The following is a 288,358-nucleotide window of genomic DNA, read 5'->3' as shown; positions in this document are numbered from 1 at the left end:
GTAAAATTTGAAGTGTAGAGTCCAGTATCTGGGTATGAGTTTATAAGAGGTTACCTAATCTGAAGATTTTTATTATTTTCAAGATATCTTCTCTCTCCTTTAGTGATATTCTTAGCGTTAAAGTGTAGAAATAAGGTCTATGATCCACATCCTCACATTGACCTACTTCCTCAATTATTTCTTACGAGCTAAACTTCTGTTATTTCTGTTTTCTTTTAACACCTCTTTCTAGTCAAATCTCACTTTATCTCCTCATCACAACTGTTTCCCCAGCTGTTACCAAACCTTTTGATCTAAGGAGTTTAATTTATGAAAAACAATTTTTCATTGTCTAATTAGTCCTTTCCAAAGCTGCTTCCAAAATGCACACAAAATATAATATAGGGCACCACAAGCTTGAAAGGAGTAATTAAAAGCACTTTACTAATTAAGTTATGCAACTAATTATATATTTTGCTAAACCACGAATCCTATACCCAAATTTAACAGAATTAGTTAGATTGGAAATTAAACAGATGTTCCTTTTGGGTTGGTCTTCAAACTTGACAGTGGTCACACTGCTGTCTTCATTGACACAGGCAATGAACATCTGTGCATTTAAAGAATAACGACTTCCTTTTCTTAGACTGCTGAGCGTGTCCAAGGGAAGACTGCTGAGCGTGTCCAAGGGAAGACACGACTACAGAGCAGTGGCCAGAAACTTCAACAACACAATCCACTATGGAACACAGCATTCTGCCTCCCCCAGCCCCCGAATATTCTCTATAATCTCTATGTTGTTTCTTTGTCTATGTTCTCTTTAGTCCTGAATGCGTCCTTTAATCAACACATTTTTAAAGCACCATATTGTGTGTTACATAGGGTTACAATGTTAGTAAAACAAAGTATGTATCCTTGAGAAGTTCTCAGTATAATGGGAGATATAAGAATAAAAATGCTAATTAAAATGCAGTTCTTTTGTTGCTAAAAAAAGTATGTCTAAAGGATCGTGACTGAAAAAAATCATTATGATACGATTCACTTTATCAAGAATTTTTAGAAAAAAAAATCTTACGACTTATCATCACAGGAACTCTTCCAGGTGGGCGCTACTTTGTGGGATCACAACTACTCACGAGTTTCCACGTGAAGAAGTGGACATTTAGACCAATTCAGATGTTTTTGCAGATTTATATGTCTAGTGAATGAAGAAAGTTAAATATAATTCCCAAACTGTTGAAATCTAAGTCCGACATGCTTTTCACTTCCATATTGGAGTTGTACACTCAGAAATATTGGTTTGACTATCCTAGACTTGCAGCGAAGGATGTAGGGAAGAGTTACTTTGGTGCATACACATGTATACGAATGCACACACACACACACACACACACACACACACACACCACATTTCTGAGAATATGACCCCTTATATAAAAATCAGAATTTAGAGTAGTAAAATATAAACCCAAGCTGTTGAGAAAATATAGGATTACAAGGAAATTGTTTATTCAACAAAAAGACTCATCGATTTAAAAAATTGTCTGCTAGGCACCAAGGTTTATCCCTTCAACATTTGTGCAACAAACTTGCACAGAGAAAGTTCTTGACCAAAAGAGGACACAAACAAATTTAGAGAAATATATTATAATAAATTCTATTAACAGGCAGACACCCTACAAGCAGATGAAGGACAAGGAAAACCATCTTATTCTGTTCAGGCGTACAGGGAGTGGGAGTTAGGCAAGCTTTCACAGAGAAGATAGTGCTTACATGAAGTTTTGAGAGTATAACAGTGAAGAAAAGTTACTTGTGAGACAAATGAGGAAATAATATTATTCTAGGTTACATCACATGCAAAACAAGGAACTTAGCTCAATTAGTAAAAATATAATTTATTGAGAATATTTGCCTTCACTTTTAAATGATCAGTTAGTCAACTTTTGAGAAGCTGAGAAGCCTCCAAATAACTTACATGCTTAATATTGAACTATCTTCATGTAATTTTTAGAAATTTCACCTTGTCACTCAAATGACAGAAAGACAATTGTTAATTGCCATGTCCCCTTCACTGCTGCCAGTGACACCTCATGCTATGGAATAGTTGGCAGATAGCATGCTCATCATAGCTGCCAAGAAGTTCCAGAGCTGGAACCGGGAGATCTGCCACTGTCATACAGATTATTTATTCTCTTCTTTTTCTTAGAAGTCACTGGTCAGGGATCACAACTACTCAACAGCCTCCCAAAGTGGAAAGTACCCTCAGCCTTCTGATTTTGCAATCTTCCTTAGCTCTCAAATAGAACATTTAGCTGGTTAATGGATTTTTCACTTTTCAACCAGTGGTTCAGATGTCATAGTCACAAAATCCATTTTTCCCTTGGTGGTTAACACATGGTACTGTACCAGCAGCAGTCGGCCATTCAAGAATGTTATTTTCCTTTCTGTGTAGGTTTACCTGGCTGGCTCCTATTCCTCTTGTTCACTGGGGAAGAAATAATTACTCATCTCCCAGCTCTTTTGATGAGTTCACAGGACATACATTGTAACCCCAGAGACCTAGACAACTCTTATTTATTTCCTTTGCAGGTCAAGGCACAGTTCTGCATGATGTGGAAGTTAAGTCGCTACTTAAATTACTTCCTGTAAATAAGACTCATTAACCTGGTGACCTGAGAACACTTTCAATTTAAGATGCTGCCCAGTGAGAAGAGTCCATAGATTAATCCTGCTGCTGCTGCAGTTTCAGCTTCCATTTGCTTTTTACTCAGAGACTCCCGTTTGGCTCCCTAGCTAAAAGATAAACTGTTTCACCTTCCTCCACATCTGCTTGCTTCTTTTGAATCTGAATCTGAGTTTTGATATTTATGTTTAAAAACAGAAAGAGGAAATGATCAAGAAATTTGGGTTTGGTGTTCTGACGAACCATGGGAAGAGGCCATAGAAATTGACTTCACAGGTGCCAAAATCCATGGTGAGGTGTCTTTCTTGGAAACCACTCAGGAAAACCCTCAGCCACATAATTCTGAAATAAATGTTTCAATTTTAAACTTAAAACAATCCATAATTCAATTTTTAAAGTGTCCTGAAAAATCTCTAAATATATAGTAATTCATTTTAATAACGCTCAAGCTCACTTTATATAACTTATGCATATTTTATTAGAAGAGACAAACTTTCAGAGTGGAGAAATCTTTCAAATTTCTTGTCGAAGACAGAAAATAAGGCATCTTTGTGTTTATAAAACTGATTGACACAGATGTCCTTTTGTATATTTTAATGGACTGTATGTAATAAAAAGGTGAAATTGACCTGGAAGCCAAAATGCTTTGTACTGATGAAAAAGAATACCACAAGTGAAAACTGGAATTACACTGACAGCAACTGTTAACTGCCACTGTCATTTCCAATCTTTTTCTGAGAATAACATGCAAAACCAGGTATGATTCTCATAGACAGGAAAATAAAATAAAAAAACTTGTTTATGCTAGGACCAATTCTACAGGATTGTAAATCTATTTCTTTCCCAGTCCTCCAAAAAACTTTTATTTGTATCAAGTTATAAAAATACCCTAGACATACCTATATGTTCTAATGAAATATTAATCTTTTACCTCTGAAAATATCCTGCGACAACACCAAACACTAGGTATAAATGAGTCACACATTTCTGAAAGCTGTGATGTAACTCCTGGCTTGGCTGGAGAGAGAAGATTTTCTGCCAAGATGATAAGGAGAGTACTTTCTGAGAGTGGTTTTGTAGTGATCGGCCTTGTTGAAGGGCACAAAAATCATGTCTAAAATGATCATGATCAGAAAGAATATTAACTAGAAGAAGTGGATGGCATATGGCATGTTTTCAGAAATGCTGCAAGCCCCAGATTACCAACATGCTTGAAATTTCCTCTATGATAGCTTCTCTTTGGAATAAATCATGATTCTTCATTTCTGGGAAGATCAAATGCTAATCCAGGAGATATTTATAAGTAGACATCAAATTCTAAATATGTGTAAGCACGAAAGTACTCATCCATATGATTCCATCTTTTATCAGTTTTACCAGCATGCCCAAGAGGCAGGATCTAAAATATATAAAATAATTGGAGAATAATTACATGTTAAACAGTGTGAAACTCAGGACTGTAAAAAGCTCAGATGTAAGAAATACTATTGTACACTAGCATAGGCATAGCAAATTGCACTTGTAAATAATATGTAGAATTTACACAATTCAAAAAGACTAAATTCAGAATTTGAGGAAGAAATAGGGGGAGTAAAAATGGTTACATGAACCCAGAATATGTGATGGGAAGTAAGCAGACTTGCTTGATAGAAATGGAGTTTTAAGAGTTAAAATGTTATGAAAAATACTGGGAAATACAAGTTGCATTGAAAGCTGGAGCTGGAGAACTCTTATATGAACATATGGGATGATTTTAAATCTTTACGCTAGTGTGTTTTGACAAAATTATCCAGAATTGACATGGAAGAAGGATAAGACAGAGGGAATGGCCCAGAGCCAAGGTAACGAGGTAGGTACTTTATAGTAATCCAGGCCATGATAATTATTTTAATTGTCTGGAAACTAGAACAACGTCTACCTCATAATAATTCTTAAATAACATTTTTTCCTTTTGAATTAATAACAAATGTACTTGTCCTTCCTGAGTCACTGGGATTTTGAAAGAACCAAATTGAAAATGCTTTCAAAACCATAAAGCACAATCCAAATATGAGTTGTTATTGTATTAAATAAAGAATAAGAGGACTGGATGTGGAAGATAACAGTAGAGCCATCTCAACATATTTTCAACTGAGAGAAGACAAAAACTCGTGTCCTTGCGAAGTAGTATAAAATGGGCTTGTTTTGATGAGATAAATGAGAAGCGAAATATTTAGATCTCACAAGAAATAAGAGCATATCTCATGAAGATGTTTTATGGAGTAAAGCGCAGGCGAGAGATCAGAATATAAACAGAGATGAGAATAATGGGAAATATTCATTGTTTAAGATATGACAGGTATCATGACAATTATATTAATATTGCGTTCATGATGTTAATTTTGTCCTGTAGTTCTGATACAACTTAAAGAGGTGCATATTGTCATTTATTGTCAACATCTCCCCTACAGTTCCAGCAGCTCTAAGAGGTGAAGTTAGGATTCATGACTAGCCAGTCTGATTCAGAACCTATGCATGTGTCACTCCACTCAAATAGGGATGATTGTAATAGTGGGATTAAGCTCACATAGATAATTTGATACATACAGAGAGTAAGCCAGATTTGTAAACATGGCCTCTGTGTTCACCTCTTACTTAGGTTCCTCCAAAATGAAGTGTCAAAAAGTCAGGGAATAAGTGCTTAGGGAAGAGGAGGGGAAAAACTAGGAGAATAAGATGTCTTGAAACCCAAAATGCACTGTGTTCATTATAGCCTGCTTGTGTATAATCTCCTTAACAATTATAGAGGTAATCTCTTCAGAAAGGTAGGCTAAGGAATTGGGAGACTAGATAGGTAGATCCTATGAGTATGTAGCTTGTATAAATCAACGGTTTTCAACTGAAGCAATTTTGTCGCCCATGCAATATCTGAGGATGCTTTTAATTTTCAAAACTTGGGTGGGGGAGTTACTAGCATCTAGTGAATAGAGACCAGGAATGCTGCAAACGTCCTACAATGCATAGAGGACAGCTCCTTAACAGACGGCATCCAGGCCCAAATGTCAACAGAGCCAGGTTGAGAAATCTTTCTATGGATGTGTCTAAAGTCCAGGTTGCAACTCACAGAGCAAAAGTTGAGTGTAACACTGAAATATCCTGGGCATTTAGGAAAGGATCATGGAATGTGAGGGTCACAAAGTGCCAAGTCTAATGTGTTGTCTGTATCAGACCCACCTTAGGCACCTCCAGAGCTTCTGTTGGCCACATTTCTCCCTGACACTGTGTTGCTTTGCTCAGTGATATGTTTGGTTCTGTGTCCCCACCCAAGTCTCATCTTGAATTGTAATTTGAATTGTAACTTCTGTATCTTGGGGAGGCACCTTGTGGGAGGTGATTAGATCATGGAAGGGGTCGTCCGATGCTGTTTTCATGATAGTGAATGAGTTCTCATGAGATATGATGGTTTTATAAAAGACTTTTCCCCTTCACTCTGCACTTCTCTCTCCTGCTGCCATGTGAAGAAGGACATGTTCACTTCCCCTTCCCCCACGATAGTAAGTTTCCTGAAGACTCCCCAGCCATGTGGAACTGTCAGTCAATTAAACGTCTTTCCTTTATAAAATTACCCAATTTCGGATATTTCTTCATAGAAGCATGAAAATGAACTAGTACACTCAGCCTCAGCTGATTCTTAAAGATAACCAACTTTGTTTAGTCTCTTCAGTCTCACTGTCTGCGGCTGACCAATGTCATTCACCACATTTCTAGCTCATCTCCGCAATTCCTCATTGTATAGAGCTCCATGCCATAAGGCAGTGTCTGTGTTCTCGAGATGATGCTGAAGGCAGCACAGGTGTGCTTGCTGGACACGCAACAGGACATTCTATAGCCTCTCGTGAAGCAGTGACTGGCCTAATGATGTGGGACCTGGATTGCTCCCCATGCTATTCTGCCTCATAACCCCTACTCTTGCTATCCTCGGGTTCTACCTTCCACTGAAGTATAAGTAATAAAGCTTAGTCTCAGTCCCTGCTTTCTACAGGTCTTAGGCTAAGAAAATAGTCTTCAAATTAACCAAGGAACTTGCAAGGTATAGAATATATTCTGCATTTCAATTTCAGAATATATTGGCAGTTATTAAATACAAGAAGACTCATTTCTTACATTTTAATGGTCAGGTGAACTAGCAAAGATGGAGAAAATGTAACACTTTGACAAGCTGTGAATCCCAGCGAACATATAGAATGTTGTGTTAGAATTCCAGAAGGTGATACTTGAAAAAATGGGAAATAGTGGTGGAGCTTCCCTGTTCAAATTACCAACCGGAAAAGACTTAGTAAGTCATTTAAAGAATATAGACTGCCCCAAACACTCAGATATAACTTTCTTAAACAGAGATTTGTAACTTCTGAAAAAGAATATTCTGCTAGGGCCACTAAATAAGCTAGAACCAGGTTATATTAAATAATATGATAATTCTACCATAGGTACTAATTTCAATAATTTCTTACTAGAAATATGGAAAGTCATTACATCAAATATTTGCGATCAGTATTCATTCTTGTATATAAATAGGAAAATATCCTAGCATTTAAAATAGGCATTATAGAATCATCTGCTGTAGAATAGATCAACTGTTGTCTTTGATATTGTTGCCATTTTACATTTCTCATTTTACTGTCTGGAATAAGGCAGTTATTGCTTAATCTGAAAACATGGTTATAGTATTCAACTATACCTGAAAGAAAATTCAGATAATCAGTTTAGCTATAATATGGGAGGATGATCCTTGACGTTATTAAAGAATGATATTTGATGGGTGCTGACGAGTTGATGGGTGCAGCACACCACATGGCACATGTATACATATGTAACAAACCTGCACGTTATGCACATTTACCCTAGAACTTAAAGTATAATAATAATAATAATAAAAAGTACCTAAGCAAAAAAAAAAAAAGAATGATATTTGTTCCAACCATGCACACTTTTCCCCACATACTGATGCAGACTACATTGTGCCTTTGCCCTGCAAGAACAAGATTGCCCATTGTTAAACATTATCTGTAAGTATTAATATATTAAATGTTGAGTATTTATTCAAGTCATCTGAAAAGTCCATGTGTTTTCCTGAGAAAGTCATTAAGATCACTATGCTACATCTAACATAAAGGGAACATAGTCATTGATGTTAGGACAAAATAGTGGGTGATGTTCTATCCAGGAGGAATATGTATATACAGAAAACATGGTTCCTTTAAATTAATTTTGGCCAATTACTCAGAGTTAAAAAGTACAAACTGCATGATAGTCCTAACAAAAATTAGCTGAGCATGATGGTGTGCTCCTGTAGCCCCAGCTACTCTGGAGGCTGAGGCAGGAGAATTGCTTGAACTTGGGAGGCCGAGGTTGCAGTGAGCCGAGATCATGCCACTGCACTCCAGCCTGGGTGACAGAGTGAGACTCTGCCTGAAAAAAAGTTAATTAATTATTTGTGAAGATTATCACGTTAGTTATTGGGTATGATATTTCTTCCAACTTCAGAGCATAAAACAGGATAAAAGTAAAATATTATTTTGTTATTTTTTCATATAAAGTATCGCTAGTCAGTGTGGCTTCTGAACCACCAGAATCACTCTCCATACTATTTCTAATTTCTTTATTTCTCTAGTATATCTAATATTGATGAGTTCAAATATTTTATGTAGTTATTTCCTATTACAAACAGAGAGAGATGATTGATTGATAGATATAGATACATTTCATGAAATTTCTTCATTTATTTTAACCTTCTATTATCAATAATGATGCCTTAAGATGTTTTAGGAAGTGAAAACATGTTTTGGTATACATATCCCTATGATTTTACATATAGACATTTGGGGGAAATGATTTTTAATGTAATTTTCAGAAAATTCTATGTGTACTTTATTGTGACTTCTGAATTAAAATCCTGGCAAAATTCGACATCTCACTTCACATTCACACATCATTATTTTTCAGAACAGACAATCTCCTTTTCATAGATTAATATAAGCAATAAACTATCAAGTGGAAAAAGTATACCTATTTAAACATGCTACATTCAAAATAATCAAAATACTCAAAGACATTCCAGGCCAAGGTGAAGAAGACCTGAACAGCAAGCAGGGATTGTCACTAAGACTCTGCTTCCCCTCTTCTGCCTCATTTCTCTATTTCCATAAGTCTGAAACATTTGGTACGCAATACCTTATTTCTCTCTCCCTGTTTGGCTATGATATAATCTCACAAACCTTCCATCGGAATATTTTTGTAACCCACTCTTACAATGTGATAGGCACAGTGAGTGACACTCTCAGCAAGGTGCTTGCAATGCCGCAGATGCCAAAGTCTGAAGCTCAGGAAAACTTTCTGAAATCAGATGGAGAAAGAAAAGTTACTGATTCTTGATATTGTTGTTTTAAATTTTGTTGAATTCTATTCGTTTGGTTCTGGTATGTAGGCAGATCAATTGGCCCTGAACCAATAAGACTTCATATAAAAGACACTGTATCTAATTTTAAAAATAACAGTGATTAAACTGGAGAACTGAAGAAAAACACAATAAAAATGTTCTAGTTTGAGATAGTCAACCAAAAGCAGAAAACCAGATCGCAAATCAGCAATTATTTTACAACATTAAAATTATGTGTTAAAATATTAGAATTACCACTTCTGTTTTTTCAGATGTTTTTCTCAGTGTAATCTCAGTATAAACATGAATTTTCTATTCATTCAAATAAACAAAATTTTGATTATTGAATGATAATCTTATAACTCTTTTAAATGACATTTAAATAAATATATTTAAAATAAAATATCAGTATATAATTAATCATAATCCTTTGCTTTAGAAACATTGCAAAAGTGATTGCATTTTGTGTTTTTGGTAAAAAATCAAAGTCAAAATTCATGTCTAAATATTTAGAAATATCTAATCACATGTTTGCCATATTCAAGAAGTGAAAAATATAGAATCAATCATAGATTGCATCATGAATCTTTGTTAAATGTTTTATTTGTTTCCATATTTCTAATAGCCGTATTAAAGGGAAACTTTTGATTTATAATAATTGTCATTATAACCATTGTCAACTCCGAGAGCTAAGTACCCTTTGTCGGCATTTCAGCTATTTCCCTTTCACCTTCAGATGAATTTTATCTTGATTTTCTGGTTTATGTAGGATGGTAGCAATATTTTAAATAGACATGACAAATATTTACTGATTGAATGAGATCAAGATATCAATGTAGATATGGCTTTTTGCTATAAAGTGGAATGCACGTCTGAGTATGCAGAAAATAAGTTTTCATACACAAATTGAACATGAGCTATTGTGACAAAATATTACCCATTTTCAAATATCTTTCTTTTTGTCCAAACACCATTCCTATTGAATCTATCAGGAAATATGTTGTATGGCTTATTTGTTGTATATTACTGTTTAAAACTTAAGTATTGCTTCATATCTGGAATTTAAAAGACAATAAAACTACAAATTAGTGCATTGCAAGGATGTTTCAGCCAAACAAAAATGCAAAAACTCAAATAACTTGTTTGATTTGCTTGTTGCCACATATCGAGTTTTATTAAATGTGAGCACTACCTGGTTGTATATGGATTTTTATATATAGCCCATCTTTTGAGCAGCCCAGCGTGAATAGAATAGCATATGTCTTCAGTATACGTGAGTGTATCTGTATAAGCAGGAATTTGTCACTGTGTTTTTATTAATGCAAATAATTTCTTTAGGTATAAAAATGTTAATTTCAGTTCAAATTGAACAAAATATTAATATCCACAAACTACTCATTGAAAAGGACAGTGGAATTTAGATTCAGTTTTCCCAAAACAATAAATGCTGAGAATGTAAATTTATTTAAGGAAACATTGAATTCAAAGGCATGAGTTTGGGACTGGAAACACAAAAACTGATAAAAATGTGAATGATGTAAAATAAAGCTCACTGAATAAAATATGAATTCTCATGTTATTTATACGCTGCAAATTCTGGTCAGGCACTTCTAGCTTAACTTTGTGTGGTTTCTATTTGAAAGCTGCTAAGTTCTCCTTAGTGTAGGAGAAGCCACCTGATGTAAATCAGATTCTCCTTATTCTTTCCTAAGCAATAATGTTGAAATGTCTCCTTCACTTGTGTACATGTAGGGAAAGTAGTGACTCTTTTCATGGGTGATTTTGTGGCAGGACAATTTTCTGTTGAGACTTCGCTTGGGCTGTGTCTTACATAGTGCTTGATGTAGAGTTCAAACATTTATGGGAGACATGGGGGCATGTGAACGCGAGCTCTTCTTGACCAGTCCAGATGTTGTGGTCTGAATGTTTATGTTTCCTCAAATTCACATATCGAAGTCCCACCTCAGCAGGTGATGATCCTAGGCGGGATCCATTGGAGAGGTGATTAGGTCACGAGAGTGGAGCCCTCATGAATGGGATCAGTGTTTCTTATAAAGGAGACCCTTGCCGGTTTCACCCTGTGAGGATACAGGGAAAGATGGTCATCCATTAACTGGGAAATGGGCCCTCACCGGCCCCTGAATCTGCTGGTACCTTGATCTTGGATGTCCTAGCTTCCAAAACTGTGAAAAATAATTCATGTTATTTATAAGTCACTTAGTTTTATAGCAGCTCGAAGGGATTAAGATACCAGCTATCCTAGGTTGGTGAGTTTACTCATGGATTTTTCCACATGCAAGGATTAAACACCAGACCCACAATGGGAACCTCATACCCACACAGAGTGCTGAAAGAGAGTATCTTCTCTCTAGGAACCATGCTCTTTTGTTCAGAGACAGGTGCTAGCACTTGTACATAAACTCCTGCTACATGGAGAAGCTCACTGCATGGGCACAGAGCCACCATGCCCAGCCCAAGACTGGTGATGGAGATGCCTCTACTTCCTTCACAGTTTCCTGCAGAAACACTGTAGATCAACACTAGAGGCTGCAGGCAAAACCCAGTTGTTGGTGTTTGATGTTTTTCACAGTGACACTGTGTCACGGAGTGGAATCCATGGAAGCAGATGTTAGGAACACTATGGCTTTAAACTGTGGCTTGTCCCTGGGGCTGTGCAAGTCCCCAGTTTTCTGGACAATTCAATACAAGAGTTAGACAAGATCAAATGATTAAGAAAGCATGAATTCCTGCTTACTCTGGCATACAGAGGATGAAACATTAATTTGAATATTAAAAATAAATATTAATTTGCTTGTTTCCCATTCTGAAGAGATGGATATTCCATCTATAATTATAATTATCTCAAAAAAGATACTTAGAATTTACATATTCCCCTGAATTCTGTTTCATTCTCAGTCACTTAAAGAGGGAAAGACAGAGCAGTGTACATATATTGAGTCCCCATTATTTCCTACCATGGTGCAGAGTTCCCACATTTTTTCAACAGGATGTTAATTTGGTTGACTATTGTGGACAATGCCTGCCATAAATATTAGCCTGGACGGTCAGACTAAGTAAATAGATTGCAGCATTTTGTTCTGTCCTTTTGACACAGACGCCATCAGAAATGAGGAGAGACGTGATTGCATGCTGTTGCTGATGACTGTGTTGCATCACCAGGGCTGGCTCAGGGATGTGTGTGGATTTTATCACCTACTGTGGCAGAGCATCCTTCTTCATCCCCATCACAAATACACAGGTGCGGCTACAGATCTTGCTTTCAAGTGGACATTCCTTATGATATAAGCTTGGGGTGGGGAAATCAGACTGTGTTGAAGAGGCTGCAAGTTTGTCATTGAAATGAGTTTTGCAAAGCAACATGTTTCTCCCAGCATATTTCGGCCAATGTGGTTTCGTGAATGTCGTGTGTATTAGTTCCTACCCAGGCAATTGCTCTTTGAACACTGTTCCATTTTGGTTACTAATGAGTTTCTCAAGGAAAATTAGTACAGCCAGCTGCTATTTATATTTTTAAAATCACAGAATGTAACTATGTGAAAGTGTTTGTTAATACTTTTTAAATCAGTTGAATTTTATAATGGAGATATCTCTCCATTAATTTAGATTTCAGATAATTTTAAAATGTTTTTATCTTGTATGCATAGATCAAGGCCTACATGTTTAGCTGAATTGGTACTGAATTTCTTCTAATAATCCACTCTGAAGAGATGGAACAGTGACTTCAAGAAGAAATTTGTAAAATCAGCTAAAGAAAAAATGTGTTGAGAGCTCAAACATTGAAAATCTTTCATTTCCTGTTCAAATTTGAGATTTGCTGTGTACTTTATGCAGATAACCTCCAAAGTTAAACTATAAACTATAAAGTTTAATGTCCGCTTTTTAAATTTTTCAATAACTTTTGTTAAAGGTAAGTGAGGTTATATATGGTGTTTCTGATGAGAGACAAGGTGGCTACTAGACTGTTGTTGTGTTGGGGAAGTAACATAGTGTTTAAAGATTCACTATTTCAAAGAAAAGTACTTTGACCTCCTTATTGATTTATGCTACTTTAAGAATAGACTTTCTTGATAACTTAAGCCACTTTAATTTCGGTGTGATTTTATACTTTACAAAGAAAGCTCTTTGAACTAAAATACACTAGTAAAATAAAAATCCATTGCTCCATATTGTTGTCCTATATTATTCATAGGTCACTCTACCTCCATATGTATTTGCACTCAAGTAAAAGAAAATCTATACAGGCTTATCCTTACATTCCCTTTAGCCTGGTTTAGGAATCAGTGCCTACTAAAGAGGCCGTAGTTCATCTGTGTGTGCTCTGCCTCTGTGTGTGTTTCCTCAAGTTGTAATTAGGCTGGATGTTGAGGAGGTTGATAGCATGATGCTGGAGAGCAAAGGTGGGGACTGGGTCCTGGTCAAAAGTCCAAATATCCACAAAGAAGAGAAGATTGGATCTAACAACAACTAAAGCTTATCAGTTAGAAGCTCTGTGGTACGTCGTCAGGTACGACACACATAGAAAGATGACTAGATGATAGGTAAATAGGCCATTTAGTCTGATATTGCTAAGTAAGGGTGGGTGATTCCTTTAAATCACTTTTAATAGAAATTGTTCTAGAGTGGTTTTACCACATGTATGTATTTATGTTTTTAATCTTTGAAAGATCAGATTCTAATTAAAACTTCATTTGGTATAAAACTGAGTTTCTCAGTATCTGTATTGTCATTTTAATTTTGTATGCTGCCGTATTTATAGCCATGGTCAGCCAACATTCACAATATGGAATTGATTACGCCAAATAAAGAATATGTATTCTTCTTGGTTTATAAATTTAGAATATTTAAAATCAATTAATATTCCAATATTAATTAGAATGTGTTTCACAGCTCAAGAATGTCACAAATAAAGCCCTCATTGCAAGAAAGACATAATGAGGCATTCTGATGACAAGATAATCAGTGCATGCTGTATCTGCTTTGTACTTTGTAGCAGAATAATATTTTAGTATCCCAGGGAAATGTATTTCTTGGTTAGGTTTTACTTATGGAAACCCAAAGGAGAGGCGTTGCTTTGTCAGGTATGAGAGAGATTAACCACATCATTGTGAACCAGAGTTCTTGGGAAGAAAGTCTATTTTAGACTCTGAAAGAAGTTATGGGATAATTTAGACATGTACCTGAAGGGTAAAATCTGTACCTTAGGAGTCCTGTGGGAGATGGTTTTCCCCAGTGCCATGGTAGACACTCTCCAGACATGGTTGCCGTCCTTTGCTTTGTCTCTGCTGGTCTCCGACCCTTGCATATGTCCTGGCCCATTTACTGCTCTGGCAAATAGAATTATTTCAAAGTTTCCTAAGCCCAAGCCTTAGGATGATTGACAGAATGCACACCCTTCCTGGAAAGCTCCTTCTTAGAATTCAGCTTCCTTGTTGGGAGGAAGTCCAAGCAGCCAAATGGAGAGGTCCCAGTGATATTCCCAGTGAGCAGCCAGCAGCCAGCACCAACTTTCAGTCATCTGACAAGGCGATCCTGGTCCTTCTTGCCATGGCAATGCTGTAGCTAACACCATCTGAGGCAGAGGACATATCTGGCCAATCTGCAGAGTTATGATACATAATACATTGTTGTCATTCAAAGCTACTAAATTTTGGTGATGTTTGTTAAACAGCCATAAATAACAAAGCATCTTGTATTATAAAGAATGCTCAGTTTAAAGAAAGGTGTTTCACAGTTTAGTTTGTTTTGTTGAAAGAAAATTATTTTGTTTATTTTGCTCATTTTTTTATATTGTTCATTTATTATAATACAAACTATTTTAGGGGATTTACAAATCATACTAGATCATATTCTAAGGAAGAAAAAAGTTATGTAGTGATATCCTAGACTTGAGAATCAAACACTTCAAGAGACAGCAGTTTTGAGGGAGAGTAATCTCCAAGAAGCCCTGGGGGAGGTTCATTTAGAGAACAGAAGCAAACCCAAGAGCAATTTTTAATTTAGAGACTTGGTAATCCCTTGATTCAGAAATACGTACATTCTGGGATATTTTTTGGTGACGAAGGAGGAATGCAGAATTGTGAGGATTATTCCAGAAGGGGTGGAAAAGAAGAAAGTGGCTCATGTGTAAGGAAATTGCATTTGACATTAGTGAAGATGTGCCAGCGTAGTGGCGTGCCTGTGTGGAGTCTGAAATTGGACCAAAAGAGAGACACGTGTCTTGAAGAGAACTCTGCAATAGACTCTGAAGAAAGATAGGAGGCAGCCAGAGAGGCTCTGCTAAATCACTTGCTATATGCACTTCACTGAGGAGAGTTCCACATGGCTTTGAAGGATAAACTGCCCTCACCCCATTCACTTTTTTTTACCCCTATAATGTTTGCTTACCTTTCTCAGTGACATCTGTAAATACATACGCTTAAAGGTGCTATTAAGGTGGCTTTTTATTTACATCAAACGTGAGAAAGATACCATAATGTGTTCCGTCTTTGTTTAGCAGTTCAAGTGCCAATAAAATTTGCAGCAATTTATTATTCCTCTCCTAAAAATGATGATTTTCTCTTATAGGTACAGAGTGATGTAGGTTTCAACAAAGTTTATACTAGATAAAAAGCTCTCAATGGCTTAGCCTTCCCCCAGTTTGCTTTACCTGTGTCTTTATAGAACATAAAAGTATTTTGTCTGGATGAGATTTATTAACAGCCCCAATAAAATGAAATTACAAGGCACTTTACATGTTAGTGTTTTTAATTGTATAGTTTATTTACCAGGGCAAATAAAATCTCTTTCAATGAAATTTCATAAACATTAAAATAGTTATATGCTGTACATAAAAATAAATTTAGAAGCGTGAAAGACATAAGATAACAACACTATATTTTTAAAAATTAATTTTCTGAATTTTGACATTTTTTCAAAGATATGTGTTATATTTTATTTAAAATGCCTCATCAATAATAGTTATTCAATGAATGTTTTGAACGGTATCATCATTTTTTTCCTTACATTTGACCCAGGATAGCCAATAACATCTTCTGCATATAAGTAAAATTATTTTAGCTGTGATCCCTACATAACCCCCTCTACCCACTAGTAGAAAAATATACTTGACAAGGAAATTACTAGCTGAACTGATTGCAGTCTTAGATGTTCATGTTCTATCTTATATTTGCTCAGGGGATGCAGGGGGTAAAGAAAGAGTGACTACAGAGTAGATAATATAAACATGATCCACAGGAAACAAGATTACAGTCACCATAAATCTTCATTTACTCGTGGACCACCAGTCCTAAAACTGTTCACTTTCTATTACTCAAAGTCCTATCATTTTTGCAGAAGTTATTTTAAATAAATGAATTTAACATTATGAAAATATTTCATTCTGATTATGTGTTCACTTGTTTAATTAGATAGTTTCTTTAATACGATATGAGCTAGAGGAAATTTTTTTTTTTTGAGCCCGTCACCCAGGCTGGAGTGCACCAGGCTGGAGTGTAGTAGCACCATCTCGGCTCACTGCAACCTCCACCTCCCAGGCTCCGACTATTCTCAGGTATCAGTCTCCCAAATAGCTGGGTTTACAGGAACCCACCACCACACCCAGCTAATTGTGTGTGTGTGTGTGTGTGTGTGTGTGTGTGTGTGTATGTGTGTGTGTGTGTATTTTTAGTAGAAATGGGGTTTCACCATGTTGGCCAGACTGGTCTTGAACTCCTGACCTAAGGTGATCCACCTGCCTCGGCCTCCCAAAATGCTGGGATTACAGGTGTGAGCCACCACGCCAAGCTAGATGAAATTTTTAAAGAGGTTTCTTGATACAAAATGTAAAGAGTAGTATTTTGTTTGAGACAAAACTATTTGCTGAATAAATAAATAAAATCCATTCATTTTAGAATCGAGTGATAAGCCTGAGTTTCTTTCTAGGCTTGGACTAATAAAGTGAAGTATGCTCCACGGTAGAGAAACACACAAAAAAACGGTTGATGGGTAATTAAAGCTTTGGCCATTAAGTAGCACATTCCTGCAATCTAGGAAATGAATATATTACTCTGAATTTTAAAAGAGAGAGAAAGGAAGCTGACAGAGTTGCTAGCCCTTAGAATGGATAACAGTTCTCTGGTAGTTTCTGACTTGAAGACCACTTCACAGATTTGAAACTGGAGAAACATTGACAAGATTACCATGAAATAATCAGTTTCTCATTATGGAATTTACTTGTCTCTTTAGGGAGGACTATGGTGCCCTCAGATTTGGCCTAGGCATAGCCTGAGATTGTAAGCAAATCTTCTGTGCTACTGCTATTTAAAAACATAGAACATCCATCTAAGGTCTTTCAAAATGACATCTTCTAAAGGTGGTGTTCCTTAGTTTTCTCACTTTGTGAAACAAAATCCATACCGCAATAGTCAGGCACCTCCCACTCATCTCAGCTATCTGTTCAAACACCCAAAGAAACTGTTTAAAATAGAACTTTATAAAAATGGCCAAAGAATATGTCCAAAATGATTGAGTCCACAGGGTTTGCTATAGAATTTGGAGATGGGAAGATGAAAACTAATCTAGCAACCGTATTTGGATAACTCTGTCCAATTACTTTTGGAAGTGGCAATGAGGAAGATGTCAAGATAAATATTGGTACCTATGGGAGAAAAGTCATGGACAGAGCTTATACTTTTCTTCTTAGAGTTCTGGAATTCTTCAAGTTCTGGGGTTTTCTATTTTCCATCTCAGTGATGACAGCTACATATATTTATTTGACAACAAATACATATGCTGTTATATATACAAAGATATGAAGGACATATTACAATTAGAAAACCACCCCTGACTTCTATTTTTCTCCAGCCGTAATAGAGGAAAGAAAAGCAAATTAATTGAACTCTTATAAACTTCTCTATAAACTGGCCTGAGCAGTATGATCTATGACTGTTTGATCTAAAATTATTTTGTCTGTGTTCCTCATCAAAATTCACTGGGCATATATTCCATTTTTGAAGCTCCTTATTCTTAACTGTGCTTAGGGCTTGTAATCATTGACAATATGGCTGTCAATGTTAACAGTTGACAGCTTAATGTGTTAGCCTTCTAGTGGGTTCACATTTAAGTAAAACATTACTGCAATCATCTTTTTTAAAAAATTGGAGTAAATCTTTACAGTTTGAATTATTGGTTTTACCTCAATAGAGACAATGGGGAGAGAGATACACTATTTCAGATAGGTTTTTCCAGCCACAACTTTCTATATTGTATTAAAAATTGATATAATATAGTGCTTACCAACCACCCAACAACATTTTCTTATACAATGCTTGAGTACTCCAGGTCCTTCAGCATAAGTGTAGAAGTAAATGTGCCATGTTCTAATTCATATTGAACTCTGATCAGCATTTCCTCTCTGCATTGCTATCCCTTATCAGAAGAGGAGATTTTGGAATAAACAATCTTTAAGATTCATTAAAACTCTCAAACTGAGAGATTTCAACAGAGGCTATAATTTCATGTTCAAAAGGATGCTTTTCTAAGATGTTTTTCCCAAATCTTGCTTCTACCTATCATCTGTTGCAGTAGTCTTTCATTCCAGCTTTGTAAGGTAAAATTTTGATGATGCCAAATGTTGACATTCAAGGTTCTAAAATTCTGATGATCCTGTAAGCTATAACGAAACTACAAAACAAGACTTGGTCAAGGACAGAACCCTCTGGAATTCCAACTGGACACTTGTTACAAGCAATAGTTTTCTTTGTTCCAGGAATATTAGAAATGTTTAAATTTTAACCACATAGCAACTCCAGTGTAGCTACGTATTACAAATAGGAAAATTGAAGTTCACAGAATTTAAGCAAATTTTTAAAGAAATCTCAGTAAGCAATAGACTAGGGATCCAAATTCAGATCTTCTCTACTACAAAGATTAAGATGTTTCTAGAACACAAATAGCTTATTATTTGTTCCATTGAGATTCATCTCAGGTGGAAATAGAGAGGCTGGGATTGGAAGACCTAGAAGGAAGACACCTCTCTAAATCACACCTTCACTAATCAATTAGTTCTGCTTCTATCATATATAAGGCATACATACATTATATATATAATCTCTTTATTGATTAAAGCTTTAATGTGCTGAAAAGGATCTATCTGTTAAATTAAAAGTCACATCAGTCAAATATCTTACTCAATATCCAGATTTTTCACAATTTCAAAGATACAAGTAATTACAAAATGTGTCTGGGACTCCCAGTGCACATCCACAGAGCCATGCTCCCCATAGAGGGCAGTAACCTAGGCTATTTTTAAGGTCATTAAGTAATAGGGGCAGTCACATCACTGACACAGACAAGACAGGTTTGGATAATGAAACAGCTCGGTTTTATATTTGGAAGATCAAATAATTTACCCACATTTTCTAGACTGTCATGCTTCATCAATCCATGCACTTCAAGATCTCACACAAATTTTCCGAATCTTATGTAAAGCATTCTATAAATTCATTCTGTATATTGTGATGAAAATATAAAACAAGACTTGGTCAAAGACAGAATGCTCTGAGATTCCAACTGGACACTTGCTACAAGAATTAGTTTTCTATGCTCCAGGAGATAGGTTAGAAATGTTTCAATTTTAACCACAGCAATTCCAGTGCAACTACATGTTATAAATTGTAAAACTGAAGTTAGTAAATAGTTTCATAGTAAATAGTTTTGAGTAAATAGTAAATAGTTTTTAGTGCATTTGCCAGTTTGGTCAAGACCATGTTTCCAAGAGAATTTAACCGGGTCACCTCCTTTTGTTCTTTCGCAGGGAAATTTCTTACCCTGTAAGGAGAAATAGGGAATTTCCATGGTGCTTCTTACCATTTTCTTCCCAGTTTCTGAAGCTCAAGTAAAAATTTGAAAACCATCAATATCTAGAGATCATGTAAAACCTTTAATCAGCCCTCATTTAGCCAATTAAGCCTGGAACTTTTAATAATATTACTTTTATTTAACCCATTTTTCATCCTTTTGTCAAACTTGTCCACCAAATATAAATGTTTTACCAAATGAAATATAATTATTTTTCAATATTTTTATGTCTAAGTGTTTCAGTATTTTCTATGAATGGCAGAGGAATATGGATTAAATTAATAACACAATATAATAGTTATTATTAACTAGTACAACTGATCAAAATATTCTCACACTATCCATTTGATACATTCTAGAAATTTTCCATAATTTGGCATCAGCCTATATTTTCAAGAATATTATTTTCTTTCTCCCCTCTAACAACTGGGATATTACTTTACTTCCAGTCTATGAGCATACCTCCTATTCTGTAAAAATATCAAAAGTGGTGGTATCTCCATTATAAATCTTCATTTTGCTTAACGCCGTGACATGTAATTAGTCTATATCTAGTCAAACCTATTCACTAAAAAGATGAACGTATTCTTGTTATTTTCTTAACCTTTTCCCCGTTTGCCCCAAGAATGTTTGCCAGCAGTGATTGCGGCTGTACCTGAGATAATTTTGCCACAAAATATCTCACTTTTATTATTATTTTCATATCTAGTATATCGATATTGAAAACAAAAGACATCGTTCTATCTCTAGCATTCTGTTTTTAGTAGTGATATGTCCTTTTACAAAATGTAGTAATTTTCAATTGCTGAAAATTTCAAATCCTAGAAAATGTAGCAATCCCACCCATGACGTTAACATCTTTCTCTAACACTTGTTGGAAGAAGATTTGTTTGAAAAATCAGACTTTTTCAAAGTAGATGATTCTGATGATTCAGATGTTGGTTTTGCTTAGAAATAACTCCAAGAACAGTTTTTCTATTTTATTTTCATGTAGAAAATCAGCCAGATTTACTTCAGCCTCAAAGATTGTGTTTATGTAAAATTAAATGAGTGCTGACAGCATGCTGCATCTTTATTTTTTCTAAATGGGAAAAGGGTTAACTACCTTAGACTACAACTTCCATATTTTTTAAAGTTTTGGTTTGATTGCTTTTTTTAATATTAAAGGAATGTTCCCACATAAAGAATAAGACATGCGCAAAGATTTTCTTATTTAATCCAAGAACCATTGATTTTTTTCCCCATTTTTTAAAATGACAACGTATAGTACAAATTCATCGGGAGGTCACATATATAGATACACTGTGTGATTGTTACTGTTGCTGTTTTTCTTACTAAATATTTTCTACTTTTTGCTCTTGTAATTTTTGCTATTTTATACATACACACATATACATGTGTAATATCATATATATGTATAAAACGTGTGTGTGTGTGTGCACATGTGTGTCTGTGTGTGGATTATTTTAGAATCCTGACTTTTTAGTATCATTTACTGGGCTACCTGGATGACTGTTTTTAATTTAATTGCTTGTGTCTTCCAGTTTGCTAAAAGTGAGTCTAAAATGGTTTTTTCTTTCTTTTCTTTTCTTTTCTTTTTTTTTTTTTGAAACGGAGTTTTGCCCTGTTGTGCAAGCTGGAGTGCAGTGGCATAATCTTGGCTCACTGCAACCTCTGCCTCCAGGGTTCAAGCAATTCTCCTGCTTCAGCCTCCTAAGTAGCTGGGATTACAGGTGCACACCACTACACCCAAATAAATTTGTACTTTAGTAGAGGTGGGGTTTCACTGTGTTTGCAAGGCGGGTCTCCAACTCATGACCTCAAATGATCCACCAGCTTTGGCCTCCCAGAGTGGTGGGATTACAAGTGTAAGACACAGCACCCAGCTTAAAGTGTATTTCTTTCTTTTCTTTCTTTCCTTCTTTCTTTCTCTTTCTTTCTTTCTTTTTCTTTCTTTCCTTCCCTCCTTCCTTCCTCCCTCCCTCCCTCCCGTCTTTCCTTCCTTCCTTCCTTCCTTCCTTCCTTCCTTCCTTCCTTCCTTCCTTCCTTCCTTCCTTCCTTCCTTCCTTCCTTCCTTCCTTCCTTCCTTCCTTCCTTCCTTCTCTCTCTCTCTCTCTCTCTCTCTCTCTCTCTCTCTTTCTTTCTTTCTTTCTCTTTTTTCGAAGGAGTCCCACACTGTCACCCAGGCTGGAGTGCAGTGTTGTGATCTTGGCTGACTGCAACCTTTGCCTCCCAGGTTCAAGCAATTCTCCTGCCTCAGCCTCCTCAGTAGCTGGGATTACAGGCACCTGCCACCACACTCGGCTAATTTTTTGTATTTTCAGATGGGTTTTCACTATGTTGGCCAGTCTGGTTTCGAATGCCTGACCTTATGATCCACCCGCCTTGGCCTCCCAAAGTGCTGAGAACAGGCATGAGCCAGCACACCCAGCCTAAAGTAGTTCTTAAGTATAGGGTTTGTTTATATGTCCAGGCTCGTACCCCCACAAAATGTTTTCAAGATACAATTCTGTTGCCTTTCATATACTTGTCTCATGTCTTAACACCTATTTTATTTTATCTGTGGTCCAATTTTTGATATAACATTAAGAAAATATAGTTTTTTATCTGTCATTTGCAATAGTCTGATAAGCAATGATTTTTGTGATGATAAACATCACTTTTTTTTTATAGTAACATTGAGAAACTAGGATGCACACTGACATCTGCCTTAAGTTTTCATTAGGTACAAAACAATACATCAGCATATTAGTATATGGACAGGTCTTTATAACTCTTCCATCATAAAACAAAGTAGTGTTGATGTTGGATTGTATCTAGTGTCCTTGATATTGTGTACTGAGCACGTTTGTGAGTGTTTTAGTGATTCATTGCTAAGATGACAAAAGGAAAAGTTAGAGATGAGACAAAGAAAACATAGTATTTAAGTTATCAAAGTTTGAGTATAAGCTTGATAAGTTGGTATAGTTGAAAAATGTAATGTGGAATGGCAGGACTAAGACAATGATTTAGGTAAAGTGTAAACTGACTTGGTTGAAAATATATCAAAACTCTTCAATTTTATTGAAACATGTTTTACACATCTAATTACAGAATTTTAAGTACTTGTATTTTGTATTATCTGGGCCATTACAAGTATAGTGAATTAAACCATAGGAGTTATATTCATATATATGAAATACAAATGTAGAAAATATTAAAATATTAATGTATATAATTTTAATAGAAAAAAGTAATGCAAAGTTTCATTTAATAAAATAATGAACAAAAATTTATTCTTGCGAGGATACTTTACTGCTATTTGATGACACATATCGGTGTTTAGTTGAAACAATTGACAAAAATGATGCGTTTTTTATTCCTTTGGGAATAAAAAATTTTACCCATGTAACTGATATGAGCTAATTCAAAGTAAGGTTATATGTCTAGTAAAGAATAGAAAACGTTATAGTTCTTTATTATAATATCCTGTGATATTAATATAAATATTTTATATTTTAGAAAGTCAACCAGTTTTTGTTTTTACAAGCAAAGTTTTAGAAGTTCAGAAATTTTTTACAATGTTCAGGAATAACAAATACACCTCAGACTTCTGTCATCTCTAAGATTAGCTCATGTATTGCTCATATGTTACGAGGCATATTAGTCATCCTACTGATGAATCAGTACTCTAGCCTTATGGTAAACTGAATCTTTTATGAGTTGCATTGATTGAACAGTATCATTAATCTGAATGATTATACATCCTTAATTCCATTGCCAACTCATTAAATGAGCCTAAACGCTAATTCTACTTAACTTCATTGTGATCAGCAATCAAAACTTTTAAAAACGTTCTTTGTGCATACAGCGAAAACCACTTGGGGATAAAGTAATGGTTAGGAGACAACAGTAACAAGCACAAAACTTGACAGTTTTATTTCAAACATCTTTAAAGCAACTAGAACTTTATATCTTGGTCACAACTTCTCTCTGTGGTTGACGGCAATAGGCGAATAGACTTCAGCAAAACTTGCTCTCAAAAGAAGGCATCAGATAATAAGAGTGAGAAAATCACAAATGGTGAAGCCAGTCTGAAGTTCAAGCTTGTGTGTGTGCTAGACTCTTGTGGTTAACCAACCAAGTTTCAGTTATAAGTTATGTGAGAGCAAGTTATCACTTACACTAGATTAATAAACCTACTTTGTCTCCGACTCTCTTTCCTCCCTAATCCATCACTCTTCCTTATGGGAAAAAGAAAAGAATACTGAAGAAATCCAAACTCATATATTTAAAACAATCTATTACATTTTTTGGATGGGGGCTTTTCTTAAGGTTTGCAGGGAAGATGAGCCAAATGCTTAAAAACAAGCCTCTGATGCTTTTCTTCTCTATTAATTAATTAATTATAAAGCTAAATTTAAGGCACCAATAATTGCTAAATAAATGATTCAGCAAGTTTTTAATTTTAATATTATCTTTCTCTAACTTGTTTCTTAAATAACTATAATTATATATTTGTTCAATTATTACTTTATGCAAGACATTGTTCTCCATGTTTTTTAAAAATTATTACTGTGGTAACAATTCCCTAAGATTTTCCCTCTTCACAAAATTTTAAGTGCACAATATGGTATTGCTAACTATAGACACAATGTTATATGGCATCTTTAGAACTTAATCATCTTTAATAACTGTAATCTTGTATCTATTGAACAGCAACTGCCAGTTTCTCCTTCTGCCTAGGCCCTGACAAACACCATTCTGCTCTGCTTCCTATGAGTTTGATTACATGGAATCAACAAATCACAAAGAAAGAGAGAAAAAGAGACAAAAATAATTACAAACAACATTGAAAACAATTAATAAAATGACAATGAGTTTTAACCTATCAATAATTACTATAAATGCAATGGATTAAACTCTCCAATAAATAGATAAGAGGGGTGAATGGAGAGACAAGATCCAGCGATATGCTGTCTACAAGAAACTCACTTTAGACTCAAAGACATACATAAGCTGAAACTGAAGGTATGAAAAAATATTATTCTGTGCAAATGATGACCAAGAGATAGTAAGAATGGCTACACTTATATTAGACAAAATAGACTTCATGTTAAGAACTGTCACAAGATACAGAGAAGGTCTACATAACCCTTTCATCTGTATAAGGAACAGCATAATAAAAAAATGAATAATCCATCGGGAAGGTAGAATTATATGTATAAATATGTAAGCCCCCAACATCAAACACCTAAATATATAAAGCAAACATTGAAAGATCTGGAAGAACAAATTGGCAGCACTACAATAATAAGAGACTTCATTACCCTACTTTCAACAATCAATAGAACATTCAAAAAAAATCAGTAAGAAAAAGGTGGACTTGAACAATGCTATACACTAAGCGGATCTAACAGACATCTGCAGAGCACTGTAACCAATAGCAGAAGAAAATGCATTCTTCTCAAGTGAACATTTTCCAGGATAGGTTACATATTAGGTCACAAAACAAGTTTCAACAAATTTAAGAAGATTGACATCATATCAAGTATTTTTTCAACCATGATGAAATAAAACTAGAAATTAATAGCAGAAGAAAACTAAAAAATCCACAAAACCGTGGAAATTTAACGATAATTTTTTTAAAAAATCAAAGGGGAAATTTTCAAAATACCTTGAGACAAATGAAAATGAAAAGACAACGTACCGAAATTGATGGGATGCCACAAAAGCAGTACTAAGAGGAAAGTTTGCATGGATAAATATATATCTTAAAAAAGAAAACATCTCTAACTCATTCTAATTCCAAACAATGGATTAGGTAATGAATTTAAAATGAAGGAAAAAACAGTTACATAAGCCATACAAGTAATAAAACAGTTAATTGAGAAAATCTTAGGAACCTAATCCACCTGGACAAGAATATGTGTAGCAGAAGCAAGTCTTTGGAGAGAGAAGAAACAGTGCTTGATGGATAAGAGAGTCTTTCAATACTGCTCAGAAAGTTGATGAGGAAAATGAAAAATCAAGTCATATTTGGAACATCAAACTATTTGAATATATACTGTATATTTTGTTGTTGCTTTTATACATGTAATAATTCACAAACATTTTCAAGCATGGTTAGAGAAAGGCATCTAAAACAAAAGTAAATTTACCCAGGGCCAATTTGGAAAGAAGAAATCATGAACATTTATGATTTACAAATCACTGACTGTAGTAGATCTTATTTAATACATTCAGAATATTAAGAATAGTTGTAAAGAATACTTCAATATATGCTGGTTAATTAGGACCTACCATAAAGTTTGGATAAAAAGAGACGAAATATTCTGAGGGGAGAAATAAACATATTTGGCATGCGATCAATATTTGTTGAATAATTATAGCACCCAAAAGATGTTATTGGTCAGATCATATTATAACAATAGAAATCTGACCCACATACTCTATAGCTCTGTCCAGAAAGCCAAACCACTGCTTTTGCAGCAATCAACCCATAATAGTCAAGACTGTCAGCTTCCCCGTTTTTTTGGTCCTTCTTGCAAGTCAGGACCAACTAGAGAAAACCAAATGTAATTTCAAACCTAACACAAAATGCCCAGCTTCCAGTTAGGTCACCTCCAGCTTCTGCATGCCAACAACCTCTGATCAGAGTATATTTGAACCATTGCTTTTTGTTTCTGTTGTTCACTCAAAGTATTTCCCTCTAACATGCCTCCTTTGAGTCTCTGTCAATCACAAGTGGCTGACTGCCTTGCTATAGCAAGCTCTGAATATATATTCTCTGCTCCTCTCATTTGGATGGTCTTTTTTTCTTCCATGTCTATAATCAGTTACTCCATTTATTAGGTTTGCTTTGCAAACAAATACAGTAGTTGGTTTGGAGCATAAAAGGGTACAAACCTGCTAACCTAATGTAATGGAATCTATAGCCCTGAGCTTCCCTGCAGTGATTGAGTAACTATCACAAGCAGTCACAGGCAGTTTAGGATAGTTCATTTTTCTTGGTTGAGTTTTAAACATTTAATTATCCCCTAAATTTTATATTATCTCACTCTTTAGTTATGAAATCTGTTTTGAAGAAAAGTTTCCTTTTTTCTCAGTTATTTAAATGGCTCTGAATTATGCTGGGCTTAGCCATACATCAGTAACAAATATAATAAACCATGCTATTCAAAACATTTAGAGAATGGGCAATTATTATATGCTACATGTTTTTGTCAATAAGATATCCCACTTCCCCTGTACCGCATACAAGTTAATTCATTCTCAGTGATTGAGAAGGCATTTCCAAATTTGTCATTTTTTTCAGAATTCATGTTCAAAATGTGACTACCAATTCCAGCAGTTGCATAAAAGTGAAAAATATATTTTTTAAAAACTATAAAAATCCCTGCAACAGAGAGGGAATGCAACATCGATTGTAAATACATGGCTAAGGGATCTAGCAATCAGATCAGATCAGAAGTAAATCTCCAAAGAAATCTTAACAGCGCTTTAAGCACCACAAAATGTTACTGAAGAGTGGTGCATCTGAACCACTTCAGGTAGGTAACATCTTGTGTGAGCTTCTCAGCATATGTATGAAGATCAACAAGCACGTGATACCAGATTAAGCAATGCTAACACTAAGATGACAATAACGTCACATTAACAGCCACTATCATAGCTATTATAGCTTCTGCGTCTGAAAGAACAAATAAATAGCAGGAGATGATAAAGGAGTTTTTCTCACATTATTATGTAAAAAAGTATACTTACACAATCTAACATAGCATAACATATTTTATATGTAAGAAAAAGAAAATTCTAATTATTTTTAACAAATGTTAGAGTTTATTTCTCTTTTTTCACTGAAGTTGTAAAATAAAATAACATTGTAGAAAACCTCATATTTAAACAATCTCAAGTGTAAAAACGGAAAAGTGGAGCATAAGCTTTCCCATCACTGAGCCATATAATATGGGCGCCTTCCTTCCCAGGCAATTGCTTGACATTAGGCAGTCATTAAATACAACCGAATTTCTGCTTCTTAATGCTAAGTGTTCTTCACTGTAGGAAATACTATCCAAACCAGAAGAGAGGCAGTGCTCTTAACCTCAATTGCAGCCGACATTAACATGGGATTACATTCAGAGACATTTATTTTATAGTACAGTATATTGCTTTAAACATAATTTCAGGCCACAATTTAAAAACACACATATGGTATAGTTCTCATTAAAATGTCATCATCTAAATAAACCAGAGTGGGAGCAGACATTCATGGGGGATATGATCATGAGGAAAGAGGAAGCAGGGAATGTGGACCAAATGTAGGAGCTTTTTGTGGTCTAACGAAGATTAAAAGTTACTCTATCTATAAATGTACTGATTCAAATCATACAATTTTATTGTAGAATGAAAATACCTTAATAGCTCCAGGTATATAAATGGAAAAAAGGTGAAGTCATGACATCTTTCTTCTCCATATCATTGATTGACAATGGAAAATTAATCGTGAGGTATTTTCTAAAAGCAGGAAAATTATACAGCTGTAGATCTACCTAATTCCATTTCTTTTACATCTTTTTAGACACATAGTAAAATGACACATTACAGCCTCCCTGAGTTCTGGCAGAAGGAATGTAAGCAGATACTGTATCTACTTACATACCGATGCTAGGTCACAAAAGTTGTCTGTAACCCTCCAGCTCCATTTCTATGCCATCGAGACCCTGGACACCATATGCTGAGATGATGGCAACACAAGGCAGTGGGGTTGGCTATCCAGAAGGAATGTGCACCTGGGGAGACAAGTAAAACCTTCTTGTTGATCCACTAAAATAATTGTAATGATTACATTACTGCCACGTAGTCTAATCTATAGTAAAAATTAGATCACGAAAACCTCTACTTTGCATATTTGCAACTTCTTTTAAATAGGTATTTCACAACCTCATGTTATTTTAACATGTAAAATTTACACTAAGTTGTAGTTAAGTAAAACCCTGAAACAGAAAAACTGCTTTTATAGATTCTTTATGCATCAAAATGTAAGTATATACCTAAGAAGACTGATGATTTAATGAAATAAAACTATCTTTTATTAAACTTTCATTATCTAGAGGTTCTTGTGACAGATATTCAAAGATAAGTTTCATAGAAAACAAAACATTCAAGAAACTGCTCATAATGTGATGAAAATAAAACCACCAAAGTAATTATGTATATTCAAATCATCTTTATTTTCAAGCTCTGTGATTACAGGATAATTCACTTTAAAAACTAGAATATGAGAAATAAAACCCGTGACTTCTGGGAAAAGTGGAAGACACTGCTGTTGAATTTGACACAAAGGAAAGCCAAGTCTTCAAGTGTATTGAGTTTATTTTCCATCACTTAAATAACATATTAGATGTAAGTCTTTTGACAGTCCATCTACAGTAACAGAAAATATACCTTCCATGGGCTGAAAACCATTGTTTCAAAATTATAATACTAGTTGTTAATATTGAATAACCAATGTGTGCCTGGAAATGTGATTAGTGCTATAGTATTTATTTATTTCCTTGTTTATTATAAAACGGTGGCTGCCAGGATCGGTTAAGGGAAAACTTTGTCTATAGTTCTCTCTAAAATATATGCATAATGAATTCAAAGTACTACTATAATACAATCTTTACCATATTTGTACAGAATTCAGATTTGTTTTAAATTTGTTCTAGGCCAGGTGAGGTGGCTCAAGCCTGTAATCCCAGCACTTTGGGAAGCCAAGGGAGGAGGATCACTTGAACTAAGGGGCTCGAGACCAGCCTAGGTAACATCTCTGCAAAAAATACAAAAAAATTGGCTGGGCATGGTGGCACGCACCTGTAGACCCAGTGACTCAGGAGGCTGAGCCAGGAGGATCACCTGATCCTAGGAGATTGAGGCTGCAGTGAGCCATGATGGTGCCACTGCGCTCCAGTCTGGATGACACTCTAGAGTAAGAACCTGTCTCAAAATAAATAAATAAATAAATAAATAAGTTCTAAAATTATAGTGGCTGAGATTTTTAAAGCCTGTAAAAGATAATCGAGGTAATGATGTTAAGTATTATCAATACATCAACTTAATATATGCGTTAAGACATGAACAAACTAACCCAACAGAGCTTAGGTTGTATACAGTTACATCTCACTTACTGGCAAACACCATGTTTGAGCTACAGTTTTATTTGTGATCCAGCACTTGTTCCTTATCGCTAGCTGCCTACTATAGAAAATACTCTTAGTTTCATGCTTTCTGTTGGCATTTGCGCTAATAAATCCTACATTTTAATTAAAAACGTTTTAACAGCCTCATAAAAACTGTGAGAAGATATCTCATACAAACGATTTCCAAAAGTGAAGAATTTTTTGACCACATGAAAGAATTATGTATGGTGATTAAAAATGCCTAAAATACAAAATATATATTTAATATATTAATATAAGTAATATTAAGATGTATTTCATTGCCTAAAGTAAGGCTTCAATGTTTATTTTGAAACAACTATGTTACCCCAAAAATATGATTATTCCATAAATAATGACATCTTTAAACAGCGGACTTGCTTTTCACAGATCATTAGACCAACTTGCTTGGAAATAACTTCTTATAAACTAAAACAATATTATCATATTCATGACTGGCAAGAAGGAAAACAGTTTGATTTGGAAATTTCATTCAACTTTATCCGTTGTGAACCCTGAACAAAACTATTGAGTGAGGAGAGAAAAGTGTACGAGTGAATAAATACATTGGTTCCAATTTTCTCTCAATCATTTACTAAAGAATATTAACTTATACTTAAAAAGGGAGAGAATTAGAGTATCTTTCGAAGGATTGAAGCTCAAGAAAAGTGAATGCTTTGGACTGAATGTGTCCCCCCCAAATTCATATGTGGAAGCCTTAACCCCGAATGTGATAGTATTTGAAGGTAGGAGGACCTTTGGGGGTGATTAGGTTAAGGTGAGATCATCAGGGTAGAGCCCCCATGATAAGATCAGAGCTTTTATAAGAAGAGGAAAAGACCAGAGTGCTCTCTCTCTCTCTACCATGTGAGGACCCAGCAAGATGTGGCCACCTGCAAATCAAGAAGCGATCCCTCGGCCGGCGCGCTGGCTCACACCTGTCATCCCAGCACTTTGGGAGGCCAAGGCGGGCAGATCACGAGGTCAGGAGATCGAGACCATCCTGGCTAACACAGTGAAGCCCCGTCTCTACTGAAAATACAAAAAATTAGCCAGGTATGGTGGTGGGCGCCTGTAGTCCCAGCTACTCGGGAGGCTGAGGCAGGAGAAGGGCATGAACCCGGGAGGCGGAGCTTGCAGTGAGCCAAGATCGCGCCACTGCACTCCGGCCTGGGCGACAGAGCGAGACTCCATCAAAAAATTTAAATAAAATAAAATTGAAAAAAAAAGGACAGCCCTCACCTGACACCAAATCTGTTGGCACCTTTATCATGGACTTCCCAACCTCCAGAACTATCAGACATAAGTGCTTGTGGTTCAAGCTCCCAGTACCTTGTTTTTTGTTATAGCAGCCTAAACTAAGACAGTGGGGAACTGTGAAGACAATCCTTTGTTCTTTCAATAAGCATACTTTAATTTCACATTCCTGGGAAAAGGTTATTCACCATAACAGGAAATGTAAATCTTTAAGAGAAATTAGGAAATTAATAATATGGCAGAAAACTGAAAGGGAAATATCACTATTTTCAAAAGAAAGAGTTTAGATACTCTTTTCTTCTTTTGAAAATAGTAATTCAGCACAGTGATTTGATGTGATTTGGTGAGAAACTTAAAGTTTAATGCCTTCTAAAGAATGTATCCTGGAACATCAGCACCTCTGAGAGCTTTGAGGGGGAAAGTACCCAGAGTTTTCTCTGGTAAATTTAGTATTAGAAATTCCATCTATTACGCAAACTGTGTAATCACTATAGACATATGCCATAAACAATATAAGAAATTCTGTTAAGAAACATTCTCTTAAATATATATGGGCCGGGCGCGGTGGCTCAAGCCTGTAATCCCAGCACTTTGGGAGGCCGAGACGGGCGGATCACGAGGTCAGGAGATCGAGACCATCCTGGCTAACACGGTGAAACCCCGTCTCTACTAAAAATACAAAAACTAGCCGGGCGAGGTGGTGGGCGCCTGTAGTCCCAGCTACTCGGGAGGCTGAGGCAGGAGAATGGCGTAAACCCGGGAGGCGGAGCTTGCAGTGAGCTGAGATCTGGCCACTGCACTCCAGTCCGGGCGACAGAGCGAGACTCCGCCTCAAAAAAAAAAAAAAAAAATATATATATATATATATATATATATATATATGATGTATTATATTATTAAATATATAAACACATTGGTTTACATGTAATAAGTGTTATACACACACACAAACACACAATCAACCCATCATATCCTAGGGTTCCACATCCACTGATTCAACCAACTACTGACAGAAAATATTTGAAGAAATAATAATGCAACAACAAAAAGTAATACAAATTTTAAAACAATACAATATAACAACTATTTAAATTCCATTAACATTGCATTAGGTATTACAAATAATCTAGAGTTTATGGAAGGATGAAATGAGGGATTTGAGTGTCTGAAGATTTTCACATCTGCTGGAAGCAATCCACCTTAGATACAGAGAAACAACTGAATATTCCTTTGTTGGTTTATTTATGCTGGTTTTTAGTGATTTCCAACTCTTTTTCATGATTGACACACCTTTTTTTAATTAATTCAACCACTTTTAAATCTAACTTTCCTCACCTGCACCCCATCAGCTATAGTTGGAGAAAAACAATCACCAATCATGCTAAATAGCTTTACTTTAAGTTCACAGCAATCAGCCTCTATTATTCCCTTGTCATTGACCATCTTAAAACCTACTTATTGTCTTTCCTCTCCCCGAGTAACCCGAAGAATGTGTCAAGGCTTCTTCTCTCCCCACAAACAGATAATAACCCTCCTGCAACTCCTCCTCACTCTCAACTGAGAAAACAGAAAGTATCCAAAGAGAATTGCCAAGCATTCCCCACACAGTTCTACTGTCTACCTGCATCTGTGCCTCTGTCTTCTGTCTCACCTCCTGATTGGATTGGCTACCTCACGTGCTTCTAACTGAGGCGGTTCCCTATTGTGCCCCAGATTCGATCCACTGCTGACTACTCAGTGATTTTGTACCTGTAATTTTCTCCTTCCTTCTCTTCTGCAGCATCAGTGGAAAATTTTCTCTTTTATACCATTTTAGTCAGCATGGAAACATAATATGGAACCTGACAGCATGAAAAATAGAAGGCTACAAATTGGATTCAGTGTATACTGCTTCGGTGATGGGTGCACCAAATCTCACAAATCACCACTAAAGAACTTACTCTTGTAACCAAATACCACCTATTCCCCCAAAACCTATGAAAATAAGAAATAAAATTTGAAAAATAATATAAATAAATAAACAAAATCTCCTTTGACCCCTAATTCTTCTCCTGTTACCACTCCATTTCCTCCAGTTTACAGAAAAATTCATGAAAGAGTTGACTATACTTGCTGCCTCCTAGCATGAGATGCCTTGTGAAACTCTCAGCAGAGATCTTGGTGGAGCCCGCCTGGATTCGTGACCTACAGAGCTGTGAGATAATGGGTGATGCTTTAAGTTGCTAAATTTGTGGCGATTTGTTATGCAGCAACAGAAAACGAATGAAAGTGGGGGAAGAACTGTAGTTTTTAAAGGTATGGCTGTGGAGGAGACATGAGAACCATCTTCACAAAGTAGAAGGACCTTATTTTGTGGCTATTTGGGTAAGAGGGTTCTAGACAGACAGTCAGTCAGTGCAAGGGAACAGGGTCAAAGCTAGGAAGCTGGATGATGAGCTTGGAGGCCAATGTAGCTGGAATAGAATGAGCAGGGGAAAGCAGGGAGAGAGGGGAGCGAAAGAGGTATCCGGGTCAGATCATGTAGAGCCTGAGAGGTCGCGCTAAAGACTTCAAATTTTCACGAGGTGAAATGGGAAGACAACACAGGATTTTGTGGTAGAGAAATGTAGCTGCCTTTGTATAACTACCGTATTGCACAGAAGCAATGATAGAAGAAGGGAGAGCAATTGCAGTAACTCAGGTTTGGAGGAGATTGCATCATGGTAGGAGCAGACGAGGTGGAGAGAAGTGTGTTGGAATGTGAAAAATTCATCATTGACATTTGAAATTCAACCAAACAGAAGTGGCTCACTGCAGTCAAGGTAATGATTGGGTGGTGCTGCTTTGATCTCACGGACATTTTGCAAGATAGTGGTGATTAATACTGTATGTCCACTTTGCTGGGCGACAGTGCCCAGGTATTTGGTTAAAGATTATTCTATATGTTTTTGTGAAGGTAGTTTTTAGGTGAAAATAACATTTAAATCAGTAGACTTTGAGTAAAGCAGATTGCCCTCCATAATGTGGGTGGGGCTCATTCAATCTGTTAAAGGCCTTAGTAGAAAAAGACTCACCTCTGTCTGTCTAAGAAGTGGGAGTTCTGTCAGTAGACAGCCTTTGGATGGAAACTGTAGCATCAGCTCTTCCCTGCGTTTGCAGCCTGCGGCCTACCCTGCAGATTTTAGAAGTCACCAGCCTCCACAACTATGTGAGGCAATCTCTTAAAATAATCCCACTTTCTACACACACACACACACACACACACACACACACACACACACACACATACACATTCTGTTCTTTTTGTTTCTGTGGGGCACCCTGACTAATGTAATGGTCTTTGGTACACTGCAAATACGGAGCATCTGAATAGGCTGGAAACAATGAAAACCTTGCCCTAAGTTCTTGCCATGTGTCGGATCTGGGCTAGGTCCCCTGGAGATGGAAGGAAGAAAAAGAGGAAGAGAAGATCCCTGTCCAACTTTGACACCATTCTGTCATTTTGGAAACACTATTTAACAACCTAGATTTCAGGATCTTTGTCTAAAAATGGGTATATGACTAACCTCATGCAGTTGTTGGGAAAATTAAATGCTTATAAAGTATCTAGTCATGTGCCAGGCTCGAACTGGGTTCTTAACAAATGACAGTATTATTATTACTGTCTCCTATTGAAAGGGCATTTTGTGGCTGTCATGACTGTTAATAGTACAGGTGATGAAGTGATAATAATAACTTCCAGTGATTTGACTCATGTAACATTTTAAAGCCTTTGCATATATTATTTTATGATGCCACTGGTAAGCTATGTAGATTATTGTGCTTCTAATATCAATGGAAACCAGGTAAATGTTTCATACTTTATACTCAATCAAGTCTAGGGAAGTATCTATCTGTAGGTGTAAATCTAGCACTCTGCATAGTGTGGAGGAAATTTTGGCTTTTGTGATGTGTAATTGTAGTTGAAATAATTATTGCATCATGAGCCAATAAAATACACATGGAAAATTGTTTTCAAAAAGCATATGTAATTGTTAGAGAAATATTTTAAAGACAAATCTGTAAACTTTTTATTGAATTTTTTAAAAAAATAAACAGAAGTTTTATGTATCTTAGCACCCAGTTGTGCATATATTGCGTCTGCCTTTAATGGAGCTTTACAAAATTTCATCAAAAACAATGTCAAATTTTCTTTAAGGATTTTCAAAGAGTTTTGCACTAAAAACTGTTTCATCATATTTTAGTTGTTTTCCCAAAGAATACACTGATTTTCTTTCATACTAACTTTAATTGAAAAGACTAAATAGGATTAATAATAATAGCAACACTTGCTGAGTACAAAATAGGTAGCTGGCAAGAAGACAAAGATTTTACTCACCTGTGCATCACTACAGGCCTATGAATAAAATATCCTGGCTCATTTTTCACATGGATACACTGAAATCTAAAACAGTCAAATATTTATCCAAAGGTTTTGCAGCTTGTACAGCACAGCTGTATTTAAATTCGTATCTCACCATAACAGCAAAGTCAGTAATTCTCAAGTTTCATTTCATGAAAGGTACTAGAAATACTGCTAAAATGCAGATTCCTAGAACTACACCAGACCCCCTGGATCAGAAGTTGTAAGAATGGGGCCTAGGAATTTATGTCTCTAACAGGTAACTCAGGTAGTAACCCTGCTACAGGTGTTTGGGGGATCGACAACTTGGTAAACACTACACTGCTTGGTGATGAATCATTAAGGTATTTTTAAAGTAAAAAAAATTTTTTTTTTTAATGTGTTCATGGTAAATCTTTATCAATGAAAGAATTCAAATTTCTGTCCCTACTATTGTATTAAATATGTGTTACTGTTTTGGGAAAGAAACTGTTGGGGACATCTTGAAGTATCTCTCCTCAGCTTGAGCCAAGATTAATGCATGCCACAGGATTTAGCTCTTTTTTTCTAAATTCACCCTCTAAGTTTTTGTGGATATACAGGGCTAGACTGACCTACTTCGGAGAGACTTAATCCAACTTGAAAGAGCACCTACGTCCTTGTGTACTTTTTTTTTTTTTAAGATGAAGATACTTCTCATGGTATACCTTCTAGTACCATTTTTATGTTCTAATATTCAAGGCTACTTACATCTAAAATGCCATGGGAGCTTCAAAATAGATTTGTGTTGCCCATGTATCCACTAGTAAATTCAGTGTATTATCATTAATGGAAAAAAAATGGCTAGGGGATAGAGTATGTGAGGATGTTTAATGTTTAGGGTGTTGTAAGAATAGCTAACTATTATATGAGTGTTTTAAGAAGCATAATTATTAATTGTCTGACTAGTATTGTTTAATATCCATTTTAAGTGACTTATTTATTCTAAATCAATATTATTCTAGCTAACATATTTAATTTGATGGGTTTTCCCCCAAGAATTACTTGATTAATCTCTGTTTGACTTTGCAAAATTGTATTTGTATGTTAAATTTTTAGCTATTGATGTCATTGGTGCAAGTAATTGTTTTATATTAAAAGAGAGATAATTTTATTTGTTTTTAATGAATAAATTATAGCACTGTCTTGTTTTAAAATAATCAATAATTTTGAGGAGTTTTTAATCCTCAAAATACATTGATAGGGATAAATGGTACTGTTTTGGAAATAAACTGGTATTCAAAGGACTTACATGACTTGCCCAAGATCACACAAGCAAAGGTCCAACCTGGAAGACATTTAGGTCTGTGGACTCCTTGTTTAGTGGTATGTTATTAGTTTTGTCTAGTAGTCTATGCTAAAGTCTGTTTCCAGAATATGTATCTATGTGTACTGATGTCTATCTATGCGGTACATTTTAGAGGTACTGTGACATTGGTCTGTTCAAATCACTTCCCCAAAGGGTTTGTCTGAGATTTATACAATCCAGTTCACTATTCTGTCCTGCCTGCCACTGAACAGAATTGCTGGATGGTAGTCTATCTCTTGGGCTCACAGCCAGGGCCTTGTTGAGTAGGGATTTTCAAGGGCAGAGTGGAGCTTAGGAAAGCAGTATCTGTGCTATTGGAAGGACTGGCTGTAGTGTTGCAGCAATTGTGTGTGGACGGCCCCCAAGCATAAAAGTCCTGGAGGGGTGGAGGTGAACACAGAAGGGAAGCTTAAGAGGCCAGGGCACCCTTAAATACCATGTAGCCCTGACCGGGACCAGTCTGCTCCTTTCTGTTGCAAATCACTCCTGCTTTAGTTCGCCCTCACAAGAATATCTGGGTGTGCCTCAATCTTCAAATTGATTGTAATTAATCGATGAATTAATGTTTAACATTTATAGCACTCTCCAAGTTTAAACTGCATAAATGTGTCAGTTAACATTACATTTCCTTTGTTGTTATACTGAAACTTAAATGTCAACCTAAGAGAAACAGGGAAAGCAAATATTAAAATAACAAAAACAAAAAATCTATAAAAGATGGTTGTTAGGTATTTAGTGAGAAGTATATATTTTTCTTCTGAGAGATGATAATGAAATATAATAATTTTCTGGTGATCACCGTCAGTGGCTCTTCCAGGACTTACAGTGAAGTCTCCTCAATCAGATGTTCCGTCCACTCTTTCTTCACTATGCTCCTTCTCATGTCTATGTCAAGCTGAGTTATGTTTTCAATAAAATCACCAAAGCATTAAAATTCTAAAGCCATCTGTCACTACCAAAGCTTATTTTTGTCAGCATCGAAGCTATACTTGAAAACATTCAAAAGTCTATCTGCATTCTCTCTGACGGATCCAGAAAAATCAAGAATTCTAAAGCCAGACTGCTTAGATGTGTGCCACACTCCTTCCATTTATAACGTGTGTGACCTTGGGCAGGTTACCTGTTCTCTTCGTGCTTCAGTTTCCTATCTGTGAAAAGAAGATCATGATAATAATGTCCACACTGGTTTATCATGAGGAGTCATGGAGGTATAGGTTAAACACTCAGGACTTCCCAAATAGTAACTCCCATAGATGTGCTCCTTATAAACATGATATGGTATCCGGCAAAAAAAAAAAAAAAAAAAGTGCATAAATTGATAAAGGAGATTATCCTCTCAGTTGGAGTAAAACTGCTCCCACGGAATACAGTTATTTGGGAGACTTTGAGTATTGCTGCAAATTCAAGCACTTACTGCAGTTTGAGCTATGGAAACAGCTTCAATGCATAATGTAGATACATCCTTTTAAATAATTTACCAACCACTTTATTGTCTTGAAAGAAATATAAAAATATGTGAAATAGTAAAAACCCATATATCCCTTCTATTTGGAAGTTTAAGAGTAGAGATTTAAGAAATGTTTAGTCTCCTTTTTTCTCTTATGGACACACGTCTCTAGCTTAGTGATCATTTTGTTATTTTAAATTTTGTTTCCTTTAGGAAACACAAGGGCAGAGTGTCTTATTGTAAACACAAAGAAGAACTATGTGTGGAGTTACTTGCTGACAACCTAGACTGAGATCTCTCTGGAGGCCAGTTAGCCATTTTCTTGATATTAGGTTAATTGATTTAAGTTTTTATCTCATTAGTGGATGTGACCACACAAAAAAATTGTAGACCTGACCTAAACAAAACAAAGCAACAACAACAACAGGAAAAACCGTCTAAAAATTCCTGTATGACCTTGCCCCTGCGTTTCATACCAAACTCACTTCTAAACTATGTCTCCTTGGTCAGTTCACTCCAGACCTATCGACTTCCTTTTCATTTTTTAAACATGGTAATTTTTTTCTAACCTCAGCATTTTTGCATTTGTTCATCCCTCTGACTGAGAAGTTTTTCCCCTGGATCTTCACACATAGTTTTCTTTTTCTTACGTTATTCAGGTCTTCACTGAGACTCAACTGAAGCAGCCCAGCTCTTATGATTTGTTTCTCTAGCTAGGAGATGAGTTCTACCCTTCACATGATATCGAGAACACCACAAGGGCAAACCCAGCTTTCTGTGACTTCACAGATGATGGTGCCAGCAGGGAAAGCAATTCCATGTCCACAACATGGCTCTAATCTAGGGAGGAAATCATGACATTTTTGGGATGACAGAGGCCTTGTGCCATCCGTTGTCAGGCTACTCTACCCGGGAATAATCCTATATTGGAGAGTGATAAGGTTTGGCTGTGTCCCCACCCAAATCTGAACTTGAATTATATCTACCAGAATTCTCACATGTTGTGGGAGGGACCCAGAGGGAGGTCATTTAATCATGGAGGTCGTCTTTCCGGAGCTATTCTCATGGTAATGAGTAAGTCTCACAAGATCTGATGGGTCTATCAGGGGTTTCCACTTTTGCTTGTTCCTCATTTTTCCTCTTGCCGCCACCATGTAAGAAGTACATTTCACCTCCTGCCATGATTCTGAGACCTCCCCAGCCATGTAGAACTGTAAGTTCAATTAAATCTCTTTTCCTTCCCAGTCTCAGGTATGTCTTTATCAGCAGTATGAAAATGAACTAATATAGTAAATTGGTACCAGTAGAGTGGGGCACTGCTGAAAAGATACCCAAAAATGTGGAAGTGAATTTGGAACTGGGTAACAGGCAGAGGCTGGAACAGTTTGGAGGGCTCAGAAGAAAGAGCAAAATGTGGGAAAGTTTGGAACTTCCTGGAGACTTGCTGAATGACTTTGCCCAAAATACTGATAGCAATATGGACAGTAAAGTTTAGGCTGAATTGGTCTCAGATAGAGATGAAGTTGTTGAGAACTGGAGCAAAGGTGACTCTTGTTATGTTTTAGCGAAGAAACTGGCTGCATTTTGTCTCTGTCCTAGAGATATGTGAAACTTTGAACTTGAGAGAGATGATTTAGGGTATCTAGCAGAAGAAATTTCTAAGCAGCAAAGCATTCAAGGGGTGACTTGGGTGCTATTAAAGACATTCAATTTTATAAGGGAAGCAGAGCATAAAAGTTTGGAAAATTTGCAGCCTGACAATGCGATATAAAATAAAAACCTATTTTCTGAGAATGAATTCAAGTCAGCTGCAGAAATTTACATAAGTAATGAGGAGCCAAATGTTAATCCCCAAATTAACTGGGAAAATGTCTCTAGGGCATGTCAGAGATCTTCATGGCAGCCCCTCCCATCACAGGCCAGGAGGCCTAGGAGAAAACGGTTTCATGGCTGGGACCAGGGTCCCTGTGCTGTGTGCAGCCTAGGGATTTGGTGCTCTCTGTCCCAGCTGCTCCAGCTATAGCTGAAGGGGGCCAACATAGAGCTTGGACCATGGCTCAATCTTGTTTCTTCCAAGTTCCTCACCACCCCCAGCCAAACCATTAGCAATAGCCTTATAAGTTAGTGTAAATTAGTGCTTCTGTTCACCTTTCACTCCAGAAATATTGGACCATGAAATGTACTCAACGTTCTTCCTGCTGGGAAAATTTTCCTCATCTCTGGCCTCCACGGTCACCCCCAAGTACTTCTACAGTGCTGCAGCTACTCCTGTTCGAGGAGTGCCAGTAGATCATAGAAAACCATGTATAAAACAGTCATAAGTGTGTGGTTTCCCAGCTATTTACCATAAAATAGACAGCTACTGACTTGGATTGAGAGTGAAGAGATAATGGAACAGTGGTTTGTGCTGAATGAGTCTGAACTACCTATTCTTGCAACTTATTTGTACCTTCAGGGCCTGCTTGAGGTCAGTTGTTTACCCCACTGCATTTGATGATAGCTTGCTACCCTAGGCACCCAAATGTATGACTAGGTGGGTCAAACAATAGCCACTCAATGATGGAAGCTCAGGTCACATGGTCACCCTGGTTAAGTGTCCAGTTTCCACAGGACCCAGTAGCAAGCCAAAAGTTGTATCCCAAAAAGAAAATTGTTATTTGCAGAAAAGAGCACATATTTGTTCCAGTATCCTCAAGGTTCATGCAGTGACTCTATTGGTGCTTGCCAGAGGCTCCATACAGCATCCCTGTTTGCATCAGACACCTGGAGTATTGCTGGTGCTGCTGGCATGGTACAGAAGCTTGTTCTGCAGCCTGAACTTGCTGCAGAGCCTTCTCTAGCTTCAGGCCTCACTCACAGCAGGTAGCTATGTGGGTTACTCTATAGATATGGGTTGGAGTAACACACTCAAATATGGCATTCTTTGCCTGCAAAAATAACATCATTTTTCTAATGAGGCACTTTGTAGAGATTCTATCAAAATAATTATTTTTAAGTCTACAGAATTTTTAAGCATGTGTTTCTAGAAAATATACAATACTGTTGAAATGACTATATTGAAAACCTCAAAAATTCCTTCCAACATTTAAATTATGTAATTCAAAAAATAATTTTGGGGTAAACGATATTATTTTCAAAATAATCTATTATTGATAGAGCATTCTATTCTATGCATATTCATGTATTCTCATAGATGATTAGTAAGCTTATGTTAAATAGCATAAGAAAGGTCATTTAAATCAAAGAGACATGATTTTTTTTCTGGTAGAAATGTTCCAGATGAACAGCATTTCATTTGGAAAATGAATTTGCATTTAAATCTGCTTTAAAATAGACAAGTAACTAGAAAAGGTAATTATATTAACTATGTATTGTATGAAACCTAGTAATTAGTATCCTAATTTTAAACATCTATAGCTTCTCCAAGATAAACCTGTATGTGTTCAAAGTTATATACTTATAAACTATTTCTTTTTTTAAAGAGAGACAGAGTCTCACTTTATTGCTTGGGCTGGAGTGCAATGGCACGATCATAGCTCACTGCAGCCTCAATCTCCCGGGCTCAAGAGATCCTCCCACCTCAAGCCCACCATGCTTGGCTAATTTTTAAATTTTTTATAGAGATGGGGTCTTTTTATATTCCTCAAGCTGGTCTTGAACTTTTGGACTCAAGCACTCTTCCCACCTTGACCTTCCAAAGTGTTAGGATTACAGGCATGAGTCACTGCTCTTGGCCTATAAACTAGCATTTTAAAGTTTTATTTTCTAAGTAGAATGTGTAGGTAAAGCAATGTTTTTATGGTATATATATTGGTTTATAATATAATTTATAATATAAATTTGTCATATATATAAAATATTTGACTACAAATTATATGATGAAATAATAACTTAGAATGAACTGATTTATATGTATTATATATTGTTATATAAATTATATGTCACATATGTTATATATTATTTTACACATATGTTATATGTGTGTAACATATCTTATATGCATATTTATATACACTATTATATACATATATTATATGTATAATATATACATATTGTATTAAACTATGCCATTAATATATTAATCATATTATATATGATATATAATACATATATTAGTAGTAGTATATATTATGTATATTATTCAGTTCATTCTAAGTGATTATTATATATAATATTATATACACACACAGAAAAAAATCCGCTCCAGACCCATTGGCTCATATACGCACATATGTATACACACACACACAAAATCACTGGAAATGATTACTTGAAAGTATACTATTTCATAGAATTTTCATGTCAAATTCATCAATACAGTGGAATCAAATAAAAGGCTCAGCTTTCATGATTCTGAAGCTTAACCTAGAGCGTCTTAAGACATACAAGAGGAATTGCAGACTCTTCAGAAACTGCAAACAGGTACCAAACTGGTTACACTTGTCTGTAAAATCGTTTCCAAGCTCTGCATTCTTTTCTTCCCAGAATGTATGTAATACACATCAGTGGAGGGAATGAGGACCTCACACGTCGTAACCGGAAAAGTGCTCATGCTGCCCCACCGCGTATAGTGCTCCCCTCCGCACCCTCTCTCCTGTTTCTTACCGCCTCTGGGCTGTCCCACTTCCGAGTGGGGGGATGTTTAACTGAGCTCCCAGCCCACAGACACCTCTCCATTGCCTTGTCACCCACAAGAATTCATGCTGCTCAACTTATCTTCTCTCTACAGTAATGTATAACCACTCTGTATGCATGGTTGGCCAAACACACAGTCGATGATACTGATAAACCACTTTTGTTGTTTGATTGATGTTTATGGACACAGAAAGGTATTTGATTTTCTAACGTTCACTCTAGGATGAGCCAGTATAAAGATCCAGGTTTATGAACAATGGAAATCTCAAGCCAGAAGCAGCCGTGTTTTGACTTTAGGAAATTAATAATGGAAAATAACCTACCAAGTGCTCATTTAAAGAGTATTAATTTTAAAACCAAATTACTCTGGGCTGTTCAGAATCTTACAATCTAAAAGCAAGCACACCACATGGAAATATGGACAATTCCAAACTCAGACAAATACTCAACAACAGGATAATTGCCATTTTTAACTCTTTGATTCATTTTAAAATTATTTAATATAATTATAGAATCTCGTGGGAAATTTATCAAAAATATGCCTTAAAAAGATATAATATCAGCTGTGCATGGTGGCTCACACCTGTAATCCCCACACTTTCAAAGGCTGAGACGAGTAGATCACTTGAGCCCAGGAGCTCGGGACCGGCCTGGCCAACATGATGGGACCCTGTCTCTACTAAAAACATAAAAATTATCTGGGTGTGGTGGCACATGCCTGTAACCCCATCTACTAGGGAAGCTGAGGGAGGAGAATCACTTGAACCTGGGAGTGGGAGGTTGCAGTGAGCCAGTATCACGCCATTGCACTCCAGCCTGGGTGACAGAGTGACACTCCGTCTCAAAAAAAAAAAAAAAAAAAAAAAAAATATATATATATATATATATATATATATGTACTATCTTTAAAAAATTATTTTGCCAACAGACAGTGCTCACTTTGCATGATTCGGTATTAACTGAAGCTTCCTGTTATTGGAGCAGTGCCCTCACATTGCAGGGCTGAAAACCTGGAGAGAGCATAGACCACATCTGCTCCCGACCACCCCTTGACACATTCAGACCCAGTTAAGGGTTAAGTGTCACTGAGTCTTCAAAACTCTTGTAGCTGGATGCAAAAAAAAAAAAAAAGCCTCACCAGAAACTGTTAATGGATCAAGTTATGCTTCCCACTGTTTCAATTAATCTCAGGATCACATCTTAGAATCCTCCTCTCATTCCTCTTTCACTAACTCTGCATACTCTCACCCTCAGCCAGCGCTTTGCTGATGGATGCTATTCACACAGTGAAACAATGCCTCAGGGTTTCTGTACCTGTTTGTTATGTTGTTGGCCACCATTGCAGCAACTGCACATCTACAGTTATTTCTGGAACTGGAAGCCCCCAGCAGGTACCCCAAGGACCTGCTGAGTTCCAGATACTTCTCCCTGCTGCCATCATGAAGGAGCAAACCTCTCTCCTCTTCAAAATTTCAGTCAGTTGCCCAGCAGTATATTAACTCTTTCTCGGCCTACTAGTATGAGGAACCCAGCATGACCGGATCGAGCCATAACTTTGAATTTTGCGGATCACTTGCTATGTACCTGGGACCAGCATGTCTTCCTAGGGAGCCAGGACACCTGTTCAACCAGAGTCTGAAGCTGAGAGGACAGGAAGCCTAAATTACCCAAATGGGCTTTTTCTGTCATCTTCTACTGGCGGCTGGGTCAAAATATATTCTATATCTAGTAAGACATTGCTCATAAAACCCCACCTTCTTCATAAAGCAGATTTACTTGTCTAAATGATGCTGGATGAGTTTCCGTGACAATTTTCCATCAGTGAGTATGCACACAGTGCAGCATAGTGCAGTGACTGGCTCGGTTACCGCAGGGAAGGAAGGCAATCCCAGGACATGACTCCTTCTCCATGAGGACACGCACTTCCTGCTGTCAGGTGGAAAGTTTCTGGCAAAAAAGACTATCATCACATGGCTAGCTGGTCTCCTCCAGGATCGGTGCGGTATCAAGGATCAGCTTGAGTCTCTGCTGCTGAATGCATGCATCCCTTTTCCATAACTTTATATCTCCAATCTTTCAACCTTGCTTCTTCAAGGCTCCTGACTTCCCAGCCAAACCATTCCTCACTGCCCAGGAGTGGATTTTTTTCCTTATCACATGTCCCTTCTCCCAAAATATGAAGCTGATGGCAATATGTATTGCTAACATCTTTGCCTGGGGGAAGGATTTCCTCACCAAGATCTGTCAGGCTCACCTCTGAATGCAAAGTTGATGCTATACAGTGCATTTTGACCTGCAATTATCTGTCTATCTATGGCTACTTACATTCCATTCTTTTTTTTTTTTTTTGAGACGGAGTCTCACTCTGTCGCCGGGGCTGGAGTGCAGTGGCCGGATCTCAGCTCACTGCAAGCTCCGCCTCCCGGGTTCACGCCATTCTCCTGCCTCAGCCTCCCGAGTAGCTGGGACTACAGGCGCCCGCCACCTCGCCCGGCTAGTTTTTTGTATTTTTTAGTAGAGACGGGGTTTCACCGTGTTAGCCAGGATGGTCTCGATCTCCTGACCTTGTGATCCGCCCGTCTCGGCCTCCCAAAGTGCTGGGATTACAGGCTTGAGCCACCGCGCCCGGCCACATTCCATTCTTAAATGGGGTTCGAGGTGTTTTCTGTCAGGCGATTGAAGAGAATCTTCTCATCACCATACTGCCAGAGGTGTGAGCTGAGTGAAAAATATCAGTGCTACAAGAGCAGGTAGCATGAAGGTTTGGACTACCTTTTTGTGTGATGTCCTTTTGTCCTTCAGCCTGCTTAAGCCTGATTTTGAATGTGCAATGTCCCTTGCATAACGGATTCCTGTAGCCTGCCTGACCATCAAGCCATACTGATGGGCGCAGCAGTAACCATCTGATGACGAGTAACTCCACTTACATTGTCGCTTGGCTCCCTGGGGTCAGGTGCTTAGTCTCTTATTCTCTCTTGGGGCCTCATAGCCTACCAGAAGCGAGGTTTGGAATGTACTCTGCTAAGGATGGCATAGTCTATCTAGCTCCAGAATCATAGTGTCTGCATTTTGGCTTTGCTGTTTGAGTTTTCCAGAGATGCCACACCACCTCCTCATTACCATAAAATACGAGGAGCACCATTACATCTGCTGGATCTAAATGCCCAAGTGGCAATGTCGTAGTCCATTTGGGCTGCTATAACAAGATGTCATAGACTGGATGGTTTATAAACAACAGATATTTAATTCTCACAGCACTGGGGGCTAGGAAGTCCTATATAAAAATTTCAGAAGATTCAGTGTCGGCCAGGCACGGTGGCTCATGCCAATAATCCCAGAACTTTGAGAGGCTGAGGTGGGTGGATCATGAGGTCAAGAGATCCAGGACCATCCTGGTCAACATGGTGAAACCCCATCTCTACTAAAGATACAAAAATTAGCTGGCCATGGTGGCAGCTACTCAGGAGGCTGAAGCAGGAGAATCGCTTGAACCCGGGAGGCAGGGGTTGCAGTGAGCTGAGATTGTGCCACTGCACTCCAGCCTGGAGATAGAGGAGGAATCCTTCTAAAAAAAAAAATGAAAAATAAAATAAAATAAAAAGATTAAGTGTCTAATGAGGCCCTACTTTCTGGATATAGACAGTGTCTTCTTACTGTATCCTTTCATGGTGGAAGGGGCAAAAGTTCTCCCTTGGGCCTCTTATATAAGGCTACTAATCCAATCCATTCAGTCTCCACCCTCATAACGTAATCAGCTCCCACAGGCCCCATCTCATAGTGCCATCATATTGGATTTTAGGATTTCAGATATGAATCACAGGGGCACAAACGTTCCATCATTAGCAGACGGATACACTCACACTGCATCCTGAACCTTCTGCAAGTTTTCTCTTTTCCTAAATTCCATTCAAACTTGGGAGCCTTCCAAGCATCCAATAAATGGGTCAAAGGAGGTGTATGTTATCTCCAACCCCAAAGAACATGCCGAGTGATGTTTTGTCTTAGTGATACATGGTATCAGATACAATAACTTGTTCTTTACTTTTGATATGACCCAGCATGCCCCAGATCACTGGACTCCTAAACACCACACTGATGTGGCAGCTGGATGCTGAATATCCGTTGGGTTTCTTTTCCACTCTTTGGTGTGAATATGGCTTGCAAAGGCATCTACAGTGCATGACATTTCAAGCTTCTGTGGCCAAATAAATGAATGGAGGCAAGACATTCAGCTATGGCCAAGTGAGGAGATTGGCAATTAGTCTGCCCAAAAATAATTATAAATTCGAACAAAATTGACAACAATGATCTCCATGCTCTGGGAATTGATTACAGATAAACAACAGAGAATTGCATGCTTTGAAAAACTGCTGAGCATCTAGAAAGAGCAGTGGGAGCTTAGGGTACTCTGGCCTGGGGGTGCTTCCACACCTGCTCCCAGCTTGGCAGTGCCAAGTTTCTGCTAGGGCAGGGCAAACAGTGAGTAGAGCTGATTCTCTGCAATAGTTATCAGGGGCTAGCTCATTTTGATACAAAGGGTGCTGGCCATTCCCAGCAGCTCTATCCATGGCAGTGACTTCTTGGAGGCAGGCAAGAGAGGAAGGACCAAATTCTAGACTCTGTTAGCCCAAGGTCACCTTCTCATTTGGAGCAAGCAAGTCTTGGCTGAAGTTGAGCACATAAACAGCCAAGACCAAAGGGGGACCAAGATATTCACATGCTCATGGCCTGGAGGTTTTGAAGTGTAATGCATGAGCAGACAAGACCTGGAAGGGCCCAGTGAAGGGTAGCTGGGCCACTGAGCACTCAGTGCTCAGATGTTAGCTTCTAATACCATTCTAAAAAGAGAAATAAGGATCCTTGTAGAAATGGCTTGTTCTAGGGCTGGGGATAAGAATATAGAATATGAGCCTGTAGCATCTTAAAGTACCAGAAGAAAAGGAGTTGCTCAAGAAAAAAATACAATAATGGGAGTATGTCAGCGGATGAAGGATCCCACAGAAAGGGTTTTAACAGGCAGAACTAGGATGATCTGATCAACACAACAAAAAATATTCTTGGATTGCAACCCCAAATGTAAGATACATATCCGTGAGTCTATGCTGTTGAATAAATTATAATTAAGTACATAAATGGGAGAGAAGAGATAAATCACTCATGGTCGGAGAATTCCAAAGAGCTTATGTAGATATTCTGCCCTCAAGGTGGTGGCACAGAAATCTCTACTGCCTAAGTGTCAGTTGCATGTTGGGACTTTCTCCCAGAGTGGGCAATGTGGAAAGGAGGAAGAAGAGCAGCCATCTACTGGATAGAGCTGTCAGGCACTACCTCAGCCAGGAGGTCAAGTTTAATATCAACAGCGATGAGGCTTGTCATTAACACATACCTGTGGTGTGATGTGAGGAGAATGTGCTTGATTCCATGGCCTTCCTTCTAGAACTGACAACCCCATGTTTAACCAAAAAGAAAACACCACTCAGACCTAACATGAAGAATATTCTATAAAATAGCCTAGCAGTACTCCTCACAATGGTCAAGGTCATCCCAAACAAGAAAAATCGGAGAAACTCACAGTATAGAGGAACCAAAGGAGAATTGAAGGTTAAAGGTGATGTCTTGCCTAAGATCCTGAAATGGGTAAAAACTAAGGAAATTTTAACAAAGTGAGTAATTTCATTATTAATAATGGATCAATATTAAGCTTATTGATTATGAGCAATGTACCCTATTGTCAGATATCAATAATACAAAAAACTGGGTATGAATTATATAGGAATTCCATTTACTATCTTTGCAGCATTTCTTTAAACCTAAAGCTACCCTAAAATAACATTTATTTTAAAAAATAAGTAAGGAAAGTAATACAGGAGGCATGCTTAAAAGGAGCCCGAGTTTTTAATGTTTCCCTTACTCACAAAAGGTTCTATCGGCAGAGGATGGAAGTCTTACTGGCTGGACTCATTTCAGCACAAATTATTTCCAATCATTAGCTAACCCCTAGAAATTCCTACATAAAAATAAAAATAAAAGTACATACAAACCAACAAAAAGAGCTTAGCAGAAACATTATGGCTACTTATTACATAAAATGTATACTTCATTGCTTTAGCCCAGGCATGCTACTAAACAAACACAGGAAAAAAACACAGCAATCTTCAGGAGAAAAATAACAGACTCCCTGCCTCCCTTCCTTCTTTCTTTCCTTCATCTGCCTTTTAATTTCTTTAATTCAATGAAAATTTTAAATTTCTGTCTTCTACCCCTTTATTTACTCTTTCTTCTAGCCTGTCTTTCCTCCAAAGTTTCTTGAAATGCAACTATATGCTCACTATAGAACTAAAGATTTTTTTAAAAAATGAGTGAGACTTTTAGACCAATCAAAACTTGGTTTCCAGTTCCAAAGATAAGAAAATATTTTTTTCTGCAAATGAGTATTCACTTACTCAAAGCAATAGACTATTAAAGTGTGACCAATATAAAATCCAGTTTTAACATTACCTCTTATTTCTCTAAACCCACTGGACAATTTGGAAGGATGTCCTCAGCTCAAGGGCTTCCTTTCGCCTCTGGCTTCCTACTAGCCTAGTAAAGACACCACAGAGGCTGAGGCAGAAAAGAGGCTGAGCAGAAACCTGGCAGCTCAACTCTAACATTTCACACAGCGAATGTGGCCTAAATTAAACTGGCACATTACAGTCAAGTGCTTGCTTTTAACTTAAGGCCTAGGGACATCAGCTAATTTAAGGCGGGAGTGATAAAGTCTATTGCAAAATGACAGATATGCCAATGACACACCAACTCTGCCCAAAAGGACCTCACCATCTCATAGTTAAAAGAAATAAACCAATGGCCACAGTACAGTAGGGTCATAGAGACATTTCTAAGGGCTATGCAACCCAGAAGGGAATCATCTCCTGATATTCAGGTGGAAGCTTGGGTTTCTATCTGAGTTCAAACATGAGTCTACAATTTATTATCACAGAGGCATAATGACTGAGTGTAGAAATCACAAAAGGCAAGTTATAGATAATCAGGAAGTAGTCATTTCTAACTGCAAAAGGGATGATTGCCAAGAATTATGTGCTTAGAGTTTTCATTCACACTTGCTAATTGTACTAAATCTTCAATCTGATTATTATTAAACAAATTTAGAAAGTTAAGGATGCAAGAAGTGCAAGAAGTTAAATAACTTACCCAGGATCATGTGGAAGGAAGAAAAGGGATTGGAACCCATGTCTCACTCACCTGATGTTGCAGCCATTGTCACTGAACCACTCTTCTTGGCAACCACTAAAGGTAGTTAGTAGAACTCAAATAGCACACTCTACATTCATGTACAAGATACCTACCTAGCTGTATGAAGCAGGGTCCAATTAGGACACTGGAACCATACCAGTTGTCTTACAATTTAGGAAGAACGTCATATACACATACACGTTATTCAGCTTTTGACATCTGCAAAGGTTAAAAATATGACATTAGAAAGTCACTGGGTGCAATGTACAAAGCAACAAATCTTTAAAAGTTTGGAAGAATAAAAGGTAAATGTTTGGCTTGTTTTTAGAATTTACAAGTTTGAAAGATATGCCTTTTAAGCAGGAACATAGATGTTTACTGAAATATCTACTTTTTATATTATGCAGAAGTGCAAAGAAGGGATTCTATGTATTGGTAAAAGGAGAAACGTGGTTTGAAGAGGCTGGCTCTTGCATCCTAAAGCAAACTATATCAAGATGCATTTGAAGCTAAGGGACAATAGCATAAAAATGGATATGGTTTGGCTGTGTCCCCACCCAAATCTCATCTTGAATTGTAGCTCCCATAATTCCCATGTGTCATGGGTGGGACCTGGTGGGAAGTAATGTATCATGCAGGTCAGTTTTTCCCATGCTGTTCTCATGATAATGAATATGTCTCATGAGATCTGATGGTTTTATAAAGGGAAGTTCCTCTGCAGGGACACTCTTGCCTACCACCATGTAAGATGTACCTTTGCTCGTCCTTCACTTTCTGCCGTGATTGTGAGGCCTCTCCAGCCTGGGAACTGTGAGTACATTAAACCTCTTTTTCTTTATAAATTACCCAGTCTTGGGTATTTCTTCATAGCAATATGAAAATGAACTAATACAGTCAATTGGTACCAGGAGTGGGGCACTGCTGTAAAGATGCCCCAAAATGTGAAAGCAACATTGGAACTGGGTAACAGGCAGAGGCTGGAACAGTTTGGAGGGCTCAGAAGAAGACAGGAAAATGTGGGAAAGTTTGGAACTTCCTAGAGACTTGCTGGATGTCTTTGACCAAAATGCTGATAGTGATATAGACAATAAAGTCCAGGTTGAGGTGGTCGCAAATGGAGACAAGGAACTTGTTGGGAACTGGAGCAAAGATGACTTTTGTTATGCTTTAGCAAAGAGGCATTTTGCCCCTTCCCTAAAGATTTGTGGAAATTTGAACTTGAGAGAGACGATTTAGGTTATCTGGTAGAAAAAATTTCTAAGCAGCAAAGCATTCAAGAGTTTATTTGGGTGCTGCTAAAAGTGTTCAGTTTTATGTATTCACAAAGATATGGTTTGGAATTGGAACTTGTGTTTAAAAGGGAAACAGAGCATAAAAGTTCAGAAAATATGCAGCCTGTTGATGTGATAGAAAAGGAAAACCCATTTCCTGAGGAGAAATTCAAGTCAGCTGCAGCAATTTGCATTAAGTAATGAGGAGCCAAATGTTAATCCCCAAGCCAATAGGAAAAATGTCTCCAGGGCATGTCAGAGACCTTCACAGCAGCCCCTCTCATCACAGGCCTGGAGGCCTAGAAGTAAAAAATGGTTTTGTGGGCTGAGCCCAGGGCCCTGCTGCTGTGTGCAGCCTAGGGACTTGGTGCCCTGCATCCCAGCCTCTCCAGCATTCGATAAAAGGGGCCAAGGTACAGCTCAGACCATGGCTTCAGAGGGTGCAAGCCCCAAGCCTTGGCAGCTGTGGTGTTTAGCCTGCAGGTGCATTGAAGTCGAGAATTGAGGTTTGGGAACCTCTGCCTAGATTTCAGAGGATGTATGGAAATGCCTGGAGGTCCAGGAAGAAGTTTGCTGCAAGGACGAAGCTCTTATCAAGAACCTCTGCTAGTGTAGTGTGGAAAGGAAATGTAGGGTGGGAGCTCCCACAGAGTCCCCACTGAAGCACTGCCTAGTGGAACTGTGAGAAGAGGGCCACGCTCCTCTAAACTACAGAAGGGTAGATCCACTGACAGCTTGCCCCATGTGCCTGGAACAACTACAGACACTCAACACCACTCCATGAAAGCTCTCAAGAGTGGGGGTGTACCCTGTAAAGTCACAGAGGTAGAGCTGCCCAAGGCCATGGAAGCCCACCTCTTGCATTAGCATGACCTGGATGTGAGACATGGACTCAAAGGAGATCATTTTGGAGCTTTAAGATTTGACCCTTCTGCTGGATTTCAGAATTGCCTGGGGTCTGTAGCCCCTTCATTTTGGCAAGTTTTTCCCATTTGGAATGGGTGTTTTTATCCAATGCCTGTACCCCCATTGTATCTAGAAATTAACTAACTTGCTTTTGATTTTATAGGCTCATAGGTGGAAAGGACTTGCCTTGTCTCAGATGAGACTTTGGACTATGAACTTTTGAGTTGATGCTAAAATGAATTAATACTTTAGGGGACTGTTGGGAAGACATGATTGGTTTTGAAATGTGAGCACATAGATTTGGGAGAGGGCAGGGGTGAAATGATATGGTTTGGCTGTGTTCCCATCCAAATCTCATCTTGAATTATAGCTCTGATAATCTGCATATCATGGGTGGGACACTGTGAGAAGTAATTGAATAATGAAGCAAATTTTTCCCATGCTGTTCTCATGATAGTGAATAAGTCTCATGAGATCTGATGGTTTTATAAAGGCAGTTCCCTTGCACATGCACCCTTGCCTGCTGTCATGTAAGACATGACTTTGCTCCTCCTTCCCCTTCTGTCATGATTGTAAGACTTCTCCAGCCATGTGGAATTGTGAGTCTATTAAACCTCTTTTCTTTATAAATTACCTAGTCTCAGGTATTTCTTTATAGCAATATGAAAATGGACTAATGCAAGAATCAACACACTCACTGTGGCTATATTTCTGGAATCTCAGATGCTCTCTTGGCAACATTCAGAAATTTTTCTCATAGATGTGACTACAAGGATCACCACCATTCCTGAATTTATCAGGAGCTGCAATAAAGTATTTTGTTCTCAGGATGTCAAAATTTGCTCAAAATAATTCAGAATGTAATTGATATCATTTATACCTCACAGTAAATTTTACTTATAAAATTATCATTTTTATTTGCATTTCAAAATTAGTGTGGGGTGTGGGTATTTTTATCCACAAACTCATGACTAAATATAGTTCCTCTGCTTCAATCTTATATAAAATATTTACTTAAGTATAGTTATACCACAAAAGCTTATTCAAATACCAGGCTCCTCTAGGAGATTTTCACACTTGTCTTAAATCTAGACAGGAGGGTTAATAATAGTGTAATTATTCTAACATTAAGCCTCATACACCTTTTCATATACCATGCTATTTATAATGCATTTTGGCAGACTAGCCTTTCAAATGCATAGGAATCTTTTAGTAAAATTAATTCTCATTATTGTCATCAAGAGTACATAGACATCAGTAAGACACAGTTATTGGGCATCACCTAAATGCGCAGTGCTCTTCTGGAGACACAAAGAATTATAAAGAAGCTAGTAGCTCGCTATGAGCTCATATTCATGGAGACACACATGAAGACCTCACCGTATTTGATTAGAAGCAGATACATGCTATAATCTTTAACTGCTATACACACTGGAAGTAGAGAAAAAAAATTCCCAATAATACTCATTGAAACTTTCCAAATGAAGTGGAATTTGAACTCAACCTTAAAGAATTATTGCTGTCTGCTCTCTTTCACAATTCACACACAGACCACAATAGCAGTACTTAACTTACAGTGTGTTGGCTATGTCCTTTTCTCTTTCTGCTGTGAATCTCTGAGTTATTCAGCGAAAGGTGTTTTGCCTTATTTATCCCTGAACATCTAGTTTAACACACGTCTGTTATTCCAATATTATATTGTAAGACACTAGATAACATTAGGTTCAAAAAGCCGTTAGCCCCCATTCTTGCAACCAGGTAGCTCAGAGTCTCACCAGAAAGAGAGGCGTGTGCTACATTCAATGGTCAAAACAATGCAAAGGCAGTGTGCTACATGCTATGGCAAAAATATCTATCCAAGGTAGAAGGATCAATTTATCAAGTAAATTTATTGTATTCAACTGAGTGAGTTTGGCACATGTGTTCATCCATCAAAACACCATGGCAGTCAAGGTGCAGAATAGTTCCATCATCCCCAAAAGATTCCTCATGTTCCTTAGCTCTCTACCCCACACTCTGCCTTCATCTATAGGCAGCCACAGTTTTGCCCTCTGTTATTATGCACTAGTCTGCATTTCATACAAATGGAATTATAGAGCATGATGTATATACATACATGTACCTTGTATATATACTATTTTGTGGTTTCTTTTACTCTTCATAATAATTTCCAGTTTCATCCATGTTGTTTTATGCATCAGTAGTTGGTTCCTTTTTATTGCTGAGTACTCAATTGTATGGTTTATATGTCTTTTCAAGTGTTGATGGACATTTATTTTTAACTATTATGAATAAAGTAGCTACGAACATGTGAGTACACATCTTCATATAGACTTACATTTTTTTTTTCACTTCTTTTGCATAGATACAACAGTTCCTTTTTTTTACAGCACTATTGTTTCAGGCCATTCAGTTATAGCAACTGAACTGATATCCAAACAATATCATTACATATTATTGATATAAAAGCTACATCTGATCACTATGAATGAATGTATTAGAATTGCATTTCCCCTTGAATATTTTAAATATTTCTGTTGGTCATTCTTGATTATTTTTAAATAGTTAATATTATTTTTGGACAAGCACAGAAGTATGCATAAGAGTAACTACTCTACATAACAGAGCAGCTCAAAAAATAAATTTAAAACATAGTTTCAGTTTTTCAAACGTGTCTCATAATATTATATAGAAAGTGCATTGAATCTGCCAATGGCTTTGTGTAGTACTAACATTTTAACAATATTTACTTTTGTATGTTGATTCTGTATCCTTAATAAAGTTGAAAAGAAAAGGAATACTTTATAAATTGATACTCAATATTAAATGCTGTTTCGAATAAAAAGTGTCCAAGTGGGCAGTTAGGGCACACAGCAGTAGAGTGGCACAGTTGTTCAAGCTGTAAGATTAGAATTGAGTTTATTTCAAATGACATTTTCTCTGGGTAAACTTTCGTATCTATTGGCAAACCAGTTGCCTCCTTTTCTGCATGCTATTAAAACTTCTATCCTGACAGTTACCTTGATAGACTGTGTAATTGTCTCTTTACTTGTTTTTGTGTCTGTTAAATAAAAACAACAAAAGGTAAGTGATCTGAAAAATATTTGTAAAGAAGAAAAGAGAGATTAGGAATAAGTAGAGGAAAGACCACAGTAACTGAATATTCCAATCACTCGCTTACCTTTCCCCAGCCTTCCTTGAAGTTGGGTTTCAGCCATGCAACCCATTTGGGTAACGGTTTGTACATGGTGATGCTATCATTTTGTGATTGAAGGGTTAAAAATCCAGTGTTCTTCTAGCAGTGCCTGTAGAGGACTCAGGATGACATGATGAGATGGTAAAACCCCAAAATTAAAATAATCTAAATCCCTCTGAAAGTTACCAAACCCATGTAGAATTTTGTGTGAGTCAGAAATACATCGCTGTTGTGTTTAATCAATAAAATTTTGTGGTTTGAATGTCACAGCACATAGCAATAATTATTCTGCTTGACATGCTATGTTCTTGACCAACTTAATGCTTATTGCCATTGTTTGACTCTCAAAATTATTTAAAGTCTTGGATAGGGCTAAAATAATAGTTTGCTAGTACTAAAATTGAATATGCTAGTGCAGTTAATATTCATTTTTAAACTACCACCTCAACTTCAACGTCATGTAGACAATAATTATCATCAAACATATCCTGAATTCAAAGGTCAAGGCAAAAAATAAACTCATCTGAGTAGACATTTATAAGAAGATCATGCAGCCAATATTACATGAATAATTTGACATCTTGAACTTCTAATAATCCATAATGATATGTCACATAGTTAAGTGACAAATCACTACTTCCAAAATTCATTTATGCAGCAATTCTTATTGATTTATTCTATGAGGGCTCAAAATATTCTTGCCGATATAAATTTAGCCATTATCTCTAATCTATCATAGATATTACTATATTTTTTCACAAAAGCACTTGAATAGAACTACCACATTTGAATAGAATATTTTTAATAGTTCTCACAAACGTATACAAAGAAGAAATTTTTTTTTTTTTTTTTTTTTTTTTTTTTTTTTTTTGAGATGGAGCCTCGCTCTGTCACCCAGGCTGGAGTGCAGTGGCCGGATCTCAGCTCACTGCAAGCTCCGCCTCCCGGGTTTACGCCATTCTCCTGCCTCAGCCTCCCGAGTAGCTGGGACTACAGGCGCCCGCCACCGCTCCCGGCTAGTTTTTTGTATTTTTAGTAGAGACGGGGTTTCACCGTGTTAGCCAGGATGGTCTCGATCCCCTGACCTAGTGATCCGCCGGTCTCGGCCTCCCAAAGTGCTGGGATTACAGGCTTGAGCCACCGCGCCCGGCCAAGAAATTATTTTTTAAAGCTGAAGAGTATTATCAATGCAGCTGAATTACGTTTAAGTGAAAGACTTGCTTTTGAGACCTTAGTGATCAGTGATGTGTGAAGGAAAATTCCCTTGCCATATTTTGCTAATTACCTTAAAAAAAACTTGTTTCCTGGGTTCTACATCAAAAATTTTTTAAAATAATAAATAACATAATAATACACTATTATTTCTCTATCATTATTATAATTGATGTGTCTGTAATAGCTGAACATGAGTACCCCATGTGAACTGAACTTAAATCACAAGTGAAATAAGACCACAGAATCAAAGGGATTGTGCAGAAGAAAGTTGACAGAGCAGGCCTGAGGCTGCTCTCACTTAAAAAGTGCTGCTAACAAGTTCGACCCTTGGATGATGTCTGGGAACTCGGATTTCAGGACAGTTCCCACAATTCCTTGATAAGGGTGACTCACTGTCCCTAAACTGTTTATGCAAGCAATATGGCTTCTCCTCGAGCTGCTTTTCTTCTGAGAGTCTGGAATTATGGCATGTAGTACATATTGCTACTACATGCTACTGATGGCTAAGCAACCAGTCCTCTAAAACCTGGGGACTGAATTCTAATGAGCATCACCTATAGACATTTCGCACGTGCTGTCCTTTAGCATGTCCCTGAGGGATGAAGTGCGTCTTGCATGACTCCACTGCAAGAGGATTCTTGGATACCTGCAGCTGGTTTCCTCTGACTTCATTCCACTGGATACCTGCAGCTGGTTTCCTCTGACTTCATTCCACTGGATACCTGCAGCTGGTTTCCTCTGACCTCATTCCACTGGATACCTGCAGCTGGTTTCCTCTGACCTCATTCCACTGGATACCTGCAGCTGGTTTCCTCTGACCTCATTCCACTGGATACCTGCAGCTGGTTTCCTCTGACCTCATTCCACTGGATACCTGCAGCTGGTTTCCTCTGACCTCATTCCACTGGATACCTGTAGCTGGTTTCCTCTGACCTCATTCCACTGGATACCTGCAGCTGGTTTCCTCTGACCTCATTCCACTGGATACCTGCAGCTGGTTTCCTCTGACCTCATTCCACTGGATACCTGCAGCTGGTTTCCTCTGACCTCATTCCACTGGATACCTGCAGCTGGTTTCCTCTGACCTCATTCCACTGGATACCTGCAGCTGGTTTCCTCTGACTTCATTCCACTGGATACCTGCAGCTGGTTTCCTCTGACCTCATTCCATGCACTTTTGCCCTTTGCTGACTTTGCGTTGTGTTCTTTCACTGTAATCACTTATAACCAAGAGTTGAGCTTGTGAGTTCCGAGACCTCCTAATGAATCATCCAGTGTGGGGGTAGTCTTGGAGACCCCTTGACACATGGAATTTTAAGTTATCTACTTAAAACTTCAGGATTTCTGCAACAAAAGCTATTTTTTGGAGTTTGTTGTTATAATGTTAACCGATTTACTAAAATTATTCACGTTTTTGGGTACCTTACTCTATGTACTTATTTTACATATGTGGTACAGCCATGGCTGTTATGTACACGCTCAACTGGAAACTGGTGGAAGCTTTGAGGACAGGAAATAAAATTTATCCAGAAAAATAAAAACATAATTAAAGTGATTTCTCCAAAAATGAGTTATGTACAAAACAATCAATAGGAGGCATGGTTAGGGCCCAGCTTCGAAATCTGTCCTTAAGAAAACAATAATGTCCATAAATGTCTTCTTTTATTTATCAATTTGTTGTTTTACAAGTCTATGAGCAAGTGATCTGCTAGAAAAAATATTTTTTAAATAATATGAGCACATGGACTGATTCGTGATTTGTTTTCAAGATATCTTTTAGTATGCATGCAATTTCCAGGCTTTTATTTTGCTCACTCCATCTCTTAACTTACATTGTAGGTTGATGTTCAACTTCACAACTGCACTCAAAAGAAGTACTACTCTGACTTCAAATAAGGACTTATTTAACTATAATCTACAAATTTGAACTTTGACTATAGGGTGATTAAGAAATGAAATACCGTATTGTGAAATAATTCACAAAGGCTTTAAGTGAGTTATAATTTGCCTCTATTAACAAATTGTCAGGCAAAAGATACCAGGTACTGAATAATATAATTTCTCTAAACCTACCCCATACTATCACGTGCCTTGTGGCTGTTTAGTTGTTTTAAATTGTATGTCACATACATTTTATTTGCATTTCAGCTGATAAGTTTCTTAAATGGAAAACCCTGACATACTTTTACTTACTCAGAATCAAATTTGTAAAACTCAAACAATATTTTGGAGTAGGATTTTAGTCGTAACTCTTTTACCACACATTCCAAGGGACATGTGAGTTTTTGACCATAGGACAGAGGACAAGGGGGTACAAATGTGGATCAGTCCACTTTGAGAACAAGATTGCATCTAGAGAAGTATGCCAATCTCTTAGAAGAGTAATGTGGGTGGACAAGGGGTGGGATTGGTGGGGGGAAACATTATGGTTTTAACTTTTGGACTCATTCGTTAATTTATAAGTAATTTCCTACTATGTAAAAAATTATTTTAAAGCCAATAATTTAAGTTTCCTCTTTTCATATTCACTGAGTCAAATAATTGGCACCATTTAAGCAATCATTCACATGTACCAAGCAATTGTACGTATAAAAGAGACCTGCCTTTTACTAAGAAAAAATAATTTATTATTAAAGCAATCACCGTAAGAAATGTGCTTAGTGAATTCATATCTTCCAAATTCTTACTTATATTTATGTGTGCACAGTTTCAATAAAGAATATCACTGCTCTAATTTATTTGATTTCCTAAAAACAAGTTATTTTTATTTTCTCATATTTCATTACATAATAGCTAATTTGCATTGTATAATGGTCTCTAAAATGTTGCTAGACTAACATGCATTATATGATCTGGGATATACTGTTCTGGACATGATTATCAATTCCTATTTTTCTAATGCTAATTGAAAACAATATTTAAAGTACTTGGCATTCTTCTTCATGCATCAGTACTCAGTAGTTGAGCACCGATAAATTCCTGAAGCACATTGATCAAAATTCTACTCAACACTTCTAAAATGTATTTGTCAGTCAAATGAGGATTTAATACTATTTTATCCTGGATTATTATTCTTCCATTTTATTAGCTATGCATTCTAACACAAATGTGAGTTTACTGAAAAGGAATAACAATAGTGGTTAATTGACCTATTTTGATTGTTTTTTACAAACCAAATATTTTTAAATTTTATCTTTAATTCTGGAAGATCAACAGTCCCACTAAGAACAGCTAGAGGAGCTATAAAAGTAATTTCAGAAATCTATTTATAGGCATCAGCACACCAACAAAGTGACCATGACAATGGGGCCCATCGTTATGGAGTGAAGGAAGTCCGCAGAGGGGCGTCCTGACCTTGGCAACATGTTGGTTTTGAAGCATTTGCCCATCTTAAGCAGCAGCTGGAACTGTGAGTAGAGCTTTCTGCAGTGTCAAAGAGATGCATCCATGGTAGGTCTTCAGACTGTCATCTTCATTTGCTGAGGAGTCATCTACATCATTAATGCAACATTTCTCTGGTTGTTGTTAAGATTCCTTCTTGTCTTACATTTTAACAGTTGTACTAAGAGGTGCTTTTGTAGTTTTCTCTGTATTTACTTTGTTAGAGGTTATAGAGGTGGAAGTAGAAATGGAATTGAATTTAGGATTCTGCAAGAAAATCTGCTTCAGTAAACAAATCAGACTTTTAGTTCAGATAAAATAATCACCACAATAGGAATAGAAACAAATCAGGATAAGCCCATTCTCATAAAAACTGAGGCCAGGTTCAAGTAGCTCAATCTTTACTTGGAGCAAAATTACCTGCCCTTATCCTAACTGACTGCTGTAAGTATAAGTCCTCTCTGGCGGTAGACAACATCACCCAGATTCTTCAATTGTCTTTATAAGTTTTCAGACACGGCATGTCATTTAATCAGAAAGGGGTATGCATTAAAAATATAGGCATTGATCAAATTCAAAAGATGAAAATAAGAGGAGAAATAAAATCACAGGACATCACAAAACTGCCGTTAACCAACAGGAACTTTAAAGTAACTGTGAGTAATATAGAATATTATGAAATAATAAAACATAGTACAAAATAATCAAGGGGAATTCTACAAGTGAAAAATAAAAGCAGAAACATGTCAGTATATCACTTTAACATGAGTTTAGACACACTTGAAGAGAGGACTGGTACACTAAAACTAGAAGAAAATTGACACATCAACGTACGGAGATAAAAGCAGGAAACGTACAGAAACAAATGGAAGAGATGAATATATGAAAAGGTCTAACATAACTGTGATTACAGTCTGAGAAAAAGAAGGGAAAGCAAAAATGAGATAGAAGCAATATTTGAAGATGTAATAGATGACATACACCTCAAAAGCATGAAAACTCTCAATGAAAATATTTGCAAAGCTCTGTAACCTTTAAGAGTAAATACAGAAAAAAAAAACCCCACAAAAGTACGTTATAGAATGATTGTTAAAACGTGAAACAAAGAAGGAATCTTAAAAACATCCAGAGAAAAGTTGTCTTAAATGATGTAGATGACTCCTCAACAAATGAAGATGACAGTCTTAAGACCTACGACGGATCCATCTCTGCTCAGCGTCTGTGATACTGTGGCCCCAGATGCCTGCTGAACTCTGCTAGAATCTGGAGTCACAAGCAAGTGACTTATGAAGGACAGAAGGCAATTGATACTTTTATTTTTTTCTTAATAACTGAGACTTCTGATATAAATCTTATGTGGATCTTCAGAAGACTTTTTCAGAATCAAGCTCTATTTGTCTACATGGTGAGTAGTTTGGTAATTTTGTCTTGTGCTAGGTTTCCTGCCCTTTTCCCTCTCCTAAACCTTTACTCTGATCCCTAATATTACTTTCTTGACTCAAGTTCCACTTTCAGGGGGACCCATGTTCAGGCAGGAGGCAATGAGCTAACTAGGTTTAGAAGGCCCTGTTGTCGATATATTATTCATTCTACAACTTATCTTTTTGCTTTGTTGTAGCTATTATAGAATCAATATTCGGGTTGCTCTTTCCGGCAATTAAAACAGTTATAGTTTATTTTACCTGTTTATGTTAAATGTTATTGTTTATCTTAAAATATTTAAGGTTGCCCTGGTATCTAGTACATGCAGCATTATAAATATTTTGTGGTTACTTAAAAAAGTGTTGTATTTTCCATCTATTAAAATAGATCAATTAAGTAAAATTATTTTGGATGGTGTAAATTTCTGTATCCCTTTTAATATTTTTCTCTGCTTAATTAATCAAATCCTGAGGATATGACAAAATTTCAAGCTGTTACTATAGATTGATCAATAATCCACATACAATTCTTATAATTCTGTGTTTATTTTTAATATACTAAAGCTATATTTTAGGTGACTATCTCTTCCTGATAGATTTTAGTCTTTTCATTACTCAAGGAAATTTTTGATAATCCATCATAACATTTGCCCTACTTTTTATTGTTTCGGCCTTATCTCCCTGTTTATTAATTATCTTCATGTGCGGTTTACAGTGTATTCATTTTAAGTAGCATATTTGGCTTTTGTTTAATCCAATATTACAGTTTTTGGTTTCAGTTTTAGTGTCTAAGACAAGTTCCAGTCCTAAAGGTTTTATTTTCAAAATAGCCACTGAATTCCCTTTTTTTTTGAGGGGGTGGGAACTGAATATCTACTCAAGTTATAATTCTGTCATTTGTTAAGAAAAGAGTACTGAGAGATTATAAACATGTGTCTTCTATGGGGCAATAATCTCTCTGTAAGATAACCATAGTCATCTTTATTCTGCTACATGCAACTATATAAAACTGATTCTACTTATCTCTGCATGTCATTATTGAGAACCTATTGTGTGAACCAATATGCTTTCCCACTAATTCTATCTTTCAAATTTCGACTGTTGGTAGAGATAGAATGGTTCGTTTGGGTTTCCAGAAATGATTTAAATTTTTACTTTAATTCTCAGAGTCTTGAGAAGTTACAAATAATATTTTTTTACTTGCATAAAAACTTCCAGTAATCAGCTTTAAGTCTATGTACATATATGCCACCCATGCCAATATCTAATACATTTAGTTTTTTTGAACATTGATGTATACGTACTACACTTATTTTCCTTATCCTTGTCTTTAATTTTATCCACGTCAATGTATCCTTTAGAATTCTCTCTTCTACAAATTTCAGTACTTACCTTGTTTAAACTTTCTTTTAATACAAAGGTTCTGTCTTTACACTCAATTGTTTTTTTTAAATATACTGTAAGTTCTGGGATACATGTGCAGAATGTGCAGGTTTGTTACATAGGTATACACGTGCCATGGTGGTTTGCTGCACCCATCAACCTGTCATCTACATTAGGTATTTCTCCTAATGTTATCCCTCCTCATGCCCCCTACCCCCCGACAGGCCCCAGTGTGTGATGTTCCCCTCGCTGCATCCATGTGTTCTCATTGTTCAACTCCCACTTATGAGTTAGACCATGCAGTGTTTGGTTTTCTGTTCTTGTGTTAGTTTGCTCAGAATGGTGGTTTCCAACTTCATCTATGTCCCTGCAAAGGAATTGTTCTTTAAATACAAATATTTAGTGATACCTTTAAAATGTTTTGAGTATGTTCATACCTTAGGAAATAAAAAGGGTAATAAATAAAATAAAAATAGCTATGAAAGTTCATGTAAACATAGAAGAGTCTATAGAATCTATACAAAAAAGCGATTGGAAAAATGAAAAATACAACAGAGACTTGAGGCACAAACTAGTTCATGTTGAGTTTGCTCTTGTGATAATACTCCTGAAATTAAATCCTTCAAAATGTGTGACTCATTAACATTAGAATGAAATGTTGTATTAATGAGCTGAATTAGCACTTAAAGAAATATAAACTAAAATTATTAGAAAAAAGATAATGTTTCAGGTTCAGTGATTGCTAAACTAAGCAATTTATGATCAATAAACGTAACATAACTTCTTATTCTATTCCATATACCCTACCCAATGTAGGAAATTACATGTGACTTTGTATTTTAATTACGTTGTGATGTTTTCTACAGGATGTAGAGTCTTTCCTATTTATTGTTTCCAATTAATAAAATGACTGTTAAAGATACTTTTAATACAATTTAAAGTGATTATTTCTATATTATATCTTCACACTTTAAATAATATAAACTTTTTAAGGAATTTAAAAAAATATTTGATTGGGTAGGTGTTTCCTTATACTTTGTCAAAGATAATTTATTGTTTTTTTTTTTCCATTTATATATATATATATATTTTTTTTTTAATTATACTTTAAGTTCTAGGGTACATGTGCATAACGTGCAGGTTTGTTACATATGTATACTTATGCCATGTTGGTGTGCTGCACCCATCAACTCGTCAGCACCCATCAATTCATCATTTATATCTTGTATAACTCCCCAATGCAAGCCCTCCCTCCTCCCCCCTCCCCCCTCCCCATGATAGGCCCCTGTGCGTGATGTTCCCCTTCCCGAGTCCAAGTGATCTCATTGTTCAGTTCCCACCTATGAGTGAGAACATGCGGTGTTTGGTTTTCTGTTCTTGTGATAGTTTGCTAAGAATGCTGGTTTCCAGCTGCATCCATGTCCCTACAAAGGACGCAAACTCATCCTTTTTTATGGCTGCATAGTATTCCATGGTGTATATGTGCCACATTTTCTTAATCCAGTCTGTCACAGATGGACATTTGGGTTGATTCCAAGTCTTTGCTATTGTGAATAGTGCCGCAATAAACATACGTGTACATGTGTCTTTGTAGTAGAATAATTTATAATCCTTTGGGTATATACCCAGTAGTGGGATGGCTGGGTCATATGGTACATCTAGTTCTAGATCCTTGAGGAATTGCCATACTGTTTTCCATAATGGTTGAACTAGTTTACAATCCCACCAACAGTGTAAAAGTGTTCCTATTTCTCCACATCCTCTCCAACACCTGTTGTTTCCTGACTTCTTAATGATTGCCATTCTAACTGGTGTGAGATGGTATCTCATTGTGGTTTTGATTTGCATTTCTCTGATGGCGAGTGATGATGAGCATTTTTTCATGTGTCTGTTGGCTGTATGAATGTCTTCTTTTGACAAATGTCTGTTCATATCCTTTCCCCACTTTTTGATGGGGTTGTTTGTTTTTTTCTCGTATATTTGTTTGAGTTCTTTGTAGATTCTGGATATTAGCCCTTTGTCAGATGAGTAGGTTGCAAAAATTTTCTCCCATTCTGTAGGTTGCCTGTTCACTCTGATGGTAGTTTCTTTTGCTGTGCAAAAGCTCTTTAGTTTAATTAGATCCCATTTGTCAATTTTTGCTTTTGCTGCCGTTGCTTTTGGTGTTTTAGACATGAAGTCCTTACCCATGCCTATGTCCTGAATGGTACTACCTAGATTTTCTTCTAGGGTTTTTATGGTATTAGGTCTAACATTTAAGTCTCTAATCCATCTTGAATTAATCTTCGTATAAGGGGTAAGGAAAGGATCCAGTTTCAGCTTTCTACTTATGGCTATCCAATTTTCCCAGCACCATTTATTAAATAGGGAATCCTTTCCCCATTTCTTTTTTCTCTCAGGTTTGTCAAAGATCAGATGGCTGTAGATGTGTGGTATTATTTCTGAGGACTCTGTTCTGTTCCATTGATCTATATCTCTGTTTTGGTACCAGTACCATGCTGTTTTGGTTACTGTAGCCTTGTAGTATAGTTTGAAGTCAGGTAGCGTGACGCCTCCAGCTTTGTCCTTTTGACTTAGGATTGTCTTGGCAATGCGGGCTCTTTTTTGGTTCCATATGAACTTTAAAGCAGTTTTTTCCAATTCTGTGAAGAAACTCATTGGTAGCTTGATGGGGATGGCATTGAATCTATAAATAACCTTGGGGAGTATGGCCATTTTCACGATATTGATTCTTCCTATCCATGAGCATGGTATGTTCTTCCATTTGTTTGTGTCCTCTTTGATTTCACTGAGCAGTGGTTTGTAGTTCTCCTTGAAGAGGTCCTTTACATCCCTTGTAAGCTGGATTCCTAGGTATTTTATTCTCTTTGAAGCAATTGTGAATGGAAGTTCATTCCTGATTTGGCTCTCTGCTTGTCTGTTACTGGTGTATAAGAATGCTTGTGATTTTTGCACATTAATTTTGTATCCTGAGACTTTGCTGAAGTTGCTTATCAGCTTAAGGAGATTTTGGGCTGAGACAATGGGGTTTTCTAAATATACAATCATGTCATCTGCAAACAGGGACAATTTGACTTCTTCTTTTCCTAACTGGATACCCTTGATTTCTTTCTCTTGCCTGATTGCCCTAGCCAGAACTTCCAACACTATGTTGAATAGGAGTGGTGAGAGAGGGCATCCCTGTCTTGTGCCAGTTTTCAAAGGGAATTTTTCCAGTTTTTGCCCATTCAGTATGATATTAGCTGTGGGTTTGTCATAAATAGCTCTTATTATTTTGAGGTACGTTCCATCAATACCGAATTTATTGAGCGTTTTTAGCATGAAGGGCTGTTGAATTTTGTCAAAAGCCTTTTCTGCATCTATTGAGACAATCATGTGGTTCTTGTCTTTGGTTCTGTTTATATGCTGGATTACGTTTATTGATTTGCGAATGTTGAACCAGCCTTGCATCCCAGGGATGAAGCCCACTTGATCATGGTGGATAAGCTTTTTGATGTGCTGCTGAATCCGGTTTGCCAGTATTTTATTGAGAATTTTTGCATCAATGTTCATCAGGGATATTGGTCTAAAATTCTCTTTTTTTGATGTGTCTCTGCCAGGCTTTGGTATCAGGATGATGTTGGCCTCATAAAATGAGTTAGGGAGGATTCCCTCTTTTTCTATTGATTGGAATAGTTTCAGAAGGAATGGTACCAGCTCCTCCTTGTACCTCTGGTAGAATTCAGCTGTGAATCCATCTGGTCCTGGACTTTTTTTGGTGGGTAGGCTGTTAATTGTTGCCTCAATTTCAGAGCCTACTATTGGTCTATTCAGGGATTCAACTTCTTCCTGGTTTAGCCTTGGGAGAGTGTAAGTGTCCAGGAATTTATCCATTTCTTCTAGATTTTCTAGTTGATTTGCATAGAGGCGTTTATAGTATTCTCTGATGGTAGTTTGTATTTCTGTGGGGTCAGTGGTGATATCCCCTTTATCATTTTTTATTGCATCTATTTGATTCCTCTCTCTTTTCTTCTTTATTAGCCTTGCTAGCGGTCTGTCAATTTTGTTGATCTTTTCAAAAAACCAACTCCTGGATTCATTGATTTTTTGGAGGGTTTTTTGTGTCTCTATCTCCTTCAGTTCGGCTCTGACCTTAGTTATTTCTTGCCTTCTGCTAGCTTTTGAATGTGTTTGCTCTTGCCTCTCTAGTTCTTTTAATTGTGATGTTAGAGTGTCCATTTTAGATCTTTCCTGCTTTCTCTTGTGGGCATTTAGTGCTATAAATTTCCCTCTACACACTGCTTTAAATGTGTCCCAGAGATTCTGGTATGTTGTATCTTTGTTCTCATTGGTTTCAAAGAACATCTTTATTTCCGCTTTCATTTCGTTATGTACCCAGTAGTCATTCAGGAGCAGGTTGTTCAGTTTCCATGTAGTTGAGCGGTTTTGATTGAGTTTCTTAGTCCTGAGTTCTAGTTTGATTGCACTGTGGTCTGAGAGACAGTTTGTTATAATTTCTGTTCTTTTACATTTGCTGAGGAGTGCTTTACTTCCAATTATGTGGTCAATTTTGGAATAAGTGCGATGTGGTGCTGAGAAGAATGTATATTCTGTTGATTTGGGGTGGAGAGTTCTATAGATGTCTATTAGGTCCGCTTGGCTGCAGAGATGAGTTCAATTCCTGGATATCCTTGTTAACTTTCTGTCTCGTTGATCTGTCTAATGTTGACAGCGGAGTGTTGAAGTCTCCCATTATTATTGTATGGGAGTCTAAGTCTCTTTGTAAGTCTCTAAGGACTTGCTTTATGAATCTGGGTGCTCCTGTATTGGGTGCATATATATTTAGGAGAGTTAGCTCTTCCTGTTGAATTGATCCCTTTACCATTATGTAATGGCCTTCTTTGTCTCTTTTGATCTTTGATGGTTTAAAGTCTGTTTTATCAGAGACAAGGATTGCAACCCCTGCTTTTTTTTGTTCTCCATTTGCTTGGTAGATCTTCCTCCATCCCTTTATTTTGAGCCTATGTATGTCTCTGCATGTGAGATGGGTCTCCTGAATACAGCAGACTGATGGGTCTTGACTCTTTATCCAGTTTGCCAGTCTGTGTCTTTTAATTGGAGCATTTAGTCCATTAACATTTAAGGTTAATATTGTTATGTGTGAACTTGATCCTGCCATTATGATATTAACTGGTTATTTTGCTCGTTAGTCGATGCAGTTTCTTCCTAGCCTCGATGGTCTTTACATTTTGGCATGTTTTTGTGATGGCTGGTACCGGTTGTTCGTTTCCATGTTTAGGGCTTCCTTCAGGGTCTCTTGTAAGGCAGGCCTGGTGGTGACAAAATCTCTAAGCATTTGCTTATCTGTAAAGGATTTTATTTCTCCTTCACTTATGAAACTTAGTTTGGCTGGATATGAAATTCTAGGTTTAAAATTCTTTTCTTTAAGAACGTTGAATATTGGCCCCCACTCTCTTCTGGCTTGTAGAGTTTCTGCCGAGAGATCTGCTGTTATTCTGATGGGCTTCCCTTTGTGGGTTACCCGACCTTTCTCTCTGGCTGCCCTTAAGATTTTTTCCTTCATTTCAACTTTGGTGAATCTGGCAATGATGTGTCTTGGAGTTGCTCTTCTGGAGGAGTATCTTTGTGGCGTTCTCTGTATTTCCTGAATTTGAATGTTGTCCTGCCCTACTAGGTTGGGGAAGTTCTCCTGGATGATATCCTGAAGAGTGTTTTCCAACTTGGTTCCATTTTCCCCCTCACTTTCAGGCACCCCAATCAGACGTAGATTTGGTCTTTTTACGTAATCCCATACTTCTTGCAGGCTTTGCTCATTTCTTTTTCTTCTTTTTTCTTTTGGTTTCTCTTCTCGCTTCATTTCATTCATTTGATCTTCAATCGCTGATACTCTTTCTTCCAGTTGATCGAGTCGGTTACTGAAGCTTGTGCATTTGTCATGTATTTCTCGTGTCATGGTTTTCATCTCTGTCATTTCGTTTATGATCTTCTCTGCATTAATTAGTCTAGCTCTCAATTCTTCCACTCTTTTTTCAAGATTTTTAGTTTCTTTGCGCTGGGTACGTAATTCCTCCTTTAGCCCTGATAAGTTTGATGGACTGAAGCCTTCTTCTCTCCTCTCGTCCAAGTCATTCTCTGACCAGCTTTGATCCGTTGCTGGCGATGGGCTGCGCTCCTTCGCAGGGGGAGATGCGCTCTTATTTTTTGAATTTCCAGCTTTTCTGCCCTGCTTCTTCCCCATCTTTGTGGTTTTATCTGTCTCTGGTCTTTGATGGTGGTGACGTACTGATGGGGTTTTGGTATAGGTGTCCTTCCTGTTTGATAGTTTTCCTTCTGACAGTCAGAAGGACTGTCTGTTGGTCTGTTGGAGATTGCGTGAGGTCCACTCCAGACCCTGTTTGCCTGGGTAACAGCAGCAGAGGTTGCCGAAGATAGAATATTGCTGAACAGCGAGTGTACCTGTCTGATTCTTCCTTTGGAAGTTTCCTCTCAGGGGTGTACTCCACCCTGTGAGGTGTGGGGTGTCAGACTGCCCCTAGTGGGGGATTTCTCCCAGCTAGGCTACTCAGGGGTCAGAGACACACCTGAGCAGGCAGTCTGTCCGTTCTCAGATCTCAACCTCCGCGTTGGGAGATCCACGGCTCTCCCCAAAGCTGTCAGACAGAGTCGTTCGCGTCTGCACCGGCTCCCGCTACTTCCCCTGTTGGTCTTCAGCTGTGCGCTGTCCCCAGAGGTGGAGACTACAGAGACAGGCAGGCTTCCTTGAGCTGCTGTGAGCTCCACCCAGTTCGAGCTTCCCAGCGGCTTTGTTTACCTACTTAAGCCTCAGCAATGGCGGGCGCCCCTCCCCCAGCCTCGCTGCTGCCTTGCGGATAGATCGCAGCAGACTGCTGTGTTAGCAGTGAGGGAGGCTTCGTGGGCGTGGGACCCTCCCGGCCAGGATTGGGATATATTCTCCTGGTGTGCCTGTATGCTTACAGCGCAGTATTGGGGTGGGAGTTACCCGATTTTCCAGGTGTTGTGTGTCTCAGTTCCCCTGGCTAGGAAAACGGATCCCCTTCCCCCTTGCGCTTCCAGGTGAGGCGATGCCTCGCCCTGCTTCAGCTCTCGCTGGTCAGGCTGCAGCAGCTGACCAGCACCGATTGTCCGGCACTCCCTAGTGAGACGACCCCAGTACCTCAGTTGAAAATGCAGAAATCACCGGTCTTCTGTGTCGCTTGCGCTGGGAGTTGGAGACTGGAGCTGTTCCTATTCGGCCATCTTGCTCCGCCCCCCGATCCGATAATTTATTGTTATTCTGAAAAGATTTCAATCTACAAATCATGGATATTAGGCATATGATAAATTTATACTTATTTGTTTATTTTTTGACACAGAGTTTTGCTCTTGTAGCCCAGGCTGGAGTGCAATGGTGCAATCTTGGCTCACTGCAACCTCCGTCTCCTGGGTTCAAGTGATTCTCCTGCCCCAGCCTGCCAAGTAGCTGGGATTACAGGCGTGTGCCACCATGCCCAGCTAATTTTGGTATTTTCAGTAGAGATGGAGTTTCACCATGTTGGTCAGGCTGGTCTCGAACTCCCAACTTCAGGTGATCCACTTGTCTCGGCCTCCCAAAGTGCCGGGATTACAGGTGTGAGCCATCATGCCCAGCCTGCTTATAATGAATTTCTAACATTTACCAAAGACAATAGTGAGAGAGCAGGGGACACTTCTTCCCTGGTGCCTCTCCTTCCTCCCCTCACAGCCATCTTCTGTCCTGGGTTCCCAGCAGGGAATGCAGGGTGTGAAGGTCCCTCCCGTCTGCGCAGGCCTGGACTTCCTTATGTCCAACCTGCTCTTGCTGGGCCCTCTGACTCTTGATAGGTTGTTCTGTGTCTTATTCATCACACATAAACAATGGTTTTTAGAAGGCTATAGGTTTTTAATGTTCTTTGAAGTTATAATTTCAAGTATTAAATGTATTAACCATCAAAAACCCTGAGTAGTGTAGAAAATAAAGATTAAAATGCTGTGAATGTTAGAGTATTACCAGATTTCTTATTTCCTGTGCTTATGCTCATAAACAAATTTTAATAGATATTCAGTAACTTCAGTTTGTAGTTATATCACTTTACTGTCCATGATTCCTGACTTCTCATCATATAAATAAAAATGCTGTTTTCCATATCAGTTTTTTGGCTAGGTATTGAATGATACAACCATGAGAGTGAAAATGGGCAAGTTCTTGGCTTGTCCCAATAGGTGAAAAGTTGTACTGCATAGGTCTGTTCTGACTACTGATTAGTAGAAAACCAAACAAATAGTTAATTTCTACAATGCCAGAAGAAGAGTAGAATTTTTTTTCTTTGCTTAATTTTTGTATTATAGGTTCTCACAGAATAAATGGTAACACCCTGCATAATTTTAGGGACTTTTAACGAAAAATATTTTACCTTCCTTCTTTTTTTCCTGAATATTTCTAGAAAACTATTGCCTCAATCCTTTGTCTAGGGATTTCAAATTCTCAATTAAAAGTGGTGTGTGTGTAAGTGTGTGTGTGAGAGAGAGATTGCACACACAGAGAATAAAATAACATTCTTCATATACACTAAATTTAATTTGAGATTAGGTAACATACAGAGCCAATGCTCCTGTGAACTTCTGAATGGGTACCCACAGTACACGTGGGGACACTAGGCCAAATTGTCATGAAAGAAAACAGAAAATTCATTTTATGTGTTTTTCTTCAATTATAAAATTAGTGAGAATTCTCCATTGCTTTGATACATTTGATTATGCAAAACAAAAATCTATTTCTTTTTCCCATAGATTTGAGAAGACCTCAACAGTAGTTTTCAGACTTAGCAAGTTCTGAAATCACTTAAGTGAGTATCATTAGCTCATAGAAGTTTAATTTTAGTGATTTGTGGAGTCCATTTTACATTTCTTACACTTATATATTGACGGGTTTATTTATGTTGAATATAATTTAGGGGTAACTCCAAGCAAATTGGCAAACTGAACTATGTCACGTTTTAATACAAAATGTATATCCATATGGAAGTTTACTATTCGAAATAATTCATGACCAATTATAACAGAAAACCAGCCACATCATCCTACTTTTGAGAAGTTAGCAGGATTATTCTTTGAAGTTAAAATATTTTAAGCTGAAATTGAGGAGGTGTGGAATTCCTTAAGTTTACACAATAATATTCAACAAGGACTCTTGATTAAATATGCTGTAAGTCTTAAATATGTGGCAAGACTTTTTATTTGTCCAACTAAAATTTATATCCAAATATATTGAAATTCTTGCTGAAGTATTCTGAGTAAGTGATCACTTTTTCTAATCAAAACATCAGTAGTGTTTTAGAATTCATAAGTCAGAAATTAAAAAAAAAAATAATGAGAAAGAGGATCCAGCTTAACCTATTGGAGAAGTTATATGAATAGTTTCTGTGAGATGTAGATTTCGACTGACTATAAAGGAGCTTTTATCAGGGCGAATTTTGTCTGCTACAACATGGAACCCAACTTAAAATCATTGCTCAGCTCTCTCTGCACTAACCCTATAGCAAATTCTTCTTGGATCTGCCCTGATGGTGATATCACTACAGAATGATGGCTGACATTGGAAATGTCCTTCTGATTTTTCTTTAAGTCATCTCTTACTCAGTTGGAATGTGAGAGTTCTTTCAGTCCAGGTCACCTGCCACTGGCCACAATTCTTAGGTTGCCTTCTAGATAGAAGTAGAAAATAGAGCGGAAGGCTAACCCATGACTCATGAGAAATGAGGTCAGCTCCCAGGGAAATGCAAAGGAGAGGGTGTCTTTGTTTCTTCCTGAAGTATTATCACCTTGTAGAAACCTATGTGTCCAAACCCACTGAATCCATCATTCTTTTTAAGAATGCCACATAATACATTAAGAGTTACATGATGATTCCTTAACTAGACGTGACACCAAAAGAGAACACACTGCTTTCTTAATACTAATTTAATGTCAACTGTTCTTAGTGGATATATCATTTAAATACATGTAAAATCATTTATAGGGAGGGTCTCCTTCCTGTAGGTAGAAGGGCTGCAAATGTTCCCAAGACACACTTCCTATGCAAGAAAGTATTTATTAATCATGGCATTACAAAGCTGTGATCAGTGCTGTGGAATGAAGAATAAAGGTTTCAGAGTATATAAGTAAGAAAATGCTTCCCAAATAAAAATAAAGAAATAATAGTGAAGAGTAGTAATTACCCAAGTAAAGGGGACAGGACAGGGCCAGAGGCAGGTGAGGTTTTGGTAAAAGTTTCATAATAGCATTAATCGTAGTAGCTAAAACTTGTGTCACACCTATGATATATATTAGACATTTTTTAAGTACTTTTCATGATTCATAAGACAGGCACTATTGCTTTTTCTATATTGTAGATAAAGAAGCTTAAACAAAGAGATATCAATTAACTTGTCCAAAATTACAGAGCTAGTAATTGGTGAAGCCAGGTAATCTATCTCCTGAGTCTTGTTATGGCCATTGTTCCAAGGAGTAAACCTCTCTGGAGTGCTAGACTTTTATTTTCCAACCAAAACAATCCTTTCCTTAAGGTACCTGTATATCCTTCCCATCTTATTAAAAGACGCATTTCCAGTGAAATTTTCCTCTTTATGCTTAAGTATTTACTAAGCATTTTATCTCTATACCAATAATAATAATAATAATATTTTGGTTATCCTTATACAATGATAATGATGACACTGTAATACCATTGGGCAGAAAGAATTCACAGCAATTTAAGGTCACAAGAACATTTTAAATCATATATATATGCATAAACATACATATATGTACATCTATTTGCAGAGAAACATTATAGATGGTCAGTGAAATATTTTCAAAAATAAAAGCCTATTATATTATGATGTGATACCGTGGGAAAGACAAAATGCAATTAAGAATTCAAAAAGGAAAATGCAACAATGTAAACTTTCTGACTGCTGAAGAAAAGTTTTTTTCTGTAAATTTTATAAGGACTCTGGTATTGAAGATAAAATGGTATTGAATGACATTGGCATTTATTATCTATGGCACATATGTCAATAAGATAAAATAATTGTGGTTCATAATGTCAATATGCAACATTGCAAAATTCGCCCTTTACAACTATTATAACTTGTGATGAGAAACATAAGACGCAAATTTAAATGTGAGGAGAAATATTTAGGTTACCAAAGAAATTAGCAAAATTATTTGAAAATCAAAATTTGAGACAGTTGGGAAAATAAGCACTTTTCCACATCTTAGGAACCATGGCCATGGCCAGGGCTGATGCTCTAGCACTTCATGAAAAGCCTGATTTCTCTCCAAAACTTAGTGTTTTCTTCCCACCTCCTTCCTGTCATACTGAAGGGAACAAGATACCCTCAGATTTGGGGATGTCCAAGAAAAGGTTGCAACTAACCACCCAGAGGGTATTAGGAAAAATCCGTTGCTCATGAGTTACTGATAAAGTCCTTAAGCTACAGAGTGTGAGGAATTGACGCTTTTTTTTTTTTCTTGAGACAGAGTCTCACTTTGTCGCCCAGGCTGGAGTGCAGTAGCGCAATCTCCCTTCACTGCAACCTCTGCTTCCCAGGTTCACGCGATTCTCTGGCCTCAGCCTCCTGAGTAGCTGGGATTACAGGCATCTACCACCACACCCAGTTATTTTTGTATTTTTAGTGGAGACGGGTTTCACCCTGTTGGTCAGGCTGGTCTCCAGCTCCTGACCTCATGATCCACCCGCCTCGGTCTCCCAAAGTGCTGGGATTAGAGGCAGGAGCCATCCCACCCAGTGGACTCTTAATGGTTAAATTACAAATGTCTTTGGTGCCTACATCTTTGCAGGGTACACCTTGTTGAATCCTTCCAGTTTCTCAGCAACAATTCATATCTGCTGATGGGACATTTCAGCAAATGGTGTTTTAGAGAAAAAGACCCAAGACACTTGTTCTCCATTTCATTTCCACTTAACTCCAACAGTTGTAAGTCACTTAGAAAAAGTATTTGGCAGCATATCTGCTAAGATCATTAAGAGCTTTGTAATGGGCATAGACATATGCCCTGGCAGGCTGCCAGATCAGTGTTCTGAATTCACCAGATCGGAACAGGTTATGGAGAAGAGCTACCCAAGAGTGCCTGGATAATGCTGATGATGTGAAGCTGCTCCGGAGAGTTCAGCACACTCTACAAGCTGCTGTTGCCCCTAGTATTTGCTGTGACAGAACTGCTTAACTCCTTTGATGCTGTAACTCTAGAAGTAATTGCTGCTTTCCAGCAGTGGAACACTTAGCCGCTTCAACTCCACCTCATGGCGGAACTCTCAAAGAATGAAAATGGTTCCCAGAGCCACTGTCTTTTTTTACTATTAACTCACAATAGCAGAGTGACCCTAGGTTAATAAGAACTTAAACATTGAAAAATAAAAGTGATAATTTCAAAGTCTAACTTTCAGAATTTCTAAAAGCAAACTAAATTATCTGGGTCAGTGTGGGACGCATTGATGTTCTGAAAATGAGGTTCCTGGACCAGGGGCACCTAAGAATTTGCTTAGAGCAGCAAATTCTTGGGCCCCAGCCCTAAGCTACGGGATCAGAATCCCTGGGGTGGGACTCAGCAGTCTGTGTGTTCAGCACGACCTCCAAGTCACTCTGATGCGTACTTACATTTGGGAGTCACTGATAGAGAGATTCGTCCATGCTCTTTGGAGTGATCGGGCCCTGGATTTTAATCTTAGCTCTGATACTTTCTGTCTGTGATGGTAAATATTGAGCGTCAACTTGATTGGATTGAAGGATGCGAAGTATCCTTCCTGGATATATCTGTGAGGGTGTTGTTGCCAAAGGAGTTTAACATTTGAGTCAGTGGAATGGACTGGAAGAGGCAAACCCACCCTCAATCTGGGTGGGCACAATCTAATCAGCTGCCAGCACAGTCAGAATAAAAGCAGACAGAAGAACGTGGAAAGACTAGACTGGTTTAATCTTCTGACCTATATCTTTCTCCCGTGTTGAATGCTTTCTGCCCTCGAACATCGAACTCCAAGTTCCTCAGCTTTGGGACAAACTGGCTTCCTTGCCTCTCAGCTTGCAGATGGCCTATTGTGGGACCTCACCTCATGATCATGCGAGTCAATACTCCTTAATAAACTCCCCCGTATCTATGCATCTATCTTATTAGTTCTGTCCCTGTAGAGAACCCTGACTAATACACTATGTGTAGAGCATCTGCTTACTCACTGATCTGTGTTTTCATTTTGCCATCTGTACACTGGAGACAGTACTCACCTAGAAAACATTTTTGTCAAGAGGATGGTAGCAAAACACCTGTGAAAATGCTCCCATTGCTGCTAGATCGCAAAACTAGAAGAGCCATAGATTAGCATGAGGCGAGTGGTACCTATTCGAAATCCTAGAGCAGCAGACACTCCATGAAAACAGTTAGATGTGTGGGTGCACGCCGGGTTTGAGAAAGCAAGTTACCCATGGCAGCTGCTTTTCACAGATTGCCACCAACCCACCCATTCTGCAAGGGTGATGTTTCCAAAGACTGACTGTAGACTTTCCCCACCTGTCAGGCACATTCCCTGAAAACAGTCTGGAATGATATATAAGGGACCCCAAGATGAAAAGTGTGCCCATCAACATGGGGGAGATAGAATGGACAGTTTCTTTTCTTGTTCTCTCCATCAGATCAGCAACATAATTGTGTTTGTATTTTAGTGTCAATTGGTTTTTGAATTGACTTGAACAGGGCTCCCTCTCCCCAGACGCCCTAATATAGGACATGTTTGGGGACAGGTACTGAATGTGTTGTATTTCATATCCACTAATCCTCCAATCTGCTTATTGGAAAGAGCACAAACTCAGTTAAATTAGTAACAATTGGGGATTTGTGAGTTAGGATGGGAGCCCAACAGCTATTTGTTTTGTTTATTTTAAGAGAAACCATCCCATTTTCAGAAAGAGCAGATGATTTACTCAGAGACAAGACATTCAGAAGTTGGGATATCTCTCTGATCATGAAGAAAGCTCTTCCCAAATCAGCCTGATATCCTTTAGGAGTTTGAACAAAGCGTGTTGCATCAGAAAACCTTTGCCCACAACTCTATTTCATATTTAACCTGCCTTTCCTTTATACCCCTTTTTCTTCTGTATGTTTCTTCATGGTATTCCCAATATCTGATCTTTTAAATGTTTATTACTAGATGCCTATCCTTTACAAGGCAAGAACCCTGTGTGTTTGTTTACTGCTGTGTTGCTAGCACTTACAAGAGTGTGTGAATATGGTAGCTGCTCAATACATATTTATTGAATGAATAAATGAATTAGTCTCCTTGCTGTTTTTGCTGGTGTCTTGCTGTTAACCAATTCATATTTTTCATTGTATAATTTCATTCAAACTGGGATCATGTTACTTACATTTTCTCTATTTTAAACACCAATGATTCCAAAAATTCTACATTATCAGAAACCTATTATTCTCATATGAGGAGAAGTTAAGGATCCCTTCTTAATAATAATTAAGCACTGTAGCTCATTTTCTTTTTATTCCAAGCATTGCAAAACAACCACCTAAGGCATATTCTTTTGTTTCTGCATCACCCTCTTCTCTTAATATTCAACATTTGAAAATAGAAAATAAGAGTGCATGATACCAAAATACAGGTGAAGGAAGTTATTGTACTTTCTACAGTAAATCTCTATTTGGAATGCACAGATCTTATAAAAAGGAACAACTAGGAGAAACTGCAGAGAGTAGAGTAAGACATCAATTTGCTTTACAACCTCTCCGAGAGGACAGTCAAAGAACATAAACAACAAAAAAAAGGAGAAATATAAGAGCAGTAAGGTCATGCCTAAGAACTGGCGGCTCCAGAAGGAAGAGGATGTGAGAGCTGGCCCTATGGCGACACTGGGGTAAGTATAAATCGTTGCCTTATTCAGAAACACACTCACAGGATGTTTCTTGGAAAAGTAGCCAAAAACCTATTACACAGTGAAGTTATTCAAGAAAAAAGAAAAAAAAAATCAAGGTTTATATTTATGGCTCTTCAGGCTGAGAAACATTTAAACTATTTTAAAGGAGAAAAAATGAAAAGAAATAAAGGCATGAGATTTCTGATTTTTGTCAAGAAAGTGATAGAAGGAGATTAACTTTCATTCTTTCATTTCTTCTTCACACGGGTAATGTAGAAATTGTCACTGCAGTAATCTTCTTCCAGGTTTCTTTTATTTATTTTTTCCCAAGAATGTCAATATTTTATCCTCAAAACTATTAGAATGGAGCAGGGGAGGAGGAGAGATGTCTCTGAGACCATTGTTCACAGGTTTGTGTCTTACCAACGCTCCTGTCACAGACTTTGGGGGCCAGTTTGGCGAGCAAGGTGAGGTCAGGGACATGAGCCTCTTGGGCCTGAAACCATCCATTTTATGAGCAAGATTATGCATTAATTATCTAAAAGTCAATTAGAGGCCCTTCCAAATCATTTTGCTTGGACAAAATCTTGTGTTTGATTACCATGTAGATTCACCTAAACCATCCCTTCAATTCGAAAACACAGCCTGGGTTTCCACAGGATAACCTCAGGCCATTACACACTGTAAACCATTGCCCACTGCAGCTTCATCATGCACACTTTCTTTCATGGGTTGTATCTCCTTTACAGAAACTTTTATACAACCTTCTCTTTGATAGATCCTTCAATTAAATTTAGACAGTGCTTTAATTGGCAGATGCCTCCAATGTAGCAAGCTTGATTAACAATATTTATTGCCAGTTTCATGCGACTTGAGGATCCTTATTTGTCTGAAAAAGAATAATTTGGATGTGATATTACATTTTTCATTCTTAAGCAAGTAGCAATCACACTCCATTGATAGAGTTGAATAAAGTCAATTTATACAACAGTAGTTCACATAGTTTCCAAAAACTTATGAAGGTTCTATAACCATATTACCATGTATGAGCCATTCATCTATGGAGCATACAGGATAAATCAATACAAATCAACAAGTAAACACTCTGTCATTCATAATTTAACAAAATATCTTTTAAATTAAAACTAGCATTAGATGTAATACAGGTAGATAATTCACAGTGAATTCACACTGTGAATTAATACTCAAGAAATAATAATCAGATCTCTGTTAATAAAATAAAAATTCAAAAAATGTGATATTTTATAAATATTTTCTAAAAGTGAGAAGATAAGTGAGAACACAAAACATCTTCTATAGAAACCTTTTACTATGTCCAGAGATCTCATGCAAACTTCTGTTGCTCTCTATTGATCTCCCTCAACATCATCTACTCCCAATAAAGTTTGAATTAATAATTACAAAAATTATCTAGGGCAGCAGACCTAAACTAGGGTTCTATACTATTTGTACAAATAATGTTGGATTCTTATGTTTGTTCTACAGGGTCATATTTATTTGAATATTTTATTGCAATATTAACACTGTAAAATCATTATTTAATCTATGGTGAAAAGATGGATTATTCAACAAATGTTGTGTTAATCTGGCAGCCATTTAGATGAAAATGAATCAGAAGTTCACAAACCTTTAGCAAAATAAATTCCAGAGACATCAACCATACAAATCAACCAAAATAAATAATGAGATAATAATGGAAAATACCAATTTTGAAAATCAATGGAGTATAGAAGATCTCTGTAAGCATGAAACAGAAATCAAGGATCATTTTTAAAAGACCAATAAATGTCATTACCTAAAATATCACCGTTTTCTTCATGGCCAAAAAAATCATCACAAATATATAAAACATGAAAAAAAATGGAGAAAATCACTTATGACAAATACGACACTGGAAGCTTTTATATTCCTAAAGATAAATAATAACAATAATAAAAGTTATATAAACCAATAGAAAAATAACTAAAGGAAATGCCAGAGTTCTCAGAAATCAGAAATGATTTCAATCAACATAAAATGTTACTAATGTCATTCATAAAAAGAAAGTAAGGTGTAAACGACAATAAGATACAATTTTACAGAGCAGTTAGTGAACATCAAACTGTTTGAAGACAGTTGTTAAAAGTGTGAGACCGTGTGAGGAAATAGGCATTTTTGTGTACTATATTGGTTAGTAAGATGTATTTAGCAAAAGGACCACAAAATGGAGTGTATTAAAAGCAACTGATGTTTACTTTTTTACTGTGTCACCTCCACCCATGTCAGGGTCATGATGCAGCTCTTCTCCATGAAGTCACTCAGGAATCGAGGTTTATAAGCCCATGTCATTGCTCCTCCACCCACTAGGGAGAGGCCCTTCTCTGCACAGCAGAAGAAGAGTCACTGCTGCATTTGCATTCTCCTGGAATGGAGGAAAGAAAAGCAAGTCCAGGGCTAAGAGTTTCCTCCTATCCCTGCTCAGGACTTTCACCACTCTGTATCAGAAAAATGGGCAAACACAGGCATTAGAGAACCCATAATGATCACAGAATAGCTGGACTGAAAATATTTGTGTATCCACCAAGGGAAGTAAAACACTCGTTTTTCCTTAGAGTATGTCTGAACTCCCTGACCCTAAGCCAAAGAGAAGACAAGTGTGATGAGTTTTCTCTCCATCTCAGACTGGGGTCGAGCTGGAGCCCAGGAGGCAGAGGCTCAGTTTTTCTGCCTGGACAGTAACCTGGAAGTCTCCTGACTACCAGCTCCTCCATTACAAGCCACGGGGCAGATACCATCTACTATAAATCTCAAGGAACAGACAAGGAAATCCTACCATCAGAGAGTACAAATCTCACAAAATGCCCATAGTGGCATAGAGTAGACAAAGGTGTCATGTGACATCTACATAAACAAACAAACAAACAAACAAAAATTTCAAGAATGTATGTGAGGATTCAAGTACAGGTTCCATGAGAGATATTCTGGAAATAATTTTTCTAAAAATAATATAGTATACTATATACTATCTTGTGTAAGTGTGTATACACCTTGTGTGACTGTGGGTATATACCTCTTTAGGGAAAATTGATTGCGCATAATTGTGTAATTAGTATCTTAATGGGTTTTAAAAAGCATAGATTTTAAACCATCATCTGATAAAACTAGAAATAACTAAAAATTTCCTAAAAACCTTGATTATTGGAAATTAGAAACCTGTTTGTTGATAAGTGCTAAAGAAAAGAACATAATTGAAATAACAACCTAGCTAGAAAACAGTACAAAATTATAAAAAGTAAAACAATTGAGAGAGCCATAAGAAATTGGAAAAGAAAAAGAAAACAAAAACCCATTAGACATCCAGAATTATGTATATAATATACACAAATGATTTGTCATCTGTGTATGTCATATAGCATGTATGTCTTTTTATATAATATTTTTGAAATGAAAAATTAATCTAAAAGCTAATTGTTTAAAGACTATTCAAATAGATACAACCCTTGGGGAAGTTAAGAATCAAGAAAAGAAAAAAGATCAACCTGATTTGGAATGAGAAAGATTAGCCAGCTACAGTTATAGAAAATATTAAAAGAATAATGAAGGACATTATGTAACATATTATTACAACATCACACCCACAAATGTAATATTGATTTAACAATAACTTCAAGTATATTATTTAACACAAATAATCGTTAATCAAATCAGATTAACAGGAAACACAATTTTACATGTGTCTTGATTTACTAGCAGTTTCAAAGGCAGGTAAAGAAGAGAGAGAGCAAAGGAGGGAGAGATCTGAGACCATCAGCTGAGCTCTCCTCTGGCCTAGATGTACAAGGGAAGTCTCTAAGCAAGTTATGCATTTCATATCACTCGCATAGAAGTAAGCTATTTAGTCATGAAAGCATTTTATACTCAGTTTCATAAGTTCTGTGAGCTTATGCGAGATATTTTCTAAAGAACCACACCCCATCCACCCTCAGAATGCAGATTTCTTCATTGTAAATAATCCCAGACAATAAGGTGTATCCTTCTTAAAGTGTTTCATGATAAGAACTCTCTTGCTAGCAACAACTATTAGCTTGTTGTCAGAAGGTCCAATAATTAAATGTTTCCAAGGAGACAGTTCACGTGCCTTCTTTATTCCTGGGTACTCCCACTGGTACTGGGAGAATTGCTGCTTAATTCTTTCCATCTCAAAGAACCAGATTTAATTGTCTCCAATTGTGTCAAAAATACCACCTACAATATTTTTTCTTATGACTCACACAAGCTATTTGATTTCATGTCTCTTTATTTTAATCAAATGTAGAGAAATACCTTATATATTTGTTTGTCTTTTATGAAAATATTGTTTTTGAAGTCCAACTCAGTTGTCCTGCAGAATCTCCCACATTCTGGATGCTGGATTTCTCTTCTTTGCTTTCTTCTTCATTTTTAGAAAACAGGTAAAATATTGTTGGCATGAACAACACATAAGTGATATTGTACAATATGATTTTTTTTACTTTTGTATTCCTAACCACTTAATTTATTATTAGCTATTGTTAGTAGGATGCAGATGCTAGTGTCTCACTGATTAAATTGTAAATGACATGAATTAATCCTGTTATAGTAGATTATTCATTAATATAATATAGTAGATTATTCATTAATACAAAAAAATCAAAGGAACATGGATTTTATATACACCTAAATCCCTCACCAAAATCATGATTATTTAGTTATGCAGCTTTTCTTGGACAAAGAATCCTTATTCTTGTGACTCTAAACAAATCCTGGATTGATAAAGCGATGGGAAAAGTACCTACTTAAGGTGAGTAATGAGTATGACAAGTGTCATTCAAAGTTTGATTGACATCTCTGAACTGTTTTAAAGAAGATAAACAAATGACGTTCTGCTTACTTCTTATCTGTATAGTTTTTTTGCTCTAAAATCTATATAAAGATTTGTATAACCTTTGACAGAACACTGTACTGATTTCGTGGGCAGGTATGTGCCTAGGAGTGTCATGAATTGCTATTTTACCATCTTATGATTTTATTAAACTCTCAGATCATATTCTTGGGGATAATCATAGATTAATCATTCTTCTAGATTTAAAAAGCATTTCTTTTCATTTTTATTGACATTTCATGTGCGTGTCTAAATTGAATGTGAGTCCCACTGCTTTCTGTCCCTTTCTTTCAGTGAAGTATTCAGTGGAGGCTGCTGTGATGTCTTCTTATGACTCTAATTCTTATTCAACCCATTGTCTTTTTCCATAATACCAGTTGGCATTAAGTTTTCATGAATTTTTACATTAATAATAAATTTTCCAGTGAAAATCTTCCACATTTCACACCTACAGTTTGGGTCTTTCACTCTCAATATTATTCAACCCTTCTAATTTCACTGGGTTATGACCAACAAGGTCTTATGATACTTTATGCTTTCTCAATACGAGACCAAAATTGTGATGTGTTTTGTTATAAAAATGTTCAATCATAATATTCTGAGAATAAAGATAAGTAAAGAATGGTGTAGGATGTACTATACTGACATTGCCCATTATTATGCATATAAATGCCCCATGATGATAATTCCAGCAATTTTGCTTTTTAACCAAGAGTGAATTTGTATAATTGAGGAGGTATTGAGTATTTTCTTGTTGTTGTTGAATTGCAACTTTTGGTAGAAATATAATTTTTTTAAGTTGCAGAAAATGAAATGCTAAAAAAATTGTATTTTGATAGCTTTAGAGGGAAAAATTCTTGTTAGTTAAGGTCACTGCATTAAAATATATCTTCTTAACACTTTTAAAGACATGTGAAGGTGAGAGACTGTGAAAACATTTCTAAAAATGTGACATCTTCATTATTTCCAGATTAATACCCACTGAATAAGACTTGTAATGTAAGCAGCTTTAGGAATGGAAAAATCTACTGATAGGAAATGGTTCTGAGGCAATGGAGAGGGGCAGCGTAAAAATGTAAAGAGAACCCACATTTTGAGAATAAGCCACAGAATAAAGAATAACTTACTACTAGAGATGACGACTGGAGTATTTTGAGACAGGAAACCAAAAGAAAAATATTCACTTGAATCTCACAGCCCAGGGCATTATTACAGCTCCTTGTACAGTATAAATTGCTGATAGTCAATTTTCTCAAGATTATGTTTAGGGACATATACCCTTTGGGGACATGGTGAGTAAAATTATATTATTAGATTATTTTATCCTTAGCATAACTATCTTCATTCATTCTAGTCCATTTTTATTTTTCTAAAATTTATTGATCAACACAGACTTTAGCATTCAAGATTTAGGCACTAACATGAAACTTTATTTTAAAAAAGATTAGAAGTCTTTTTTAGTCATGGTTTAGTTTGATTAATATTTGGTTTAGTCTCAAAATCTCTTCTGCTTGTAATTGTCACAGGATAAAGCTTGCCATACTAGTTTAAAACTAATTTTTACATATTTTTAAATATTATCTAAATTGAGTTTAATTCAATTTCTGCTTTTTGGAATCAAATTTTCTATCCAAAAAGCATTTTAAAACCAAATCCCAATTCAGAATTTAAATTTTGTGATCTGTGACAATTATGTTAATTTGTCATATGAATAGTCTCTTAAATGACACGAGGTTATAATTTGTGATACAATGTGGTTAAGTGACACATTTCAGCATAGTATAAATGATTATACCACAAAACTGGTAACAGTTTAGAATATTTGAACAGGTTCAATGAGTTTTACTGATAGCTTTCTTTGGGAGGCTAATGGGTAAAATAGACAAGTGAAGTCAATTTCTGATTTTACAGTTGAAGTACGTCAAGAATTTTTCCCATTTTATTATTGTGTGACTAAAGAAAAGTACCATATGATCCCTCCTCTTCAGAGTTAAAGTCAGGAGGAAAATTATCTTCCCTAAATAACTTATTATGATTCTCCTTCTCATAACTAAAAGTATCTCTCTTTTTTGCCCTGGTTGCCAGGAAACTTAAATCTGTGATATATTTACATATATATAATTTTACCAAACTAGCCTGTATATTATATAACATTTTATAACATGTGTCTATTTACATAGCTATGATAGGAATTGTTTGTGTTTATATTTAATTGATGTGTTTTTATTTGCTATTTCTTGTCACATTTGTGCATAAATTAGTTAAAATACATTTATTTCCTAGGACAAACTAATCTTCATTAACAATAAACCCTATAATCTGAAGTTTCTGTCTTCCTGTTCTTAAAAAAAAATAAAGAAAGAAATTACTTGTCAGTATTTGCCTATTCAGTCACAGGCAAACAGACTAACTCTGTAGATGAGAAAACATAATGTGTGTACAGTATATTGAAATATATTTTGATCATGATTTTTAACAGCACTAGAGAAACTTTTCTGTAAAAAGTAAGAGCATGAGAGTATTGGCCAAAACCAAGGAGCAAAAATGGGAAAACTATGGTCCCACTCTCAGTGTTATATCCTCCGAGATCTTCCCAATTCTGCAGTTTAAGTACTATTGATAGCCTCGTTTTTACCAATACATGTTTATGCAAATACATCCTCTGAAATCTAGATGGAGGCTCAAAAACTCTTGCCTTCCGCGTACCTGCAGGCCCAACACCATGTGGAAGCCACCAAGACTTGGGGCTTGCACCCTTTGAAGCTACAACCTGAGCTGTACCTTGGCCCTTTTTAGTCGCGGCTGGAGCTAGAATGGCTGGGATTCAGGGTGCATATTTAGATCTCCACTGGCTGCTAGATCTTCCTACTAAAACTTTGACATTTCTATGTTCAGACCCAGTGTCTTATCTCAGAGCCTTTAGCACTAACTCCTTGGCAGAGTAAAATAGTAGATTCATGCTTATGTTTCCTGTCCAGTTTATTATTTCATATGCATCTCATTTAACATTCTTTAAGGCTAAAATTATTTTATTTTCCCAGTGAGAAATCAAATAGCAGTTTATGAAAACCAGAAATGTAATAATAACTCAGAATTAATTACCTATTAGCCACTTATCCTTTAGATCTGAGTCTTCTCTGCAGCAGATCCCTGAGCCTGTATATTTCTGTGCTTTAATCTTGAAATATCATCACTATATGCCTGAGTAATACCAGATAGTGGATATTTCAAGAAAAATATGCATTCCCTAAGATCGCTGTTTGATGTGCAAGAGCATCAGCCAGACGGGCTCTGTCCTCGGATGTTTATTTTAATACGTTATCATTTACTTCTAGGATGCAAAATGCCAGTTAAACCAATACTTCGATAGTAGAAACCTAGTAGGCTGTCATGTAGAATTGTAGCAAAAGTATTTGTAATGCTTTTTGAAAATGAAAATGAAAGGCCAAATAAGAAATAGAAAATGTAATAGGACAGAAGTGTCTAATCGTATACAGTGTATGTATTTAAGGAAGAAATGTGTGCAGGGTTTAAGAAAGTAGACTCTGAAGTAAAACAGACCTGGGATCCAGTCAATGAAAAACCGCTATTACCTGTGTGACCTTGGTCAACTATTTATTTTCTAAGACTCAGTTTTCTCTTTTTAAATGGCAATGTGAGCAAGATAGGATGCAGAAAGTGTTTAGCATGATACATAACACCAGGTAAACACTCAATAAATATGAGTTATTATTATAATTATCATCATCGTTATCATTGTGTGGAAGAGGCCGAAATTAAAAGTAGTTCATTTGATAAAAGGAAATAAAACTGGGATTAATACTTAATCACAGCCACAATACAAACTATGTGACTCAGCAGCTAAAAAGGAAACCAAACTTAATACTACATTATTGGAAACAAATATCGCTACCTCAAGTTAGTAAACAACCTGGATAGGTCATGGTCCAGTGTTTCTCGCACTTAAAAATATATATGACTCACCAGAACTCTTAGCAGTTCAGATGATTTGATAGGTCTGGGTGAAGTCTGAGATTGTGCAGTTCAAAATTTGGGTGATGATACTGCTGTTGGATGTCTTCATTAGCAAGGGCCTAGAAAACATCTTGAGTGTAAGTTTCATGTTAGGCAACACAGTTGAAGGATATTTACAAATTAGCTATTATTTTATTTTATTTTATTATTTTTGACATCATTTTAAAGAAAATGATCAAGAGTAGAAAATTGTTCAAATGACAGGATACATAGTAGAAGGAACAGGACATCACAGCACAGAAGTTAATTTAGCCCCACTAAGTGACATTAAAAGCATTAAAAATAATGTATTAAAAGTTCATTTATTATTATTATTATTTAAGAAGAGTAGTGTATTTCTCCTTGTCTCCCACATATTAGAGAAATAAGCAACTTACAGGTACCTAAAGATATGATTTTTTTTTTTTTTTTACTTTAAATCCCTGGATACAAGTACAGAATGTTAGGTTTGTCACATAGATATACATATGCCATGGTGGTTTGCTGCACCTGTCAACCCATCATCTAGGTTTTTAGCCCCACATGCATTAGCTAATTGTCCTAATGCTCTCCCTCCCCTTGCCTCTGCCCCCCAACCAACTGGCCTGAGCGTGTATTCCCTGTATCCATGTGTTCTCATTTCTCAACTCCCACTTATGAGTGAGAACATGTGGTGTTTGGTTTTCTGTTACCATGTTAGTTTGCTGAGGAGGATGGCTTTCATCTTCATCCATGCCCTGCAAAGGACATGCTCTCATTCATTTTTACAGCTGCATAGTATTCCATGGTGTATATGTACCACATTTTATTTATCCAGTCTATCACTGATGGGCATTTGGGTTGGTTCCATGTCTTTGCTATTGTAAATAGTGCTGCAGTAAACATACATGTGCATGTGTCTTTATAGTGGAATGATTTATATTCTTTGGGTATATACTCAATAATAGGATTGCTGGGTCATATGGTATTTCTAGTTCTAGATCCTTGAGGAACCACCACACTGTCATCCACAACGGTTGAACTAACTTACATTCCCACCAACAGTGTAAAAGCATTCCTATTTCTCCACACCCACCAGTATCTATTGTTTCTTGACTTTTTAATAATTGCCATTCTGACTGGTGTGAGATGGTATCTCATTGTGGTTTTGATTCACATTTTTCTAGTAATCAGTGATGTTGAGCTTTATTTCACATGTTTTTTGGCCACATAAATGTCTTATTTAGAAAAGTATCTGTTCATATCCTTGCCCCTTTTTTTGATGAGGCTGGTTTTTTTTTGGTTTGTTTTTGTTTTTTTAATGAAGTCTTGCTCTGTGACCAAGGCGGGAGTGCAGTGGCACGATCTCAGCACACTGCAACCTTCATCTCTCTGGTTCAAGCAATTGTCCTGCCTCAGCCTCCCTAGTATCTGGGACTACAGGTGTGTGCCGCCACGCCCAGCTAATTTTTGTATTTTTAGTAGAGATGGGGTTTCACCGTGTTGGCCAGTCTGCTCTCAAACTCCTGACCTTGTGATTTGTCACCTTGGCCTCCCAAAGTGCTGGGATTACAGGTGTGAGCCACCGTACCTGACTTTGTTTTATTCTTGTGAATTTGTTTAAGTTTCTTGCAGATTGTGGATATTAGACCTTTGTCAGATGGGTAGATTGCAAAAATTTTCTCCCATTCTGTAGTTTGCTGGTTCACTCTGATGATAGTTTCTTTTGCTGTGCAGAAGCTCTTTAGTTTAATTACATTCCATTTGTCAATGTTGGTTTCCGTTGCAATTGCTTTTGGCATTTTCATCATGAAGACTTTGTGTCTGTCTATGTCCTGAATGGTATTGCCTAGGTTTTCTTCTAGGGCTCTTATGGTTTTGGGTTTTACATTTAAGTCTCTAATCCATCTTGAGTTCATTTCAGTGTAAGGATGGGGTCCGGTTTCAGTTTTCTTCATATGGCTAGCCAGTTTTCCCAGCACCATTTATTAAACAGGGAATCCTTTCCCCATTACTTGTTTTTGTTAGGTTTGTCAAAGATTAGATGATTGTGGATGTATGGTGTTATTTCTGATGTCTCTGTTCCATTCCATTGGTCTATATGTCTATTTTGGTATCAGTACCATGTTATTTTGGTTACTGTCACATTTTAGTATAGTTTTAACTCAGATAACATGATGCCTTCAGCTTTGTTCTTTTTGCTTACGATTGTCTTGGTTATATGGGCTCTTTTTTTGGATCTATATAAAATTTAAAGTAGCTTTTTTTTTTTCTAATTCTGTGAAGAATGTCAATGGTAGTTTGATAGGAATGGCATTGAATCTATAAATTACTTTTACAAAATTTTCTCACAATGTTGATTCTTTCTACCCATAAGGTTGGAAAGTTTTTCCATTTGTGTCCTCTCTTATTTCCTTGAGCAATGATTTGTAGTTCTCCTTGAAGAAGTCCTTCACATCCTTTGTTGAGTCTATTAAGTATTTTTTTTCTCTTTTTAACAATTGTGAATGGGAGTTTATTCATGATTTGGCTCTCTTTTTCTCTATTGTTGGTGTGTAGGAATGCTGGATAAATTCCTGGATACATACACCCTGCCAAGACTAACCCAGGAAGAAGTCAAATGCCAGAATAGACCAATAACAAGTTCTGAAATTAGGGCAGTAGTTAATAACCTACCAACCAACCAACAAACAAACAAAAAACCAGGACCAGACACATTCACAGCCGAATTCTACCAGAGATACAAAGAGGAGCTGGTGTCATTACTTCTGAAACTATTCCAAACAATTGAAAAGGAGGGACTCCTCCCTAATTCATTTTATGAGGCAAGCATCATCCTGATACCAAAAGTCTACCTCTATATATATTTATAATATATACTGGAGACTTAGACACTCCACTTTAATATCACTGGACAGATCTTCCATGCAGAAAATCAACAAAGAAACGTTGGACGCAATGTGCACTATAGAAAATATAGACCTAATAGATATTTACAGAATGTAACATCCAATGGCTGCAGGATACACATTCTGCTCCTTAGTATGTGGATCATTTTCAAGGATAACCAAATGTTAGGTCACAAAACAAGTCTTAAAATTCTTTGTAGATATTGAAATTATGTAAAGTATGTTTTCTGATCACAATCGAATAAAGATATCTATAATGAGGAATTTTGGAAACTACAAAAACAATGGAAAGTAAACAACATGTTCCTAAATGACCGGTGGGCCAATGAAGAAATTAAGAAGGAAATTTTGAAATTTCTTCAAACAAAAAAAATGGAAACCTCATATAATAAATCCTATGGGGTAGAGTGAAAGAAGTACTACGTAAAGTTTATAGCAATAAAGTCCTGCATCATAAAAGTAGAAAACCTTCAAATGAACATCTTGATGTATCTTAAATAACTACAAAAGCAAGAGCAAATCAAATTCAAAAACAGTAGAGAAAAAAATAATAATTATTAGAGCAGAAATAAAATTAAAAGAAAGCAACAAAAAAGATCAGCAAAATGAGAAATTGCTTTCTTAAAAAGGTAAACAAAACTGACAAATACTTAGCCAAACTAAGAAAAAGTAGAAGAAAAAATAAATCAGAGTTGATAAAGAAAGCATTACAACTGATGCCACAAAATTTCAAAGGATCATTAGAGGCTACTTTGAGCAACTACATGCCAATAAATTGAAGAACCTAGTAAAAAACAGATAAATTCCCAGACACACAAAACCCATGAAGTTTGAACCAGGCAGAAATCCAAAACCTAAACATCTTGACCCCTCCAGTACAGTAGGTGTTTGACCTTAAGGGGCCAGAAAACAAATTAATGAGTCTGGCCCTAGGGCCCCAGGGTTACAGCATGCAGACCAGGAGTGCTGAGCTGAGCCTTGGCCCCCAGAGAGCATCCAGAAGTAAAATCAATTAACTGAACCCAACTTATACTACAGTTAAACTCTCAATGGCATCAAAGAATACAAAAGTAAAAAAGCCTCATTTAAAGGATGGTAACTTCAAGGATTAAAGGAATATCAACCCACAAAGATGAGAAAGAACCAGTGCAAGAATTCTGGCAACTCTAAAAGGCAGTTTCTTTTTAACTATAAATGATCACACTATCTCCCCAGCAATGGTTCTAAACCAGATTGAAATGGCCGAAACAACAGACATAGAATTCAGAATCTATGGCAAGGAATTTCAAGGAGATACCAGAGAAGTTGAAACCCAATCCAAGGAAGCCAGTAAAATGATCTTATGTGGAAATACAGCATAGCCATTTTAAGAAGAAACAGGAGATCGAAACCATCCTGAACAACATGGTGAAACCCCATCTCTACTCAAAATAAAAAAATTAGCTGAGCATGGTGACATGTGCATGTAGTCCCAGCTACTCAGGAGGTTGAGACAGGAGAATAGCTTGAACTGGGGAAGCAGAGGTGGCAGTGAGCCAAGATCATGCCACTGCACTTCAGCCTGGTGACAGAGAGAGAGACTCCATCAGAAAAAAAAAAAGAAAAAGAAAAAGAAAAGAAAGGAAGAAAAGAGAAGAAAAGAAAGAAAGGAAAAGAAAAGAAGAGGAAAGGAAAGGAAAAGAAAGGAAAGGAAAGGAAAGAGAAGAGAAGAGAAGAGAAAAGAAAAGAAAACAAAACAAGACAAGACAAGACAAGACAAGACTAAGCAGAACTGCAGAATTCCTGGAAATGAAAAGTTCACTCCAGGAATTTTATAATGAAATTGGAAACATTAATAACAGAAAAAATAAGCTGAGGAAAGAAGCTCAGAGCTCAAAGACTGCTCCTCAGAATCAACACAGGTAAGCCAAAATTTAGAAAAAAAAATATTTCAAGAAATGAACAAAGTCTCCAATCGTAACATTGCTGAATTTTTCCAAACATTTAAAGAAGAGCTAATATCAATCCTACTTGAACTATTCCAAAAATAATAATAGAGGGGAAGGGAATATTTCCAGTCCTATTCTGTAAGGCCAGTATTACCCAGATACCAAAACCCGACAAAGACACATGAAAAAGAGACAACTACAGGCTAATATTTCTGATGACCATTGATGAAAAAATCTTCAACAAAATGGTAGCAAACTGAAATCAACAACACACATTAGAAAGGTCATTCATCATGGCAAAGTGGGATTTATCCCAGGGATGCAAAAATGGTTCAATATATACAAATCAATCAATGTGATACATCATATAAACAGAAAGAAAGACAAAAACCATATGGTCCTATGACTTGATGCTGAGGAAGCATTTGATAAAATTCGACATCCCTTCATGATACGAACCCTCAAAAAATGAGATATAAGAATCACAATTCTACACAATAAAAGCCGTATATAACAGACCCACAGCTAATATTAATGAATGGAGAAAAACTGATAGCCTTTCCAGTAAAATCTGGAACAAGACAAGTATGCCTACTTTCACCACTGTTATCCAACATAGTACTGAAAGTCCTACCTAGAGCAATCAGGCAAGAAAACGAAACAAGGTCATCTAAATAGGAAGGAAATAAGTCAAATTATCCTCATTTTCAGATGATAGGATCTTATGTGTAGAACAACCTAAAGACTCCATCCAGAAAACTATTATTACTGATAAATTTAGTAAAGTCATAGGATACAAAATTAACATATAAAAATTAGTAGTATTTCAATATTGCAACCGTGAACAATATGAAAAAGAAATCAAGAAAGTAATCCCATTTACAATAGTTAAAAATAAAATAAAATGCCTAGGAATAAACTTAACCAATGAAATGAAAGATCCTGACAATGAAAACTATAAAATATTGATGCAAGAAATTGAGGAAAACAGAAAGAAATGGAAAGATACTGCATGTTCATGGATTGGAAGGAGCAATATAGTTAAAATGCCCATACTATCTAAAGAAATCTATAGATTTAATACAATCAGTATCAAAATACCGATGGCATTCTTCACAGTAATAGAAGAAAAAATTTCTAAAATGTACATGAAACCACAAAAGACCCAGAAGAGAAAAAGCTATCCTGAACAAAAATAACAAAACTGGAGTAAGCACATTACCTAACTTCAAATTATATGACAGAGCTATAGTAAACAAAAGCACAGGGTACTTGTGTAAAAACAGATACATAGACCAATGGGAAAAATAGAAAACCCAGAAGTAAATCTATACATTATTGTTGACTCATTTTCTACACAAGTGCCAAGAACATACAAGGGAGAAATTACAGTGTCTTCAATAAATGGTACTGGGAAAACTGGACATCCTATCCATATGCAAAAGAATGAAATAAGACCCCTATTTCACACAATATACAAAAGTCAAATCAAAATGGATTAAAGACTTAAATCTATGACCTCAAACTACTAAAAGAAAACATTGGAGAAACTCTCCAGAACATTGGACTGAGCACAGACATCTTGAATAATATTCTACAAGCACAGGCAACCAAAGCAAAAATGGACAAATGGGATTACATCAAGTTAAAAATTTTCTGCACAGCCAGGGAAACAATCCACAAAATGAAAATACGACCTATAGAATGGGAGAAAATATTTGCAGACTATCTATCTGACAAGGGATTGATAACCAGAATACATAAGGAGCCCAAACCACTCAAAAGGAAAAAAAAAAAAATTGATAATATGATCAGAAAATGGGCAAAAGATTTGAATAGACAGTTTTCAAAAGAAGACATACAAATGGCAAACCAGTATATGAAAAGCTCCTCGACATTGTTGATCATCACAGAAATGCAAATCAAAACTACAATGAGATATCATCTCACCCCAGTTAAAATGGCTTTTGTCAAAAATACAGGCAATAACAAATGCTGGCAAGGATATGGAGAACAGGGAACCCTTATACACTGTTGGCAGGAATGTAAATTAATACAATCACTATGGAAAACAGTTTGGAGTTTCCTCAACACTAAAAACAGAGCCAACATGTGATCCAGGATCCCACTGCTAGGTATACACCCAAAAGAAAGGAAATCCGTATACTGGAAGAGGTATCTTCACTCTCATGTTTATTGCAGCACTATTCACAGTACCAAGATCTGGAAGTAACCTATGTGTCCATCAGCAGATGAATGGATAACGAAAACATGGTACATATACACAATAGAGGTCTATTCAGCAATAAAAAAGAATGAAATAAGTCATTTGAAACAATATAGATGGAACTGGAGGTCATCATGCTCACTGAAATAGGCCAGGTGCAGAAAGAAAAACTTCACATGTCTTCACTTACTGATGGGAGCTAGAAATTAAAATGATTGAATTCATTGAGATAGAGAGGAGAGTGATGGTTACCAGAAGCTGGGAAAGATAATCGTTGGGAAGGTGAAGTGGGATAGTTAAAGGGTACAAAAATATAGTTAGAACGAATAAGATTTACTGTGTGCTAGTACAGCCGGGTGACTACAGTCAGCAATAATTTATTGTATATTTTAATATAACTAGTATAGTATAATTGGATTATTTGTATCACAAAGAAATAAATGCTTGAGGAGATGGATACCCCATATTAGGGATACCCCCTAATAATCACCTTGATGTGATTTTTATGCATCCTATTCCTGTATCAAAATATCTCATGCACCCCATATTTGTTCGCCCAGTATGTACCCATAACAACTTTAAGTCATTGAAGAAATTAGACGAGTTATGTTAAAATGTAAATATAAATAAGCTGTCAAATTAAGTAGTTTTGCTATAGTTACCTAAAAATAATTGTAAGGTAGCTCTCAAAGGCCTGAGATTAAGAACTGAGGATAAGTAGCATTGACTGGGAGCGAAGTCTAGGTGGTGTAATCCACACGCTAGACTGTATGCTAGCTAGTGTCACTGACTGCTATCGGGTGGTAGTACCCAAAGTGGTGAGAATTAGAAAATTAAGAACTGTAAATGTTCTTTTTGAAATTGAATCTTTCAATTCTGGACTGTATGGAGGCCATAGTAAAAGATATCATTTAAGAAAGTTTAGCTATACACCAAAATGTGGCCATAATAACTTCCTCCTTATCCAAGTAGGTTGATATTCTGAATTGTTTTGTTTTGCTCTCTGTTTTGATACACAGTTGTGGACAGATTCATATTCTTTTTTTGGCCTTCATCCCTCATTATTCTCAAGTCAGGTCAACCACTGCAGTTTATCTCATCTTTATTTAGTGTCATGAGGTCTGAAATGATAGTTGTGTCAAAAGAAGACATGTGACTGCACAGGAGGAACTGTGGCTGAAGAACTTAACCGTGAACCTGGATTTATTACAGAGTATATTCTAGGATTCCATGAAAATAGGAATGCACTCTAAAAATATGTCAGTGCTCCTTGAATCCGTATGATGGCGGGATTAACGCAGATGGCTCATGCTGCAGACTACAAATAGCTTGTTTAAAAGAAACACACACACGTGAACTAATAGAGCCCTCCAGGGTCAGGAAAAGGTGAAAACAGGAAGTTCCCTGAATTCCTCCTTCCAGAGCATCTTTTGAAGTACAAAGACAATGTAGGTAAGTCTTCCTTTCAAATAATGCCCATTTTAGACAAATCTGGAGAGATCAGGAAAATGAGGTGTAGAACAGCAGAAATAATGTTAACTCTTTCAACTTTTCCTTTTTTGAAAAGAACACAAAACATAGCAGCAATTGTTTGATTGAAAAGTACTGTGTGTTCTTGAAAGAAAATAAGTATAAGACCTTTAAGATCAGCATAACTTACCCTTAAATAAGCTGTTGTATGCAGAGTGAAGAAGTCACTAAATATATATTTTCAAAGATATATATATATTTCAAAGTATCTATTTATACAACTGCCCTTTCTATTTATTACAGTTTGAAACTGTCACATTCTAAAATGGTATTTATTCTATTCTAAGAAATTAACATGTACATATTGACTTGAAGCTTGAAAAACAAACACAATGGCTACAAATGCCGAAATGCTTGGTCACTGGTCCTGAGAAGGCTCTGAGAATGGTTTTGTACTTAGAAATAGATGTTATGCTTCCGTCTCAGCATTTCAAAGTTACACTTTCTATCATATAAAGTTGATAAACTTTGAACTGCTATTTCAATGAGCAATTGATCCTTCCCATGTAAGGCAAACATAAGAAATCTCTCAGTTTTAAATGTAGATGCAACTCTGCAGTAAGAATGGTGAAGACAAAATTTCTCCTTGTGTATAATAATTTAAAGCTGAATTTGTGGAACTAGTCTTCACATCACGTTTTTAAAAGTAAAGTTAGAGTTTTCATTATAGTTTTAGCAAAAAGTCTAAAGGTTTTGCTTCAAATACAAAAATTTTGAAAATTGTAACACAAATATGTGGATTTTCAGTTGACTCTCTTTGAATGTGATAGATGTGACTATTATTTTCTACAATAGGAAGTGTTATGTAGTAAAATCACTTGATTTTTATAACAGTTATTCTTGTGAAGGTTAACAACTGAATTATGCCCTTTCATTTCACAGATTTTTTCAATGTCACTTCTAAGATTTTGTATCTGAATATAATTGAAAAGAAAAAATTATTCAAAGGGAAATGTCAAACACATAATAGGGGAGATAAAAATAAAGCCAATTGAAGAAAGAAAATTTTTATATTATTACAAATTTTCTGCAGAACCCTATTCTTTAATCTAAGGTCTTTTATTTAAATTGCTATATAATGTGGTCTTGCTTGTAGCCAATTATATGAAGACACATTTTAAACTTCCCTATGAGAACCTATTTACCCAAATTCATCATGATGTAAATGCAATGTATCCAATATTTAACCCTGGAAGAAAAAAATAAAATGCCTTAATAGGAGCAATAAATCAGTGAAATGTAAATAAAGTGTAGACTGACATAGTAGTAGTGTGCCAATGTTGACTTCTTAGTCATGATGTAGTTTCATGGCATTGTAGGATGTTGTCATTTGAGGAGACTGAATGAGGACTACATCGGAACTCTGTACTATCTCTACAACTTTTAAGCAAGTCTAAAATTATTCCAATATACAATGTTTATTATTAAAAATCCCAATACTTCAATAATATATTTCTATACCACTGTTGTGGAAATTGCAGGTATTCATGCTGATACACTTTCCTTGATTTTTATAATTTGTAGTATATATAACACTAATTCCAATTAAAATCAATTTGTCATGTTTTATCCAAAAAATTGTTAAAAATAAGGGTTTATATTCTTGTCCTGCTAAATTGTGCCATTTTGGTGATAGAAATGTAGATGAGCTCGCTAGTTACAAGGAGCCATTTTTATACTTTCATTTGTTTAGCAGATAGTATTTTCTATTTAATGTATTTTAGAATATTTTGAATCCACAATACAGCAATCCATTACAAGGTAATAAAGGGGAAAACGTTCTACTGAAAACAGGCTATTCCATATCTCAGATTCTAGAATGAGGATAATGACTTTCGATACTTCACAGCTACATAAAGTATCACAAAGATCGTTTGACTCACATAATGAAAATAATTTATGGTAGTTTTTGGTTTTAGATCAAATATTGCTACCACAGAATGGTATATGTACCACTTTCACCCACCAAACAAATAAAAAATTAGCAATATTTGTCATAGATAATATGCTCTATTTACCAGATGTTAAATAATTAAATTCATCATATGGATTCTGAACTGATTATAGCCATCACGCTTTAAACCCACTGACTGGCAGGAACTAGATAAAGAGTTAAATGTTCAGTGAATCTGTGGCCAGAACTCTTAAGGGACACGTTAACTTTTACTGACTGTATTTCCAAATTTAAAGGACAGCTGCCTGATACTTACTTAAGGTCAGGACCGGAAGACATCAGATATGAGCTGAAAGTTTGAGGTACTGGGACATTATTACGAGTATTTAAACTGCCATGCCAAAGAATGGTGATAGCATAGTGAGGTCACCAACAAAAGCAGAAAGAACTTTGGGATGGGAGGGCAAAGACGAAGCTGACCACAGCTTGAGATCGGTCAAGACCAGTTCGAAGCAGAGGAGATAAGAAAAACACATCCCTGCTCCCACTGCATAATAAAAACTGGGCCTAGTAAATTATTATAATACAGGTCAAATATTCCTTATCTGAAGTGCTTGGACCCAGAAGTGTTTTTGATTTCAATGTTTTTCTTTTTATTTGATTTTGGAATATTATCATCTAAATAATGAGATACCTTGGAGGTAGAATACAAATCCAAACATGAAATTCGTTTACATTTCAGATGTACTTCATATACATAGTATGAAGGTAATTTTGCATAATATATTAGCAATTTAGTATGTGAAATAAAGTTTGTGTACACTGAGCCACCAAAAAGGAACGTATCACTATCTCAGCCACCTGTGTAGACATCTGTGGTTGTTTGGCCTCACTGTTATTCCTGACTCTGAATTTAGATACTACCAATAAGCAATCATCTTCTCATACTTATTTACACATAAGTAGTTAACAGTAAAAAATATGTCGTACCTGCCAGGTGTGGGGGCTCATGCCTGTAATCCCAGCACTTTGGGAGGCCACGGTGGGCAGATCACCTGAGGTGAGGAGTTTGAGACCAGCGTGGCCAATGTGGTGAAACCCTGTCTCTATTAAAAATACAAATTTAGTTGAGCGTGGTTGTGGGCCCCTGCAATCCCAGCTACTCAGGAGGCTGAGGAAGGAGACTCGCTTGAACCCGGGAGGTGTAGGTTGCAGTGAGCTGAGATCACACCATTGCACTCCAGCCTAGGTGACAAAGCAAGACCCTATCTCAAAAACGAAATACATAAATAAATAAAAAGAAAAAAGTCACAACATTAAACAGCGAGAATAATGAGTTCAGGGTAACTTGGCAGCATAGTAGCATCACCGGAACACCTGGATCAGGTGCTAGACAAGAGCAACAACAAACAGTGCAGGCTTCCAGTCTCCACCTACAATGCTGTTATAATTACAAGGCTGCTGTGCATGGTGTTTTTAATTTATGAATTAATTATTGATTGATTTAGGGTAGAAGAAACCTGGGAAGTAGTTGAGGGACCGAGAAGTGGGTCCTCTAGGGATGAGGAGGCGTTCTGCTAGATGGATTTCTGAAATGTTTCTTCCAGTCATCTGCCTCATTGGCAGTGTATTTTGTCTTAGAAGTCTCTCTTCAGTTTTATAATCAGACATGATTCCTTGTTCTGTTCCAAATACATTCTTCTGTAGTCCTTCAATACACCTATCGCATATCACGGTGTTGTCTACAGGCACTTTTTCTGCAGCATTAATGCCATCGTCATCATCACCATTATCATACTCTCCTTGATTCAGAACTGTTTGTTAAAGAATTAACAACTGGAGCCTCATGATTGATGTTAACAACTTCTTCAATAGCTGCTTCTTTCAGCTTAAAGATGAACTCTGAAGGTATGTTTTTTGCATATGTAAGAAGATAAAGCATTTTTTTTTTCCTCACTTGACATCCAGAATTCTTCAGAGTCACCACCTTGTTCACCATCTGCACGGAACACAGTTGCAGGCCAGAGGTTGTGCCAGGCATCCACAACTGTGTCTTCAGTCACTGTGTTCCAAGCATTGACAACAGCATATATAGCATCCTTCATGCTAAACTCCTTTGGGAACCTTCCACACTCACACCTCTGCTTACTGCTGCTAGCATGCTGTTCAAGAAAGTGTTTTAATATTTATGGATCTAAGGATACTCTGGTCACATGGCTGAATAATGAAGCCACATTTGGGGAACAGCACCTGGCATAAACATTATTTTTGATGAGCTATTCCGCTGAAGGATGAGCAGAACAGTTGTCAAGGAATAACAAAATCTGGAAATCTGGCAGTCTTCCAGTCCTGCTTCCCTGCAGTAAGCATGAGCCACTGGTATAAAGTGTTTGTAAAACCAATCCTAAAATATTTCTCTGGTGATCCATGCCTTTTTGTTAGCATAACACAGTAACGGACTGGTAAGAAATTCACTTCTTACAGTCAGCAAGGAGGCAAACTTTTGCCTGTCACAGCAAATTTATACACTTATGTGTGCCTGCTGCATTAGCACATTCCCACAGAGTTATTCTGTTATTGACATCCTTAATGCCTGTAGCGTTGTCTCATCCGCAGTAGCCAGTGTTTGGGGCACTAACACCAAAACAAGGATGTTTGATCTACATTATAGACTTGTTCTGGTGTCAGATTTTTTATCAGCGATGACGTTGGCAAAGCTGTTAATGATTTTCTCCACTGCTTTGTGAAGAACAGATGCTTTATCACCACAAATCATTAAACATTTAATGCTATGTCCTTTCTTAAATTTCAGCAACCATCCTGTTGAATATTCAGTTTCCTTTCATTTTCAGTCATCGTGATAGATCTTTGCTTGTTTCATGATCAGCAAAGCACTAAGTGGTCTGTGTTCACTTCAATGCTAATGGATCAAGTTTTTTCAATAAATTATCAAGGTCTTCATTTTAACTTTTATGTAGCTTTTTTCTGTTTTTCTTTCACTTCTGTTCATCAATTTGAACATAGAACTTCAACAGTTTGCCCTTCTGTTTCTTCAGGTCCTGTACGGTGGCTGTTCTAACACCATACTCTTCCGTAACTTGTTTCACACACCCTGTTGTCCAGTTTCTCCAACAGTTTGACTCTCCGTGGTATAGATCAACATAAATGCTTCTCCCTCGTTATATCACTGCTCCCCACAGGGATATCTTCAGGCCTCTTTGATATTTTCCACAATATCATTACACTACAGGGCAGAAAATAGGCAAAAATCCACAGTGAGTATTGTGGCAGGTCTTGGCTTCATGGGGCATCAAGGGGAACCTGCCATAAACCATCCTGCCTGCATATGTGCCATTTTATTACCGTTTTGTGGGTGCATTTGCCTGGGGGAACTTGGTCTTGTAAGGAAAAAATACATCATAGCAGAAAGGAACTGTGATGAAATCAATCAACACAGTATGTGTTGATTGATTGGACGAGAGGCATGAGGGACATAAACTGAGGGTTACAGCCAAGTGTTTATTTGACCAACTGAAAAGGGAATTTCCATTTGCTCTGATGGCAAAGACAGGTGGAAGGGGAGAGCAGGTTTGGGGCTGTCAAATAGGCAATTTGGAAATCAGAGGAGAGGTGTGGGCTATAAGTTACATGAGAGAGTAATAGTATGTAAAGCCATGAGTGTTAATTTGGGTACTCTAGAAACAGAGAAGAGTTAAAGATGATGCACTAATACTTTTTATTTGGAAGGTGAGACCCCAGAGTGGCAAAAGGAAGAAAAAACGTGAGGAGTGAGACAGGGAAGGGTGGGGAGCATTGCAATGAGAAAGCACACAGACAGTGTGTGCCCCATCTTGGGGCTCCTGACGGAGAAGAGAGCTTGAGGAAGTATAGCCTCTTCTTTGTAAAGCTCACATGGTGGAGAAAGAACAGGCAAAGAAAACTTCACAAGAACAGCCAGCCAGAGAAAAGCCAGGAGGAAGTGTTGTCCCATAAGAATGAAGGATACTGTGGCTAGGTCAAGTGCAATGGAGATAAAGAGAATGGGAGGAAAATAAGAAACAATGACAAAGAGCAGAAAGGAACAAAGAGCTTTTCAAAGAAACATGATCACTCTAAGGTAACCCACTGTTTTCCTTCTTAAACAACAATTTTATTTATCAGAAGCATAAATCTTGCTAATTCACAGTTTATTCAAAGCAGTTTTTAAAAATTGTAAGTTGTTTTCTAAATATGTGAATGCTAATTTATCACAAACATGCAAGGAACATTCAAACAGTTAAAGTGCAGTCTATATAACAGTTATAATCAAGTTTACCTGGGAATCTAAGAAGAAATTGGTTATTCACAATTGGAATCACCTAATTTCCTAAACTCATAGAAATATTCAATTGTTAAAAGCATACACTGACACAGGAAAATTTATGAAAGACTTTACATGGTAACCATAAAACAATAGTACACAATTAAACTTGGCTTTGAAATATCAATATATAAGTTATCCAGATGTAAAAATAAGAATATAAGAAATTAAATCTTCATCTTCTAATAATCTCGGTTAAAATACACCTGCATTTCTTTTGTGTTTTTGAGCATATTCTGCATTTTAGAATTTAAAATTGATCAGAAATGGACAGTTCTTTTAGACCTGAACCTTCAAATATCTTTTAGACATGGACCTTCAAAAATCACAGAAAGTTGTGAATTAGTGTGGAGGTGGGAAAGATTCCTAATTAATACATTCATGTCAGCTTGTGTATCTTTTTTCTTTTTGAAATCAACTGAAAGTAGATGCTAAATATAAATACTAATTGATATGCCTCTCTATTCTGGGTTGAGGGTCCACTCTGCTCCAGGATGATCTCATCTCAAACCTTTAATTACCTCTGCAAAGACCCTTACTTTAAATGAGGTCACATTGTGTGGTTCCCGGTGGATTGGAATCTTGCAGGGAACACTATTCGACCCGCTACAGCTCCCACCGATATACATTTCTTAGTTTGTGGTAAATGTTGGTAGCTTCTTTTGCTCCCTTAATGATTGCCTACACTTCTTTCCTAATCCTCCTTGACTAGTGTTATTTATACTTGGGGCTTATTAGGTGGATGGATTTAAAACAATAATATGCCTTTGTGACTTTCTTATGACCAGGAGAATCCTTAGCAAGTGTATAGTTAGTGAATAGCAATCCATTAGTATGTATAATGTTTTAATTAACACAGCATTTTATTATGAATTTCAGAAGCAATTATTTATTGTACTACTTCTCAATTTTATTAACATAATATTTGATTTGTAGTAAAAGAATAGATAAAACAGTGTGCTGTTTATTTTGAGTAATGTATGCAGAATGTGCTGAGTAAATTGAATTGTGATTAGTATGTCCAAGAGCACATTGTACACTTAAACATGAAAGTCTGAAATGGAAAAAGTGTGCACTTGAGTCTAGAATGAAAATCACTTAAAATCAAAATGACCTCATTTTAACATTAACAGGAAAATGATGCTAAATTTCATTCCGACCATTGATTACAAGTTTGCTTCTCTGGAATTAGGAACATTCCATCTTACTAAAAGTGTCTTCCACATTGGAAAAAATTTACAGAATTTGCAGTTTCATCAGTTCACATCAGAAGCAAATGAATGTTTTCTATGTTAAGAAAAATGTCAATTCCTCTTTTTCAGATCAATGTCATAAAAGCTATTAAATACTAGTATACTTATATCAGCACAATTCACAATAGCAAAGCTATGGAATCAACCTTATTGTTCATAAATGGATGATTGGATAAAGAAAATGTATGACATACACACACTGGAATAGCATTCAGCTATAAAGAAGAATGAAATCATGTCTTTTGTAAAAGCAACATGGATGGAAATGGAGGCAATTATCTTAATTGAAACAACTCAGAAACAGAAAGTCAAAAGTCACATGATCTCACTTATAAGTGGGAGCTAAATAATGTGTACACTTGGACTAGAATGTGGAATGATCAACACTGGCGAATCAGAAGGTGGGAGGGTGGGGGAAGGTAAGGGATGATAAGTGGTGTAATAGATGCAATGTATTATTAGGGTGATGGTAATAGTTATGCTAAAAGCCCTGACTTCAGCACTACACAATATATCACTGTAACAAAACTGTAATTGTATCCATTAAGTTTATACAAATAAGAAAAATACTTGATGCTTCATGTTATTTACTTGGGGGAAATATAGTCTATGATACGTAAATATTCTGAAAGTTTCCATTGATACCCCTTTAAGTGTTCAATTCATTCAAAACAATGTAAGCTCAAGTAATTTAATTGGAAGATTGCCCTGTAGGCTACTGAAAGTCCTCCTCTTAAGGGAAGTAGCTATAAGATATGCCTGATACATTTTTAAATATTTAAAATGCATTAATTTCACTAATTCTTAGTTTCAGTCAAAATTTGCATTATAATCTTAATAATTAATGTCAATGTCCCATGTACCATATGGTATATTACTGTAAACCTAAGGAGATTACTGAATGTAATTATCAATATTTATATAGTGGCATTTTGACAAAAGCTCAGAGAGTTGTAAAGAGGCTATCATGTTTAAGGATAAATAACATAAAATAGATTTGATGCATATTCTGATAAGACTTATCATTGTTTTTATAAGCCTATACTGTTTCCTTAGATACAGCATGAAGCTCGCAATCACCTCTTTAGCTATAATACGCCAAAAGATAACTATAATACTTCTGACAAAGTAAAACTTTTAATGAATAAACTCTCATATAAGTACAATTTTTTTTTTTTTTTAGATGGAGTCGTGTTACCCAGACTAAAGTGCAGTGACATGATCTCAGCTCACTGCAACCTCAGCCTCCTGGATTCAAGCCATTCTCCTGCATCAGCCTTCCAGGTAGCTGGGACTACAGACGTATGCCACTACACCTGGCTAATATTTGTGTATTTTTAGCAGAGTTGGGGTTTCACGATGCTGGTCAGGCTGCTCTCCCTAATAATGCTTTATGTTTTGGCACTAAATATCGATAATATATCTTCATGTTCACAGGAGTTCTTATTAAAGCAAACTAAAGGAAAGAAAAAGAAATAAAATAATTTTAGCTTAATTTATCTTATTACAATTATGCAATTTCATTTTTATTTATAAGGCCACCCATTTATTTATTCAAATCAATGTTTGAATATTAGCGTACAATTTGTAGTCTCTTACGTCAGCTGAGACCTATTGTGTCTTTAAAACAGTAAACATTTGACAGAAGTTCTTTGAATGGTGGTCCTTTCTTTTCCTCCTCTCCCACAGCTCAAATCTCTGGGTAGAGTTGAAATGTCCTCCACTCTAGCTTCATCATTTAATTCTACGTTTGTCATGATTAAGTCACTTCACTTTTCCAGTCTTAACTTTCCTCATTGAAAATGCAGGGGAGACAGAGAAAAATGCTTGACCTCTCCCTAGCAAAGACATGAAAATGAAAAAAAAAAAAAAAAAAAAAAAAAGGATGTGGTGAGAAATACTGAAAATGCATTTACAAATAATATCTTATGCTTTTCAAAATAATGATCATAGCATATATCAGGTTATTTTAATTAATTCTTCCTTTCGAGAGGCATGTATAAAATAGCAAACAAAGGTAAAGAAACATTTTGGTCTAAAAACCAATTGCTGAGAATTTTTATGTTGAACTTTTTCATTCCCATTTTGCAGGTGCAGGTTCCGAATAAGATGAATACATTTGCAGCAATTAAAGGCTTTGTTGAATAACTGAATCAGCCAACTCTTCACAAACCATCTTCTACCTATGCCTGCCAGAAATCTGCTCACTGCTTTAGAGGCTAACGACTAATATACAGCAGTCATCTGTTGCACCGCAAAGCCCTATAAACAGATTCAACGTGATTGTTATTTAATGAAAAGGAAATATGGTCTCTATATGCTGCTTTCATTCTCTTGGGGTAAAAAGATTTTGTTTTCAATTTAAAACCAAATGCTATCATCAATATCCCTTGGAAATTCCACTTAATTAAAATGCTCTAGTCATAAAACCTGCCAAATAAAAAAACTTGGTTAAGTTTTTCAATTAACAGCATTTAATTAGAATTCTATAATATGGAGGAGATCTGCTCGTGTAACTTATCCTCATCAGAGAGGTTGTAGTTTGGTCAAAATAAAGAGAACACTTAAAACATAATGGATATCAGTAGGATAAAATGTTCTTCTTCCAAACTAATTCCTCATCTGGTTGACACGAAAAGAGAAAAAATCTCACACTCATTTGATCTGTATGTCCTGGATGCATTCTCATGACTCCAGTCTGCTGCAGTCAAATGCCCGCATGCCTGCAGCCACACGGTTATGGCTCAGAACACAGGGCAGCTTGGTTTCTGCATCCTTTTCAAACCCATTACTAGCTCATTCCTGTGGCACCTACCTGAAAAAGGAAAAGTTAAAAGAAAGCAAAAATAAAATATTTTCCATGTAAGTCACATAGTGTATGAATTGTATTTCCTTCAGTTCAAAGAGGCAAAAAAAGACTCTACCAGCAATTAAATAACAATGTAACAGCACACTGTCTCAGTGTCTAAAAAGAAATAAAAAGCTTATGCTATTTGGAAAAGTATGTGATCAAGGTCTGTCATTGATCTTCTCTTGAATGTCAGGGTAATCATTTTCACGTACGTTGGCAATTCTGATGCCGGAACATTGTCCCCAGGTGAAAGCACACTGCTTTCTGTGCTCATAACACCTATGAGAAAACATGGAAATGGAACGGCCAAGACATTTCACATTTTTCACCATAAACTAGAATTTATATATTCGAAAACTTTTTATGTTCATAAAAATTTTGATTTTTCTTTAGAGTGAGAACATTGCTATTTGTTGTTCAAACTAAAGATAATGGGAAGAATAGGATTATATAATGTAGATGTGAAGGCTTCAAGGTTGTGTTTGATCTCACCATGGACAATCAGGTTAATTGGGGAATTTGACAGGAAAAGGAAGCAACCCCATGTCTGGACCTAGGTCAAAGGGAGGACAAGAAGTACAAACTCCTACAGCATCAAAGTGTTCACTCCTGTGACTTAATACAAGTTGCTACTTTGACTTTTGAAAATGACAACCATTCTTAGCTCATTGGTCATCCAATAACAAGCCAGGGTCCCTTGGCTGTAGTCAGTTTACCCCAATTTAGATCCTTAAAGTTGGTGCTAACTTCTGTCATCCCTACTGCCCCAATGCAGGATAGTTTTGATTCACTATCTTGACTTAACTTAAATATTTATCTATTTGCCTACTTTTAATTTCTTTATATTATTTCTTCAATCGAATTCAGTACATTTTAGATTTTTCTGTTAAAGTAATACTAACTGCTATGTTATAAAATCAGAGCAGAAGTTTATGAATTACTGCAGTCCAACTGGTGACCGTTATAAGTTGGCTTTTTTGGAAGCAGAAGCTGAGATCCAGTGGGATGTGGGAGATATTTATTACGGATCAATAACTATCAGTGCCAGAGAGAAGATGGTAAACCAGATTGCTCAGAGACAAAAGGCAAAGTGCAATGCGAGTTCAACAAGCCTTGGGGCCAAGCTGGAGCATAGCCAGTCAGAGTTGTCCTGTGCAGGCTTGAAATGGCCAAGCTTTTATAACCTGGCTTTGATTATTTATTGGATGTGGGCTACACCAGGAGAGGCAGCTCCTTGCTGCGGAGGCAAAATCCTGAATGAGGTATTAGCTGGATATTGTCTGCTGACAGTATCCTCTTTTCTGATGGAACAGGAACTAATATATTTGACCGATCAATGGTAGAATGGCATGTAACTGTGCCGTTTTTATTTGCTCTAGCCATTGAGGTTAATATTTAGCAGGGTCCACAGCAGTGCACTGTCACCCTCCAGGATCTACCATTTGTCTACAGGGAGCAGATGGTCAATTAAACAGAAATATGTTGGGGTCCTAAATCATTTAAATCAGGGTGGTAGAGTTATTTTTCTGTAAAGATATATAAAAGAGTACATATTTTAGGTTCTGGGAACCACATATGGTCTCCATGATATATTCTTTGTTTGTTGGTTTTTACAATTCTTTAAAAGTGTAAAAGTCATTCTTGGCTTATCAGCCACACAATAACAGACCCAGACTCATGGCCACAGTTAGTTTTCCCAGGATTTAGATCCTGAACGTCAGTGCTGACTTCGGCATCCCTATGTCCACAATGCAATATTATTTTATTTGCTCTCTTGGCTGAGAGTGGAGGGAGTTGGGACTTTTTCAGACTTCTGCTTGGACCATCCTCAGTAAAAGTCATTTGTTATCTGGCTCCTACGCGCCTCCATTCTAACTGGGACCATGACTAAGCTTGGGGTCTTCAGATGGCAATGTTGACATGGGCCCTGGATCCAGCACGCCTCACAATACTTGTCATCAGTTTTTTTCCAGTATTAGGGGTTGAATTTTGGTCCTCCACGCAATTAATATGTCAAAGTCCTAACCCCAGCACCACAGATTTTGACCTTATTTAGAAACAGGGTCATTGCAGATGTAAAAAGTTTAGGTGAGCTCATACTGGTGTAGGGTGGACTGTGAAGCCAATATGACTGTGTATTTATAAAAAGCGGAAACTTGGACACAGTTACACATACCAAGATCACACAATGTGAAGATGAAGGCAGAGATGAGGATGATGCTTCTGTTATACAAACCAAGGAGTACTAAAGATTGCAATGGCCACCATAAGCAGAAAAGAGCCCTACAACAGATTCTCCTTTGCCGTCCTCAGGAGAAACTGACCCAGACACCTTGATTTCGGGACTTCTGGCCACCAGAACTGTGAGACAGTACATTTCTGTGGCTTATTTGTTTTTCTCACCCATGGATTGGGGTTACTTACATTTCTGTCGTTTAAATCATCTAGTTGGTGGTTCTTTGTTTGCAAATTAACATGCTGAGTACACATGCACCCAAGGAAATGGCTACGGCCCTTGGGCAAGCCTGGGGACTCCTTACCAAGCACACTGACTGTGAGGGTGTGGCTCCTTCCCTCTGGGAACATGGCCTCCCCTGCGGTCAGCGGGTTCCAGGTCAGAAAACTGCCTCAGATCCAGAAATCAAGCAAAGGGTGTTAACACTTTTGGGCGACTGCCTTCAGAATTTTGATCATATCTCCTTGATTTCTCCTGACTGTACGAGATCAGCGGCACCCCGCTGGCTGGCTTTCTACCCATGCTGTTTTCAGGGTTGCTGTACTCTATTTTCTACAGAACTTTCAGTGGATCAGATTTTTTGGCTGCTGCCCTCCCAACCCATTATGGTCATTGTGACGTTCTAATCACCTGGCCTCTATTGTTTTAGAGTCCCCTTGTTCCCACTACTATCAGTTTGCCTAATTCTGTAAAGACATTTCTTACCATCTGCCTTGGTGTGAAGAAGAGAGCCACAACCAAACATTCAGAGATGCTGGTGCTCTTGCCAGAAGTTCATTCCATGTAAATATAGTTATCCTGCAGGCTTTCTGGTGGATCATAACCATCTGCAGCTCTTCCATTCTCACACAGTGTCCGCCCCAGCATTTTAGCTTTTCCATCCCTTCTTCCAATATCCGCTAGGCAATTCTGACCCTTCAACTTTACTTAGTGTCACAGATGCAAGGTACAAAGAGGAGTGGAACTTCATCAGAACTGAAGAGAGGAGAATTAATTAAGTCTACACATATGACTGTATGCTGTCATTCCCAATCTTCATGCACAGAATTTTGCATGCCTCGTGTCTATCTCCTTCCCATTGCCCAGACATGAAATTTAAGATTTCGTCCCTGGAGAAATTAAACTCTCTTCTACAAAAGCAATCCACAGTCTGAAATTTGGTTATTTCTCAGAATATTTACATTTATCTTGCTTCCAATAATTCTAGAACAAATTTGACAACAGACACGCCTTATAAATGTACCCAGATGTCCTACTCTCTTTTTCTCACCTTAATAGTAGAAATATAAAACAAACTATGGGCAAACAAATATATGAGGAAGTTTTCAACTTGAAGTACACATGGAGATACTTTAGCTAGATGAAGAAAAACTAAAATGTAACAAAGAGCATTCTCATCACATTTCATGTAATCTGGAATATTGAGAGCATTTTGAACACTTTTAGAAATTTAAAAACATGCAATTACACAGAATAAAGTCTAATAATATTTTAACCTTAACTCTAAAGTACCTTAACTCTAAATTCTTTAAAAATGTTGTGAGAAAATATTTTTAATTTAAAATTTTATACCTCACCAGATGATCAATGAAATGAATATCCACTAAAGGATTTTCCAGACATGGAGGAACTCAGAAAATTTCTCCCCTTGCAAGCTTTTCCCAGGAAATTACATGATATTTGTTCCAGATAAAGAGCAAATTAAACCAAAAAGTATTAAATCACATGTATCAATTAGGTCACTTTTAACTCTAAATTACTCTGAACCAAATACAAACTAGCACATGCAGTTCATTATAATCATCAATATCATCATCAAAATGGCATGGAAATTCTTTATGCATTTGTGTAGTTTTGTTTTTGTTTTTTGAGATGGACTTTTGCTCTGTTGTCCAGGCTGGAGTACAGAGGCGTGATCGCAACTCCCCGCAACCCCCGCCTCCCAGGTTCAAGTGACTCTCCTGCCTCAGCCTCCCAAGTAGCTGGCATTACAGGTGTCTGCCACCATGCCCGGCTAATTTTTGTATTTTTAGTAGAGATGGGGTTTCACTATGTTGGTCAGGCTGGTCTCAAACTCCTGACCTCAAATGATATGCCTGCCTCGGCCTCCCAAAGTGCTGAGATTATAGGTGTGAGCCAGTGTGCCTGGCCTATTTGTACAGTGTTGTTGTTTAGGGGAAAGTTTGGTTTGAATCTGAAGCAATTCCATCTACAATTGATTCTTTCCATCTTTTGGCTCACTCTCTTCTCATTCACTTCTTGACTCGATTCTGTCTCTTTTAATCTTTCGACTGCAGGTGAACACAACAGACACAATGCAACATCTTCTCAGCCCCATGTTCATGAAAGGCAAGAGCTTCTTTCCCAAATCAAAACCAAATCAAAACAGTAGTCTAAAGTCTGACTTTTTCTTTTCCTGTCCAAACCTAGTAACTTAGACAAAGGAAAAAAGAAGAAGGTGAATTAGCTAGAATAAATAATTTTAACTATCCAGATTCCCCTTCTTGTTATGAGGTTTGGCACAGTTCCATAGAAATTACATTATGTTAAAGTGAGATAAAAGAGTTTCTTGGGGGAAAAAAAACCCAGCATGGATAGAGCTAGGGAGGAGAAAGAAGCTGGGAGAGCAGCTAATGCCAAAAGTGCAGGACACACAAGAAACAGGGAACAGGGGGTCCTTTTAAAAAACAAATGGGTGGGCCGGGTGCAGGTGGCTCAAGCCTGTAATCCCAGCACTTTGGGAGGCCGAGACGGGCGGATCACGAGGTCAGGAGATCGAGACCATCCTGGCTAACACGGTGAAACCCCGTCTCTACTAAAAAATACAAAAAAAAAAAAAAAAACAAAAAAAAAAACTAGCCGGGCGAGGTGGCGGGCGCCTGTAGTCCCAGCTACTCGGAGGCTGAGGCAGGAGAATGGCATAAACCCGGGAGGCGGAGGTTGCAGTGAGCTGAGAACTGGCCACTGCACTCCAGCCCGGGCAACAGAGCGAGACTCTGTCTCAAAAAATAAATAAATAAATAAATAAATAAATAAATAAATAAATAAATAAAACAAATGGGTGAATGAAAAGCTCAGGGCGTACAGCCCAAAGGGCAGCTCGATCAGCCCGGAGCTGGGAAATAAAACATTCAGGTGAGAGATTGTCAGAAGTAAAAGGTGTCCTTTAGAACACCTGCTACATCAAGCTACTTAAAAAACAATTTTATTAAAAGAGAATATTACAATGAGAAACACAATGTCAGTGTATTAGTCTGTTCTCATGCTGATAATAAAGGCATAGCCAAGACTGGGTAATTTATAAAGGAAAGAGGTTTAATGGACTTATAGTTCCACATGGCTGGGGAGGTCTTACAATCATGGCAGAAGGCGAAGGGGAAGAAAGACATGTCTTATATGGCAGCAGGCAAGATAATGTGTGCAGGGAAACTCCCCTTTATAAAATCATCAGATATCATGAGACTTACTATCACCAGAACAGCTGGGGAAAGTCCCTCTCCCATGATTCAATTACCTCCCACCAGGTGCCAACCAGGACCTGTGGGAATTATGGGAGCTACAATTCGAAATGAGATTTGGGTGGGAACACAGCCAAACCATACCAGTCAGAAACTCTAGTGAAAGGCAAAACTTTTAGGTGAAATAAATGTAATCAAGAGGTAGTATTTGACTTTTCAGTGAACACTATTTACACGATCATATTGTTTTAAATACTAAATACTCATTGCTTGTTTAACTGAACATACTCTGTATCTCACTGAAGGATGAAGCAGGGGAGGCGGTGTGTGGTGAGCAGTAGCTAAATTCTTGTCCCTCATAACAAGAAGCAGATAGGTAGTGTCAAAACTTGATAAATCAATATATAGTAATCTGTTTAACTTTAAAGGTATGTAACTACCAAAAGAAAACCTAAAGGATGACAATTTCATTGACTCAAAGGGAAAGAAGCATAGGGAAAAAGTAGACAGGAATATTTTAAAAGTCTTTCAAGATTAATTTATTTTTTACTTTATTTTATTTTTGAGATGTGATCTTGTTCTGTCCACTAGACTACAGTGTAGTGCTATGGTCATGGTTCACTGTGGTCTTGACCTCCTGGGCTCAGGTGATCCTCCCACCTCAGTCTCCCAAGTAGTTGGGAATACAGTCACATGCCGCAACACCAAGCTATGCTTTTTCTTTCTTTTTTTTTTTTTTTTTTTTTTTTTGTAGAGACTGTGGTTTCACCATGTTCTCCAGGCTTGTCTTGAACTCCTGGGCTCAAGTGATCCTCCTGCCTGGGCCTCCCATAATGCTGGGATTACAGGTGTAAGCCACCACAGCACCTGGCCTATTTTTATCTATGATCATGTATTGTATAGATAAAATTAAAGATATTTTTAAAGATAAGTTCAAGGAGCCTCTCTGAATGGAGTCCCAGATCAACTGCAGAATCACAGTCTTTCAATTTAAGAATTATCAAGTGTTATATAAAGTTATATGAAGTTTTCAATAACTGGAATAGATATTTGTTTTTACTTTGTTTTCTAGCCAAAAATAATAATAATAATTTGGAAACAGAATGCCATTTTCTTTCTTACATTTTATTGATTCCAAATTCTCACAATGGACTGGTCTCATCAGTGGTCCAAAGTTTGTTCGGTCCAAATTTTCATATAATTAGATTTTGATATAACAGATTAATAATTGAACATAGAACATGGAATGGATAAATGGAATTTTGAGCCGTACATTGATGCAACCCATGCATGACTTCTGAAGTCTGTGAAATGAAATAAATACTTAGTTCTATCATTTGTCTTCTCACCAGATATGAGAAATTGTCCTCAGGCAATAGTGACAGGGAAAGAAAATAAAATAGATCAAAATTAGCTTACTGCTTTTCTTCATTTTGACAGTTGAATATATCTGAAATAAACAAATCCAGCAACTTTAAATGTGAAAATAGGAAGGTATTATGTCATAAACATAAGCATATTTCTTGAGAGTGAATATGAAAGAGAGAGGAAGGAGTTTTGCAGCTTGCTCCCATCCTGCCTGTGTTTCTCCTGAACACCCGTATGTGAAGGCCTCAGCCTGTTTGAGTCCTGACTGGCGGGTTCCACCTCCTTCACCTCCTTCTCCTCCACCTGCTGTGCTTTTTCAGACACCTGGTCCCTCTTCCAGCAAGTCTTTGCAACATGCAACCTTCAGCAGTGACTCTATTTATAACAATATTTTTACCATTGAAAATTCTTGAAGTGGATGTTTTCTAAAAAGGGAAGGGAATAAGGCTGATGTGACTTCTGGTATTACTAGCTGCAATGAATGTATCTAATGTTTTATTTCTCTAATGCATAACTCACTTTTTTATGGGTTTCATGGGTTAGTTCCTTAAGGCACCTGTAAGTCTGAGGTGCTGTTTTCATTACCAAAGGTTGAATTTTAATACAGATGAACCTAAACACAACCTTTTAAACTGTACATTCAGATTCAATATTTTAGTGTGCATTGGAGAACAATTATGTATTTCATGGAAAAAATAACATTTGACTTAAGCAACAGTAGCATATATTATTCACTTACTAAAGATTCTAGAGGTAATTTCAACAGCCCAACAGTTTCATCAACAATTAGGATCTTTCAACCCTTCCATACTGCCACTCTCAGCATATTTCAGTCCTTAAGTTTTTCCTCTCATGTTCAAAGTGGCCATGAAGCCATCTTTTTATATATCCCCAGGAAATATGTCTTTATAAATATGGATATGAGAATACTTATATTTGCTGTGGGTTTGCCTCTAGGCAGATATTATAATAACAAAAATATAACAGACTATCATTTTATCCCTCAAAATTGAGTGTTCTTATTTTTAAAAAGGCAATTATTCATCAATCACCAAGACTTAGAGATACTTTATCTCTTGAAATAAGCATATAATGGAATTTCCTTCTGACTTATATAAAGGATATTTTTGTTCATTCAATTTTCCAAAGTTGGTTCTTATTCCCAAAATATTTCTAAATGGAAATTCTATTAATTGATTATTTGAAGAGATAAATATCACTTCTGAGTCTTGTATTTTATCATAATCTCAGTACTCTTCATTCATGTAACCATTAATTCCTGCGCACATCAATACAGTCATTTATTTATTTAATTAAACAAGTGATAAGATTGTGGAAAGGCAACGTGATCTAATATTTAAATATATTAATTCTGCAGCAAGATCACTTTTGTTTGAATCTGCTTCTTGGTATATCAGTCAAACCTCACTGTGCCCAAGTGTTTTCATCTGGAAAATTGGAATAAAATACACATGTCTCACAGGATTATCACTTTTATATGTTAAGATACGTGAGTTGCTTAGAAGAGTTCATGGTTTCTAATAATTACTAAATGATTTTAATACAAACCAATAAATATATGCTATTCAAAAGAAAGGTACTGACCGGGCGCGGTGGCTCAAGCCTGTAATCCCAGCACTTTGGGAGGCCGAGACGGGCGGATCACGAGGTCAGGAGATCGAGACCATCCTGGCTAACACGGTGAAACCCCGTCTCTACTAAAAAATACAAAAAACGAGCCGGGCGAGGTGGTGGCGGCACCTGTGGTCCCAGCTACTCGGGAGGCTGAGGCAGGAGAATGGCGTAAACCCGGGAGGCGGAGCTTGCAGTGAGCTGAGATCCGGCCACTGCACTCCAGCCTGGGCGACAGAGTGAGACTCCGTCTCAAGAAAAAAAAAAAAAAAAAAAAAAGAAAGGTACTGTTTTCATAAATGCTGTGTGTAGTTATTCCTGTATCATTCAAAAGCACAGGAAATAAAAGAAAAATAGAAAAGTGTGACTGCACAAACTGAAAAGCTTCTGTGCAACAAAGGAAACAATCGACAGAGTAGAAAGGCAACCTGTGGATTGGGAGAAAATATTTGCAAACCAAAAACATCTGATAAGGGGCTAATATCTAAAATATATAATTTAGATATTAAATTTGTACAATGCAACAGCAGAAAAAACCTACAAATAACCCAATTAAAAATGTACAAAAAATTTTAATAGACATTTCTTAAAAGAATACATACAAATGGCCAACAGGTATATGAAAAGATGCTCAATATCATTAATCACCAGAGAAATTCAAATCAAAAATATAATAAAATATTACTTCACACCTGTTAGGCTGGCCATTATATAAAATAAAATAAAATAAAATAAATAAACCCAGAAAATAACAATTGTTGGTGAGGATGTGAAGAAACTGGAACCCCTGGTACACTGTTGGTGGGGATGTAAAATGGTATATAAGCCAACCAGTGTGGAGTTGACCCAGGAAATTAAAAATAGAACTACAGTAGGATTTGGCAATCCCAATGCTAGATATTTGTTCAAAATAATCGAATACAGGATCTCAAAGAGATATTTGCACTCCCATGTTCATTCCAACATTATTCACAATAGCCAAAAGGTCCAAAAGGTGGAAAGAATCTAAATGTCCATGGACATATAAAAGGCTAAAAAAGGATGCAGTATATATACAATGGAATATCATTAGGCCTTATAAAATAAGGAAATCTTGTCATATGCAACAACATGGGTGAAACTTAAGGACATTATGCTAATGGAAATAAGCCTGTCATAGAAGACAAATTCTGCATGATTCCACTTATTTGAGTTATCTTAAGTAATCGAACTCATGGAAGTAGAAAATAGAATGGTGGCTACCAGAGGCTGTGGAAGGAGGGGAAAATGGGAGTTGACGGTCAGTGGGTATAGAGTTTCAGTTATAAGAGATACAAAATCTTCTAGAGATTGGCTGTACAACATTGTGTTTACGGCAAAAATACTGTACCAGACACTTTAAAGTTTGTTAAAAAGTAGATTTGGTGCTTCATATTCCTTTCCACAGTAAAAAAAAAATCAGTTCAAACATTTCAAACCCAGAAAAACTGGTGAAAAAAGATACCACATAGCCCAACAACCAATGGGTTATCTGTATTTTCCATTTTCAATTCCATCTCCTGGTAGGACAGAAACTAGAGGGTAGGGTCTATTCTACAACATCTGCACAACTTGACTGTGACTAGATTTTATTAGACAAAAATGCTTTAAATAGTGTTAAATCAGTTAGGATTTCTTTCCTGGATAAGTAAGGATAAATCTGTGCAAATTAACTTTTTAAAAATTGGATCTATTAAAAACTGAAATGGAACCTATTTTAAAACTAAAAACCCAGGAGTAGACTTTAGGCACAATTTAATTCAGATGGTGAAATTATTTGGAATGATTTTCTTGCGTTCTGCTTTCCACTGAACTGGTTTTATTCTGTGACTCCTTGCCATCCCAGGCTTGTTCCTTCCTCAGTGACAGCTTGCAACCTCAAACGCTGTCTGCTTCTTTTCAAGCCAACCTATATTATTAATATCTCATATGATACAGATTTATAATCTAGTGATATAATATCTTTTCATAACGAAATAGTGCAATAGGTCCAATAATGCTCAACAGACCATTTAGACATATAGTAAAGCCCTAAGATAAACATCCATTTGGCTGCTATTTTATGCAGATACCTGGATCAATGGCCTCGATCTGAGTATTTGATAGAAATAGTGTAAACAGTGTCATAATATCTCATTTGCCTGATTTGGTGGCATATTATGATCCGTTACTTTAACCACCAAATTTAATGCATTAGTTGCATGACCCCAAATCCATGTAACCATGGAATCAGGAGTGAAATCAGGTTTCTACAATGCTTATGGACTAACAATGTTTTCCTCAGAAAAACATCAGGGCGCTGTTACCAGGAAAGAGATGAAAGGATACTCAGTGGCAAAATCCACAGATGACAACTGTAGTGGTAACTTACTTCCCTCTTTGTCCTCTTAACCCTAATAAGTGAAATCTAATTCAGATAGAGCCCATTGATCTAAGTATCTGCACAAAATAGGAGCCAAATGGAGGTTCACCTTAGGGCTTTATGAATACAGTTAAATGCTGCATTGAGTATTATTGAACCCAAAGGACTACTTGCAATGAAAATTGTATATTAACCTACTATCTATTTCATATGGTAGAAAACTACAGTAACAGACTACAAAAAAATTCCAGTTTTCAACTATACCCCTTCTTTTATTTCCTGTACAACACTAATACCAACTGAAGTTATCTTGCTCATTTATGTGATTATGTTTTGTTACATCTCTTTCTAGAATGATCATTCTGTCTCTTCAACCACAGCAAACACTGCATCTAAAACTGTACCTTGTGCATGAAAGATATTCAGTAAATATTTGTTGAAGAAATAAATCCTAGTATCACTCCCTGATATGATCAGACTCTGTGTCCCCACCCAAATCTCACCTTGAATTGTAACAGGGTGTCCCAGTCCGAAGGAAGTCAGGCAGGAGGAATTTTCTCTTTCTCAGAGGAGAAACAGTCTTTTGTTCTATTTAGGTCTTTGACTGATTGGATAAAACCACCTCGCATTAGGGAGGGTAATCTGTTGAGTCAAATATCTACTGATTCAAATATTAATCTCATCCGGAAACACTCTCAAAGACACAAAGTATTAGGTCATCTTGCTTTGCTATAAAGAAATACCCGAGACTGGATAATTTATGAAGAAAAGAGGTGTAATTGGCTCACGATTCTGCAGGCTGGACAGTAAGCACGGTGCTAGTGTCTGCTTGGTTTCAGGTACAGCCTCGTCGGGAGGTTTCAACCATGGTGGAAGATTAAGTGGGAGCAGACACTTCACATGGCAAAAGGAGGAGACAGAGAACGAGTATGTGTAGGGGAGGTGCCACACACTGAAACAGCCAGAGCTCAGGAGAACTCATGTACTATTGTGAAGTCAGCACCACAGAGCCAGGAAGGCTCTGCTCCCATAACCCAAACATCTGTCACCAGGCCCCATCTCCAGCATTGGGGATTACAACTCAGCATGAGATTTGGGTGGGGATAAATATCCAAACTATATCACATTCCCAGAATAGTGTTTGCCAAATATCTAGGAAGCCCATGGCCTAGTCAAGTTGATACATAAAATTAGCCATCACATCCAGTATGTCAGACTGTGGAATACAGACTGCGGCAAATGACTCTAACTATATTATAACTATCTTATAATTATAATATAACTTCCTGCAGGGGATGGAGGGAAAAGGAGCAGAGCTGCTCACCACCGCGGGGGTGGGGAAGGATTACAGATAAAGAGCAGAAGGCTAATATGAACCCTGTGACACTGGATTAGAGTTGGAGACATCAGTATGGACTCTTGTTTAGCTCGATTCACATGCAGACGATTAGATACAGAGGTCGTAGAGCTTTGTATATAGGGGATACCATATACACATGGATTTTTGAGTCTTGTCCAGTGACAAGACCTAGAAGAACGGCATCCCAATAGCAAAGAGCACATTTACTTTCAGATTTGGGGTTCTAATATCCTTCTCCAAAGAAATGAACCAGCTCTCTTTAAACAAACGACTGATTATAGGACTAGGTCAGGGAGCATCCAAGATGGAGCTTGAAGCATCTTCTTCCAGAAAGCATAGAAATATTCGAAACCAGGAGAGGAAAGTAAGTGCATGTCAAAAAGACAAAGAATTCAACTTGAGAGAGGTCCCCGTAGTGAAAGGTGAACTGACATAAGAAACACAGTGAATAACACAATATTAAGTTATAACTTGAAGTGTAAATTAAATATATGCAAAATACAGATATAAATAAATAATTGAATAAACAGTTAAATGTAGATAAAAAGACAAATCTCCCTTAGAGAAAAATTCCAAATAGTGTAAGTAGCCATTCTGCTTCCAGAAGGAGCTAAATATTCCCACCTCCACTCTTTGAAGGTGGGCAGAACTTACAGGTTCACAAAAAACAGAGTATGGAAAGAGGGAAAATAACTTTATAGTGAAGAAAACTTTTCACACTAAGCAGTTTAATAAAATTAAATGTTACCATAACAAATTAACATTAACATAAGACTTGTTGTATATCCTGCATCCCATAATATGATGTGGTAAAAATGGCACCTCACCTCTGGAATTTCCCCAGAGCCATAACTTCAGTGAGATCATGACAGAAAACATCAGACAAACCTAAATTCAGGGGCATTCTATGAAATAGCTGACGAGTGCCCACCAAAACGGTCAAGGTCCTGAAGAACAGTCTGAGAAACCTAGCACAGAGAATAAAGAGATGTGATAAGTGAATGCAACCTGGTATCACGAACTGGATTGCAGAAGAGAAAAATTACATTCTTGGAAGAACTATTTAGATCAAATGAAGTATAGAGATTGCTTAATATTAATGTACCAATACTCCCTTCTTAATTTGGAAATGTATCATGGTAATGTATAATGTTAAATTAAGAAAAATTGGGTAAGGACAATGCAGGAACTCTATATTATCTTGGCAATGTTTTTTTAAAAACTGAATCCATTCCTAAAGGTAAAGTGCATTTTTTGAAGAGTGTGCTTCTTTTTGTGGAAGATTGTGTTTTTTTAAATTTTTTTCTTCACATGAAGAAAATTTTAAACAAACTAAAAGTCAACTATTTCTTTAATATTATATACATCTCCCCATAAAAGTAGCTGAACCTAATACATTATTTTGGAAAGGAAGAGACAGATTGAAAGAGGGTCATTTTAAACAAACTTTTCTATTTTTCTCACTATATTAGCCTATTCAGCTTTGTAACGTGTTTTTCCACCATATATGGTCATTTATATTTTACTGTGCAATCTAGATTTCCAATTTCCAGTCCTAAGGATGTTTTTTTCTTTTTTGTTTTTAATCTCTAGCTTTTGTTTTTACCCATTTTATCTCATATTTGCATATTTTATTATGTATCTTCTTGTTTGTCAGAATGACCAGAGATTTGACTGATTTTCTGTCTACTCTAAATTTTAAAAGTCAGTTTTGTTGATCACTTTTACTATACTTTTGTCAAATTACTTTAGTTCTGCTTTATCTGTAGTAATACTTCACGCTTTTTTCCCACTTTTGGTGATTTGAATATATTTTTACTAAAGCATTACATATATATAGACAAGAGAATGAAAATAAATATCCAGATCAATAAATTATCACAAAGCAAACCAGTATTTACTTAACCCCTGAAATAGAAAAACAATGCCAGCACCCCAAGAGCCTCCATTATATATCTTTGGTTGCCTTCATTCTGCTATTTGGAAACCATTCTCTGGCCTTGTGACTCTATGAGAAATTTTTATTCTTTCTGAGTTTTATACAACTGGAACCCTAAAGGGAGCATGCTTTGGTGTCTGGCTTCTTTGGCTCAACATTGCTGATGAGATTTGTCCACTGTTTTTACTCACAATTGACGTTCCATTTCATTGCTGTGTATTATAACAGTTGAAGAATATACCTAAAACTGTTTACTCATTCCAATATTTTCTTTTTTAATTTTTAAGGTGTACTTTTTGTATGGACACCTAGCCCTCTTAATTTTATTTTTATTTTAAAAATTTTTTTTCATATGTATTGGGGAGAGATCAGCTTTGTTTTTATTTTCAGTCTGTATAATTAGCACCATTTTTTGAAAGGCTCTTAATTTTCTCTGTTTTTGTTGTCATGTTTGTTACAAATCAAGTATACATTGTGTTCATGGATCTATTCCTAGATCTTATTACTTGTTTCATTGGTACATTTCTCTCTTCATGAACTAAAAACACACTGGATCAATTATACAGATTTATAATAATCTTGATACTTAAAATATATACTCTTCCACTTTCTTGTTCTTCAGGAGAACCTGGAACATTCCTGGTTTTTCTTTAAATTTTAAAATCAGTTTGCCATTGTCCCCCAATAGTTGAGATTTTCATAAGGCTTACATTGGATCTATATATAAAGTTATCGGCTCCAATTAATGTCTTCACAAATTGTCTTCTAGTCCATGAAAATGTTAAATATTTTCACTTAAAATATCTTCTTCATGTTCTCTCAATAATATTCTATCATTTTCTGTGTAAAAGTCTTGCATATTTTTTGTCAGGTTAATTTCCTAGATGTTTTACATTTGTGATGCTATTAAAATTGTATCTTTATTCTGTGTGTGTGCATGTGTGTGTATGTGCAAGCATTATGTTACTTGCAGACATACATACACATATATAATTCTAATGTTGATTTTTATGGTCAGTGCCCTTGTTTTACTGATTTTTTTTTTTTTTTTGAGACTGAGTCTCACTGTGTTGCCCAGGCTGGAGTGCAATGGGCTCACTGCAACCTCCGCCTCCCAGGTTCAAGGGATTCTCCTGTTTCAGCCTCCCAATTAGCTGGGACTACAGGCACCCGCCACCAGGCCTGGCTAAATTTTTTTTGTGTTTTTAGTAGAGATGGGGTTTCACTATATTGCCCAGGCTGGTCTTGAACTCCTGACCTCTTGATCCACCCGACTCGGCCTCCCAAAGTGCTGGGATTACAGCTGTCACCACACACAGCCTACTGACTCTTCTTAATTATCATACTTTATTGGTTAATTCTTTTGGAATTTCCATATACATAATCTTATTGTCATCAAATATTGTTAGTTTTATTTACCTTTGTCTAAATATTACATTTTATTCTGCTTGCCTTTAGTTAGACTTTCAGCACAATGTTGAACTAGTAGAAAGAAATATTTCAATAGTTTTTCATTAGGAATGCTAACTACTACAGGTTTATTATTAATACATTTATTGCATTAAGGAAGACCCACTTCACTCCCAATTTGCTCCCAGTTTGCTTTTACTGGGGATAGCCTTTGAAATTTACTTAGTAATTTTTATGCTTCTATTAAAACAATAATAAATGTTTCCCCCTTTTTTTGTTAATGCGAGAAATTGCATTGATTTATTTAAAGGTTAAACCAACCCTGCATTGCTGTTTCTGATACAAGTTTCTGTTGCTTTATTTTTACTGATTTGGGTATTCAAAGTATAAATTAAGGCAAACCAGGTACTTGTTTCATTCAAGTAATAGAAAGTATCTTTTGTTGGTCTACTTGATTTAACAGATTTTAAATGAGGTCTGTAGGTGTTCTCTTATGGTGGTAATATTAGCAAAATGTTTCTGTATTTATACAAATACTTTTTTGCATTCATTTTCTTCTTCAAATTTCAGTTAAACTAGAGAAATAATGTCTGCATATATATGGCCACTACATTTTCCATGCATACTATTTAGAAGTTATTTTTATCCTCCTCTCCTTTGACAAAACTAATTTCAATAGTCTGTGTTTAAATAAACAGATTAATTCTATATAAAGATAATAGATTCTCATTTGGAATAGAGATTATAAATTGACTGTACTTTATGTTTCTCCTAATTTCTCTTATTTTGGCAATAATAAAATAATGGCCTTTAAATGCTATCTATCTCCATATTTATAATTCTTTGTGTACTACTTATTTGACTTGATGTCAATAAAAATAACATTTTAAATACGTATTTCAAAATAATGTTTTCATGTTTTAAGTGATTAATTCTGTTGATACATAAATTTAATATAGCCTCATTCTATTCTAGTGGACGCATAAATACACTGACAAAAGAAACTTCTAAGCCAAGAGGCAGATTTTGAATATTGTTCAGAGTAATGGTGGGAGCCAAAACACAGAGCCAATAGAATGCAGATAAAGTAACTTTTATTTGGAGTGTTACAGTTTTGAAACGTTTAGTTAAACGTAAAGGAAAATCCAGCTAATCATGACTTAATAGCTTAATTTTCTCTTTTTTTAATAACAGGAAGTTCAGGGATCCAACAGGTTCCAGGTCCCCCACTCCTGGGCTCTGGGTCGTCAAGCATGTTCTTCTCTTGGCTTTTCCCTTCTTTCTCCATGAGGGTTGAATCTTCAGACTCAGGATTGCAAGAAAACCATAACATTATTGTTGGAACACAGTTGAAATAGTGTAAGATTCACATAATAAGTTATGAAAGAGAAAGTAAAATCTCTTTCTAGTTTCTCTGTTTAAGATCAAGGTAGACTTTTCCTAGAAAAATTACAATCATGTCCAGAGCAAACATTGGCAGCAGCTAAAGCATTATCATCATCAATTTTAATATTGTTTGTGCTGAAATTCTAAGCAAAGAAATAAATACCTTAAAAAAATTGGGGTTGAATTAGCACCTACAAAGTGAGCAATTAATGACTACATAGTAACTATCAATGCCTATTTCCACCTCTCTTTAGATATTGATATGGTTTGGGTGTGTCACCACCCATATCTCATCTTGAATTCCCACTTATTGTGGGAGGGACCCTGTGGAAGGTAACTGAATCATGGGGGCAGGTCTTTCCCATGCTGTTCTTGTGATGGTGAACAAGTCTCATGAGAGCTGATGGTTTTATAAGGGGGAGTTTCCCTGTACAATCTCTCTTCTCTTTGCCTGCTGCCATCCATGCAAGACATGACTAGCTCCTCCTTGCCTTCCACTATGATTGTGAGACTTCCCCAGCCATGTGGAACTGTAAGTCCATTAAACCTGTTTCTTTTGTAAATTGCCCAGTCTTGGGTATGTCTGTATCAGCAGCGTGAAAACAGAGTAATACAGATATACAACATCCACTCATACCTTTCATCCTATACATAGATTAAAATACATGTTTACAATAAATGCACTCATCCCACACAAAATACCCATGTTTTCACCCTTTTACTGCTCCAGTTTCAAGTTCAGGATCTCATGGCTGTGTATAGTTTGCTCCATCAAATTCCAAATTATTGGTTATATTTTGCTTTCCTTAAGGGAAACGAGACAAATTATCCATTCTCAACATACCCAGGATGCAATGGCAGAGAAAGAATAGGGTAACTAAGTAGAAACTAACATTCATTAAGTGGGAAATATGCAACACACATGGTAATTACTGGACGCTCGCCTACATCAGCTCCTGTCCTAAACAAAGAGAGAAAAACTCCTGGCCACAGAGGAAATGGATCCGATTTTTCAGCCACTCATCTTGATTCTTCTCCTCTGACCAGGGACTAATTTAGGCAGGAGCATGTGACTCAGTGGTTGCCAAGGAAAGGTGAGGAGGAACTCACCTCTGTACTGAGAAGCTTATGTCAATACTTTTCCTCAGTGATTCAAAAGAGACTATGGGGAGAAATAGAAACGTCTGACACTTTTTGGGGGTTGAAATGCTCTGCCTACAACTGCTAAAGACATACATGAACAGATTTCTTTTTATATAAATTACATTTCACTTTCTATCATCACAATTAATATGCTACTTGTAGAACACTTTGAAAGTACGCATAGGCAAAAACAAGATTCATAACATAAATTAATCTGAGGATATATCTTCCCAAAAGTCAGGAGTTTTCAGATTAAAAGATGTTGAGGAATTGCATTCTGAAAAAAATTGAGAAAGGCTTTAAAGTCACCACAGGGAAAAGAAATAGTTACTAAGCTTTAGGAATCAGCATGAAATATTAGTAATAATTGAGACCTGGACTACAATGAAACAAACCAAATTTCCACACAATTATAGTGTAGAATTATATAGTTAGTCCAAATATTACTTGAAAGTTGAGTACATATGTTATTTTTAAAAAGTTACTAAATATACCCATCCCTTGCATGTTTAATCAGAAATCTGTTAGACACTTAATTCTTCAATTTAGAATAAAACCAACATATGAATTTATCTATAATTTAATGAAAACAAAGGTTTTTTTTTTAAAGGGCATAGACCAGCACCTCTTGGGACAATTTATCAAGAATTGTATTCACTCACTTAGGATAGATTATTAAGCTATTCTGATCACTTAAAACATCTTCCTGTTTCACTTTGTTATCTTTAACTCATTGTACCCGTATGTTTAAAGTGGGGTAGGTATATCTACCAGTTATGGAATTTATAAATTTTTGAAAGTTACAGAAACATGTAATAAAATACCGTGATCCTTGAAAACTGGCATCCCCATAGACTCCCTTCTAAGAAAATTATTCCCCTGTGCTCTCTACCTTAAGTCTCTCTTGGGATGTGTCATGATCCATTTGTTTTATGTCAAGATGAGTCTAAATGAGAAAAATAATTTGATGAGTTTGACTTCTATTGATTTCATGTTTTATTCTATTGATAAATTTAGTAAGCTTTGTTGTGTGTCAATGTGTATGTCTTAGCTTTCTTTATCAAATGGAGTTTTCTACAACAAAGAACAGCCAAATCGGATTTCATGCTATCTATTTTTCTCTGATGTACTCTTAAGACTTATTTAAAAAGATGACCTGAGAGAGTTGCTAACAAATTCTTACCTCACAGAGTAATCAGGCAACTGGAAATTCTCTCTCCACCTAAGCATGGATAACAATAAATAAACTAACTGACTTCAGAAGCACAGTCAGACTTATGCTGAGTTATACTGAGGATCATAATTGTAAGAAGAATTGATAAATTTCGTAAGTTCAGATATCCCTAGAACGTATAGCATAGAAAGGCTAATTAAATAACTACTACAAAGGACAAGAGTTGAATGAGTTTTGGTGTTTCTATTAAGGGGATCCCCTTAGGGAAGCACAGTTTTGTATATAAGTTGCATTACATAAATGGGAGTTTCACCATAATAAAACCAAAATGATGCAGAAGACATTTTCAAGATGTTTCACATTAGTTTATCCAAATAAAACAAAATTCAGTATAAATCAAAGATGTTTTTATTGTTTAAGCAAAGTACAGGCTCATTATAGTTTAACAATGATTTTAAAAACTATATTGCATCTTTTATTTGTTTTCTCCAAATTCTGCTTGTAGTGACTTTAATTTTGCATTTGGTATTCCAGAAGAGCAGATTTTCTGTTCATGCACTTCTATCCATGTATATGTAGTTACGAATCCTGAGTCGTATGCCTAAAATAAAAGAATATGAGTCAAAGGTATATATTAAGAATACATAATAAAAAATTCTTATTGCAGAGGGTAACAAGAACAATGCATTTTACCTTTAAAGTAACGTAAGCTGGGCATGGTGGTGCACACCTGTAGTCTCAGCTATTAGGAAGGCAGAAGCGGTGAGCTATGATCACATCACTACACTCCAGCCTAGGTGAAAGAGTAAGAACATGTTTCTTTTCTTTTTTTTTAAAGTAATACATAAGTTTCCTAAGTAAAGGTAAAACCTTTATTTCATAAACATGGATGGGATGGTACTTAGTAAATGCTAGACAAATAAGGTATTAAATTCCAACATATGATTATTTACTAGCTCTTTGTCTCTCCACATCTATCATCTATCAATTATCTATCTTTACATCTATATTTTCATTTATTTGATCCTTTTTCCTGTTTTACAGACCTAAATTATCAGAAAAAAATACTTTTTTTAAAAAAGTAATCTCTACTATTAGTATTCCTATTTAAGTTGGCCTTGGTTGCGCAAAACATATTCTGTGACTGTATAAGAAGTGTATTTTTGTACAGCACACTGACTCTACATGAGTTAACCCAACTGCATAAGTTCATTTTCACACTGCTATAAAGAATACCAGAGACTGGTTAATTTATAAAGAAAAGAGGTTTAATTGACTCACAGTTCCGCATGGCTTGGGAAGCCTCAGGAAATGTATAATCATGGCGGAATGTGAAGGGGAAGCAAGGCACGCCTAACATACCAGCAGGAAGGAGACCTCAGGATAAACTTCCATGCTTAAACCATCAGAACTTGTGAGAACTCCATCACTATCACGAGAACAGCATCGGGGAAATGGATTCCATGAGCCAATCACCTCCCACCAGGATCCTCCCTCGACATGTGCATGGGGTTTACAATTTGAGTTGAGATTTGAGTGGGGACACAGAGCCAAACCATATCACCAACATTCTTTCATTTCCTTACAAATTTACTCTCTGTTTATTCAATACAGAATTATATTGAAAAGACATAAAAAAAAATCCTTGATATATGAGCTTTGTTCTTCCCTGGATGACTGTCACTTGAAAAATAATTCAGGAGAAATAATAACAAATAGATATAATAGATACAACAAATAGATATAATAACAAAAGATAAATATCTACTCACTAAGGTGAGTGTTATGACCACAGATTTCCATAAATGATGTGTTGGGCATTAGTCTGACCATCACCCAGAATTCTTGAGAGTCTTCTCTAACATGTACTATAAACTTCTATAGCTGTAATATGTTACAAATATTTTCCCATTTTTAAAGTGGAGACAATTTTCAGATTGTATATAAGCTTTCAAGTGGAATTGCCATGCTAGCTATCTAAATTTTATGAGGAATGTCTCATTGAACTTTGAACATTGTTTTGTGGGGCAAAAGGAGAAAACCGTGTGTGAATATAATAAACTATGTGTTCAGTGTGAGAAAGTATGACTAGTTATATTTTCTTATTTCTGAACTCAACTTGATAGTAACAGAATTACTATTAATAGCAAAACCTAGATATAAAGGCAGTTACCAGACTGGGATACAGGGGTGGTGGGGACAAAATATAGGTACCAGTAAGATATTTTTGATGTTGGAGAACTTGCCTGACTCAGGATTGAATTTGGCAAGGACAAAGTACATAAGCACTAACAATAAACTACTATTAAACTACTGGAAGGTTTCCTTGAAACTTCAAGAAAATAATGGCTCTCAGTGAATCTCCTAGAGATGCTGGTTTTGAAGGCATATAGCACCCACAAGATCCATTCTCAGGTTCTGCTAATAATCTTCATTTCTTCCCTAGACAGAAACAGAATTTCCCCAGTAAGGACATGCTGAGACTTGAACCTCGTAATTGGTTTAGAATCAATTAAGGGAGGTGAGGTCAGATCTTCAAGACAGCAAGTATATATTATCCCGTATGGCTTTTGCCTTAGGGCGGGGAATTACCGGGTTTGAGAGGAGGGGAGGCTGCTATTCTCCAGCAGGTGTAGATGAGACACTTGTGCTGATCCAAAGGGCTTAGGGGAACCTGAATGTTCAACATTCTCAAGCACAGCCACCCTGGAGTCTCCACCCCAGGTCTTAACGTCCTACTTCTTCCCTATCAGAGTCCGACTTTAATATAGAAACACCAGAGATAAGACATAAACCAGGGCACACTGTTCTATTTTCTATCCCAGTTTTCCACAGGCAAAAGCCTTAGCAATTGTGATGGGATGACATGCCAGGGGTCAGGGCACTGCTGTTCCGATAACCCCCGTTCATAGAATGCCTGCTGTTTACAGGCAGGAAGATGTCCACATCCAGCATCCAGTCTGGGAATCTCCATCCTGGGAACACTTTGGGTACCAATTGCCTTTCCCAAGAAAAACAAAACAGAAAAACAATGACAAAAACCCCGGGATAAGAATGTAAGTATAGTTATTTCAGAGGTTCTTCCAGAATATACTAGTAGAGTATTGGGAACTAAGACCAGGACAGGAAGACAGCCATGCAACTCTTTGTTGTCAAGCACATCACAACTGCGCAAAACTAGTCCGTCACCCTGCTGGAAACTCTGGAGGCCTGCACTTCATAATTGCACTATGTGATGGGTGAGGGAGACAAAACCCCAGCAGTCATTGTTTGAAGGTTGCTGGCATTTCTCCCTGCTGTGAGGCTGAGCAAAGCGGGCTCCAGCAGCCAGAAGAAGCCCTTAGAAAATGTCTGCAGTTGCAGGTCATTGGAGATCGGGTCAATGGGCCTTGACATAGGCCCAGGAGGGTAATAATGCTGGACACAACACCAGAGTTCAGTGCATCTCATTTTGATTCCAAGGCTATACGAGCTTCTTGAAACTAGTGTTACAGTTTTTTCTCTTTTTACAAAATTTTCTGGAACACCTTGCAGGCAAAGTGGATTATCACCTCCTTAGAGGTACAACGTGTCATAAACTTTAGATGTAATATCTTTTTAGATGCAATTTTTTTTTTTTTACCCAGAGACTAATCCATTTGTGTATTCATCCATTCAGTCAGCCTGCAATCACTCATTTAGGTATTTATTTTGGTGGAGTGAGAGGTAGTGAGCAGAATCAGCAATTCCATTTATTTATGGTTATGGACATATCAATAAACTCTTTTTTTTTCTTCAGAAATGTTTGCACTCTATAGTTTTTCTAAAAATAACTTTATCCATTTCATTCTGGTTTTCACATTGGTTTACATGCAGGTGCTCATATTCTCTACTCTGTTTTTATCTCTATTTTCTCTGCATTTCATTCTTTATGTTGTTGGTAGGACTTCTATTTTTTTATTGCTCCTGATCATCTGGATAGAAGTTTATCTGGCTAATATTTTTTTCCAAATAACTAGAATTTACTTTTAAAAAATATTGTTAGTCTGCTTAATCGATTTCTACTAATTTATGCATTTTTCCTTTTTCTTGAGTTTACTATGTTGTTCTATACCAAGTATTAGGCTGTTCTATTAAAAACTGAAAGTTTTCTTCTAAACATTACTTTATAACACGCCACAGATTTAGACATCTGTTGATCATAGATTTAGATATTTGTTATTACATGTCATTAAACTATACATAGTAAACTTTCATAATTTCTTATTTGATCTAAGAACCATATATTAAATAACTGTATTATTGTTGTAAGCATTGTTTAATTTTCAGACGTGACATTAAGCTGTACTTTGGATATCAGGTTTTAATATTATTATATCTCATAGGATATAATCTGTATGTTAACTTTTTGAGCTTATATTTTTTGCCAATAATATATTTATTTTAAATAAATGTTTTATAAGAGTTTAAAATGTATTTTTGTTGACTTTAAATTCATACTTGTCTAAAATAAGCTTTTATTCGTAAGTTCTTAATATCTGCTCATTTTAAAATGTTTTAATCAGTTTCTGAGAAGATTGTGTTAAAAATTTCCAATTACAATTATTATTTAACATAATGTTTGTTATTTTTCACTCTAAAAATAATTTGAGGCTAAACTTTATCTGTGTATGTGTTTGGGACAATTATATCAAGTTGACTATTTTTTTCCCCTAATAGTATACAACAAAATTTTTTTCTTATAATTGTCTTGCTTTGATGCTATTTGTCTAGTATATAATTGTCATCTCAGCATACTTATTTGACTTGAAAATCTTTTCCCAGTCACATATTTTCAATAAATCTATAAATTGTGTTAAATATATCCTTTACACACGTTCATGAATTTTATTTTAGTTGATATCTAATCAGAAATATTTTCTCTTCTCACTGAAACCTTTAACCCATATAGTTTTATGATTATTTCTATCATTTTTTCATGTTTTCTGCCACTATACTTTTATTTTTTTAAATTTTATTTTGCTTTTGTGCTTCATTTATTATTATTATTATTATTATTATTACTGGCATATTCCGTTGGACAGGTTTTCTTTAGCCAACATCAACATGTAATATTCTGTTTTATTCTTATAGCAGTTACCTAACTTACTTACATACAGCTATACTAACACTCTTTTCCAGTATCTAGTGATAGTGAATATCTACCTTTTTTATCCAAGCAAGAAAAGAAATTTACAACACATCTCCCTATTTTCTTCCCATCTTACCCCTCATAATATATATCAGTTATTTAGACAATGAATTTTCATAAGACTTTACTCATCTTTACTTCGATATTGCAATATCCTCCTGAAGTCATCATTCTTCTTGCTATAATACATCATCTAAGTATTTTTAAAAATTGAGTATGTTAAAATATCTTTATTTTAAACTTTAAGCAACAGTTTACAGGCATATAAATAAATACTAGGTTAAAAAGTTTTTCTTTAACGCTTTGACAGTACAGTTCCATTCACTCTGTGCCCAATGTCATTTTTCCAAGACTGCTGTCAATCTAATTCTTGCTCTTTCCTGAAATAATCTGTTGTTTTGCTATTACCATCTTCTTTCTCTCCATAATCTTTAAGAATTTTTCTGTCTTCAATTTTATTAAATATTATTATCGTGATTCTAGTTGTGTATTTTTTGTTCAAAATAGTCTATTTAGTCCTCTATACCTGTTTTTGTTTTGAAGTCTTATGATATTGTATAATTATATTATGAAATATCATTAAGTTGAAATATTCCTTTTCCTTTCTTGTTCTTGCTTTCCCCTTCTCACTCTGAGATGGCATTATTACAGAACTATCTCACAGAACGTCCCCACTTACAGCCCTTAGCCTTCTCCAGTTTCCTCCACCAACCACACGAATCTTCTGTATCCTACAGAGATTTTCCCGTTTTTTCGTATTGGTTATTGAGCTCGGCTTTGATGCATATGAACCTTTCTTGACTTAGGTTTCTATCAGCATTGCTGTATTAAACTATAAAAGACATATGCGTGGTGATGCAGATACAGACATAAATATAAATATAGGAGTAGACATAGATATCGAAGTAGGTATAGGTACCTGCATAGCTCTAGGTACACTTATAGATATGGGTATTGCCATCTCTAGGCTTGCATGGAACAGCTTCCATATGCTGCTGTTCACAATAACGGGCAGTACTGACAGTGTTAACAAAACATTGAAATATTTATTTATATATGCTGCCACTGTGCTCAGTGCTTTTGATGTCTTCCCATTTAAACTCTTAAATAGTCCTATGTGTTATTAGGACTGTCTTACAGAGGAGAGCGCATAGGCTAAGAAAGTTTAAGTAATTATTATACACCTTGTAATTGATAGACCTGGTATTCAAACAAAATGTTCTTGACTTCAATGCTCTTAACTTCTACACATCATGGTTTAACACTGTAAAAGTCATATTAAGGAACTGTCGCTTTTCTAGGAGGTCAAGTTATTATCATTCAGCTAGGATATTATATTCCCTTTCTACCCACCTGCTCTCCTTATACTGCATGTGTGTCTATAAATGTGTGTGATTCCAGTAAGTCTTTGCAATAACTCGATAATCTCTGCTGTCTCTCATTTTTACCTTCTGCATGCCATGGGATTTCTGATCCCTGTGCAGTTCCCTACAATGAACTTGCTTTATTTTTCCCTGATAATTGCCTTTTTTATATATTTTTTTCTTTTTGTTTTGGGATGAACCCTCATACGGCTTATTACATTTGGCAGTGACCTCGAGGCACTCACGCTCTGGCTAGGAGTGAGTGACTGGTAACCTGCAGAAAGAATGAGCGCTTTCCCTTGAACTCAGGCGAAACAATCTAAGTAGTTTCCCCCCCCCCCCCACACCCCCAATAAGGTAGAAAGTCCTGGATTCTGTCAGTTATGCAGTTATCAAAAAAAAAGTGGCATTACAGAAATCACTGCACTTCTTTTGGCCTCATTTTCTTCATTTAAAGAATGATAAGATACAGTAAGATCCAGGATTGCAACTGAAATACATACAGAGGCAGGGCAAGTAAGACCTAACAAATCACAACTATATCCTGTGTCCTATTTAGTAAAAACTGGTGTCTTAAGAGTGTTGATAGAGATGCAAAACTTCATATTCGTGCAAATGAAATGGAAAGTAGTGTGGATATTTCCTTTTTTTGTTTTTTTTTCTGAGACGGAGTCTCACTCTGTTGCCCACGCTGCATGGTCTCGGCTCACTGCAACCTCTACCTCCCAGGTTTAAGCGATTTGCCTGCCACAGCCTTCCAAGTAGGTGGGACTACAGGCATGCACCACCACACCTAGCTAATTTTTGTATTTTTAGTAGAGACAGGGTTTTACCATGTTAGCCAGGCTGGTCTTAAACTCCTGACCTCAGGTGATTTACCCACCTCGGCCTCCCAAAGTGCTGGGATTACAGACATGAGCCACTGTGCCTAGCCGGATATTTCCTACATAGTGTCAAGGAGTAGGTGAGGTTGTTGGAAGTTGTGGTGAATTAGCGATTGCCTGTGGTTCACACCTGTAATCCCAGCACTTTGGGAAGCCGAGGCAGGTGTATCACCTGAGAGCAGGAGTTCAAGACCAGCCTGACCAATATGGTGAAACCCCATTTTTACTAAAAATACAAAAAGTAGTCAGGTGTGGTGGTGCGTGCCAGCTACTTGGGAGGCTGAGGCAGGAGAATCACTGGAACCTGGGAGGTGGAGGTTGCAGTGAGCCGAGATCATGCTGCTGCACTCCAGCCTGGGTGACAGAGCAAGACTCTGTCTCGAAAAAAGAAAAAAGAAAAGAAATATATATATATATATATATATATAAAATACCAAAAATTGACTGCACATATCAATTATAAAACTATTTTAGAGAATATTTTAAATAATAATTTACTAAAAAGTAAAAATATATTTTGCCTTAATTTTTGAAAATTATTGTAACTATAACTATTTAGCAAAAATTCTGCTGCTATATATATTACTACTTTCTGAAAATACATTATTTGTAAATTTATCTAATCTAAAACTGAGAACAAAGTTATTTTATGTTTCATTTTTTGTCTTGCAAATGTAAATGGAAACATGGTAGGACATTTCCTTATACCATATTAATTATAACAGAGAATGGACACTCAAAGGAAGAATAGGTAAATCAGGTAGTTAGTATTTAAAAAAAGGAAGATTTTCATTTAACATTTCCCTTTATACACAAAAGCTTGGTACTCTCCTCAAAATGTATTTAAGCCAGATAAATCCTGGATGTTAAGTCCCACCTTAACATCCAGGGTTACTTTCACCAAGCAAATCATGGCTTTTGTTAGTTTCCAAATCCGCATAATAATAAATCATAATAAGATTAAAGTATGTGCTAAACAGTCAAAGCTATTAAGTTTATGTGATGCTATTAACTTACGTAATTATGAAAAAAGGCTGGGCGCTGTGGTTCACATCTGTAATCTCAGCACTTTGGGAGGCCAAGGGGGGCTGATCACCTGATGGTAGGAGTTTGAGACCAGCATGGCCAACATGGCAAAACCCTGTTTCTACTAAAAACATTAAAAAAATTAGGCAGGCGTGGAGGCACACACCTGTAATCCCAGCTACTCTGGAGGCTGAGGTAGGCTTGAACCCAGGGGGCAGAGGTTGCAGTGAGCTGAGATCGTGCCACCTCATTCCAGCCTGAGCAACAGGGCGAGACTTCAAAACACACACACACAGTATGTCTAACTCATAAGAAACTTTCACATATCTGATTTAGCACACTGAAATAACATTTTGTTTGTACTTATTAATGGTTATTTTGACATGGAATATGCAGATTTACCCTTTAGTTTAGCTTTATATTTTCCAAATATGCCGTCCTCTAGGAATGGAAACTTGTTTTTTCCCTGAAATAGCAGTGAGTGGACTTGGTAGTACAATACTTATAGAAAGAAGGTGGCTTCTGTACGGAGCCTTTACACTTTCAATCTTGGGGTATATCTTCATAAATGTTCCTGAAGTTTATATTGATTTATAGAGGATGATCTTATAATTAGTCAAGTGATTATAAAAATAATTGATTTTATATACACTGCAAAGTAAACATCACTGCGAAGTAAATATCATACACTGCAAAGTAAATATCAATCAAAATGAAAATAATTTTTTTCTGAAATTTTGATACGGATTGATGGATCATGTATCTGAAAGTGCTATTAAATAACTGGTTAAGGAAGTGCTATGAAAGTTCTTTCCCACAAGAGGCTAATATTCTTGTGCTGTCTAAGAATACAATACATTTGTACTTCTAACAAAACCATATTTTATTTGTCCCTAGTGGTGATCATAAAATGTCCTGCTTGGTTTAAATGTAAGATTTCAGAGATTTTGACATGCCTTCTATTTCATGAAGACTTTCTTTTTTCTTTTCTTTTTTTTTGAGACGGAGTCTTGCTCTGTCGCCCAGGCTGGAGTGCAGTGGCGCGATCTTGGCTCACTGTAAGCTCCGCCTCCTGGGTTCACGGCATTCTCCTGCCTCAGCCTCCCGAGTAGCTGGGACTACAGGCGCCCGCCACCTCGCCCGGCTAATTTTTCGTATTTTTTTTAGTAGAGACGAGGTTTCGCCATGTTAGCCAGGATGGTCTTGATCTCCTGACTTTGTGATCCACCCACCTCGGCCTCCCAAAGTGCTGGGATTACAGGTGTGAGCCACCGCGCCCGGCCGGAGACTTTCTACTGTGTTAGGATACACCTATAGATTGCTGAAGAGAGCTTCTTCAATATTGCTTAAAATCAGCTTCATGTTAGAGTATTTCAGATAATTTTCAAAAAACATTCCTATAATTACCAGCAAATTACTTGTTTTTGAGAAACTATATTATGACATATATTTTTAAATACAAAAATCTTTACACTTCATAATCATGTAAATAAATTGTTATGTAAAAATCAAAAAATATTACTGTAATATGGATGTGTCAGTAGCACTACTATATTTGAGTTCTTTTTTGTAGCATCACCTCTTTCACTGATAGACAACTTTTAAGATATACTAGTACTGGAGCTTAATTAACAAAGGAGCCCTGGTAGACCTATAGTTTTATTTTTTTCTATAGAGAAGTACATATATGTAGACAAATACTATGTGCATTTGAATTGGAATGGCATGTATCCTACACCAATTCTTTTTAGGATTTTGGAAGTCCTTCTAATCTTTCATTGTTAGGAAGGTGCAAGCTAAAAAATAAAACCAGCTTACCAATGACACCTTCTTTGGGTTCAAGTGGCTTTAATTCTGCACCATCTTCTATAGTAGTCACTATTTCAATGCTAACCTTGGGGAACTGCGACAAAGCACCATCTTCCAGGATGGCGCACTCAACTCACAAAAGCTATCAGTTTATATGCTCTCCCTTTCAAAATAACGACATCTTGTAATTTGACCATATGTGTGCACAACCTTTTCTTGGAGAAACTGAACTTTTCCCATATGTTGGTTTTTCTCAGAAAGAAAAATCTTATGGGTCCCTATTAGGGAGGTAGCATTACTCAGCAAGTGTGGATTCTGGAACTTAAAAATGAGAAGGCAGCTTGCCAAGTAAACAAGATGTCATGGATGGCGAAGAGTGTGTATGTGTGTGTATGAAGAGAAATGAATGGAATCATCAATAACAATGTTGCACCTGCAGCCTGGGAGCAGTAGGATGGTGCAGCAAGGTCCCCACCATCTGTTTTGGCCCAGTCTCTTGGTTGATTATCAGAGCACCTGAGCCAGCCAGGCCTCTTGCCTGTCCTAGGTCCAGAATGTGCGCACTCACTCCCTCAGCACTGAGGTTTCAGCAAAATTTAATGCCTCAGCCCCACGCATTGCCCAAGAAAGCACTGGACATTAAAAAGATCAGCGAGAAGCCAGAGGATCCCTTTTGGCCAGGAGATTGAGAACAGCCTGGGTAACATGGCTAGACCCCCTCTCTAAAAAATATATAAAATAAAAGAATTAGCCAGGCATGATGGCCTGTGCATGTAGTCCCAGTTACTTCAGAGGCTGACGTAGGAAGCTCAGTTGAGCCCAGGAAGTTGAGGCTGCAGCAAGCTGTGATCCAGCCACTGCCCTCCAGCCTTTAATTCTAAGTAAAAAAAAAGAAAGAAATAAAATAGAGGCCACTTCAAATACAGGCATGGACAAAAGGTTAGGACACTTTCACCTTCCCTATGATTTCCTTACTAATTTCCTGTCTCTTGATAAAAGGACTACCTGTCTAGCAAGGTAGCCACTTCCTTGGCAGGTTACAAAATCTGTGTCCTGGGAAACTGATCTGGGCAGAGGACAGAAGAGGGTAGGTGAATGAGAGCATTTATCGTAAAACCAAGTTTTTTTTTTTTTTTTTTTGTCTGCCTTCCAACTGTGATTGAGAAATGCAGTAACTCTCTATAAATAATTTTAAATGTTGCCACTTTGTAGAACTGCGTCATTTTCACGAATAACGCATATTTTGGATGTAAAGAAAGCGCCATCCAACCATAAGGAAGATTCCAATATTCAACTGTCAACTCTTGTGACTGGTCCTTTGGCAAGACCCCCACCCTCTCCTCTATAGAGGTGCATTTTCCAGGCATTCTGTCATCTGCATATCCCTCTGTGACGCGGCCTCACTGATCTTTGAACGCTTTTGCTTCCTTAGGCTGGAGAACTTCTTCCTCAAGTCCAGGACCAACGTTGCCCACCACCTCACCCTGCGCTGGCACGAGCACCTCACGTGGGTCACAGGACTCCCGCGGGACCGTCTGCGTGTTTCCCCTAGATCCTTTTACAAGTAGGTGCGTGAGCGGATACTCACCAATCTCCCTTTATCCGCTCACCTCTCGCCCTTTGCTCAAGCTTGCAGCTCCTCTCACAGGCCTCCAACTCTGCTGGACTTGGCGTATTCAGAGCGCGCAGCCTCTATGTCCTCTTCCCTCTCTCCCCCATTTCTTCTGTCCCCACACCTTCTTTCTTTTCTCGTCTCCCCACTCTTCTGTCCCCTCCTTTTCTCTCCTGTCTCTCTTTTCTCTCCCTGCTCTTCTCCCTTTCCTCTCTCTCCTTTCTTTCTCTCTCCCTTCTGTCTGTCCTCTCTTCCCCTTTTTCTATCTCTTATCCGGTCCATGTCTTCCCCCTTCTCTCACCTCTCTCTCTTTACGTCTCCATCTCGCTCCACTCCCGGGTTGACCCATGACCCACCTTTCATTAAACGGATGCACAACACACGCGCGCGCGTCTATGCGCGCGCACACACACACACACACACACCAACCCCTCTGCTCGGTCACTTTACCCCACCCTGGAAATCGAGGAACCAGCAGCTTGGTGTGGTGGTAGGAGGCCTGGGGGCGCGTATGAGTCTCTGAATCCTTTCCAGACTTGGGGGTCACCTCATCGTCCCTCATCCCAACTTACTGGCAGGAGACCTCCACCGGCTCACAGCCGCTGCGCTAGGCGTGGGCAGGACCGACCGCGACGAGCACCGCACGCCCAGCGCGCACGTGGGCGCCCCAGCAGCAGGTGCCGGGAAGCCGAGGCCGGGCCAGAGCAGGGAGGCAGCGCCCCAGCCTCGAGCGCTGGCCGGACTCTTCTCGTGGCCCTTTCTCCTTTCCGCGGCCTTTCGGGGCCACCCTAGTCTTCACAGCTCAGCGTCTGCTGCTGACTCCCCGCCCCCCGGCGACCCCGCCATTGCCATTAGCTCTTCCTACCACGGCTTCTTCGCCGCCACAGTCCCCAGCCCGAGCCCCAGCCGCGGCGCGGGTGTGCGTGACCGGACGGGATGGCCTTCGTAGTCGCGGGGTCTGGCGAGCTCGGCTGTGGTCTGCGTGGGCCGCGTCCGCAGAGGCCGAGGAGGGAGGGCGGGACGGAGCCGGGAAAGGGAGGACGTGCCGTTGCGGCGCCCAGGGAGGGACTCCCCGCACGCCCGCACGCTCCAGCCCTTCCCGGCGCTGCCTCGCGGTTGCAGTTATTTCGTATTCATTGCTTCGCATTGTACAAGCCCGGGCTCTTCCGGTGCTGTTTCCTCGCAACTCTTGTCTCTCAGACTTTAACGCGCCGCGCGCGCCTGCAGAGGAAAGTGGAGCGAGGGAACGGGGGTCCGAGTGTGCCTTGGGGTGGTTTTAAACACCTCGAGGTGGGGGGGGGGGGTTAATTGCAAGAAGCCTGCGTCTTTGCAGGAGCAATTTGGTGGGGGGCACTCGGCATCAGGCTGGGTGCTCAGCCGCGAAACTTTTACCGCCGCCTTTCCCTGGGGCGCGCCCCTGCCGTGTCTCCCAAGCTGAGCGCGGAGTCCGCGGCGAAACCTGCGTCCCGGGGAGAGGAGACCGGGCGCCCAGTTCCTTTACGCGGATGGAAAACAAGGGGTGGGAGGCACAGAGCCCGCAAGGTCTAACCTTTAAAAAGTGAAACACCAAACCCCACAAGGGATTTTCACACGAAGGCCCCTCCAGCTTCTACGCCTTCCGTCCGGCACGAGGATCCGGCTCGGGATTTGCGGATGCATCCTCTCTCTGCGCCCTGGCGGGCCGAGCCGCGGATCCCAGCCGGGTCCTCACCCCCTCCTCGCCCCTCCCCCAGATCCGCGCGCTTCGGTTGTCCTTGCTGCCGCCGCCGCCGCCGCGGCCCCATTCCGCCGCGCACCAGCCCCGGGGCGCCGGCTGGGCGCAGCGTCGCTATCCCACCCAGGCTCCGGGCTTCCAGGAGGGTCGCGGAGCCCCAAGCCATGACTAAGGCGCCCATTTGGTAACTCTGCCCTCTTCCGGCTCCTTCCTCCTCCCTCCCTTCCCCGCCCCCCCTCCCCGCCACCCCGCTCCCCTGCACCGCCCTCCAGCCCGCCTCCCAGACGCCCACCCGCCTGCTCCTCTTTCCGCAAGATCGCAGAGGTGGCGCGCAGCCCGGCGAGCCGATGACGGACCCCTTCCTCCTGCCTTCAATGCCTCAGCGGAAGATCCCCAAGGGCTGGAGCGAGGAGCGCTGCCGCTGGACATCCTCCCGGGGAGGCTGCTCCGACCTGCTGCGCGGCGCGTCTGAGACTGGGGACTGAGCCATCCCTGCCGCCGCCGCAGCCCGCTCCGTCGCTGCCGTCGGTCTGGACTGGCCCCCACCTCGCTGCGCCCGCTCCCCGGCCCCGGCTCGGGGGCGTCCCGGGGCTCGCCCCGCGCTCGCCGCCTGCCTCGCGCCGTGTCTTCCCGACCCTGCGGCGGCGACGATGCCCGGGAGGAGGGTCCTGACGGCGGCGGCGCGGATGGTGGCGGCCGGCGCCCGGGTGTGATGCGAGCGTCACGGTGGGGATGCTGCTGGCTGCGCGGCGCTGAGGGCCAGCGAGAGCGAGAGCCCGCCCGGGGCGGAGGACGGACTCATCCGGATCTGGCTGCAGCGTGGGCTCGGAGCTCCCCCTTCCTTTTGGTCTCCCTCTCGGCCCCCCTTTATTTCGTTCTTGCTTTGCGTCTTTAACACCTCTCGACCCTGTCCTCCCCCCGCCACTGGAAGTCTTCCCGTCTCTAAATGGAATTAGTGGAGCCCGGAGCCTCTGGTGTAACGCACAGACATGATCCATGGGCGCAGCGTGCTTCACAGTGAGTACCCTGCCCGCCGCGCCCGTGCGCTCCCGGAGCCAGCCCTCCCGCCCCTTTCCAGCGGCCGAACGCGCAGGAAAAGCCTCTGCGCCGCGCTCCGGCGGACCCTGCAGTCCCGCGCGGGTTGGGGCCGACGTAAACTTTCTGTATTGCAGCATCGTGGAACCGGGCGTGGGGGCGGCGCGCGGTCAGCCGTCGCCCGATCCCACAACCTGCCGGGAGAACTGGCTTTCCGTGCGCAGGAATCCCCCGGGGGTGGAGAATAGCGTACAGTTCAGGGATGCACACGTGCGGCAGAGATTGGCCCCAGCGAGGGCGCAGGTGGAAAGCGGGAGAGAGCAGATGATACCTAGTGGGGTGAGAGGAGTCTTCCTCTTCCAGGGGCTCTCGGAGCTCGGAGGCTCCCTGTTCGCAGTCCAGGAGGTAGCAGAAGGCACACCTGAAGCCGGCGCTGGAGGGAAGGGCGAGGGTCAGCCTCCACCCCTTTCGGCCCGGAGACCGCTGTTGTCGCTTTATGGGTGTGTGGTAACGCGGGCAGTGTAGAGGTGGGAAGGAATGAGAGGAAAATAGTATCACGAGTCATCGAGTAAAAGGCAGTAAAAGAAAATGTGTGGTGGAAATTTATCATTACTAAGCAAAGATGAGAGTGTTGGTCGCAAGCCACGCAGTTAAGAGAGGGTTTTGCTGATGAGTTAAACACAGTACATGGTCTATAATGTGATTTCACCGAAACAGGAAGAGCGGAGTAAACAAATACACATCCTGATGCCGAAGGATGTTTACCTGTGTGTTCTGGGTGTGAGCAGACGCACGACAAATTAAATTGTTTTTTTTTTCCCTGTGGAAACACACAGTAACAATAGCAGCCAGTGCCTTAATTTAAAATGCAAATGAACTGACTAGAGCATAAAGTAACACAGTTTATAATATTTTAAATATTAATATCAAGACGTTGATACCTTTCTTATAATAATGTTTAAGTATAAATGTATAAGCCTGTGAGGAAGTTTAATTCAGGAAATATTTGTGAATTGTGCTCTCCCCCCAATTCATTTTAAGTGAAAATATGAAAACATGTACCTTTTATGTCATTGGACAACAAAATGAATAAGAAAAATAAAATAGAAAAATCAAATTATGAAGACTAGCTTACTTACTATTTTGCTAGTGTTTCATCTTGTAAAAATGTTGATTAGATCAAGAATGTGGAAGTAAAACAAATTTAGATTATAATGGCATTGCAGATTTACTGTTAAGTTACAGATCAGAGTCTCTTTGACACTGGAAACCTGACTCAATATAATGCTTTTGGAAATCACCTTTCTCAAATTAATAATCAATTTCTATAGATTGATTTGGTATTAAATCAAGTTAAAGTTAGAAGAGATTAATTTCACAGCTTAGAAAGTGCTGAGGGATGGGGTTACTTGGAGGTTCAGAACATTTTTGTAGGGCAACATTCTAGTAATGCTGCTTAATGCCCACAATCCACATTAATCTGTTTCTTGCTTGTTCCCCTCCCCCACAGCCTGTAGGATTTGTCTAAGTATTTATTTTCTAAAATACAGCCACACTGCAGTGTGTCAGGAACAGTCATGGAGCTGTTCTCATCGTTTGCCTCTCCTTTTCCTCCTTTTTACCTTCTGGCCCCTCTCTTCATTCAGAGATGCTAGCAGAGCCATTCCCTAAGGGCAGTTTAGATACAGTGTGACTCCTGAAGTCCCACTGTACTGTGTGTGACATGAATAAATTGTCATGTTGCCTTTAGAGTGAACGATGTATTTGCCTTAGGAGTTTGGGTCTCATCCATTCTTAACTTGCATTACTTCCTTAAGGGAGTCCCAAGGTTTCCTGATTTGTACATTTCAAATTGGTTTTTGTAAGTTCTGAATCAACTTCTAACAGTTAACAATGATACAGTTCATCAGCTTTGATATTTTATCTTGAAATTATGTTATGTTTTTATGGGATTTGATCATTTCAGTGTATTTTAACTCTAATTTTTCTTTTCTGTTTCAGTTGTAGCAAGTTTAATCATCCTCCATTTGTCTGGGGCAACCAAGAAAGGAACAGGTGTGTTTACTTAGAAAAATCTAGTGGAAGACCTCAAATTATTTTGTATTTTCTTATTTTCCTTCTACTCTTAATATTCCAGAATATCTGAACCTGTTATAATGTGTATAATTGATTGGTTTGGCTAAGACAACATGTAAAAATTAATTTACTAATGGATATTATAAGAATGTCCTCTCTATTTTTAGTGTAATAGAAAAATTGGATGATGGCTCTTTTTAAAACACTTTTTTTTTTTAAAAAAACAGAAAAGCAAACCACCTCAGAAACACAGAAGTCAGTGCAGTGTGGAACTTGGACAAAACATGCAGAGGGAGGTATCTTTACCTCTCCCAACTATCCCAGCAAGTATCCCCCTGACCGGGAATGCATCTACATCATAGAAGGTAAGGGGAGACAGTGCCAGAGTTAAGAGAGCACTAAGCCAAAACCTGGCCATCTCTGTGCTTTGGATGAAGAAATGCGTATAGGCATTACAAAATTGATTTGGAGATCATGCACAAAAATATCTCTGAGTGAATCAAATAACTGTAAAATCTGGAATCAGGCTAATTATTGAAATTCTTAGTAATGGGTTATGAACAAGCAAATTCGGTGCAATAAAAACAAATGAACAACTTAAGAGTTTGTTTTGCAGTTGGCTTAATTGATTTAGAGTTCTAATGCAATAGAATAGATGCATAGTTGGCACAATATTAACTAATGTGTAAGTCTGAGAATCTAGTATTTTTTTTAGCTCAGCAATTAGTAGAATAACCTGCATGTTACATTTTCTTTAATATTATAAAGTACAAAAATCATATTAATGTCAAAGATCAATCTATAATTACATTTTCTAAACACCAATCTGAAAGATAGTTACCTTATTTATGTTGACAAGTGACATCTCATTTTAAAGTCAAGGTCAGGATTGTAAATTACGACACTTTCTTTCATGACTTTTTTCCAACATGAAAGATAAATGGTGTTGGAAAGAGACTTCTCTTTGAACATTTCCCATTTACACTAACCTTGTAAACACCTTTTTTTTTTTTTGAGACTGAGCGAGAGTCTCCTGATTTCCAGCGATTCTCCTGCCTCAGCCTCCTGAGTAGCTGGGATTACAGGCATACACCACCATGCCTGGCTAATTTTCGTATTTTTGGTAGAAACGGTGTTTTACCATGTTGGACAGGCTGATCTCGAACTCTTGACCTCAAGTGACCTACCCACCTTGGCCTCCCGAAGTGCTGGGATTACAGGCATGAACTATGGCTCCCTGCCAACACCTGTCTCTTAAGTACAACTTTTAAAATGTAGAAGCATTTCAGCTGGTGATGGAAGTTTTTAGTATTATAACTGTTAGTACCTAATAGCCTAAAACTTGGGAGCACCCCCCCTCCACACACACACACACACACACACACACACACACACACAGGGAAAACTGTCTTAATGTAAAGATATATGCTCTTTCTATTACTTTTAAATGGGGGCACATTTATTTGATAGAGTTTTCAAAGAAGCAGACTTTCTGTTTACCTAATTTTAAGAATCTCTATTTAGAAATGATTATTTTTGTTGGTAATTATTGGGCCAAAGACCTTCCCCCACCCTTAGTACTTGAAGTTGAACTTTCAGGAAATAGAAACCACACTGTAAGAAGGTAAAACAATAAGCTATGCTATTAAAAGGATAACACTGAAAACCTAAGGTCTGGCGATGCAAATTCCTTTTACGACTGATAGAAAAGGTACTTGCTACTTGTCTGTAGGACTTAACAATATTCTCTGGGGACTATGTCCCTTTCTGTAAACAATCTGTAGGGGCCCCAGGATTAGCACAAAGTAGTTGCAACGGGGAAGCCAAAGAGAAGAATACGGGGAAGAAGAGATGCTTACCTTCGTTTCTGAAGAACGTCCAGGGAAGGCATCATTCTCTACATAGAGTAGCGTGTGCGGAAATTCAGAGCTATGATATGGTTGGGGACCTGCCTGGTGTATCCTAGGGCTTCTGCAGAATCTGAGGAAAATACAGCGGGAGGCTGAAGAGGGAGACAGTCTTAGACAAAGGGGTACCTGGTATTCCTTCTGTACCCGCTGGATAAAATCTTGGACATTGTGTTGGAGACAGTGAGGTGCCATTGAAGTAATTTAAGTTGAGGAATAACGTGAGATTTTAATGAAGTAACTGAAGGAAAAGAACATAAACTAAGAAACAATTGGAAAGTCCAAGTAAATCATAGTAAATACTTCTACTAAAGAAGTGGCATCAGTGATGGAGTACATGAAAGAACTGAAAGGTATTTAAGAAACTGGATCAGCCAGATGCGGTGGCTCACGCCTGTAATCCCAGCACTTTGGGAGGCCAAGGCGGGCGGATCACAAGGTCAGGAGATTGAGGCCATCCTGGCTAACACGGTGAAACCCCGTCTCTACTAAAAATACAAAAAATGAGCTGGGCGAGGTGGCGGCGCCTGTAGTCCCAGCTACTCGGGAGGCTGAGTCAGGAGAATGGCGTGAACCTGGGAGGCAGAGCTTGCAGTGAGCTGAGATCATGCCACTGCACTCCAGCCTGGGCGACAGAGGGAGACTCCATCTCAAAAAAAAAAAAAAAAAAGGAAAAAAAAAACTGGATCGTGAGTGGCTGGATCAAGGGATTACAGAATACAGTATCCTGGGACTGTTTAATGTTTGTTGCTCGATGACTTGTTAGATAGACGGAATTGCCATCCCAGAAAAGAAATGTAGACGGAAAAAATTGATTTAAAGGAAAAATAGTATGTTTAGTTTGTGCTTATGGAGATGTTCCACAAGCAAATTGGGTACATGTAGCTCTAGCTCGGTGGAGAGATAGATGTGTGCTGAAAATGTATTTGTATATGTCAGAAATATAGATATTGTTGTTGAGGTTGTTAATATGAATAAAATTATCCAAGAGAGTATTTGGAGCACTATTTTTCAACTGCTTTTAAAAATGCAGCTTCCTGGGCCTTTCCCTAGGAATTCTGATTTAATTGACCTTAGATAGAGCCCCAGGCATCATTATATTTTAGTAACATTCCATTGGAATGCCCGTGGCAACCTGGTGTCTTCATCTAAAATGAGAGAAAAGAAGATGTAGAATAAATTTTCCGGAAAATACCATGTAAGAGATGGACAGAGTATGGGAAAAAAGTAATGGAATGAGTAGAAGCCAGAGAGTTAGGCAGGAGAATCAGGTGCCCAATGCCACAGCAGCCAGAGCGGACAGGGTCTTGAGAAGCAGGGAGTAGCCAAAGTGCCAGTTGTCACTGCAAAGAAACATAGGTGAAAAACAGAAATGCATGTGCTACATGAAGCAGTTAAGAGTTTGTTAGTAACAGCGATGGGCACTCCCATTGGCATAGTGGAGATGGGTGTTTTTTTCTCTTTTAAAGGGGCCAATTGCACATATTTAATTCTAAAATGAATATCCTGTAGAGAAAGGTAAACTTAAAATAGAAGAGAAAGAGGGATACATAATTAGTCAGATTTCTAGAGGTATGACCGATTGTGGTGATGAATACAGGTGAGGTCTCAGTCACGAACGAGAGGATCCCTTTATGAATGTCAGGTGGCCAAAAATTCCCTCAAAATGGAGGAAATATTCTGTAGACATGTGCACTATTCAGGTGAAAGTACTCATAGTTCTCAGTGCGTCTGAAGATTCTCAAAGTGGTTGAGACCTCTCATGAACTAACCTCAGTGTTAGATCAAATATAACTTACAGAAATGTTAAAAGGAAAGGCAGCTGTGAAAAAAATTCTTGAAGGTGAAGCAAATAGAAGTTGAGAGAGTTAGACTTAGATAGCTTCAGATCGTTTTTGCGTGCCATAATCAACTCATTTTTAAATCTACCACAATAAGTACGTAGCAAACTTAGTTTTAAAAAGTTACTTCACTGCCTTCTAAAATTCAGCTATGTAGGTTTCATTTCCGGGTGTGTGTCATTAACTTCAACATTCTGGACCAAAAGAAAATAAATTGTCCACATATAATGCTGCCTACCAAAAGCCATAATGGCAGAATGTTTCCTGAGTAACATTGAGAAGTTGACTCAGCCACAGAACTTATGAAATAACAAGAATGAAGGTATGGATAAGTGAATTCATGTTAGATGGCCATTATTTCTTAGTAGGGGAAATTGGTGAGCGCGTGTTGACAGATGACAGATAGAGTTCTAAGTAAATTAGCTAAGGACTATCTTCATTGCTCTATCTTTCCCTAGCCATACATTATTTAAATTAACCTACAATCTGCAGTAGTTTGTTTCATCATAAAACTTGTTATACTGATTTCTTGTGAAATAAACTGGTAGATACATACTATAGGACGATAATGGATGCAAGTGCTATACTTAGTACTGATACGTAGATGGGTCTAACTCTTTCAGTATTTGCCTTTTTGTTTTAAGGCTAACACTTGAAGCATAAAACACGGTTAGTCATTTCTTTGGGTACTTTGAAATTTCAAAAAAAAACACGTCAATGAAACTCCCTCAAATCTGTCATTATCGTGGTTACTCATTTGTGGACCTTTTTGATACATTTTAGTGATGGATAAAATATTTTTCTTGCATGAGTTATACGTGTCTCTTTTCAATGTGGGAGTCTGAAACTTTTTTAGAAATTAAAGATTATTCATAAAATAATTCATTTTAAAAGTGAATTGTCCTTAAATTGTTGATCTTTCATTTTATACCTGGGGAGCATCAGAGTTACATTTTATTCTGTAGCTCTGCAATTTCCAAGTTCTATCATGTGTCTCAATATTAGATAAATTTTTGAAAACCGTACATACCAGAGTTTACTTTTTAGGTCATCGTGGATGATGTTCAGTGTATATTTAAGAAGCAGTGGGGTGTGGACAGCCACCATTTGGCATGGTTGCTGACCGTAGAGGGAGCAGGCCCTGCTGTGCTAAGTCTTAACTTTCAAGTATCTAGAAGGGCTTAGTGCCTGAAAAGGGCCAAGCAGCAGGGAACCACTCAGAAGGCTTCAGGCAACAGCTGTTTACTAACCAGGATACATATATGCTGATATTTCAGCAAACTTTATGGCCATTCTGGAGTATCCTGGCTGAATGTAAGTCTGAGATGCCAGAATTTTGGACTGTTTTGGACGTATCAGGGGAAGAATGAAAGAACATTAGCAAAAACATTCATGTGGTGCTGTGTAGAGTTGCCAACCCTATGAAGCTTTCCCTGACTCTTTAGAGAGCTGTGAAAACATTTATGAATCTACGCTTATTTATAATTCACTCAAAGATGCTTTTTTTGGGAAATTTTTGATGACAAGTACTATGCTAAGCGCTGAGAAGAAGGTGAGTGAGATATGGTTCTTGTCTTTCAAGATCAGATTTAGAGAGGAGGCTTCTTTAAAGTAAGTCTTTCCTGTGTAAAGAGAAGATAATGGTGGGTATGTAGATATTCAAGAATGAAAGAAAATCCATGAAAGTGTGAAGGAGCATACTTTCTTGGAAGACAAGACATGTTTGAAGTGGTCTGAGCTCAGGCTCTCTGTGAGGGGATAGGGTCCTGGAAGCAGGATATTCTTAACAGATTATGCGTGTCGAATGCATTGATCATGGTCCAGCTGCTGAGGTTGAGGGATGTGATCAGGTTTGTGTTGTAGAAAAATTACTCTTAATGTCTTTGTACATGCACTTGGATCTGATCTGGACACATGACTGGGATTATTTGAATGATTATCTTTAATATAACTCTATGCCAAACAATTTCTCAAGTGATTTGTGACCTTAAACCTGAGTATTCCCAGAAATATGAGAAAAGAGACAGAAAAGTGTCCCTTGACCTTCTAACTCCAAGTTAACAGCCTTTCATAAAAATAGTGTGCTTTGTTAGTCCTGTACAAAACAGCAAAATGGTCATCTTGTATCGGAATATTTTATGCAACATCATCGGTTTTAAGGTTCACTCCTTAGACAATTTTTTGAAAATTGTATCCCGTAGAATAGTATCCTATGCTTTCTTTATATTTCCATGCATATCATCCGTAAGGTTTGAGAGAGGATGTATAGATAACATCTGAAATAGAATCAGAAAATAGCAACCTGAGGATGTAAGAAATGGCCTCCCAGACACAATCTTTCTTCTTTACAGCTGCTCCAAGACAGTGCATTGAACTTTACTTTGATGAAAAGTACTCTATTGAACCATCTTGGGAGTGCAAATTTGATCATATTGAAGTTCGTGATGGACCTTTTGGCTTTTCTCCAATAATTGGACGTTTCTGTGGACAACAAAATCCACCTGTAATAAAATCCAGTGGAAGATTTCTATGGATTAAATTTTTTGCTGATGGAGAGCTGGAATCTATGGGATTTTCAGCTCGATACAATTTCACACCTGGTAAGTAAGTACTTTAAAAAAAAAACTGTTTCTTTTTCTTCCTCATTTTTCTGTCTTCATAGTACAAAATCTTTTGTAAGACAACATTATACTTTCTCAGAGAATGTTCCAGTTCTATTTAAAACCAAACCTACAGTGCTTTTTCTTTTCACTACATAAATTCTGAAAGGAAAAGATGTTTTCCTTAAAACAGCCTATACTAGAGGTAAAGAGTAGTGACTCAAGGCTCTAAATGGGCATCAGCAACCCCAGCAAATGGATGGGCTTTGTTATGATGAAATGTGTAATTGGAGAGACAGTCTGTGATAAGAAAACTCATTATACATAGGAGCTCAATAAGCTTGAAAAGGCAATTGTGGTATTAGAAAATATAGCCACCAAAATGATCTTTGGGGAACCTGAATCAGAAGTTCATTTGTTCTGAAAATTACCATGTTTCAATCAAGTCGATCATACTTTACCAAGTAGTCTACTCTCTTTTCAGAAAAGCAAATTCTTAAGAGTTTTGATGAAAGGAAAACTGAGACCTGTAGCAGCCAAATACTCATTTACAAGGTCTTGCAGAAATTGTGTGCAATTATCAAATTATGCAATCTACCTCAGTTTTCTTTTTAACTTGCTGGAATTAGAAAGGGGCTGTGATGTTGACGGCTCACTTAAGAGTTATCATTCATTACAATAAAAATTGGTTATCACGTTTTTTCACTGCAAGAGCACTACATGCATTAATTTAAATGGAAAAATGATTCAAACTACATAAAGCCCATTTTTTATTTAGTGTTTTTTCATTTTGTATGTGTTGTTTTATTTAAGTTAGGCAATAGGATAATTTGAAATATATGTAAAGTTTGTTGAAGTTTGCATTCCATGGTAAAGAAGTAACATCTAAATAGGGCTTTGATAATCAGTTAAAAACTAAAATTTTAAAAATTATTAATATAAGTTTAATGATGACTTTCATTATGACGTTATGGTGTATGTTAAATCAAGTATTAACTGTGGCGTATATATCAGCTTTAAGCATTAGGAATGTTTTTAATAGTATCACTAAAGGATTGTGGTTTTAATTATGCTTTGCTGATAATGGATTATTCACAGAAATCATGGGTATTTCATGTGTAAAATCGAACTAATCTGAAGTATTCCCAAAAGGTACAAATGTTAGCTTAATTTGTTTGTCAGATTATTAGTGCTAGAGTTGTAAATGGAAAGGTAGGTATTTTTTTCTTAACTGATAATTTTGAATATAACCTGTACCTAGAGACAGTGACATATGGCATGGTATAGGTTTCATAAGTTGTATTTTCATTTTGGATTTGGTGATCATGAAAATAATGTCTTGGATTTAAAATTGTGGTTTCACGAAGAATGTTGTGTCAACTGTCATGCTTTATCAACATAAGCAATGTTATCCATGTTTCTGGCTCTATTTGAGATGACATAAATGGTGGCACTCAATCTATTCTTCTAGATTTTAAAGCCTTTTTGTTCCCTGTGTTTTGTTCTTTGCTTTTTGTTTCTTTAGAGCCACCATACTGCATTTATAGAATGAGATTTCATTGCTCTGAACAACTGAATCAGAATGGAACTCTTGGAGATTTTTCCATGAAGTAGGACAGGTTTAAGGATGGGCTGAGGCTTCTGTTTTTACTCACATCAACTAGAGCAAAACTTCTGGGGAAACCTACGTTTGGAATATGAAGGAAAGCTGGGACCATAAAAAGGAGACTTGGAAAGCTTACATGACAGCAAAAATTGACATTGTGTGACCCAAGGCCATTGCCTGAGTGACGTAACTAACCCTCTTCTAGAAAGAGGCAGTATTAAGGAAGCCAATTACTTATTGAAATAGGAAGTGGGAAGGGATTAGTAATAATTTAGATAGCATTTAGCGAACCTGAAGCCAGGCAGGCTGTAGTTGTCAATTTGGCTGAATTTTTATTTAGTGGTGTCATTCAACTGGTGACCTGGGGAAATTGAAGGCGGAAGAATTTCTTAAGTCGGCTTAATGATTTATGTTATAAAGCATTGCGAGAATTGCCAGGGCTCCGCAGTGGACTCACATTGGAGATGAAATTCCGCCTACCAAGTCATCTTAGATAGAGAGATGATGGTCTCCAGGACAGCTGTAAGGAGCACTGACTTTGAAACCAGATCTGACTTCCAGTTCTGGCTTTTCTTTTCTTTACATCATATCAGCTTTGAACATAGTCCTTTATATTCTCGCTCTCAATATTTTTAATTATAAAATAAAAATAATACCAAGCAACTCATAGAATTGTTTGAAAGACAATTACCAAATGCATATTTGTGAATTTTTTGAGTGCTATAAGATCTCAACTGTTGAAAGCTGTTGTTTTTATTAGTTTGATCATGTGCTCTTTAAAAACAAAGCACGCTTGGTATAGGTTATTGGGAAAACAGGTGTCTCAGACTTAAAAACAATTCCCTGAAGTTTTTAGGTGGGTGCACAAAATTCCTACCTATACTATGTCACTTCTTTTAGTTGATGCAATTTAGTGACTTTAGATGAGCCCAGACTTCCAAGTGGGGGTTGTAGTTATTTCTAATGTCAGTCATAGAAAATGTCAAGGCAGTAATAGCAGCAGAAAGTCCTGCTGGTCTCTATTATTGCAGTGAGTTTATCACAACCTGGAATCTAGATATAATCTCACAGTCTCAGAAACTTTATATAAACACATTGAGAGTGTACCCATCTCTTAGAAATGAATGACGTTTGCCAAGCTAACAGGAATGAATATACATATATACATAATATTTATACATACTTATACATACTAAATACACATATACAATTCATTAAGAATTCTGAGAATTACACAACCCACTTCTTCCTGCAAGCAAACACACCTGGGTGGGCAGGTTATAATCAAAACTTTGCAGAGTAGTATGGAATCCAGATGTTGAAGTGTAGATGTATAGCGCATATTTAATAAATATTGAACCAAATGTTTGATAATTCATCTTCCTAACACAGGTTGTTTCTTCCAGTGGTAGTTTAGCCTCCACATTGGCATGGGTTCCAGTGTCCAGTCTCCTGGTTCCATCTTGCCTGACTGGCAAACTAATTTGTGTAGGCTTTTATCTCCAATATTTTTTTCCATTTCCTTTTATCTGAGTCTATGACTTTCTTTTCTACTGAACTTAAAATAATAGCCTTTCAGTCCGAAGCTCTTGCTGTTCATAGTAGCTGTGCTTTTGAATTCCCATTTGTACATGGGAACAGCCCAACTGGAGGTCCTGTATGGATGTGGAGGATAGGGAGGCAGAGCAAGAGAGAATACCATAGAAATGGGCTTCAAGGAGGCCCTTCTCTTTCTCCTGGCACATTTTGATGAATCCTCACTTTTTGGTTTGCTGACTGTTATTTTTAGAGACTGTGCCATTACCCAGGTCCACAGTGCAGCGATGAATCACCTAGGATTCTAGTCTAGCATGCATAAGAAGGATTGTGAGATTGAGCAACACTCAAGGAGAAATCAGCTGGTCAAATCCTGGGGTCTGCAAAGGACAAGAGTGAGGCTTGTAGAAAGGCCGGGGGCGCAGAGCCTTGCGAGCACCTGGGGGACGATGCCCTGAAGAGCTCTTCTTTTTGTGTACTGAGCCTCTCCTCTGCAGTATGCTATCCCAGTTCAGAAAGAGAAGTAAGTGCAGAATCACCCAGAATGTTAAAAGTTACACCACGGAATATTTGATAACTCAAACAATTTAATAAAAAATAGAAGACATATCAAAAGTGTTTATTGTAATAGAATTATATTGTTTTCTCACTTACAAAGTCTTTAAACAAGTTTTAAATCAAGTTTGATATATAAAATCAAATGACTAGAAAATATGCTGTGTTACAAGCAATTTGAAACAATAACAGTTACCTCAGATAAGGATTAGCAGGAAGAGGGGAATGAGGAGGATTTTAGGGGCCAAGATGGAGTAAAAATTGACTCAACGTTATTGATAATGCTTTCATTTTTAAAAGAATAAGGTATTTTGGTATTACCTGTATAAATAAATTATTTAACATCAGAAAAGAAAAAAATAGAAAAGACTTGGTAATTTTTAATGAATTTTTAGAAGAGGGAATACCATTTTCCATATTTCATATACTTTTTCACTCAAACTAAGAATGCCTTTTGAGCAGAATATAACATGTCCCTGGAGCCAACTGCCTTCTTGCCTAAATTTTCTTTGCACTTGAAAATATAAGGAAGAAAATGTAACCGTATCTACTGTACTCCTCCTTCCACTGGCATGACCCAGGCACTGCCATTCAGATGCTCTGCTCCTGGAGAAGGTAGCCCTTCCAGTCTCTTTAATGACAGGTATCTTTTGTTGGTCTTATAGTTTACTTCCTAGTGGGGAGATTTTCTGTCCTTTATAGACATAGAATGAGATGCTTATGGACTTTTCTTTTTTCCATGATAGTTTTCCTGTACTAGCTTTAAGGAACAGAGTTACACACATCCCACTGGAGAAACTGAAATTAAGGAATAGACCTCACAGTACCAAATAGATGAGGGCTGAGTTGGGCATTGACATTGAAGTGAGTGTAGGTATTAAATATATTGAAATTATTACGATACTTTGTACTTAAGTAGCACCTTTCATCTGGGGAGCTCAAAGTGTTCTAGGGACTTTCTGTGCAACTCCTAGCCACCTGTCAAACTGCATGCTTGATGGACTTCAAAGGCAAAGGGAGAAATACACTGCACTGCAGTAGTGTTTTAAAAGGATTTCTATGCATATTAAATGAAATATATTATTAAAATATTGTCGTGGATTTAATGTTATTTGAAATATTCGGTGCATTGTTTTTTCTCTTTGCATCAGAAATGTGAATATATGTGTGTTAACCATTTGGAAAGTTTCTACATTTTCTTAGCTAGATAATCAGAGTTCTGATAAGTGCTCTGGTAACAAAGAAAAAAAATCTGTGTATTATTTATTCAACAACTAAAATTTCATTTGAATTTTGCACAAAAATACGAAAAAATAGAAAGTTTTAGAGGCTAAGATTAAAAGAAGGCCTGTTTTTTTTTGAGACATCTCGCTCTGTTGCTCAGGCTAGCGTGCAGTGGTGTGATCTTGGCTCACTGCAACCTCTGCCTCCAGGTTTAAGTGATTCTTGTGCCTCAGTCTCCCGAGTAGCTGGGATTCCAGGCATGCGCCTCCACATCTGGCTGATTTTTGTATTTTTGGTGGAGATGGGATTTCACCATGTTGGCCGGACTAGTCTTGAACTCCTGACCTCAAGTGATCCGCCCACCTCAGCCTCCCAAATGCTAGGATTACAGGCATGAGCCACCAAACCCGGCTAAAAGAAGGACTTTGACTTTTTTTTTTTCCACATAAAAATAAAAGATTGAAAACATTTAGGTCAGTATGTGTTGTCTTTTTAACTATGACTTGGGGCAAAAGTACTTGTGGATTTGCCATTACCTTTACCTTTAATGGCAAAACTGCAGTTACTTTTGCACCAACCTAAATGTTATATTTACACTGCTGACTCAAAATATTCTCATTTCTGCCCTAGCAGAGGCTTTTAAATGGAAAAGGTAAGGAGCACAATCACATTTATTCTTGAGGCATATTTTTCAAGAAATGAATTTAAAAAGTTGAGAATCACAGCACTGAGAAAATTACCAATATGTGGCAAGGTACAGTGGCTGATGCTTGTAATCCAAGCACTTTGGGAGGCTGAGGCCTGTGGATCACCTTAGGTCAGGAGTTCGAGACCAACCTGACCAACATGGTGAAACCTCGTCTCTACTAAAAATACAAAAAAATTAGCTGGGTGTGGTGGCAGGCGCCTGTAATCCCAGCTACTCTGGAGACTGAGGCGGGAGAATCACTTGTATCCGGGAGGTAGAGGTTGCAGTGAGCTGAGATCATGCCACTGCACTCTGGGCAATAGAGCAAGACCCTGTCTCAAAAACAAAAAAGGAAAAAAAAAGAAAAGAAAAAGAAAATTATCAGTGGATTGATATTTTTGAATAATCAAGATATTCATGCGAAGGTGATTTCCTCCATCTCTCACTTATCCAGACAGCCCATGACTTGGCTGATCTTATCTGTATAATAGTGGGCTCAGGAGGACGGATGAGGAATGAAGAGAGAGACAGAAATCTTGTTTGGTCTAGGTGGGTGTTCAGGAGAAAAGCTGAGAGTGGGAGAGAAAATTTCCAGGATTAGCTCCCATCTGTGCAGAGAATATTGAAAGCAGTGGCAAAGGAAAAGGAAGATTTTTAAGAAGTTTCCCATAGAGAAAGAGTGTCTTCCGGCCTGCGCAGTGGCTCACACCTGTAATCCCGGCACTTTGGGAGGTTGAAGCGGGCAGATCATTAGGTCAGGAGATGGAGACCATCCTGGCTAACACAGTAAAACCCTGTCTCTACCAAACAAAAAATTAGGCGGTCATGGTGGCATGTGCCTGTAGGCCCAACTACTCAGGAGGCTGAGGCAGGAGAATCGCTTGAACCCGGGAGGTGGATGTTGCAGTGAGCCAAGATCGCGCCACTGCACTCCAGCCTGGGCAACAGAGCGAGACTCCATCTCAAAAAGAAACAAACAAAGTGTCTTCCTCATCTTGTTTCCCGGAGAGGTGGAGAAGAGTACATAGGTGTGTTTACATTTGTTTGTTGGCTAATCATGGGACTATGTTTTAAATAGGGTACATCTGAGATTGGAACACATGGGGTCCCTGATAGATTTCCATTATTGATACATGTTTTCCTTAGATTAAAAAAGACCTTGTAGTTTATTTCCTTCAACCTTTCTACTTAGAAATCAAGAAACCAGAGGGCTAGAGAAAATGTGTAGCCTGGATTCATGTACTCTGTAAATATTAACTTACTGCTTGTGTATCAGTTATATAAGCATGGTGCTGATACACCTTCTACAAAGTGTTGAGATTATTAATTAAATCACATATTGCAAGTAATTTTAGTACAGTTATATCAAGAAATTTAATTAAGGGATAATACTACGTCACCCGCGTTTCACCATTCATTCGTGTACGGATTTAAAATTCACCTTTTCCATGTTGTTTGAAATGTTTTTCCGCTCGCAATGTCCAAAGAAACAGTGGTTTTTCATCTCTCCTTCTACCTCTATTGCAAAATTCTGCCTTCTCAACCCATCTGAGCCTGAAGTGAGTGATTCATTTCCTTTCCTTCTCAAATACCGATTATTACTGACATAGTCTTCTGTGTGTACCATGCTCTCATTAGTTGAAACTGGTGGCTCACATGTTAAATACTTAAGGGGAAAACTGTAGTTTATTTCTCCTAGATCTTCCCCCATGAATTTTCCTGCTCCCTAACACCCAGGTCTCTTTGGCTTTTTCCCTTGATGCCAGTTCCTTTCACTCACCTCCCATCCCATCCCTCTGTTCAGGGCTGCTGATCCCAGCAGTACACAGGAAAGACACTTAGTTGAGGCAGAGAAATGAGCTCGTCCCATGAACATTCAAATTCCCCAGAGCAGGGCTCCATCCAGAAGTGGGACTGTTGACCAATCTACAGAAAGTTGTTTTATGCACTGGTAGAGGCCTTGCCTGGGTCAGTGGTAAGATTACCTCTATGTCGAATCCCATCATCAAATGACCAGCACCTACACCCTTCACTAAATTTCCCTAAAGATAAATCGTATCATTTGACAAGAGAAAAACTCAAGAAACCTGACAAAAACAAAACAAAGAAATAATTCATGTACTCAGTCTCCAGTTTGAACTCTCACGCGACTCAATGTCTTTAGTTACTGGGCTTCTTGGTAAAATCTTCTGAAATCTCTAACGTTTAACTCATTATTATGTATTCAAGAAACATGCTTTTCATTATTATGTATTCAAGAAACATGCTTTTCAAATTATTAATGCCCTGTATGTTTTTCCTAAGAAAACATTGAGAAGTCTATTCTCCTTAACACTTTGATAACATTTTGCAGACAATTTGAGGCATGTATTTATTTAATTATTTGAAAACTAAACCAAGGAATTAAAAACAACCCATAGTGTTCTTTTGTTGACCAAAATATTTTTCCTATTATACTTTATAGTTTGTATGCCATTACAACTACTTAAGTATAACTCATGTTAACATTCTTAATGTGAATGCACAGAAGACCTTGATTTCTACTAGGTGATATTAGCCACTTACACTTACTTAACAACTGTTTGCTGATCCACTGTGCTAACACTGTAGAAATATAGTATCTACAAGACCCTAGCTTTCATACAACGAGTTCATAGTCTGTTAAAAACTAGAAGTTATATACAGGAGACAGATAATGTACCCTCCCCCCAAGATGTCTATGTTCTGATTTCCGGAATCTTTGAATACGTCAAGTTCTATGGCAAAGAGATGTGAAGGTGGAAAATTGTATTAATAATGCTAATAAGGTGACTTTAATAGAGGGAGATTATCTTGGATTATCTGGGAGGACCCAGGTCACTGGGTTCCACACTGAGAAAGAGACAAGGCTTTCTCAATGTGGAACGAGGAGGCCGTAGGGTCAGGATCCGGTGATGTGCTATAAGAAAGACCCCAGCTGCTACTGTGGGCTTTCAAGATGGATAAAGTGGCAGCAAGCCAAAGAATGTCAACAGCTTCTAGAACGGAAAAGGTTAGGCATGACTTTTCCCCTAGAGCCCCCATGAAAAGGAACACAACCCTGCAAACGCCTTGATGTTTAGGCCAGTGAGACCCATTCAGATGTCTGACATCAGAACCTGAGATAAATTCCTGTTGTTTATTAAGGTTCTAAGTTGTGGTAATTGTTAAAGCAACAAATAAGAAACAAATACTGATTTTATTTCCTAAAAGTGAAGTGCTGCTGTAAAATAAATAAATAAAAACCTTACAATTTGGAAATAGTTTTGGAATTGGGCAGTTGACAAAAGCTGGAAGAATTTTGAGAAGCATGTTAGAAAAACGTCTATATTGCCTTAAAGTTACTGTTAGTAGAAATATGAATGTTACTGACTGGCACAAGGACACAGAAGGAAGTGAGAAGCATGGTAGAGAAAACATGCATGTCTTAAAGAATACCTAAATCTTCATAAACAGACTATTTGTGGAAGTATGAAGTTTATAGGTGCTGATGACGATAGCTCAACAGAAAATGAGATACGTGTTTGGAAACCGATGGAAAGGGTATATCTGTTATGATGAATCAGAAAGCTTAGTAGAATTATATCCTCGAGTTATATGGATAACTAAAGAAGCAGAACATTTATGCAATTAACTTGGATATTTAACTTTAAGGAATTTATTGTCAATTAAAATTTAAGCCCTCCTTGAATGAGATTGGAAAAGCATGCCCTAGAGAAAAAACTGAGCTGGACAACTTTTTGCTGATCCCCTCGAAAGATCAAAAGGTCAGAGAATTCAGTCTCACAAAAGGCTTTTTGAAATGATTAGGAGTGTGACTCATGAAGCTCTTCAGTCAGTCATCTCAGCAGAAGCCAAAAATAGGATGAGATTATCTAGAAAAAAAATTCTATGAGGAAAATCTTTGGCTAATGGAGTGAATCTGAGGACATACACAGGAGACACACATGGTTCTTGAGAATGTTACATCAGCATAAACGTTGCCATCTTGAACTGAAGGAGACAGATAAAGATTGAAATGGAAAAAGGATGTCAGAACTTTCAAATGCCTACAAGCAAGAAACATGCCGACGTAACTACTCAGCTGCAGGTGCGCTACTGTGTCAGTAGGTTGACTCAGAAGGCAGAACCTCAAGTCCACAAGGTGGAGAGTTAAGCCCAGAGGGTAGAGCTCAAATGCAGAGTACAATCTCAGCCCTTGAATCCAACTGGAACTTGGCAACTGTATTTCAAAACTGCCTGGAACTGGTGAATTTCTTTCTTTCTTTTTTAAATTCTTCTACTTTTTCTTATTTTGAGCAGGAATGTCTGTAGATGTTACTGTTTGCCTGCCCCACCATTGTGTTTTTGGATCAAGTAACATATTTCTTGAATTTTGTGGTTCAATGATGGAGAGAAATTGTGTCTCAGAGTGGATCACGCCCAGAGCCTCACTCATACCTGATCTTGATGATGTAGATGATGTGATGTGGGTCTTTTGAGCTGATGAAATTTGGACTTTGAGTTGATGCTGTTGAGACTTTTGGGCAACATGGGTGAATTTATTTCATCTGTGGGGTTGATATGAAACTTGGTGGCCAGATTTAGGATTGGTAGGAAGAAAAATGGCCCATAATGGTGTCTGTATTTTAAGTCTGGAGCCTGTGAATATGTTATGCTACACGGCAAAAGGAAATTAATGTTGCCGTCAAGTTGACTTGATGATAGGGACATTATCCTGGCTTTTCTGGGAGGGCGTGGTGTCATATAGGCAGCCTTCAATGTGGAACAGGGAATCAGAAGTGTCAGTGCCAGAACACAGAGTGTGAGAAAGACTCAAATGATCTCCGTTGGTTTTGAATATGGAAGGGCCCATTAGCCATGGAATGTGGCAAGTCTCTTGCTGCTGAAAAAGGCAATAGAAACATTCTCCCCTAGGGCCTGTAGTAAGGAACACAGGGAACACAGCTCTGCTAAAACTGTAATTTTACCTCAGTGAGATAGATTTCAACCTTCTTATCTCCAGCACTATATGATAATAAATTTGTATGGTTTAAAGCCACTACATTTCCGGAGTTCATTACAGAAGCAAAATAAAAATAATTACAGCATGCAAGTAAAATTCTTAAACATATAGTAAAATTTGAGGAGTGATGTAGAATGTAAATAAACAACGTAAGGTTTTACTGGTGGGATGGATGAAGAACATAATAATTTGGGTCTACCATTCTGAACTTTGAAATTACCTTGGTTCCAAATACACCAATTCCTGGATATACCGTTCTCCCCTCTGGACTTTCCTACACTTAAATTAAAAATCTGTATCTAGATAACTATATGTGTATATCTTTTTATATCATTTGATTTTATATGAATGCCATTTTTAGGCATACATATGGCTAAAACCCCAACAGAATAACTTGCAGTCCTTCTCAAAGATGTGCATGGGACAGTGGCATTTTTGTTTGTGGCAATAATAGCTATTTGTAGAAACTGGCACTCTTTAAGGCTCTGCCTCTTCATGGCATATTTGCCTGATGCCTTTGCTTCAAAAGAGCTATGCTGTCTGTTCTCACTTGCTCAGCTGGCTAGCGTCCCACCATTCCACAGCTCTGCTGACTAGCTGGAAATTCTGCTTCAGTGTGTCTTCATGGCATTTTCCCTTTCCAGCTACTTTCAGACACCTCACTTCCACTCTACTACCCCAAGAATCACAGAGTGATTACAATAAAGTATGACTGTTCACAATCAGCAGGGCATATGCCCACGAAAGAACTGTAGTTGACTTTTTTAAAGCAGGAGGATATGTTAGTCATAAATATGTCACTTCTCTTCTATTTTCTATTCATCATACCCAAAATCAGAAGACCGTTCCATTCCCTGGGAAGTTTTCTTCAGAAATTTGCACTTCAAAGCCCCAAGAGTTTTCTGTAAGTAATTCAGAGAGAAATGCACTTTTACAGGGGTGATACAAAAATCAGTGCTACCTTAAAACATTCTCCGACCTCGGTTCTGCTTTCCCATGCAGTCTGAAAGGAATGCGTACTCCTTGGCAGATTTGGCGGGCAAACAAAGTAGAATTTGTGGAATGCTCAGTGGCTATCCTGATGAAATAGGAAGGCATAGATGAGGGTTGCCACGGCAATGATAAGTAAGATCTAAAACAGAGAGGATTTCCATGGGCATAAAATGAACTGGCCTTTCAGAGATCTGCTGTTGTAAATAATAGGTTAACTGGTGGAAAAATTATTTCTAGCTTTTTTGCATGTGCACGTGACTTTCTCCTAATAATTATCATCAAGCAATATTTGCATCTCAATTTTAAGTAAAAAAGATTATTAAAAAATAATACAAATATGCTTATTTTCTGTTTAGAAGTGTTTTACCTTTGACATTATTTCAATTTTGTCCATTTTATTCTTTCTTTCACTTACGTAAGCAGGGGCTATGCATTTTTTTTTTTTTTTTTTTCTTGAGATGGAGTCTCATTCTGTTGCCCAGGCTGGAGTGCAGTGGTGTGATCTCGGCTCACTGCAACCTCCTCCTCCCTGGTTCAAGCGATTCTCCTGCCTCAGGCTCCCCAGTAGCTGGGACTACCGGAGCACGCCACCACACCCAGCTAATTTTTGTATTTTTTTTTTTAGTAGAGATGGGGTTTCGCCATATTGGCCAGGCTGGTCTTGAACTCCTGACCTCGTGATCCACCCACCTTAGCCTCCCAAAGTGCTGGGATTACAGGTGTGAGCCACGGCGCCCAGCCGCATCTCTTTTATTGACAACTTCTAGGCTGTGGCTGTCCTATCGTCTCCTGCTTGCTCCTTCTCTTGGCTCTTAATCAACGTTGTGTCTTTTGACCCAATCAGCTCCAATCTTTCTATTTTTGGTTTGCTCTTACATTCTCTGGAGAAAAATCCAGATACAATTTCGATCTGAACTATTTATGAGCCTTCAGCATAGGGGACAATGTAGTGATTATATGAATAGACAGGGCATTTAGTTTCCTGTTAAACATGCTGGCACTGACATTCATGTTCATTGTGCTAGACTTTTCAGTCTCTAGCTAGAATTGGAAATAGCTTTCTATTCTAACAACAATGTATATATTCTCTTCTAGACTGCAAAGTAATACGCCATACGGGCCAACTCTTAATTTAAGATAAAATGGTTATAAAAATGTGATTTGCTCTGTTATTTGCAGTATCCCGCATTTAGTGTATGGTTTGGATGAAATATTCTTTTATACCATGTTCTAGAACAATTTCTCAATGGTTTGAAGTTATTTTCACTGTGACTTATACTTCCCCAGAAGGGAAACATATTACTAATCATTTGGGGCCATACTTAACTACACACATTTCACTAAAAAGAATTTATTTTGAGTTTTGCCATTAAAATATGTTACATCATGCTCAGTTGTTTTGAGACATATTGGCCAGATGCCAAATCATTGTTGTGGTCTATTTGTGTAGGTCTTCAGTTTTTCATATTTGTATAAACTTATATTTTTAGTTTCATATAATATTAAATGTCACTATCATATACCATTTATTTTTCTATATTGTATATGTTATATATACAACAGTTTCATGAAATGTAGTTAAACAATGACTGCACTGCTAGGTTGTCTGAGGTGGAATTCTGGCTCAGCCACTTTCTGGCTATGACTTTGAGAAGCAGCAATTGACTTAATCTCTCAGAGCTCCAGATTTCTCATGGGATCAACACCTGACAGAGAGCATTATGGATTTTGCTACCTAACGATACAGTCAGGCTACTGATATTACTTCACAGGTGGTCACATGAGATCACATTGAAGCCTCGCTTCATTGTTTCATAGATTCATTCAACAACAAGTTGTTGACCCGTAATTGGTCATTAAATTATTACCATACACGGAATGTTGAGATGTTAGAATGGTTGAGATGCAGCATCTGCTCTTGAGTTTACAGTGTGTTTATACACAGTTTGGTGAGCGCCATGGCATGTGCATAATGTGGGGTGCACCTGGAGGAGAAGCAGGCAACACTGGATGTCACGGAAGACCTGTGCTTCAGTGGTGCTTCCCACAGAGCCCACACTGTGTCCTCAGGATGGATGAGGTGTGTGGCGTGCTCATGTAGCTGCAGCTCCATCACACCCTTGTGAAATGTGCTGCAACCAAACATTCTTTCTCTGTGTGGACACCAAGCTTCCTGAAAACAAAAAACAAACAAATAAAACTCAACAACTTCGGTTTCCATCTTTAAATTTCCAGTGCCTCATCAGTGTTTAGCCACAACTGATGCTTAATGAAATTTACCTGAATGACTACCTAAATGAGTCAATGAATGAATAAATGAATGAAATGAAATAAAACATGTAGAATGAGAGAGACGCCCGATACGAAAAAATCTGTTGATGCATATCTGGTAGTCAAGACCATTTGAAAAGTAGGTGTGTAACTTTGAAAAGAGAGGAGGTTAAGATAAGACTGAAGTCTGATTCAGATTATGAACACTCTGGAAATCATGCCAGTGATTCAAACATAATTTTAGAAAGTGTGGGAAGTATATTAATGTTTTAAATTGAATAGTGATGTTTGAGACCTCTATTGTAAGAGTGCGATTTATCAGCATGTGGATGTTGAATTGAGTAGAGAGAGAATAAAGGAACAGAGAAAATAAGATGATTATAATACAATTAAAAATGATGCAAGTAAGAAATTGCTAGAAGTAGTGTTAACAGTAGTGTCTGTGACAATGTCGTGAAAAAAGAAACTTGCTATCAATAAAATTTAGTGAGATTAAGTCTGTGTGTTGAGGAAGAGAAGTAGAAATGACTGTGGCTGCTGTTCTTAGTAATTTGGTGATTGGTTAATGTCATATATTTTGCTGGAAAAATAAAAGAATAGAAAATGTTCTGTTCACTTTTAAAGATGTTTCAAGAGATGGAACAATGAGATACCTTTGTGAGCATGTCAGATATTTAGAACTGAAACAGAGAACAGAGGCCAGGGAAGGTGGAGAGGGAAGCTTATTGGAGAACTAAGTACAAAACTCCAACTAATAAGATATCCACATATTAAAATAGAACATTATATGAGTTCAAGCTAATACTCTTATCTAAGCAAATTAGAACACAATGTCATGTATTTTGGAATTTTACATTTTATTCAGTCCTAGCGTCTTATCTTACAAACAATATTAGCAAGTTACCAATTGGCATCAGGTTTTTTGGGGGGATGGGTAGACTGACCCTAAAAATACATTTTATATTTTAACGTAAGGGAAGAGTTTTTCTTTTGTCCCATGCTTGCAACTTTCTCCTACAGAGGGACTTTTTTTTTTTTTTTTTTTTTGTCTGAATTATGGCAGTAACTACTTTCCCGAGGCTGGGTACCAAAAAAGGAGATTTCTTGGTCTGTGTTGGAAAGGCACAAGGGTACACATGAGCTACACTGCATTTGAAATGACCAAATCTTACAGTAATATTTGGTTTAGTAGTTCATTTTTTTCCTTTATAACTTTGTCATGCTTCCTTTTAGGAATGGCCTCATTTATTTCTACCTACTTTTGAAAATATCATAGCATCTGTATTATCAGGATGATTTCAGATGTCCTGCAAGATTTGTGGAAATATATTTGGTTCAGGTGTTAAAAAGGAGGGTGGTAGAGAAAAGAGTCACTTTTTTTCTATTCATTATTTCCTTGTGATTTAGACAATATTTGCTTTACTCCTTTATCTGTTCTTTGATTCTGTTAGGATTTACAGTAATTGCAGTTGCAAGCCATAGCACTGTAAAGTTAGCAATATTAATGACCATTGACTACAATTTAAATGATTGGCATAAGAACGGGTAAAATATTTTGGAAAGTATTTTGGATACATATATCCTACATATTTACAAAAATAACTTCTTTCTTATCAAAAATGTTTGGTTTTCTTTATTAGATTAAAACACTCCCTCCCAAATTTCCCCATAAAATTGTCCAGCAGAATAATATGTGATAAATTAGGCACTCAAAATTAATTCAAATGAAATAATGGTATAATTAGGCAGTGATTCCTGCTTTCTAAAAATGCCATTATAAGAAATTCATCTTAATAAAAATAATGAATTATTGAGATCTTATTATATGCCAAGTATTGTTCAAAGCACTTGGCATGCATTGTTTTGTTTTATTTTACAGCATACCTATGAGGTATGCTATACCTATGAGGTATTACTGCCATCCTTATTTGGGATTAAAAGACTTAAAATGTTTAAATGGGCCGGGCGCGGTGGCTCAAGCCTGTAATCCCAGCACTTTGGGAGGCCGAGACGGGCGGATCACAAGGTCAGGAGATCGAGACCATCTTGGCTAACACGGTGAAACCCTGTCTCTACTAAAAATACAAAAAAAACTAGCCGGGCGAGGTGGCGGGCGCCTGTAGTCCCAGCTACTCCGGAGGCTGAGGCAGGAGAATGGCGTGAACCCGGGAGGCGGAGCTTGCAGTGAGCTGAGATCCGGCCACTGCACTCCAGCCCGGGAGACAGAGCAAGACTCCGTCTCAAAAAAAAAAAAAAAATGTTTAAATGATGGACCCAGATTCATCTCTCTAGCACAGCTGAGATTTGAACACGGAAGTGCATATTTGTACGCATTGAGCTATCCCATTGTCAACAAGTAAATGCCTGTTGGCTTCAGGCTTAACTTCTCAAAGACACCAATTTGTTCAATCTTTGTGATTTTATTGGGGGGGATTTCAGTTCTCAGTGATTCTAAAATTTATCTTTGCTTTATGCTCTTGACGTCTTTGATACAACATTAATAATTGTCCCTATGTCATGATTTAAGTCAAAATTTCCCCCTGGATTTAAAAAACCTTAATTATGTTATTATTGAATTCATCATTGGTGGCATCATCATCATTATCATCATCATCACCATCACCGTATTAGCCATCAAAAATAATAATATTAGCAATAACAGTGCTTATAAATTATATTCCACGAGTTTATTCACAACTCGTAACAATAATATACTTTGTTGTCATATATATGTATACATATAATATATAATATTTATGATAGGAAAATAATTCCCTCAATCCATATGTTGTCAACTAGTGGAAAAAAATGAATAACAGTTTCAAATATTGAGGTAATAAATGACTTCAGCCTTCTTTGTTTTGAACATTTCCCTGCACAGGCACTACTCTGCATTTTTGTGTACCTTAAAACAATTCGTTTTGAAATAATATTAAACTGACAGAAAAGTTGCAAATATAGTGCAGATATCTTCCCTCCCTCTCAGGAAACTTCTGTATACATTTTCTTGTTTGTTTTACTAAGTGGAAAAATAGCATCATTCAGCTTTACCTTTTCATTAAATTTCAGAAAGAGCTAAATGTCTTTTTTCTTAGTCACATTTCCTTGACTATGAATTTCGAAGTGGCACAAGCTCTTGGTGTAGTTGTTGCTGGCAGGTGGCAGAGCATGTGACACAGTAAAACAAACACAGCAGATAAAGGAAAGCAGATTTGGAAAGTAAGATGGACCGCTGATTGGGCCATTTTGGGCAGGCTCCATCAGTGAGAATAAAGTGACTTTTTTTTTTTTTTTTTGAGACAGAGTCTCAAAAATATAGTGAGCTGAGATTGTGCAGTGGCACAATCTCAGCTCACTATAACCTCCGCCTTCAGGGCTCAAGCAATTCTCTTGCCTCAGCCTCCTGAGTAGCTGGGACTACAGGCGCCCACCACCATGCCCGGCTGATTATTGCATTTTTAGTAGAGAATGGGGGTTTCACCATATTGGCCAGGCTGGTCTCAAACTCCTGACCTCAGGTGATCCACCTGCCTCAGCTGGGGTTGCAGTGCTGGGGTTGCAGGCATGAGCCGCCGCACCCGGCCAAAATGGCCTTTCTTAGCTTGATTCTCGTCTACCAGTTGCTCGTTATACTGCTTGATCCAGTTTCTCAAGGATTAAATAAGATCCTGTAAGTGTAACCTGTTCGAAAGGATCCCGTGCAGCTTCTTCTCTCACCGTGGACCTGTTGATAGACTGGTCTCAAAAGCCATTTCATCCTGCCATCTCAGAAAACACAACTATAATAGCAAAGTCATTGATCCACAATGCAAATTTTGCTGAAGCTTCTCAAGAACCTGGGTTAGGTAATTACTTCAAATACCAAAAAACACATTTTCTATATATATATTTTAAACACAGTCTGGCCATCAGCCTGGCTTCAGCTTCCTCCTCTCCATTCGCCTGAAGACCAAAACAATAACTGGAAGAAGAGCTATCACCAAAACAGAAACCTGGCAGTTAAATAAACACCTGTTGTTCTTCAGGCTTATACTGCTAACAGGGGCAAAGAAAGAACTCCCTCTTTTGAAAATTACGTAGTAGAGTGCTCAAGACTACATGGGTTAGTGGCACTCTGCAAATGGTAGTTGACAGCCTTACATTTAACTATTGGATCGTTGCCATTCACCTGTTCTGCTTAGTGTGTACTAAGATTTTCTTTACTGTACTACTGTGATCATTTCTAATGTCAGTCACTCTACCTGAATCCCTAAAACAAATACTGACTGGTCTCACTAGGGAATTTACCCTGCTTCACCTTTAAACTTCAGCCACAATCTTTTATCTGAATGGTTGGTTAAGTCTAAGAATACAATTTCCAAGAAGTTCTTTTTTTTTTTTTTTTTAATCTCTGAATTTCCTGTTGGAGCAAATTCAAATTTCCTGTTGGGTTATATAATGCATATTTTGTGGAAAATTTCTCTAGGCCACTAACAGGCTTTCTAAGATCTTTATAAATCATCCTCAGTAATTGCTCTCCTGTTGCTCATATCCTTGGAAGGATGGTCCTTGAAATGTGAGATACTTGACTGGCAGTCAGCGATTTGTTTGTTGCAGTGTTTGTTTGCCTTTAATTAGTGCTCTGATAATGTGGATGATGGCTTCTGATGTAGGTCACCCAACTGCCCGCATGTAGCAAATGGAGAGGAGGAATTGTGGTGAGCCTGTGGGAAGCTTCCATTTCTGCACTTTCTCACTTGTCTGCCAGGCTTTCCTTATCCTCAGTTCTCACCTCAGAATCTTATCTGGTGTCTCAATCATGCAGATATTATTCTGAGCTAGTGTCCTCACTGGAGAATGTCCCTGTCAACCATTCCTTACTGATGAGGAATTTTACATAATGAGGACTTTTATTCACTCCAGCTAGGGCAATCTGCATTTTAAATGAGGATTTGCAAAGAGTGAAAACCGTACTGGTTTTGAAGGAATTAAATGTGAAGGATATACTTCTAGATTATAAGGCAAGCTACAGAGAGGCAGAAACAATAGACCGACATCATCGCAGTGTTCTTTAGCTCCTATAGTGCATGCATTCATTAACTGGATCTTCATTGAGTACCTACTGTATATTAGGCACTGGAAGCAATGGATACAAAGTCTGCCCCTGTTCTCCAGGGGTAGCAGACAAACAAAAGATATAATTATGGTAAATACAGAGGGCTGTGGTTAAAATTAAGACAAAAAAACTTACAACACGTCTTAAACATGCTTGAAAATTTGGATCATAGGAAAAGTTTGCCTCTTCCCATGTGTCTGTTCTTTTCATGTAGATACTACTCTACACTCTATACCTTAGAGAGGGTGTCCGCACCTTTCATGTGACAAGAGTTACAAGAAATAGGCATTTTAGAGGCAAACGAGGAGTTTTACTGAAATAAGAGAAAGTTATCTCACCTTCAAAACTCATGTACTGACAGGCCCTGGATCAAGAACTTGTCCATGTGACCTTAGGAGTCCTTCAGCCACTTAGACCTCTGTTTATCAAAGAGGTGCATAGAACTTTCTGTCATCCAAGAGGGTTGCAGCTTCAATATTTTAAGATATAGAATCGTTCACTGTTCCATTGAAATTGCTTTTAGGAACATTTATTCCTTGATTTTTCAAAACAAAATTGTATCATTTTTCCGGTGTTCCTGTTTTGTAGATGAATCATTAAAATTTTGGAATAGTTAAGTGGCTTCTGCACATTGATACAACTAATATCCAAACCCACTCTTTATAACTTTAAATTGTGCATTGTTTCTTTTTACTCATACAGGGATTCAGATTCTTCATTTCATACTCAGTAGAATTTCTCCTTGATACCCAGTTCTCAACAACAGCCCTGGGATAAAAAAAGAATTGATCATTTATTTTAGTGACTTTCTTTTGACATTAAGCGACAGTTTAGATTTACTAAAGGTCATGTGCTTGTGAATGCTTACTGGTACAGTAGGAAAATAATACAACAGGCAAAATCGTGTTAGATCATTTATGCTTTATCTCTTTTAGCTTCTAAAACAATCCTGAAAGATGAATAATTATTATGGGTATAGCAGAATTTAATCTTCCCTCTTGCTTCAAAATTTTAATGAAAACTTTACAGTTGAGAGAAATAGGAAAATAAAAAAAACAACGAAAAAAAAAACAAACAACTTCCTAAAATTCTAAAGACTACTTTTGGATAAAATTTAAGTGCATGAGTTTGTGCTTCAAATTTTTCTTTTAACTTTCCAGCAGCCTTTATTAAATGGAAAAACTGAAATTTATGAAGTCTTACAGTCAAAGCATTTTTATCCTGGCTAGGGGTTCTCTAGGAGAACCAGTAGCACCAAGATGCACTGGAACAATGCAGCAAGAGAGTTCATGCCTTAGAGTTTAGAAGCATACAAAGAAAGGAAATGATGCCCTCTTCTCACTAGAAAAATTTCATAAGCTGGAGTCTGGGCGGAGGAGCCTGGGATGGCAGTAGAAGTGTGCAGGAAGCACTAAGTCAAGCCTGTACTACCACCTCTTGGTTTAACAGTAATGCGTAAGTTACCTACAAGCCAAGTGGTCACTGCTGAAACCATCTTGAAAGAACCTGCCCATCCAGGTGGCGTATCAGGAAGATGAAACCTAGAGGTGTCACAAGACTCATCTTAAGATTGTCAGTCAAAGAGAATTGGTCAGGAAGGAGTCCAAAGTGCTCACAAAACTATGTCCTCTGAGTGAGAACCATTATGTAAATACCTGCCACTCACAATGTATTCATCTGAAGCCTCGAGTTAGCCACAAATATCACCAGCTAAAGGTACAAACCTTTTCTCCTTGGTCTTTAACTTCTTTCTTAGCCAGGGAGTTGCAGAAGATGAGAGGGGTGAGGGAAGCGGGAAGGAGGAGGACAGGCTTGTCTCCTTATCTTTCCATAGGTCTCTCCTGGAGATATCTGTCATAGGGGATGGTGATGGGGGAGGGACAATGTTTGGTGTGGCTTTTGGTTCTTAAGCAGCTTTACTATCAGAAAGTGAGTCCTAAAAGGTTTTTGTTGTTGTTGTTGGTGGTGGTGGTTTGTTTTTTAAGAATTGAAAACCTATAGGATCCCCCCAAGCTCTCATTCAAGGACAAGGAAAAGGAAATTCTACATTACCCAAAGCCTATAGTTGTAAATAAAGTAATATTATTATTCTTTGAATACCATAGAGATAAGTTCAGTAAATCATTTACATATAACTACACTCCTATACTATAAGAACATAGGAGCTTGGGAAAGCTAAGAAAGTTTGACCTCAAACCAGCCACTTTAAAAATTGCAACCTAAAAATTTCGATCTTGTGCAATCTGACTGTAAACCCTTGCTGTTAACTTCTGTGCAGTTCTTCCAATGAAAATCAAAATGATTAATTAGGTTTAGTCACAGTTATTGTCACAGTAAGGAAGAATAATACTTTGACTCAGTTTTTATTTTACTGACCAGTGCAATGAATACTTATATCCAGACCACTTGGCATTCACTTATTTATCTTACTGCATTTTCTATGGAAGTTCAATTCAGAATTCAGAGCTATGTACCAGGAATTCCCTAGATGTACCCTGCACATGTTTGTGATGTCCAGACTTAAACTCATTGGCCCCGGGTCCTCAAATGAACACCACATTCTGAAAAATACCCCAAGCACAAGGTTTTTTTCCTGTTTATTGAACAATAGCACAGTATTCTCTTGTGAACGACAGAATATTATTATTCTGTTGAACAATAATACATCTTGATTTATTGAACATTACCACAATATTTACACAGAAATTCAAGTCCACATCATATGAAACATATTTGACTTTTCCTTCTATCTTCAGTCAATCATGGACTCCTGGGGGATCTGCTTTCTAAAACTTCTCATGTGCTTTTCCTTTTCTCCATTCCTATAGGCATTACATTTGTTTTCGTACTCAGTATCTCACCTGGTCAAAATTAATAGCTATCTCCTTTCTTTCAAACATCTTTTGTATTGATGCAGCAGACTTAGATCAGAGATACAGGAAACAAAAATCTGATTGTATTCATCCCTGGATTAAAATATCTCAGTAGCTTAGTATACCATTTCTTACCATGACAATCAAGGGCTTTAACACTCTGATCCCTGTCTGTACAACCAGCCTTCCTTCAGTATCCTCCCTCTGAAACAAGTCCTCCACTCGTGCAAAACAATTTGCAATATAAATATTCTGTGCTTTGGTTTATGTTTACCCTGCCTGGGATGTCTTTCTTAACTCATTTATTTATACATTTATTAATCAGATAAATATTGTGTGCTTGTTCTACGTAAGGTTCTACTGTACTGGGTACTGGGAACACGATGAATATCTAGACCAAGAATATCTAGACCAATGTCGACCTCAGTCTTAAGGACCTTAGTTAGAGATATTAAGTCACATATTTAAGTCATTAATTAAGGTTACAGTAAGTGGGCTAAAGGAGAAGAAGAAAATGTGTAAAGAGAGCATGACAGGTGTACCTGAACTAATTGATGAGATAAGGGTAAGACTTACCTGAAAAAGAGACTTCAAGTTGAGGTTGATAGGTTGATGGAAGTCAACTGTGCAGAAGAATGGTGGATCATGGGCTGGCAGAGGAAGGGCGAGCACCTTGGACAGTGGAAACAGCCCTGTGCAAAAAGCTCAGAGGTGAGAAGCAGCAGGGCACGTCTGGGCTGTAAAACAAGGTGGTGTGTCTAGAGCATGCCCTGTGCTCAAATACAAGTACTGGAAGATGGCCTACTTGAGAAATTCCTTCTTTTAGGAATTTTCCCTGAATACTGCTCCTTGAGTCACTCCGTTCCTTTTACCCCCTTCCCTCTTCCTCTGTCAAGGCCAAGAAGCTGCCCTGTCTCAGTGTTCTCGCCGTAACAGGTATGCACGTTTCTGGTTGCCCTCTCACATCGAGTTGTAATGATCTCTTTACCTATTTATTTGTTTTCCTCTCACGACCTTGTGGGATTTCTAAGGAAGTAACCATAAGTCATATGTGTTTTCCAAACATTAGTTATAATGTTGACATGTGGAAGAATACATATCAAGTGTTATTTTCTTCTCACCCATTTGTTTCTCAAGTCACTGCAGTTTTTACGTACATATCCCATTTCTTCCTCAAATTTAAGAATATCCCTATTTTTGCAAGATTCTGCATTTATATTTGGAGTAATTGTTCTGCTAACTTCAGGTCCACCAAACAGCAAGCTGTAGAAACGCCCATCATTCTTCCTTCTTATTTCACCTCTACATCCTTCAGAAAAGCTTTCTAATTGTTCCTTGAATCTGTGTCTTAGCTTTCTACCTCAGCACTAATTCAGGCTTTCCTAATTTCATACCTAGGTTACTAGAATAGAATAAACAGGAGTTTTAACTTGGATTCCTACTTTGGATTTGCCCCTCCTGTATTACCCAAACAGCTATTAAAGTGGACTTCCTGCAGTTTACGCCTGATCATATATGGGTCTGATTAAACTTCTTTAATTACCTCTTTGCCTCCAGAATAAAAGGCAAACTCCTTAGCAGGATCTACAGAGTGTTTCGTGATCTGTCCTTCTCCATCATCCCATCTCTGGATGCTGTGGTGCCCAGAACGTTAATCTAACACCATCTTGAAGCGCACATGCTGACCTCCGGGTGCACCATGAGTTGTGCCCTTGAAAATACTGTTTGCTCAGTCTTTCTGGAGAAAGTTTGCCACATATTCGGACTTAGTAAATTCGAACTCCTACCTTGAAACTCAGATAAAGGTTTAATCTTCCCCAGGATTCCTTTCCTCACTATTCTTCTATGTGAGGGACTTCTTGTGTTATTATCTTTTTATATATTATATTATTTTATATACTATTATATTAAATTATATTATTTATATAATATATTATTTTATATATTATATTAAAGTTTATAATTATATGATATTTAATATAATTGATTCTCGTATTACCTTTTTATTATAATAGTCTCCCCCCTCCACAAAATACTGTGAATTATTCAGCTGAGAAGTTTTGCTTTAGTTTCTTATCGCCACTGACTGTGAATTAACACATATTTAACACATTTTGCTCAAACAATCGAACAGCAAAAGTTGAAGATAGTGTATTATTATTCTCCCATTCCGCGAGAAAGCAGAAGATGACCGAAGAACTAAAAATACATTAATGAATCAACTAATTTTAAACATAAATTTCCTGTAGCTCCAACATGACTAGGATCTGAGTAACAGTGTTGTGAAATAGATTACTACATGATTTTCATTGCTTTTATATTATATATATAGTAACTAATATTCAGAATAGTTGATTAACTTTTTTAAGTGTCACATAATTTAAAAATGAAATTGGTGTTTGGCCCCAGATATATTTTTCTGTGTTCTTTTAAAATTTCAGCGAGATTTTCTTATACTCCTTTCATTACATTTATTATCTGGTTTCCAAACCTTTTCCTATTTAATACCTCTTTTCCTTTTTTCTAAAAAGTAACTGGTTAAACAATAGTTTTGTCATTTATGAAATTTTGTCTGTTAATCTTATTTTTATTGTAGGGATAGTTAATATTATTCTTTTAAGGATAGTTAAAACTTATTTTTCAATTAATACATATTTTACAGCGCACTAATATATTATGTATGCATGTTGTATTTTATTAAAATATTAAAATGCTTTATAAACCAGAAGATTGTCAGAAGCTGTAAATACCAGAGGATTGATTTTTAACAGTCTGCCAAGACAATAATACAAGTAATACAACTTTCTTTAAATAATAAAACAAGTATCTGTAGTGAAAATATATCTGCTTCTTGAAGACTGGGTGTTAAAATGTTGTATTCACTTTGGACTTGCTAATTTTACCATACGAATGTTAAAGAGGTAGAAGTCATAAGTGTGAAAATACATATTTTTAAAAAAGAAATTGAGTTGATTAATGAGCTATCTAATAACGTTTTGTGTGGGGATGCTGCAACAGCTGTTTAGTGTGGGGACATTTTGAGTCTTCAGTTGCGCACAGTTGTTTTTAAATGAAGACTATTTTAGTAGGCCCCCAAAGAAGGCATCAATTTTTCGGTTTTTGGAAGTCAGCAGATACACGCACGGCAAAAATTCCATGCCGTCCGTGAGTCATATCCTCTTCTGGTTCTCACCCCACTCCTGAGAACCTGAGATGATGGGAGAGTATGAGCAACGTGGCAGGCCTGTGGTTGGGGTCAGGGATGTCGTGAGAGTCAGGAAAGCATTGAGCATCAGGGAGTTAGTGAGAAACAGTAATGGAGTCAGAATTCATGTATTAAACCAATTTTCCTTCAGAAGTATTAAGATGAAAGCATGGTTCAAAATAGGGCAAATTAGAATGAAGAAGACAGAGCTTGTAATGTAGTGGCAAATGCAACCTTAAGGTAGAATAAAGCATTTGGGGTCATGATGGAGAAAGTAGGATGATATCAGAGAATACAGCAAAAGAACTTAATGGTCTGGAGGTCAGAGAAAGTCTTGAAATGTGAACATTCAAGTACAGATCTAAAGTAGGAGGATTTAACCAGGTGAAGTGCTTAAATGTCAGAAATATCTGTGACTCAAACAGCTTGGCAGTGAAAAACGGTAAATTCATATTTTGGGAAAGCTATTTTATATGGATGTATCAATATCAGATGCGTCAAAGTTTCCTCCAGTTCTACTGATGATTACAGAGAATTTAAATAACATATATACGTAGTTAAGTTGAGTTCACAAAAGTAATAGGTTAGAGCTGTGTGGAGACTACAGTTCATCTCCTGAATTTATGACCCATTTTTCAATTGAGTGTTGAGAATATGAAGAGCATTAGAGGACACACTTACATAGTCTTCTAAAAATGCCGTGAATTTTGGAAACAGAAGCCTGAATTCTAGACTATATAAATTATGAGACAGTTTTTATAAGGCGTATCTGTCTGTTCAGAAAACATGATTATGATTAATTTGTGTATAAATCTGTATGTTTATTACACTGCTCTACTATACATGTGAAAATATGCATATAAACCTCAACACTATAAAGTTTGGTACTAAGAAGTGAATTGTAATCAACCATACTTCAGCCTATCCATTAATAGCAGCCTGTATAAATGAGAGCAGCAGGCAGAATAAATTAGGTTAGTCTAGTCACACATCAATCCCTTGGATGACACTAAGAAGCCAGAAAATGTTGCGTAACAGGACTTAGATACATCAACTATCAGATGTTACCTAGAAGCTCAAGAGACAGAGTCGTAAGATCTGCTTATTGCAATGTATGGGTTAACAAAATCTAAAGAGGACTACATGGCTACTTTTTAATTCTTTTGCAGTATTATTCAGAAGTGGTTCCTCCTGAGAGATAAATGTAGGTAAATAAAATCTGAAGTGTTTATATCACCTAGGGGGGAAAAAAACTTGATCTGCATGAGTGTAATGCACATTTCTCTAATTTCAGACCTGCGATTTAATAACTGTTACAAATAATATGTTTTTCCTAAAATATTTTGAGTCATATTAAATTTTTTAGAGTGCTGTAGTGGAATTTTTAAATAAATTTTAGGGTGATTTTTTATTATACTTTTTAAGAATTACGAAGTATTTTGTGTGGCCTCAAATTTTAAGAATTAGGAAATTGGAAAATTAGCAGGAATTTTGAATATATCATCCAATTCATCTATCAATTATTCATTTGCTAATGTGCTAAGCAGTAGAGGTAACAAATAATTGAAAATCAGACTCTATTTATATCCTACTTGGGATAGGGAGTACCATGTGATTTTGTCATAATAAAGATAAGTACATCACTTTAAGGAAGTAAGGGCCTTTAACTCAAACTATGCTACAATATAGAATCACACTTTCAAGAGACAACACCAATGCTTATATTGAAGCACTTAGAAGTTATCTAGGAAGAAGGCATGAAAGGGAACTTCTAAACTATATGACTATGATGACTAAAGGCAAATATTGGTATTGCTTTTTCACCAGAAAAATTGCAAGGGATTTAGTTTGCATGAAATAAAAGCTTTGCACAGAAACATAATGAGGAATATGTTTGGAAAAGTTATACAAGGTGTATGTGAGTGTTTTGTATGCTAATCTAATTGAGTTTAGTCTGGAAACAATGAAACTGCCAAAATATTTTACATATGAAAATTATCACATTTGAGACATAGAATCACCGTTGGATCACAAGATAGAAAGTATATTGGGAGAGGGTGGAATTGTTGATGAGTTGGGAAGCTGTAAAAGATGTCTAGGTGAGTTAAAGTACTAGTGGTAGCATTGAATATGCACAGGGAGATACAGCTTCAGAATTATAGAGATGTTAAAATTTGTAACATGCTGTCTGATTGTCTGAAGGAAGAGACAGTGAGTTATATTACTACATCTTTCATTTGAGGTACCTTTGAGATATGGAAGTGGAGTTAACCCAGTGTCTTTTATCTGACACACCAGACTGTAATTCTATGAAGAAATAGATCATTTTCATTCATTGCTGTGGCTTCAGTTGTTGAATAGGATTTTACATTGTAAGAGGATGTGGTCTGTGGAATCAGATGTGTTAGTCACTAGCGTGGAGGTGGTGGTAGAAATCATGGATGTGGATGGTATTGCTCAGCTAAGAAATATCGAGAAGGATGAAGACAGAACATTTGAGTAGGTTTGCTGGCAAGGGAATAGATGGGCTGTTGTTTGAGGAGCCGGAAATAAATACTGAAATGGCTGGCCAGCAGGGCATAGTGAAATATAAGGTAGTGGGGTCGGGGGGTCTTGAAAACCAAGAGGAAGAGACATATTTAAATCAAAGTCGTTTGTGATGTGTAGAATAGAACACCTCATCAAGAAGATTTTGCAGTCAGAAGGCATAATTGATAACCCTATCAAGTACAGTTTTTCCTGTAGTGGTAAATAAAAACTCAGTGTTCAGAGAAGAAACTAGGGGATAAAAACCGAACAACTGGAACCCATAAGTGTAGCATAATCTTTCGGAAACCTTTTCTGTGAAAGGAATCTTGTGATGGAAGGATTAAGAAAGAAGAGATGGTAAATTTGATGGAAAATGCAGTCAAAGTGGAGGTGGTTAAAATTCATCTTTGGTTGCTTTATGCAAGACTCAGTTCTACTAGGAATCAGCCTTAAGACAGATTTTCATATGCTTTGTCTGGACCTGGAGAAATCCATCCCCTCCCCACCACATCCTACCTCCACACCAAAGGCTGCTCCTAAAAAATTCTGGCAGTCTTCTGTAATACATCTGTTCATTGAGGAATTGTAAGCCAACTCTCAGACCTTATGATCATTGTTATTTTTGTCATTTGTACATGTTTTGTGGAATGCTTGTTTAGATGCCCTGGTCCCTTTCACCGCCTAGCAAAGGTGATCTCACAAATTTTTTCTGAAAACACATGTGGCGCTAGTGATGTCTCTGAAATTCTGGCCTCCCTGCCAACCCGTTTCTGGGGTTTGGACGCTGTCCAGGGTTCTGAGTGTGTGGCTGCAGCCTCAAGTGCTTTTGCCAATTTTGTTAGCACCATGCCCACTCCCGCAAGTCGGCACCAAGATAGCACTGCTGTTCCTGTCTCTTGGGAGGGCTGCTTCCTTCCCTGTGCCGCCACTTCCTCTATGCTGTGGATGGCTTATATGCATGATCCTATATGATGATAAAGCCATAGGTTTTTTTAGTACTTCCTTCATATTTCAGCCACATAGGTAGATGTGGGCCTGAATTGAGGCAATCACAAACACACACCATGATCCACTCCAGATCCCTTTCTCTTGAACCTTTATTTGTATAATCAAGAGTCTGTATCTCTCTTCATGAGTGAAGTTTATTATTTTCCCCCATGGAAACACTGCGAATATATTCAGAAGTGTGCCAACCTACTTGAGTCAGTCCTAGGGTAATGCAGCTTTGTCTGAAGCCAGAACAATACATTATTCATACTTATATGTGGTGTGTTGCCTTTAGAGATGCACTGATAATGATAGAACAGGAAAGAAAGAGCAGCTCTGTCTCACACACCCAGCTTAGAGCACCAGTGTGAACACTGTACTCCCTCCATTTAAGAGGTGCCCCCAAAATATTATTTTGTTACTTAGAGTTTTTATTCTGTTCTTATTATTCCATATTCTTTCAGTTTATTTTTTTGGCAAAAGAGCAAGTAATTAGCTTGTATTCTAAAAATTAAACATATATTTGGGGTAAACCAAGCATAGAACTATTTTAACAGCTACTGTAGAAACTAATGTGATATACATTTAAATATACATTTGAATTTCATAGTGTTCAGAAAATGCCAGGGGTGTCCAGGTAAAGGTGTTAAGACAGTAAAACTGCTATCATAGCAGTGATGACAATGATACATAATATCATAATAAGATTGAATAACTGATTGGAGTATATTAGATATTTTTGTCTCTTTATTCATCCTCAAAACAGTTGAGAATTAACTTCTTAAGTTTCTTTAAGAAAATGAAGATTGAGATTTTGGTTGGTCTATAGATCAGCTTGAGGAAAGTTTGCATTTTTAATGTTTTGAAACTTAAATTTCATGAACAAGGTAGACGGTATGATTATTCGCTTATTTGGATCTTACCTAGTGCCTTGCACTACCATTTAATTCTAAGTCTTTTAAAATGTCTTCTTCAATCCATTCTTTCTTTGTAATGATTGTTTTTCAATTTCTAAGTGAAATTATTTTTGTTTATAATTTATAATGTAAGTTATGTTTTAATAAGAGAATTGTGGAGTATTCCTTTTTCCCATTTCATTTAGTCACTCAAATGAATGGTCTTTCTTGTGTTTGAGACTGTTCAGGGATAATTTTCTTTCTTAAGATTTTCTTTTAAAACAGTTCTCCTGGAGATTAAATTCTCCAGTGTTTGCTTATTCTCTAAATATCTTCATTTCCCCTTCAACTGTAAGAAATAATTTTGCCGACTGACAATTCTAGGTTGACAAGTGTTTTCTCCCAGATCTTAGTAGACATTATTTGACTGTTGGCTTTCATTTTCACTGTTGAAATATGTGCAGTCATCCTGTCATTTCCTTTAATTGACATGGCTTTTCTTTCTGTGACTTTAAGATTTTGTCTTCATCTTCTGTGTTTAGCAATTCTATTGCCATGTGTCTAGGTATGGATTTCCTTTTGTTTATTTCTTTTGTGGAATATATTATACCTTCTAGAACAGTGACTTCAAATTTTTAATCACTTGTCAAAAATGTAACTACTATTTCTTTAAATATTGCCAATTTTCAATTATAGTTGGAAACATTTTATTGAAAATTTCACTTTGAATTTCTTTGTTTCTGTAGTTTCTTATTGTATCACATTTTTGCAAGTGTTTATTTTTAAAACAGTGCACATATATCTACAGAAAAGATTCTGTGTTTGATGATTGCAAACTCCAAGACTTATTGCATGTTGTTTCTGCTAGCTCTCATGTATGATGATGTTGCTTTCTTTTTGTGAGTTCCTGATTTGCATTTTTTTTTTTTTTTTTTTTTTTTTTTTGAGGCACAGTCTTGCTCTGTTGCCCAGACTGGAGTGCAGTGGTGCAATCTTAGCTCACTGAAACCTCTGCCTCCGGGTAAAAGTGATTATCCTCTGTCAGCCTCCCGAGTAGCTAATATTACAGGCATGCACCACCACACCTGGCTAATTTTTGTATTTTTAGTAGAGACTGGGTTTCACTCTGTTAGCCTGGCTGGTCTCGATCTCCTGAGCTCAGGTGATCCGCTGACTTTGGCCTTCCAAAGTGTTGGGATTACAGGCGTGAGCTACCATGCCTGGCTGCATTTTTAATTTGTTGCTGTTATGTGGACTAATTTTGGAAAATTTTCCCCAAATATGGCTTGTTGTGTTTCTGCAAGTAGCAAAAGATAATATCTCACCAAAACCACTTCAACATACCTCAGAAGTTTTGATGCAGAAAAGAGCCCCAAGCCCAGCTTCCCTTTGGAGCTCTTTTCCAAAGTTCAGAATTCTCACAAAAGTATTGCTATAGGAGTCACATGTCAGAGCAGGTGTCCCTTTCAACATGCCCAAACAACAAGGACAATTTCCTAAAATCTTTTTCCTTTTTTTCCTTTTGATTTCTCTCTCTCTTTCTTTCCCTCCCTCCCTCCCTCCCTCCCTCCCTCTCTCTCTCTCTCTCTCTCTTTCTTTCTTTCTTTCTTTTTCTTTCTTTCTTTCTTTCTTTCTTTCTCCTTTCTCTCTCATTCCCTCCCTCCCTCCCTCCCTCCCTCCCTCCTCCCTTCCTTCCTTCCTTCCTTCCTTCCTTCCTTCCTTCCTTCCTTCCTTCCTTCCTTCCCTCCCTCCCTCCCTCCCTCCCTCCCTCCCTCCCTCCCTCCCTCCTTCCTTCCTTCCTTCCTTCCTTCCTTCCTTCCTTCCTTCCTTCCTTTTTCTTTCTCTCTCTCTCTCTTTCTTTCTTTCGTTTTTTTTAGGTTCTCACTTCGGTTGCCCAGGCTGGAGTGCAGTGGCATGATTCCAGCTCACTGCAGTCTCAACCTCTGAGTCTCAGCTGATTCTCCCCACTCAGCCTCCCAAGTAGCTGGGACTATAGGCGGACATCACCATGCCCAGCTAATTTTTTGTATTTTTAGTAGAGCGGAGATTTCCCTGGACAGTTTCTTGCAATCTTGTTTCTAAAATTTTCTCCTGCTTTGGGCCTGGCCCCTTGCTATGGGTTCCAGATACTGTATTGAAGGTCCCTCCATCCCAGGCTACCACCCTATGGAGGGGCTGCACGTATGGCCATGTGGTTGTTTGGGGCTAGAGGGTCATTCTGCAGCTGCTGAGTTCATGGAAGCCTGGACTGTAAAGAGACTACGGAAGGGGCAGCGTGTGTCTTTTGCTTCTCAGATTCATAGTCACTCACGTTGCAAAAAGTCCTCGTTGTTTTTAAGTAATTGTTTTACTGTGAATATATTAAACATGCAGAATAAATACAGGGAATAAACATACAATTTGGCAAACCCACTACTGAGCCTTTAAAAATATTAGAAGATTGGTATTAAACCAGGTAACTTACAAATTTGAAAAAAAAAAAAAAAAAGAAAGAAAAAGAAAACATTGAATATGGCTGAGCAGTTCTTTGGGGAGCCTTGGGCAGACCCAGGTTGCCCCGATTTCTCACTGTAGTTTTCTAGAATAACTGTAGAAGGCGGTGGGAGTGCAGCATCCTGAGATGAGGGAGACTAGCCAGAACAGCCGGGGCACTGTTCCAGCTCCCCCTAGAAATGGGTTGATCTTCAGTGCTTTAGCTCAGTGTGTTGTGCTTCACCCACGATGTAAAAGCCCAGGCTCAGTGGCTTCCCAGGGTTCATCAGCTGTGGCACGATAGGGCCCATTGCAAATAAGATTCTGTTCCTCTCGGGCAGTTTCTCGAGCCGTGGGGGACACTCACCCCAGGCTTCTGCTGTCCCCTCATGCCTGTGTGTTCCTCATCAACTCTTTTCGTGTAACTTGTTGTTTCTGAAAGTGTCACCGGCACACAGTGAACCTGCCTGACGGAAACAGAAATACAGTCCATAGTTCCCAAACCATCAGAGAATTAAAAGGAAATACAGAAATCTTTATCAATCCGATAGAAAGCAAGAAAGGGAAAAAAGGAACTGTGAAAAAGAAAAGAGTGGTGTAAGAAAACCACAGAAGATGAGGGTTAAAATAACTAGCAAATATAAACAGACTAAATCTACCCATTTAAAAAACAGGAGAAAAGAATTACATTGAGGAAAAAATCCCCGCAAGATAGTGCTAATAAGAAACATTTGAAATGAAAACATACAGACACACATGTAGGAAGGTTGAAACTATTAAATATCAAAAGATAAGTGTTAAGTAAAAGAAAGCTACTAGAAAGTTAATACCAGACCAATTATAATTTAGGATAAAAATCACTAATAATAATGAAGGGAGTACCTGAGTAATGGTGATAAGAAAATGCTCAAATAAAATAACAAGCTGTAAGATACCAAAAATGGACCCTTAAAATATATTAATTAAAGCATATTTAAAACAGGAAACTAGCAAACCACAATAATTGGGGAACACTTTTCATTTCTCTAAGTTTACTCATTGTTTTACACTAATACAAGTAAGTTACATGAAAGACTTCAAAAGGATAATAAATATATTTGATCTAATAAATGTGTTTACAACTCTGCACTCAATAAACGAAGTACATATGATTTTTAAGAATGCACAAATTATACACGAAATTTCACCATATATGTCACAAAGAAAATTTCAACACTTACTAAAAAAAATCTAGTGTTTTGAAACACGCGTTATTTATTAAACAGAATAAATGAAAAGATTTTTTAACATTCTAAGTGATTGAAAACTCAAAATCTCACTTTAAAAGATCACATGGTTACAAGGAGAAAGCAAGATGAACATGATAAAATAGAGTTTTGTGCTAATTCAAGTATTGACAAAGATTTGTGTAACACATCTTTTGGCCTGCACTCAAAGTAGCTGTTAGAACCTAAATACAATCCTCAATAAATAAGGAAAGTATTGAAGATTTAGGCATTATCTCCAAAAGTGAGAAAAATCATAATAGAGTCAATGTTTTTAGAAGTAGAGTTACAAAGAATATAAAGATAAAAGCAGAAATTAATGAAATAAAACAAAGAAACTAAAAAATAATAATAAAGGGAAAATATGGTATTTTGAAAAGAATTAATAAAAAAAGATCCAAAAATAAAGAAGGTAAAAATAAATAATATTAATGAAATCACAGTATTTGAGTACAGTTAGATTAGAAAAGGTAAAGGGTTACCAACATTTTTTGCCACTATATTTGAAGAGTTTAAAAAGGCCAATGTTTAGGAACACAGAATTCTCAAAATCACTTCAGAAGAAGTAGAAAATCTGCATCGGCTATCATTTGACGAAGTAGAAATCAGTAATATTTCAGGTGATGCGGAGAGCCCCAGGTTAGGGCTCTGAGATGTGCCATTCCAGTCTTTGAGTTTTTGCTGATTGTTTTTCTTTACGAAGCCACTTCCTTGTCTTACTCAGGACTAACTCTTACTCGTCGTACATTATAACATCATATCCTAAATTGCAAAAGTTTATCTCCTCTGTTTAGCTTTGTCTATTGTGGTTGACTTATGAGTCCATGGTTGTAGATTTCTTTTTTTTTTTTTTTTTGAGACGGAGTCTCGCTCTTTGGCCCGGGCTGGAGTGCAGGGGCCGGATCTCAGCTCACTGCAAGCTCCTTCTCCTGGGTTCACGCCATTCTCCTGCCTCAGCCTCCCGAGTAGCTGGGACTACAGGCGCCGCCACCACGGCCCGGCTAGTTTTTTGTACTTTTTAGTAGAGACGGGGTTTCACCGTGTTAGCCAGGGTGGTTTCGATCTCCTGACCTCGTGATCCGCCCGTCTCGGCCTCCCAAAGTGCTGGGATTACAGGCTTGAGCCACCGCGCCCGGCTGGGTCTATTGTGGTTGACTTATGAGTCCATGGTTGTAGATTTCTTATGTTACTTTACCTTCTACAAGAATAGTTTATAAATACTTTTCTTGTTCTGTAACTCTAAAATCAAGAGAAACTTTTATATTTAATCCCAAATATCTTTATTTTTTAAATTTTTGTTATTTTTTGTTTGAGACCGAGTCTCACTCTGTCGCCCAGTCGGGAGTGCGGTGCAGTGATCTTGGCTCACTCCAGCCTCCACCTCCCAGGTTCAAGCAATTCTGGTGCCTTTGCCTCCTGAGTAGCTGGGACTACAGGCATGCACCACCACGAATGACTAATTTTTTTTTTTTTTTGGTATTTTAAGTAGGGACAGGGTTTCGCCATGTTGGCCGGGCTGTTCTTGAACTCCTGACCTTAGGTGATCTGTCTGCCTCCACCTCCCAAAGTGTTGGGATTACAGGTGTTAGCCACCATGCCCGGCCCCCAAATCTCTTTTATGGCAATTCAACTTGCTCTTCTAGTCTCAAGAAATGAAATAAATGTTTGAGAACTACTCTCATGTGATGATAGTCGCAACAGTTAATGAGTATTTCCCAGAACACTTTCTGTTGTTCAAAAGGGACTTTTAATTCTACCGTACTATGTATACAGAGCCAGATAATTAGACATTCAATGTGGGATCATAATTCTAAGATAGAAACTCACAAATGTATTACAAGAAGAGATACACAATAACAGAATGCCATGGAAAGGAGACTAGAAATGAAGTTACTTGCAGCCAAATCCCAGGAAAAGATTTGAGTGTAGCAGTTCTTTAGTAATTATTCAATAAGTACCCACTAAATTTAGGTATTCTGAGAGCTGTATTTACTGACATCAAAACAAACCAACAAAAACCCTGCTTATTCTCAAAGTGTGTAACTAGTCTATTAGAAGTTGTGGATGAGTAAATGTTATTACTTTAGAACAAAATGCTACAACATAGACATGCAGTTGTCAAGCTTAGAACAAAATGCTACAACATAGACATGCAGTTGTCAAGCTCTTGTTCCCAACACTGTTTTCCACATAGCAGCCAGAGTAATGTTTGAAAAATGCAAGTCAGACCAAGTCACTTCTTTACAAGCCCCTCCAGTGGCTTTTAATTTTGTCCTGTTTGTCTAGGACATTGTGCATCGGGCTGGCAAGCTTCTCCTCTGTTTAGGGGCAGAGAGTAGGTACTTGCGCTCCTGTGGCCACATGTCTCTGTGGCAACTACTGGGCTCCATCTTTGTGGCAGGGAGGCAGAAGTGAGTGCCCATGGATGTGTTCCAGTGAAACTCGATGGACACAAACGTGAATTTTATATTCTTTTCTCATGTCACCAAATATCCTTCTCTGACTATTTTTAAAAATCTATTGAAAAATGTAAAGAATATTTTTAGCTCATTAGATGATGCAGAATCAGGGAGTGGGTGGAATTCTCTGACCCTGGCTCTGTACCACCTGCCCTGCTCCACACCTCCATCCTTTTAACTCCCGTCTTCTCACACTGCCTCGGCCACTCAGAGCTCCCTGATGTCCCTTTGTTGAGTGAGCCTTGAGGTCTTGAAACATTCTCTTCCCTCTACCTGGCAAGCTCTTCCCCTTGTTCTCAGGCTGGTTCTCCCTCTACCCTTAGGTCCCTCACGTGATCTCAGAGGCCTTCTCTGCCTTCCCCTGCTCTGTTCATATAAGAGATACCTCTTTCACACCTCACCTACCTACTACCTACCTACCACCCAGTGACTCCTTAATCCCAGTTAATTTTCCCAAAGCACTCGTTGCTTGTCACGGCATGACATTTTTATACTGTCTCTCACTACTAGACTATTAATGCCATGAGGTTAGGAATTTTTTTGTTTTAAATATTGCATCCTCAGTATCTAGCATAATGTCTGGAATACAGAAAATAGTCAACAAATATTTATTAAGTAATGAAAGGATGGGAAGGACATGAAAGGAGTCAGAAGACTGTGAGATACGTGGGAGGCTTTTTGGGTATGTGTACCTTGTAAAAGTAATGTAAGCTCTTAAGAAGTCAAGACATACAGAGATGCTTGAAGGAAAATGTTAAATCTCCCAAACTCTTTGTACTCCCACTCATTTGAGACATTGTAACAATTTGGTAGGTAAATATGCACACTCTTCTTTGTGCTGAACAGATAAAAGTACAATATAAATATACACACACACGTATATGCTTCTCCCCGTACTCTCTTTTTTTGTTTTAGAGAATTTATTGCTATTGCTTCTGCTGTTCTTGTGGGGGAAATATGATTATACGGACAAACTTAACAATTTATAAACAAGATTACAGAACAGTGTCTACCACAAGTGAAGGCTTCAGCTTTTATTCCTATGACAATCCACTTGTTCTGAAAACAGCAGCACGATTGACATATGTTTTACAATTACAACATGCACAAAAACCCAGAATACAAAAATGTTATTTTCTTTTATATCTGAAATAAATTTCTTGACTCTGAGCTCACGGTTTTGCTTGGCAGTAGGAAAGTTAAACTTACGTAGCGAATTCTCTCCTTTTTCAAAATCAGATTTAAGCTTTGGTGAGTTGGATTCTTTGAAACTGCCCCTGCAAATGGCTCCCGCTCCCTGCTTCGCCTCCCCACGTCCTGCTGGGGGACGGGACGGTGGCTGTATTCCTGACCTGTCCTCCTTGCTGTCTGTTCTTGTCTGACCTGTGGCATGGTGCCGCCCAGTGCCAGCTCTCCCAGGCAGCACATTGGACACTCTGCAGCATCCTGGCTTGGGAGCCTGTGTAGAGTCCGTCTTCTCACCCAGGCCACCTGCCCACCTTGTTGGCAGCTGTTCCTCTGAGTCCATCCTTTCCCAGCCCCTCCAGCCTCTGAGACTTGAGCCCTAGTTAAGCACTCAGACAATTTCTGCCATTCTTTCTGTATGTGTGGGTCACACACAAATTCCCCTACAGCTGTGAGGAAAAGTCAGGGCTGATACAAGACCTTCATTCCTCATTGTTCGCAGAAGCCTCCATGGCTATCTCGAGTCCCAGGCAACTGTGGCAACAGAGCTGTCTAGGAAAAAATGCCCCTCAAGCATCACACCCCAGAGAGGGAATAAAATGTCAGCTTCTCTGCTCCTCAGTGACCCAACTCCCACCTCCATGGGGCAGTTTTTGAAAATTAACAAAAAGCCAAGTATGTAACCCAGTTGAGTGGTGAGGAAGACATCCCATGAATGCCCCAAGCTTTACCTGTTCTGATTCTTCTATGTTACATATTAGAAAGAGATTTTAATAGGTCAGATTATGGCCGTTGGGATGAGATTACCTGTATTCATACTCTTAACTTTGCCACCTGCTTGCTGTGTGACCTTTACCAATTTTATCAGTCACCCCAATTTCTCACATTCTTCCACTCTAAAAACTGAGATGATGGCCACCCTATGCATTGAGTGTTGTTTCGAGGTTAATGAGATAATCAGTCAGTGTTACATTTCTGACAGAGAGCATGGCGTACTTGCTAAGTAGTACGTGATTCTTTTGGAGAGGAGTCTTTCTTAATTTATTTATTTATTTTTTGAGACTGAGTTTCACCCTTGTTACCCGGGCTGGACTGCAATGGCGCAAGCAATCTCGGCTCACCGTAACCTCCATCTCCTGGGTTCAAGAGGTTCTCGTGCCTCAGCCTCTTGGGTAGTTGGATTACAGGCATGTGCCACCACGCCCGGCTAATTTTTTGTTGTTGCTGTTTTTTAGTAGAGAAGAGGTTTCTCCATGTTGGTCAGGCTGGTCTCGGACTCCCGACCTCAGGTGATCCGCCCACCTCGGCCTCCCAATGCGCTGGGATTACAGGCCTGAGCCACTGCACCTGGCCCCATTTTTTTTTTTTTTTTTATTAATATGAGGAAGATAATGCTTAGAAGAAAAAAACTGCTTCAGGAGACAGAAAACAGGGCTAAGGAGAGGACAGGATGTAATTTGTCAGCCAGGGGAGGCTGTTCCAGGATTAGGAAGCTGAAAGAGCTGTTTCTCAGGCAAGAAATGGGCAGAAGAGGTACGCAGGAGTAGATCATGAAGGCCTTTGTGCCTTCTGTATATTCAGGATTCTAATTAGGAGATTTTCTATCTGTCTATTTGTCTGTGTATTTATTCACCTATCATTCTCTCTCTCTCTCTCTCTCTCTCTCTCTCTCTCTCTCTCTCTCTCCCCCCATCATCAGTCTGTCTGTCTATCTGTCTCTGTCTATATATCTATCTGTCTGTCTGTCAATTTATTATGAGGAATTGGTTCACATAATTACAGAAATTGAGAAGACCCGAGTTGCAGTTGACAAGCTGGAGGCCCAGAAGTGCAGCTCCACTCCGAAAATACCCTACTCAAGACCCAAGAAGAGCCAGTTTTTCAGTTTGAGTCCGAAGGCATGACCAGACCCATATCCTTGCTCAGGCCAGGAGGGAGGAGGAGTTCTCTCTTAGTCATTTTGTTCTATCCAGGTCTTCAGTTGAATGGATGCTGCTCATTCCCATTAGAGAGGGCCACTTGCTTCACTGAGCCCACTAACTCTAATGTTAATCTCATTCAGACACATCCAGAGTAATGTTTGGGTACAGGTCCAGCCACTCCCCGGCCAAGTGGCCCCGTCAAGGTGATGCCTTTTACCATCCTGTAAGTTTTCAGCTGGAGTAAAGTAGTCTGATGGCTGTTGAACGAACAGCTCCAGTAGCAGGAGATTGAATGAGGTGGAGTGGAGAAGGGACGAGTTAGTTGTGTAGTATAGTTATTTCAGAATAACAAAGGAGAATGCGCACTTGTATATTCCATCATTGACTTTGCTTTCCAAGCTGAATGGTTTCCAACAGGTGAATCTCTTTGTTCAATTGCTCTAAATCAGCGTACATTGTAATCATTTGAAACTTTAGAAACGTGTGCTTATAAATTTTATCTGCTTACATTTATTGGTGGTCTTACCTAAAAGTAAAAATTATTTATCCTTCTCTCGTTGTCTATATATAAATTAAGTGAACATTAAGAGACTATCCATGTGTCCAAAGACTATTTAAAAAATTTTTAGAGTACCTTAGGGAATTTGAAATTTCTAGCTGTATAGCTTTCATACAAAATATATTCTTCATTTCTTTCTGGTACAAAAGCAAAATAGAATTCCATCTTTCTGGTGCCAGATGAGTGCCATTTACATGTTTGATTTTTCATTGCATGCATCTCTCACCAACAAAATAAATTTTGAAACACATTGCAAATTATTTAATAAAATGAGCCAACAGAAATCAGGTCTTAATATAATGTACTAATGTAATGTCCTGAAATTAGCATTTCTTTTCCATTCCAGATATAAATTAACATTATTTTATGCATTTAAAAAGTATATATTTTTTCACTTTTGGTAAGTTTTACTTAGAACTTTCTCTACATTTAGTGTTTCTTTTTGTGTTTAATATTATTTTTTGGTATTTTTCTCTCACTATGTGGAAATTTTAGAACAGTTTCCAATAAGAAATTTCAGGAGAAGAATTTTAAACATGCAAATTCAAAGATGAAATTACAATTATATTAAAAGTTTTTATGCTGTTCAATATTTCAAATCAAAGTTTTTAAAATCCAGATTTCTTTACATACTTTAGTGTTGGCATTATTATACTTAATTAAATGCTTGATGACGAGGGCAAAGCTTAGGAATGTTATGAAGCTATCTCATTTTGAAATCCAGTATCAATATCAATTTTTTTTGAAATCATAGAATTACCTAATTATAAAACACTAATCAGTTCTCAGAATTTCAGCAATTACAGAGCTCTTTAGAAGCCCTTCCTTTTTTGTAGCACAAGGAGAGGCAAATATATGTAAAGGTTTGTTATCAATATATATATACTATTCCAATGAAATGTGGTAGTTTCCTGAATAATTAAGTAGGTGGCAGCACTCCCTTATCCAGAACATGATGCCACAAAACAGTCAGAGGTTGTGGGCTTCCCCCTAAACTAAGGTGGAAAGAAGTTTGAGAGAGGGAGAGGGAAAGAGAAAAACAGTAAGACAGTAAGACAGACAGAAGGTGGGAAGGGAGGAGGGATAAAAGGGAAGAAGACATGGACTTAGATTCACCATGACTTTGTAAGTTAATGTTAGATTAAAAATATAAATGATAGGACAGCTGTATAGAGCTTCTTATGCTAAAACATTTTCATCTGAAATTTGTGGAAAATATAATTCCTTATAAACGTGTGTTTTAGGTGTGGAATACACACATATACCTAACTATATTTCCATTTTGATATAATTAGGTAATTTTTAATTTTTTGTGTTGTTAAAATTGGAATATTATACATATAATTGCAGTGACTATTGTGAGAGTTTTAAAAGAACATATTGCTTGCTTCTGTAATTTAGTAGATAAATGAAAAATATTTATATAAAGTTATAATAAGCATGGTATTTTATGATATATGTTTTTCCCCAAGAAAGATTACATTTCACATACTTTTATTATGAAGCCAATCATAACATCTCAATAAGCAGTGGATTTTCTGGGATGAAAATGTCTCATGCCTGACTTTAAAATCTGAAAAAATAAAGTTGCATACAATCTTATTTTCTAAAGAATAGTCGTGAAAATGGTAAAGTGAATATTTTGTTCTAAAAATGAAATCTCATATGTTAATTTTGAGGAAGAAGCATATGCCAGGCTTCTACACCTTTTCCACTGTGCTAGTGTGACACAAGGTTAGAATACTCCGTAGTGAAATGTCCTCAGCTGCTCGTTGTGCCTCAGTAGCGTTTCTTAAATGTAGGAAAGCCTGTTGCCGTAAGCAGAATCCGTTGTATGTGATACTGTCAATATTTTTCTTAATATCTTGAAATTGCAAGAGTAAAGCACATAAGAGAATTTGGAATATTTCCACTTGCAAATGTTATTACTTTAGGATTCTTCTGACAGTGAATAGACAGCGCGGTCAGATTCATTTTATTTAGTAGACTTGCAATTTAAAATTATCGCTATATGTGTAAGTATCCATGTAGTTCTGTTTTTACTCATTGTATGCATTTTTGATTAATAGTAACTAACTACCGAAAGTCAAGCAGTGCAAAGGTAACAAAAGCTAATCTTATTTAACACCAAAAGGTAAAAAAAGATGGATGATTTCATGTGCAAGATTTTTGTCAGCCCAAGTTGCAATCATCTCAAGGCCCACCTGGATGAGGATCCACTTTCCAGCTCATCCACATGGCTATAGCAGGCTTCAGTGCTCAGTGGCCATTGAGCAGAAGCAATATTTCCATTCTACATGGGCGTCTTCATTGGGTAGTTTACAGTGTATGAACTGACGTCTTTTAGAGCATGAGCATGTTGGGGTGGGAAGGAAAAAGGTCTGACAGACAGACAGAGACGCACAGAGAAAGAACAAGATAGAAGTCACAATTTTTCCAACCAAAGCTTGAAAGTGACATCTAAACACTCTTTTTTAGTTTCACTGGAAGTGAAGCACTATTTGTTAGAAATGAGTCACGAGGCCTAGCTCAAGCTAAGAGGTGATTAGGCATTAGGTATTAATACTTGGAAGTGGGGAAACTAAGCGCTACCTTCCAGACTCCTTGCTATAGGGCGGTTTCTGTCTCCATATGTAGGTTTTTGAATATCAGCAATTTTTTGGTATTTGTACCGAATCTTTACTTTGTTGGTTTTAAAAAACATCTCTAACATTTAGTGGCTTACACAGTGACAATGCATTATCACATCTCTGTTGGCTGACTAGTTGGTTCTTCTCCATTTCATGACAGCCTGAGCACTGGAATGGCTGTGGGACTGATGCTCTGACTCCCGTGGTGGGCTGGTGTTCTTGGCCATTGCTGGAAAGTAAGCTGAGGCTGTGGCCTGGGAGACTTGATTCTTTTCCATATGGCTTCTGCATGTGGTTGATGAAATTTTCTTCACAGTATGTTTGCTGGGCTACGAGAGGCAGCATATCAACAGTGAGTGTTTCAGAAAGTAGCAGCCAGTACTGCCATGTCTAGTGTCAGAGGCTCAGCATGTTGCTCCATTCTATTGGTGAAAGCAGTTACAGGGTAAACTCAGGTTCCAAGAGAAAGGAAATAAATTCTGCCTCTTGATGGGAAACTGTCATCCCTATAAAGGGAGAGGAGGAATTGCTGGAGAGCATCTTTGAATATAGACCTATTGGAGGGTGCCCCCTGGCTGTAATAATCCATATGCCTCCCACAAGCTGCATGTACTCACCCCCTTCCAAGACTCTCACAGGTGTCTTCTCATCACGACATCAGCTTAGTCTTGTAGCCATCATCCCTACTGGGTCCAAGTGTAAATGGACTCCTTGGCAGCAGCCAGTTGGTGCAGCTGGCTCTTCACTTGTGGTTTTCTGAATGCAGACTTGAGAACTAAAAAGGCAAGTTATGCACCCCCACCCAGCCTGCAATGGGAAGATGATGGTGATGGGAAGTCACTCCTATCAGGAAGAGTTAAAATAGGCACATAGTGGGGTGAGGACCCACGGTGGTGATTCTAAAATCCACCAGGCATGGTTGCCTTTCCCTCTGACGCTGGCAGCAGGAAATTCTCCTTGCTGCTGCTTGGAGAGGTTCTCCGTTGCCATTGGTGCTTTGCCCTGAATACTTGGCTCTGCTGTCTGATTCAGCCTTCCTCCCTCTCCCTGCTCCCAAATGGCCCCTGTTGCAGGTCAGGAGCTTTCCCAGCCTTCTTCCTGATGTAGGAAGTGGAACACGAGGGGCTTCTTTTCATTTTGAATGATCTCTGTCCCTTTCAATAAAACCTGGAGTAACAGCCTTTGAAATTTTGTGGTTTTACCAAACAACACAAAGTAGTCCACTTCATCAGGCGTTTTCCAGCATGCTTTGGGATATCTTTAAGATTCTTCAAGCCTAGTTGAGAAGTTGCATGGGTGCTTCTTTTTTACACCTTTTTGCAGTTGTAACAAAGTATTTTACAGCTGTACCTTTGAATTGTTTGATTTGATCTTGCCCTTAAAGCCACACTCAGCTCACTCTCAGCACTCTGAAATTCATCTTGGTCCCCAATTCCAGGCCGGAGAGATAGAGAATTAGAGAGAAACAGAGAGAGGTGAGGGGGGCGGCGGGAGGGAAGCACAGGAGAGAGGGGGAGAGAGGGAGAGAGAAGGGGACAGAGGGAGAGGGAGGGAAGGACGGAGAGGGAGGGAAGGGGAGAGAGAGAGTGAGAGAGAGAGAGAGAGAGAGATTTGGAAAGTTTCTCTTAACTCTGATTAAAAATTCTTCTCAGGTTGATCTCTGTATGTACCTTACCTCTATCTGTACCTATCTGCACCTAAGAGAAGACATTTGACACTTTGAACATTCTGTTTAGTAATCTCATTAGTAAACTGTATAAGTTTATTGTGGATATTTCCTGTATTCTACCCAGGCAATAGTGTTGCCAGACTTTCTGCCACTAAATAACACAGCTGCCTGTGTTATATCCAGTAGGATTTTCTTACCTGTTCTTCCAGCCACAACTGATAGTTTTCTCAGGAGTCTTTGAAACCCTACTCAGTCCCAAAGCTATGCCAAAATTCGTTCTATATATGGCTGCAATAATGTCCACTACTATCAGCAGTGGCCAGGAGTTCTCATTGTTCCACATAACACATGAAACTCGATGTCGTCAATCTTACGTTCTTTTCTGTTTTGTTGGTTGCTTAATGGGATCGCACATTGTTAGTTTAATTGCATTTTGTTAATTGTTAATAAGATTAAATGACTTTTATTAAATTTTTTAATGGCTCAAATTTCCTCTTGTGTGAAACACCTGGCCAGGACTTTTGCCTATCTTATGTTGTGTTGTCTGTCTTTTGTATACTGATTTGTGGTAGGTCTGTAGATGTTCTAGATGTTGGTGATTTGAAGGCTGTAAGTGTTGATAAGCTCTTGCAGTGCATGACTTACTTTTTTACTCTCATTATGGTGTCATGTGGAGATTGAAAATTCTTAATTTTAATTTATTATTTTTATTTTTCATATTGTGACTTAATTCATCTTCCCTTGTTGAAATCATAAAGTGATTCTTTGTTGTTGTCTTCTACATACTGCATTTGTTTACTTTTCAGATTTTGGTTTTTAGTTTGCGGTGTGAAGCAGAGATTGAGTTCCATTCTTTAAACATATGAATACTTGGTTATAGCAACATGAGTAATTAAAAATAGGTCACCGAGATAGATGCTGGCCGATATAGTTGGGTGTTTTTGCCTTTTCGCATGAGGATTTAAAACTATAAATATCCCTGTAAGTTCTGCTTTAGCAACATCAAACAAGTTGTTTTTGTAGTATTTTTATAATAATTGTTTTACTAAATAGTAATACTTTTAAAGTTTTTTTTCTTTGATAAACTCTGTCCCTATGGTGGTAGATTTTTATTTCCCTTTGAATTCTGGAAATATTTCATTGATGCAATGATAACATTGTACCTATGTTATTAGGTATATATACGTTTAAAATGATTATATGTCTCAGAGAGTTGAATCTTGGAGTTTAAAAATAACTCAATTTATATGTAGTAATGCTTTTTTCCCTGAAGTTTTTCTTTATTCCTATAATTGCCATATCAGATCTCTTTGGATTTGAATTTGCATCATTCTTTTCCCAACACTTTAAACAATTATGTTTCCCTAAATTACAGATGTTTCTTAGGAGCAACACATTATTAGATTTGTGTCCTAATCCAGTTTTCTGGTCTTTGTTATTTGATATTGTGTTTAGTTCATATATCTGGGTTTAGATCAGTCCTACATTTTATGCTTTCTATTTGTTCCTCCTTTGTTTTATTTATTTTTTCTTTTTTAGTTTTTACTTCTTTTTATGATTTCCTCATGCAATTTGTCTGCCTTTAGTTATTTCTCTAATTAAGTTACTTTTATTTTCCCTGTCCTATTAGTGGTTACTCAAGAACTACAACATCTACATTCTCTTCTCAAAATCTGCGGTCATTATTCCCTCGGAAAACACAGAATCTTAAGATGTTATCTTTCATTACTAACTCATGATTTATCTGTTATTTTTGCCTTACTCTTATTTTTGGATTCAGTGAGTGCCCATCTGTTTACCCACACATTTCTTATTCTTTATTCCTTTTTGCATCTAAAATTGGGGACCTAATATCACTTACCTTCTGCTTGAACTGGAGACCTCACACATTCCCTTAGTGAAAATAGATTTTGGCAGATAATTCTAGTTTTCACTTCAGCTTCATTCTTGGATGTTGAAGTCTGGATGAGCATTTTTTTTTTTCAGATTGCAGAATACATCATTCTAGTCTCCTGGATGCCACCGAAATCATGTATCAACCTAATTACTGCTCCTTTCATGAGTGTGTTATGCTTTTTCTCTGGATAGTGTAAAGATTTTTTTCTTTTTCACAGTTTTGAAAACTCTCAATAATCATCTCTTTAAATATTTCATGCCCTTCATTTTCTCCTCCCTTTCTAGAACCCTGACAAGATTAGCGTCTCACTGTGTCTTCTCTTTTAACTTCTCTTATATTTTGTCACTCTTCATCTCTGTGCAATGCACTAGAGATTTCTTCTGGTATCTTTGAGTGCATCCTTTGTAGTCTGTTATTAAATCTGTCTATTGAGTTTTTTATTTCAATTATTGCGATTTTCATTTCTATATTTATTTAGTTATTTTTCAAAAACACTGCGGTTTTTTGATAGTTTCCTGTTCCCCTGCAGATATTTTCAGTCTGGTTTGTAATGTCTTAAAACATGATAAACATTGTTCCTTTATGGTCTGTGCATGGTAGTTCTATTATTTGGAATCTTTCAAGATTCACTTCTTCTCTTTGTTTTCACTGTTCTTCCCTCAGGTCTTATGCTCCTGTGATTAACTTTTTGCTGTAAGCAACTCATTTCTTTTGGAAAAATATTTGTGGGAATTGTTTGGGGCCTAGAATGAAGTTATATTCCTGCAGAAAGTAGTTGTATTTATTGCAGCCCACGCATATCCTTGTAATATGCATATCCTTGTCAGTTAAATGTATGGTTTAAGATATTTGAATAATCCAGGTCTTAGGTATTTGAACTGCAGTTCTCCTGTAATGACAAGTGCTGATTGAAACTTCTCATGCACATTGTCATGCCTCAGGCTGCTCAACAGCAAGGCATAGTCCCTCTTACTATTTTCCACGGCCCCTTCAGGGAAGAAAGAGCTGGACAATCTCTCATTCATCTCACGTAAGTGGTGGTGGATCTCCCTGTTTCCGCTTCATGGAGAGTGGTTCTCTCATCAGATTCCCAGCTTTGGTTAGACATCTGAGGTCCTAAAAACAATTATTACACAAGTGCTATATGATCAGTATCTTTTATTTTATTACTTTAAAGTAAATCCTCAAAAATTGAATTGGTAGTTATACACATTTTACATGTCATCGGGAATATGTTATGGTGATGAGAGGTAGTTTGTTCTGACAGGGCTGTTGACTCCAAGAGAAAATTTAGGAGATGGATCTCGAATTAATGTTAGGAAATGTATCTAGAATTTCAAGCTTTATGAGTTATTTATAGGAGAAACTGAATATTTGGGAGGAAGTTGGCAGCATCAGAGGTACATTCTAGAGAGACTGGATTGAAAAATGTTAAGACTGAAATTAGGAGGACTAGGTGAAACAAATGATTTGCTCTAAGCATTACTCAAACAATATACTGGGAATTGAGAATTAAAAAGTAATAAAGGTGAAGACCGCCTAAGAAAGGAATTGACATGACGTTGGTCATTTTGAGGTAGATGCACGAAACTGTTAAGAGTGAGGAAGAAGCCAAAAAGTTACTAGAATCTAAAGCCTGGATCACTTAAAAGTAATTGATGACGTTGGCCGAAATCATAGGGAAAAAGTGGAAGAAAGATGACAATGTACATTTTGGACTTGTTGGTCCTGAAGTGGTAAATAAATGTTCAGGCACAAATGTCAAGACAAACCAGCAATGAAGCTGCTGCCTGTTTTGGAGGTTTGTTGTCACAGCTGTGAACAACTGTGCAATCAGACAGACTGCGTTCAAGTACTGACTCTCCACTGACTAAAGAATGCCTTTGAGTCGCTTTATGATCTTCCATAAACTTCTGTTTCTCCTGCCTTCAATGAGAATGATTGTACTTATTTCATATAGTGTGGTGATTTTATCACTTAAACACCCTACAGTGAATCTAGAGAAGTTTTACCCACAGTTGTTCCTCAATGAAGATGTTAGCATCACACTTACAGTTGTGGTTTTAAGGCTGTGGTCACTGTGGAAACACCAGATCTCTTAATGATGTTTGTGCACTCAGAGCTGCTTGCGTAATTCCCACACACTGTTGAACTAGGAGTCCTCTCCCTGGCACTGAAAGTTTGGGTGTAAACGAGAGAGAGAGCCAAGAGAAAGGTCTCCAAGAATCAAAAGAAGGTTTCAGAACCCCAAATCCGTGGATTCATTAATGAGTTACCTTTTTTATTTCTTTCTTTCAGACAGGGTCTCACTCTGTCACCCAGGCTGGATTAAGGTGGTATGATCACAGCTTTCTGCAGCCTCAAACAGTTGGCCTCAAACCATCCTCCTCCCTCAGCTTCCCAAGTAGCTGGGTCTACAGGCGCATGCCGCCACGCCTGGCTCATTTTACTTTATTTTGTAGAGATGTGGGTCTCAATGTGTTGCTTAGGCTGGTCTCAAACTGCTGACTCAAGAGAGCCTCCTTTTCTGGTCTCCCAGAGAGGTGGGATGACAAGCGTGAGCCACCCCATCTGGCCCTACTTTTTGAAATAGTCTGTAAGAATTTGTAATCATTTAATTTGTAGCAGTGTCACTAATTGAAATTATTGAGATCAATGAAAGGTAATTTGTATTCCAAAACATCCAGAAGAAAGCTCAGTAAAGAAAGAGAACAGATTATTCGAGCTAGCAGCACAGCTGATGGGAGTTTCTTTTGGAATATGGAAGCTGGAGTTCCTAAGTTGAGGGGAGGCTGTCTGTGGAAAATGGAACCGTAAAGACAATAAAGAGAATCGTTGGTAGAATGAGGAGATGAATCATGGGTTTCGCATTGCAGAGCAGGTGGTGCTGTTAGGGTGAGTGGGCACAGAGTGAGACACTCAGATCTGGACGTCAGAAAAGTGAGTGCCAAAGACTGTAGGATGGACGGGAAAAGGCACGTAGATGGCGAAGACCGTGAAGCTTGAGGGTGAGGAAGGCCGTGACAAAGAACACCATGGCGGATATGGAAAGGGAGGGAGGTAGTAGAGATTTTACAAAGAATAATTGCAAGCTCTTAGTATCTTTCTGATGAAGGGAACGTGTGAGGAAGTAGTCAAATTTATTTTGTTTTTGCAGTTTCCAGCTTAGGTTAATGATAGATCAAAATGAAAAGTCTAAAAGCAATAAAGCAGAAGCCATCCCATAAATCTTCCTCTCTAACTAAATAAGATAAACCCATTCTTTCCTTCTAACATAACAGAACCTAAAAAATATGATATTGATTTATGTTGCTGTAGACCATTACTCTGGGAAAGCCTCAGATTATTTTTCTCACCTCTTAATGAAATCACCTTCCATGCTCTTGTTCTTGAATGACAGAAAAATGAGCGAGGAACTACAGATTTAGCAGGTGTCTCATAAACAGCTGTGTCTTAAGCTGAATTCTAGGAGTAGGTGAACCATTTCACAGTGCTTTTATAATGCAGTGCCATTTTCAAAATTACAGATTTTCTAATGCCAGTGGAAAGAAGTGGTATAACACTGTTAAGAATTCTAAGACTTTCATTTTAGCGCTATTTACAGTTTTATTTGATATGGGCTGTAAAAGGTCTCCATTCTTACAGTGCTTGAGAGATGATAGGTTTGCATGCCAAATGGATCCTGGCAGTTAGGTCCAGGAATAATCATTCTTCCCATTTCCCAAGACAGAGACCTCAGTTTCTAGAAATAATTTTTCTTTCAGAGGCACAATGTGATTCCAGACTAGCCACCTGACATGATTACTTCCATTTTCAAGTGTAGCGCCCATTAAAACTACTGGTTTCAGGTGCCTATTCAAACCTAAATTACTGCAATAATTGGGAACACAAGTACAAAGGAGACAAATACAAGAAATAGAGATGGGAAGATTGTGAGTTTTTGGTAATCATGTACTTACTCTGTATTTAAAATGGACCAAGATTACTTGATATTGTAGAATGCAAATAAATACTTTAAGCTCTCAGATAGTTGTACACTTCCTGGAGATGACCTCTTAAACTGCAAATGGTGACATTAGACACAATGTTTTGTTAAAAAAATGTTTCATACATATTTAGATTAGCTTGGTTTTACCATTATTTATACTGAAGGTATTATTTTCAAGCTAAATGGACATAAAAGGGATTTGTGCACATAGCATATATTAAGGGAAAGTGGCTCTCTTGGCATGTAGCAAGTATCTGTCATCACTTTGATATTTGCAATATGCAGAAAAAAACCGTTAGGAAAATTTCTGAGGGTATTTTCCTACTGATCTCAGGCATTTAAAGACATGCAGTTAACTTCTCTTTTGTCTCAACATTAAATGGTATCTGATAAAAACAAGTGCAGTGTACAGAATGGCCAGTGAGACAACAACAGTATATGATTTGTAAATAAATTTGATAGAGCAGTAATCATATTTGAGATATTCTTTGAATTAAGATAATTTTTATTCATGCATCACAAAGAAGTTCAAAATATAAATTGTACATGCATGGGATAATTTATATTTGCATAACATTTTATACTTTAGCAAATCCACATCCCCTCCATTAACTACTTGATACGTGCACCTACTGCTGCTTTGTACCAGGTCTGGTGGATATTTTTACCCCAGTCTTTTAGAAGCGAGGCAATTGATGCCTTAGAAGATAGAATTCTGTCAATAAGTGTTAGTTACATTCAGGTTCAGCATATTAATTTTTTCTTACCAATTGCTCTTTAAGAAACTAAGTATTTGACGTACTTTTTGATTATTTTCATTTGGGTTTTGAGTCTATTTTGTTTAACATAATATTACAAAAACTTTTTATCATTTATTTGTTGCTTGTCTGGCATGCATTTTTTTTTTTTTTTTTTGCCTTTTTAATTTCAACCTTTGTACGTCAGTATATACCTTATGTGTGGCTTTTATGAAAAGTGGGTGGCTGAGATTTCTGGATGTGACGAGCAGAGTGATGGCTAGAACTCTGAGAGATTCTGACCTTGGTAAAGGGATGAGAATCATGACTTAAAAGGACACATTTGCTTTTACAGTATATGGTAACTTTACCTCTTTTCCAGACTGGCAGAAATTTATGCAGTTCAAACAGCTTCTCCAGGATTGACCAAGAGCTGCCTCATGCATGCATCCATGCCAGGCTCCTCACAAGGCACCACTTGGCCTTTTACATTTGCTCTCTTGGTCCCATGATGGCTCCTCCACTTTCCATGTATCCCACTGCTGCCTGGCATAAAAAATCCAGTGTCCTTGCCAAGGGCACCAACAGAGAACACTGCTAAAGTTTCCAATAAGAGGCTGCTCCAACTCTATTTAGAATGGTCTAATGTTCATCAAATTCACTGGAAGCACAAAAGGTCTTGTCTTGAAGCTCCATTAGCTTGACTCGTCAGCTTTATTGTGTCCTTAACATATTTATGTGGCTGTAACACACAAGACTTTGTCATGATGCTTAAACGTAGCATAACTTTTCTTGTAAAATATCTTGCTTCTTGATTTTCATTGACACAATTTATTTAGTTTACAGTGGCATAACTGGGATGGAAGAGGACAATGTGAGATTAATGCCATCTCCTCACCACACACATACTCAAACACACACACACACACACACACACACAGACACACACACACACACATCTGCAGTGCCACCACTGCTTCCAACCTGTGTGTATCAGACACAGCATTTCCCTTCTCTGCAAACTATGTCACGCTTGTAAGCCTGGGTCCCAAAGACTGCAGTTCGTTATTCCTAGACACTCAAGTAGCTCTTAGGAGAAGTTATATCTTCTCACCTTTCTGGGCATAAAAGTTCAGCCCTAGTCCAGTGTCATCTGCCTTGGCATCAGCTCCAGAACCTTCTGTAGCCTGCAGTTCCTCTCTCTTCCTGATTAATCGCCAGTGCTTTCTGTCCTTATCAATAAGCCGCAATTGATATTGGGAAAACAGTGAATGTGCCATAATTGAGAAAAGAGGATGATGATGGAGGTGTTTTATTTGCTAATAGCACTGGCACCACATTTCTGCCAACAAGAAATGCCCTATTAAACCAGTCTAGTGAAAAAGATGACACAGGAGATGGGGTCATGTATTGTTTGTATCACTTAGGATGAGCAAATAAGGACATTCTGAGAGAATTAAGGGGCAGGGATATTGCTAATAACCAATCAAGAGCTTCCCTGGTTGCCCTTGGACAGAAACAACAGCAACAACAACAACAATAAGAACAGCAAAACGTATTCTGTGACAGCTAATTCAAATGTGCAAACTCCAGTATTCGGACGATATAGGTGTGTGTGTGTGTGTGTTTTGTTTTTGTCTTCATTGTTCTGTTTCTGTCATGTTTGATCTTCTGGAGATTTCTTCACTCTATCCCGCACATCTTTCTATGATTATGTTTAGGAAATGCTAATTTTCTCTGCAGAACAGTGGTGTTGCCTTGTGACTATCTATCAAAAGTAAACATTGTAAAAGTCTACTTAATGTGAACACAAACAAAATCCAGCTTCTGTGTACTCATGTTATAAGAGTTATGTTTTCTCAATTTGCTTAAAAATGTGAATATAAGCACTATGAGGAAACTTCCTATTACAGCTAAATAAATAAAATAAGAGAACAAAAAAGCTGTACAAGCTATGCACATATTAATAATATTTTAAAGGGCTCAAACCTTTTCTTCCTGTAAATCTTGTAAGTTTTGATTTCTTAAATTTATATGAGTAAAATTTATGTTAAACTAGAAAAAAGTCAGGATATATATACTCTGTGCCCACATGAAAGCCATTATAATTGTAGACAAACTCAAAATGAGAAGCTATAATTGCCAACCCCATACTTAGAGAAAACAGTATACCTTTAAAAGAAGTTTAAAACATGGTAATATGAATTTTATACTAGAGCAATGCTGCTTCTAGACACGAGTGAATTAAATAAGAGTATTAAAATAATATGATTATGCAAGCTATTTTATACTGTGCTGTTAAGTTCTTTTTTTTTTTGCAATTGATTTTTAAAATGGCCCTTAAAGTTTGTTCAAATGATTTGAAAAACTATAAGCACTCTGGTTTTCATCCTTGAGTAAAAGACAAGGGGTCCAACACCTGTTGCAGACATATGGAAGGATGGAAATAAGAATGTCGCCATTGAAGGGTGTGGTTAGTTTCAAATCAAACATTGTTTCAATAAAGATGTGTACACAAACATGATGGAACTTTCAAAAGTGAGTAGGAGATGTGGATGTGCAGATTGATTATGGATCTCAGGTCTAAGGAATGGAAGTCAGTCATCTGGGAATTGAATGAGAACAGGAAAGAAGGAGTGGACAGTGGGAAACAAGGTGAAGGAGGAGTTTGCAGTGTGTTATTAGCTAAGAAGGGACTTGAGCAGATTTATTGTCTGAAAGGATGTAGATAATAGAAGGTAAGTTAAAAACTGGAGGAAGATAATTGATGTGCTAACTACTATGAGTAGGAGTGATTTAAAAATCCAGAAGATAGGTGGAAAATTAGATTTAGAAAAATTTTTCAGAATTGGAGGAAGATAATTGATATGCCAACTACTATGAGTAGGAGTGATTAGAAAATCCATACGTTAGGTGGAGAATTAGATTTAGAGAGAGAAATTGTTCTGAGACAGATGGTAGATAGGTTGTAATGACAGTGAATCTAGATGAGTTTATATGTTGAGAGTGGGAAGTTTAATAACTTCCTAGCTCGTGGAGTCTTTGTTGATGGAAATGAGAAAAGTAAACATTGTCCCTGATTGTTTTCTCCTTCACTTCCCATGCCCAATCCATCAGTAAAGCTAAAATAAAGTGATTCGTCATTGATTGTTAACTGTAGGGTTTGTAAATTTGACCAACTCGCTTGAACCCAAATATAATCATATGCTTAGAAGAACTAATCACAGAATAACTGGGCTTCAGGGTGAAAAGGACATCGTAAGTAATGCCATCTACCACCCCACCCCCAAGAAACGTACAAGAATACTTGTTTCCTGTGGCAGCATTTAGCACTTCTCATCATTAGCTTTCAACACACCACTCTAATTTATTCCTCTGTAGGACAAATGAAAAAGATTTATTTACATGGATCTTAATCTTTGAAATTTACTTTTGAAACCTTTTAAACATATTTGTGTTTTTAACCGGAGCTCCAACATCATACTCAAACATATTTTTCCCTTGCCAAAAAATTGTATTTTACCTGTTTTATATGTAAAATTGCTTTGGGTTACGTCACTCCCAATTCAAGAGAGAAGGAAGAACAGCCACATGGAGAGTCCAGACAGGCCCAGTAGACCAGATGACATTCTTAGCATTTACAAGTCTGTAATGAATTTAAATAGAAAATGACAGTATGGGAATCTGGAGGTCGACTGCCTAATTCTGATTTCAAGCCCTACCACTTACGACTGTATTCTTAGGCTAGTTACTTAATGTCTCTGTGCTGTCTGTTTTCCTCAGCTATAAAACAAGCATAGCACTGTTATCAACCTCATATAATGTTAAGGAAGAAAGGATTTACTATATTTAAAGTAATTAGAATAATATCTGGTACATATTAATCACTGCAGTAGTATTCGCTATTTTCATGGATCTAACTAAATGAAAATAAATTAAGAAGTAAAATGAGACAACAAAAAAAACTTTTAGTTATGTAGATATATCTCAAAATTGTATTCTTTTCATTTGTGTAGAATATTTGAGAACTCTGGGTCTCATAAAAATTTGATTGACTTGTATTTTAGTTTGTATCATAGGAAAATTCTTGAAGATTATAGTGGAGTGCAAATTGATTCTAAAGTCTGCATTCTTTTTTGTAGCATAAATACTAATTTCTATCAAAATACTGGATTTATTTTTCTATGGCCAATTAATAAATGATTTGCAGTTAAATATTGGCGCTGCATATTAGCTCATTAGATTTTTGAGGATAATTATGAACAACACTGTAACACGACTTTAGTTTTTCCACATTTTATTTGTCATTTATTTGATAAAAGTGTAACACAGTCAAGACAATTTAAAAATTCTGATGAGTTATTCAAAGCCAATGCAAATAATAGAGATTGTTAAGTAACTTAGAAAACTAGTATAGATTTTATTTGATGCCACTTTCAGCATGTACTTGTCAGTAAGAGGGAGAACAATAAGGATGAATGACATAATTCAAGATATCTGAGATTGTGGAAATTTGAGGAAAAGTATTGTTCTCCAAGACTATCCTGTTAGGTAGTTGAGCTGTGCATTGAAAATATCACAGTATCAAAGCTGATTTTTATAATCAGAAGGTTTGTAAACATAGTTGTGTCACTTGGTCAGGAAATGACTCGTATTCATGACCTGTTCTGGGGATACCACTGTATTCTGTGATATACTTGGCATACGTGAGTTGTAAAAACCTAAACAAACAGCATTCTTATTTCAGTTAAGGAAAATAAGACTCAGAAAATATGAAATGATTGGTTCAAAGTTCTAGAGTCAGCACCGAAGCTGTTTAGGTCTTAAATCAAAACAACTTGCATTTTTCTAAAGTTGTCAATTCTCTATTTCTTTCATTTATGAAATGAAGAGGCCTCTGATATGATTCAGTTATAATCTAATCAGTTAACAGTCGTTTCCAGAAAGTTCGTCTGCAATGTGGCTAGCAGTATGAAATGTCATTGGATTATGAAATAAATACATTGTGCAAGCCTGAGCTATTAAATTGTAATTTAGAGTTCTACTGGAAAAAGGTACCCATGATACAAACATGGGATTGGTTGGGCCAGACGTTCTGCAGCTTTTTAGTCTCAAAACTCCTTTCCTCTCCTAAGAATTATCGAAGACCTCAAAGTGCTTGGCTTATTGGCTGTATCATTCAATATTTATTATGTTAGCAATTTAAACTGAGAATATTTTAAATAGCTATTTATTAAGGAATGTACAAATTATTCCAATAAACCAATAAAGTGTTAAGATACATAGCATATCATATTAAAATATAAATTAATATGAAGATATTAATGCATACTATAATATTAATTGGAGGAATGGCATTAATTTACGTTTTTTGCAAATCTAGTGTCAGGTTGACTATGCTGGATTATCACCCCTGTTTATGCATTCAATCTGTTATGATGTGTTGTTATGGTAGAAGTAGATGAAGAGAACCCAGTCTAACAGAGAGATGTAGTTGGAACAGCAAACAGTATCTTTTTTCTTTTTTTTCTTTCTTTTTTTTTTTTTTGAGATGGTGTTTTGCTCTGGTTGGCCAGGCTGGAGTGCAATGGCGTGATCTCAGCTGACTGCAACCTCCATCTCCTAGGTTCAAGCAGTTTTCCTGTCTCAGCCTCCCGAGTAGCTGGGATTACAGGCATGCGCCCCCATGCCCGACTAATTTTGTATTTTTAGTAGAGATGAGGTTTCTCCAGTTCGTCAGGTTGGTCTTGAACGCCCAACCTCAGGTGATCTGCCTGCCTCGGCCTCCTAGAATGCTGAAATTAAGGACATGAGCCACTGCTCCCAGCCAGGAAAGAGTGTCTTAATAGGCTTTTCAGATACTGGTGATTATTATTCTATACTACACCAAAGCTCAAGTGATAGCTTCTTAAAGATTAGTTGCAACAGGGAATATGCAACTGTATTAATGAATTTCTTTGTATTCTGTTACATTAACATCTATTAGTGTATTTTCTCTCTTAAAAGTGCTCTGTTCCGCATGGATGCTTGTTTAACTTTGTGCATTATTTATTTGGCAGTTATTGGATTACTATTATGCAGAACTGCTAAATGTTGACACAAATCAAAAATCACATTTTTTCACATCAACAACAATCTCATTTAAAAAATTCTCTCAGTGCTGGGAAGCTGTCAAGTGCACTGTGGCAAATTCATCTCCTTCCCTTGAAGTTTGAATTTTATCATTGGCAACAAATATTGTCAGTTGTTTTTCTTAAAATCAACAGACTCGTTTTGTTCATTTTCAACAAAATGCCTGCCAAACATCCAAATCTAAATAACTGTAATATGTTTTTCAAGCAAAAATGATGCTCCACGAAAAAAATGGGTAGCTCACACAATTTGAATAACTATAAAGTGCTTTTTCTTGAGAAAAACAGGAAACAATTCAGGCTGCAGCAAAAATACCTTATCCATACTTAACGATTCCTCTTACAGAACATTAAAACATTTACTCACCTTCAGAATTTAAAACCATTGTTTTTCATGCTTCATCATGATGATTTTAAGTAAAATTCCTTTTTGTTTTCCTACTGTGCAGTTGCATGACAGTGAATTAGGCAGTGAATACTAGCTGCTAAGATTTGGTGCCACAGTCCTGATTCATTGCTAAGACACCAGCAGTTTTATCCACCACTGTTTTTGTGCCATCAATGCACATGTCAGCCCAGATGTCCCAGCATAAACCGCAGGATTTGAAAGTTATCCAAAAATTTGAATATTTCAGCACTACCTCCATTTGTTGTCAAGCATTCACATAAAAGATGATCCTTGATCGTTGGCCCATGCTGACATTGGACAAGTTCAAGCAAAATAAGGAAGCCCAGCCAAGTCTGTATATCTGTTCATTTTCTAGACAAAAGTGAAGTTCTCCAGACAGGGCATTAACTCTGTCTTCTTGTCTAAGCTGAAACTTTAATCAGCACGTTACCGTGTGATGGGAAAGTGGCAGTGTCTTGGTTTCTTTTACTGACTTTTCATCCAGTAGTCATTCAGCAATGGCAGATGTAAATGGCTTTATTAGCCTCCTGTGAGCTTCTCGACCAAGGCCTCACAATAACTGCAAGATATTTCAGTGAGTTCACTATGTTGAGTTTGAAAAGTGATATTTAGCTTTTAAAGAACGAATGATGTCTATATTTAAAATACACTTTTTAAATAATTCTTGTCTCAATGCTTCCATCACACATTCAGAATAAAACCACTCAAAAATGCCTGTTTTTCTAAGTCCTAATAAAGTAAATTATTAACATCTATAAAGTGGATGAAAAGATAGATGTTCTCATATTTTCATTTTTATTTACAGGTTTGTTTGATTTTATTTGGAATAGAGTCTTCCCTTCCATAAGAAACCTGTTTGAAATGTCAGTTTCACCTTTTTTCATAATTTAGAAATAGATGGTGTGACCGTGGTGGAGACAGTGAGTCTTTTAATCTCTCCTTTCTAAGACAAATTTCCATCCTTCACCATAAGAAAAATATGGCATAACTATATTTTATTTAAGAGGAAATGTAAGTAAGCCCTATATTGTTATATCTCTAGATAAAATTTGTTTATAAAAGTTTCAAATTAGATAGATAAGTAAATAGATTTACAAAATAAAGCAGCAGACGTACTTAATTCTTGCTGTGGTTCCATGTAACTTTAATAAACATTTTGAAGTTTAAAAATAACGTTGTATTGGACAAAAATCGGGTTACTGGCATTGTATTAAGAACTGAAAATAACCAGTAAGTGTCCAGTAAAATCACTGAGAACAAACTAAGCTAATCTCTGAAAATGTGTGTTATTTACACCCTAATCTTAGAATATTTGAAAATACAAGCACATACTTTATTAGTCACAGTAGTGTTAAAAGCCATGTCATGTAATATCTGGAAAACTCTTCCATATATTTTTGAGAAAATGAGACTGCAAAAAGACAAATAGAATTTTAGCATTATTATGAAAATAGTGACCTTTGGATCTCAATAATGGAATGCTCCTGAGCTCATAGAATAATAGTTACAATAACATTTTAAAAACTTTAGTAATTTCACATAATTGAAGTATATTATTTACTGAGAAAAAGTCAAATGAGAGTCCAGGAAAACGCTGTCTGTGCCCCACATACTCACTTATAAAGTGAAGCTGATGGAGTTTCACGTCTCCAGTGCATGGAAGAAAGACAGACCCTGTAGGAATTTTTTCAAGACAATTGTAAGCACCCAGCCTGCGGGTAAAGTTAACTTTTGTCTGCATTTATTGGCCGAGCTCACTTCCATGGCCATTTACAATTGCAAGAAAGGCTGGAAAACAGAGTCTAGATGTGAGCCTAGAAACAAAAAGGGAGAGGTTTGTTAAACATGAGGCTGCTCTGTAATAGAGTGTCTGATGTGATATAGTTACTGTGAGAACCTGCGGATTGGAAAAGTGTTAAGTATAAAGTCTTGCAATTACATCAACATATAATACAGTCAAGTTGGGGTAAAGTAACTGTATTATTTATAGGAAGAGATGTATTAAATTCAGTACTCAGTATGATCACCTGTTATGCCCAAGTGCTGTTCTAGGTCCTGGATAGAGAGGGTCAAGAGACACAAAGTCCCTTATGGCACATTTTTAGCACCAGGGACCAGTTTTATGGAAGACAGTTTTTCTATTTGCTGGGGTGGGGGATGGTTTCCAGATGATTCAAGTGCATTACATTTATTGTGCACTTTTTCCATTATTATTACATAGTAATATATAATGAAATAATTATATGACTCACCATAATGTAGAATCACTGGGAGCCCTGAGCCTGTTTTCTGTAACTAGACAGTTCCATCTGGGGGTTATGGGAGATAGTGGTATCAGAAGTGTGTTGCTTATGTCCAGTCTACTCCGTGATCTCGTTTTCAGTTGCCGTCACTGCAGAAAACCCTGCTTCACAAAGATAGGATGTGGGAAATGGGAGGAGGCTTTTCAGTGCGTTCTGTGACAATCTCAGGATCTTCTGCCTTGACTTTAATCCAGAACGTATGGAGATTTGAAGTTGTCTCAAACACACTTTTAAGGCCACCATCATTTGCAGTATCAGGCATTTGATTCTCTTCTAGCATGGCTAAAGTCCATTCACCGGCTTATTTGCAAATGAGGCACGGATCTATTCCTTCCCAGTTCCGGGGACTTTTTTGGTTGGGAAGTAATGCTCAAGCTCTTCTGAAAGCTGAGATGGGTGCTCATGCACCAGCTGTGAGAAAGAAGGCCCTGGCTCCGTCTCTTTCAAAATCTCTGCTAATGTTTGAAAGATGTCAGAAATTCCATTGTTCACTCGTCATCCCCATAATTCCAGTTTGGCTTTGAATGCAGTCACTTTATTTGCTGACTTGAACACAGTTGCTGTTCTCCACGAAGTGACAGATTGAGTTCGTTGAGCAGGTTGAATATGTCACACAAGTAAGCAAGTTTTGCAACTCAATCTGTGTTACTGAAATGTGTTGCCAGGGATGACTATTTGTCTACAAGAAATCTCTGGAGTGGCTGTCTTAACTAAAAAACTCTGGCCAGTGATCCACATTGGGAAAGCCATCTCACTTCTGTGTATAAGAGAAGACGTGTGCTCAGCGTCCATCTCCTCAGAGCTGCACAAACAGATGTGAGTTAAGGGCATGTACTTTAATGTGGTTGATAGTTTTGATCACTTTCTGCAAAATGTTTAGTACACATGACATTTTTTGTCTAGCCAGCACAGCATTTCTGTGTGGATGACACAGTGCATAGACTCACATTCCCTACCTTTGACTGAGGTAGGGAAACCAGAAAACTGTCCCATCATGACAGCCACTCCATTCGTGTGTATCCGGACACAAAATGACTAATTCAGTTTTCCTGATATATAATCATTCAAAGACTTGAATAGTTCTCCAGCTGTGGTGTTTGGCAATAAAAGTGCACATAACATATCCTCATGCACATCCTCCTGAAAACACACCATACAGAAGCAGATACTGTTGCCTCGTTGTCAGTACTGGTAGACTTTTCATCCCAGATTGCATACCATGGTGACTCATTAATCCTAACAATTGTGCATCAGTATCTTCTGCCATTTCATCAGTTCATCTAGTTATGGTGCTAGCTGAAAGGAGCCATCTTTTGAACTGCAGCCTCCCCTAAGAGTTAGTGACAGATGTCCTCAGCAGCAGGCAGGATCAACTCTTCACCAATAATAAAGGGATTCTTAGCTTTAGCAATGAAGTGAGCCACTAAGAATGATGCTCTCAGTGCAGACACATTTGTTGAAGTGATAGTTTTCCACAATTGCTTCTGTTCATTATGTTTACATTTTTTTTCTTTTAAAAAACGAATGAAGGGTGCTTGGTCACCATGTGGCAAAGCAGTTATGAATGTTTAATGGCTTCCTTGAATAACCGGTCGCCACACATTGTACAGAGTGGTCTTGGAGAATGTGAATCATCTGTTGCAGTGAACCTGTAATTTAAGTAGAACTCTTGGTATTCTCTTTAAGTGCAGCTTTCTTTTTGTTGGCAATTTTAGGGTCTTCTGCTGTCTAATCATTGGGTGTTTAACCCTTTTCAAAGAAGCTCTCTGATGACATTTGTTTTTTAACTCATTTTGGCTAGGCTTAGCTTGTGGGCTTACCAAAACTGTGACAGAGACAAGTGTGCAGTGTGGGAAAGAGGCATGGATGGAAGTATTAAATAAAATAATGTGTGTCATGTGTGTGCCACATGCAGACTAAAATAAGTGGCAGATTTTGACTTAAAGCCTGCCCCCAGATGCAGCTGTACAACTGAAGTGCATCAACTCACTTGCTACTATAAAGCCTGCCACCAGATGCTGCTTGTTACTTGCCACTCAGTGATAGGCTTTTGATATGTGTCTGGAAGTGATTGAATTATTATGGTCTCTGTGCAGTCAAACTTCTTTGCTAATGAATTTGCTAATGTTAATTTGTTAATTTGCTAATGTTAATTTGTATTTCCGGCTGCTCCCAGTGCTAGCGTCACCACCCCAGATCATCAGGCATTAGATTCTCATAAGGAGCATGCACCCTAGATCCCTCGCACGCACAGTTCACAATAGGGTTGAAACTCCTATGAGAATCTAATGCTGCCGCTGACCTGACAGGAGGAGGAGCTCAGGTGGTGACATGAGCGATGGGAAGCTGCTGTAAATACAGTTGGTGCTTCCTTTGCTGTCCTGCCTCTGCTCTTCTCCTGCTGTGCGTACCGCAGCTGGTTGGGGAACCCTTCCTTACAGAGATTCTTGATTATGGAGCAGTGGAAGTAGACGGTTAGTAAAAAATTAAACAGACAAATAGTTAAATAATTGTATATTGCAATAATGTGAGGGAAGCAAAATTAGGAACAGTGCTGTTTTAGAGAGGATTGTCAAGGAAGGCGTTTCTGAGAACATAATATTTGAACCCAAAACCAAAGAATGAGAAACATTCAATTCTCCAAAGCCAGGAGAAAGGTATTGCAGAGAGACAAAAGAACAAGTTCCTGGTACAGAGGATAGGAACAGCCTGGGGTGTTTGAGAAATAGGTGAATGTGATCAGAAAGAAGAGAGTGGAACCAGCAGCATGGAGCCAGGGACCAAGGGCAAGAACTTACACAGGACGTTAAGATGCATTATAAAGATTGATGGTCTCACTCTAAGAAAAGTGGAAAATCAGGAGAGTTCCATGTGTAATAGTTTATTTGATTTACATGTGTAATAGTTTATTTAGGTTGCTAAGTAGAGAACAGACTTGAGGGATAGATCCAGAGTAGAAGACTAGTTACCAAGTCCAACTTTATCATGCATCTGCCTAATAATTCATGTCCTCACCCACAAACAACCTTGGCCAATCGGTCTTTATAATCTTAAGTTGAATTTAGGCTGTTTTAAAAAAAAGAATATTGTTTATTGGTTTGTTTTTGCAGGTCATATGGTCCATCTATTATTGTGATACTAATATAAATGGAATTGCAAAAACATTTTTTTCCTAAAGTTTTGTTTTTTAAACTATCAGTGCTATCACTGTTCATACAAAGACAAAAATAAATTTTCAGTTCCCAGAACTGGCATTTCTCTCAACATTGCCTGGAATGAGTTATAAAAATGACAAATGTTAGCCTTCAAACCAGAAAATAGAGTATCAACTACATTCCACAAAAATTGTAGAAACAGGCACGTAAAGCTGAAATATTCTAATCAAGAAGGAGATAATGAGTATTAATTATGAATATAATTAAGCATTATTCTTAATAAGAAGGACACAATGAATAACAAAAAGTCTAGATAACAGGTCATCAAGGTTGATGGAAAAATAAGGAAGATACGGGGGACCTCGTCAATACCAATGAAACTGCTTGATGGAAACAACCAATTTTAGCAGTGTTATGCAAAACATAGCTTTTATTGCACAGTAGGTGTTAAATACGTATTTATTGAAATAATAGCTATATATCTATTGATTTAGATGAAGAAACAAATTTCTACTAGGAAGTGTCTTGGTCCAAATGATCTGTGATGTCCCTATTTTTTAAATGGAAATGGCTTACAGTTTCTTTTTTTTCTTTTTTTCTAAAAAGATTTTTAAAATCTATTTTCAAAACAGCTTTGCAAAGGAATCTGTAACTTGTTTCAAAATTTATTAACGCTTTCTAATAGTGTCTGTAATAAAAAAAGTCTAAATAGCTCATGTGATCAGATTGTAGTATGGCCAATCCAGGCCTCTCAGTTTTCAACAGATCAGTTCACATAACTGTTTGACAAAGCAAGAAACAACAACAAAAACAAAACCTTTAATAACGATAACTAAACTAACAATCAGCCTGTAGTTACAGGCTTTGCATGTCCAGGTACACAGACATACAAAGAAATGCACTTAAATACACACATACATATTAGCACACATAGTCTTAATATCCAGAACTAACCTCTTCTAGAAAGAGTGCTGCTTTTTATATTGCAGTCCTGAATTGTTGTTGAGCAATGTCTCATAAAATATTTCTAACTCTAAAAGATTTAAACTTAGAGCCGATGCCATGGTAGTAACAACAAATATATTTCCCAATCATCTTTTAAATTATATGCCACGTTCCTCTAACATATAGTCATCGATGCCTTCACTCACTCATAAGTCAAAGAAACCTCAACTCAAAGTGGCAAGGGCTACAAGGACATGTATTATTTCAAAAAGCAAAAAGCCTAATTTCAGGTATTCAGGAAGAATAATAAGTTCAAGAGATCACCATGGTAGCTGTAATTAATAACAATATATCCTGTAATATACTTGAAAATTGCTGGAATGTAGATTTTAAGTGTTCTCACTATGCAAGAAAATGATAGATATGAGGTAAGACATGTGAATTATCTTTATTTAGCCATTCGACAATGTACACACATACCAGAACGTCACATATCAAAACATCACATTGTACACCATACATGTAAACAATTTTTATTTGTCAAATGGAAAAAAACAATATAAATCTTGGAGAAATGCAACTCCAGAATAAGTTACTCCATGAATATATACAATGACTATGTACTTGTAATAATTTACTCCATGAATATATACAATGACTATGTACTTGTAATAATTAAAAATTTAAAATTTTTAAAAAATAGGAATATATGTGTATCAAATAAGGTAATACAGTGTCTCAGTGACATCATTAATGATTCATGGTTCTACACATCTTCATTGTGCTCATCATCACAATTAGCCTTTTCTTATATTAACACCTTCAACATTGAAATTTGGCTAATGCATGATTCCACCACATCCGATACAAGCATGACTGCAATAGGAGCCAGAAAAATGATATACACCTTGTCTCTATTACGAGGAAGACTTTCTCAGAAGCTCTCTCAAAGGCTCATCTTTATATTTCATTGACTGTATACCTACCTCAAAATCAATTCCAGGAATGAGTATGAGACCACCAATTTGCCTTTTCACTGTTAGAAAACATCTTAGACTCGTGAAACAGCAGGCTTTTCCTGAAATACGTAAATAAGCAGAGGACAGGTGGCTGAGCCTGGGCTTGATTGCGAGGAAGATGAGGAGAGTGGGTGTTGAGCTGACAAACTAGAATACTGAGGAATGCTTTGAAAGTTAGCATAGTATGAAATGTTGCAGAGAAAGATTTGATGAAAACAGGATTGTTCAGTCAGCCAAAGGAGAGCAGTTCTAGATTTTACATCTTAATTTGTGCTTCAGATATTCTAGTTAAAAACTGTGTTACTACACTTTACAGAATATTTTGAATCAGCAAAGAGGATAGTATCTAGAACACAGGGAAATTGCCCCAAACCTTGAATTACCGATGGATACCTTTTACAAGAACATCTATTCTCCTGTTATGAAGGTTAGATCATATAATTAATTTAATCATTCCACCTATGGAGTTATAGGTAATGAGTAAGATTTTTGTTTGATACTTAGAGGCAGGAGTGGCATTAGAAAAAAAAATTTTAATTGTGTATTTTGTATTGAGAAAAAAACCTTGTAGTAATACTAAATTAACATTTCAGTCCCAATATCATTATGCACTTTTTATTTAATCATTTACTCTCCCCTAATGTGTTTTTAAAGGCAGATTTCTGGATAATTTAATGATATATAACTTAAAATCAATGTAAGTAATAAATGTAGAATGGGACTAATTGTCTTTTTCTCAATTTTTAAGATCCTGACTTTAAGGACCTTGGAGCTTTGAAACCATTACCAGGTTGGTAAAACAGATATTTCATACTGTTCAGAAGACTTTGCTTTCTGCTATGAAATACACTTTTGGTTTATTATTCAAGATCCATTTTTGTGTGTTTGTTTGGCATTTTGTTATTTAGCGTGTGAGTTTGAGATGGGCGGTTCCGAAGGAATTGTGGAGTCTGTGCAAATTATGAAGGAAGGCAAAGCTACTGCTAGCGAGGCTGTTGATTGCAAGTGGTACATCCGAGCGCCTCCACGGTCCAAGGTCAGTCTTAAGATGAAACCCACACTTGACAGCTGACGTGAGGAGTGTCTATAACGTGCATTGCTTTGAAACAACTGGACATGTCTAATACATTTCAGAGTGCAGTCATCATAGGTTATGATTTCATTTTGATTTTTGAGATGTAACTTGTCTTCTCTTGACCAATCTAAATTTGATGTCATAAATAGCAATCTAGAGAGTGAGTTGAATAAATTATTTGATAACCTAGACAAGAGACTTTAAGGTAAGTCAGCCTGTCTGAAACGTGGATTGAAATAGTATGCAAGAGCCATGGCTCTAAGTATAATCACTCTTATGCTCTTATTGTCAATATCTGCAGTTGGTTGATTTTGTAAACTAAAATTATATCTGTAGAGGTTTTTCTGGAGCCTACAAAATCGTGAATATCTGGCATGTAAAATACAAGTGTGGCAAGGGCTGGCAGCAATGGTAACAGGGCCTGGGAGATCCTGTGCCCATTTGAAGGAGACAGGCATGACTTAGCTGCCCGTGAAGCTCCGTGTGATGCTGTTATGAGAAAATGTGGGTCCAGCATTATCAAGCCCTCCATTATTTCTCATAACTTGCCAAAAATCTAGATTTTATGTTAATCACCCTGATTTTTGAGGGTTGGCAATACATTGTAAAAATTAAAAGTGTTACATATATTAAGCTAAGTCTATTGTGGGTTAGATTTTGACTCAGATCCCCATTTTGGAAACATTTCCATGGAGCAACTATGTTGATTCTGTTTATGGAAACATTTTCCAAAATACAGAGGATGAGTCATTTTGTGCCAGCAGGTGTCATAGAACTAAGGTGTTATTTGTTCATTCTCCTGCTTTTGTTTTTATTCCTCAGTTACAAAGTTGTAAGAAAAAATATTGACTTACTAGATTTGTAGTCATTTATTTATTGAGGCTGAAACTGTGTGTTATTTAATTAATTGATTTTGTGATTCTATAAATTCGCAAGCCCTCTGCTGGAGACATGAAAAAGCATACCAGGCCCTGTTCTCAGGTGTTTCTGTTTAGTTCTTAGACAAATATGTAACAGAATAATCTAAGCAGTAAGGTTAGATCATTGGGGTATTTGTAAGGTATAACAGAGAGAGAAAAGACCCCTTATACCAGGTAGGGTAAGTCAATGGTAGACTCACACAGCTGTCAGTATCCTGGTGAATCTTCATGAGGAGTATTGTGTCCAGTAGAGTGAGAAGGCTCTCCAGGCAGAGGGAATAACATCTATAAAGTCATGGAATCATAGAAGAGAGTATGCTTTTTCAGGATTTAATGTAATTGCATGTGACCAAATGAAAGCGTGGCTAGGGAGGTGGTATTGATTTTTCAAGCTAAAGTGTTCTCCAGGCCTCTCTAAAGAACTCAGCCTTCATCCTTAGTGCTTCAGTGACATGGAAAAACAAAGCAGAAAAGTAATATGACCGGGTTTGCATGTTAGGAAAATTGGTTTTTCCTGCAACAAAGAGACAGAGGAGTCAACACTGCAAGCAGAAGACCAAGTGGGAAGCTGTGGCGGTAATCCCAGTGTTGGAAATTAGGCCATGGTGGTCCAACATGAGGGAAATATTAGAGAGAGATAAGATAGAATTTGGGGACTGGGGACTGGATATTTAGTCTGAGGGGAAAAGAAGAGCCACTTTTTTTGTTTGTTTGCTTTTGTTTTTGTTTTGTTTTTGAGATAGAGTCTCATTCTGTCTCCCAGGCTGGAGTGCAGTGGTGCGATCTCGGCTCACTGCCACCTCTACCTCCCACCTCAAGCGATTCTCTTGCTTCAGGAATTACAGGCGTGCACCACCACACCTGGCTAATTGTTTTTTTTTTTTTTTTTTTGTATGTTTATTAGAGACGGGGTTTCGCCATGTTGAGCAGGCTGGTCTCGAACTCTTGATCTCAGGTGATCTGCCCGCCTTGGCCTCCCAAAGTGCTAGGATTGTAGGAGTGAGTCGTCACACCCAGCGAAGAACCTCTTTTGAGGGCACTGGTATTTCTTCACTTGATTTTTTTCTTGCATATGTCTCTAGGGTTTGCATATAAAATGGAAATGTGGCACCTTTCCCCCAACTTTCAGTCTTTCTGCTTTGATTTTCCGTATGTCACTGAAGCAGTCAGGATGAAGGCTGAGTTCTTTAGAGAGGCCTGGAGAACACTTTAGCTTAAAGAATCGACACCACCTCCCTATCCACACTTTCATTTGGTCACGTGCAATTGCATTAAATCCTGAAAAAGCATACTCTCTTCTCTTTTATGATTCCATGACTTTATAGATGTTATTCCCTCTGCCTGGAGAGCCTTCTCACCTTGTCTACCGGACACAATATTTCTCATGAAGATTCACCAAGATACAGCTGTGCGAGTCTACCATTGATTTACCCTATCTGGTGTAAGGAGATTCAGAGATCATGCTCCAGCTTCCAGCTTTGATGCTTGCATTTCTCTTTGCCTCTGAACAAATCTTAGAGAAAGTTAATTGCATTATGAAGAAAGGCAGTTATTTTTCTTCTATTTTTTAAGTCAAAAGCTTTTGCTCACATAAAACCATAAAAACCCACTACCTATATTACCGGAGAGCTAGGTTGCAGCTTATTATGCTTTTTTCATAAGACGTGGATTCACATGCAAGGGCTATTTGTTTTTCTTAAACTCTACGAATGGAACATTTTTAAAGACTTTTTAAAAAACAGGATTATATGTGCCCCCAGCTTACTGTCATAACCAGGACCTTTGTCACTACAGTCTTAAGGAGAAGGTTTTCATGACAGTGTAAATGCACACCCTTTTTTTCGAGCTGGTAAATAGACTGTCTTTTGTACAATTCCAGAGCAACAATAACCGATGTACCTGTCTGTTACAGAATTGGCATTCTGTGACCCAAAGGGGAAGCTGCCTGCAGAGCTGGACAAAGATGGCTCTATTGTAACAGGCTTTCTCTGTTAAATTAAAGGTTAGAGGATGGGAAGTGGCTTTGAATACTGTGGAGAAAAGCAAGGACTGGAGATTACTGCCTATGTGGACTTTCTATTTTTGTAGAGTTCCTAGCAGCTTATGAGAATAGACTATCAAAGCGCAAGTTAAACTTGAAATGGCTCGTGGCGAATATTTGGATGACACCTGGTGACCGAACCATATTACACAAGGAAAGTGCTGAATAGCTTACCTGACTCTATTAAAATGTATACACATTATTTACTGCTTTTCCAGCTTTTGACAAACAGAAAATACAATATCTGATGTCTCCTTTACTAAAGAATATTAATCTAGATGGTCCCATTTAATTAGAATGTGATTAATCTAGATTTCTTAGAATTTGGAAAACCAGAGGCAGAAAGAACCTTGTTACTGACTACGTCATTTAAAAGATGAATAAACTGAGTCAGATAATGAAATTCAATATGAGTTAACAAAGGAGTGTAGACATATGCCTCTCTGAGTAAATACTATGGCGTCCAACTCAGAATCTGGTCTGGAAAATAGCCACCAGAATGAAATGATGGGAGACCAAATCATGGTAACTGTTAATTTCATGAAGCCTGGACCATATTTATCTCCAGATACCCAGTGCCAAGCACAATGTCTGTTATTCAGTTAAAACTCATGGAATAAATAAACAGATTATTTCTTTTTAAAAAAAAGGGTATGGTAGCAATCTTCAAACATTTGAAGGACTGTCACATGAAACAGGAATAAGACTTAACCTGCAGGATTAAGACTTTTAAGTACCGCGATTTATTTGAAAGTTTGAAACTAAAGAAATAGCTTTTAATGTAACACAGAGAAGCCTTTTATTTTAATAACAGAGATTGAATGAGATTTCACCGGAGGAATTCAAGCAGAGACTGGCAGAGATTTTGAATAATAGTTAAAAGTCAAGTAATATTTTGGCACAGATAACATGAAAGTCATCTGAAAACCAAATTTAATGAATCTGTGATAAGTGACTTGCCCAAATATTTGGCTAGTTAGCAACAGAGCTGGAGCAAGGTTCACATCTCCCAATTCCTGGCCTAGTTTGCTCTCACAAAACCACATTCTTTGAGGAAATGATCAAGGTTTTTAAAAATTAATTTTAAAATATTTTAAAAATTTATTTTTAATTGACAAATAATGCTTGTTTATATTTATGGGGTATGGTGTGATGTTTCTATCATGGAATGATTAAATCAAGCTAATTAACCAATCTGTCTTCATATTCTTATCATTTGCTAGGACAGGATAAGGGACAGAGTCAAAATATGTATAAAATACATAAATGAAGGTAATTTAATGTTTTTGGATAATAAAACTCTAGCTTATACCATTTACTCATTATTTCATATTTAAAGTTGACTCAATTTGTTGTTAACTAATTCAAAAATATTTTCAGTCAAATTAAAATAAAAAATATAAACACTTGACAAATACAGTAAATATCTTACACTAAAGTTGTGATAAAGGTGTTAAAGTTACTTATCTAACGAACATAAATTTCCAGCTCCAGTTCCTGGGATTGTGAATATGATAAATTTGCCTTTGTGATTAAGGTTACCAGTCAGGTGACTTTGGGTTAATCAAAAGGTTGATTATCCAGGTGAGCGTAATCTAACCACACGAGCCCTTTAAAAGTGGAGCAGATTCTTTGGATGTGAATGAAAGGGGAAGTAAGAGAATCAGAGGACTGAGAAATGTGTTCTAGGAGTGAGGGTGACCCCAGTAAGCAGTCCTCAAAAAAATAGAAACTTTGGTCCCAGAACTGTGAGAAACTGGATTTTCACCCTCAACTGCCCTCGCCAAAGAACCCAGTACTTCTTACCTATAGAACTATTAATACTAGATAGTAAATGGGTGTTATTTAAAGCTGCTAAAATTGTGGTGATTTGTTATGGAGCAATAGCATATTAATATAATAAACCAAGTGTAGTAACTGTAATTGATAAAAAGATAAGCATTAAGAGTTCTGAAGACCGAGCCTGCTTTTATCTCCAAAATGTGAGAATAAAATTTGGCAAACAAAGTAAAAATTTTAAATAGGTAGGTAAATACCACAAAAATTGTACAGTTCAGTTTTTTTAAATAAAATGTCATTTTTATACTCTCATCTTTTCGACAGCTACTCAGGTGGACTTTAAGTATTTTGGTACTTGTTCATATATGCCAGAAAATTATTTTTATTGTTATATCAGGAATTGTGCTGTGCACGTATGTGTGTATGTGCTTGTGTGTTAATATTTTATAAAGCATTAAGATGTTTTGGTTCCTTCTCCAAAAATAAAGGGAGCACTGATACCCTCTAAATGGAATATTCTGCATAAGTTTATAAACCTGACATGTCTGGGCAATAATAAAATAGAAAATGCAGAAATCCTGGGCTGCATACTTTGTAGAATATGATTTTATTTATAAAAGTGTCTAGTAGTATTGAAACCATGTACGGCGTTTCTCAGACTCTGACAGATTTAATTTTTACTTATTATGGAGAAAACTGTTCTGGAAAGTCATAAATAATTGCCTCAAATAATGTCTATTTTTTGTATATCATTTTGATATGAGGGGAGGGACCTGTTTGAGCAGTTGCTACTAAATTCTGTTTGTGAATATATTACTTAGGTAATTGTTAGCTAGATTTATTTGCTTTGCATATAAAAAGGGGTTCTGCTTTCCATGTGACTTGAAAAATAGATATTACTAGAAATTATGTATATGTTGTGAAGTTTTCCGTGTCCTGGTCAATAAATTATCTTGTCAGCTCCAACTCTTTATGATTGATTTAAAAGAATGCATCAAAATGATTCACTGAGAAGAGAGATAATCTGTTTTACTAGTGTTTTATATGACTCTGTTTATCATTTTCTCTTTTTTTTTCAGTAAGTGACTAAAGTGCTTTCTGTAGTTTGCTACATTAAATAATTCTTTCTGTTAGTATTATTGTGGTACAAGATTTAAGCTAATGAGATAGTCATTCAAATCACAATATATAGAGAGATTTTATATGGCATATACTAGTGTTAGCATGGGAAAGCGTGATCACTTCTTCTGGCTAATGGAATTTGGCTTTTGTACTGACAGCTCTTAAAGTATATTCTCTTTTTCTATATGATAAAAAATTGTTGCTGTCACTAGATCTTAGTTAAGCACTATTGAATGCTTCGGAAGTGATTACCTGGGATCTAGTGACTGCAATGATTCACGTACTCTCTAATTAGTGTTCTATTTAATAAGAAGGTCCTTTAAATATAGAAGATACTTAGGTAGCAGTGATTGCACTTCATGTACAAATGCAAGACCATCACCTCATACGGAAAATATAGAACTGTCAAATGAAAAAAATATAAGGCCCATATGCAAACTGACTTTCTAACTATAGCAATATTCTTATATAAAATATTTCTATTTTTAAAGAATTTAAAACAGCGATTTATTTTTGAGGGACACATTTATTTTCTATAAATTTTATTTATAACTTGATAGTCAACATCTTTTCTAGCTCATTAGGAAATGTGAATAGTTTTGATTTGCTTTCTTATTTATTTTATTACTCATTTTATTTTAGTTTGTTTTCTTTAAAAATATAACTTTCTTTCTGGGCTGTAAGTCTGTGAGCATTTAAAAACATTACATAAGGCTGCATAGTGTGATGAGTGTCCAACTGTTAGGCAGATCTGACTTCAGTACCAGTCCGTTACTTGTGACATTACTGTGTCACTCTGAGAAAGTTACTTAATTTTTATAAACTTCAGTTCTCTTCATCTTAAATGATTATGACAAGTATCTATTGTTGAGAGATTTGAAATGATGCATTAGCAGTGTCTTAAACTATCGTCAATATAACACACAAACTTTCTTTTCCTAACAATGAAATAGTATTTTAAGGTATGTTTCTACATGACATGCATGCAGTGTTAGAAATTTTAAATAATTGTCGAAACGCGTTGAGCCACTGAAACATTTCAACTTGAAAACATCAGGTGGTCTAATAGCTTTTTTGTGTTAGCCAAGCAATTATTTAAAGATTTTTCCTCCTGTGGGCTTAGTACTTGGTTTTTATAACTTTGTAAGGCTATTGGGAGAGACGTGTCATTTTGTATTACACTTCAAAGGAGTGGAAAGCACTCTTTACTTACCCTAATCTGTGTTCTCCCATACTTCCAATTATAATTGCATCTTTTTTGAGAGCTGATAAACTTGTTGAATTTATTGCGTAGTATTTTAGAGTATAAGTACATACTTGAATTTTTGTTCCATCTAACAATTTTGTATAATTCCTAGATTTTACTTTTTATTTTTACAGTGTTTTCATTTTCTTTCCTTTTAGTCAGAATAGGGCAATGTGACCTGATGAAAAGAACCTTAAAACCAGAGTTGGAAATTTTAATCCTCTTTAAGGTTTCCACATTAATTCACTGATGGTCCTGAAGCGAGTTATTTTTTTTTTCTTCTTTGCTTCAGCTTTCTAATAAAGGTCATCTGAAAAAAAAAATCTTTTTTTAAGTCATGTTAACATTTAAAAAACAAACGAGTTAGTATAAACTTGGAAGTCTCACAGTTTTAGATGCATATATACCTTCTTAAACTGGATATTTCTGAAATTCTCTGAATAATTTTAGAAGTGAAATATGTGTTGGAAGGAGAAATCACAGATGGACTGCATGAGTAACATCTGAGTTTTAGATAAAATAAAACAAAGCAATAACCTGGGCATACCGAAAATGAAGGCCTCATTGGGGCAGGTGTCTCTTATAAGGCTGTGGCAATGGCCCGTAGTTTAAATCGGCATCAAAGTATTTGGAAATTTTAGAATAACTTCCAACTTCAGTGCGACAAATTGCTCATGTATGAAAATCGTCCTGCCTTGCAAAGCATACTACAACTCAGGTGCTTTCCACTGTTGTTCCATTTGATTCATTTATCCACATTTCTCTGATTTTGTTCTTTCTCATCAAATTGTGTCTGGAGTTCCTCATTTAGAACTTCACGTTCTATTTTCAGCATCTTACAAGTCTGCAACATTTTGTCTTATCCTTTTATGTCGTAATTTAGATCTATATTATTCCTTGTTTTGAGAATGATTGCATGTAATTTTGACTGTATATAATAAAATAAGACTATACTATGTAATTATCATATCACTATATGTCTGTCATATAGGCACATAATAAATATGAATGCTGAACAAAGGAATTCAATAAAGAAAATGAAACTTCCAGTTAATCATTCAGAAACATTTCTGGAGTGTTTACTATGTGTAAAATATGTATTAATGCTTAGAATACAAAAATATATACCACTGCTTCAGCTTTTCGGGAACACAAGTTTATTAGAAGGCACCTGTAACCTAGAACTATGGCTTTAAATATGCTCAAAATCACATAGAGGCTATGGAGGTTATGTCTGCTGTTACTGGGGAGTGGGAGCAGTGGAAACCTTTCCTTGGATGTGCAACTGTTGAACTAACTCTTGACAAATCAGGAAGAGTTTCCTAGACAGAAGATGGAGAATGACAACTTCATGTGAAGCTAATGTCATGTTCATAAAGGGTGTCTTTTTTGAAAATGGTTACAATGTTGGAGATAAGAAGGATGTAAATTTGCTAGTTGATGTTTTCAGACTTTTAAAAAATTATACACGAGTTACAAATTTTAGCTAAAAGACTATGATTATTAGATTTGTTTGTTAGAAATATAACTTTGGCTAGAGTAAACTAGTTTTGTTAGAGTAAACTTTGGGGTTGTAAGGAGAATCTGCACCTTGCAACCATCCAGGCGCCTGGTCAGGAGAGTGTTGAAATATTATAGAAGTGTGAATGGAAGTGGAAAACAAGTAGTTTCAAGGTGAAATTGACAGGAACTGGTGCCCCGTTGAGTAAGAACTTTGAGGACAAGAGATACATTTTCACTAATTTAAATAGTGAAATTATAAAATTTAGGCTAGACATACTGGATCTGGAAGAAATTGTCTTACGAGTTTCAGATTTTACAAAATAAGAAAAAAATACGTACAGAGTGATGAAAGAGATGGATGTTTGATTGAATGCCATGTCTTTAGTTTATATACATGCTAAATTAAGAGAAATGCATTTAAGAGGAAATAGCATGTAGGCATTCATATTAAAATAAAATGTAAAACATTTAGGAGCTATCTGTATGAAAGATGTGTCTTTATTAGGAAACCATTCTAGGTATCCCTCTCACAGCGCATGGGTCTTTTGGCTTTATATAATTTCCATTCTTTGACATTGTATCTTATTGTCATGGTTTAATTGACACACATTTTCAGCACTGGCCCTTATTCTTTTGTTCACCGTGATATCCACAATGCCTTGAATAGTGTCTGCAACAATCGTAGGCCAAACTGTGGATGCCACTGAATCGATGGATGCATGAACAAATTATTTCTTTATAGACGTGTATTTGGTTGAATGAATTCCTTGTGATTTTGAATGCACATTAGTAAAGAGTCAAATAATGCCTGTTGATTGAAAAGCAGTACACCTAAGGCAGCGTAGCATTGTGAAAAGAATTATGGACCAGGAAGTGAGGATGCTCACGTCTAATTTTCAGTTTATACCATCTGAGTCTGAGCTTCTTCATCTGAATATGACAATAAAATGGGCCACTTTATAGAGTTGTTGGAAGTATTACAAAATAACATATAAAGCAAGTTGCACAGTACATTTTACTCATAATTTTTATTTATATAGCTTAGCTAAACGGCTTCTCTGTATATGCCATGAATGGTCAGAGACTAGCTTGGCCTTTTTTATAAAAAATTATACTTTGCCTCAAAAATGAAGCAGTGTATTTATGTTTAATAATTTAATTAAACAAACCAGAGACTGTCTTTCAGTATCATTTTTGTTTTTCTTTGGTATTAATGAAAACCGCATATTTTTTGTACATTTTTGAAAGTAAAAGGAAGCCATGGAACTGAAACACGAATGTATCAGGAATACTTCAAATACATTTTGCTAATCAAAGTAAAACAGTGCGTAAGTATGCAAAACTAATAACTGATTTCCAGTAAGTTATGAGAAGACATATAGCGAATTTGGGTAAATACACTCAGCTCTAGAAAAGGGTGCATTTAAGTAAAGAAGGGGATAACAGCATTTGAAAAAAATATGAAACACAATTTGTTCTTATTGTACATCTTCCTTCTATTCACAAGGGAAAATAGTAAGATCGATTGCAATCAAGATTGTCTTGTGAGACTGAAAAAGAGAAAAGAAATTCTGGTACTTACTGATGTACATTCATATTTTGATATGTAGAAATTATTTTATTTTTGTTTTATAGATCTACTTGCGCTTCTTGGACTATGAGATGCAGAATTCAAATGAATGCAAGAGGAATTTTGTGGCTGTGTATGACGGAAGCAGTTCCGTGGAGGATTTGAAAGCTAAGTTCTGTAGCACTGTGGCTAACGATGTGATGCTACGCACGGGTCTTGGGGTGATCCGCATGTGGGCAGATGAGGGCAGCCGAAACAGTCGATTTCAGATGCTCTTCACATCCTTTCAAGAACGTAAGATTCTCTGCACTTGACTGTTTTTCCTTCATATATGCCGTATGATGCCAGTTTCATAAGCTGTTAATGGTGTTTTCTTCACACAGTTTGAGCACAGCAGGCTATTCTCTGATACGTCGTTTAAACCACTAAGGTCCCCCTGTTTTCATTTTGATCCATGACAGGAAAGAGTTACATATTACATTTTGCTTTCTTATTTCAACATAGGCATCATAGCCTTTCCTAAGACAGTTCACACTATTCAACTGGGAAATGATGAATTTCATTTGTCTTTGGTTTAGCTCGTAGGAAGCCTATGGAACTGATGCAGTAGCCTCTGATGAAGTTTGGGTTTAAATTTTTAAAAACCTGCATAAAAATATTTGGTAGGTTCTTTTTAGTAAGCTTCTCTTGCAGGCCCATTTATTTCAAATAGATTTGTGACCTCAGAGTTCCAATTAAAGTAGGTAAGGAGAGAGAATTGCTTGGGTAGATAATAAACGGGAAAAGTTTCAGAACATATTTAAAACAGCACAATGGGTGACATCCAGAGTCAAGGGCAAATGAAATAAACTTTAGAAAGTTATGTTCTAATAAATAATGAGTTATACTAATAGATATATTCTGAATATTTGTCAGAAATCCTGAATATTTCATGTGTTACAAATGTATGGAAGTGAAAAAGAATTCCGAGAAATTTAGCTTTAAGAAATAAGTACCTGGTGACATGAACAGACACTTTGAAAAGAAGAACAGACACTTTGAAAAGAATATTCATGTGGCCAACAAGCATATAAAAATGTTCAGTATCACTAATTATTAGAGAAACCCAAGTCAAAACAACAGTGAGATACCATCTCACACCAGTTAGAATAGCTGTTATTTTATTTATTTATTTATTTATTTATTTATTTATTTATTTATTTTTGTTTTTTGAGATGGAGTTTTGCTCTTGTTGCCCAGGCTGGAGTGCAATGGTGCGATCTTGGCTCACAGCAACCTTCGCCTCCCGAAGCTATTCTCCTGCCTCAGCCTCCGGAGTAGCTGGGATTACAGGCATGCACCACCACGCACGGCTGATTTTGTATTATTGGTAGAGACGGGGTTTCTTCATGTTGGTCAAGCTGGTCTCAAACTCCTGACCTCAGGTGATCCACCCGCCTCGACCTCCCGAAGTGCTGGGATTAGAGGCATGAGCCACTGTTCCTGGCCTCAGAATAGCTGTTATAAAAGTCAAACAGTAACAGATGCTGGTGACGTTGTGGAAAAAAAGGGAACACTCATGCACCGCTGGTGGGAATGTAAACTAGTTCAGCCACTGTGGAAGGCAGTTTGGCAGTTTCTCAGAGAACTTAAAACAGATCCACCATTTGACCCAACAATCCCAATACTGAGTATAAATCGTTCTGTCATAAAGACGCATGCATGTGTGTGTTCATCACGGAACTGTCCCCAGACTATTCCCATAACAAAGGCATGGAATCAAATGAGATGCCTATCCATGTTAGACTGCATAAAGAAAATGTGGTAAGCTTCTCTTGCAGTCCCATTTATTTTTAATAGGTTTGTGACTTCAGAGTTCCAATTAAAGTAGATAAAGAGAGAGAATTGATTGGGTAGATAGTAAATGGGAAAAGTTTCAGAAAATATTTAAAACAGCACGACGGGTGATATCCAGAGTCAAGGGCAAATCACAGAAACTTTGTATTGTGGAATACTATGCAGCCATAAAAAAGAATGATACCATGTACTTTGCAACAACATGGATGGAGCTGGAGGCCATTGTCCTTAGAAGTCTAATATAGTAACAGAAAATCAAATAGCACATGTTCTCACCTATAAGTGAGAGCTAAACATTGAGTCCATACGAACAGAAAGAAGGGAACAACAGACTCCAGAACCTACTTGAGGGTGGAGGTTGGGAAAAGGGTGAGGATCATAGTACCCTTATTGGGTACTATGCTTATTGCATGGGTGATGGAATAATTTGTACACCAAACTCCCGTGACACATATTTTACCTGTATGATAAACCTGCACATGTGCACCTGAATCTGAAACAAAAGTTGAAAAAAAAAAAGTAAATGAAAAGAAATAAGCACCTTGTATTTCACAACTATGTATTTTTGTATTATTAGAAAAGACAATACAATATTTTTGAAATTTCAGTGATTTCTCTTATTGTCAGCAGCGGAGCAGCCAATACTGTTTTAAATTCATAAATGTTAAGTGTGTTAGACAGTTATTTTGTATAATGAATAAATAGTTTGGGCTTTAAATTCCCTTTTAATTACCCAGTTGGGGAATTTTACGACACCAGAAATACTGAATGTCACTCAGTCTTTCAAGTCTTGACACCATCATGTAGTGTGTCAAACATCTCTCCCAGCTTTATGTCGGATTAAAACAGTATGCTGTGATGTATTTGGTTCAGTAGTTGATTAAAATGTTAGAGGTAGTACATTTTTATCTCAGCAAAATATTTGAGGAAAATATTTTCATTTTATTGACAAGCATATGTAACTCAGGCTACAAGACAACACCTTTGGTGACTCACTGCTGATTGATCTACCAAATTCAATGAATTATTCCTTCAGTGAGGGAATTTCAGGGTTCTATATTTATTCAGTATTCTTATCAGTCTTCAGGAATAACATACTGAGAACTCGTATTTAATTTAAATGATAAAAATATGAAAGGGCAAGTTAATATATTAAATGATATAGTCAAGATTTTAATAAATAACAAAAATCTGTAATTTTTATCAAAAGTATGCCATAAAATATAATAGAGATATATGATGAAAGCAGTGTATTTCAGAAATCAATAACATAGAGAAATCCTGATGCCCAGGACGGTCCTGTGGTCTTATTTCATTCAAACTTAATGTGAGTCAATACTTTGATTATGGCTGATAAAAATAATCCTATAAACGATATTAGCCTATATTAACATTAGTGGAGAAACAATGAAAAAAAAAAGATTTTAGTCTTTTGGGAAGCTGCACCAATCAAAATACAAAAGGCACAGTCTGTTCTTTCCTGGCTATTATTAGTGAGGAGAGTAATCACCTAGAAGAGGTTGACAAGGATGTAATGCCAAATAGGAAGAAACGTTTACTTTAGGATTTGTTGCTGTTCAAAATGTGATAACTACCTCAGACCTATATCTCATGGGTCTCGAAAATAAGATTTATGTTTGAAAGTGATAGAGAAACTTTTGAGTACAATTTAGGGGGAAAAATGTTTATCGTGTGAGTCGTGATATTCAAAATTTGAAAGGATGCCTATGAAGGACATGAAATATGGTTAGATGGGTGATTGGATCTGAAAATGGATTATTATCTGGCGTGAATGGTATAGGGGAGTCATCTATGGAGGAACAGCTTGAAAGACTGGCTAACATCAAAGATCCCTTTCAACTCTGAAAATAGATTAAGTTCTATGAGTCTTTAAAAATCTGCATAGATCAGAAATGGTGAACTGTATATATGGTGCATATATTATTATACATATGTCTATTTGAGATTATAAAAAATAGAGTTTCAGTGCATGTGATTAAATTAGGTCTGGAAGTCATTGAAGTGGGCTGACTTTTCAATGACTTTTCAAAAGATACAGGGTGTTCTTCCTACAAAGGCACCCATCCCAATATGTTCTTTCACAGTGGACAAATAATCACTGTCTTCAAATGATGAGTTTTACAACAGCATTCTCTGTGATCATCTCATAAATGTACAGTAAGTTTCCACTGAAACAGGTTTATCCTTTATGTCATGTTACCATCTGTGTTGGTCTGAATGGTTCTGTGGCACCCCTTCAAAAATTCGTATGTTCAAAATCCAGTTGCCAAGGTGAGGGTATAAGGAAGTGAGGCAATTTGAGAGGTGATTAGCTCATAAGTACAGCTCTTGTCATAGGCGTTAGTCCTCTAATAATAAAGAGGGCCCAGAGAGGCCTTGCCCTTTCCACCGTGTGAGAATATAGCTAGAAAGTTTCATCCATGAACCAGGAAATGGACCCTAAACACACCAAATCTGCCAGCACCTTGATCTTGGATTTCCAAGATCATCCAGAACCTTCTAACATCCAGAACCATGAGAAACAAAATCCTGTTTGTTATAAGCCACCTAATTTATTGTAGTTTGCTGTAGTAACCCAAACAGACTAAGACATTGCCTGTGTATATTTGTCATGATGTTCTACTTTTTACTGCATTGACTAAAATTGTGCAGAATTCTATCATTATTTATACCTAAGGTCAAAGTTATCCTGTGATGAAGTACATGGGTATAGACTGTCTTTATTCATTGAAGTGAAAGTATTCCACATAAGAGATGAAAACTTCAAAACAATAGAAAGTGGACTTCAATCAGAGCTACTACTTGGCAATGGGTGGGCAGGAATCTTTTTAAGGGTACTTAAGAGGAAGCAAAGAGACTTTGTTTAGGGAGTTCAAGTTCCTCGATGGTATTGCTTTATTCAATATTAGTGGCTGAGAGAGAATTTTGACTTAACCTTTCTATTGTGGCTGATGACTTTGGTTCTTATAGATGGTGATAGTTATATAAACTATTCATATATTTTTATATATGGCTAATATATACAATTACATTAATGTATATTAGTGTATATATAATCTAATATATAATCATACATTTAGCATGTAACTATATATGCCTAATATATAATTATACATATACATCCAATATATGCCTTATATATGTATATATAGTTATATGTATTATCTAACATTTACTCCATTCACACCCATGCAGTAAAAGTTGGAGGTAGAAAATCAGTGATCTGCCTTCGTCTTATTCAGGTAATAAGAAAGTACCTGGATATTTTTCCTGGTGCCTATACATTTATAAAATAGTATCCCCAGTTCAGTGGTGAAGTGCTTAGAGCGTGCTGGTGCCTGAATGTTATGTCCCTTCAAAACTAAGAGGCTGGAATTTTTAATGTTGTTTACAAGCCATCTAGTCTATGGTATTTTGTTCTAGCAGCCCAAGTGGACATATACAGAAAATTTACACTGATATGTGGGGATGTTGCTATAACAAGTACCTCAAAATATGTGGCAATGGCTTTGGAACTGAGGAATGAGTAGAGGCTGGAGGAGTTTTGAGGTCCTTGCTAGAAAATATTTACGTTGCCATGAACAGATTATTAAGGCTGATTCTGGTCTGGGCTCAGTAGGATAGGAGGAGAATCTTGTTAGAGAATTCCTAAGTTATTCTGAACAGAATGTTTATAGAAATATAAATAGTAAGGGTCGTTTTGATGAGCTTTCAAATGGAAATGAGGAATATGTTTCTAGACAGTGGAGGAAAGGTCATCCTTGTTACAAATTGGCAAAGAATTTGGCAGAATTGTGTTTGTGCTCTCATGTTTTGTGGAAGGTATTGCTTGTGAGGGATGAAATTGGGTATTTTGCTGAGAAAATGTCTAGGCAGAGTGTTAAAAGAACGGTTGGCTCCTGACTGCCTGTCATAAAATCCAAGAAGAAAGAAAAGATTTAGAGATGGAATTACTAATCAAAATGGAAGCAGAAATTAAAGATTTGGAAATTCTCGGTCTATTCATATTGTAAAGAATGAGAAAACATGCTTACAAGAAAACACCAAAGGTGTGGCCAAGCAGGCGTCTTATAAGATGAATGTGGATTGGCCAACTCGGTGGAAATCAGGACCTATTGCTGAAGTCAGTGGAAGGATAACACTGAAGGCATGTCAGAGATCACTGTGCTTACCTTTCAGCTCAGCTCCAGAGGGCCGGTGTCTAGGGGGACAGAATGAGTTGAAGGAGAAAAACCACTGTCCACCCCTACCTCGTATCTCGAATTATCTCAAACTTTTATCCCGGCACTTTCTGGCAGCAGTCTTCCTCACTGCACCAAGTGGAGCGTGCACATTTTGATCAGCAAAGTTGTGGGGGCGTGGCTGCCTTCACCTACATTTCAAACGATACTTGGAATCCGGGCAAAGAATCTTTGCAATGGGACGCACTGCAGAGAGCCCCCACTAACAGTGGCAAACCGAATCACGGGATGGGGCCACCCCCGGTCAAGACCTTTAGAGACAAGGACATGTGACTTCAACCTATGAAGGCTGTGGCTGTTCCCAGAAAAGCAGTTGGGTAAACCTCGACCCCAGTGTGTTTAAAGGATAGAACACCAAGATAAAATTCTTTTCTTTTTTTGTTTTTAAGATGGGGTTTCGCTCTTGTTGCCCAGGCTGGAGTGCAATGGTGCGATCTCAGCTCACTGCAACCTCCCCTTACCGGGTTCAAGTGATTCTCCTGCCTCAGCCTCCCAAGGAGCTGAGATTTCAGGCATGCACCACTACACCAGGCTAATTGTTTGTATTTAGTAGAGACTGGGTTTCACCATGTTGGTCAGGCTGGTTGCGAACTCCAGACTTCAGGTGATCCACGTGCCTCCGCCTCCCAAAATGCTGGGATTACAGGTGGGAGCCACTGTGCCTGCCCAAGAAAATGATTCTTGAGCCTCAAGGTTTTGGGCTTGCTGGGGACCTGCTACTTCTTTCTTATGTCTCCCTTTTGGACTGGGCATGACTGTCCCATGCATGTCTCATCATTTATTTTGGAAGGTTCATAACATTTTAATTCCATAGATTTACGGTTTAAGAGTGATTTGCCTCACTCATATCTGCTTTAGATGAGATTTTGGACTTAAGAGTTTTAAATTGACACTGAAACAAGACTTTTAGGGCTATTGGGATAAAAGGAATGTATTTTGCATGTGAGAAAGTCAAGGATTTGGGGGAAGAAGTTAGGGTTAGGGTTAGTCTGAAGGTGATGTCACCTCCAAATATGTATGGTGAGATCTGCACCTACCCAAGGTGATGATATTAGGAGGTTTGACCTTTGTGAAGTGATTACATACATTACGGAGCAGAGCCCTCATAAGTGAGATTAGTGCCTCTGTAAAAGAGGCTTGAGAGAAAACCTTCACCTCCTCACCTCTTCTGCCATGTGAGAGTCCAAGATCGTTTGTCCATGAGGAAGCAAACCCTCAGCAGACTCCAGAGCTGATGGTGCCTTAATCATGAACTTCCCAGTCTCCAAAACAGTGAGAAGTAAGTTTCTGTTGGTCACAAGCTGCTCCCTTTATGGCATCTTTAGAGCATGCTATGGTTTGGTTTCTTTGTCTCCACCAAAACTCCTGTTGAAATTTGATCCCCAGTGGTGATATTGAGAGGGGTAGCCTTGTGGGATGTATTTAGGTGATGGGGACAAATACCTAACAGCTTGATGTTGTTCTGGTAACCAGTGAGTTCTCACTCTCAAAAGACTGAATCTATCTTCTCAGGAATGGGTTCGTTTCTACGAGTATGGGTTACGATAGAGCCAGGACGTCCCTCAGGGTTTTCAGCTCTTGTTTGCACATGGCCACGTCCCCCTGGAAACTCTCCACTGTGCTGCAATACAGCATGAAATCCCTCGCCCAAAGCCGAGGCCATGTCCTTGAACTTCTCAGCCTGTAGAACTCTGAGTTAAATACGTCTTTTTTTTTTTTTAAATAAACTACCCCAGTATACTTTCATAGCAACAGACATTGAAACAAGACAGAGCATATTTGATAATATCCTAATATCTGTGAGAATTTGTGTGAGGACCATAGAAAATTTTTAGGGGTTAGAAGAGAATTTAGAGATCATCTATTTCAATTTTTCACATTTTCTGAATTCAAATAGAAAAAAAGGGTTCATTGAAGTTCATTGACTTTCCCCACACACACTTAACCCCATGCTTAATGATTTGTTAACAGAACTGAGGCAAGAATTAAAGACCTGACTCCTAATCCCATGATTTCTCTTGTGAATATCTTTGCTACTTTGGAGACACTTCTGAGACAGAACTTGAATGTTCTAAAGAGGATGATGATAATAATGATTATTAAAACACATAACAGTTATTCTCATATGTCAGCATTGTTTTAAGTGATTACAGACTGAATTTTGATTCTTCTGTCCTATCCGCTGCATTTTATGCCTACATACTCTGCTTTCACACCGTAAGCATATAGCATGCCACGCTCACATGGCTCTCAAGTATTAGACAAAAGTCTACTATAACGAGGGGTTTCTATTCTGAAACATGCTCATTTGGGTACCATATGAATACATTTTTAGCCATCATAGTTTTACGTTTGTATCTGAATAAATTATAGGAAAAGGAAATAATCAGTGTATCAAGGAAGTATGAAGTTCTTACTAAAAAATTCATCAGACTTTTAATCATGCAACTGCACATTAGAAGCATTTTATAAAGCCTGTGTTAAATGCCAATATTTCTAACAAAATTAATCTAACACCAGTAATGGGGAGAGCATAAGGGCACTTGCAACTAGGCTTGAGAAGCACCGCCTCTGCAGCTTGCTCCCACAGGCATAATACTGCTGCATCAACTGACTTTGCTAACTCTTCACCTCTGCCTCTTTCAGTTTTGTCAAAGATTGCTGCCCTGATTTATGGCATCACACAGCTGTTGGCTGCCCAGCTAAACTTTTCTTTTTTTTTTTTTGCTTCAGAAAAATCATATACAGACTTTATCCTATAAAGCAATTTTGAAACCCAGGGACAAGACAAAAAAAATCAATATTATCACCAAAAGAGAACTCTCTTCTTGACTAGATGGTAGCCTTAGTAATAAAGCCAAATGGCATTTTTCACTTGAATCACACAAAATGTGTAGTCTACAATTTACCTGGTGAAGAAGAGCGCATGCATGAGTAATCCAGAAAAGAAGACAAAACATTTAAGTATTATCTTTAGCATATATTCTTTAAGAAAGAGTATTTGTTTAACATTTAAATGTATTTTGAGGTTAACAGTAAAAACAATCAGTAATTAAGTTAGTCTCATAGATGAAGAAGCCACAAATATCAAGAAACATATTTGCAGATTAAGAATTCATCCAATTTGAGATATGCCATACCTTGGATAATTCTTACATTGATTATTGAAGGTGTGCTGTATTTTACTTTGTGATTTCTTATATTGTTACATTATATATATTCTTATATTTCTTATATTTATATTTTTATATTTATATATAATATATATTATAATTTTATATATAATTGTTATATATTATATATTTATATTAATATAGTATATACTTATGTAAATATAATATATATTTATATATACATATATACAATATATAATATGTAATATATATTATATATTATATAAAAATATATATAATATATAACTTCTCTTATATTATATTATTTAAGATTTCTTATATTATTACAGCTTTACACCTTGGCATCTTTTTTGAAAATTCATTGACCCTAAAGAATACTGATTTTAAAGTAATTATTATATTTAGAATAATTTTAATTTTGAATACACTTTAGATAGTTCATAACCAATTGAAGACTGTATATTTGAATAACTGTCCAATATGGAAAAATAGAGACCTTAGTGGAATATATCCATTTAAATAAATCACATGCTAAGTTTTCTGAGCCAATCTTATTCTGTGTTTAGAATATGAATTTGCAGTAACTGGAATGGATGAATGAGTTATAACTAGTTTTGACTTCTGAAGTTCTGTATTTAGCTGTTCTGCTCTTCTTTACAACTTTTGCCATAAAATATGCATCACTTAACATTTGATTGATGAATAGCATATTTCTGTTAAAAACAGACATACAAAGTAGAAGAGATGGAAAAACAAATTGTCTACATTATGGTTGCATGGAAATTGTTTACAATAATTTGCTGAAATGAGATAATGCATTTAGTTTTATGTTAACTTGTGACAAAAGACGATAATATCAAGTCTAAGCTATAGATTTATTCATAAAAAAGAAATATACATACAGGAACATTTAAGTTCCAAGAACTGAGTTGAAGTATTCTGTGGAAGGCAGATTCTGAGATGAATCAAGACATTCTCACCTTGTATTAGTTTGTTCTTATGCTGCAATGAAGAAATACCCAAGACTGGGTAATTTATAAAGAAAAGAGGTTAAATTGACTCATAGCTCCACATGGCTGGGGAGGCCTCAGAAAACTTACAATCATGGCAAAGGCACCACTTCACAGGGCAGCAGGAGAGAGAATGCATGCCAGTAGAGTAAATTTGAGACGCCCATAAAACCATCAGATCTCCTGAGAACTCACTCACTATCACGAGAACAGTATAGGGAAAACTGACCCCATGATTCATTTACCTCCGCCTGTTCCTGCCTTTGACACCTAGGGATTATTACAATTCAGGGTGAAATTTGGGTAGGGACAGGGAGTCATACAATATTACAACTCTTGTGTAGAATGCTTATAATCCCCTCCTCTTGAGACAGTCAGAATGTGTGAATAGCCTGGGATATTACATTCTTTCTCTGTGAAAAGTTATTTTGCAGATGTATATAAAGGCTATTAAAGCTTGATTGAGTTTGATTTAATCAAAAGAAAGGAAATTATCTTAGGTGGACCTGACCTAATCAGGTGAGCTGTCCAGAATTGAAGAACTTGAGAGAAAAATGCCCAAGCTTCCTTGGACAGGTGGTTAGTAGAAATCTGGATTTGGAGAACTACAGATGATGATGACTCAGATGCAAGTGAGGATGAATATGTTATTAAGAACTAGGAGAGGGGGGAGTCCCTGTTTTGTAGTAGCAGAAAGCCTAGCACAATTATGTTCTGCAGGTATGCGGCAAGCAGAATTTGTAAGTTACAAATATAGGCTAAATATAGGCTACGTAGCTAAGTAGATTACTGAGCTAAATGTTAAAGGTGTAAGCTAGTTTTCTCAGCAGAAATACTGTCAGCTTGGACAGAGAGAGACAGAGAGTACCCAGTGAAACAGTTGGAATGCCAAAATTCTAATAGCATGATCAATCTGATAAAACATATATATATGTGTGTGTATGTGTGTACGTATGACATATGTGTGTGTATATATACATATATGTGTATGTGTGTATTTATATACATATATGTGTAGAGTGTGTGTGTGTGTGTATGCCACTTTCCATGAGAAAGAAAGGCTGTCTCAGAGAACAGAACCAAAGGCAACAGAGCAGTCAAGAAAAATTTGACTTTACCGTGATGGGCTTCAGAATTATTATGGATTCAATACTCCTATTTATTCTCCATTCTTCCTTATTTGAGCTAGAATCGTATGCCTCTCCCACCACTGTGTTGGGAATGTTGGAGCCAGACGGGTTGTTTTTAGTTTCATGAACCCATACACGGAGAGAAACTGTACCCCCAGGATCTGCACCAGGTTTAGATGATTTAAACAAGGAGACTCTGGACTTTGAACCAATGAGATTTAGATGAGATTTGAACTTTATGTCATGGGGTCATAGGAGTATATTCTTGGGATCCTTGTAATCACAGTCCCTAATCAGTTCACTTTGAGATAATTAAAAAGGAAACTATCCTAGTGGGTCTCACCTAACTAAGTAAATATCTAATGGTTAGGGATGAAAGAAGTCAGAGATTTTTAACTGTAGTGAATACTCCACCTGGCCGTAAAGAAGCAGCCTGCCATATTACACAGAGAACTACGTGGCAGGGAATTTTGAGCAATCTTTACAATCTGAGAATGTCCTTAGGTTGTCAGTCAGCAAGAAAGTGAGGACCTCAGTTCTACTATTCCAGCATACTGAAACATCTCAACAACCTGAACAAACTTGGAAGAGGCCTCCATATTTTTCATGAGAACCCAATCCAGACAGACTTCTTGATTTTAGCCTTCAGAGACACTAAGGAAAGAACCCAATTGAGCCCTGCCTGGACTTCTGACATACAGAACTATGAGATCATAAAAAGGTGTTGTTTTAAGCTAGTGGGCAAATTTGTGATAATTTGTGACTCAGCAATAGAAAATAATATATAGTATTCCTATTGCAATGATGTGGGTTTTTTTAATGTAATAGATGATCCAAATATCAATTTTAACATATTACTTAAGAACATTTGTAATAGATTGTTGTTTATTAATATAGTGCTAGTCCTAGTTTTGGTAGTTCAGGAGATGTGGCAAGATATACTGTAATTGTAGGAAACAATCACTCCAGCATCAGATTGACACTAAAAGTTGAGATTCCACCAGCCTAATCATTAATAACTTTTCATTTTGATACATATTTATATTCCTCCTTTCATTCTTTTATTCCTTCACTAAACTTTCCAGGCATGGATGGTTCAAAGATGAATATGATGGTTGCTTCCCTGAAGGCACCACACTTCCACACTAACTCAGATTCAACTCAAGGGTGTGACTCACTTCAGATGTTCATTTATATCTGGTATTCTGTGCCACACTCCCACCACATACTCCCTCATTTATTTTAGTAAATTACCCACGGAAGGTTGTACTCTAAGAAGCCTAATTCTCTTTGTGTGTAGTTTTTCTCTGCAGCCTTTGTTTATGTTAGCTGGATATTTGCTCTACGGACACAGTGATTGATTTTATTTCACTGTTGAGTTTTATTATCTTTTCCTGTCTAGAAAAAGATATAGCCTGCCATCTGCCTCTTGTTCACACAATTTGCATTCTGCCTTGGATAATGCAAATTCTCAATTTTGTAATAACTAAGTAAAATTGTCATATAATCTCAGTAACTAAATTTAATGGATCCTAAGGGAAAAATATATAGATTATAACTCAGTAACACTCTGAGATTATACACCAAAGTATCTTCATATTAACCAACTTACTTTAATCCTTTTTAACTTCTTTCAGATTTAAATGGGATGACTTTAAATAACTTTGCTAGTTATGGAAAAATGAATTAACACATTTTCCAATTTAGAATTATTTTAAAGAAAGCGAAGAGGGAGTCAAAAATGTAAATCCTCTCACTTAATATTTCACAACAGTGTTTCATTTTTCCTCTAGAATAAGCAAGGCCAAACACCATTTACAAGTTTGGCGTAAATACTAAGATCAAAAGACATTTTATTCACTATATATTTCCCCACGAAAAGAAAATGTTATGTACTGGAGAAAGCAGTGTTACCAGTCATACCTTGGGCCAAAGTGTAAATTGAAGTCTTACTATAAATCTTTTTTTTTTTTTTTTTTTTTTTTTTTTGAGACGGAGTCTTGCTCTGTCTCCCAGGCTGGAGTGCAGTGGCCGGATCTCAGCTCACTGCAAGCTCCGCCTCCCGGGTTTACGCCATTTTCCTGCCTCAGCCTCCCGAGCAGCTGGGACCACAGGCGCCCGCCACCTCGCCCGGCTAGTTTTTTGTATTTTTTAGTAGAGACGGGGTTTCACCGTGTTAGCCAGGATGGTCTCAATCTCCTGACCTCGTGATCCACCCGTCTCGGCCTCCCAAAGTGCTGGGATTACAGGCTTGAGCCACCGCGCCCGGCCAAGTCTTACTATAAATCTTAATGCCACCACCTTGTGAATTGATGTGTCTTAAAAAGATTAAGACCACTTTACTAATATAGAAAATATTTATGTATGTATGTTGTATAGTAGCATAAATACCAGATCGTACAGATTTAAATATAAACAACACACAACATATGCTGAGAAAATTGCTGAATGTGTGTCATATATTGGTAGGTCTTCCTAAAATATACATAAAGCACACTATGGATAAGAAAAAAATCACCATATTCAAATATACATAAATTTCAAATATTTATTAATATAGAAACATCATAATCAAAATAAATATCAAAAAGTTGACCTGGAGAGTAATTGGTAAGATAAACAACAGGCAATAGGTACATATTTGTGTCTTATAAAAAATAATGATTATATTCAAAAATAAGAAAAATATAAGCATTCTAATAGAAAATGGGGCCAAAATGTGTATAATTAATTCATAAGAGAAGCATAAATGTCCTGTAAGCGTAAGAAGCAAATATGTAAACATATTAGTAAACAAATATATAAATTTAAAATTTAATGAGACATCATTTTCATCTATCAAAATGTTAAAAACATGAAATCATGTTGGAGATGGAATCTTGAAATAAAAGCATATGCAGTGCTTATAGGAAACAAAATGTTTCCTGAAGGACAATTTAGCACTATATGTCAGAATTCCAGAATAGGGAACAAAGATAGAATATCACCTTTGAATCAGAAATATTAACCTCTAGGAATACATACTGCTGATGAGTGCATATTTATAAGCATGGAAAAATGCTTAAGTAGATTGGTTACATGGTTCTGGGAATGTACTCTTTATTAAAATGATGTGGTAGATTGATACTGACGTACTATGTTAAGAAGCAAGATGTTAGAAGCATGTAGCAAACACGTGTACATTACATTTATACTCTTGTAACTACATTGGATAAATATTTAATACATGTCATTTATTATATATGTAATACATATATGTAAAAGACAATGGGATTAAGATATTAATGGTTGTATTTGGGTGGTGATATTTTTTGCCTGTATTTTCTAATTTTTCTAAAATATGTATGTATTGTTTTGGTAAACACTTTTTTACAAAGCTATTACTTAGTTTTCAGACTAAATAATAACTCTGCTCTGTAATAGAATTTCTCCACCATTTATCTTCTGAGAGACATTCAGCTGATGACTGACTTACTGCATGACAGATCCTGATGGTAAGCCTGCATTTTTGCAGGATCTTAGAACACCAGATATAGTATTGGCCTTTTTCTCCCCTCGATGTGAGTGCATACACCCTTGGATTCACTTTAGTAACTTAAAGACAGATGATAATTAGAAAAATGCACCCTTAGATTCATCCCAGGACTAATTATGATACGAGTTGTCAGGGTATCCTGGCTGGAAACCGCCACTCTCCGTCAGCGGTCTCATCTTTACTTTTCTCATCACTGCCCTCTCCTGTCCCTGGTTGCTGTACTGTACAGCGACAGCCACTTTGGCAGAAGGCTGGTTAGTCAAAGTCAAATGCCTGAGAAATCTGCTGCGTGGTCTAGATGGGCATATTAGTTTCTCATTGCTGCTGTAACCAATTAGCATACGTTTAGAAGCATCAGATAACACAACTTTGTTATCTTACACTTCTGGAGTGTAACGTTTTACTGGGCTGAGACCAGGGTGTCAGCAAGGCTGCTGCCCCATAAGAGGCTCCATTGTAAAGTACATTTCCTTCCTTTTCCCATTTCTAGAGCAGGATTTCTTGGCTCCTAGCACTTCTCCTTTGTCAGAGCCACTGGTGTAGCATCTTTGTGTGCCTTTATGATTTGCTGTTACATCATCTCTGTTCCTTCAGCCTCTACCTGTCTTTGGTTGTTACTGCATTGGGCTCAACTGGATAATCCAGAATAATTCCTCATTTTGAAATCCTTAATCATACCTGCGAAATCCCTTTTTCCATATAAAGTCACAGGATGTGGGACTAAGATGTGGACAACTTGGAGAGCCATTATTTATTTGACCACAATAGAATTTGTATTTCTGTGGTTTTCTTGCTTGTTTATATTAAGCTGATGGGGTCTTTAACTGAAATTCTGAAAGCAATAATTAAGTTGACTTTAAGACCAAAGGTATACAATGTTAACTGATAAAGGTCTATCTTAACACAAGTCTGCCTTCACACTTTGCTATTGCATAAGTATTCTTTTATATAAAGAATTTATTTTTAAATTAAATATGTTATTACTATAGAAAAACTTAAAAAGTTAATGTGTCCTAAAGATATAAATATAACTTTGGGCAAGTGTAGATGGGTTTGAAATTTTAAAATAAATGATAAACATTTTTAGAAACAGAATCACAAATTAGCCATTTCCGAAAATTGTTTTGCTTTTGGAAAAGATCTGAAATGGAATTACAGTGTGTAAGAGCACATCTTCAGTGTCAGTCAGTTCTGCCACTTTCTTACGTGTGATGCCTGGACTTTAATCCTCAGTTTCCTTTCTGTAAAACAGAGAAAATATCACAGGGCAGCTGAAAGTTTTCAGTATATGTCTGGAAAATAGCACATGGTCAGCAGAAGGTAACTAGTATTGTATCTGTTAGTGAAATAACAACATACTGAAACTTGGGTAGTTAACACTTTCAAATACAGTGAGGCTATTGAGCAAAGGAAAATGAAATAAAATTGTGTAATCTGCCAGAAGCCAACTCTCCTTTCCTCCCTCATTTCTTTCCTTTCCTTCCTTCCTTCCTTCTTCCCTCCCTCCCTCCCTCCCTCCTTCCCTTCCTTTCTTACCTCCTCTTACCTCCCTTCCTTCCTGTTTTTTTAAAAGCTTTTGATTGAGTTTGATTGTACCATAAAGAAAACACTGTCAAAAGTATTCTAATATTTGAAATGAATTATTGATGGACTTTTATTACCGATATGGTTACTTAAATCATTGAAAAAGTATTATGTGTGTAGACACGTAGTTTGATGAAATACTTAAAATTTAAAGTTAATTTTCTTAAGTAATTTGACTAAAACAAGTATCTTAAATAATTTTGCTTCTTTGCCTATTCATTGAGTTACTGAGAAAATACTGCAGAACTTTCACTGAACCAGTTAGAAGAATTTTTTTAAATAAAGTGTGTGGATCTACGAGGAATCACTTGGACAAGAATAAAGGCAGGAAATTTCCTGTAATTTTTAGTAGAATCCTTGGAAATAATATATATTAATCTCTCTGATTCTAGCTTTACAACTATTGTGGTTTATGTCTGCCCCTGAAAATACACAGCATATGTTTGTTATATGGAAATAGAAAATTATTACTTTTAATTGATAGCCTCTGAACTAGCAGATTTTTAAGCTTGAGGTCACAGTGATGTATTTAGGTGTGGTTCTCATTTTCATTAATTGCAGGCCCCTTTTTTGGGACTTGGCATGTTCAATGAGAGCAAGTATTGTACCTTTATAAAAGAATAGTGTGTCTAAACTAGCCAGCTGCTACTGACATGTATGTATCATGAAAACCAACTCTAGCCCACATGTCCAGGGCCTAATAGTAATCAGCATGCAGACGCCAAAGAAATTTAATGCCTTCCTTATTGTAATTGTAATGCCTAACTACACACATTGAAGAGATCACTGTGAGGCTGAATCAAGGCAGACATAATGGAAGTATAAAAATATGTAATAATGCCTAGGGATGATAAAATAATGGATAAATTATGATGTGGTTCACCCCACATAAAAGGAAAGAGTTTTTATATATGGAATGTAAGTTTCCAATGAAGATGTGTTTCTTAATATAATATCTTTCAGAACAGTAAGAATATGTAATTTTAGCACAAAGATTGGGGAGGAATCTCATAAATCTTGTGAGATCGAATTGAAGTTTATGAACAGAATTTCTTGTACAAAAACAGATTAATAGATGTACATCTTACTTCATAATACTGGATATTTTCAAAGTATAACTTAGTCATATTGGAACAGAGAGTTTTGAAAACAGATACTGATTTTTCAAAATAACTATGAAGATGATAAAGGACATGAAAAAAAGACACACAAGTCTGTTTCTGGCCTCAAGTCTGGTCACCATTTTTCAAGTAAAATGTCATTTCCTCTAACTGCATAGCCTATGGGCCATTTTAAGTGTCAGTGTGGTGACAAGGGAACTTTTCCCATTTGTTTTGGAAAAAAAAAATTGTCTTGTGGGAAGTTCTGATGGCCAAATATATTTTATATATTTTTAATATTTTTGTTTGTGTAATTAGAGTACCACAATTAAAAATGATAATTAGTAGCAAGCTACACACACACACACACACACACACACACATATATATATATATTTTTTTTTTCTGAGACTGAGTCTCACTCTGTCACCCAGGCTGAAGGGCAGTGGCACAATCTCTGCTCACTGCAACCTCCGCCTCCTGGGTTCAAGCAATTCTCCCACCTAAGCCTCCTGAGTAGCTGGGATTAGAGACATGCACCACCACGCCCGGCTAATTTTTGTGTTTTTAATAGAGATGGGATCTCACTGTGTTGGCCAAGCTGGTATTGAACTCCTGACCTCAAATGACCCACCCACCTCGGCCTCCCGAAGTGCTGGTATTGCAGGTGTTAGCCACTGCGCCCAGCCAAGCTATATATTTTTAATGACATTTTTGAAGTTTTTCAAAATTTGCATCTTCAGTTGATTACTCATAATTGATATATCTAGTTTTATTTTCTTTCAAGTTTATTTTTTAAAGTTTTGCTGTTATTTAAAAATTAAAATCAGACATTGTCATACGTTAATGAGAAGATGGCATTTAATATTCATTGTGTTGCTTAGTTTTTATTCTCTCCGGGCGCTGTGGCTTACTTCTGTAATCTTGGCACTTTGGGAGGCCGAGGTGGGTGGATCATGAGGCCAGAAGTTCAAGACCAGCCTAAGCAAGATGATGAAACCCCAGCTCTACTGAAAATACAAAAATTAGCCGGGCACAGTGACGGCCACCTGTAATCCCAGCTACTCGGGAGACTGAGACAGGAGAATTGCTTGAACCCAGGCAGCAGAGGTTGCAGTGAGCTGAGATCGTGCCACTTCACTCCAGCCTGGGCGACAGAGGAGACTTCATCTCCAATTAAAAGAAAAAAAAAGAATTTTTATTTTGATATATAGTCTGTCACCAAGTATTTGTGAAGCATCTACAAAGTGGTACATCTGGTTGCCAGACTTTTAAGAGGACGCAAGAAGGCACAGGTGAGTTAACTCAAAGGGATTAGCCCACACCCTAGTATCTACTGTGAGAAAACGAACATGGGTGATGTGGTGGGAAGGATGAGGACATGGTGACCTGCTGGTTATGGTGGGTGACATCTGAGTTGAGGAAGAATTCTATAAATGTTTAGGGTGAGCAGAGGCTGTGAGAATATAAATCACTTGCTGTGTGCTAGGGTACAAGGAGCCTGGAAATTAGCATTATTGGAAAGTGTTTTGGAGTGTCTTCAACAAAGTGAAATGTGGCCTGATTTACACTTTGGAGTGGCCAAGGTCCCCATGGCTTCTGTGTCCCTGAACCCCATGTAAGATTGCTGTCAGTGAATGGGGGCCTGGCTCCTTCACAGCAGTGGAGACCTGAATAAGAGCTTTGCAATGAGACAGAGTCACCCAAGAGATGGCCGCTGGCTCAATGGTATCCGGGGAAGAAAGGACCCAAGGATGGTCTTGAGCCTTTAGCCTGAACACCTGAGGGGATGGTCGTGCCCTTTGTCAATGCCAGGAAGGTGTGGGAGGTGAGAATTAAAGGGGAAAATGTGGATAAGAGGAGTAAGGTGATAATCATTTTGCTTAAGCCCATCAGCCATATGCTGTTTGGGATGGTAATTACAGTTCCAAATGGAGATGTTAAGTAGGAATTTCAAAGTTCAGAGTAAGTCTGGATCTCACATAGTAGTCAGAGGTAGGGGTATAAGCCCCCTCGTTAGTGTGGGTTCTGTGTATGATGAAAATCGCCCAGAGAGACGACAGAGGAAATAAGGGACCTGTGACAGCCTCAGGGGGCTCAGCTACAGGGGTCTGTAAGACACTAGCATAGTGGCCTGAGAAGGCAGGGGGAAAATCACCTTAGTTACCTGAACTGATAAACATTAGTAACGAATAAAAGTAAGTATGCTAGATTTTGCTCTTCAATGTGAATTCATGACATAACTATAGAATGTTGATATGTGTCATATTTACATATTCACATTAGTGTTAAGCTTTGCCTCATCCCTCACCAAACAGTAATAGATTCTAGACCATCCCGAGGGTCAGAAGTTTTAATTTTAAAAAGTAAGTTTTAGCAAATCTTCAAGGCTGACAAAAGTTGAACCTAAGAAATAAAGCAAGAAGATGTAAATATACTCTGATACGGTTTGGCTCTGTGTCCCATCCAAATCTCACCTTGAATTTTAATAAGCCCCACATGTCAAGGGCTGGACCAGGTGGAGATAATTGAATCATGGAGCCAGTTTCCCTCCTTGCTGTTCACCTGATAGTGAGTTCTCATGAGAGCTGGTGGTTTGATAAGGGGCTTCCCCCTTCGCTGATTGTCGCTTCTCTCTCCTGCCGCCATGTAAGAAGTGCCTGTTTTGCCTTCCAACATGAAGGCATTGTAAGTTTCCTGAGGCCTCCCTAGTCATGTGGAACTGTGAGTCAGTTAAACCCTTTTCTTTATAAATTACCTAGTCTTGGGTATTTCTTCACAGCAGCCTGAAAACGGACTAATACATACTCCAAGCTGTTTCCTCCCCCAGCTGCTTTTCCACACGTCTGAGCATTTCCATTCAAACTAAAGATCAGGGAATGATGAAGAATTAATAAAGAGCAGAAGTAGAAGACCCAGAGGTGTGACCGTGGCTGTGTGGTGTGTGAGTGTGCGTGAATGGGTGTGTGTTTGGTATGTGTGTGTCTGTGAGTGGTGTCTGTGTTTGAGTGTGTGTGGTATACGAGTTTGTGTGACTGTGTGTGAGAGAGCCTGTGGCTGTGCCCACGCAAGCCAGCATAGAGCTGGGTGAGCTTTAGACAAAGCTCAAAATTAAAGAAGTTAAAATAATTTGAGGAAATCAGGCAGCAAGAATGTCTGAAGAGAACAAGATGAGTGGACTGGGGAGGGGAGGTGAAGAGAACCAGACCCTAAGTCCAAGAAACATGGGGTCCAGTGGTGTAAGGAGTCTTTAGGAGAATATGATCAAGGATCATTTTGTTTTCCCATTTTTCATGATGTAATATGATGACTTATTTGACGTTGAACAAATTACCAATGGTAGTTTTATTAACCATAAAACATGGATAGTTGAAATATCACTGTTTCAAAGAAATCTGCCTGTTTTTATTTCCATTTGTTTTAATATTTCTTGAATAGTATTTAGTGGATTTCTGGATTTCAAAAAGAAAAAAAACGAAATAAACAATTCTAATAGAATAAGCTTAGAGGCTTCTACATTCAAGTAGCTATTATAAATTAAAAACCTTTAAGTTACAGAATTTAAGCAGTGTTTATCCACATGAGATGAACATTAAAATCAGAGGTACATCTATGACTAGACCTTTCACATTAAAAATACGTGTTCTATGCTTCTTTATTAAATACATTATGTAAAACTTCGTTTATTTTGAGTGTTGTGGCTTTATTTTATCTTCTCCTACATGACTCAAATATGTAAGAGATTTGTTGTCCCCTGCTAAATAATTTGTTTATTTAAAGAATTAGTAATGTATAGGTTTAGGTGTCATTACAGGTGCTTTCATGGTTTATTTTAGTCATCCCCGTGAGGGAGTAAAACGCTCTTTAACTAAAGTCTGATGTAAGTTCGCCACCTTGTGGTAACAATGGGAATAGATGAGGGTTTAAAAAGAAGAGTAATGAAGCAATATAGCAAAGATGTTTAAACTATTTTCCTGATGTAAAAATCTGAAAGAGAAAATAGACTTTTTTTGATTAACATTTTGTATTTTTCATGCAAACGTACGAGTTATCCCTTAATCATAAAACTGTTTTTTGTGTATGTTTTTAATGTAGATATACGTATACTTATACATAAAAATATATTTGGAAAATTTCTCCAAAAAATGTAAATATAATTTCAGTAAATCCTAGAAATCATCATTGCCAACATTTTGGCTTTTGCATTTCTGAAAAAAATTTCTATAAGTGCTTTGGTATGTGAGTTTTCATAAATTAAAAAGTGTCTTCTCAGTTTAGCCAGGCGTGGTGGCACATGCCTGTAATCCTAGCTACTCTGGAGCCTGAGGCAGGAGGCAGGAGTATCACTTGAACCCAGGAGGCGGAGGTCGCGGTGAGTGGAGATTGCGCCATTGCACTCCAGCCTGGGCAACGAGAGGGAAAATCCGCCTCAAAAAAAAAAAAAAAAAGGGTATTTACCCAACTTTACATGTTAATAATCTCCCACCCTACTCCATGTTCTCTTAATAATTAAGAATTCCATATAATCACTATAATGATTCCTGGACACCGATGAAACACTTTGCAAAGTTTTAGTTTTTAACATTTTAAGTGGTAAACAAGTAAGATTGAAAATATTTGGATTAAACAAAGTTAAACAGGCATATTTTGCCTCATGACTTCTTTGAATCTTTCAGTGGGTGCAGGGCCCTGAGAATCACCAAAAGTAACATAATTTTTCAGTCTTAAAGGTTCTCTCATCAGCAAAACATTGTACTAAATTTTATGTTTCCAAAGAATTTATTACAAAGTATTTGAATACATGTTAACTGAAGATCATTTATATTGGAATTTCTAATTTAGAGTTAAGGTACCCATAGGTAACCTCAAAATCAGGATGTATCTACTAAATTACTATGAAATTTTTGTTACTAAAATTATAAGATGATAGTGTCACTTTTGTCCAAGCCTCAATTCTATAGGATCATTAACATGTCTGCGAAAACATTTATTTTAGATTGGAGCCAAAAGCTGAGAACTATTCTGTTCTACATACGTCCTGGCTTGGTTTTCCAAGATGGGATCTGAATGTCTTTCTTCACAACTGGATGTTAGAAAATACCTGTTATCTTGATGGTCTCATTAAACTGTTAAAAGAAGATTATCACAACTAGGTATCTTACACAGCTGAACCTTCCTCCTATTAAGTAGTACAAACACATTCTAATATGCATTTGCTATTTTATTTAATATGCACAATTTCTGTTTTCTGCTTTCCTTTTAGAATTGAAACATAATGGTATTTCACACTAGACATGGTTGTAGCAGAGGCATATGTTCTCCAAAGTACAAAGATAACTAGGAGGTCTTAGTTTCAGAGAAGTCCTGGACGCAACTTTCAAATATGCATTTTCATGTAGTGTTAACAAGAGATCTGTGAATAATTTCCTTCACTTTACAAATTAGAAAATTTAAGATCAGTTAACTCACGTTTATATCATACATGTTAACATTTTAAGTTTTTTGTGTTGTTTCATTTGCTTTTGTTTTGGTAACTGTGGTAGTAGTTCAAGAACAGGTGACATTCTTTTATCATACGCCACATGACAGTATCTGTTACGGTTTTTAAAGATCTATCACATTTAATTCTTACAACTTCATGTAATAGTTATAATTATCCCCATTATATAGATGTAAACAAAAACCGAAAAAGTTAGTGAATTTGCTCAAGATCACATAACTCACTTTGGAAAATCAGACATGTTGACTCCACAGCCTCTGTGCAATACTCTCCTAAAACGGTTTACAGTTCCGTCTTGTAATGTTTGCGTCCATGCCTCTGACACTATACTGCATTCTGTGCATCATTAAATCGCTCGGGTAAGTATTGTCTTTATCCCCACTTTACAGATGTGGTAACTGAGCAACTTACAGGTTAATCAGCTAGAAGGCAAAGAGTGTGAAAGAGGCAACCCTGGGAGTCAGAGACCAGGTGGCCAGGCTGCAAGGGACTCTTCTCTAAACCTGCTTTTGCTTAGGGAGGAAGCAATCTGTCCTTAAGGATTATCACTCCTGACAGCCCAAATCACAGCTGGGCCCTCTCTCCTGTTGGCAGGACTCTTCGATCCCGGGCTGATGTGTCTGGAGAAGTTCTCTCTAAGTTTTGTTTAATCTACAGTCTGTTGCACAGCCAAAAATGAATGTTCTGCACAAATGCATAGGTATTGGTGTATGTGGGAGGAGGAAACAGTGAAGAAAGATTCATTTTGAAGTGTTGTAGTGTCTACTTTCTATGTGAATGCTTTAAATCAAGAGCAATGATATGTTTATACATATGACATTATTTTGGCGGACTAGAATATTTTACTTCATTAACAGAAATCAGTTTCCATCTTTGGATTGTTATATCTGAATGATAAAATGATGATGTCAATAAACCCAATAAAGTGAAATCAAGTTAGTTGGAAGGTCTCGTGTCTAAATACACTTTCAAATAGTTCAGTGACAAATAGCAATAGCAAATTGTTCCATCTATGTTCATAGTGTTTTAACATCCATATGAAGCTCTTTGCTATTCTGATAGAAACAAGTATATAGTTGTGTGTCCACTCTTGTGACCCTGGAAACTGTGTGAGGTACTTGGCATTTGGAGTGTTACTTCTTTGGCTGCCACTTTATTATAAATAAATTTTGAGTTTCCTTTAAATCACTAGGAAATAAAGCAGCTGGTTTATAAGAGACAATAGCTTAAATGATGAATATTGAATCTCGTAAGTAGAATAAGTCTTCTGTAAATTGACCGAGGAATATGTGCTTTGTCAGAAATAGTAAAAGAAGCAAAGATATGATGCTGAGTTAAGTTTCTGAGTATATGCTGCCTGTAATCACTACATGCTGCATTGGAAGACCATGGCCTTGACTGGAAGACCATGGCCTTGATCAGAAGACCGTGGCCTTGATGGGAAGACCGTGGCCTTGATCGGAAAACCGTGGCCACGATTGGAAGACCATGGCCTTGACTGGAAGACCGTGGCCTTGACTGGAAGACCGTGGCCTTGATTAGAAGACCATGGCCTTGACTGGAAGACTGTGGCCATGATCGGAAGACCGTGGCCTTGATCGGAAGACCGTGGCCTTGATTGGAAGACCGTGGCCTTGAAGATTAGTTCTTAACCAATAAACACATTTGTTAGAGTCTTCTGCTCTCTGGAATATACTAAGGTATGCAGCCCAGTCAGAGTTAACCTTTTGCTAAGTAATATTAATAAGTTAAAACATCTATTGAGTATTTACTACAAGCCTAGTAAACTTAAGCCATTATGAGAGATTAAACATAAACATTAATTTAAAAAAAAAGCATGGTCACAAGCCTCAAATATATACAAAAAAGATGATGAAATATACTCTTAAAACTTAAACATGTGAAATAGGACTTAAGGAACAGCTAAATTTTCTGATAGATTGGAATAATATTGTAAGACTGTAGATGATAGGGTTCTGATGTGATTTGGATGGCAGAGTGGAGAAGGGGTATCTGGGGCAGGTAGACGAAGGGAGTGCTGTGTGGACACGGTGCCGGATGTGTCAGGAGTGTGCTGGGAGGAAGGGGCTACACGTGTTGGTGGGCCGAGTGCACCCAAGTCTTTGAAAGAGCAATGAGAATGTAAGCTTGATTTGGTCTATTGGTGTTATTGTAGTTCTTAACCAGGAGAGAAATGAGAGTCTTTAATGCATCATTGCACTTATTCATTGCTGAGAGAAATATTCAGACAATATCAAGGAAATTCGGAACCCAATATAATATTGTATTTTGGGTGTCTATAAAACAGAATTTATTTTTGTCCAATTTTATACATTGCTACTTTTTTGTTTGTTTTTTTGTTTTGTTTTGTTTTGAGATAGGGTCTTGCTTTGTCACCCAGACCAAGACTGGAGTGCAGTGGCACAATCTTGGCTCACTGCAATCTCCACCTCCCAGGTTGAAGTGATTCTCCTGCCTCAGCCTCCCGAGTAGCTGGCATTACAAGCATGTGCCACCGTGCCCAGCTAATTTTTATATTTTTAGTGGAGATGGGGTTTCACCATGTTGGCCAGGTTGGTCTCGAACTCCTGGCCTCAGGTGATTCTCCTGCCTCAGCGTCAATAAGTGCTGGGGTTACAGGTGTGAGCCACCATGTCCAGCCTCTATATGGCTTCTTAACCGTATCAGGATTTGCTTACTTGTTTTTATTTTTCATTGCACAGCAATTCTGTAACTATTAGCAAAAGTAAGGAAGAAAATACATGGAGAAATACCTAGGATAACAGAAAAGAAAAGAGAAGAAAAAAATACACCACAAACAAAAGGGAGGCTAACTCCCAATTAAACTGGCATATTTGCATAATTATTTAATGCGTAAAAGCATGTTAAAATGTGATTTATTGACATTCCTGGATTACCTATTGCATTCTCGGTAAAACCACTAATATTTAATAACTTATCCTGAAACATTGATAGTTTCACAACTACTAAGCAGCAGAAACAAACACAATCCCATTTGGATTATTTGGGATTCAAATTTCAGTGCCCTTACCAACATACTAATGCACTTCACTCGATTACCAGAATGCAGTGTTATTTTTATTTGTATGTTTAAATTTTTAATCTAACCCATCCTATTTAATAATAGTTATAATAATTTTTCCAACTAATAGGTCAGTAAATATGTAATTTTTAAAGGTATTTCTTACTTGATGGGTATTCTTTCAAAATGTATACTACAATTTGTTAGATAATAAGTATTCTACTCATTTTTACAAAAGCATTTTGCAGCCATTCTAATATAAAATTTTCCAAAATCTCCTTTATACACTGTGTACAAATTTTGACAACATTCGCTATCTAATTAACAGAACTTATCAATTCTGCAGAAGCCATTATAGTCGGCTACAGAAATTCAAATTTGGTTGCTTACTAAAGAGTGGGTCTTTACAATAATACACTGGATTGTTAAATTTTACATTATGAAAGGTTTATACAGAACAGTACTTAACAAATCATTAGCAAAATAAAGTGTTAAGCCTGATACTTTTTTTTCAAAATGACTGTTACATATTTTCTACTCTAATTTTCGTTTTCCAAAATTACTGTTACATGCTTTTTGCTCTTTAACCAGGAACATAAAGTCTAAATGAACAGAGAGGGAACTGTTTTGGGTTGGGGGAGGAGGTAGGGCATGAAGAACCAGGAAGAATCACATTGCTTGAATTAGCTATTTCTTTGCCTTGCTTTTGGTTTTCAGAATTTGAGTGTTTTTTTTTTTTTTAAAGGATTTCTGGGAGTATTAAAATACAGTAAGTTGCCTTATGTATATTAAATTGCAAAATATTGTTTAACAGTTGTGATTAGTGTAGCAAGCGTAGTAAAGAAGCTAACTCTAAAGCTTACGTAATATGCAGTTTTGAAAGTGAAAAACTCATTGTAACAGGACTTCAGTGTCTAAATAGTACTGATCATTAATGTATCTTCATTTATTAATCATTGGAAATTAATGTGTTTTGTGTGCAATAGATTTTGCTAAAATGACTGTCCTTAAAAGGATTGTAGAGCCTTTATTGAAAAAAGAAACACTAAAATTGCATTTTGTCTGATAACGTGGAGTGAATACAAAGGTAAAATCAAAAGTTAGCTTTTAAAAGCACTTTCTGTAAGCAGACATCCACAATGCAGTATTACTGTAAAGACTGAGCACACTTAAAATATTCTGTCACTCTAATAATGAAATAAATGTATTTTTCCTCATGTTGAAATCATATCTAACATTTTACATTGCTGTATTAAACTCATGTTTTCTCATCATTATTTAGCCGTATTTTGTACCTGCTTGAAGTTCATATTTTACCTCCCAGTCCCTTCAATGTGCATTGTAATCTGGAGATAATGATCATTGTATATCGAATCACTAGACTGTATAAAATACATGCATAGTAAGCTAATTGTATCACCATGTATATTAAATGTAATAAGCGTAATATATTTTTTGTGTTGTTCAGGATTAATTTTTTCATGATTCTGAATTTCCATGGCATTTTGTTTTTTTCATATTCTTAAGTAATGTTACAGGGTTTGCTTTAGTATATTTTATTCATTAGTACTTGGTAAGTATATATTTTTCAAAATTATTTAAAAATTTCTATTAGGTGTTTTCGCACAGTAAAACTAAATTTATACATTTCTTAATTTGGTATAAAGTATAATTTATGCACATGGTAGATGCTTCAGGTTTACTAAATAAATATGCCTACTTAGAAAAATGTGGATAATGTACTTCATTTTAATGCCAGAACATACCCTATGGCATTTTTATAAGCTGAGCCTCTCTAGAGGAATACCAGCGCTGTTAGTAACACAGGAAATAATGAACATTACGGCACCATTTCTGAAAATCTCATGACAGATCATTTATCTCAGTTTGTGGTAATTTATTATAACCTTTTATCTTTAGATTTGTAATATGAGTGATTTTCCACTGAGTATCAGTTATAACTTTCTTCCTTTGTCTTGTTCGTCTTGTTTTTAGCTCCTTGCGAAGGCAATACATTCTTCTGCCATAGTAACATGTGTATTAATAACACTTTGGTCTGCAATGGACTCCAGAACTGTGTGTATCCTTGGGATGAAAATCACTGCAAAGGTAATGATTAGTCCCTGAAATCTGAAAAACTTTCCTTCCTGTGGAGTGGGGTAGAAGGTTTATATATATATCAGTCGGACAGTCTTTAAAGTAGAGTATATAGTGCCTTTTATTAGCACTGCATGTCTTATAATCGCTTTGTAAGCATTTTTCTCAGCCTTTACTCATACTGTGTCCAGATGTTTCGTGATTCATTAGCGCACAGTGGACTATCCTTAGCACTTGGATTCTAATTAAAGACATCACCTTATTAGACCCTGCAGAGCTCTGAAAACGGGAGCTTTCAGGGGAGCACACTACTTTCCTATCATGTGTGATACTGTCTGCTTGTGGCCACACCTGTCATTCATTCTCGTTTGTCTTGATTGGACTTTGTGTACATACTCAAGAGATAAAATATATTGAACTAGCATTTGCACTTTCAATTATTTCCAGCTACTTCACTTCCGTTTTGCTACGAAAATGCTTTTCTTCCTTTCCCATGAACATAGCTCCCAATGCCCTTGCCTCCTTCCCTTGTCTATACACAAAGGCTTGGTTATGTAAACAGGGATCCTTGGCTGGATGACGGATGTTGCATGTTTTAGTTAAGATGAAACGATGAAGCTGCCATATAAAGTATTTTACTGAGATCCAGTATTAAACCATTGACAAAAGAAGATAGGCAAATAACTCTTTCATGCTTGAAGTCCAGTAGTATCTACGAAATGCCTTCTGTTCATAGAAGTAAAGAAGGAATACCACAGTATTCATTGCTTCATACAGTCAGTAGGAAAGGCAATTACACTATCAACACTTTTGCTGTTGATTACTTTCCTGTCTACTTTTGAATGGATTAGAAATTTATCTATTTATTTATTTTTTTGACGGAATCTCGCTCTGTCACCCAGGCTGGAGTGCAGTGGCGTCATCTGGGCTCACTGCAAGCTCCACCTCCCGGGTTCACGCCATTCTCCTACCTCAGCCTCCCCAGTAGCTGGGACCCGCCACCATGCCCGGCTAATTTTTTGCATTTTTGGTAGAGACGTGGTTTCACCGTGTTAGCCAGGATGGTCTCAATCTCCTGACCTCGTGATCCACCCGCCTCAGCCTTCCAAAGTGTTGGGATTACAGGTGTGAGCCCCCGCGCCCGGCCAGAAATTTACTTTCTAAGTGATCTTACTGCAGACCTGTTAATAATTCGTAGTCACCATTGGCTTTGTTTGGCCTATGTAAATGTGGTCCCATCTATGTAAGAAATATTTCACATGAGATGGCAATCAACACATGTGAATGGATGTGCATTATGAAAGTCCATTTTTTTTTCAGAAAGAAAAATGATTCGTTTAACCTTTAATTCATTCTCTTGTGATAGGAGAAAAACTTTTTATAATTGCAGTCATTTCTAATTTATGGAGGTTACGCCGATGGCAAGAATGTAGTGTAACCTAAAGTTTGTCCCATGTGCCCTTGAAAAGAATACCTATTTGCTGTTGTTGAGTGAAATGTTGTATAGATGCCTGTTATGTCTGGTAGGCTTACAGCATTGTTCAAGTCTTCTCTTTGCCTTTGATTTTCTGCTGTGTTTTGTCCATTATTGAAAGTGGGTGTGAAATTCTTCGGCTGTCACGATTGAATTATCTACTTCTCTCTTGACTTCTGTAAAATTTTTCTTTCGTGTAATTTTAAGCTTGGTTGCTAACCTCATGTATGTGTGTAAATTGTTGTGTCTTCCTCATGACCCTTTTATCACTACAAAACAATCTTCTAGAGTTTAGTACAGTTTTTTGTCTTGAGTTATATTTTGTCTGACATTAGTATAGCCACTACATCTTTCTTATGGTTTGGTTTCCATTCTTCTTTTCCACGTTTTTACTTTCAGTCTGTCTGCATGTTTGAATATAAAGTGTTTCTTTTGTAGACAGTCTGTATTTGTATCTTATTTTTTATCCAGTCTGAGAATCTTTGCCTTTTCATTGGGTTGTTTAATCCATTCACATTTAGTACTGTCATTGATATAGCTGGACTTCATATATTCCATTATACTTTTTGTTTCTAAATGTCTCATTTATTTTTTTCTTTTCCTTCTTTTATTGCTTTCTTCTGCATTAAGTTAGTATATTCTAGTGCAACATTTTAATTATTTTAGAGTTTTTAATGCATTTTTGTACTTTCTTAGTTCCTTTAGGACTTAAAACATACGACTTAGCTTCCCAGCATGTATTTTAGATGATGCTAAATTATAGTGAGACATAGAAGCGTTTTTCCTATATTCTCTCTTCCGTTTTCCAATTATATTTGTACATATTACATTTTTAAACGTTCTAATTATATTTGTATATATTACATTTTAAACATTACAAGCCCAACAATACATGGCACTAATTATTACTTTATATAACTGTATGTCTTTTAAAGTGGTTGGGAGAAGAAAGGACAGCAAGTATATTAATGTAACTTTTTATATAATCCTTCTGATTTACTATTTCTGGTTCTCTTCATTTGTTTTTCTAGATTTGCGTTAGCCTGGTGTCATTTCCTTACCCAATAACATTTTAGCTCCCACCTGTTTTACACTGTATTGTCACCAGTATATTGCATTTATGTAATATCTGTTACATAATCTCTGTTGCTTTCAAGATGTTTTATTTTTTTTTTAATGTTTTCATTGTCATGCATCTTTGCGTGGATCTCTGCATTTATCCTACGTGGAGTTTGTTGAACTTAGATGTGGGTTTTCTAATTAAGTTTGGGAAGTTTTAACTCCTCTAGGTTTTTTGTTGTTGTTCGTTTTCCTGTTACTTTCCATCTCTCCTTTGTTTCTTATACTCCCATTACATTATGTTAGTGTGCTTGTTGATTTGCCACACTTTTTTTTTCTCCTGAGGCTGTTATTTTTCTGCCTTCTTGTTTTGAAACTCATGTTCATATTGCACTATTCTCATGCCTCTGTCTTTATAAAGTTAGCTGATGCTTTCTTTTTCCAGCCGAAATGTACTGTTGAGGCTCCAGGAAATTATCACGTTAGTAATTGCACTGTTCAATTCCAGACCTTCCCTTTTTGTATGATTTATATTTCTTTATTAGTATTCTCTCTGTGATGAGCATTGTCCTCATTTTCTTTAGCTTCTTCAATCTTAGTTTGCTTTAGTTCCTTAGACATATTGATTATAGCTGCTTTGAAATCTTTGTCAACTCTGATATCTGGCTCCCCAAAGGGTCGTTTCGTTGCCTGCTTTTTCTTTTTTCCTATATATACACTTGACTTTACTGTTTCTTTACATGCCTTACAACATTGTGTTGAAAATCACGTGTTAGTGGCATCTCTGAATACTACCTCCTTCCTCCCAGGACTTGTAGTTTTCTTGTTTGTTTCTAAATGTAGACTTGGCCAGACCATTTTAGTGAAGGCTCTGATGCTGCACCACAGAGACCACTGCCTTGGGCTTCGCACCAGCAGCCTTGGGCAGCACGGTTTTAGCAGGGCTCTCTGTGCCTCTCTCATTTCCTGTTCTCTCTATTTAGCTATCACCTCTGTTTGTATTGCAGCCAGTTGTTAGTCTCCACCGATTGTCCTCGATTGTCGACTGATGGTTCTACTGCTTTCGACAGTGCCCAAGATCATAAACTGTTCTACAGTCTGGTCAATTAAATTAAATTAATTGCAAAGGTAGTCCCTGAGTCTAGCTTTTGTGAGTTGTTATAACCCAGGAGGACTCTCGTTAGCTGTTACTCTCTTAGCTTGTTCTGTTAAACTTCTAGATGTCCCAAGGTTCGTCTTACTGCTCTTAAGACAGTAACGCTCTCTTAATTGCATACTTGATTGCATACTGCCTCTTAAGTGCATAAAGCGCCAGATATTCCCAGGTGGTCTCCCATCCAAGTATCAACCAGGCCCTCTTAAAACACTAAGAGGCAGTTAGTGTCTTTAGAGCAATAAGACAAACCTTAGAATGTCTAGAAGCCTGTGCATATCACAACATCTCCATAGTTCTTGAAATGGTCGTTAGGCTTGAGTTTCTCCACACACCATTTCAAATAAACTAACTATATTTAGGGGAAGCTATAATCCTTTCTGCACTTGTAGCCTTGCTCTCTTTCTGGGCACAACTTCTCCACCAGTGCTCTGGATGGGGGCAGGAACAGTGGTGCAGGTCTGTTTATGCACAGAGTACTTGGGTGAGGTTGCTAACATGTGGTGTTGTCAACTTGCCACTCCAGGCAGCTCTCCTGTGTCAGCAAACTTGGATAAGCATGATCCAGGCCTGACATTCTCCGCTGGAGACACCTTGTGTTGAGCTCCTGACCTCCAAGTTGAGGCTGAGAGGAGGAACCTCAGGAGCCCCAGACATCTCAGCCACTCAGGCCAGAAAAGAAGCATGTCCAACATAGACCTGGTTGAGAAATACTGGTAGCTTTCCCCTCCTAAAGAGATGCCGTAACTCACTTAACTGGGAGCTGCAGGGAGAGGGTGCCCTGCGTTCTTGTCCACACCTCCCTGAGGAGGGCTCCCGTCATGGTGAATCAAGAGTGAAGGAAGCAAGTCATGGCTCAAATGCCACAGACTCTCACGGTTCCTAAGGACATTTAGTAGACTGGTTTATATAAATCCATCTCCACTTGATGTACACCATTAGGACAATTTCTGGAGTTTCATTAAACCAGGCTTTGATTGGTTGAGTTTTTAAAATAATTTTCTAACAGTTGTGATTATTTCGTTTGGGAAAGAGTCCATGCCATCATTCCATAAGTGTGTGTCTTCAGATTGAATTGAATTATTCTTTGGTATCAGAATATTATTGCTACTTTATAGATAGGGGTGGGTGTGTGTGTCTGTGTGTCTGTGTGTGTGTGTTTTAAGCTGAGATGCTGGACAATGGGGAGGGAGGTTATTTTTAAGACTGGTCAGTGTATTTTTTGTGAAAACTGAGACCTTGTATTTATTTTTAAATATTTTCCTAAGCTACGCTAGATAGATAGATAGATAGATAGATAGATAGATAGATAGATAGATAGATAATTAGAGGATGGAGAGAGAGAGAGAGTGTGTGTGTATGTGTGTTTGTGTTAGTGTCTGTATATGTGTATTTTAAGCTGAGATGCTGGGCAATGGGGAGAGAGGGCTATTTTTAAGGCTGCCCAGTGGTTTTCTTGTGAAAAACGAGACCTTGTATTTATTTTTAAATATTTTCTTAAGCTACTACAAGCCTGTAAAAGTTCTGTGCTCAGCCTGCTTTATTGAAGTTTTTAATGCGCATTTTAACTAGAGTATTAATTTTTGCTGTGTTGCTTCTTGTTTTGTCCATTTGCTGTTTTCACTCTCTCCAACCCATAGAGAAGAGGAAAACCAGCCTGCTGGACCAGCTGACCAACACCAGTGGGACTGTCATTGGCGTGACTTCCTGCATCGTGATCATCCTCATTATCATCTCTGTCATCGTACAGATCAAACAGCCTCGTAAAAAGTATGTCCAAAGGAAATCAGACTTTGACCAGACGGTTTTCCAGGAGGTATTTGAACCTCCTCATTATGAGTTATGCACTCTCAGAGGGACAGGAGCTACAGCTGACTTTGCAGATGTGGCAGATGACTTTGAAAATTACCATAAACTGCGGAGGTCATCTTCCAAATGCATTCATGACCACCACTGTGGATCGCAGCTGTCCAGCACTAAAGGCAGCCGCAGTAACCTCAGCACAAGAGATGCTTCCATCTTGACAGAGATGCCCACGCAGCCAGGAAAACCCCTCATCCCACCCATGAACAGAAGAAATATCCTTGTCATGAAACACAACTACTCGCAAGATGCTGCAGATGCCTGTGACATAGACGAAATCGAAGAGGTGCCGACCACCAGTCACAGGCTGTCCAGACACGATAAAGCCGTCCAGCGGTCAGTATCAATAGATTTTTTGATGACAACTATAACCTGAGGACTGAAACACTTCCAGAGTATTGTCTTCTATTTTGTCTTCATATTTCAGTTTCCCTTTAATGATTTAAACCCTAGTTTTCCAATAGTTTCCCTCTTCTTTTTCCTTTTCACTGCTATCCGTATTCTTCCTAAACCTCATACATGTGCAGGATATGTATATGTGTGTGAACACACATGCACACAGAGACCAAAGATACTTTATTTATTTCTAAACATATACACATATTTATTTTATAAAATTATGGCTTTTAATATATAATAGATTTATAATGCAAACTTGCTTCCATGTGACCATTGCTCCCATCAATATTTATCTATTTTGAGATATGAAATGATATTTGAAAACGATTGCCTTACCAAGATGGCTCACCCATCTTGATGAACAATTTTAATCCCGAAATAACATATTTTTCAATATAATATATTTATTTTTGGTAGGAACACAAAAATACTTGTCTTTCACATATTACATAATGTTTATATTAGGAATTGCATAGGATAGTGCAGTGTATTCATCATTTACACTTAAATGTTGTTAGAAACAGTAGAAACATTTGATTTATTTTCCTTTAACTATAAATACACTATTATCTGTGTTGTATTATTAGCCTTAAAATGAGTAAAATTTTTGAGAAAAATATTTAAATTTAGGAAACATTATTTTAAATTCTGAAATCTTGTCAACTTATACTTCATTTTGCATGTTTACTAGCATTCCATTTATTTTATAAATTGTGACATACTTTCTCCATTCATGATACATTCTCAAAACCTAAAATACTTTAGTTGGTTTGATATGTTTTGCATGCTGACGTAAGTCTATTTCCACAGTTTTCTGAATTTTAAAAATGCTTTTGAGTAAATATTTGTATACGTGTATTTTTCGTGCAAATAGTACTTTGTTGAATGAAATAGCCGTAACATTCCAGGTTCTGCCTCATTGGGTCTCTAAGCAAACATGAATCTGAATACAACACAACTAGGGTCTAAAAAGAAAATTCAAGGTAAGCAGATGCCCTTGGTTCCTTTTCCTACTTTGTCGTATTCTGTTTTGTGGCTACTGTCTTGTAGTTTTCTAGGGAATGTGCTATTTCTCCATTATTTCTTGAGCTATGTGTTTCATGACATTTCATGATTAGAAATATGATGGGTTCAGTGTTCATCGGAGAGATGATTCTCAGGATACATACCTTTGAAAGAAATCTTGGTATTGTTACCATCAAGAATTGTACTAAAATGTAATTTAGAAGGACATCAAATTAATCATCTAAATTTTACATGTTTTAAGGTACAGATAATAAAATTAACGAACATTCTCCAAAGAAATACTAGAAAAAACCCAAGGTTTTCAAACTAAGAAAATAGAATATTCAGTCTCAGTGTAGCTGAAGTTAATATTTAAAACTGGTAACTACTTTATGTAATTTGGCAACATTCTACTCAAAATTCATACACTAAATAGTTTTGGTACTTACACAATTTATAAACTCTTATTTTTGCATGAATATGTGGCTCATCTCATCAAAATTAGATGCAGCATGTTGTGTCAAATTTTATACTCTAAAATTTGAATGCAAAAGGTTTCATTAATCCCAGTTGTCCTTGTGTACATCGATTTTGTCATCGGGTATCACAATGGCTTTAGTTTTTGCTCTTGATTGTCTATATCTATATTAGCCTAATTTGTCTCCAATTGAATTTGCTTGACAGCTAATCTCTTCTAAACTCCTCAAGCCTATCAACTATTCTTGAACTAGGTGAATGCATTTCCATGCTCTATATTACATTAATAAATTGGTGTATTTGTATGCATTTTTCATTGGGAGAAAATGTTTTAACTGTTCTTTATTTTCAGAGAAGAACTATTTATACAAACATGGGGACTGAAAAGAAAATTCTGTAGTGAATTGTGAAAAGTGGACATATTTCTAAATTCATTCCACTGCCTTTATCCAAACTTAAGAATTACAGACATTTGTTATTCCTTCGGCAAGACATCCCCGCTGCACAATGACATGTTCATTTCGTAATTTGGTTGCTGGCCACCAAGTGCTCCTTAGTTTTTAAATACATTTTGAGATTAACTGGAAACTTGAAGAAGAAATTAGTTCCCAATTAAGACTATCCCAACTTTATTTTTATTGTCAGTTTCACTTTTGTTTCTATGTTGTTTTATGTCTTTGTTATATAATTGTACATTGTGTGATATGTGAAAAAAAAACACGAATTTGGATGAACTTGGTGTTACATGTACATTGTTTTCATTATATAGACTGCTTGAGAATAGTGCGTTCCTGAATGGTTTTGAACATGCTACAGTGAAAAGTGACAGTGTGGACCATGGAATCACCAGCTAGAGGTTATGGACTATACACACCTATTATTCTGTTCTGATTAAATAACAGGAAAAAGTAACAAGTAAAATTACTAGATTGCAATAAAAAATTTCATTTTTTGGTCTTTCCTATATACCCCTGATTTCCTTTTTGTTTTATATCAAAGAAAGTACTGAGTTTCAGAAATCCTTTTTGAAGTCAGGTATTTTAGCATTCATACTCTACAGTAGAAATGTTTTTGATTAAGCACTCAGCAATATGACCAAATTGCCAGTTTGAGAAAATACCCTGCATGTCAGTACTGGATATTTGAGTTGGGAAAATATCCTTTTTGTTAGACACATTGTAAAAAGCATGCATTGTCAAATACTGTTGTTACTCTTCCATTTCTTTATGTCATATGCTTGCTACTTATGACTTTTTATATAAATATATATAAAATGTATAATAATTTCCTAATTTGAGTTAAGAGAAATGTTTTCTTCCATTAGAGTGATTAAAAAACTGACTTACATAAATACACATTTTATATCAACTTTTTCCACCTTTTAGCGTACAGGATGTCCTTCAGTATTAAGGTTTACTTCCCAAAATATTTGGCTTCTAAAAGTTTAGGGGAGTATTTTCTTCTTTTAGAATAGGGAACTCTTGTTTAAACTGCTTTACAATCACAAGCCCTTTTATGAACTAAACTACACCATTATGAATTATTCTTATTCTCAGGCACACGTAATACACCTGAAAGCTTAGTGATTATGATGTGTTTAACATAAAGTAAAAATCCCAAAATATATTTTAATTAAGTTATATACACACTCTGTAAAGTTTGATTTGGTGAGTGGTTATTTTTTTAAATATTCAATGTATAATCTGACAAAATAAATTTTTAAAATAAGAATTACTATCAGTATATATGCTTCCCAGCATTTTCAAAACTACTGAATTCTCCAGGATGAAAGAACACTGTCCTTCCACTGGCAGAGCAGTCTGACCTACTAAAATATGGACTTTGCAATTCAAGCAGGCTTTGCAAACTAAATAGATGAATTACTGTTATGCTTCCCTACTAGGAATTCAATGTCATATATGTTAAAAACTAAATAAATAGAAAATAAAATAAAATTTTATAATAGAAAAGTCAGAGAGTTCTCATAGCCATTATAAACACTCTATCTTGAAAAGATGTCAAGCTACAGAATCACTTCAATGAATTTGATAAACTAGGGAATACAGAAAAGGTGTTGAACATGACAGATAAAGATTATTTTTCATTTTTGTGCTACATAGTTTTATACACATTGCTTATGATAAAATGTACCCTTTTTATTTGGCTTGACTGGTTTATTTTTTACCATGGTTCCTTTTTTGCCCTTTAATTCAAAATTAATACACCAAAGATTTTTTTAAAGGATTAATCATATCTTATATTGCTTTCTCTATTTAAAAATCTTCAGAGGACTCCTTTCCCTTTGAATGATAATATCAAAAGTATGATATAACTGTCAAGATTTTTTTCTTTGTAACAGCATCAAAAATAGTGAAATAGGTGAACACTTTACTATTAATTTGTTCTGTAACTGACCGGAATGTCCATCCCCTCCAATTTCTCCTAAATATGCAGAATGTTGATTCCCTGCTTAAAAGGTGTTTTCACCAGAAATCCACTCATGGAGACTTAAAAAAAAAAAAACACGAAATGAAGTATAATAATAAGAATGGATAGCTCACATATATTTAACACGCAGCAGCTTCATGGGAAAACAAATATATTTTAAATGAAGAACAGGCCTCCTCAGTGATAACTCTAAAATTTCTCAACAATGTACAGACACAGACTAATCATAAAAGAAGACAATGACGATGCCTGGGCAGTGTCTGGAGGTCTCCCTTTCTCCTGGCATTCACTCTAGATGCTGAAACTTGGGAGTGCAGGGCTCCAGCAGAGCTGGGAGATATTCTCTGGAAGGCTCTGGTGGTGCTTATTGATCAGTCAGTATTGAGATTTGTCAATATATTAAAAACTATTCAGTAGCTATATCAGATCTTATCACCTGAATGCAACCTTTGGCCCACATTCTAAAGGTGGTGACACACATAGATAAGGAATGAGATGTTTCAAGACTTTTAAGTCATGTTATTTGAATAAATGATTATATTTTTTGATAAAGTGAATTCAAACATTACCAACCCAAGTGCTTTATTGATTTAAGAAGATGATTTCAAATAATGTATTAAGTTAGCCTCTGTGTTAATTTGATAAAGCTATTGTTTTTCATTTTATTTTTTCAAGTTTTAATTCACTTTTCAAAACCATGGCCGCATATAATCACATGCAATGCTGATGAAGCCCCATATTAATTTTCGTACTTCTGTCCAAATGTATTGCAGTTCCCTAATTTCAAGGTTCTAATTGGGAAATCTGATTTCTTTTGTATCTGTTTTTATATACATACCAATTTTAAGCATTAGCTTGCAAAATAGACATATGTTGTGTTTGATTTGCCATAACGAACTCGAATTTGATTTTGTAACTAAAATGTGGCTATCCACGTAATTGGAGATCAGTGTCTTTGGGCATTTAATGGAGAACAAATCACATTGTGGTGATGCTGGTTTTTCTGTTTCACATTTACTTTTGCTCTAGAAGTATTTTCATGAGTCTGATGACTCCATCAGTTACGATCCTCGGTGTTTAGTAACTTAGACCGTTTGCATAACTTTAATATTCACTTAAGCTTCTGTATCATTGTTTTTCTGTATTTTTCCCTTAGGAATTTAATTCGGGTCTCAAATTTTATAGCTTTAAAAAAAATTCCTTGAATGGGTTTTCCTCAACCTCAGAATATCATGATAAATTACAATGGCCGGGTGTGGTGGCTGACTCCTGTAATCCCAGGACTTTGGAAGGCCGAGGCAGGCGGATCACCAGGTCAGGAGATCCAGAGAGCGAGACCATCCTGGCTAACACGGTGAAACCCCGTCTCTGCTAAAAAATACGAAAAATTAGCCGAGCGTGGTGGGGGGCACCTGTAGTCCCAGCTACTCGGGAGGCTGAGGCAGGAGAATGGCGGGAACCCGGGAGGCGGAGCTTGCAGTGAGCTGAGATCCGGCCACTGCACTCCAGCCTGGGCGACAGAGGGAGATTCCATCTCAAAAAAAAAAAAAAAAAAAAAAACCAAATAAATAAATAAATAAATAAATAAATAAATTACAAGATATGACCCTGGTTCCTATTACCTTGATTAAAGTGATGGCAGTTAATTTACTGATGTTTTGTCAGTGAAATAAATAATAACAGCTCATGAAATTTGTGTGTCTCTGTGATGAAAATGAGTCATGTCACATTCTCTCTGAAGGGAAGTTAAACAAACAACATTTTAAAAATTCTCTGAATTCTATATAAATATGCTTTGAAAAGTGAGTTAGGGTTTTGTCTAATTGCATTGAGGCGAGTTAGCTTCGGTGTCATTTTCCTCTGTGCGCTTTTTCCTCCATGGATTCATTTCTATCGCAGTCTAGCACAAATGACCCAGCCAAGAAATTGTAAAATAGATGCACCAACAAAAGAAACAGGTCTTGAGTTAATTAGCAATCTCTATGCATTTAATTAATATTTCCCAAGCCCATCTTAAGGGTGTAATAAAGTAGAAAAATAAAAATATATCATTAAAATAGCCAGAAATGTTTTTATAAATAATCCTGTTAAATAAATCTGAGGCCCTTTGTTAATTTACAATTATCGTGATTCATTTTATTAATAACTTGTTTGAATTGTGCTGCAAATTTATCTAACTGAATTATATCATCAAAATAAACAGGGTAATAAAAAAACAATTATAGGTGAGTGATGTCAGACACTCATAAAAACTCATCATTTTCTTATAGCCTCTGGTTCTGTACTTTGTTGTGTATTATTCAAGAGGTAAATGCTCTCTTAACATGCCTCTGGTTCCTCAGCGATAGGAAAAAGAAACTCAACCTGCTTTGGACTTGTGTATTGACTTGGATTGGTTTTCAGAATGTCCTTATTCCTGAAACAGTGTGATCATGTAGTAAAACTACTCCTTTATATCTGTAACTACTGTGCAGCCCACATGTTCTTTTTTGTCCCCACCCTCTGCCATCTTTCCGACCTCTGAGGCATGCTATTTTATAGTGGTTTGCTCTTCGAAAAATTGTTTTTGTGCCCTCTCTTAATCGTCACAGATACTGACAGAAAACTTAAAAATGACCAGAAAACATAATGTATAATTTATTTAAAATAAAACATTCTTTTTATATCACATTATCAAATTTGTACTCTTTATTCAGTTTCCCATTAAGTGTGATATGAATAGAGCCAGGCTGTTTTGAGCTTGCACAGTCTGTCTACCAAGCTTCTTCCTAAGTACTTCGAGGGTAAAATGAAGAAGGCAGTCTAGGAAGGAACACAGTTACAGAGCCTTGTAGAAGGCAGACTGCTTACAGGAGCTGTATAAGGAAAATTAAGCCCAACATTATGTGCTGTGTTGGCCATCTTGGAAAGCTGATTGCATAACCCTGGTTACCTCTTCCGTCATCTTCCGTGGAAGATAAAAATAAATTCAAATGTTAATACAGTAGACATGATATTTTATCATGAAGAAGCTTGTAGCAAAAACCTGAGAATATAGGTATCTTCTTAAGAAAAGCAAGAGAGGCTTTGTGAATAGCTGACCTTCTAAGCAGGTCTTGAGGGATGGAGACAATGGTCAAATAGTAGTGCAGGGAGGAATTTCCACCTAGAGTAATTTCAGCAGATGTAGCGTCAGAAGATCATTTAATTGAGCTGGTTGGAGCATAGACAGGAGGAGTAATAAGTAAGTATATTTGACGGAGTAGGTTTGAGTTTGCATCATGATTTCTGAGTGCATGGAATACTATCCAAAGGAATTTACATTTTGTTCAAGGGAGAATATTTTAAGATCTCAGCAGAGTGGGACTTAAGATTTCTACTTTCAGTAGAAGCCTCTGACAAGGGGTATGTTTGCTAAATTGAATGGGATTGAAATACCGTAGAGTCAAAACAGTGTAGAAACAAGACATGAGAAAGAGTAACTGGCAGATTGCTAGATATCCAGAAATATTTTTGTCTGGCCTTTTTACTTCTACTGTATTGTTTCAAGGTTGTGATTGACTAGCGAACATACTGAGTGTCACATGACAAACACCATTTTGAGTGTTTTACATGTAATTTTTTTCCTTGGTCATCTTAGCAATTCTGTGACTAATTAATAATAATAATATTTGTTATTTATTGTACAGATGAGGAAACTGAAGAGAGTTTTAGTAACTTTTTAAGATTACACAATAAATGATGAATCAAGCTTTGAAGTCAACTTCACCAACCACAAGATCAACCAACACTCTTCACCAATGTGTAATATAACCACGTTAATATTCAACATAGTACGTACTGCTGAAGGAAGTTGATACTTATTCATATTAACCCCATAGTTTTGTGTTTCCTCATCTGTAAACGTATGTATTATAACACCTTCTCTCCACCTTACAGCGTGTGAGGATCAAATGACCATTCATTGGAAGATATTTTTTATATCCTTTAATGCATTATAAAAATAAATCATTTTTCCTAAATCATGTGTAAACTTCATTTTATGATCGACATGGAACAAAAGTATCATCTATAAAGAGCAGCAATGTAGAGTAACCTCCTTCTGAACTTGTGCACAGTAAAATATATGACTTTCCCAACCCAATGACTCTGTCTGGATGATGTTTCCTCCAGTGCTATTTTGTTGCATCATCGTATCAAAGTGCTATTATTGTTCATTATCTGTCATTCAACATTGAATGCCAGAGGTCCTAAGTAACCCCCAAAGCACTCATCATGAAGTATACATAGAAATAGCAACACTGGAAAGCAAATCTTGTATTTCAGTCACAGATAATTGTTTGGCATAAATTCATGTAATAGCATCCTGGTGGATAAGCAAGGAAGCAGACAGTTGTATAGGTAAACACAGTTTCGTAAGCAACGTTACAATATAAAAAAGTGGTATACTGCAGTGAAAATCAAATTTAGTTTTATTTCATACTATTTATGTGCTCTTTAAAAATCTATTTGAATATTCTGAGTTTCACCTTCTTCTTTCTTTTCTTTCTTTCTTTTTTTTCTCTTTCATTTTTGAGACAGCATCTCACTGTGGCGCCCAGGCTGGAGTACAGTGGTGCAAACTCGGCTCACTGCAACCTCTGCCTCCTAGGCTCAAGCGATTCTCATGCCTCAGCCTCCCGAGCAGCTGGGATTACAAGTCTGCACCACCACCCCTGGCTAATTTTTGTATTTTTAGTAGAGATGGCATTTTGCCATGTTGCCCAACTCCCAGCCTCAAGTGATTCGCCCACCTCAGCCTCCCAAAATGTCGGGATTACAGGCATGAGCCAGGGTGTCTGGCCCTCACCTTCTTCATTTGTAAAATTGTGAAGGCTACACCTAGTGAAGAAGGTTTCTGTTAACATTAGAACTGGGCCAGACATTGTGGCTCACACGTGTAATCCCAGCATGTTGGGAGGCCGAGGCTGGTGGATCATCTGGGGTGAGGAGTTCAAGACCAGCCTGGCCAACATGGTGAAACCCCATCGCTACCAAAAATACACAAAAAATTAGCTGGGCATGGTGGCAGGTGCCTGTAATCCCAGCTACTTGGGAGGCTGAGGCAGAAGAATCGCTTGAACCCAGGAGGCTGAGGTTGCAGTGAGCTGAGATTGCACCATTACACTCCAGCCGGGGCCACAGAGTGAGACTCTGCCTCAGACAAAAAAAAAAAAAAAAAAAAAAAAAACGAAAAGTACTGATGTGCACACACAGGCAATATGAGATCAGTGGGACCACAGTGGAGGCCATGGCACCTACACTCGTGTTCTAGCAGTTTGCTGTCCGGAGCAGGAAAAATGCTTCATGTGTTAACAGTTTTCTGTACCTGCAGCTCAGGCATTCCCAACAAAAAATGATTGCCCTGTCTCGGTGATTCCAATAGCACTAGATCGTTCAGGAACAGACTTCACCTTTCAAAGATACAAAATCAGTGAATATCAGTTTCTGAAGGATTATTAAGACATGACTAAATGCGAAAAAACATGTAGGGGCTAGTAAGGTGGGAAGCAACCAGAATGAGACAGTACCTAGTAGCTTTTAGTGTGCCACCGTACACTGTAAGAGAGAAGATAATCGTACTGGAAGAGGCGCCAACACAGACTATCAGTAATGGGTAATTGAGAATTGCTCATTTCCAGAATATGTGCTCAGAGACAGGCATCAGAACAGACCAAGCTATGTATTCTTCAAAATAACAAGGTGCATTTACGTAATTGGTAATCAATATGTGTTGCTAAATGAGCGCAAATGAGTGGAAAAATTACATTCGTTAAATTTCTTTATTCCTCACAGAAGCTCATCCCTCACACCAAGGCCTATCCATGTATAAACTATTATCATGATAGAGAAGACCAATTCTTCTTTATCATGAGAACACATGAACATACAGAGGGGAACCACACAGCACTGGGGCCTCTCCGATGGAGGAGGGTGGGGGGTGGGAGAAGGTCAGGAAAAATGACGAATGCGTGCCAGGCTTAATACCTGGGTGATGAACTAATCTATAGAAAAAACACCCAAGACAACAAACCTGCACATTTACCCTGAACTTAAAAGTTTTTTAAAAACGAAATAGTGGCCAGAGTTGTAATTCTCGTTGCCTTTTCTCTTCTGTCTACACTCATTCAATATTTTTATAAATGTGTATTTTCGTTTTCGTGAATTGCCATAAGAGGGGGAAAGATGGTATTTCGTGGAGATACTTTAGCCAAAGCCTACGTATAAAGTTATAAAAAAGCTTTGAAATTGCCAAAAGTTTTGTAATTTTAGTTGGTATTCACATTTGCAATAATTCTTTTCCACCTTCTTCTGTAAGTTAATGGATTAGAAATCTTCAAAGACACATATTTTCAGTCTTTCTTATGAATCTGTATTTTGAAAATGGAATCTGCAAAGCACAATATTAAATCACTATTAATTTAGAAACACATAGAAGGGACCCGTGTAAAAAATTAAGCGGGTTACTCTTGTCATTTTATATTAAAGTACAAGCCACAAAATATGTAATTCCTAAAATATGAGTATCTCAATTATTTCCTGGGTTTTTTTTGATATTTTCTAGACATATGACAATAACATCTTTAGCTCTCAAAGTGAATGTGGTTTTATTGTTCATCAAGTTGGAAAAAATCATTTTTCTAAATATATGTAATCATAAATATAATTCAAAATCAATTTTATAATATTAATTGAATAACAAAGGATGTACAAGATTTATGTTTATTTAAGCACAGAAAAGATGCATTACCACTAACAGTTTCCTTTCTCATCAGCATTATTACTCTAAGCAATTAATTATACAATTACATTTCCCTAAAATATCTACAATTTGGGAAGTTCCATCAGCTAGAATGCTATTCACAAATTACATATTAACATGATAATATAATTATTATTTGTATTTATACTGTGGTCATATTCTTTCTTAGTCAATAGGTTGTTCAAATCATAGAGACATGCTCATTTTAATGTAAAAGTTTCTGAGAACCCACCTAAACAGCTTTTTTAGCCATATGCACAATGATAGGTGGTAGGCAAACTCCGAAATAGCAGGGAATTTTAACAGAAAATTGGAAATTGCAGTTTTCAAACATCTTTTGCATTCTCACTCAAAATGAAAATGATAATCGATTTATATACATTCTATTCTCATCACCTGATAATCTGGCTGTAATCAATTTCAAATATACTTTATTCATAATTTATTTATTTGCTATTTCTTTTTATTAAAAGTAAGAGAATAATATTTTAAGAAACTCTACCCCAAAATATTATGAATTTATTTAATCTCTAGTACTCTGTATTGTTACCTCCATGAGTTTTTTTTTTTTTTATAAATACCATTGAAAACAGCATTTAAATAATGGGGGGAGGGGAAAGGAAGTTCAAGATGTTCCCAATTAATTAATATCAAAATTGTCTTTAATAATATAACTCTTTATAACTCTAAAATTCCAGTTGTAAAGGCAAAACACATCTTGGGACAATTAAAATTGTTCTTACATCATCATAACAAAATAAGAATATTGAATTTGTGCTAAACGTAGTAGATACACACATAGAGTTCGGTAAATCACAAGCCATAATCAGCTACTGGAGGATAAATAAGAAAAATGTTTCTTGTCTAATTGAAGTTGAATGAAAATTAAACCATTTAATATATGAATCGCTATTGGTTCAAAATGTTTTATTAAGAAAACAAAGTTCATCATTGCTTATCTGTATTTTCAACTGGATTTTGTATTACAGCAGGCTACTTTGTGATGTGCGTTGCCACATTTAGGTTACAATAATAATGTTCAACTTAAGATAAGAAAACCTCTCTCTTTCTCTCCTTCCCCCACTTCCTCCTTTCCTCATTTATTCCTTTCCTGTCTCCCCTTTCATTTATTTTTAGTCCTTTAAAATAACAATTGCCTATGGGTTTTTTTTTCTTGCTTTAATTTGCATGGCTATGTCAATTCTTTTTTCATATCAAGAAATATTCATGATTTTATCGTATTCCTGACTCTCTGCACTGATCCACAGCAGAGGCATTTTTGTTTGGCTAATTTGTAACTATTTTGAGTCCTGAGGCGTAAAGGTTACTCTTGCCATCTACTCCAAGTAAAAGTTACAGCATTGTCTTTGGTGCCATTTTAACTATAGGATAATTATAGGATAATTATCTATAGGATAACTAACATATAGTTATCTGGATAGGATAATTAACATAATACTTAAATGAATGTAAGTCCTTTTGCATGTGTATCTTGTGCCTGATAAATGACACAACATATGACATCTTCAGACTTAAAAAAAAATTATAGTAATGTGTGGAAGAGGCAAATAAAGGGAAAATACTGTTTCTGGATTTATTATGTGAGCACAGACCATAGTTCCTCACGCAGAATTTTCAGCTAAGTTGTTGATGACTAATCAATACATACCATGGTCACTGCCATTTATTTATTTGTTGGTTTGTTTATTTATTTATTTTTGAGATGGAGAGTTGCTCTATCAGCCAGGCTGGAGTGCAGTGGCGCAGTCTTGGCTCACTGCAACCTCGGCCTCTGGAGGTTTAAGCAATTCTCCTACATCAGCCTCCCGAGTAACTGGGATTGCAGGCACCTGCCACCACGCCTGTCTAATTTTTTTCTATTTTTAGTAGAGACGGGGTTTCATCATGTTGGCCAGGCTGGTCTCGAACTCCTGACCTCAAGTGATCCACCCCCCCACCCTTGGCCTGCCAAAGTGTGGAATTACAGGTGTGAGCCACTGTTCCCAACCACTGCTATTTATTAATAGATGCTTGGACCCACTTGCAAGTAAGTGTTCAAGGTAAGAGCAAAGGTATCTTAATGCACGCTTTCAAATATTCTCAGGTACGACACTTTCAATTGTGAAAATTTAGGCCTAAAATGTTTCATTTGTCCTGAATGAATTCCTTGGATATGTGGGTAAATTAAATTATGTCTCTCTCATTTTACTATTGGAAGAAAATAAGGTATTTGCAAAGTGCAAAAGTTGGATTCAGAAATTTCCAATGCCTGCCCCCATGAAGAAGAGGAAATCTCCCAATATATGCACCTATTTAGATAACATTGAAAAAGCAGTGAAATAAATCAGCTCTAAAAAATACAGAGCAACTCAGGAGATCAAGACCATCCTGACTAACACAGCAAAACCCTGTCTCTACTAAAAATACAAAAAATTAGCTGAGCATGGTGGCATGCGCCTGTACTCCCAGCTACTTGGGAGACTGAGGCAGGAGAATCACTTGAACCTGGGAGACAGAGGTTTCAGTAAGCTGAGATTGTGCCACTGCACTCCAGCCTGGGTTACAGAGCAAGATTTCATCTCAAAAAAAAAAAAAAAAGCAAAATTTTATCAGCATTTTTCTATTGCACATGCTGTTTAGAACTTGTAAAATTTAGCAGGAAGAATAAGGATGATTTTCAAAATGAGTAAAGTGTATAAACTTCAAAATTCATGAAGCAAATTAACAGAACTAAGGGAAGAAATAGATACATTCTTAATCATGGTAGATTTTAAACAATCTTAGTAATTGACAAAACAATGAAACAAAAAACATCAGTAAGAAGAATATGCAAAATTGATCAATGCTACAGACTGACTTGACCCAGTTGCTGCAATCAGAGCAGTGTGCACAGCAGATTCACACTCTTCTCAAGTGCGCAAGAAATGTCCACCAAGGTATTGTATAGGTTGTTTCAGAAACGATTCCTAAATAAATGTTTAAAACTGAAATTTTACAATGTATTTTCTGATCATTTTTGCATTAAATTTGAAATCAATATCAGAAATAGATCTAGATAATCTCCAAATACTTGAAAAATTAACATCTACATTTCTAAACAACAAAAAAGGATGAATCAAATAGGAAATTAAAAGAGCTTGGCCGGGCGCGGTGGCTCACGCCTGTAATCCCAGCACTTTGGGAGGCCGAGACGGGCGGATCACGAGGTCAGGAGATCGAGACCATCCTGGCTAACACGGTGAAACCCCGTCTCTACTAAAAATACAAAAAAAAACTAGCCGGGCGAGGTGGCGGGCGCCTGTAGTCCCAGCTACTCGGGAGGCTGAGGCAGGAGAATGGCGTAAACCCGGGAGGCGGAGCTTGCAGTGAGCTGAGATCCGGCCACTGCACTCCAGTCCGGGTGACAGAGCGAGACTCCGCCTCAAAAAAAAAAATAAAAAATAAAAAAAAATAAAAGAGCTCTTAGGGATTACTCCAACTGAATTAGTTCAAAACTGAATGAAACGTCAAGAAAAAAGAGGGAAATTTACACCTTAGAAGAAAACAGATGGCTTTCAACGCTTATATTTTAAACAAGTTTAAAATCAGTCATCTGAGTTTTCATCTCAAGCTAAAAATAAAGATGAGCTAAGTGAATATAAAATCATACCGCATTTCAAGGGATAGTAGAGAAAAATCAAAAAATCCAAAGTAGTTTATTTTAAAATATTAATAAAATAGATAAGTCCCTAGTAAGACTGATGAAGATAAAAACAAAGACAATATAAACAACTGTTAGGAACACATGCAGGCAAGTCACTAATAATACTGAAGACTTCTTTTCAGCTTTACCATTTTTTTTGTTTCCAGATATTGTTATATGGCTTACAATACACATTATTATCTTACAAGTCTTCTTAGAGCTAGTTAAAATAAGTAATTAAAATAAGATAATAAACACACTTATGCTAATAAATTTAGGTAGAATGAACACATTTCTTGAAATACACAAGTTTTCAAAATACACAAGAAGAAATATAAAATTAAATAGTTTTTTAATCTATTAAAGAGATTGAATTAATAATAAAAACTTTTGCCACGTTAAAAACTTCAGGCAACAGTAGTTTCACTGAATTATTTAAATAGTTTAATAAGTAAATAACACCAAATAAAACCATGTCTGAAAAGTAGAGTTGCAGATTACATTTCTGAGCTCCTTTTATAAAGCAAGAGTTCTAGATCAGGAGCTGGTGACCTTAAAAAACATGAATGAATTTGGGAGGAGTGTTGACAGTATTCACTATCTCGATTGCAGTGGTGGTTATGTGATTATACACATTTGTCAAACTTCACCAGACTGTACACCAAAATGGATTTTACTATTTGTAAATTATATTTTAATAAAAAATCCTAAGATATAGATATAGATATAGATGTCTTTCTCCTTTTTAAAAACTTTAATTAGCAGGATGTGCCTCCTAAACAAAATCATTACACTCAAAAAACAAAAATTGGGAAGTTTTAAAGCACAACAAACTTAGAGTAACATTTAGAATAAATTACTTGAAATACATATCGATTCAGCATTATTTAGAAAGCATAGATTTTTAACTCCTCATATGGGCTAACTTTATGAATAAAAGTGTAATTTAAACATGTTTGCTTTTGATAAGTCAGATATTCTAGTAGATCGTTGCTTAGGTATATCTTATGAGAACATTTTTGTTTGGTGTGTTTGCCCACTTTTCTGTAAGAATAATCTTCATGTATTAATAATTAACATGTATTAATTGAAAGTATTAAAAGCACCTTTTGGCTGGGTAGAGTGGCTCATACGTGTAATCACAGCACTTTAGGAGGCCAAGGCAGGTGGATCACCTGAGGTCAGGAGTTCGAGACCAGCCTGGCCAACATGGTGAAACCCTATCTCTACTAAAAATACAAAAATTAGCCAGGCATGGTTGTGGTCACCTGTAATCCCAGCTACTCTGGAGGCTGAGGCAGGAGAACTGCTTGAATCCTGGAGGTGGAGGTTGCAGTAAGCCGAGATTACGCCACTGTACTCCAGCCTGGGGCACAGAGCGAGACTCCGTCTCAAAAAACAGAAAAGAAAAGAAAAAAATGTTGATATACTTAGGAGAAAATACTGTCTCTTTCTACTCCTTTTCTGTAGCCAAGCTTTTTCTCTCAGCTACGAGATTTTTACCAAATATATAGAACGTTTCTGACCAGATGCTTTTAGTTGCTTGTCTATATGTATTATATTTTTAAGGACCCTGTTAGACAGGCAGATATGACACTTCACCTTCCAATCTACTGTTTGCTCTGAATGAATAGGACTGAGAATCTACAAACTCTTCCCTGTGCCAGCTGACCACTGTCGGGAGCTTCTAGCAAAGGTGGTGCAGCCAGATTGAAAGGCAGATGACAACATAAAGGACTCGTCTGTTTGTTTGCTTCCTATTCCTATCATGGTGCTCCAAGAAAGGACATTTCCAGGCAGGGGCAGCCTCCAGCATCTCCTGGACGCTTCCATTTCAACCTTCCCATGTCCCCTTGGAGGCCTCAGCACCAGCCCAGAGTGCCCCACCTCGGAGCTCTGCACCCTAAGTCTGTGCCACCTCCTCCAAGCTTCTAGATTCTGAAACCCCCAAGTTCTTTTTATTGTTTCCTCAACCCGGAGTAATAGAGCTTTCTGGAGTGTATTATCTCTGTGTTACCTCCATGTTTCCTTTTTGTTTTTTGGTTCTTTTTTTGCCTCCAACCTGTGTAAAGGATTCTTTGTCAAAACCCCTCTGTTAATATATCCAGGATGTTTCCTGTTTTGCTGACTGGAGGATTAGCATGAATTTTAATTGGACTGTTTTTTCTTCCTATGGGCATTTAAAAATTCTTCCTTGAGATACTCTTGCTTAATTTATGGCAATTTGGCCTACTTAAATTTCTCACTAGAAAGAATATTGGTCTAAGTTATTTCTGGAATATTAGTTCTATACCATGAGATATTAAATTTTATATGGCTATAATACACAAGACAGCAGATATTCTATTTTCATGGAGTGGGCAGTCCTTAATTCTCATGGGGGTTTTATAGGAGCATATAATTTATATTGAAGTAACATTGTAATGAAAGAGGAACATTTTTCTAACTGACATTCCTTACCTGGGCAGCTCTAGGCAACTTCTTAATTCACATATGTGGACCATAATCAATTCTTGTGTGCCTCTAAATTTTACCTTATTCTGTATGAATAAAGTTCCTTTCAAAATGGTTATCCAGTATGGTCTTACTGATGTCTTCAAAGAGAGCCTAGAGATTCTTCCAGTCTATTAGAGGTTTCAGAGCATCTCCTAAGAGGGATAATAACTTAAATTCTAACTAATTCCAAGATGTCCAAATAGGAACAGCTCAAGTCTACAGCTCCCAGTGTGAGCAACGCAGAAGACTGGTGATTTCTGCATTTCCAACTGAGGTACTAGGTTCATCTCATTGGGAGTGGCTGGACAGTGGGTATAGCCCACGGAGTGTGAGCCAAAGCAGGGTGGGGCATCACCTCATCCAGGAAGCATAAGGGGTCAGGGAATTCCCTTTCCTAGCCAAGGGAAGCTGTGACAGATGGTACCTGGAAAATCGGGACACTCCCGCCCTAATACTGCACTTTTCCAATAGTCTTAGCAAATGGCACACCAGGAGATTACATCCCACACCTGGCTTGGTGTGTCCCATGCCCACGGAGCCTTGCTTACTGCTAGCACAGCAGTCCGAGATTGAACTGCAAGGCGGCAGTGAGGCTGGGGGAGGGGCATCTGCCATTGCTGAGGCTTGACTGGGTAAACAAAGCACCAGGAAGCTCGAATTGGGTGGAGTCGACTGAAGCTCAACAAGGCCTGCCTGCCTCTGTAGACTCCACCTCTGGACACAGGGCATAGCTGAACAAAAGGCAGCAGAAACTCCTGCAGACTTAAACGTCCCTGTCTGACAGCTTTGAAGAGAGCAATGGTTCTCCCAGCATGGTGTTTGAGATTTGAGAATGGACAGACTGCCTCCTCAAGTGGGTCCATGACTCTCAGGTAGCCTAACTGGGAGACACATCCAGTAGGGGGCAACTGACACCTCATACAGCTGGGTGTCCCTCTGAGACAGAGCTTCCAGAGGAAGGATCAGGCAGCAACATTTACTGTTCTGCCATATTTGCTGTTCTGCAGTCTCCGCTGGTGACACCCAGGCAAACAGGGTCTGGAGTGGACCTCCAGCAAACTCCAACAGACCTGCAGCTGAGGGTCCTGACTGTTAGAAGGAAAACTAATGAAAAGAAAGGAATATCATCAACATCAACAAAAAGGATATCCACACCAAAACCCCATCTGGAGGTCACCATCATCAAAGACCAAAGGTAGATAAAACCACAAAGATGGGGAGAAACCAGAACAGAAAAGCTGAAAATTCTAAAAAATAGAGCACTTCCTCTTCTCTAAAGGATCACAGCTCCTCGTCAGCAATGGAACAAAGCTGGACAGAGAATGACTTTGATGAGTTGACAGAAGTAGGCTTCAGAAGGTCAGTAATAACAAACTTCTCCAAGCTAAAGCAAGATGTTCGAACCCATCACAAGGAAGCTAAAAACCCTGAAAAAAGATTAGAAGAATGGCTAACTAGAACAAATAGTGTAGAGACCTTAAATTACCTGATGGAGCTGAAAACCATGGCATGAGAACTACATGATACATGCACAAGCTTCTGTAGCCAACTCAATCTAGTGGAAGAAAGGGTATCAGTGATTGAAGATCAAAGGAATGAAAGGAAGTGAGAAGAGAAGTTTAGAGAAAAAGGAGTAAAAAGAAATCAACAAAGTCTCCAAGAAATATGGGACTATATGAAAAGACGAAATCTACGTTTGATTGGTGGACCTAAAAGTGATGGGGAGAATGGAGACAAGTTGGCAAACACTCTTCAGGATATTATCCAGGAGAACTTCCCCAACCTAGCAAGGCAGGCCAACACTCGAATTCAGAAAATACAGAGAACACCACAAAGATACTCCTCGAGAAGAGCAACCCCAAGACACATAATTGTCAGATTCACCAAGGTTGAAATGAAGGAAAAAATGCTAACGGGAGCCAGAGAGAAAGATCCAGTTACCCACAAAGGAAAGACCATCAGACTACCACAGATATCTCAGCAGAAACTCTACAAGTCAGAAGAGAGTGGGGGCCAATATTCAACATTCTTAAAGAAAAGAATTTTCAACCCAGAATTTCATATCCAGTCAAACTAAGCTTCATAAGTGAAGGAGAAATAAAATCCTTTACAGACAAGCAAATGCCAAGAGATTTTGTCACCACTAGGCCTGCCTTACAAGACCTTCTGAAGGAAGCACTAAACACGGAAAGGAACAACCAGTACCAGCCACTGCAAAAACATGCCAAATTGTAAAGACCATCAATGCTAGAAAGAAACTGCATCAACTAAAGAGCAAAATAACCAGCTAACATCATAATGACAAGATCAAATTCACACGTAACAATATTAACCTTAAATGTAAATGGACTAAATGCCCCAATTAAAAGACACAGACTGGCAAGTTGGATAAAGAGTCAAGATCCATCAGTGTGCTGTATTCAGAAGACCCATCTCATGTGCACAGACACACACAGGCTCAAAATAAAGGGATGGAGGAAGATCTACCAAGCAAATGGAAAATGAAAAAGCAGGGGCTGCAATCCTAGTTTCTGATAAAACAGACTTTAAACCAACAAAGATCAAAAGAGACAAGGCCATTACATGATGGTAAAGGGATCAAGTCAACAAGAAAAGCTAACTATCCTAAATATATATGCACCCAATACAGGAGCACCCATATTCATAAAGCAAGTCATTAGAGACATACATAGAGACTTAGACTCCCACACAATAATAATGGGAGACTTTAATACCCCACTGTCAACATTAGACAGATCAATGAGACAGAAAGTTAACAAAGGTATCCAGGACTTGAACTCAGCTCCGCACTAAGCAGACCTAATAGACATCTACAGAACTCTCCACCCCAAATCAACAGAATATACCTTCTTCTCAGCACCACATCACTCTTATTCCAAAATTCACCACATAGTTGGAAGTAAAGCACTCCTCAGCAAATGTAAAACAACAGAAATCACAACAAACTGTCTCTCAGACCACACTGCAATCAAATTAGAACTCAGGATTAAGAAACTCACTCAAAACTGCACAACTACATGGAAACTGAACAACCTGCTCCTGAATGACTACTGGGTAAATAACGAAATGAAGAGAAATAAAGATGTTTTTTGAAACCAGTGAGAACAAAGACACAACATACCAGAATCTCTGAGACATGGTGTGTAGAGGGAAATTTATAGCACTAAATGCCCACAAGAGAAAGCAGGAAAGATCTAAAACCGACACCTTAACATCACAATTAAAAGAACTAGAGAAGCAAGAACAAACACATTCAAAAGCTAGCAGAAGGCAAGAAATAACTAAGATCAGAGCAGAACTGAAGGAGATAGAGACAAAAAACCCTTCAAAAAATCAATGAATCCAGGAGCTTGTTTTTTGAAAAGATCAACAAAATTGACACACCGCTAGCAAGACTAATAAAGAAGAAAAGAGAGACGAATCAAATAGACACAATAAAATATGATAAAGGAGATATCACCACTGACCCCACAGAAATACAAACTACCATCAGAGAATACTATAAACACCTCCATGCAAATAAACTGGAAAATCTAGAAGAAATGGAGAAATTCCTGGACACATACACCCTCCCAAGACTAAACTAGAAAGAAGTTGAATCCCTGAGTAGATCGATAACAGACTCTGAAATTGAGGCAATAATTAATACCCTACCAACCAAAAAAAGTCCAGGACTAGACACTTTCACAGCTGAATTCTACCATAGGTACAAAGAGGAGCTGGTACCATTCCTATTAAACTATTTCAATCAACAGAAAAAGAGGGAATCCTCCCTAACTCATTTTATGGGGCCAGCATCATCCTGATACCAAAGCCTGGCAGAGACACAACAAACAAAAGAATTTTAGACCAATATCCCTGATGAACATTGATGCAAAAATCCTTAATAAAATACTGGCAAACCAAATCCAGCAGCACATCAAAAAGCTTATCCACCATGATCAAGTTGGCTTCATCCCTGGGATGCAAGTCAGGTTCAACATAAGCAAATCAATAAATGTAATCCATCATATAAACAGAACCAAAGACAAGAACCACATGATTATCTCAAGGGATGCAGTAAAGGCCTTCGACAAAATTCCACAGCCCTTCATGCCAAGAACTCTCAATAAACTAGGTATTGATGGGACATATCTCAAAGTAATAAGAGCTATTTATGACAAACTCACAGCCAATATCATACTGAGTGGGCAAAAACTGGAAGCATTCCCTTTGAAAACTGGCACAAGACACGGATGCCCTCTCTCACCACTCCTATTCAACATAGTGTTGTAAGTTCTGGCCAAGGCAATCAGACAGGAGAAAGAAATAAAGGGTATTCAATTAGCAAAAGAGGAAGTCAAATTGTTTCTGTTTGCAGATGACACGATTGTATATTTAGAAAACCCCATCATCTCAGCCCCAAATCTCTTTAAGCTGATAAGCAACTTCAGCAAAGTCTCAGGATACAAAATCAATGTGCGAAAATCACAAGCATTCTTATACACCAGTAACAGACAAACACAGAGCCAAATCAGTGAGTGAATTCCCATTTACAATTGCTTCAAAGAGAATAAAATACCTAGGAATCCAACTTACAAGCAATGTGAAGGACCTCTTCAAGGAGAACTACAAACCACTGCTCAGTGAAATAAAAGAGGACACAAACAAATGGAAGAACATACCATGCTCATGGATAGGAAGACTCAATATCGTGAAAATGTCCATACTGTCCAAGGTAATTTATAGATTCAATGGCATCCCCATCAAGCTACCAATGACTTTCTTCACAGAATTGGAAAAAACTACTTTATAGTTCATATGGAACCACAAAAGAGCCCACATTGCCAAGACAATCCTAAGCCAAAAGAACAAAGCTGGAGGCATCAAACTACCTGACTTCACTGCTGTACTACAAGGCTACAGTAACCAAAACAGCATGGTACTGGTACCAAAACAGAGATATAGACCAATGGAACAAAATAGAGCCCTCGGAAATAATACCACACATCTACAACCATCTGATCTTTAACAAACCTGACAAAAACAAGAAATGGGGAAAGGATTCCCTATTTAATAAATGGTGCTGGGAAAACTGGCTAGACATATGTAGAAAGCTGAAACTGGATCCCTTCCTTACACCTTGTACAAAAATTAATTCAAGATGGATTAAAGACTTAAATGTTAGACCTAAAACCACTAAATCCCTAGAAGAAATCCTAAGCAGTACCATTCAGGATATAGGCATGGGCAAGGATTTCATGACTAAAACACCAAAAGCAACGGTAACAAAAGCCAAAATAGACAAATGGGCTGTAATTAAACTAAAGAGCTTCTGCACAACAAAAGAAACTACCATTAGAGTGAACAGGCAACCTATAGAATGGGAGAAAATTTTTGCAATCTATCCATCTGACAAAGGGCTATTATCCAGAATCTACAAAGAACTTAAACAAATTTACAAGAAAAAAATCAAACAACCCCATCAAAAAGTGGACAAAGGATATGAACAGACACTTCTCAAAAGAAGACATTTATGCAGCCAACAGACACATGAAAAAATGCTCGTCATCACTAGCCACCAGAGAAATGCAAATCAAAACCACAATAAGATACCATCTCACACCAGTTAGAATGGCAATCATTAAAAAGTCAGGAAACAACAGGTGCTGGAGAGGATGTGGAGAAACAGGAACATTACACTGTTGGTGGGACTGTAAACTAGTTCAACCATTGTGGAAGACAGTGTGGCGATTCCACAAGGATCTAGAACTAGAAATACCATTTGACCCAGCCACCCATTACTAGGTATATACCCAAAGCATTATAAATCATGATGCTATAAAGACACATGCACATGTATGTTTATTGTGCCACTATTCACAATAGCAAAGACTTGGAACCAACCCAAATGTCCATCAATGATAGACTGGATTAAGAAAATGTGGCACATATACACCATGGAATACTATGCAGCCATACAAAAGGATAGTTCATGTCCTTTTTAGGGACATGGATGAAGCTGGAAACCATCATTCTGAGCAAACTATGACAAGGACAGAAAACTAAACACTGCATGTGCTCTATGGTAGGTGGGAATTGAATGAGAACACTAGGACACAGGGTGGGGAACATCACACACCAGGCCTGTTGTGGGATGTGGGGAATGGGAAGGGATAGCCTTAGGAGAAACACCTAATGTAAATGACGAGTTCATGGGTGCAGCACACCAACATAGCGCATGTATACATATGTAACAAACCTGCACATTGTGGACATGTACCCTAGAAATTAAAAAAAAAAAAAATTCCAACTAATCAGTCACAGAGCTTGGAAAATTAAAAATATATAAGCTCAATTTCCACAGGGAATGACTTTAAATCTAATCACCAGGAGATAAGAATTTTAATCTATTGAAAGTGAACTATCACCAAACTTTTATCTTAAGCGAACAGAGAGATAGCCAGATGTGTCTGACAAGAGAACTGAGTAATTTTGACTCAGCCTGTGTTCTGTTTAAATTGTGACTTCCTGCAGTGTGTGATTATACAAGGGGAAGGAGTCATTTTTCTAGCTTAATTAAAGGAAACCATAGCTTGTTATAATTAAGCTTATTTCCTACCAAATATTACTGACACTTCTCAGATTTGTATTAATACAGAACACTAACATGTATGCATTCCAGTTTTCCTTGTAAATCACATTTAACAAATTCTGAAGGTACAAGAAGAATGAGTCTGATTGCAAAAGATAACCAGCAAAACCATCAGTCTTGCATTGAAGTATTAACTATAAGTAACCAACAATGAATGTTCAGTTTGCATGAGACATAGCTTTAAGTACTTTACGAGTATTTACGTAGTTATTATCATATTTGTTTTACGAATGAGGAAATGAGGCCAAAGAAATTAAACAATCATCCTAAGATCACGTAGCTAGTAAATGGCAAGGCCTGTATTTGAACCTGGGAAGTATGGATACAGAATCTACAGTCTTAACCATACATCATAAGGCTTCTCATTGATTACCCACTCATTAATGTAAGAGGTGGGAAGAAGGCAAGTGCTAGCCACTGCTGGAAACCCAGTCTTCATACTCCAGCAAGCCTAGAGAGAGAGGAGACACCATGACCTGAAATCCAACTTTCCTATCCCAGCAAGCTTAGAGAGAGAAGAGACACCAAGAACGAAAGAGGGAGCACACTCATCTCTCCTAAGTACATGCTTAGGGATTCCTGGTAATAGTTACTGGAGAAAAATAATGGAGAATCTTTATCTACATGATCTACCTGATCTGTCCGGGTTACTTATGGTAAATGAATTTTTATCTCATAGATTTGCATACAAGATCTGCTAAGAAAATGTGAGAATCAACATGTGATTATCTGAGTAAAAATAATAATATTGCATAACTGAAATCACCTCTTGTATAAGTAACGCCCTACGTGTACCACTTAGAGAGCTCCCATGTTAAATCAGTGACAGAGCAGTACTAAGGTAGCAATAAAGGACTTGGAAAGTTGTGTTTGCGATATTATACTTCTACATGCTTCACCTGTGTCTCACAATGACCTGTGTCCTTTGAATTATTGGTAAATGTTAGTCTCGTGTAAGATATGTGATTCTTGTAAGTCTGATTACAGAGTTTGACTCATTGTTTTATTAAGGAATCTCCTGTACTGAAACTCTTGAAATTCCAACAAGTTCAATGCTGAAGTTGTATGATCTCTCGGTTTCTCTTGATAGTTTGGGCATTGTTAGTTTATCCAACAAACACATCACAAGCACCAGCAACTCATTCAATAACTATTCATTGTAGGCATACGATGTGCATAGAGCTGTTTCAGTCACAAACCAGAAAAAAAACTTGCTATTTTGTGTCATGGAATCTAGTTAAAGGAAACAAGAATGAACGAAAACAACAGTAACAATAAAAGTGTCATGTTGTGATTGGGCCTTGACAACAAAAAGTAAGGCATATGAAAGGAATAGAGAGTGTGGAGGTATGAAACTGGGTTTTTATGTGGAAGGGACACGAGCAACCTCTCTGATGGTGCGATGTTTGACAAACACAATAAAGAAGTAGAACAGTGAGTTATGTCAATATCTGAGGAGAGAGATTGCCTGCCATAGGGGGCATGCTTCCTGTGCTTGAGAAGAGGATGATGTGATAGGAGCAGAGCAATAGAGTGTGGTAGGAGATAAAGGGAGATGGTGATGAGATCAGATAGTGATGGTCAAACATGGCCTAAAAATACATGTTTCATTCTGACTGAAATGAGTAGGCAGTGGAGTTTTTTAACAGAGCAGTGGCGGGATATGGGTGTGTTTTAACTGCTTTCCTCTGTCTCCCTTGGGGAGAATAATCTATGAAGGAGTAAGAGTTAATTCTGCAAGAACAATTGGAAAGCTATTGCAATAGTCCAGTGAGAAATGATAGAGGTGTGGTGTATGTGTCAGGATGCAGTCAGGAAAAATTAAAGCTGCCATAAATATGCATGGTATTAAAGCCATGCATATGAATGAAGGACTTAAATAAGCTTTGGGAAATGTGGAGAAGCAAAGGTGGTGAGAGGTTGCCAAAGATCTCGGCCTGAAGTGCTAAAGCAAGTGATATGGTGTGGCTGTGTCCCCACCCAAATCTTATCTTGAATTGTAGCTCCCATAACACCCATGCATCCCTAGAGGGACCCATGGGAGATAAATGAATCATGGGGGTGACTTTTCCTTTGCCGTTCTTGTGACAGTGAATAAGCCTCATGAGATCTGATGGTTTGATAAATGGCAGTTCCCCTGCACACATTTATCTTGCCTGCCACCATGTGAGATGTGCCTGTGCTCCTCCTTCGCCTTCTGCCACGATTGTGAGGCCTCTCTACTCATGTGGAACTGTGAGTCCATTAAACCTCTTTTTCTTTACAGATTACCTAGTCTTGGGTATTTTTTCACAGCAGTATGAAAATGAACTAACACAGCACATCTGATGCCTGAAAGATTCTTCAATGTTCAAGACTCCCTGGAAAACTCCAAAAACTTATGTGACTCTACAGAAGTATAGTAGAGAGGTTGGTTCTGAAAAACATGCTTGCACACATGCGAATATCACATGTCCATGCACCTGGCTCAAGCTTCTGGCTGTCTGTGCCTTTGGAGAATACCACCTTCTGTAACTCTTCCTCCTTCAAATCATGACTGCTATCGCTGACAAATTCTATCATTAATTTATGCTTTCTACCATTCCTTAAATGGCAGTTATTATCTGATTTCTAGCACTGTTTTCAATGTAAACTTTTCGTATGTCTTTAATGATTCAGTGACTTGGTAGGGAGGGAAGATAAACATACAGTCTTAATCTGTCATCTGGAAGGTAATTAAAATAACTAACTAAATCATTCATTTTAGCATATATCTTTCCTACCAGAGTACCAGCTCATTGAAAAAAAATAGAGATCTTTCTCATTTTTGTATCTCCAGAATATAGCATCATTCCTGGGATATACTGGATGCACAGTGAATACTTTTCGGTTGAATGAAAAAGTATTTCATAATAAAGAGAATCATTATGGGGCAAATTGAATGTTAAGGTGCTAAGAGAATCAAAGTGAGTGAGTGTATATATGTGTATATTCCACACTGAGAGCAACTATCATCATGAAATGATTAGAATTTGAGACAGTTAGTGAAGGATGTATCGGGCATAAGGGCTGGTTTGATGAGCATAAAAATGTATAGGAAATGGGAATTAAAACAAACAAAAAACCACTGTATATATGGCACAGCCAGACTTCAAACAGCTGCAAGACCTTTCTAATATATCATTTCATTCTTTCTATTTTTTAAAAATAAAACAGGGAAACATTTCAACTATTCATGATGGAATTAAAGGGAAAAAGAGGTTAGAGATTTATATTCTCCTCAAAGTTTGTCGAGTAAAATTGAATTTATATTTTTTTCAGATATCATTACATTTCTTAGTGCAATACTTTGTCAAATTGTAAATTGACAGCTCAATCTTTTTGGCAAGTTTGGAAAAAATACATCTAAAAACTATCCAAGAAAATACTTTGAAAGCTTATTAAAAACCAACAATGCAATCACAACAAATCCCTTTTAGAATCTAACTCACTGCCATTGCTTTTTATAGACCGTTCTCACTATACCTAACTGTCAGGTAGGTAGCATAGCATAGAAGCTGGAGCTCTGAAGCAGCTCAGCCACAGCAAATGCAAACAGGTCGTGCATCTGTTAGGAGGGCCAGGTTTTCAGCAATAGACACCTCAGATCTATAATGTCTAGAAGTAAGCATGCATGGTGAAAATGACTAGTTGCTACAAAGTAACATAAGTTTAACTATGGACAAGATTCTTGGGCACATATTGGTTTGTTTAATTATATCCTGACTATAATTTTAGAGGAAGGTATTATTACATAGGCAATTTTACAACTAAGTAAACTGAGTGTCAAAGAAGTCTGCTGATTCATTCAGTTCACAGAGTCAACTGGGGATGCAGTCGCTTGGTTTCCTAATGACAAACTCATTTTCCAACAAAAGGATGACTTCATGTACAGAGCACCTGAAATGTGCTTGTGTTTGTTATACATTACCTCATTCAATCAACCACATCATAAAGTGGATAAAAATAGCCCATGATTTTCCTAAGGGAATTGAAGCTCAGTGACATTGTATGACTAACTGTAAAATGGATCTTTATGAGTTCCCCAGAACAGCATCAATAGGAGATACATAGATAGATAAGAGAGGAGTTATTAGGGAAACTCACTTACACAATGATGGAGGCTGAGAAATCCCACGATAGGCTGACTGGAAGCTGGAGAATATATTATTATATATTACCATTATATATTTTATATATTTATATAACAATTACCATATAACAAATGTTATATACATTTATATAACAATTACCATTATAAAACATATATATATGTTTTAATGCATATTTATTACATAGCAATAAGTAAACTTAATTCCACCCAATTGACTGTAGATAAAAAACAGTAAAAGGCATCAGAGAAATAATGAGCATGTACAAAGAAGCCTGTAGAAATAATAAGGTGAATGCTCTAACCAAATTACTTTTACTGGTCAAGTAGTGCTTTTGGGAAACATAATTACATGCATTGGTTTTGATATGAGGTGGATTATACAATCATATGCAAAAGGATTTTTACATTACAAAAATAGAAATAGTAACAATATTTTTTATCAATATATAGGTATGAGTCTAAGGATTTAAATACATTGATGATATTGGCTATATTAATTATTAACTATATTTTGAAAAATCTGTACTCTAAAGTATATACTTTACTGTTTATTAATACGGCTACTATTTATTGAGTGTATAAAAAGTTTGAGGCCACTGAATTTATACGACATTATATTTTTTGCAACAGGCATTTTGGTGCAAAAAACATAAAAATAACACATTCAGGTAAACACATATTTAAAAAGCCTGGATTTTTTAAAATAATAAATTGCGAAGATAAGATTTTGTCAGGTATTAAGTGACAGCATATAAAACTATATATGTGGCAAAAATATAGCTTCTGTGTGTAGACTACACAACCTAAACATATAAAATAATAGTAATGTCACCAGTGCAGTTACAAAGATGAATGCAAAGGAAGTCCTTTGAAAACAAAACTTGCTATTAAATGCTTTATTCAATTACCATTATAAAATTCAGTCCCATTTATTAGTATTCACTAAATAAAGATTAACAGCTTTCTTTGTATTATGGATATTACTTATTCTTAGTCTATCAATGTCTCTGGCAAATAAAAGAATATTTATGCCTAATAATGCTGGGAATATATTATTGAACAGAATTAATTATCAATGTATGCACACATATATTATTGGGCTCATGATAATTTGATAAAAACAGTTACATACAACTCTGTGAATGAAATAGTTGTAAATAATGCTTCTCTACACATAAGTAAATATTGATGCGTGAAATTAAAATACAATGCATTTAATTTAATGATTTTAATAATAGGATGAAAAATAGTTCTATAACATGGTAAATGTTTAGTGAACCTTTCCTGAAAAATGTCATAAAGAGTGTATCTGGATCCCATTCCCAATTAAAAACTTCACTTTTAGTGACAAGAAAGCCACTTCTCTCTGCCTCTACAAGTGGAAATGCTGAATCTGTTGCAATGCTCACAATGATTGATGCTAAATATCACCAACTCTTCAGGGGAAATCTACCCGATGATGTTTCCTTTCACATATGTATGAGATGATAAAGCTAAGATTTAATCTAGAAAACTAAACAATAAAACAATTGCCTCTGGAAAAAAAAGTTATTGTAGTTTTTGGGAGTGTTCTGTCTTGGTTAATTTTACAGTTTCTATAAGATCCAGTTTTCCTGCTGATCCTTGTTGCTTAACTTTAATTTTGGCAAAAACGTTTATCTGTCACTGATCTTCAGTCAACTCTTATTCGAAGGAACAGTACCTGCATTACTAGTTCGGGTGACCCTTGAACAACATGAGTTTGAACCACACGGGCCACTCATAAGCCAAATGTTTTCAACCAAATGCAGATTGAAATGTAGTATTTGAGGGATTGGAAACCATCGTATATGGAGGGCCAACTTCTCATGTAAGTGAGTTCAGCTGGAATGACTGAATATGAATGAATTTTGTTATATGTGGAGGTCCTAGAACCAATCTCCCACTTAACCCAAGAAATGACTGTATATCTATTGGGTGATGCTTACTCCTCCAGCTCTTCAATCCACCTCCCCACTACTTCAATGTAGGTATGACCACTACGTCATCAAAGTAGGGTGACCACTACTTCAATGTACCAACAGATAGTATAAAAATACTTATCCCTCTAGAGTGCAAACTCCATGTAAGGAAGGCACCATGTATTGTATGTCTTAAAAACCACTCTTTGTATAGTGTTTAAAACAGGTCCATGTACATAGCAGACTAGTAACATATATTTGATGGATGAATGATATAGATATGTAGATATAGAATGTATTATATAGATAAAAGGTTTTGAAAAATCATAATTTATGTTTAGTTTTTTGTATCAAGGAGTAAATAGGCATTTTGAATATTCTAAAATGACATCAATGATTATTAACTTTAGCCTTGTGGTTTCAAGCACCAAGACTGATAACTTGGCAACGCAAAGATTGGACCCATGAACTCAATGGCTTGTGCAAACAAGCATTGATTCTCACTGTCCTTACATATCAGAGGCTGCAGATCCACGCCTGTGGCTCTCCCTCCACATTCCTCATCTGAATCTAGTCTGAAAGAGGAGCCTTTATTAAAGACACACCATTCT

General features: G+C 37.1%; 1 protein-coding gene and 1 long non-coding RNA gene across 6 annotated transcripts; one reads left to right on the top strand and one right to left on the bottom strand.

Moving 5' to 3' along the window:
* Positions 1–125,822: 125,822 nt before the first annotated feature.
* Positions 125,823–138,272, bottom strand: LOC104655740. The gene is made up of 3 exons (XR_004055716.1): positions 138,163–138,272; positions 126,714–126,861; positions 125,823–126,033 (listed from the first exon to the last, which is right to left on the bottom strand). It is a non-coding gene; the product is annotated as an uncharacterized LOC104655740 (long non-coding RNA).
* A 1,048-nt stretch (positions 138,273–139,320) lies between these two features.
* NETO1 (neuropilin and tolloid like 1) lies at positions 139,321–266,184 on the top strand. 5 transcript variants are annotated; one of them, XM_010355249.2, is made up of 11 exons: positions 139,321–140,028; positions 142,048–142,101; positions 142,350–142,487; positions 148,222–148,470; positions 213,445–213,486; positions 213,605–213,732; positions 224,018–224,246; positions 252,082–252,195; positions 257,510–258,068; positions 259,040–259,114; positions 265,730–266,184. In XM_010355249.2, exons 1-10 carry the CDS (start codon positions 140,001–140,003, stop codon positions 259,098–259,100), a joined length of 1,602 nt encoding a protein of 533 aa, XP_010353551.2. In that variant the 5' UTR covers positions 139,321–140,000; the 3' UTR covers positions 259,101–259,114; positions 265,730–266,184. The 5 variants fall into 5 exon arrangements, with proteins under 5 accessions (XP_010353551.2, XP_030781849.1, XP_010353552.2 ...); XM_010355250.2 differs by lacking the exon at positions 265,730–266,184 and adding an exon at positions 259,966–260,576 and having other exon boundaries at positions 139,717–140,028; XM_030925989.1 differs by lacking the exons at positions 213,445–213,486; positions 213,605–213,732; positions 224,018–224,246; ... (2 more) ...; positions 259,040–259,114; positions 265,730–266,184 and adding an exon at positions 171,892–173,173.
* The last annotated feature ends 22,174 nt before the right edge of the window (positions 266,185–288,358 follow it).

The sequence above is a fragment of the Rhinopithecus roxellana genome, chromosome 21 (assembly GCF_007565055.1).
Source record: "Rhinopithecus roxellana isolate Shanxi Qingling chromosome 21, ASM756505v1, whole genome shotgun sequence".
Classification (NCBI taxonomy): Eukaryota; Metazoa; Chordata; class Mammalia; order Primates; family Cercopithecidae; genus Rhinopithecus; species Rhinopithecus roxellana.
Note: the sequence above shows the minus strand (reverse complement) of the source record. Positions and strands in the feature narration are given on the sequence as shown.

Coding starts and splice junctions, on each gene's coding strand:
- NETO1 (XM_010355249.2), top strand. CDS start 140,001: ATGATCCATGGGCGCAGCGTGCTTCACA. Junction 213,733..224,017: donor GAGCGCCTCCACGGTCCAAG/GTCAGTCTTAAG, acceptor TTTGTTTTATAG/ATCTACTTGCGCTTCTTGGA. Junction 224,247..252,081: donor CTTCACATCCTTTCAAGAAC/GTAAGATTCTCT, acceptor TCTTGTTTTTAG/CTCCTTGCGAAGGCAATACA.